Raw genomic sequence first — 288,358 nt, 5'->3', positions numbered from 1 at the left:
ACCGAAGTGCTAATTATATTACAATGAGCACTGGGTTGTGTCCGGTTAGGTCCTTGTTGCTACAGCACAGTTGTGGCTGTCAGGTTCTAACCAGTTTCTTGCTGGCTCTCATTTAGAGGAAGTAAAGCCCCTTTATGCTGAAGGCGGGCATACCACCTTTTTCTGAACCATCCTCCCTCTCCTCCACCGATCTGCCCAGTGCCCCTACTTACTTATCTAACTACCGAACAAAATGATGGTTTTTAATATCTCCAAGCAATAAGGAGGTTTCCCTTATTATTGGAATGGAGAAAGCCCAAGTGTTTGTATCTAAATAGCTTCATTTTTTTTTTTGAGAGAGAAAATTAAAAAGGGTTTGGCTGTGTGAAGATATATTTATCTGGAGGTGGAGAGGTGGAATTTGAGGGTATTTATATCACTGGGCCCTTTTTTGGTGTCCTAGAAGATGAGGTCATCTCTGCGCATGATGCAAGGGAAGTGAAAGAGCTAATCTGAGGACTCTGCCGTGTGGGGGACAGAAAGAGGCTGAGGATGAAAGGACTGATGAGGTGTAATTAAGATCCAACTGAGGGTGCAACTGATACACATGCGCCAGTGGTTAATTGTTACAACTTCGTTATATTCTCCAACTGAACTCAGCAGGTCAGGAACAGAGCAAACGGATATGCTGGGGTTAAGTGAGGGTTATGAATTATTGGCCCCAACACTCAGAGACCATGGCGGTGAGGCACTCAAAGATGCTGGCAAGGATGCGGTTGAGATTATTGACTATGGGGTCCAAGATGGGCAAGAACTTTGGAGCCAAAAGAAGTTTGGGACGGGAGGGAGGCAGAGTGGGACTGGAAAACTCACAAAAGGTATTAATCGTACGAGAAGTAGAAGAACTGGAAAAAGACACTGCAGAGTGAAATCTTACTGAGACAGCAGTTCCTGGCAGTAGCAGTGTCTGTACTGGGGGCCTGTGAACAGAGCGATGTGTAGGAATGGGGTGAAAAGTCAGAAACCACGAGGTGGGGAAGACGCCTGAATCATCCCATGAATCATCTCATCTAGGATGATGTTAAGACTCTGGCTGAAGAAAATATCCATGTACAAATGTGAACAACTTAGCTCCTGAAAAATTGTTGCCTTTTTTTATTTTCTAAATTGTTGGTTAATTAAGCTTTTAAAGGATCCTAAGAGTCTGGAAGGTCCACCAGAGAAGACCGTCAGGCCAGCACTGAGCAGACTGTGTCCGGAAGGCATCCGGAGGCAGCAGGGCCCAGGAACTGGAGCTGTGGAATCTTGGTGGGGTCCTGCTGTTGACTTACCCGTGTAACTGGCTACATAACAACCTCTCTGGGGCCCCTATCTGTGAAATGAAAGGTTTGGTTTATGTGGTTTCCCAGGAATTTTCTGGCTCGAACTCACATTCAGTTTCAGTGGAATATTTGTTTCTAACCTTTCCCATGTTGCTGTCGAGTTAGCCTAATTGCTACCTCTTCTGCACTGATTTCATTCTGCCCCGTCTCACCCTCAGATGACTCCTTCTTTCCACTCAGCGATAACAGTCTCAACGAGCTCAGGATAATTCCCCCCAACTGCCAAAACTATTTCCAAAATGCAAACTTGTGGCTGCTGATTCACGCATTGCTTGAGAAGCACTCTGTCTTTGTGACTGGTTTCCCACATGCTCCATTACATCCAGAGACCAAGCTGTCAGTGAAAACTAGGGATTATCAGGGGAAATGGCCATTGGTGATGTTCTTGTGAGACTTAAAGAAGTAAGAAAGATAAAGATTTCAAATCACCAACATCATAATTACTAAAGAGTAGAACATTAGTTAGATGTGCATGGCCTCTGCCCTTGGGTACCTTAAAATTGAAAACACTCCAGCTTAATGCCAAACATATAAACCCACACTAAACACCATGAAAACATCATCTTGTTGAGTGAATAAATAAATAAATGGTTTAGGAGTCAACGGATACAACCCAAGGGCTCTCATTGAGGCTTTGGGTCTCACTGCAATGTATGTTTGGAGTTCATATGTGTAGGGCCACCACCATGGAATAAATGAGAAGATAAGCAGAAAGAGCGCGGGATGCAATAAGAGACATTCTCAGCACAGTGCCTGAAAGAGCTCCCCCTTTCACAGAGCTGGATGCTATGAAGACACAGAAGGAGCTGATGGGAGAGGGAACTGGGTCAGTAAAGTTCCACAGTATCAAAGACAAGATAGTCTTGAGGAGAAGAGACTGGTCTACAGAGGAAAATGCCTCAGGTGAGTCAAAGAAGATGAGGACTGAAATAAGTTATTGGATTTGTCCATTAGGGGGCCATGAGAGTTTCCATGGAATTTTGGGGCAGGATGCAGACAGTATGAGTTTACATAGCAAATGACTGGAGTATAGTTGGTACTTCTAAGACCAGACTATTCTTTCAGAGAGATAGGGAACAAAATTTGGTACTTAAGGGGGTAATAGAGATAATAGAGACATTTGGGGGAAGAATAAAGACTTGGCCTGTAGTTAAAATAAAAAGGAAGATGGTCAACAAGCACATGAAAAGATGCTCAGCATCACTAACTGTTAGTGAAATACAAATCAAAACTACAATGATATATCACCTCACACCAGTCAGAATGGCCATCATTAAAAAGTCCACAAGTGATAAATGCTAGAGAGCCTGTGGAGAAAAGGGAAACCTCCTACACTGCTGGTAGGAATGTAGTTTGGTGCAGTCATTACGGAAAACAGTATAGAGATTCCTCAAAAGACTAAAAATAGACTTACCATATGATCCAGCAGTCCCACTCATGGGCATATATCTGGAGGAGAATATAATTAGAAAAGACATATGCACCCCAATGATCACAGTAGCACTATTTACAATAGCCAAGACATGGAAACAACCTAAATGTCCATCAATAGATTAATGGATAAAGAAGACATGGTATATATATGTATGTATATATATAATGGAATACTACACAGCCATTAAAAAGAATAAAATAATGCCATTTGCAGCAACATGAATGCACCTGAAGATCGTTATTCTGAGTGAAGTAAGCCAGAAAGAAAAAGAAATATACCATATGGTATCACTTATATGTGGAATCTTTAAAAAAAAATAAGGGACACAAATGAACTTATCTACAAAACAGAAACAGACTCACAGACACAGAGACATGGTTACCAGCGGGTAGAGGGGGTGGGAAGGAATAAATTGGGGGTTTGAAATTTGCACCTTTTGGGGAGTGATGGAGAAGTTAGCTATCTTGGTTGTGGTGGTGGTTTCATAGGTATACACACCTGAAATATGTGTAGTTTACCATACAGAAATTATACCACAATAAAGGTGTTTAAAGTTTTTTTTAATTAAAAAAAAGAGAAGAATTGATAGGCAGCAAGGACACTGAAGATACACAGAAGAAGGGGAGTACAATGGATGAAGCAGGAAATGGGGGAGAGAGATGAGATTACAATCGTAGGTGAAGGAAGGAGAGGAGGGGATGGTGAAGAGATTTTTGAGGTTGAGGATGAGGCTGGAGGATGTCAGCCCAGAGGCAGATATATAACTGGCCAGTAACATTTTATGTGGAGAGTTTCTTAAAGATTCCAGGCACAGGAAGAGGGGAGAAGAAGCAGAGGGACATGATCAAAGAGGTAGATGTAGAAAATTCTAGAAGCAGAAGAATTAGAACAAGTCATTGACCTACTTCTCTATATGCCCAAAGCTGGGCTGGAAGACATTGTTTCACCTGCCAAACAAGAAATAATTTTCCAAAAGGCAAGAAATGATTGGCACAAAGGTTGATTCCCTCACCTCTGTTACCATTGCCTCCTCTACTGTGGGTAATATGTCGGAAGGACAGGGGGAAAAAATTGTTGATTTCTAGGAAAGATTTCGGCCCACATATTTTCAATTTTACTTTGACTGTTCTTGACTCTCTCCACTTCTATATAAAATTTAGTATCTGTCAATGTACACACACACGCACATGCACACGCACACACACACACATACACCAGCTTGGATTTTGATTGAGATTATATTGATATATACTGTGATATATAGCATGTATTAGATTAATATGAAGGTATAATTCCAGTACTGAGTGTTCCAATATGTAAACATAGTATATCCATAGTATTCAATAGCATTTATTGGATCTTGTTCAATTTTTCTCAGCAATGTCTTGTAGTGAAGTGTGGAGGAATATGTATAAACATGTTTCTTTAGATTTCTGACAATTAAGTGTATTATTTTATTTATTTATTAATTATTATTATTATTTATTATTTCTCTTTATTATTGAAATACAGAAGTACATTTAATTTTTGTATATTAATCTTGTATTTGGTAATCTTGTAAAATGTTTTATTTATTAATTTTATAATTTTTAAATTTGTAGGCTTCTATGCATGCCCCACTGTCATCTTCTAAAGACAATTTTCTCTCTTTCCATTTATTAAAACTCTTTATTCTCCTTGCCTTGTTGACATGGATAAGACCTCAAATACAATGTTGAATAGAAGAGGTGACATTGGACATCTTTGACTCATTCTACATTCTTTAAGATAGCTATCAATATGTAAAAATTAAACATGATTTTTGAGGGGTAAATACTCTTTATCAGAGAAAGAAAATTTTTGTAAATACTCATCCTGTTCCTGGTTTGCTAAACATTTTAAAATCATGAATTGGTATTAAATGATGGTAAATATTTTTCTGTATTAACTGAGATGACTATATAATTTTTCTCCATTTTTCTGTCAATGGGTAAATAACATTGTCATTATATGTTTGTGTATATATGATATATATCTGGATTTAATTTGCTGGATTTTAATATTTCCATTTAAAAAGTTCTTAAGAGACAGGCATATACTTTTTGTCTATTGCAATGGCCTTAGATATTTTGAAGTCACAGTTTTAATGCCCTCATTAAAGATGCAATTATTCTCTTCTCTGGAAGAGTTTGAATAAGATTAGTGTCATTTCTTTCCTAAACATTTTGGAGAACTTACCTCTAAAACTAGGTGGGATTGGAGATATCTTTGTTTGTAATTAAAAAGATTTTTAATGACAGATTCAATTTCTTTAATGGATACAAGAATATTCAGATTTTAAAATTTTCTTCTTGCATCAATTTTGGTAAATTGTGTTTTTTTAGGTATTTGTAGACATTAAACTTCAAAATGTATTGGAATAAAGTTATTCATAAAGTCCCCTTATCTTTTTAACTAATATACTTTATACTTTAGAATAGTTTTAGAGTTATAGAAAAATTGAGTAAGTATTATAGAATATTCCAATATACAGCCACACATAGTTTCCCTTATTATTAACATCTTACATTAGTATGGCACTTTGTTACAACTAATAAATTAGCATTGATTTTTATGTCTCTCTGGCTTCCTTTGGTGTTGACTGTCCTTGTTTTTGATGACCTTGACACTTTTGAGGAGTGCTGGTCAAATACAGTATAGGATGACCCTCTGATGGGATTCCATTATGCCCCAGATATTTCTTATTGTTAATCTCTCTTTCTAGAATATCTATTACTCCATCTTTCAGTTCATTAATCTTTTTTACGCCCAAACTGCTGTCAAGAGTATCTATTGAATTCCTTATTAATACCATTGCATTTTTCACTTCCGTAATTTCCACTTGATGTTTTCAAACATATTTTAGTTTCCTACTGAAATTCTCCATCTTGATACTTATTTTCTTAAATATATTGCCACAATTGAAAGTCTGTGTCTAATTCTTCAATAATTGGGTCATCAAGTCATTTTTTCTTCTTCTTTTTGGTCCCAGTTTTTAGTATGCTTGACATTTTTTGAGAAATAGACTCTATTATTTAGAGAAGTTTTAGGTTCACAACAAAATTGAACAGAAAGAAGAAAGAGTTCCCATATAGCCCCTGCCCAACCTGCTGCCCCGCCCCCTCCTCCCACAGCTGCCCTACTAGCAACATCCTTCACTCGAGTGGCACATATTTTATAATCAGTGAACCTTATTGACACATTACTACCATCCACAGTTTAGTTTATTCTTGATGTTGTACATTCTGTGGGTTCTGACAAATGTAGAATGACATATACCCATCATCATAGTACTATACAGAATAGTTTCACTGCCTTAAAAATCCTCGGTGCTCCACCTGCTCTTTCCCCCCTCCCCCCAATGCCTGGCAATCACTGATCTTTTTCCTGTCTCCATAGTTCTGCCAGCATACTTGGCAATTTTTGAATGAATGGAAGACTGTGTATGAGGAAGTAGGGAGACTGAATGGCACTTCCTTCTTCCTGAAGTGGGCGGGGAGGTCCTTTTATTCTTTGATGGGCAGCTGTGGTGGGACAGACCACCTCAATCCAACCAGTGACCAGACTGGCTTGAAGCTGAGTTCCAGTGAGGCTTGGTCAACTCTTGTTTTCCTCTGCTCCTAGAGTATAGATTTCTAGAGGTCTCACTGAGAATCTGGGGTGTTTGCTAATAGTCCTTTTCTTTGGAAGTTTCCAAAGTTCTTTGTCTCTTCAGTCCTCTGAGACTGCTGAAAATAACACTCTACATTTCAGAAACTTTTTTGCTTAGTTACACAGCATTTTTTCCCTGAGTAGATTAATATTAAGCAAATTCCTCTGGGCAGAAAGCACTAAATATTGGACTTATTTCTTTGCACTTTCCTTTCTTGGCCCCTTAAGTCCTAGATGCCTCGGCACCCCTAACTATAAATGTTGTCTTCTGAGCCCAGAAGTTTGCTTAAAGCTCTTGAGTTTTCAGCCTCTTGTCCGGGGCTGATTTCAGCAAGTGCCTCAATTCGTAATTTGTTTCAAGGAATGTCAGTGCACCTTTCTTTCTTCTGAGATCTTGGCTCATCAATCCTAGTTACCTTAGTAGTTCTTTGATGACCTTCAGGAGGTCAAGAGAATTTTTATATGTATTTTTATCCAGCTTTTCTAGTTGCCTCATCAGAAGCCTTGGATGCTGAAAGCTACTCCATCTTAGCCCAGCGAGCTTAAAATTTGATAAATGCCATGATCCATTTCTTTAAAAGTTCTGTTAGAAATTTTACACTATTTTTTTTACTCCTTGAACTGGTTTATTTACTCATTTTCACTCTACTTTCTCCACAGGTTTTCTATGTAACTTAGAATCCTTATGTAATATAATTTTAGACTTAAATGTCTTTTGATTGCTGTATAATATTTTTCTTAAACCAAATGAGCACACAATATTTTTAGAATTTAATTTTTTTGACCAACAGTTTCTAACCCTCTAAGTCTCTAATTAAATGGGTCTCATTTCTGTCTGCATTTTGAATTACCTAGGGAGCTTTAAGACTTGCTGCTGCATAGGTCCTACCCCTATACTATACATTATTTAATTGGTCTTCGGTGCTTTGTTGTTACGGAATCTTTAAATCTCTCCAAGTCTTTATAATGTGCAGCCATTACTGGCAATCCTTGCTCTAAATGTTAGAAAAAATTTCCTCTGCTTTGAGTAATTATTGGAAACTTAGTAGGTGTACAATTAATCACGATAAATTAAATATGTTATAAATTTTGATGACCGAGAGTTCATAGACACCAGTATTTCAAATTGTACCCTTGTCATTTCAAAGGTTTTCACACTTTGTGGTAATGCATCGATAGAGATTAAAGATACGTCTCTCTTTCTAGATGGGTAAGATATGCCTTTTTTAAAGCTTAATAAGGGCCTTTGTGGGAGGAGAGGTGGGAAAGAAGTACCTTCAACCAAAGACACATTCTCAGGTCGATCAATACTAGGAAAGAGCACAAATGCAACTCAAGATCTACAGCTTGAACGTCTTAAAGCTCTCCTTGCCACACACCCATGGGAAAATCTTTCCTGTCCCTCAACTCAGGTCAGGGGTGCACCCCAATGAAAACCATTGTTCTTCATCATAGCAGATAATGTTCCTTTTCCCCTTCAAATTAATTCCCCGCCTTCTCCATATGCTCTCTGCGTCTGGAGGCTGATCTAAATAGATAATACTATCAACCTTTCTTGCCCTCTGGCTGCTGGTTAGATTTATTCAGTGAGCTAGGGAGGAGAGTGAGGTCAGGCTGTTTGTTTTCCAGTTCCCTTTCAGCAGGGTTTTCCGGGGAAAGCTGATTCTCTTGACTCAAAGTCCCAGGTCTTTTTAGGTGACCATCTCCCTATGACTTTCTCCTTCTGGTTGTTAAATAGTTGCTCTCTCCTCTTGTCCCCTTGGGCCTAGAGCAGGTAATAGCCTCGGGGCAGTTCACTATCCCCTGTGATGTCCTTACACCATTTGAAAATAGTCTCTGTATTAAATTCTTCTTAAATTATTTTGATTTGCACATATGTGGTGGATACCTCTAGGGAGAGAGGAGCCCTTGGTATGACTCAGTGGCTTCCACAGAGGTTGACTGGGATCAGGGATGTCACAGAACCAGGGTTCTAGTTCCTCGTCTTCTCTAATAACAGAGCACAATAGCTATCTCTTTTTTTAATTAAATTAAATTAAATTAAATTTTTAAAATTGAAGTATAGTCAGCTTATAATGTGCCAGTTTCTGGTGCACAGCGTAATATTTCAATCATACATAAGCATACATATACTCATTCTTTTCCATTATAGGTTACTATGAGATATTGAATATAGTTCCCTGTGCTGTACAGAAGAAACTTATTGAGTATCTATTTTATATATAGTAGTTAGTATCTGCAAATCTCAAACTCCCAGTTTATCCCTTCCCACCTCCTTTACCCTCTGGTAATCATATTTGTTTTCTATGTCTGTGAGTCTGTTTCTGTTTTGTAAATAAGTTCATTTGTCTTTTTTCTAGATTCCACATATGAATGATATCACCAGGTCCATCCATGTTGCTACCAATGCATTATTTTATTTTTTATGGCTGAGTAGTATTCCATTGTATAAATATACCACAACCTCTTTATTCAATCATCTGTTGATGGACATTTAGGTTGTTACCATGTCTTGGCTGTTGTAAATACTGATGCTGTGAACATTGGGGCACATGTGCCTTTTTAAATTATGTTTTTCTCTGGACATACACTCAGGAGTGGGATTGCTGGATCATATGGTAAGTCTGTTTTTAGTTTTTTGAGGAATCTCTATACTGTTTTCCATAACGGCTGCACCAAACTGCATTCCCACCAGCAGCATGGTAGAATTCCCTTTTCTCCACAGCCTCTCCAGCATTTATCATTTGTGGACTTTTTATTTGTGGCTATTCTGATGGGTGTGAGGTGATACCTCATTGTAGTTTTGATTTTCTCTGAAAATCACAATATCTATTTCTGACCAAACCTCAGCAGACAAACCTGGTATTCTGACTCTGTCAATATACAGATCTCAGATAATGAATGCTTCAGCTGGACTCGTTCAAAACTCATACAATGAGTACATGGATTTTCTGCTCTGGATCATTTCCTGCCCACATCTTTATATGCTTGGTGAGTGAGGGATAATTTGACAACACCAAAGGAAGAATGTCAGACATACACAATACGTACAGTCTTCCATCACCCATTTACCCCTTATTTATATACAATTCTGTCTTTTGTTGTTCACAAATTGTTTCTTGAAAGTTGGTCTCCTCTTTTTAGCTAGATTGTAAGTTTCATGGGGACATAAACCACAAAAGTAAATTCATTTGCAGTTGCTGTCGCCTGAAAATTTTCTACTCAGCTTGTTACCGAGTCCAAACTCATACTGCTCACCACAAAACAGGCCAATAAACTGGGAGATGAGGTGGTGGGGCAAGAAATAATGGCCTTATTTGGAAAGCCAGCAGACCGAGATGACAGCAGACTAATGTCCTGGAGAAAGAACCATCTTCCCCAAGACAGAATTCAGGCTCTTTTTATACTAAAAAGGGGAGGGGATGTGGTAGGTTGTTACAAACTTCTTGCTGTCAGAATCCTTTTTTCTTGCAGCTGTCTGGGCAAGTCAAGTCATGATATTCCTGTAAATCTCCAACAAGACAAATGTTATTCTCTGTTCTGCAACTTTTTATCTCTACATGAATGGAGAAGTATTATACCCTTAAAGGTCAGACCCTTGAGAATGGGCTCTCCTGTCTATTTCAGGCTCAAGGCAACGTTCTTTCACAAAAGGTGCAGAACCAGCATGACTGAGCTCAGGAAACAGAGCCCAGGGTTAGAGCCAAAGGAACAGATGTAATATGGAGTCAGATTTGTTCTTTCCTGTTACAAGTTCTCTTCCTGCTCACTTACCTTTTGCACATCCAACTTGGTGTCAAGCTTATCCAGTGAGTTCTTCACTTCAATCGTTGCATTTTCTTTGTACATTCATTCATTAACGAAAGTATTTATTGAGTTCCTAATTCATGCTAGGCATTGGATTAGTTGTAAAACTGAACAGAGGATCCTGACTAGTGTTAATTAAATGAGTTTAATGATAATTGATTTTAAAAGATTGATTAGTTAAAAAGGATTGTATGCTCTTATTCAGCTTTCACAAACCCCATCTACGCTCACTGTGACTATCAGAATTCTTGATTGAAAAATGATACAAAATAACTCTGGGTAACTTAGGCAGAAAAGGAATTAATTGGGACAATACTTCATAAATTACAAACTCAACCAACAGTCTGGAGAATTAGCTGTAGAATACAGGTAGACACCTAAGGAGGCTGGGCAGGAGCAGGTGAGAATTAGGCAGAACACACGTGGGGAACAGACAGCTGTCACAGCACTGATGATGGACACCTGATGTATCATTGGACCCTTGACCCCGATGTCTCTCTAGAGACGGGAGATAAGAAGCAAGCACTTCTCCTACCTTTGGAAGCTGTTGTCAACTCTCTCTGCTCCTTATGCCACACTCACTCCAGACCATGGGACACCATGGTGATCATCTGTGGAGGCGAATTTAGGTTCCTGCCAATTGCTAGGGACTTGGGACAATGAAGGTATTCGGGGCTTCTGAGAGGTGGCACGCCACTTCCAATTAAGACCCCCACACTGGAAGACTTCCCAAACATGGGAAGGAAGGCCACACGCTTGGAAGGCCAAGAAATGCTCCTAATTGTCCACTCTGTTCATAACGAAGTTTGCAGCCAACACACAGGCAATGGAATTATGTACGGGTAAACGACTTAGGAATTGCTGAGTATTCCAGACACTCATGGAGGCAGGGTTTTCATGATAAATATTAATGGCTTCTCCAGGAATTGAGCTATTCAGGAAGAATTTGTCATTGTTAGTTCACAAAAATATTTGTCAGGACACAACAGAGCAGGGCTAATTCGTTCACTCATTTCCATAAACATTTACGGACCACATGTTAAGCGTAAGGTGCTGGGAGGTAGGGAAACGTGGCTGCCCCGCCTCCTGCCATCCCAGGGTCAGCTTCCAGCCTGGTCTTGGGGGCTTTACTATAATTTAACCCAATCTCTCTCTCTCCTCTCTCTCCTGTCTCTCTCTCTCTCTCACTTTACTTAGTGCTTCTCTTTTTCTAACTAAGAAAAGATTAGTTGATGGTACAATGCAGAAAATAATCCAATGTCAGAAATTTCACTATGAAAATTTTGAGTAAAAAGCATTAAATAAACCCAAAAGAGTATTCTGGCTAAAAAGATGAGATAAAAGCGGAGGAGATACAGCTACTAAGCAAAAAATGTGAAAGCCCTTTTATTTCCCTTGTCTCCTACGTCCAACATCCACTCTATGTCAGCTTGAAGGTAATTCCATAGAAACACAACCACCACAGCTGTCAGTCATGGAGAAGCTACTCCATTCCGTGGTGCTCTTTACTAAGCCCTTCGGGTACATTATTTCACTTGGTCTTTACATCAGTCCTATGAAGTCACCAAGGATTCTCATGCCCACTTGGTAAATTAGCGAACTGGTTCTCAAAGAGAGTAGGGAGCTTACCTGGTCACACAGCCAGTAAGTATCAGAGCTAGGAGCCAGCTTTACCTGAGTTCCAAGCTGTGCTCTCCAGCCTGGCTCTACACAGCTTTTCATTTAAAAAAGCAAACAGGAAAGTTTAAGGAACATACCCATCTGGGAAGTGTTTCTTACACTTGAAATAGACATCTTCTCTGTCGGTGGCCCTGGGGTCAGCCTTGGTAGGAGGTAGCAAATGGGACGTTTCATTTTATTTTCGAGTTGCATGTGTGTAAGCTCGTTTCTTATAAGAATGCTGATGACGTTATTTTTGGCCATTAAGTGGTGGTCAAGCAAATGGAAATTAGGTGTTTTGTTATGGTAGTAATAACCGCTATCTTAGACATCTTTATACAGAGACCTAAGCTCGATGAAGACGCAGCCAAGAGGTTTTTGTGAATGCCTGTGGCCAGCCATAGGATATACAAGGTAAACTATAACCAAGCAGACCCCTGATTCTTGGTGTAAGACTGCTTTTGCTACGAATTCACAATGTCCAGTCTTTTGTCATGTAACTATTACTGGATTTTGTTTGCAAGAATCTTTTAAAATTGAAAGAAAGGCTGAGTTGTGGACTTGACTTTATAGAACACCGCACGTGCCAGAGCCATTTCAAATCTTACCTCATTTCAAAATGCCTTCGTGGCTGGTTTTATTTTTCATTTCTTTCCCTTATTTTAGATCGTTATAACACATTTTATAGGTCAGTGTCAAACAGCAAGACTTCACCAGCGTGGGGACTGTTGCTGGAAGTCATGCCAGAACACACAACTGTAATCCGCTACGTTAATGGAAAGGCAGCATTATGGCTGGCATTTTACATATGTGAAAATTGTGAAAACCCACAAACCCAATTCCTGCAACACACAGAAAAAATAGCCCCGCTTTCTCTACTGTGAGCGGCCAGCCGACATGCTGTTAACAACTCCTCTCGTGGGTTAGGAGACCCTTGCTAGTTCTCACTTCAATAAACCATAAACTTTTGCATGCGCCCTAAATACCAGAGGGCTTGCAGTCATTTTGCTAATATCTACGTGCACTGGATAGGCATCCATGCCGTCGGAGACCAAAGCACAAGACAAAATGTTGCTCCTTTAATAACTGTACGTTTTGATGCAGTCAACAGCTGCTCCATCCCCAGGAGAGCAGCAGCACGAAACATGGGGCTTTCTAGTCCCATTTGAGTTCCCTGGGTGTTCTGTTTACAGCTACAGTTTCCACTTGTGCACAAACCTCCCGTCACTTTGCTGAGCAGGGTTAGTGGGGTAAAACGGCAAAGGAGCGGTTCTCAATTTGCTGCACTTGTTAAAATCATCTGGAAAGTTCTTTAAAATCCTGACACTTGGGCTGCATGCAGACTCATCCCTTCGGAATCTCTGGAGATGGGACACAGGTGTTGGTCCCTGTTTTGGGATCTTCCTAGTTGGCTATGCGCCCAGGTGGAGGGGCTGCTGTGAGGTATCTCTCCCCCGCCCCCTCTTTTCTCTCTCTGGGCCGCTTTGTTTTCATAAGGTCCTTTCCTTCCCTCTAAATTCCCTAAACTCCAAAATGATTTTTTTTCCCTTCATAAACTATTTCACAATAACATGAAAGCTTAATGTTCTCCCTAAAGGAAAATGACCTCCTTGCCCAAGTGCCCTGGACCCTGACTCCAGACCACCTGACCTTTGCCAGGTAAACCTTCACTTCCAGCTCGAGGCAGTCTGAGACCTTCTGTGCTCATCCACAGGCATGGCTTTCCCACTGCTGGTTCCTTCCACTGCCTCCCTGTCTCATTGACAATCTACATCCTCAACTTGTTTGCATTTATGCTCCATTTTAAAATCCACATCATACTACAATTTTCATTTGCACCTAATCTCCTTGGTTCCTAATCCTTTGCCTGGCCTCTTATTTATGATTTGTACCAGTTCTCAAACTTGATTCTTAACTCTCATCCGAAAGACTGCCTTCTGGCTTTCCTCCTTACCTGTGATGCTTACTTGTCTCTGATTCCCTTGCTCTCAGGCATTTCTGGAAACACCTCCCTGCATTCAGCCTGTCCCACAAGACCAAGATACAGAGATTACCTGGTAGCCTCTGATAAGCTCACTCTGCCCCCCAAAAACACTATGGACAAAGTCAGTGTCCCTTCAAAAACAAGGTTATTGTATTTGCTACCCACCCATACTTAAACCACTCAAGGGTCTGACTTGTATTTTGAATGGAGGCATCTGTGCACAGGGTTGCCGTGGCATTACCTGTGGTTGCCCTCACACTTTCGAGGAAATGACTGTTGCAAAACACGACCTCCATACCCTGCTTACCAAATTGATACTGAAGGACAGACTTTTGGGTGAATCAGAAAAGGCAGCTTTATTTCTTTGCCAGTCAAGGGAGGCCATAGTGGGCTAATGCCTCTAAGACTGTGACCCTACAGGGGAGAGAAAGCAGGGGGGTTTGTAGTAAAATTTCAAGAGTTCAAGGGCCAGAGCTAGCTCCCTTAGGAATTGCATACAGAATAACAAATTGTTGCAAAGTTATTCTTGTTTTTGCAGGTGCAGTGGTCCCCTTTCCTCTGCTGGTTATGAAGTTCACCTCTGGCTTTAGGACTCTCTTAATATTCTTGTACATAGAATGAAAGATGCCTAGGAAGGGGCTCCATGGAAAAGAGCTCTAGAGAAAACTTTGTGCAGTTTAAATTCAAGTTGATAAATGCTTTTAGCCTGGAACCTCCTGCTGAAGGCTGAGGCTTGTAGCTCAAACAACAGGATACAAGGAAACCACAAGGGGTCAAGAGGAGGGCACTGGGAGCAAGATCAGGGCACTGATCATGACCCCTGCATGCAGCACCACAAGTGGGTTGGGCAGACTACCTAAGCCTCCCTCCTTTCCAACCTAACCTTGGTCAGCAAGAGCATGAGAAAAACCCTTTAAACCACTATTCAATTAAGCAGTTACAAATACCATTATAGATATCAGATGGTCACCGATGACAATTAGGTCCTCCTCAGTTACACGATGTGTCAACACATACGCACTTTAGGAAACTATCTGTGTCTCCACACAAAAGGATGCGCTGTGTGTGTGTGTTGGGGGGGGGCACCAGTGCATGAATCTATCTAGATTCTAAGTTTGTTATTTTAAAATATTTTTAGAGATTTTAATTAGGAAATAACATATGCATTCTATGTTCTTTCCATTCATTGATAAATTCTTTAAGTCTTAACCAATTCTGTGAAAGCTTAGCAAAAAGATTGAGGATGCATTTTGCATTTTAAAGCCCCATCTGTTTTCCCATCTATTGAAATGGAACAAAAAAAAAAAAGGAAAACCCCACTTGTACCATTTTTTTCCCAAGAGGTCACATTATTTTTTGCCTTTTTTTCCCAAGTGGCCTTCTGAGGGCACAAACATAACACAATTTAGCCTCAAAGCTAATTGGAGTAAAACTATTTATAGTCTGAATAAAATATTTTTATAGACTTAAGTAGCATAAAAATCAACAGTAAACAGCTGTACTTTTGTGAGAAATGAGAACTGAGTCTACAGAACTCAATCACTGATTCTCTTTACTGCCTTTTAAAATCAGCACATTTTCACTATGAGAGGTGCTCAGTTCTTTCCATGGACACCCTACCCCATGTCTCAGCTCTGCTCCTTCACTGGGGAATGTGCAAGGGGGAGGATGTGAAACAGAGATAATTGCAAAAACATGGGCCTTTCTGCTTCAGCTGCCAGCTTTCCCACCCTGAATAATACACTGGAATCTCAAGTTATGTATAATTCTTTGTGAATAAAGCATAGGGTTATTTTGAAGGAAAACACACAAAGAAAAAGTGATTTGTTGGAAAGGGGGGAAAAAGCTACTTTTCTCCTGTTGTCAGGGTTATTATCAACCTTTTTGTTCTTAACCTTTTTTCCCCAGTATGAGATAAAGAGAAGTCAAAGTGAATTCATGTGTGTGTTTTTGGGGGCAGAAAGGAGATGTGTGTTAACACTTCCTTTTTGATTCTCCATCATCAACTCCAGCAGCTGTGGCTCTGCAGGGCTGCCCAAGCCCAGCTCTGTCCACACCACCACCCTCAACCTCCATGGCAGCCACTGTGGGCAGGCACTGACATGCCAATGTGCTGATGGTCACATTTTCCATCAGCAGTATTTAGCCATTTGGCACCATCCTCTGGCAATTTTGCCGACTGCCTTGGAGTTGCCTGCAGTGTGATCATGTGTTCCTCACAGACCGCCTGGGTGACTGTGATGCTAAGAGGTATTTAATTCTTCAGTGTTTAACATAAAGACTTAAGTTACCTTTGTCTGTCAAAATCTGTGCACTCTGTTTCTGAATATGGTCCTGAATTGCTTTGGGTTTCAGGATAGTGCAATTATTCTGTTCTGATTAATGAAAAGTGGATTTGAAAATGAAGTACCAGTTGTTCCCACATCTGCACTTTTCTGCAGAAAGAGTTCCCATTGTGTAATTCAGGTCCCATGCCTGGCTCTTCTGGCCCCCATTTTCACACCTGTTGAGAAGGGGCACACACAGGAATTTATCATTTAACTGGAAACACCTATGTTTACAACTTGACAGCTATAGTATTTACTATTTATATTGTATTTATATGATTATAGTATTTATGTCTGTTAAAGTGTTTTTTGCTCCATTGTTGACTCTCAAGTAAGGGCATGGTTAAACCAGTTTCTAAACAGTGACTTTCCTTTTTATAAATCTCATTAGTTTAATGTTCACTATAATAAATGCTTCCTGTTAAGTGAAGCATCTTTGGGAAGTCTCATGGAAAATAAGAAGTATGAAAGGGCAAACTCACCCTTCTTGGTGGGCAGTGGGGGTGGGAACTCAACCACCCTTCTTTGCCTTTATTGCACAACTAGTCAGTGTTCTGCAGAAGGGGCCCCAGGAAGTTTTCCTAAGCATGCCTTAGGTAGTTCGGAGGCTCAGGTAAGGTGCACCTGGTCTTTGATGCCCGAGGGAAAGGATGAGTGTATCATCACCAATTGGCTAGGGATTTATTCTGCAGGAATAATCTAAGCATAGGGAAAACCAGAATTAATTAATAGCAGGTCTGAAAGCTTCCTCTCAGATTGGTACTTAGTTGCTGAAATCAGTCACTGAGCCATCTGAGGACGCTGGAAGGGTCACATTCAAGTTCTCCACTTATCAACAAAAGGGTTTCTATTCTATTTGTAATTATCTCCCACAAATCCACCCATGAATTTCCCTTCCATCTAAGTGTCCACATCAAGGATATCAAATAAACAAGGATTAAAGAAAGTCAGAAGGAAAGGAAATTACAATGAATTATCAAGAATATTCTGTGCATTATTTTTGAGGGCAACGCATGACCTGTGTGGGGGGAAAAGGACCCACCAGAGAGAACCTATGGGGTAGTTCCATTTGGGCAATAACTCTGATTGCTCAGAACCACCCCAGTGAACTGTGTGATGAAGCTGTGAGGCAGGAGGCAGCCAGATTTCTCAAGTGTGCGGTGACTTCCATCGAGGAAATACACTGCTTGGTACTCGGGGCAGTGGAAAGCGGAGGACCTCTACTTGAAGTGCTCCCTATCTTTCCTAACTCTGCAGTGATCTTGTGAATTGGATGATTGTGTTCCTTTAAGGATGTCTGCCAAATAATTAGTCTCAATGCTGACAAAACATGGCCTCCTTACCCCACTTATTGAATTGAGACTCAAGAGTTTTGGATAAAGAAGAAAAGGCAGCTCTATTTCTTTGCCAGGCAAAGGCACTCACAGTGGGCTAATGCCTCTGACTGTGAGCCTACAGGGGAGAGAAGGCAGAGGGTTTTATAATAAAAGCTCAGGGCCAGAGCTAGTTTCCATAGAGATCACATACAGGACAACAAATTGTTGCAAAGTTATTCTTCTTTTTGCAGGTGCAGTGGTCCCCTTTCCTCTGCTGGGTATAAAGTTCCTCTCTGGCTTTAGGACTCTCATAATATTCTTATACCTAGAACAAAGGATGCCTAGGAAGGGGCTCCATGGAAAAGAGCTCTAGAGAAAACCTTGTGCAGTTTAAAGGTCAGGTTGATAAATACTTCTAGCCTTTTAAGCAGGCTGAGGCCTGGGACCTCCTACTGTAGGCTGAGATCTGCAGCTTGAACAACAGGATACAAGGAAACCACAAGAGGTCAAAAGGAGGGCACTGGGGACAAAAGCAGGGCACTGAGCATGATCCCTGCATGCAGCACCAGCATCACAAGGAGGTTGGGCGGACCACCCAAGACTCCCTCCTTTCCAGCCTAACCCTGGTCAGCAAGAGCATGAGAAAAACCCTTTAAACCACTATACAGTTAAGCAGTTACAAGCACCAGTATAGATATCAGATGGCCACTGATGATGACAATCAGGTCCTGCTGAGTTACATCAATGTTCAAATAAACCTATACTTATCTAGAGGAAGGTGATCTTGTTGCTAGCTGAAAAACAAATGCCTTTGGAGGTTTTTTTTTTTTTTGGTTCTTTTACACTTGTTTTTCTAGGCACCAACAAAGCCAGAAGAAATTCCCTAATGAAGCCAGAGTCTGTCCATTAGCATCCATTTAAATGATGTCTTTTCTTTCCAAACTCACACATTCTTTACTGGTGAGTGAATAGACGAGAATGTGACATCCTTTCTGCCACCCTTCACATTAAGACACATTCCTTCTACTCTCTTAATAGTCTTGACATAGGCTAAGCCTTCCAGAGTTCATTTATAGAAATTCTAAATTCATGCAAATGCATCATTTTTCCAGTGAATTAAAGAAGAGAAACAGAGCATAGAAATAGAGCTGCAGGGAAAAAGCTACACAAGGACCACCCTGAAATGGTGTAGAGATTCAATGTCTGTTTCCAATAATTGGTTTCTAGGAGGTGAATGAGTTATGTTTACAATTCCAAAGGAGAAGAGGATGGAGAGGACATCTGCACTGAGTAGGGTAGGTTGGCATAACTTGTGACAAGTTGTGACCCCTGTTTGTAAGTGAGGTCAGGTATGTTTGCATAAAAATAGTGATGAGCCTTTGGGTACAGTGGTGCAGTTGGGCAGACAGGATGGAGAAAGAGAGAAGGGACAAAGGAGAGAGTCAGAGTGTGTTGATGAAAACATCTAGGGTGGGAAATCCTGGCTTTGGGTCTAAGCTCTGCCAGATAGTAGTTACTTTGGACAATTCATTTCTGCTCTGTAGGCCTCAGACTAGTCATCTTTAAAATGACTTTCATTATACTGCTGATTCTCAAACTTTTGATCTAAGGACCCTGCCACACTCTAAAAAACTGAGAACTCCAAAGAGCTTTGATTTACACGGGTTCTATCTATTGATAATTACCATATTAGAAATTAAAATGTACAAATCTTTAAAACCTTTATTCATTTATTTAAAATAACAAACTCATTTCATCTTAACATAATATATGATTATAAAAATCATATTTTCCAGAACAGAAATAAATTTAGTGAGAAGAGTAACACTGTTTTGTACTTTTGCAAAATTTTTCAATGTTTTGACTTAACAGAAGACAACCAGATTCTCAGATCTGCTTCTGCAGATTGAATCTGTTGCAATTTCATATATCATGTAGCCTCTGGAAAACTCCACTGTACATGCACAAAAGAAAGAGTGAAAAAGCAAAATAATGGCTGAATATTATGCAAATAGTTTTGACCTTGTAGGTTTCTAGAAAGGGTCTTGGGAAAGTCTGTTTGCTTTCCCAAGACATAACAATACTGCTTTCTTTGTTTTATGTATGAAAGGTACACATCAAATTTTTCATGACCGTGCACCTATTCCTTCATCCATGATCTTCAGATTTTTGGCAAATAGGAGGGGTCTCCGAGGTGCCTCAACGGCCCCCCCGACCCCATTCTCCTCAGTCATCCAGAGTATGCAATGGAAACTTCATAGGCCATTTCTGGCTGCTCTCTTGGCATTTATACCACACTGCCATCTCCCCCATCCCTTTCCCATTTTGTAATCTAGTCCCTTGGAATAGACATACGATGCAAAACCTGTACCTCTGCCTGCGTTACAGGATGGGGAAGCGTTCTTCATCCTCTTGACCTGAGGGCATCTATTTGCTTTTCCCATGATGTAGAGGAGTGAATATGGGCTTTAGAATTAGGCTTGAGCTGAAATCTAGTTCTGCCATTTATGTGGCTGTGGGCACATTAATTAATATCTTTGATCCTCATTTTCCTTGTTTATAAAATAAGGACAATTTATGTGATTGGTGTATGGATTAAATGTGATAATGTATGTATTTCTTGTGAGACTTATGGTAGTCATTCAAAAATGGTAACCATTATTATTAGACAAGAGCATTAGAATTACTCATAAACTTGGGAGAAAAAATAATAAAAAAAGATTCTTTTGAGAAAGAAATGATTACTTTTCACTGTTCATTTGTTTATGTGAAGGAATTTCCATTAGTTAGTGTTCTCCATCTTTTTGTTTTGAGGATCTTGTTACATTCTTATAAGCCCTTGAGACCACTAAAAGAACTTCTGTTTATGTGGGTTCTAGCTACTAATATTTTCCATATTAGAATTGTTTTCCTTTCTTCATTTTTAAAGTCTAATTTACATTTATCCTGAAAATGATAAAAAAGTAAAATTTATACTTTTAAGTTTTATATTTAAATCTATGGTCCATTTTTGAGTTAATTTTTGTATAGAGTACAAGAAATGGATCAAAACTCTTTTAGGGAGGTGGCACATGGTAATCCAATTGTTCCAACACCATTTTTTGAAAAGAGCATCTTTTCTCCATTGAATTATCTTTTCTTCTTTGTTGAAAATATATTTTCACATATAAGTTGGCCTATTTTTGTATACTTTTTTCTGTTTCAATGATCTATATGCCTACCTTTCACTAATACTACACTGTCCTGATTACTGTAGCTTTATACAGTAAGTCGTGAAATCAAGCAATGTGAGTTCTTTATTTTTTCTTTACAAAATTAGACTACTAGTTCCTTTGAATTATCATATATATTTTAGAGTCAACTTTCCAATTTCTACAAAAAAAATTATTCTGGGATTTTAATTGGAATTGCATTGGATCTATTAAATAGTTTGTGGAGAACTGATATTTTTACATCATTTGATCTTCCAATCTGTTGACATATTTCTTGATTTATCTATGCATTCTTTGATATTTTTCATCAAAATTCTTAAACTTTCAGTGTATAGATTTTGCATGCATTTTCTTAGATTTATACCTAAGTATTTTATGTTTTTGGTGCTAAAATCAATGGCTCTTTTAAAAGATTTCATTTTCTGATCATTTATTACTAGCATATAGAACTTCATATAATTTTGTACTTAGATCTTTTGTCTTGTGATTTTGCTAAACTCATTTATTAATGCTTGGAGCTTTTTTCCTGTTTTGTTTTTTTTTTTTTATAGATTCTTTGAGATTTTCTACATAAGACAAACATGTTGTCTATGAATAGAGACAATTTTATTTCTTCCTTTACAATCTACATACTTTTAATTTATTTTTCTTGCCTTATTGTAATGGCTAGGACCTATATTTTGATATTGAATAGAACTTATGAAAGCACACATCTTTATTTTGTTCTCCTTCTTAGGGAAAAAGCATTCAGTATTTCTCCATTAACTGTGATGTTAACTCTAGGTTTTTGTAAATGACCTTTATCAAGTTGAGGAAGTTTCTTTTATTAACTTATTAAGAGTTTTTATAAAGAATGGATGTTAACTTTTGTAAAATGCTTTTTCTGCACCTATTGAAATGATCATATGGTTTTTACACTTTCACTTGAATTACATTCAATTATTTTCAAGTGTTGCACCAGCCTCACATTCCTACAATAAACCTCACTTGCTCATTGTGTGTTATCCTTTCTACATATTTGGGGGTTTAATTTACTAAAAGTTGTTAAGAATTTTTGTTTCTATTTTCATGATGGAAATTGATCTATACTTTTCCTGTAATGTTTTCTTCTAGTTTTGGTATCAGGTAAGCCTGACTTCATAAAATAAATTGAAAAATATTCTCTCCTCTTCAACTTTCATGAAGAATTTGTGTAGAATATATATTACTTATTGGTAGTAGAATTCACCAATGAAGCTATCAGGTTTTGGAATTTCCTTGAGAATAGATTTCTAAATACAAATTCAGTTTGTTTAACAGGTATAAGTCTAATCCAGTTATCTATTTCTTTTTGAGTGAGCTTTGGTAATTTGTGTCTGTTATGGGTTGAATTATTTTACCTCAAAATTTGTATTTTGAAGTCCTAAAACTCAGTACCTCAGAATGTGACTTTGTTGGAAAATAGATCTTTTCAGATGTAATTAGTTGAAATGAGGTCATACTGGAGTACAGTGGGCCCCTAATACAGTATGACTGGTATCCTTATAAACAGAATGTCACAAAAGGGAGGAAGAGGAAGACAATGTGAAGACACAGGGAGAATACTGTGTGAAGATAAAGGCAGAGATCAGGGTTTCCTGGGTGGACCTGACGTAATCACAAGAGTCTTTTAAGAGGGAGGCAGGAGGTCAGAAAAGAGAGAATGCTACACTGCTGGCTTTCAAAATGGAGGAAGGGACATGGGGCAAGGAGTGTAAGCCGACTCTAGGAGTCAGAAAATGCAAGGAAACAAAATTTCCCCTAAATCCTCCAGAGTAAACCCAGCTCTGTGGGCCCATTTTATAATTTTGACCTCCAGAACTGTAAGAGAATAGATTTGTATATATTTTTTAAGCCACTAAATGTGTGGTAACTTGTTACAGCTGCAATAAGAAACTAATACAATATTCATACCTTTTGTATTTTTCCGATGGTTGCTTTAAGGTTGATAGTATATGTATTTAGCTTATTATAGTCTGCATTCAAGTAATATTATATAAATTCATGCACATTATAAGAACCTTAAGATTTATATTTCTGTTTCCCCTATCCCAGTCTCTGTCCCAGTGTTGTCATGCCTTTTTATTTTATATTTGTTATAAATCCCACCATATATTGTAGTGATTTTATTTTAATACACACTGTTGAAATTTAGACAAATATATTTTATATTTACCCACATTTTTACTATTTCCAGGAATATTTGTTCCACCACGTACATGCATATTTCCCTGTAGTGTTATTTCTCCTCTGCCTGAGGACTTTGACATTTTCTGCAATGCAGGTATGCTGATGATGAATATTTGGGGGTTTTAAATATCTGAAAAAGTCTTTATTTTTAAAAGGTATTTTTCCTCGTATAGAATTCTAAGTTGCATTCTTTCTGATGATAAATACGCTTTCATTTTCAATATAAACCATATTATCTAGTGTTATTGCATGTTTATTTTTTTTTTTGATTGGATGCAGACATTGTGAGTTTTACCTTGTTGGCTATTGGATATTCTGACATATTTAAAAATATTTTTGAGCTTTATTCTGAGATATAGCTAAGTTGTTAGTAAATAACTTGACACATTTGAGGTGGACTGAGGTGCATTTTTAAACTTTGTTAAGTGTGAATGAAACAGCTTTTATTCTAAGGCTAATTTTGCCCCACTACAGATACCAAGCACTTCTGCCCAGTGCCTTACATATTACAGTTTTTTTTTTCATTATGACTCATGGGAACACAAACTATTCCTGGTCATGTGTGAGCCCTGTGGATTATTCCGAGTGTTCCTTTTAGGTAGTTCTTTTCCAGTGTTGTGTAGTTTTTTGTTTGTTTTTTAAGCCATGTACTCATCAGTATGCAGCTGAAGATTTGAAGGGGCTCTCTGCACATTTCCTGTGTTCTGTCTCTGGGCAGCTTTCTGTTCTCCAGTACTCTTCACTGTGAACTCTAGTAACTCTAGCCTTCCTAAACTCCCAGCTCCACTTTCTGAACACAGAGAGATCACTAAGCTCCATCTAGATTTCTTCCTGTCTGCCTTGAGGCCCGGAAATTCTCTCAAGGAAGTAATCTGAGGCAATTGTTGGACTCTCCTTGTTTATTTCCCCCCTCTTAGTATCACAGTCCTGTGATACTTGTCCAATGTCTAAAATCATTGTTTCTTTTCTTTTCTTTGTTTAATTTAAGAGGGTATTTACGTATCCCTGTTGCTTCAACTTGGAAGTGAAGTTACTTTACATCAGAAATTAAAAATAAGTTATTTTTTAAATGTTTATTTAAATACAACAATATTATACTTTTACTTACTAACATAAATAACATATTTTTATAGATTTTTTGAAACTTCTTAACACACACGTGCATTTAGAGAGTACACATTCCATTAATTCCATTCACACACACACACACACACATAATGATAACTATGTAGATTTGGTGGGTAAGTTATTTAGCTTGATTGTGGTGATCTTTTCAAGGTACATACATATATCAAAACATCAGTTATACACCTTGAATATACATAATTTTCATATGTCAAAGTTATCTCAATAAGGTTCTTCTTAAAAAACACAGGCAAGTGGGAGGAGAAGGAAATTAACTATATTTTCCTGGACAAAAAAGCCCATTTAGTACACTTCTGCTTACATATCAGGATGTAATAAGCTGGGAGAAAGATGCTCTCATCCTTACTATGAAAAAGATCCAGGCTGACTCCTAATTTACATCTTATGTAAAATTAACTCAGAGTAGACCATACACATAAATATAAAACACATAATTATAGAAATTCTAGAAGAAAACATCAGAGAATTTGTGTGACATTTGGTTTACCAGAGAATTTTAAATACAACACCAAAGCACAATCCAAAGAAGAAAAAAATGATAAATGGGGCTTACACAAAAACCTATATGTGAATGTGCATAATAGGTTTATTCATAATTGCCCAAACTTGGAAACAACAGAGATGTCTTTCAATGGATGAATGGATAAACCAATTGTACATCAATACAAAGGAAAACTCTTTATTAAAAACAACACACCATTGATTCATTAAAAAAATGGATACATTTCACTCAGTAAAAGAAGCCAGACCCAAAATATAACATTCTGGAGAAGGCAAAACTATAGGGATGGAAAACATATCAGTGACTGCTAGGCATTGCAGTAGCGGGGAGGGACTGACTATAAGAGAACAGCATGAGAGACATTTAGGAGTCATTTAGGAACTATTCTGCATAGTGTCTTGGTAGTGGACTTGTCAAAATCCATAGAACTATACACCAAAATGAATGAATTTTATTGTATGTAAACAAGTAGAAAATCAACAAGAATACTGGGAAACTCAAGATGGAATATAGATTGTGATAAGTATGTTGAACTACATTACAAAATGTATGACATAATGACAATGAAGAACGTACGGACCAAAGGAGCTGGCCTAACTTTGGAAACTGTGTTTACTGGATACTGTGATGCCAAATACAAAAATAATTTTATGCAAACACTGTATTTTAGTTGGTACATTTGTTTCTCACAGAAGTCTGGGTTAGAAGTTCTGAATTTCCTTTACATGTATATTAGAGTTGAACAAATTAATAGCCAGGTTTCTCACTGTAACAGAAAGAAATTATAAATAAGCAAAGGGGAGATTCTAGAATGAGCCATGTGCTGCTGGATTGGATTTGGAGGTATTCATATGAACTCATGTGTTTTAAAAAAAATAGATGGTAGATAGATAGGCAGACAGATAGACATGAGTTAGTATACATACATATATGTTTGCTTTAGTGTCTAAAGGCAGTGACACTCTCACAGCAATGAGCACTTCCAGCACTCAGAGATCTTGTTTTCTAGATACCTTCTCTAGTAAAAAGGAACCAGGGTTCCCTGGAGAACTGATTGATTCCAGGGTTGGAGCAGAAAAAGTACAAAATGATGCTTGAACATTTTGTAGTGTCAGAAAGTAAAGAAGTCTCAAAGGACCCATGAGCCAATATGAAAGAATTCCCAATGGCCAAAGATGGAACAATTTGAGGAGTAAAATAATTAATAATAATATTTTATGCAATCCAAAGAATAAAATAAATGTCCATGAATCCATACTGATATAAATAAATACTTGAATAAATAAATATGTGAGGGGTAAAGAAAACCATAAGATTATTTAAATTAAATTTTAGATGAAATTTGAGGGAAATAGAAAATCATCATTAGAACGTCACAATAATAATTACTTCTGGGAAGATCTACCAACAAATGCTGAAATTAGTTGACAAAAGTTCAACTAGAAACAAGGTGTCTGTATAGACAAAATATGTGTTGAATACAAAGGGAAAGTAGTAACTTTGCTGGAGAAACCTGCTTAGATGCAATCTTAACCAAACAATAAAATTGATCATTACCAGTAACAAGACATATGGCTAAGATATATTTCCAAAGGAGGGCACTTCACTATCTCTGTGGCATTCTTCCCCCAAATCCAAAATTCCAATCCAATCATGAGAAAATATCAGACAAACCTAAACTCAGGGACATTCTCCAAAATACCTGACTGTGTATTATTAAAAAATACCAGGGTCATGAGGACAAGGAAAGATGAAGAACCATCACAGATCAGAGGAGACAAAAGAAATATGACAACTAGTGATGTATCCTGGATTGGATGCTGGATCAGAATAAGGATATTAGTGTAGAAACTGATGAAATCTGAATAAATTCTGAAGTTTAATTCATAGTATTGTACTGATGTTAATTTCTTAGTTTTGATCACGGCATCATGGTTACCTGAAACGTTCACAGGAGAAGTTGGGTAAAGTGTGTACCACAACTGTTAGCACTATCCTTGTTGCTCTTCTGTAAGTTTCAAATGATTTCAAAACAAAAAAATTTTCAGAAGCTAAAGAAACAAAGTAGTGAGAAAAGCGGCCTTGTTTCACATTTTTGAAAAATCTATTTAATGAATGCCTTAATGAAAGTCAGCTGTTTTCTGAATTTCACATTCAGTCTGTTGCAATACTGTGTGTCATACAGCTTCTGGAAAACCCCACCATACACTTGTGTGAAAAATGAGAGTGAAAAAGGCAAATAACAATATCATTACAAAAGTGATTCTGACTTTGTGGATTCCTGAAAGGGTTTGTGGATCCCCGAGCCCTGGAACACACTCAAGAATCATTGCGTTAGAGTAACACTCTTAAATGCTCTTTACCACTCAACGGTGATCGGTGACTTTGGGAGACAGAATTGGGCCTCTGCTTTCTTCTTGAGGAGATGCCTGCCTGCAGAAGGTTTATGCTCTGGGGGTGAATGTTTAATTCAGAAGAATGCTGTCAACCCCATTTTTGGCTGTACCTAAACTATATTGAACAAATGGCTTTATTACCACCAAATTTGACTTTCTGATCTCTATCTACAGGAGCTCTGCCCTGTATTTCAGTTAGTTCAGAATTCAGATTGGGACCAGAAGTGTTATTTCCTTTCTGAAGTCACAACGTGAGCTTTGTGTGCCTCGGTGACTAGCTGTAGCCCACAATTGAAGGACAAAGGAGGCCAAAGTGGCAATAAACAGGAAGTGATGGGGAAAAAATGCCCGGAGTGTTCTGGCCCACCAGAGAAATCCTTGGATTCTTTCTCTGAGCTCACTCCAGCCCAAAGAATGGCCTATTCTTTGTGTGATATCTGTAATGCTAGATGCACTTAGGTTCAAAAGCATTAATAACAAAGTAAATGACTATCATATGTGTCCAGTTATAAAACTTCTCTTTCTCCCATGACAAAAGCTCAGCTGCTCATTTTCACTCTGAAGTTCCAATTCATCTTCCTCTCAAACTAACTTCTGGGGGGAGATGGCCGTTTCAATATGGCATCCTATGAATGAGAAACGAAGGCCTGGCAGCTCAGACGTGTAGCCCCTTCCAAACTCAGAAGACAGCCGCTGCCCACAGAGTTGATAATTACAACGTGTTCTAAAATCCTGCTTTGTGCTGAATTTTTGAGGTACCTCTGAAACTAAACTTGTACAATCTGTTTCTGTTTTACCATAATTCCTCTTTAATTTGTACTCCACTAATCCAGAATTTTACATAATTGAAACACCACTCCTATGATTCCTATTTAATAGAAAATTGAAAAGTATTTCCTTATTGAAAATGTTTTGGACCCATAAAATAAAAAATCTGTTCAAAGCAATTTTTTATTATTTCAAAATAAGACCTGAAAGATTAAAGAAAGTTTTCTTTTGCCTCCAGGTCTAGCAATCCCCTTCCTTATAAAAGTCTTTGGAATTTTTAGTGTGAGCCTATTAAGAACCATAACTCCTCCCCTTAATTCCATTTATAAATATTCAATACTACTTTATCTGTACTTTGTAAAAGAAAAAAAATTTGATTTCATTAAGAAATATTCTGTAAATTAAATTCTCTTTAACTAGTCTTTTGGTTTAATGATATTTTGCTACAAAAGAAAAATGTGTGTACATGGTGCTTATAATTATTTAGTTATAAGTAATTACAAATGAATAATGCTGCTGACACATACAAGTCAAAGGACACTTAGACAACATATTTATTCCCTGATTTTGGTGACACAAACATTTATGTCCTCATCTCTGAGGCACAGAGTTTCTTGTATAGTCACCCATTTTGAGATATTTAGAACACTTTAAAATTTTGTGCCCATTGCAAAAGCTAACACTAATGGTTTAACATAAACCATTAGTGTAACTTGAAAGGTTTTGTGTTAAAAAAAATTACTCAGTTTTTATGCTTCAAAAATGAAGATGTTTCTATACGCCTTTCACGCATCTCAAGTTCTTGGGGGCTAAGAATGATTTGAGAAATGATCAGTATCATGTTACAAAACCACTTGGAACCTGTGTGAATCAATTACCTTCTTCCTTTTCCTGATTTTGAAGCTGATTCTGAAAATGATGAAATGTACTTATACACCATACTTTAAGTGTCTGCTTCGGACTATTTCGTGAGGATTTTTTCAATTTTAACTCCTTCGGTACTAGAAGTCTCTTCCCATTACCAAATCCCTATGTACAACATTGTTTCATTCCCAAAGAGAACACCCCCTTTGGGGGCTCCAAAGTATTTACTCTATGAGGACAAGTGGCTTCACTAAAAGAGACAACTGGCCACGTGTCAAATGATGACATTTCAATGCACTTGTTTAATTTGGGCCAAAAACAGACGCAAAGTTAAACAACCTGAGCAAGTAAAAGGCAATTGAAGTTGACCCTTTTAAAATAGAGACAATGAGCATGAAAAATCAAGATGAATACATCACTTCAATTTCATGGGCACTGCAAATTAAAAGCAGGCCACTGCCATTCTGCTTTAATTTAATGAATAAAATGTTTTCATTGTCTCAAAAACCAGTTTACTTTCAATAACATTCATGATATATTTTTCTTGGTTTCTGTGGCTCTTCGGAAAAGCACCAGCGAGAATTGTTGGCTATGGAAAAGACAATTCACTTAGCCATTTACTGGGCTACAGAGGGTGGTAGAAAGCAAGTCTCTCCAGATCAATTGCTATTGGCCATTAAACATACATAGTGCTTCTCTTTAGGCTAAATTTATCCAGCATGTTTGTATTTCAGGATGAAATCTGAAAAGTGACTGATGGCAGGGAGACAGGATAAGATCTATTTCACACCAGATTTGCCGTTCAAGCTAGCTTGCGAACTAAATATTTCCAAGAGAAGTTTTCATCAACTTAGATTGGACCAAGGCTTGTGGCCACAGACCACAGACACTCTGCCTCCCAGCTGGCTTCCCCTATCAGTATTAGTGCAGTGGGGCTGTCAGATTTCAGCAGGATGAGGTGGCCAGAGAGTGCATCTGCTCCGCTGTGCCTCTGTTCCTACCCATTCTCCACACTGCTGCACCCTCACCCCCAGCAAAGGCTGACGGAGCAAATGTCTACAATGGACGGCATTAGTGAGGAAGCCCAGCAGAGGAAAAGAGATGTATACGAAGCTAAGCAGAGTCACCCTTTGAGGCAGGGCCAAGCCCAGTGCTTCCTGAGACTCTTCAGCACTACTTCCGGTCTTCTGGAAGCTCAACGGACATGGGTGATCTTGACACAAGCTAGATAATGGTAGAGAACAATGGATTGCAAGTGTTTTCATGAAAATACAGGGTTTCAGTCCCCTGAAGCTTTGTAGAAAGTATACAAGGCTGCTGACAAAAGAGACTATCTTGAGAGCATGTTATTTAAAAGAATCTTTGGATGCCTGTGATAAGAGAAGAAGCCCCTTGGAGAAGTTCAGCTGTTCCTTCCACAGGAAAGCAACAGGAGGCACAGTTTGGGCTCCTGGATATTCCAGAAGCTGAGGAGGGTCATAGATGTCACTGACGCTGTAAGAAGGTCACAAAGGTAAAAACAATAAGGACAGCAAAATCTTTTTCTGTTCCTCAGCCTCCCTCCCTGAGTGGGGCTCTTAGCCACCCTCCTTACTAACCTCCCTTCCCCATTATTTCCACCCTCGATTCCTCTGTCTTTTTCCTCTGCTGAAAAGTTTCGGGAACCCCTCCGGGATAGTAACTAACTTTGACCTTGAATAGTTGATTGCATGGAGTATATGTGGTCAACTTTATTGGAGTACATAAAAATGATGACGACTTCCTCAGTTATTTCAAGTCCCCCTAGCTCTGCTGCTGGTAAATCAGAGCGATCCCAAGAGTTACAAAAGGAGAGAAAAACAGGAATAAAAAACTGGGAGGTACAAAGGTAGGGTGGGGGTGGTGGCAGGGGAAATAGAAGCTGAGAAAGCACACAACTCAACAGACATAGATTTAAATCCTTTTTGTTATTAAATAATTATATGATGTCAAAGTAAGTGAAGCTCACCTGTCCTCAGTGAGCTCACCTGTCTACTGGGCAAAATTTCACTACAGCTTTTTTCTCTCAGAGTTATTGACAGAATTAACCGAGATAATACTAAAAACACTTTGGAAATAAGAACCAAACAAATGCAAGGTGGCATAAAATGCCATCTCCAAAGGAAGGCAGTAAGACTCTAGAAAACATTTTCTAAACTGCATTTTTCAACATTGGTTTTTTTTTTCCCAGTAATTTACGCCTTCAGGGAAACCAAAACTGAAAACAGCTCCATCTCATCGCTCATCTCGTTGACTGAGAGCACCATTTTCTGCTCCTTCTTAACACATAGATACCTTGCTTTCATCAGGAAGAGCTCTTGCACTCACGCCCTTAGTTCAGTTATGCTTTGTTCCAGATAGTCTATGTGATTACTGTGGGCAACTTCTAACTACATCTTCTAACTGCATCTGTAGCATTTTTAACTACGCTGAAGGGATGATTGCAGTCTGAAAACGAGAGTGGGTAATTTCAAGGACTTGTTTCGGAAAAGCAGGGGATGGAAGCAATGGAAATGTCATGAAATCCTTTGTTTCAAGTCAGTGCATTACCAAGTTGAGGGCAGGAAGAAGAGATAGGGAAAGAAGAAAGGAAAAGGACCCTACTACAGGAGAAATCACAAAAACTGGGGCAGTCAAGTAAGCCCAATAATGATAGAAATCAAAAATAAGTTGTGAGGAGATCAAGGAAAATCATGCAGGGGAGCAGAGAAAAAGCGCCATGGGAGGAAGCTGATAATTAAAAACACAAAGAATGAAAATGGACCACAACTGACTAGGAAGATGAAAGGAGAAAAATGGAAAAAGAAAATGGTTTTGGTAAAAAGATCATGATAGAAAAAGGAAAACACTTCCAACAAAAAAGCAAGTTTTTTAAAAAATGAAAAGATAACTCAAGAACAAAAAGGGGCCCAAGGAGATGTCTCAGACTGGATGACAGAAGAAGAAAACTATAACACAAAATAGGAAAAGAAAGAAACAAAACATATGGGGCAAATAAATTGAGCCAGAAACACATGAAAAAAAAAATCATAAAATATACCTATTTTATTCAAACACTGATAAAAGGATGGAGCTCTGAGAGTAATAAAATGTGATTCACTATTCCACCACGTGCTCTTCTATCTCTGTTGGCAGCTTCAGCATTGCTAATTTTTTTGAGTGACAACCTCTTGTCTTTGCCATTTCCCCCACTTTTTAAAGCTTTCCCTCCCTGGGGGACCACATATTATTCTTATAGAATCAGTTTAAAGAATGCGTCAAGAAACTATGGTTTCAAGGCTTAAGAAAGTGCTATTCCAAAATTTCCTCTAAGCTGAAAAATATTAGAAGCATTAGATCAAATGGTGGTCAATATCTAGGATGTGGTCCAACAGTTTTATATCTGTGGATGGTAATAAAGGCAAGTTATAGTGTATTTGGAGGACAAAATGAGATCAGACACTTAGAACATTGTTTGGCATCTAATACATGTACAATAAATGTTAGTTACTATTAGCAAAATAAATTTAGTTTATATCAAATCAGATGGCACTCTGAAAGTAACTGAGGTATAAAATCAAGGATGTGTGGCCAAAATGTGAAATTTGACTTATGAGTCCCATGCCAGAAGATGAAGATTACAAATGTAATCTCAGTAAAAACAAAAAAATCCAGAAAGAATCCAAGAATGTTTAATTATTACACGACACCTCTACTCTAGACAAGCTGATATTAGGTTTAATTAGTAAAGGATGGACTATCAAACTCTTAAAATGACCCATGAGGCAACATGAGTTCTCCAAAGAAGTATTTCAAAAATATGTTATAAGTAAATTACTGATGTCCTTCAAAAACTAAAAATGCATAAGCATAAACAATTAGTTGATAAAGTCTACTGAGAACTTCAAAAGGCTTTTGACAAAGTTTCACATAAGCTATTTTCAAAATCTGGTCATGTTTGTAGTGAAGAGTCTATGTTATCTTATAAAGGGTTTGGAGATAAGAAACAAAGATATAGATAAATGATCTCTTCTCTGAATAGAAACAGGTAAATAAGAGAATTCTATAAGGATTTCATGAATTAATACCTTGGAAGAGAGACAATAAAGGAAAATATTCATATTTGGGGAAGATATTAAGCTATTTGGGGTAGTTGAAATAAGAATAGACTTCAGAAAGGTCTGCTTTATCTTTGATAATAAACAGAAAAACTGTCAATGGTGAAAAGTATAAGGCATTGTATCCCTATATTAAAAGAATCCAAGCCAGAGCAATGGGATTCTAGGCGCTGGTAATGGAGGAATAGCTCTTACTGGGTCAAATATCCTTCAAATAACAACTATGAGCTCAGGAGAAAATATAACAACTACCTGAAGGCACTGGAGAGCAAACAGAATCAGGCAGAAACTGGAGAGCAGTCTACTCTTGGAAGGAAGACATGGCATGGGATAAATTTCTCATTTTCTCTCAACTTGTTTACCGGAGAGCAGATCCCAATTTATGCCAGATGGGGAGGCTAAAACTTGACCAGAAAATCCAGTTCTACAGGCTTAAATAACCAAAGGACAAGTTTCAGGGGGACCACAGGTGCTAAAAATTGAAGAGGAAATCTCAGAAAGGAGAGAGCCATGGAGGAGACAACCTATATTCTGCATATAATTGTGCTTAAATCCCTGGCTGATCCCTGAACTACACATGTGTAGGGAAGGCTTCAAGCAGCCCAACCACTGCTAGAAGAAATAAATTAGATTTCTAATGCTTCACACAACACACAAAAAAAGTTTATAGATTGAGTAAAATCAAGAAAATTGCCTGATAAAACAAAGTTAATATTCTAAAGAGGGACATAAAAGAAACCAAAACCTGTACACTATATCATTCACAATATCTGAGATATGATCCAAAATTACTAGACACGTGAAGAAATAAGAACACTTGACCAATGCTCAAATAAAAGACAATCAATGGAGACAAACCCAAAGATGACCCAGATGTTGAAATTACCAAGATTTTAAAGCATATTTTTAACTATACTCAACACTATAAAGAAATATATGCTCAAATGAGTGACTAGCTATAGAATGCCAGAGAGAAATAGAAATTGTTGAAAATAATTAAATTGAAATCCCAGAACTGAAACATTAATATCTAGAATAAAAAAATCCACAGGGTAGGCTTAAGAAAAGATTGGAGATGACAGAAGAAAATGCTAGTAAACTTAGTTTCATATAAACTAGACAATCTGAGGAATTGTATGCTATCTGTTAAGAAACCCACTTAAAGTATAAAGGCACAAATAGTTTAAAAGTTAAAAGACAGAAAAAGGCTATAAAATGCAAAGCTAATTATAGAAAACTTAAGTGGTTATGTTAATATCTAACTTTACTTCAGAGCAAGGAATATTATCAAGGATAAAGATCATAATGATTAATGAGTAATTTCATCAAGATGACAAATTCTCAATGTGTATGCACATAATAACAAAAATTTAAAATGCATGAGGCAAAAATTGATAGGGGAAATAGACAAGTCTACATTTATACAGAGATCTGCAAAATGCACGATTTTTTCAAGTGCTCATGAAACACTAAAATAGACCATATTCTGAGATTAAAAAACAAGACAAAACAACCCTCAATAACTTCTTAAAAACTAAAATCATAAAAAATATGGTTGCCCCCATGAATTTAAACTAGATATCAGTACTAGGAAGATCAGGAAGGTATCTGACAATGAAAATCAAAGAGCGCACTTCTAAATAACCCCTGGGCTATGGTTTGAATGTTTGTGTCCCTCCAAAATCCATGTGTTGAAAACCTAATGCCCCTAGGTGATGGTATGAGGAAGTGAAGCCTTGGGGAGGTGATTAGGTCATGAAGGCAGAGCCCTCATAAATGGGATTAGTGCCCTTATAAAGGAGGCCTCAGAGAGCTCCACTCCCTCTAGCCCTTTCAACCATGTGAGGACACAACAAGAAGTTGATAGTGTGTAACCTGGAAGGAAGGGGGTCTTCATTGGGACCAACTATGCTGGCAACCTGATCTTAGTCTTCCAGCCTCCAGAACTGTTAGAAATAAATTGCTAGGGGAGGGATAAATTAAGAGTTTGGGATTAACAGATACACACTACTGTATATAAAATAGATAAACAACAAGGACCTACTGTATAGCACAGGGAACTATGTTTAATATCTTAACCTATAATGGAAAAGAATCTGAAAAACAATATATATGTATAACTGAATCACTTTACTGTACACCTAAAACTAACACAATACTGTAAATCAACTCTACTTCAATTAAAAAAAGAAAAAAGAAAAAAAAAAGAAGTTGCTATTGTTTTATAAGTCACTTAGTTTGGAACATTTTGTTGTAGCCACCTACGCAGACTAAGAGTTAAAGAAAAAATTGGAAAGGAAATTACAAAGTAATGCAAATTTTATGAAAAAGAAAATGTAACACATAAAATTAATGAGATGCAGCTAAATTAAGTGCCAAGAGAGAAATATACAGCATTGAAAGCTTACATTATAAAAAAGAACCATCTTAAACTAATAACGTTAGAAAAGTTAACCCCAGAGTAAAAAAACATGAAGGCAATTATAAAGATAAGAGCAGAAAACAATGAAATAAAAAACAGAAGACATATTTTAAAAAATCAATGAGACAAAAATCTACGAAGCTCTGGCCCAGCAGATCTTAACCAAAGGTGATTCTGCCCACCCCAGAGGACATTTGTCAATGTCTGGAGACATTTTTGATTGACACAAATTGAGAGGATGTAATTGCTACAGGCATTTAGTGGGTAAAGGCTAAATTATGCTGCTAATACCCTCTATGCACAGGACAACTCCCCACCACAAAGAATTATTTGGCCCAAAATGTCAATAGTGCCAACTTTGAGAAATTCTGCTCTATCCACACAGTTCAAGGAAAAAGAGAGAGAGAGAGAGAGAGGAAAGAAAATGACTAATATCAAGAATGAGAGCGAAGATATCACTTCAAATTCCACAGACATTAAAAGGATAATAAGTAAATATTATTAACAGTTTTAAACCAAGTCAATTTGACAACTTATGTAAAATGGACAAACTCCTTGAAAGAAGCAGCAAACTACTAAGGCTCATTTAAGAGAAACAGACATGCTTTACTAGTCCTATGGGATGAAAGGAATCAAATTCATACCTTAAAACCTTGACATAGAAAAACTCCCGCATCACTAAACTGGGGAATTCCTTCAAATATATCAGGAGAAAATCAAGCCTGATCCATGTGAAATTTTGAGATATAAAGGAAGAAACGTTTTATGATATCATTGCTGTGATACTAAAACCAGATGTACACATTAAAAGAAAACTAATATCTTTCATGAATATAGACTCAAAATTCTTAAGAAAACGTAGCACTAAATCTAGCTATGTATCTAAAAAGGTAATATATCATGATCAAGTGGGGTTCATCCTAGGAATGCAATGTTGGTTTAACATCTGTAAATCCATCAGTATAACTCACCACATAAACGGACTAAACTACAAAACCACGTGATCATCTCAATAGATGCAGAAGAGCATTTGATAAAATTCAACACCTATTTATGATTAAAAAAAGTTCTCAGCAAACTAGGTATAGAAGAAACCATTCTCAATTTGATAAGTGAACACCTGTACAAAACTCACAGCCAACATTATATTAAATGATGAAAGACAATATTTTCCCAGTAAGATCAGTAACAAAGCAAGAATGTTCACTCTCATCACATAAAAAACAGCTTTGTATTGGAGGTCCTAGTCAGTGCAATAGGCCTAAATGAAAAAATAAATAAAATTCAGATAAATTTGAAAAGAAGCGAAACTTTTTATTCACTGATGACATAATTGACAATGCAGAAAATCTCAAGGAATCTTACCCTCCAACCAAAACAAAGTGAGCTTAGCAAAAGCATATGGAAAAAAAATCCATGAAATTATTCTTGCTGGCTCTCATTTAGAGGAGGTAAAGCCCCTTTATGCTGAAGGCCATCTTCCGCCGTCTTCCGGACCATCCTCCCTCTCCTCCACCTTATCTGCTGGGTGCCCCCACTTATCTAACTACTTAACACTTCCACCCCCTTTCCACCTCCACAATAACAAAAGGCAAAATAAGGTGAAGAAAATAACTGATGTTAACAGCAAAATGTATCCATCTCCATTTTAAACAGTCCAAACATTGTGAGAGACTTTTATCACATGGTGGGTCAGATCCTGTCACAGCGTGACTTTTAAATTTATTGCTAAGTTCCTGAACCCAAGTGAGCAAAGAAACCACTTCTAAGATCCTCTGATATTTTAGGACCACAATTTTGATCAATTGATGCTTCTTTTTGCTTTGTTACTTCCCTCAAACAGTCCAAGTTACTTTCCCATTCTGGAAGCTGTGCCCTGAGGCCAGACTTGTTTCTAAGCTTTTTCTCTCTATCCACCCCTCCCCTGTGGCCATCAGGGGCAGAGGGGCAACAGGAATGGGCAACGGGCAACAGAGGGGCAGAGGGGCAACAGAAGTGTTCAGGAGGGCAGTGCCCAGTGAGCTCAGTGGGCTGGGGTCAATGACAGGTCTGAGGGAGATGAACTTGACCGTGTCCATCTAGAACTGCCGCTCCCTAGGGCCTTTGAGGTCCTCTCCCTGAAGGTGAGAATGTTTTCCGGCCTTGATGATGAGTTTGTCTGCAAACAGAGGCATAGGAGCTCCAAGTTCCATGAACCACTTCCCCCTCTTCTTGGGTCCATGAGAATACTGTTAGGGACAGGGTTTGGAGCATGTCTGGGTGCTCTCACTGAGGTCCAACCACCTTCTTGGAGAACAGGGAAGGCCTAAATATCAAGGACTGTACATAGAAGTGGGCAGAATGTGAGGGAAAAATGAACAAGAGCCTTATCGTTTGGGTGCTTAGATGATGGGCCCAGGAAACAATGGACCCCCCAGACCACCAAGCCCAGGGGCTAGAAAGAGGAAAGAATGGGCAGGACCAGGAAGCAGAACTGGCAAGACTTGCTTGAGATTCTGACACCTAATTCCAACATAGGTGGAAAGGATTTTTTTCCCTTATCACCAGTTCTCTGGACACCAGTGGGGTTTCTAGATTTCAACTCAGTTCTGACACTGTCTACCCAGAGGAAGTGTCAGATCCCACAGGTTAAGAGCTTAATTCTGAAAAAAAAAAAAAATTCTGCAAGACCGCCCCACCACCACCCAGTTGAGACAGCTCACAAGTCAAGGTCATCACCTGTGCCTCTGACTGACCGGCTACTGATGGGAGGTTCCAATGACCCCCTCCTTGGGTTCAGTTAATTTGCTAGAGCAGCTCACAGAACTCAGAGAAACACTTTATTTACTAGATTACCAGTTAACCATGAAATAATATAACTCAGAAGCAGCCAGCTAGAGGAGATGCAGTGGGCAACATGTGGGGAAAGGGTGAGGAGCGCCCATGCCCTCTCCTGCACGCCACTCACCTTGTGTTCATCAACCGCAGTGTGCTCAGAATTCTGCTCTTTTGGAGGCCTCATTACACAGGCATGTTTGATTAAATCATGGGCCATTGGAAACTGATTCAACTTCCAGCTCCTCTCCTCTTCAGGGAGGTTAGTGGGTGGGTGGGGAGGTAGGACTGAAAGTTCCAACCCTCTAATCGGTTGGTTGGCTCCACTGGCAGCCAGCCCTCATCCTCAGGTGGGGTCCAAAAGTCACCTGCTTAACATAACAAAAGCCAGTTATTGCTCTCATCATTTAGGAAATTCCAGGAGTTTTAGGAGCTCTGCGCTAGAAACAGGATGAAGACCAAATATATTTCCTATTATATATCACACACTCATGCACAACTCTGCTACCTACAACAGAGTCCCAATCCCTGGGCTCAACACAGCCCCTGACCTTCCTGGGAGACCATGTGACTGACCTATGCTCACTTTCTTGGTATATAAAGTGGTAATTTTGTAACTCATTTGTTAATCTCTTCCTGGGATAATATACAAAAACTAAGATGTAGAAATACTTTGCAAGCAGATGAACTAAATAAATATATCCAGAGAATTGGCAGACTCTGTTGATCCTTCCTACCCTCTTGTTTGCTGAGCTTTGGAAGAGGACTTGTGGGCAAACATCCTATTTCGCATGTCCCGTCTGGGAACAATATATTAAACGACTTAACAACATTTTAATCGTGTAACACAAGTCAGAGTATTTTCTTTATAGGGTGACAGATTAAAAAGAAATAAAAATGACAATGCCCTGATTTAGGAGTGGCATTTTCTCCAAAGAAGTCAGAAAAAAGCTCCAATCTCAATTATGATCATCAGATCTTGTTTGCTAAGCAAACAGCGTGTGCTATATTCTCAACAAAGATGCTTCGCAGACCCAGACAGAGAGCAAGTAGACAGACAAAACCCCTCAAACCCCAAAACTGACCCTGTGGTTGAAAATGCCTGAGATGGCCTACATTCAGTCTATGGAATGTGCACCTCTCCTCCACTATGACTCGTTCTTGAATTCTTTCCTGTGCGAAGCCAAAACCCTCACTTGGAGGGGTGCAGCCTAGGGACTCGCCTGGGACCTGGGACACAAACATCTTCTCGGGGCCCCTTTTTCCTGAATCAAAAGCACAGTGATCCAAACTGCTAGGAAGTGACAGCACTTTTGAGGAAAAGCTATAAAATGGTGGTGAACAGGGTCAGGCCCAACAGCCAGCTAGAATTTAGGAGAAATCTGAGGACAAGGCCTCGATATGGTCATTGGAGCCGGGGTACAATATGAGGTGTGACCAAGGGGAAGCCAGACAAGAGCCAGTTACAGAAAATGGGTACAAATCCCAGAGCACTGGTGTTCCCAGCCCCCCAGGCTAGAATGATGCAGGGGCTGGAGACGGGAAACCACAGCACAGGGCTCTCTCCTCGATGCGCCTGGCACCCAATCAGGTCACTCAATTCTCTGAGGTGGTCTCAAGGGGCTTGTGAGTTTCCAAAGCATCCTGAAGCTCTTTTGTAGAGATTCCTGCATGTCCAGCAGCTTTTTTTTTTTTTTTTTTTTTTTTGGTTTCAATTGCTTCTACTTTATGCTGGGTATATTGTCCTGAAACAATGAAACAGAACAGATAACAGTATTTAATTGTGAAAACACTCAATGGCTGACATTAGAATGTTGCTCATCCTTATTTGTCCGTCCATGTGGTGTAATCTGAAAGAAGTAACTTACACCCATCACTTAACTATCCCCTCCTCAAACACTGCTGCTCTCGTGGGGTACTATGCTCCATTAGTCCAAGGGAGTATTTGGAAAGGAAGACACAGACAAGGGGTTTCATAAACATCACATAGCAGGTCTCTTCTCTAGGATTCCTAGCTGTTTCTAAGGACAATTTTATTTATTTAGTCTCATAGCATTCTCTGCTTTTCCTTTCAGAAAAGGAAGATATTTAATAGTAATATTTCTGAGATGGAAAAAGCTGGGAGAGCAAATACTTGCCTTTGAAAAAATCCAAACGCAACCATTTAGAAAAACTGTGTCTCTTTCTAAATTTCGTTACTTTTCTATAGCCTAATGCCAATGGTGAATACTTGAAACTCTTTAAAGTGGTGTTATAATCTGTTGATGAGGTTCAAATGGTGGCAAAATTAGTTTTTGATTGTGTTTCAAACAATAAATATTTCCGTGAGGTATTTGCAGCCCTATAAAAACTTTCATTGCATCTCTTCTTGAAGGTCTGTAATTCCTGGTTAACACTGATTACATACAAGGAAATGCTCTCCCAAGACATCCGGCCTTGGATCAGTAAAAATTTCTATTCATTATTATCTTTGTTCCTAATGGATAATGACTTGAGAATATTAACTAACAGTCTATTAAATGAATAACATGTGACTCCATAAATTGTCTTAAATTAACTCATTATCCTAATTGTCCCTTTGCAATGAACAGTGATAATAATAGTCATTATTATCAGTATGGACTTTTAAAATGATCTGAAACTAATGTGTTATTATGTCAGTTATATCTCAATAAAAATAGAGAAGATGGATAAATTCAGGTAAATTAAAATAATAACTTCTGCTCAGCAAGACACAAAAAGAAAGTAAAAAGGCAAAACACAACCTTGAAGAACATATATTCAATCCACATAACTCACAAAAATGTCATATGCAGGGTTAAAAAGGAACTCTTACAAACTAATAAAAAAAATCATCTTCCAGAAATGGGTAAAATGCATGAATGCGCATAGGATAATAAACATACTGGCCAAAAAACATGCAAAGATGCTCAGACATATTAGCAATCCAAAAAATGCAAATTAAGACAATCAATTAGATATCATTTTACTCTTACTAGATTGGCAACTTTAAGGTGTCTGAAAATACCAAGTGTTGGTGAAAGTATAAATTGATACAACCATTTTAGAAGACAATGTAGCATTATCTCATAAAGCTTCAGTCCAATGCCCTCTAACCTAGCAATTCCACTCCTGAATAGAAGCCCTCAAGAAATTCTTAACATGTGTCCCGGAAAATATGTGCAAGAATAATCATGTCATCGTTTACAACAGCAAACAGCTGGAGATAATCCAAATGGCAACACGAGTGTTGATAGCTTCACACATACCAATAAAAAGATGAACTAATGCTGCGTGAATGACACAGCTTGAAGGAATTTTAGAACATAATCTGGAATTAGTAAAGCAAGTTGCAGAAATGGAAAGCAGTCTAATGCTATTTTTATAAAGCTCAGAGATAAGCAAAGCTAAGCAAATATTTATGTATGTCTATATACATATACATGAAAATATATTTTATTAAGTCAGAGAGTGCTTAAAACAAATTTCAGGATAGTGTTTGGCTCTGAAAAGACAGGATAAGAGAGTCCCACATAGTAAATTCAACAATCTAGGTCTTAATCAGAGTAAGAAAAACTGATCTTTCATTTCCAGTGAAAATAAATTGTTGACGTCATTGCTATGGTCTGAATGTTTGTGTCCTCACCAGTTTCATCTGTTGAAAACCTAATGTGCCAGGAAAGGTGGTCTCAGGAGGGGAAAGAGTGGAGGCTCTGGACTGATGGGAAGGAAGTGCTGGAGTGCCTGGGGATGGAGACTGGCCAAGGTGGGTAGAAAGATAAGACATATTTTATGGCTTTGCTTGGCCACATAAGACTTGAAGCAGTGAAGATTAATATGTAAATTAGTATTTATATAACGCCAGCAGGAAAGTAGGCTATGGTACTGGGTACAAGTGACAATTTCTCATTCTATTACTGTCCAAAGGTCTTGTCTTGGAAGAAGGTGAGATTGGCTACAAGCTATAACCTGCCTTCTCTCCGGGGACTTTCTGTGGTCTTAACCTTGACTAAAGGGAGCCTTTCCTGTGTCCTGTTAGGTACTAGCACTCCAGAAGGCCAGTCTTCTCTGAATTCTGATGGATTGATCCATGTCTCAATTAAGGAGATATGACAACAGTTTAGAGAACGGGGGACCCTCAAGGAGTTAAGTAAATGAACTTACATGAACTTACATAATTAACTTACATGACTGGCTTGTCAAATAGCATCACATCAGCCTCACAGGGTGCAGAGGTGAGCAATCTTTCCTCCTAGACTCCTCCTTCTTTCCACCACCCTGGGCAACTTGACACTTAACTAGTATTATCCAGCTTTCCTCTCGACACTCACTTCCTGTGAGTGCAGAAAGTTCTGCTGCTTATCTTTTGTTTTCCTTTCTTTTCATCTCAAAACAATCTACTTAATTCTTAGAAAAGAGCTTCTAAGGAGGCAGGGTGTTAGGGCTGATGTGAGGTGATGTGGAGCGAGGACTGGAGAGGAAATCAATCAGCAGAGCTGCGTGTGAAAGTGGACACAAAGCACGTATCCAGATTTTTGGCTCACACTTTTGTACATCTTGCTTACAGGAATCATTTTGAAAAGCAAAAGAAATGGAGAGCTAAGACATATTATTTCATCTGTAGGGTACTACCTCAAGCCACACTGGGACTGACATCATCTGGGCCTCCAGAGAGAAAAATCTACAAAAAAAATGAATTTTTGTGGTCTTGTTTAATGTCTGAAGTCATAAAAATGAATATCACCACCTCTGATTGAAGCAGAAATTCCAAGAGTCAGCTTCTCTCTGCCTTCTCCCAAAGCCACACCTGTGTGATAAATCACTGTCAGCCCCACGGGTCCACCAATAACATTGATATCAAGAACAGTGAAGATGTGATTTCAGGCAAATGTGTCCAAAGAGACATTCCAGTGATAGACACAGGAATCGTTATTACACAGACCTAGAGGGACTGCAGGCATTTGTTTGTAGATGGAACCTTCAAGTTGTCTCTGCACGTAGACTGGCCTTCTGAACTGGGATGGGCTTTTTCCTTACCCGTCCCAGCACATCCTTTAGTGCGTGCTTATGTTTCTGGAATCACCACGGGCACACTGGGAACCCACTGCCTGCCAGACGCTGATTGTGGGCTTGTAAAGATTCATCCGCTAAGGAAACTGGGTCTTGCTTGGCCAAAGTGAATATCATACCCTTTCTTTCCACCCACCTCTCCCTGAAGGAAACCTCATGCTCAAAAGAGCCAGTAACCCCTAAGCATCCCTTTTCCTTTAAAGGAAAGGGACATGGAATTGCACAAATGTGACACTTCCCTATTTCCAGGATGGTTATATCACCCTTGTAAAACTGTTTTCAGCATACAAAGCACTGTCGTATGCATTTTCATATTTTTCAGCTTCCTTACATTATTGTGGAGGGAAGATGCAGGCGACAGCTGTGCTAGGATGGAACAGCTGTACGTATAAAGCTATGCCAAGGAGCAAGGCACCCACGCCAGCCTCTTCATTAATTGAGGCAACAGAGTTTGGGGAGAAGTATCAGATTAGCAGCATGCAGCTAAGAGAACAAATTCTTGATTATAGTTAAAATTCCCAGAAGGCTCAGGTTTTTCCTGGGAGAATGATGCCAACTAAATAATGGGATAAACTTTCTACTGCTACCCATACCACACAAATCTCCCAAATCTGTATTCCTTTGGAGACATACCTTCTCTTATTCATTTTACATAGGGCAAGTAAAAATGCAGACATGATTGGGAAATCAAGGACTCAGCTTCCAACAAACGCAATTAAGGCCACAAACAAAACTACACCTAATTACGAAGCTGGACTGTGACTTGATCATTCCCTGGGTGCTTTCTATGGGGTCACTTACCAATCAGAAAATGCCACATCACATTCATCACAGAAACAAGGGGCTCTTTTACTCCATATTTAAATGTGAATTTGAAAAACCCTGGGCGCTCTCGGGTTCTGTGGTTCACCCCAATAATGGCGTGCAGTTACATGATTGCCTTCACTCTCCTGGCATTCTTTGTAATGTGAAAAGAAAGAAGAGTCACTGGCAGAAGATGCTGATTAAAGCACACTTCCTGAAAAATTTTCCGCAGCACTTGAATGCTCAGATTCACTGCCACACTATTTTGGGGGAAAGTATTCTCCTTTAGAAGACAATTCACTTTCCCGAATTTAGAAGTGTGAACCTGGATGAAATCAAGGTTTTCCAGAAAAATCCTCTTCTGTGACACTGATATTTGTAATCAGTACTATATATTTTTAACTTAAAAATCTTCCTGACATCTCAGGTGTATGAATGTATTTTGCCAGATTTGCTTCAGAGTTTTTAAAATAATCTAATATTGTAAATCCATTTGACAGCCCATGCCCCTCTCTTTCCAGTGGTAAGCACCACTGTGAATCTGTCTTTTTTCCTAGGTATGTATTTATATTAATCTACATATATCCTACATACGTATTTATCAATAAAGAATTTATATAGCATTGTTTTGCATATTTTAAACTTTCTGTAAATAGTATCAGATGCTATAAATTACTCTGTAATATAATATCTTAAAGACTTATTGATAAAAATAGCTCCAGCTCATTCAGTTTAGCTGCTGGATAATATTATGAATATACTAGAGATATTTACCAATACTTATTTTGAAGGGAAATTATATTGTTTCCAATTTTTGCTTTTAGAAACCATACTACAGTAAGCATGCATAGTTATGTCTCCTTATATGCATGAGGGAGATTGTCTCTAGGGTATAAACCTAGAAATATAATTCACTAGGTTGTCAGAAAGATTACCTTCAACTTGACTACTGCCAAATTGCTCTCCACGATGGCTATAACAACTAACAGTTTGTAAAAACTATGAAATTCCCGCAAACATCATATGATCTGTAATCTTGCCAACATTTAGTACTGTCATATTTTTATATTTTTGCCAATCAGGTAAGTATGTAATAGTGTATCTCATTGAGCATATATATGCTTATTGGCCATACAAGCTTCCTCTGTAACTTTCTGTCCAGTTTTTTTTTTCTATTAAGCATTCACTTTCTTACTAATTTTGTAAGGTATGGATAGTAAGCCTTTTTTCATGATGTATTTTGCAAATGCCTTGTTCTGGTTATGAATTCTTTTACAACTTTGGGCATTTGGTATCTTTGTTTCACTATTCATTCTTCATTTTAAAGGAATTCTATTTGTCAGTCTTTTCTTTTGTGTTTGTATGTTTTGTATCTTGTTTAATGAAGTCTTCTTTACTCTAAGGTCACAGAGATATTCTCCTATATTTTCTTCTCCAAGTTTAAAAGTTTGAATTTTCACTTCAATTTTGTATTATGTGAAAAAGAGATCCAATTTCATTTTCTTTTTTTTTAATGAATTAGTTCAGCACCATTTATTAAATTATTCACCCTTTCCTTATTTAGCAAGCCATCTTCATGTGACATTTCCATACATATGTTTATTTCTAGGCCTCTCTAAGCTATTTCATCTCTTTATAACTGGTGGGAAAAAAGTGACTCCTCCATCCCCACCCTTTCTTTTTCTTCGATGTTATCTGTTATTCTTGGGTCTTTCCTCTTCTATATGAATTTTTAAATAGCATTGTCCAATTCTACAAAAATGTACATTGGCTTTTTGAACAGCATTGAGTTCATAGTTGAATTCATAGATAATTACTATCTTCAAATTATTGAGTATCTCCTTCCACTGTATACCTTCATTTAATTGGGTCTTTTATTTTCTGCAATAATTTTAATTCTCCAAAAGTTCTTCAATGTGTTGTTAGATTTATTCTTCAAAACTTTATGGTCCTCATTGTTACTGTGAATGAGTTTTTCTTCTCTTACATATTCCAATTGATTATTGATGGTATGTACGGATGTTAATGACATCTGAGGCTGATCTTGTATTCACAACTTTCTGAATTCTCTGTTCGTTCTCAGAATCCCTGTGGAATCTCAGTATAGGGAACGATATTGTCTGCAGATAAAGACTGTTTTGTCTCTTGCTTTCAAATGTGTACCTCTTATTTCTTTTTCCTGGTACTACTGCATTATATACAAGGACAAGTACAATTTAAATAGCAATGTAAGAGATCTTTCTATCATTCTTGATGTCAATGAGAATGCTGATTCCAAAACCAGGTCTTATAATGACTTCCAAAGGCTAAAGTCTCTGAGTAATATTGGGATATTGTAGAATAATAGTAAGTGGTGGGCAAATGGGTTGAGTTTGCCTTCATAACATTGAATATTTACCCTTCAGATTTTCAAGTTCTCCAGCTTACTAACAGCCAAAGTCCCAGGTGGTCAAAAACCTATCTTTGTCCATCCTTTTCGATGGGAGGAAGCTCAGAAGCTCAGTCATCCCTGATTTGAAGCATTTAGCCTAGTTATAGTTCTCATCTTATGTAAGACCTTTTTAGCACCTTCCCATACATCCATGTCTAGCAATGCCTGCTTCCTGGAGTAGAGCAAACCCAAACTTCGTCCATGCACACTGCATTGAGTTTATATTCTACACTTGATTTTTTTTCCTCTGGCATATACACTCTGAAATGGAATTAAACAGCTTGTAGGATAAAATATATTCATCTTTACTAGAGATTGCCATGGAGATGATTATCTTGTTTTTGAAACTATGTCATTTTTATTTTTATTTTTGCTTCACACATTTTATCTCTTGCTACTTGTTTGCAGTGGAGACTGAAGCGATACGCAAATTTTCAGACCCATTTAGGCAAAAATATTATTGGTTCTATTTTTAAAATAATTTTTATGCAAGAAAAGGTGGGAATCAGAAACATTATACTTACTATGTGTCTGTAGAACAATCCCTAAGTTATCCATCTCCTGTGACTACAGACCCCAACACAAAGCAAACCACCCGTGTAGTTGCCATAGGGCTCATTTGCTGAACAAGATCACACCTCTTAAAGAATTTTTAAAATGGAGTTAATAGAGGTTTATGATTGTTTAAAAACCAGACATTATTTAGGAATTTTCCAAGCATGAAGCAATATAGCAAAGGAGTTAAGAGAAGAGCTTCTAGTAACACCACCGAGTTGGATTCCAGGCTCTACCAATTATATTAGGTCTTTAAGTCATGGTTTCCTTATTGGTAAAAAGGGATCATATTAGTATCTACCTTAAAGGGTTATTTTGAAGAGTAAACAAAATATAGTATACGTAAAACATTTAGCGCAATATTTGGCACATAATGAACATTCAATAAAATTTAGTTATTATTTAAGTTCACAAAGGTTAATACATTTCCCTTTTATATGACCCATAATCTGACAATAATCTGAAGACTTTTATTTTCATCACTTCCAATTTGTCTGTTTTATAACATTAAGCACCTATGCTTTCATGGAACATGAAAGTAACATGTAGTAGAGAGATTTCCCAGAGTTTTTAGATAAGAAATAGGAACTATCATTTTAAATAAATTAAATCAGAAAAAGAAAAAGCAAAACTTTATAAAATAATCAAAGTTTAGTAAGTTTTGTCTCATTGTTGACAATTACTTTAATATTCTAGTAATAGGCAAATTATTTCCATTACATTAGCTGAAGAGAAGAATGAATGATTGCTTAGAAATGACAGATAAAAAGAAATAAGGTGACTAAAAATGAAAAATTAAAATCCAAGTTTAAAGACCAAAGATTCGGTTCTAACATCATAACATTTTAACCTGCTTAGAATACAAGCAAACTCTGCTTTGTGAAACAGCACTTAAAACTGGTAAATTCATGATTTAGCTAATAAGACACATTTATAAATTTAGTTCTGTAAGTGAACATGCAATGTGAGAAATAGCACCCAATTTATGGTGTTATGGTGATAGACATCTGTGCATTTCGGGAATTGGTCTTTTTCCACTAGGTGTTTACCAGTCACATGGTCCCACCTCTCCTAACACAACATTGAACATGGGACCAGAGAACCCAACCTCTTGAATATTGCCATTGGTTTAGAGATTTTTTTTGCCATGCAGAACGTTTTTTAGTCAATGTTTTAATCACCCATTTCCTTTATTGCTTCTGGATTTTGACTCAGAGAGATTTTTCCATTTCTAGTTTATAAAGGTATACACTCAGATTTTCCTCTAGTATTTACTTGTATTTATTTATATGGCTTATCCTGGTGTGTAGTATGAAAAATAAATCAATTTAATCTTTTTTTTTCCAGATGGCTCTCCAGTTATCCCAACATCACTCAATAAAAGCTTCTTTTCTTCACTAATTTAATGTGCTGCCTTTATCCTGTATTTCCATATGCACTCAGTTCTTTGAAGGTAATGTATAATTCCTCTTTGAATGTTTTGACTATTTTTCCTTTTGTTTTACAGCAATTTTACTGTAAGACACTGAGGTGCCTGGTTATGGTTTTCTTTTTATTCATCACATTTGAAGTTTCTAGCACATTTTGAATTGTGATTTAATGTCAGTTTTGGAAGATTCTCAGCCACCATCTTTTCAAATATTGCTTCTGGCCAACTCTTTCCGTTCTCCTTTTGGGATTTCAATTACACATATGTTAGACCTTTAAACCATATTTCACACATCTCTTATTCTCTTTTCAGTATTTTCAGTATTATCTAAACATTTGTCTTTTAGTCCATATATTTTCTTTTGATTTATCTTCTAATTTACTAATACTCTCTTCACCAGTGTCTAATCTGATGTTAAACATATACTGAGTTCTTTATTTTAACAACTTTTTAAAGATATAATTCATGTACTATACAGTTCACCTACTTAGAATGTCTAGCTCAATGGTTTTTAGTATATTTAAAGAGTTGTACAACTATCACCACAATCAAATTTAGAATATTGGCATAACTCTAAAAAGAAACCCCATACCCACTAGCAGTCATTCCCCATCTTCTTCCAACACTCCTAGTCCTAGACTCTGCTAATCTGCTTACTACTTCTATATATTTGCCTATCTTGGACATTTCACATAAACAGAATCACAGCAAGTGTTCTTTTGTGACTGAATTTTTTCACTTTCAATAATGCTTTCAAATTCATCTTTGTTGCTGAATAATAATACATTGTGTGGCTATACATTTGGTTTATCTATTTATCAGTTAATTGACATTTGGGTTATTTCCACTTTTAGCTATTATGAATAAAGTTGCTATGGCCTTTCATGGACAAATTTTTGTATAAAAATATCTTCATTTCTTTTAGGTATAGACTTAGGAGTAGGACTGCTGGGTAATTAAGGTAACCCTATGTATGTTTAACTTTTGAGGAATTCTTGGATTGTTTTCCATAGAGACAGACCTACTTTACATTTCCATCAGCAATATATGAGAATTCTAATTTCTCCACATCCTCACCAATACTTGCTATTATCTGTATTTTTATAGCCATCCTAGAGAGTGAAATGGCAATTAAATTCTGTAATTTAAAGTTCCTTTTCTTTTTATAGTTTAAAAATAGTTTTTTTTATAGTTTTATGATAGTTTAGTTTACAGTTTTTATATTTCACTTTTCTCCTGAAGTTCTGAATTTGGCATCTAATTTCTTGAACAGTTACTTTAAAGTCCACATGAGATAATGCCAATATATGAATCTCTGTATGTCTGTTTCTACTATAATTTTTCTTTTACTTGTGATCGTGTAAGCCTTTTCCTCAGTACACCTAGCCATTTTGGATAATGTTACGGACATTGCCAAGGTTCTGAATAATTTTATTCTCTATAGGGGACTAAATATTACTGTTGGCAAGCAGTTAGAGTAGGGAAAGAGCACAAATATGTAATTGATTTTATTCAGTTTGGCTACAGACTTTGTGAGGGCTTGCCTTTTCTGATTTACCCTTACTTCTGGGGCAGCCTTCTGGGAGTTCCAATTTATTCACTAGTGTATTTACCAGACCCTTCCTCCTTGGTAGGCCTTTAACTCTAATATTTGTCCTCATAACATTTCCAGTAGCTCCTTTTAGCTTCTCAACCTCGCAGCTGATGTGTTTCACTCAGCCTCAAGAGGGTTTTGAGACACAGTTTATCAGGTATACCTCTCTGTGTTTCTGTTCTCTCCAGGGTCAGGATTCTCAAGCCTTCACTGTCTTGGTAGTTCTCTGATGCCTCTCATACACTTATATATATATATAAAAAAAAAACCTTTCTTTTTCTCTTTCTTATTCTTACTCAGTTTTTTACTTATTCTCAGCAGGAGAGTTGGTATACAACACGTTAATTCATCATTACAGAAAGCCTTCACATGTACTTGGATTAATTTCTGGATTTTCTATTCTGTTCCATTAGTCCAGTGAGTCATTTTTGCCATAATTTTTCTAGTGTGTCTTCACTCTGCTTTGGTACATCATTCAGCAAATTAAGCCTTTTTGGTTACAATATATTGTATACTGCAATTATTTTCTGTTGCTTAGGTTTTATTAAGATGGGTTTTCCTCAGTTTATAAAGTTACCATATAGGAGTGGTGACAGATCAGAATAGCTTTCTTAGATTTATGGCTCTAGGACCCCCTCTTCTCTTGTTTTTGCAAATTATTTATAAATAAGAGATTTTTGTACCTTCTACTTCCTCTGGCCCCCTTTCCCCCTTTGTATCTAAGACTTCTTTCCCTTTACTAGTCATAGGAATTTGAATTCTACTTTTGGTAGGCTTAGTATGTGGTTCTGCTCCTCTAGAAGGCAACTTGGTTGTGTATTTCTGAAAGCTCTGGGGGCCTGGACACACCAGCATAATCTAATTTCACTTTAGTCTTTCTACATTGATCTACAAAGTGGGTACTCTATAGTCCTTTCCCAATTTTGACAGTTATTCTCAGATCTGCCTGCAAGGTTTCTCTTCTGAGGATAGACCTTTCCTTGCATAGGTGAGTACTTGTTGGTGATACACTGTTCTCTGGCTCAAAGAAAATTGCAAATTGCTCCCCTCTGTTATTGCCAATAGTTGGTCCTTTTGCTTTGCCTGTTCATATTCTGGAATTTGTAGGAGCGACTTTAGTTTTTATGAAAAGTGTGGTCCATGAGCTTATACTTTCACTGGCCCAACTGCTCTGTTTCATAAAGTCATTTGAGAAGATTTAAACATCTACACTGCTGTTGCTATCTTGCCCTGACTAGAATCTAAACCATTGCTCTACTTAGATTTTGGAATAGCAAACTACCCTGCTCTTCTGTTCTGTCCCACTAGTTTGTTTGTTTGTTTTTTCCTAAGAGTTGTTTGTTGGAGCTTCTTTCTTTTTTGACTCCTTGGTCCTTGTCCTAAAGGTCAGTCCCAAGATCGTTTCTCTATTTACACTTACTCCCCAATCATCTCATCCAGATGACTTAAAATATTATCCATAATCTGATGACTCTGCAATTTCTCTCTATTGTCCTAAATTTTCTCTTAAACCCTAGACTCGTGTCTAGCTTTCTCCTTACTCATATCCAATTCATTATCAAGAACCAGCAACACTACCTCCAATATATATCTTGACTCCATTCACCTCCACCTGCAGCCCTCCAGCTGAGCTACAATCATCACCAGCTGAGATTAGCACACTAGCCAATTGACTGGGGTACTACTACTGCATTAACCTCCTTCTCACCTCTACCTTGGTCTATTTTCTATAAAGTAGTACTCTTTAAAAATGTGAATCAGATAATATCCTGGGAATAAAGCACCAATGACCTCCCACAACACTTGGAACAAACTCTGAAGTCTTTTATTATAGCGTACAAGGCCCGACATGATCTGAACCCTAGTTACTTCCATGCTCTTATTTCCTGCTACTCTTCCTCTCACACTAGTTCTCGGCCACACTGGCTTTATAGTTTTCCAAACACTCCAAGTGCCCCTACCCCAGGCCCCTTGTACTTGCTCACATGCATCTTCAATGGTTTTCCCTCAGATCTTTGCATGGCTCATTCACTTCATTCAGTTCAAACAGCATCATATCAGAAACCTCCCCTGAAGAGTCAATCAAACAGTACTGCTCTCTTCCCCCACAACCTTGTCAACGTCTTCTCTGTTTTCCTTTGTATCTTTAAGAAATGTTCTTCCTATAACTGCACTTACTATTACTTGAATAAATATTTTTATTGTTATCTCCCTCAATAAAAAAGGCAAGTGCTGTGTATACACTGGCTTTATCTACTCTCATTTCTGTATCTCCAGAGCCCAGATCCATGCCTTGTCTGCAATAGACACTAAGTAAATATGTGTTGATTAAATCTATGAAGTATTTCCCTGTTATTATTTCTCGTAACTTGTTATACTACTTTTTATTGTCGTAAGTTCAAATGCATCACTCTACCTTTGTTTTATATTTTAAAAGGGTCTTTCTCACCTTTATTCTTTGCTTTTCTTCCAGGTCTTGTGGCTTCATTTTACTCATTGGTCCAGCTAGAATTCAGTTTATGGTGTGAGAAGAAATGATGTCATATTTACCACTTCCCCCAATCCTCCCGCATGCATTTTTTAAGTAACCTGTGTTTTTTATATGTCACTTTTAATACATACTAAATATATGCACATATAGAATTTTCTTCATAATCTCCTCATATTGTTTTTACTTTAAATGTTAATAAATTTTGATGTAAGCATTCTAGGCCTATCTACAGAACTATATTCTCTTCTCATATTGATAGAACTTTGTTCTGCTAGCCATAGGGTCGTCATGGTCTAATACAAGATATGAAATTAAATTAAATTAAGCCAATATGCTAGGTCATGTAATGCTACTATCTCAACAATATGCTTTTGAATGTCATCTATAACTTGTTTCTATTATGTCTTAAACTCACAAGAAAGGTATGCATATTGTGAGGGAGAAAGAGGAAACAAATCAGATTAAAGAAGGAATTTCTAGTCATTTGCCTTTATTTAAGAAATTCTTTATTTTGATAGCATCTTTACACTTGCTTTCTCTCTCTCCTGTGATTGGCTAACATCATAGAACTATGTTAGAATTCACACCTACAGGGGTCGCACCTCTGTCCCAGCCCTCGCACTGTGGCCTCTCTCTGCCCATTCACATATGTACTCACTCATTCTGAGAAGCATCTGTATTTCATAATACAGGTGGAGACCAGGCCTCTCCCCTGAGGGCTTACTGTGTAACAACGAAATCCATGTCTTTAGTTTTCTAACCAAAATAATGCCTTCTCATTCAAGAGATGCACTTGTGCATCTGCTATTTATTTGGTACGCTTTCCCCCTCTCTATTACTCACTTCACAGTTTTGGTTTAGCAAATATATCGGGTGAAATGAGGAAAATTATATAGACCAAAACAGTAGGAAGCGCTAAATTGTCATTAAATAGCCAACTGCAAAATAATTTACGTCACTGGAAGTCAAACAAAATTGCCAAAACTTGAGAACAAACTATCAATTTTGCCTATATCGTGGTTTAAGAGTGATATCAAATGTAAGATTTTAATACAAAATCCCAATTATCAAGCAAACACTCATTTTTAAAAAGGATGGGCTACCAGAAAAAAAGAGTAGGTCCTAAAATTCCATATTCTGTCCCAACTGTCTTCTGAACTTCCATTATGTGGTACGTACGTAAAATCACCTACTTAAAACTGTGGCTCGTGCAATGCCAAAGTTAGGACAGTGGGGGTTAAGGTGAGGCAATCATTCCCATTCTTTTATTCTATAATTCACCAAAAATACCCACCCCACAACAAATTCAAGTGCTTATGGTCAAATGTATGCTAGTTCACTGTCGCCTAGCTGTAGGTTCACAACTTGATAAACTTCAAGTTTCAGATGATGGAGGGAGAGACTTGAAAGGAACAGATAGGAAGGAGGAGAAAAAAGGTTCCTTAAAAACAAAAAAAGAAAAAAAAAGGCTCAATCCCTCAACAGGAGGAGCCTATGAAAGGTAAGTGACTCGGCAAAACCTTTATACTTAAACATTAAAAAAATTTTTAAAAACAAGTCCTTACCCTTCTCCTTCTTGTGTTTCTCTACCCATGCCCTAAACTATTCCTTTTTAGATTTAATCCTCTATTTGCTCTTCCATCCTTTGATCCTTCTCTCCTTCCCTCCTTTCCTTCCTCCATTTCATAATAAGTAAGAGCTACTTTCAGTGACTCACACTGGAATGCAGAGCTTCTGCAACTTCCCTAATCCTGGTATCCTTCTTGGACAGCATGATTATCCATAAAAACTCTCTCCAGCAATGACCGAACAGATGACTCTATACTTTGGAGCTCAACTGAAATAAACTCAATGAGATTGTCCGTAACATCATTGGAGAATCCACTAACCATGTTCACGCCCCATCCTTCATTGCTTTGAAGTGGGTTAGTGTCTTAGATCCTTTTAGTTTTGTCTTGTTTATTGTAAAAATTAAGGTACATATAAAATGGCAAAAAAAAAAACCAAACCAAAAGTAACAAAGCAGATGCTTGGGTGGAAATAATTTTTAAATTATTAATTCATTTTCATCATGGTAACTTCTGGAAAACATAGCAAGGGGGTGCTCTGAAACTGAGGGTAAAGGCTCTGAGAAACACAGGTCCTGTCTCACTGGACATCTAACGTGGGCCAAGTGTGCACACGTGGCGGCAGTCAATAGTTTACAGTGCATTTTAGTATTTTTAAAGAACAGTTAAATGATCAAATCCCTAAAGATGCAGCATTTTCCCCTTTCTTTGCCCAGGAATCTGTTTTGGAAGCCAGTTCAATGATTACTACTAGGACATGGAATTTTGATATCCATTTGGTCCTGATTTACACCAGTATTTTAAGGCTGCCAACAAGAAAGTCCAGAATTTTAGGCAGCCAAAATTCCACTAGAGACAACTGTCTTATTTTATAGCTTATGAATTTGGGGCTTAATATGATTTTCCACTAACAAGTTCTGTACCCCCTCCAGAGTGCTAAAGCCGGTGTGTAGATCAGCAGAGTAACACAGAACACATGAGGCAAGTTAGTATTAAACTTGAAGGAAAACTGTGCAAATTATATTGTTTACTTAGGGAAAGAGCTCTCTAGTTGAAAGGGCTGACATATGATTTATTGCAAACACTTAACCAGCATGTTCACATCTTCACTCTCAACCCCATTGTAACAGTCATTTGGTGGTGGTGTGGCATTTGATACAGGATTAATGAAGTCATCAATTAAAAATCCACTAGATGCTAGTAAGGAATAGTTCTAAATACTTCATGTTTTCTGTTTTTATTAACTGTCCAGAAAAAAATGCAGAATCCTGCCCAGAATGAGTAATAAAATCACAGGCAAATAACTTAAGGAAGAGTTAGACAGTCAACTTTTTAAGCATAAGTAAATGAAGAACCTGGTTAGTTAAAAACAACAACATTTTCTTGGTTCCTAGAAATAGTTCTGTTGCAAAACCAAACTTCCACGTATACTTAGGAAAGGAAATCAGTACAGCATTTCTTCATATGCTCAAAGTACTCTTTCGAAGGAAATCAAAGAGAGGATAAATATTGGAATGCTGAAATAGTAATTATTATTATTTTTCAAGAAAAACCATGAAATCTTCCTCCCTGGATGCTATGAAGAAAAGGAGACATGCATCCAACCTTTAACATTTAAGTATTCCATGCCTAAATGACTTGCCCTAGGATTCCAGGCTTGTCTAAAAACCTTTATGTTTCATACAATTTCTAATATACAATTGATAAAATCAGCATAGGAAGTCTTAGAATTATTTATCTCCCTGCTTCCTACAGTGTTTTCCAGTCAAGAGAAATCAGTTATCTTACATAATTTTACAGATGAGGCTTACTGAAGGAAAAAAAAAAACAACACACACACACACACAACGGAAATATTTCTATAGCTGAATCCCACACTAACCACTAAGAAAACTGCACCACATGCCCTCTGGATTGGACAGTAGAATCCTAAGCTCTTATCCAAAGCCTGACCATGTTGCCTACCCTGGATGATTTCTGGACCATCATCAGCAGGGTGTGTTCTACTTTCCTGGAAGTGATAAGAATCTTGGATGGATTCTCGAGCTCACCAGACAGAAGGAGATTGCATAATCCATGAGCATCACACAACAGCACTACGTTTCTGAAACAGTAGCTGTACAAAACAGAATTATTTTAACCAGGTCACCAAACTGCTCCACCTAATGACAGTTAAAACTAAATATCATATGAATAAAGGGAAGAAAGACTTCTGACCTCCATTCTTAATTTTTATAGTAGAAATATTTATATAAAAAAATCTTCATTTCAAAATATATTGCTAAATTACTCTATGAAATTCATTATTAGCTAATAACATAATTTTATCTATGCAAACCTATGTAACTGACATTGAGTGGATAAATTATTTCTCACCAAAAGTTACTGTATCTGGAGGAAAATTAAATGAAGATATATATATATATACAAATTAATCTTCAGAGTTTAATGTCTGTACCCAAACCAAGTTACAAGACAGAGCTTTGAAAAAAATCATTCTATTTCTAAAGAAGCCCAAGGAAACATGTCTTAAGTGGCAGCCAACCATCCATCTATTGCTTTTATCAATACTTGCCCTCTATTAAGACATGCATTTCTGGTTAATCAGGAATAATTTTTGTATTTGGCACATGAGCAATTTCATTCTTAATTTCTCATCAGATTTCCAAAAGACAGCATATTAAATTTGGGTTATGGCCAAACTCCACAAGTTTGGTACCTGGGGCAAAGTGGAGACCTGCATCTCTAATGTATCAGCTCTGCAGAAAACTGCTTCATTTAAAAATTTGTTTATCCTTCCAAATTTCCCCTCTCTGTTACCTTCTGTCCTACACTCATTATTCAGTCTTCACCAATTTGTCTTATAAATAGTAGTATAATCAATCAACTGTCATGTGGCCAGAATGCAGTGTACTTTACTTCCATTTGTTTTCCTGTAAACATTTTGGCAATCAGTCAAGTTCATCATGTCCTTTGGAAATGTAACCATACAGAAAATCAGGTATGGCAGAATACACACTATTTAATATATATATATATATACAGTCTTGAGTCCTGAGAGCAAAACATAAAGGTTAAAAGCCAGGGTAACTTGTCATTAAGGCTGGAATAAATTTGATAAACTTAAATGAGGGGGTTCTAAAAACCCAGGCTAAATTATACCACTCACTCGTAGATAAATGAACTCAGTCTCGAGAAACTTGCTTGGGAATGTTTCGTCCAATCATTCACGACTGAGGGAGAGCAGGAGCTTGACATCACAATTGTTTTATATTTGAACTTCATCTGCTGCTTTAAGTTCATGGCGGGTACCCCTCAGCTGTGTTCCTAATAACCCTCCATCCGACAGCAGTGGAGTCACGACGGGGGTCTGTGCGGTCAGTAGGGAAAGGGATGGAGAAAAACTGGGAGTCATGGCTTCCGGCAGAGAATTGTGATGGTAGTGAATGGGGGAGTGTGGGTATTTCTGAAGTACCTGACCCAGGGTTATGGTTGGCATTCTTGGTGGCACTGCTTTAATCCCAGGCTGGGCTACTGCTGTTATTAAAGGTGGCGGAAAAACAAAAGATTTCTCTTTTGGAATGTCAGGCATATGTAAATGCTCATCCTTTAGTTTTGCAATATCATTAAATACTGAGGCAAGAGGTTGGAACTTGGGTTCCCAGCTGAGGAGACAATCCCAGTGATAGCTGCTTCTGACATCATGAGCAGAGTTTCTCTGGGCTGAAGGAGCTGCACATCCCGCTTCCTGATCACCCGAAATAAAGGTGACCTCTTTTCTGATATCAGCCAGGATGCCTTCTTTTCCCTCTCTCTTCTTTAGCGGCGGGAGTAACACGTTATTTTGAACATAGGTTGTGCCACAGCCTTCTCCTTGGTTTCCTTCCTCAAATGGATGGTTGGCGTCTGCTATTTCAGCGGTGACCACCACATCAGTTTCTCCAGACAAACAGGAGAGCTGGTCTGAGTCCCTTGGGATTCCTGAATCTGGTACCCTGGACTCCCGATCACTCAGAGCTGAGTCAGAGTCCTTTCTGTAAGGGTGATCATTGATCCTCTGGATTTCCTTATCTTCTGCAGTTTCTCCTTCCACAGAACAGTGGCCACTGGAGTTTGAGTGCCTGTACAGATCTGCAATGTCCTTCTCCACGATTCTTATTAAACTCAACCATTCAGGCATGGAGTCCACGGGCACCACCTCATTCCCGTGCTCATCAGTGTCCTGCAAAGGCTGGAGCACGCTGGCTTCCCCGGCTGGTCTCAAATGGATATCCAAGGATGACGATGTTTTCTTTTCTTCACAATTGCTTACTGCATCTTTTGGTTTATGTCTTAAAATCAGCACCAGGAGAATGGAGATGAGTAACAGAAATGCTAAAAAGGAGACTATGAGACTGATGGAAAAGCTGCTAACGGATCCTGCTGAGTGTTTTCCTTCCAAGGAGAAAGACACATTCACAAAAACAGTACACGATGCAAACTTGGAGTCTGGTTTGGGGCCACGAGCAATTATTTTCATTTCAATGGTGTCTTCTTTGCTGACTTGACTTTTTATTAGGGGAAGGGCTCGACTCAAATAAATATTTCCAGTAGTTTTATTTATTGAAAAGAAAGGAGATGGGGTTTCGAGGGAGTAAAGAATAACTCCGTCGATACCAGCGTCTCCATCTGATGCTTCCACTCTGCCAATCAACTGCCTTACATTTTTCTTTTCGGGGAGGTTGAAAAAATATTGATCCTGAGTGAAAATGGGTTCAAACTCATCTATTCCTTCAATATCCACCCAAACCATTATGGAGGCTGTGGAGTCCCCCTTGTCTTTTGCCTGAACTATGAGGCAGTATTTTTGGTCATTTTCATAGTCAAGGTCTTGCTTAGCATGAATATCCCCTGTTAAAGGGTCAATGAGGAAGAGATCATGGCCGTGAGGCACCTCGGGAGGGACAGAGCAGGGTGATACAATAGAATAGGTCAATTCTCCATAAGGACCTGTGTCAAAATCCAAAGCGTTTACAGAACAGATGGTGGAGAAGACAGGCCGATTTTCAGGAACGACACAGTTTAAGTTGGGGAACATAAACTGAGGTGCATGGTCATTGTCATCAAGGACACTGATGAACACAACTGCAAAAGAAAAATGCTTCTTTTCTTTATTAGAAGCTTGGACGGTTAAAGCGAATTTTACTGTTTCTTCATAATCCAGCGGTTTGATCAAATAAAGAACCCCACTTTTTCCTTCCAAGCGAAAATGCCCCTTCTCATTTCCAGAGAGCAGGTAGTAGGTGATTTCTGCGTGCGAAGCCACGTCGCGGTCATTTGCTGAGACCACAGTGATGGGACTCCCTGGAGGGGTGCTTTCTTTGATGTGGGCGTGATACTCCAGGCTGCTGAACGTAGGGGGGTTATCATCCACGTCGAGTACTTCTATTGACACGGTGGCTGAGGAGCTCAGTGGAGGGCAGCCGTGGTCAGACGCCAGAATGACCAGCTTGTGACTGGCGGCTGCTTCTCTGTCCAGGCTGTGATGCAACACCAGATAACCAACTGGCTTGTAAGAACCCTGGGAATGAATGAAACTCGTCTCCACGTGGAAGCTGCTCTGTGAGTTACCACTGATGATGGAATATTCAACGTGCGTGTTTTCACGGGTCCAGTCATGGTCAATGGTTGAAAAGGTGACAAGTGTGCCTCCAACTGCGGTGTCTTCACTCAAGCTAAGGTTATAATAGTCTCTTGCAAACTCAGGGGCAAAATCGTTCCTATCTTGTATTTCTATCTCCACTAAGGTAACAGCCCTCAGGTCAGGAATTCCGCCGTCACTGGCTTCAACAAGAAATCGAATGGTTGATTTTCTATCCAGAAGTAAGACAGGATTGATGGTAAATATTGTGCCTGAAAAACAAGACATAAATTTTCAACACGGTGAAATAAAATTTTCATGTTTCTTTTAGTCAGCAAATATTCACTAATATGTAAAATTATTTGTTTAGTTGTGTTAAAGTGACAACCAAGAGTAACTCCAAGTAGAAAATTTAAATTACTACATTTATACTTTTGTAACACTTAAGATTCAGAAATAATATTCACTCTATTACATATGTGTGCTACTTGAAGATGACCTTGCCACAAATTTTTTTCAATTTTATTTTTGTATTTTATATAAAAGTAATTTTATATTACTTTTTAAAGAAAATGTACTCTTATTTAATAATGTATACCTCAATCTATCACCCACAGACACATGTATAGAGACATTCTGACATAAAGATATTTATTCTGAAAACACTGGATGACAATCATTCTAGTCAAATGAAAGTAGTCAATATGATCATGTAGGTTACAACTATTGCTTAATTCTAGAGATGTCTTTCCTAAAGCTCTTGGTTAATTCAGCCAGTGGATTTTTCCTCTATTGATGAAATATACTTAATACATTTATCATTTGAAATATAGAAATATATAATTTGTATATGTCTGTAATGGTATTTTTCTAAGGTAAAGACGTGTTTTAAGGACCATCTCTAAGAAAGAATACAAAATGCTATCATTTAAATGCCACATTTCAGTTAGAGTGAACCATGAACTAAACTGACTGGGTAATATTTAATATTTTAAAAAGATTCTAATCACGAATCTGATAGAGTCTTATTGTGAAGTTTGTTGATAATGCAGAGCAAGGAAAAGTACCACCACCTGTGTGGGGACATCGCCTGCCTCTTCCTGTCACAACACTCCGAGGGCCTCAGACTGGTGTTCTGTGACTAAATTCTCCCTTTAGGTAATCCTGAGGTTCTTTTTTTAAATTGAGAATATAACTGGCATAAAATTGTATTTGTTTCAGGTGCACAGCATAAGGGTTCAATATTTGTGTATGATGCAAAATGATCAGCACAGTAAAGCTAGTTAACACCATCACCCAGAGGCTAACTTTTAAATCAGCTCTCGCTCGTGAAATGACGCAGTGGTGGGTGGAGACGGGGACACCCAGTGCGACAAGTCCCAGGCCCTGCTCTTTTCTGGAGTGTGCTCTGCTAGGAACAGGGCTTTGCTAGTTGTTCATCTTTATCAAACTTAGCTTGAAAGTCTACTCCCTGTTAACATTTCTCTATACAATGCTTAACCTTTCTACCCTGGATGCATCTACCTGCCTGAATCCATTTCATAACCGCAAATGTCTTCATCTCTGATAAAAATCCAAAGAGCCTTGGAAGGCGTCAAGTACACCAGAACATCCTCAATGATTTTCACTTAGGAGAGATGCTCAAATCATTTTCCTTTTTCAGTTTTTTGGGTCCTTGTTGAATATACGATGCCATGACTGAACTTCTTATACTTGGCTTGGGAAAAAAAAAAGCTTCCAAACTCTGGTAACATGAAGTCCTCCATTCTAAATGAACACCTTCAACTTCATTTTGATTCTTGTTGGGAACTGGGATAATTCACTGGCCTGATGACTGGTGTTTACTCTGTTGAGGTCCCTGAACTTCTGCACATGTGCCAGAATTGAATCAACTCCTTTGGCTTTCCAGCCATTGAGATGTTGGAGGAGAGAAATGGAACAGGGATTTGCTACCACAGCATTTGATGTGAAGAGAAATAGGAAGGGGGTGTCTATGACACCAGTGGGTTGGGGGATGTCCTATTTTAGACACATTTGGAAAGGATTCCTTCCGGTTTCCAGCCTGTAACTCTAACCTATGAACACTAAAGCCACTCCAAACAACTCACCGTTTGTAGGATCAACTGAAAATGCCTTAGAAGAGGGAAGGATCCTATAGGAAATGTTCTCGTTGCTTTCCACATCTGTGGCTGCCACGGTCAGCACCGGGTACCCCACAGGCACCGATTCAGGAACAGTGACCTGGGGGAAAAGGAGAGAGATGGACATTGTGCTTAAAGGCTGTAGCTCTTTTCATGAGCGGGACACGAAACCATTTTATTCATTTTGCTTATGGAAAATACAGAGAACCTGACTGTGTTAGGTATATTCACTTACAGCGTTGACATAGTAGGAAGATTATATTAGTAGTTCCAGAAGTCAGGAAAACAACATTTAAAATTTTTCATTCAATTTTAATCTTTATTATGAAAAAAATTTCCTTCTGAATTATTTCTGCATGGTAGAGAATAACTAATATGTTCACTAATGTATTATTACACTGTACACTGGATAATTGTGTACACTGGATAATTAACAAGCCTTCACAGATGACCATTACTGAGGTTAGTTTTTTCTCCTGTCTTTACAGGTCAATCTTGCATTTGTCACATTCAAAAGTCCTGGGGCCAATTTTCAAGTCCTTAGCTGAATGCGGTTAATTGTCCTTACTTCTGTAAACATATACTATGCTCCAAAATCTACAATTTCCACTTTGCAGTTTTCTTCATGATTCTTTTCTGCAAAATGTTAATCAATATATTGAAAAACATGCCTAGGAAAGAAAAAATTTTACCAAATGAACTGCAGATAATCCAAACTCCCTGATTGTCTTATCTGTGGCTTTGCAAGTATCAGGTGAGTTCCAGTTATTATAAACAACTAGATCCCAATCCCTCAGCACTGGAAAAATGGTGACATAAATTCATATGATGACATGTGATACATATTTAAGAAACTGAATGACAGAGTCAATCCCGTATGTACTTCTATCCTCCATGTATTGAACACAAAACTCTCAGCATCCTCTGAGGCAGGGAAAGCAGTGAATACTGTCTGTCGAAATCAGCCTGTTAACAGCGGTAGGTTGACATCACTCCCTAGTCTTTTTAGTTTGGGCTACGATTTCAGCATCTCTTTAAGCTCTTTACCTGGTAAGAGTCTTGAGAAAACACTGGTGCGTTATCATTGACGTCCAGCACACGGACGATGAGTGTCCCCTCGGTGTGATGCACCAAGTCAGAAATTTGAACCTGCAGCTCATATTCAGTAGCTTCTTCAAAATCCAGCGTTTTCACTAACACCACTGCTCCAGTGTTCCGATCAATAGCAAACTTGGTTCCAGGATTACTCTCTTTGACGAAACTGAAGATGAAAGCTGGATTCGAATCTACATCATGAACTGATATCCGAGTCACAATTACACCAGGCAAAGAATCTGAAACAGTCAGGACCAATGTCAGTCTCCATTAAAATTCATCCTTTGAAATACTTTTCTTTAATAGCTCAATCCAAGCATTTTTATTTTAAGTTCAACACGGTTTGCTATTTCTTGGCATGATTTCTCATACAAGACTCGTGACGAACAAACAAAAAGGCTGAAGAATTTATAAGCCCAATAAAAGTGAAAATTTACCACTGAGTAGGGAATTGAGGAGGGAGGGTAGATTCAATTTTTATATTACACTTTTCATCATCTGTTTATAACACAATTCCAGGACCAAGACACATTCTAAGCCACTATCTAGTTTCTGTATCCAAATCATATATTCATGGGGGATGTGCGTTGGGAACGTTACCACTCAAAACGTTAAAACAAAACGTACAATTTTGAGAAGTAGGCCAGATTCAAACAAAAATATTTGGATACTGAAGTTAGAGATAGATATTTAGTTCCTTGTATTTATTTTTGTAAAATAATTTCTTCTGAGTGGCACATACTGGTCCTTTCTCTTAAAATCTGACTTTCAAAATTATCAAAGTTATCTATAGAAAGTATACATCATACTAGTAATGAAATCAGATCTCTAATGTTATCCACCAAAAACAAACTCACAAAATAGATGACACGGTAGATGTCTCACATGCCATGTGTGTTCTCGAGCCTAAACCGCCATGAAAAGGACTTTGTTTTGAAGCTGATAGGTACGGTGCAGGTGTATAGAAGATGCCAAGACCTTCAGAATAGTTCCACTGTGTGTGAGAGTCCTAATTTTCCTCTTTCAAGTCTGAGTATTCCAACCGCATCTGACCCCATTTAGCATGTTTTGATTTATTCAGTTTGTCCTTATGCTGTATTTACACTGGGCACATTGCTGCATTTTGATTCCAATGCATGTGCTTTAGAACAGTACCTTCAGTAAAATCCAATGAAAATAGATGAAACAAGCGAGAGGCAAAACTGAGCAATTTTTTTTTATTGGTAGGCTATTTTAGAATATTTAAAATATTCGTAGATATCCTTTTATGGAGAAGTTTCTGGAATACAGCCCTCTGTGAGATGGGATGTTTATAATTTGTTCAGAAATGGAACATAACAAAATGTTAGGCACACTTTAGGAATATGTTGGACATTAAGAGTGAAAGGACAGAGGCCACTGTTTGCAACTTCAACTCTAAAAAGCTGGGTTGGGTTTGACCAACAGTACAGCTGCTGACCACAGGCAGATTTGAAATCACAGACTGCTGAGTCATCATATAAGCCAGGGACCCAAACAATTAAGATTAATCAGCATATTGTGTAAAATTCTGTATTTCCAACCTCTACCATTTAGATGTAAAAATTTTCTGCAATTGTTGACGTTCAGTTGAAACTAGAGGAAAATGATAACTTTGTGCAAGGAACACCCAGTTCCTCCACTTATGACTTATCATTAGTGTCCTGCACAGACTGACAGTTATCAGCCCAAGAACACCGCTTCCTCGCAGGGGAGCTTCAGGGTGATCATCACAGTCAACAGAAGATGCGTCTTCACGGAGTGAAGCTCACTTTTGAGAAATGTCCATACACAAAAAAGAAGCTATGTGGAGTGGTGGTTTGACCTTGGGAAACTGGCCTCCCGCTGATTTGTATGCAAATCCCAACTTTTAACATTTAACTTCCTTGACATTCGCTATTTAACTTTTGACCATCCGTTTTCTATTCTGTAAAATGAAGGCGAAAACTATTTATGTTGTGGTTGTTGAGAATCGGTACTCATAACTAACATAGCACCTGGTTGAAAAAAAAATGGTAGATAATAATACACAAGTTACTCAAAACCACTATGTTGAATCACCACACTTACTTTCTGCAATTTCCACTGCTTCAGAGGGGAGAAATTCCGGAACATTGTCATTTGTATCAGTCACCTGTATCTCAATCACACTTGTACCAGAAAGCCTGGGTCTCCCTTTATCTGTGGCTTGCACAATCAAGCTGGTTTGGAAAAGAATTGAGGAATGTTATCCATCATCCAGAGAATAAGAAAACAACATGAATATCAAATATCCAGTTGAAAATTTAAAAATGAGCTGACTAGCTACTTTTATTTCTCCCTCTGGCTTTTCTAAATGGCATCACTTATAACTTATTTTATAAAATGGTAGCCTGAAATTGATCTATTTTTGGTATATTTAGGGAATCAAATCCAGTGAGCCACCAGGGGGTCATGAAGTGTTGAAAACGAATGAACTCTTTCTGGGAGACACAGGGTAAAATCCAGTCCTTCCCTACTGAGAACAACCTAAAAAGGAAAGCACCAAAACCTGCTCTTTGGATAAGTGGACTGCCTCCACCCCGCCACACATGGCCTGGATATTGCTACATATTTCCGTTTTACTGCACCAACAAAACATAGAGCCACTAAAAGATTGCTTTGTATTGTTTTTTTCAGATCCAAACTGCAAGTCAATCAAACCTGCAGAATCAGAACTGCAGAAAGGGCACTGCCAGGAAGAATACCCATACGACAGATGTGTAATTGGCTAGGACTGTAAAGCAAAGTTCAAAGTCCATGATCTGCACATAGTGATCCAATCTCTCTTGGATGATGGTACAACCAGTTACTCCAGCAACCAACTTAGAAACCTTATTAGCATCTTCAGCTTCTCCCTTTGTCACCACCTTGAAAACACCCAACTAGTTATAAGCCTTATAGATTTTATTACCTGAATATCACCTGGATCAGTGTCCCCATCCACTTCACTCCTACCTTCAGAGCCTCAGATGGGCTGATCGGACATCCTGCTTTACAGGAACTGAAAGGTTTCCTGGCATGGGACTTTATTATGTTTTTAAAAGCAGGACAGTCCCAGACAATCTAGGACACACTGGTCGCTGTAGCCCCATCCCCTCATCATTACCTGGCATGCTGTGTGTTCATTATATCTTTTCTCCACTGGAGTGCTTCTTACTCACCAATCTTCCTACTGCAAGTCTCATCCGATTTCTATTCATCCTCCACATTCAACTGTTCTATCTAAAATCCCGGTTTGAAAATCTGACTCCCTGTTTAAAACCTTTCTTTGGCATTTCGCATCTGCAAGAGGGGAGTCTAAGCCTTGAGCACACAGGCATGACCTGCTACGGCCTGGCTTCAGCCTGGAGTCCCGTCCCTACGCCCTCACATCTCTGTAAGCCCTCGCTGGCCTCTCGTCTGATTTCGTGTCCCTCTCTCTCCATCCCACAGAACCTGGTACATTCTTCCTCACCCTGTCTTCTTAATGATTTATTTGTCTGCCTCTCCCATTAGTTCTTTGAGGGCAGATGTCTAGCCTTATTTGATTTTCTTTAGATACATGTTGAGTGTTGGTTTCTCAAAATTTATCCAAGTTCATAAATGGATTAGAGGCCAGAGCCAGGATTCCAGCCCAGGTCCTGGTTGACAGGAAAGCTTGCATTCATCGATGCGATACTCTTCAACATGCCTCTCTTACTGTGTGTATATCACACCCTAATGTGTAATCATTAGCTTTGCACTCCCCTCTAAACACGATGACTTCCAGGAGGGTAGCTGACTAATAAAGCAAGTTGTCAATCGGAAGATGATCTCCATTTCACCAGTGGAATTAGTATCAGTCAGTTGGTGATATTATCTTTTGAGAAACTAGGTCATGGAAGTGGACGCACTTCTACTTTCTTTTCTGTTGTTAGCTTACCTGATAAGTGTTCTTTATCGTCCCACTTTAAATTTTAAAATGATGTGAAATAAGCATTAACCTTTTGTTGGGCTGAATTCTGCTTAATAGCAAATGATCACCGCTTACCTACCATTCACAAAGCACACAGGCTGCCTTCTGCACTGTTGGAAGCTGGGACATCAGTAAAAACAACTACTTGAATTTCATATTTCCTGAGTCTAGGAATAATTCCCCATGGACAGTTTGTTTTGTTAGCATGAACGTAAGTCAGGTACATATGGAAAAATTTTACTAAAATAATCAACTCATAATGTTCTCTGCCCCTGCGGCGTGGCCCTCCCCAGTGTCATACTGAAGTCTCAGCCAAGACATCAAAGTTATGGCTCTGTGGGCTTTTCCACTACAGCCCTAACCGCCCTTATTTTCATAGTGTTATGATTTCAGAGGTCCTATGTAATGCCTACGTCAGGTTAAAAAAGTGAGAGTCTTTGATAAAGAGAGACATACGATTCAATTTCAAAACAAAAGGACAAGTAAAAAGTTTCTCAGTGGCTTGAAGAACAAATGAAAAGTAATGAAAGTGGATCCCCTGAGATTCTACACATGACTTCTATGAGACTTCAAGTTTTCTGTGACGGCTCCTTGGCAGTCTTTGTATAACTATTGGTTGTGGCCAGTCCAACTGGCTCCGTGTTCCAGGACTGCTGTCCTGATTAGGAAATCAAAAGAGACTCTGCATGAAACTGACCAGATGAAACCAGTCTCATTCTAGTTCAGAGCTTACTTCTCCTATCTCCCAACGATGGGACGCTTCTTTTACCATGTTAAACTTTAAAGGAGACTTCGACCAGGTAGGGTCTTTTCTGACTGCCTTAATACTGAAGATGGTGGTAGAAAAATTTTCAAAACTCTCTCTCAACACTATGTTAAGTGTCTCCCAAGAGTTAAGTGTTTTCAGCCAGCATCGTAACACCTCTCAAAGGAAGAGCTCTGACTTCTGGCTATATCTACACAAGTTTTATTTCCTCTTCCTCTGGAGATTCTACTCTGATGACGGCAAAGGAATTTAATGTAAGGTATATGTTAAGGCTAAAAAGAAAATGGGAGAAAGTATTAGTGAGTGGAATGGGTGAGAAGTTTCAACAAATTTCGGGAAAATGCAAGCAGATTGAGGGATAGTTACAGATTAGTGGATCAGCAGAAACTATGGAGTAAAAGGTATTCTGCATTTGGAGGGAGATAAGAATGAGAGAATGAGTGAGAAACAGATTTGACCCCACATACCCAAGGATAAGCTCAAAACATGGCAAAGCGCAGTGTGAGATACTGGGCTAAAAATGGGGATTTCAAAATTGTAGAATAGACAAACAAGATTATACTGTATAGCACAGGGAAATATATACAAGATCTTGTGGTAGCTCACAGAGAAAAAAATATGACAATGAATATATGTATGTTCATGTATAACTGAAAAATTGTGCTCTACATTGGAATTTGACACAACATTGTAAAATGATTATAAATCAATAAAAAATGTTAAAAAAGGAAAGATTATTTTAAATTCAAAATACAGAACAATCAAGTCCCCTTGCCCATTTCTCTTCAATCCCAGGCAAAAACTATGTCCGATGTTCATACTCAGGGTGAGCAACACTGAGAGACTGTCCCAGGAGAATAAAAACCCCTCCCAAAGGGAAAAACAAACTCTCTATACACTGTCATTTGTATGTCATCCTGCAAAGTAGTCAAGTTCCTCTCTGGCTCATCTGAAAGCCAAGTGTGCTGGTCAGTGAGTTCCACAAGCCCACAGAGAGATTCTGACTTCACTGTTGCCTTACTCAGAACCAAGGATCATTAGTTACTTACAGAAAGCCTCCAGCATGGAAAAGAGAGCATAAAATAGACAAAGGGAAGAAACAGACCCAAAGAAAACAGAGATCTTGAAAGAGCAAAAGACAATGTAAAAACAATTCTAAGATAATGCATAACACAAGAACACAATGCTATGGAAAAGCTGAAAGATGAAGGAAGAGCTTTTGGAAATTAAAAAAATATATATATATTATATATATAATATATATATATATAATATATATATATATATATATATATATAGTATCCCAAAAATGTTTAACTAAAAAACAAAAATAGAGAAAGTTTAGAAGGTTATAATTAAGTAAATCTCCCAGAAAAATAGAACAACAAAAATAAACCCACACACAAGAAATGGAAAGTAGGGAATGAAATATCACTGACAAATGATGAATTCTGGCAGTCCAACATTTGATTGTCAAGAGCTTCCTCATCACCAGGCAATGGTCTCTCTCCAGTTGTGGACCTCAATATTATAAACCTCAAAATGCTTACTCAGCCTTGTTTGAAATGAAAAGAAATTCTAGGTCACAATGGCATTCACTGAGAAATCAACAGAGGAAATAATCCTACCACATGTTTGAAAAGGAACACTTGAAGGCTACCATTTTGGCCCTTGTTTATGGACAGAAGGTTACAGCATTGAGGAGGACTTGCATTCTGGTGATGGCAGAAGGGAAGATGAACAAAAGCCCTGTTGGAACACTGGCCAAATAAGGCAAATTTGTGATTTGAGTTGAAATCTATACATGTGATACTTCTTTTTATCATAAATTATAATTCCTGTCTCTGAAATTTACGGATGCTACCTAGGACAGGAATTCATAACCATGAAGTTGTTTGATTTCTGGAACCTGTGGTGTTTCTGGTACATATTTGTTATAGGACATTTTATTTCCTCACTTAATCTGTAAAATGTTTTTGTCAATGCAAGTCAATCTGTTGACTTGAGTTTTCAATTAACCTTACAGTTTCGTATTAATCAACCTACAAATACAGTAGTGTGTACTTTATCTTCTTAGAAAACAATTTGGGACAAGTCTATTCCCTGCAAACTCCTTAAAATAAGGAATATTTTTTGCAGATTCTAATCCAAACACATTCTGAAAGCTTTTTCTTTCGTGTAGTCTAGCCTCTCTCCTTGGTTTCCATGAAACCACCTTTTCCAGGTTCTGCTCCTATCTTTCTAGTCCATAAATCTATTTTGCTGGCTGCTTTTGCTCTGTCTGGCCCTCAAATGGTGATAATCCCCTAAATTCCCATTTCATATGGTCTCCCTAGGTAATTCCATGTTACACATCTTCCCTGGATGAATCCCAAAGCTAAATCTTGAATGAAGATCTCTTTCCTGAGCGCCAGATCATTATTTTTAATTCCCAAAGATGTATCTTTATTTCTGCTCTTGCACTGGCCCTTCAAACTCAAAATGCCCAAGAAAAAAAATCCAATCCCAGTCGAGTCTTCTTCTTGCTTTTCCCACGTGGAAACTTCAGAAGCATTTACTATTTCCTCCCCTTGTTCCTACAGATTTCATGTCTGAATCAATTAGTAAGTATGACCCCTCCTTGAATCCCCACAGCTTCATCCCCGTAACAGACCGCTCACAGCTGTTGTTTAGCTTAACCAGTCTGTGTGATGCTGGTTCTCTGTCCTGCAAGACATCATCACTAGACGTCTTTTAAAAATAAAGATCTGAACATGCACTCAATGCTGATAATTTTATATAGCTTACAACTAGAGTACAATTTCCAGTATATGGTATATAAGGTCCTTCAAAACTTGCCTGCGACCTACCAGCCTCTCTTTTGTTGTTTTGCTTTGTTTTTCACATCACAGGATGAGATTCCCCGCCCCAGTTTTATTGAGATATAATTGATATGCAGCACTGTATAAGCTTGAGGTATACAGACAGCATAATGACTTGACTTACACATACTGTGAAGTGATTACTATAATAATAACTTTGGTTAATATCCATCATTTTGCATAGATATGGAAAAAATTTTTTTCTCTTGTGATGAGAACCCTTAAAATCTCCTCTCTTAACAAATTTCGTATATACCATACACAGTCATCATGTGGTACATATGGAAAAATTTTACTAAATTTACTAAAAAAACATCCCCAGTACTTATTTATCTTACTGGAAGTTTGTGCTTTTTGCCCATCTGTCTCCTACTCTTCCACACCCAGCCTCTTTTTTTATTACCCCACACTCGGCAGCTTCTCAGGTGCACTGTACCACTTGTTACTTCCAAATGCACCGAATGCTTTCACATATCCATGCCCTCCCTCATGCTTTCTGCCTTGATGTCGTCATGCCTGGAACGCCTTTACTCCCTTTTCCACGGGAAACAAGCAGACTGGGGGTCCAATTCCAGCCTTGCTGCTTATGAGTCATGTATTTTGGAAAAAATAATTAACATTTCAGCCCATTCGCTACCTTTAATATATAACTGCTTTTTTATTATTTCTTGCACAGTCATAATGAGCGTTCGGTGGAGTATGAGTTTAGCATTGCTCCTGGCAATAAGTGCTCTTTGACCTTGAATATTTCTCCTACAGAAACTGAATTTTTAAACACTTAACTCTTATTTGCCTATGACCTTTTTGTTGTTCACTTTAATTTAAAGTCCCTCAAAAGACTAAAAAATCTCGGCCCTAAAGTGTTACAGGACTCACACTAATATCGATTACCAGCTTAAATAGTAATAAGTCTCCCCACATCAGTAACAAGTCAGGGAGAAGAAAGCGGTTATTCAAATCCCACTTTTGCAGCTCACACCTAGACATATGGCCTGTCACAACTGCTGGTTGGAACTTATTTGCTATAATTATTTTAAGTTTCGAAAGTTTTTTTTTTCTGTTTTGTGTTTTGTAAATAGACAGGTATACACCCTAAAGATTCATTCACATGATACAGTAGGAAGCCCTCCCTGCTAGGACCATTCACACAAGCAAGAATCTCAGTTCTACATTTACTAGCTGTGTATTCTTGGCAAACAGCTTTATCTCTCTAAGCTTTAGTCCCTCACTCTGTAAATCTTAAGTCTGTTATGACAATTCAACACATAAAGCAGGTGCTCTATAAATGGAAGCTATTGTGATTACTAATATGCTTTATTATTATACTAATTATAATTATTTTATTATAAATACAAATATAATTATCATTACCATGTGTATAATATATAACATATAATATATAATTATAACATAATATAATGATAATTATAAATATAATTATTACAAACAATAATTTTAAATTATTGCTATAAAGGGACTCATGTGCCTTTATATCCCCAGTTTCATGCTTGGTAACTAATTTTTAAAATTCAGAAGTATCAGTCAGACAGAACTTAAGGTTTATTTTATTATCTGTCATCATCTATCCACTGAGTTTTCCTATATGTGGTTAATATGAGAACTAAAAATTATCTACTTTTTATTTAATGCATTTATACTGAGTAGAACCATAACTGACAATATCTTTTCCCTCCTCATTTTATATTGTAAAACAGAGGGCCAGAATTGGGAAAATCTTCTTCAATCAGACAAAATAGCAAAATTCAAAAGGTTAAGAAAAAGTTAAGTGTTAAATGACACCATTTCCAAAATCTTCACTAAAGGTAGAGCAGGCTGGGGGAAATAATTCTATTTTTCTCACTACCTGAAAGATTGGAGAAAGAACTAGAAAGGCAGAGAAGCCACACATAGTGGAAGAGGGGGAAAACTTAGAGAGACGGAGGTTCAGATTGTTACTGTGGTGACACTGGGAATAGCCTGTGTGTGTGTTTGTGTGTGTGCGTGTGTCTGTTACTTTATCTCTATATCTGTGACCATGTGTGTAGACTTCAACTTCTCACAGTCCCTGCTTCTCCCAGGAATTGAATTCTTCACGGGGACTCAGAGAGGGGCAGTTTAAAATATTGGGACCAACTTAAATGTTGGGAACATTGAAATGATGATGCAAATAAGAAAAAGCTTAAAGACTTATTATACATGGAGAACTACACAACATTGACTAAGGAAATTAAAGAAGACTTAAAAGAAAATGGAAAGATATCCCATGCTCCTGGATTGGAAGAATCAATATTCTTAAAATGGTCACACTGCCCAACACAACCTACAGATTTAATGCAATCCCTATCAAATTACCCAGGACATATTTCACGGAACTAGAACAAATCATATTAAAGTCTTTATGGAGTCACAAAAGACCCAGAATTGCCAAAGCATTACTGAAGAAAAAGAAAGAGGCTGGAGGAATAACTGTCCCAGACTTCAGACAATACTATAGAGCTACAGTAATTGAAACAGCGTGGTGTTGGAACAAAAACAGACATATGGACCAATGGAACAGAATAGAGAGCCCAGAAATGAACCCACAGACTTTTGGTCAATTAATCTTTGATGAAGAAGGTAAGAATATACAATGGAATAAAGACAGTCTCTTCAGCAAATGGTGTTGGGAAAACTGGACAGCAGCATGTAAATCAATAAAGTTATAATACTCCCTCACATCATACCCCAAAATAAACTTAAAATGGCTTAAACATAAGACAAGACACAATAAATCTCCTAGAAGAAAACATAGGTAAAACATTATCTCACATACTTCTCAGCAATGTTCTCCTAGGGCAACTATCCAAGCAACAGAAATAAAAGCAAGAGTAAACAAACGGGTCCTAATGAAACTTACAAGCTTTTGCACAGCAAAGGAAACAATAAGCAAAACAAAATGACAACCTATAGAATGGGAGAAAATATTTGAATAAGATGAAACTGACAAGGGCTTGATTTTCAGAATATATAAACAGCTCATAGGACTTAAGAAAAAAACAAACAACCCAATCCAAAAATGAGCAGAAGACCTAAACAAGCAATTCCCCAAGGAAGACATACAAATGGCCAATAGGCACATGAAAAAATGCTCAATATCACTAATTATCAGAGAAATGCAAATCAAAACTACAATGAGATATCACCTCACACCAGTCAGAATGACCACCATTCAAAAGTCCACAAATGATAAATGCTGGAGAGGGTATGGAGGAAAGGGAATACTCCTACACCTCTGGTAGGAATGTAATTTGGTGTACCCATTATGGAAAACAGTATGGAGATTCCTTTAAAAACTAAAAATATTAACCATATGATCCAGCAATCCTATTCCTGGGCATATATCTGGAGGAAACTCTAATTCAATAAGATACATGCACCCCAATGTTCATAGCAGCACTACAGATAATAGCCAAGACATGGAAGCAATCTGAATGTCCATTGACAGATAACTGGACAAAGAATTGCAGTATATATATTCAATGGAATACTACTCAGCCATAAAAAATAAAATAATGCCACCTGCAGCAACATGGATGGACCTAGAGATTGTCATTCTAAGTGAAGTAAGCCAGAAAGAAAAAGAAAAATACCATATAATATCATTTATATGTGGATTCTAAAAAAAATGAGACAAACAATCTTATTTTCAAAACAGAAACAGACTCACAGACATAGAAAACAAAGTTATAGTTACTGGAGGGGAAAGGATGGGTGGTAGGATAAATTGGAAGTTTGGGATTTGCATATACTAACTACTATTTACAAAACAGATAAACAACAAAGTCCTATTGTATAGCACAGGGAACTATCTTCAATATCTTGTAATAACCTATAATGAAAAGAATATGAAACTATATATATATGATATATATATATAAAAACTGAATCACTATGCTGTATGTGAGAAATTAATACAACATTGCAAACCAACTATATTTCAATAAAAAAGGAAAATGTCATTCAGCCTTCACTGTTTTTAAAAACAGCAACATCAAACATTTGCAGTGTCTATAGCTCAGAAGGCATTTCACAAATATTTCTAATGGCTCCCATTTAGGACTGAATAGCATCACACTTGCAAGAACTCTTAGAACTAGAAGGGACCTTAGAGTTCTTCCAGCCCAATCACATTTTCCAAATAGCAAATGCTGTCTGCTACTCTCTCAGTGAACCAAGGGTGATCCTAATTGGGGTCAAAGGGAAAACACATCTTACAGCTAAGCCGTATGTAACAGGAAGTCATGTCCAAAGCAACTCTGTGGTCGGAAACAAAGCAGAATCGCTGGTCAAATGGATCTGAGTCTGGAACATACCGGTAGGCATGGGTGCCCTCGTAATCCAGAATCGCGTTTGCTGTTAGCACACCGCTCAGTGTGTCCATCTGGAATGCTTGCCCTTGGTTGCCGGAAAGAATGGAATACTCGACAAGGCCGTTCGCCCCGCTGTCCTGGTCTGTGGCGAAAACCTGTGAGGAAGTGACTCTTCCATTAGTTAAGGATTAAATCTGCAGGTGGGTTAAGCCTCTTTTTTAGAGAAATGCATTGAAAGAATCACATTGTCAAACACACTTTAAAAACAATGATCGATGTAATATTAGTCAATGGCTGAAGTTTACATTTATAATAAATAAATAAAGAAGATTCACCGAAAGAATTTCCAAGTAATTTTCAGTAGGGCTACCACATGTTTTGAGCTAAATGAAAGAAGACCTAGATTTGGTGCTAACAAATTTAGACCTTGATGATTTATTTAATGAGCTGTACAAGTATTAGTGTTGTGGATAAAACAAAAGTCCTGTATCATTCTCTGGGGAGATACATTATTTAGTCTGCTTTACATTTTAACCACAAAACTAATTCTATCAGTGGATTCAAGATCTCATTTCAGAACAAGTTGACAGATTAATTTTTCTCTATTTATTTTTATCTTCTATGCCCCTCAGCCGTCGCCTGGGCTCACATCCCCAGTCATCTCTCTCCTGGTCATCTACATTGATGTCCTAGTGGGATTTTGCTTTTAGCTCCCTCTCCTTTCAATTTATCCTTCACCCTGCAGCTCGAGTTCTCAGGGAAGCCAGAACCTCACACAGCCAGCTACTTGGTACAGAAAGGCAGCAATTCACAGCACCCTTCGAGATCATGAGGAAGAGAAACTTACCTGCATCTGGGCAGAATAAAGTCCATCATGTCCCCTAGGCTGTACACTTAAAAGTGTTACAGTAGTAGGCCCCCTGGGAGGCGGATCAGCCAGGGTTCTCAGGGTGCTAGCAACACAAATCCACTGTGGCTAACTTCACCAGGAGAGAAAGGTAGCAGGATAGCGTCCAGGTGACGCACAGGAACGTGAGTGACTCTGGGGCACAGCTTCTTTGAGTTGACACTATCAAGATGAATCAGCTTTAATTTGTCTCCTTCCTGGTGACCTACCACCCAGGATTCAAATTCTGGGGAGAGAAAGTCTATAGGAGGCCGAGGGAGTTGACATCACCTGTCGCAAGGCCTTGACTGACAATCTGAGACTGCATCTGGCAGTGGAGGGTCGGTTCCTACAGACATTGGTGCCTACAGGAAGCTGGGGGACTGTAACCAAAAGGAAGGCGCATGAGCCGTGTGGTAGCAAAAACCAAGAAGTCCAGAGCCTTCTACATTCCTATTTATCTGAACAGGACACAGGGAAATGGCAGCTCTAGTTTCCTGGAAACAAAATGATCTAAAGATATGAAGAACGAAGTTCACTGTATCCGTCCCTGCCTGAGCCCTCTTGAAATGTCTACCACCCGAAGCACCGGTTGGGCTCTCTCCCTGTTGGGTGTGCCTGGGCGTTAAGGGCCCTTCACCTTCATGTATTACACTTGAGGGTCTAGCTCCACCCAGGAACCCGGCACATATGACAAGGTGCAATGCAGCAGCGCCCCCGTGAGGGGTCCTCTGTGACCAAGGACGCCCCTCGGTGGCGCTGGGATCCCTACTGAACAGGCATCGCTGGGCCGGGGTGCCGAAGACTATATAAAAGAGAATGCCCTCACCTTCCTCTTAAAGTTACGGCTGAAACGAGAGTAAAGGCACAAGCCTTCTGGAACAGGCTGGAACCTGGAGCAATCAGGCTACCATCACACAGAATTAATCTGCAAAAACAACGCAGGGAATTCTGGGGCACAGAGCTACAACTCCATGGTCTTGTTTCCCCCAACAGAAGGGGGGTCTGTGCATCTGAACTGGACAGGAGTCACACAAAGGTGTTGCTCTATGTTCAGGTGAAGGCAGCACAGTCAGTAAAGAATGGGTGGAGGTCTCAGATCACCTGGCTCCCTGTCCCCAACCAGCCCACAGAGCAAGTTGGGAGGTGCTGGTTCCGGGCAGCAGGGTTACAGAGGCCAAAGGGAATGTTCCTTACGCTGCTGACTGGCAGGAAGGGGGTTTTATACTCATTTCCCGTGCAGATTCCCAAGAGCTTGTGGGTGTCCTAACGTCCAGGTTCTTTAATTCAAAGCATGAAGGGACTGGTAAACACAGGCATTCGTCCCGAAGCAGGGAGAGAGTCTACCAAGGATGGGTGGGTTTAAAGACTGAGCAAGGCCACCGTGTGAACAGATCCTCTTTTTCAGGACATGGAGTCTTTTTCCTGAGATGGGGCTGGGCTTGAAAGCAGCATATCTGTGCCTTTCACGTGAGACGTCTGCAAATCCAAACAAGAGAGGCCTCCCAAGTGTCTGTGCCTCCATGTGTGCTTGCCTGGCTGCAGCTCCACCTGGCAAACGTCTACTGGCCCTTTAAGACTAAGTGTAAATATCATTCTTCCGTGAAGACTCACACTTTCCTTCCAGGAACAGTTTATGTCTCCTCTTTGCTCTCCTGACATTAAATACACACTTCTACTGTAATATTAATAATATGCATTTAAATTATATACTTTTGTGACTTCCCCACTAAATTATACACATTTATAAGGGGAGCCAATTTTTTTTTTTACTCCTATTGACTCCCTGCGAGCAGGGTCCTTAGAGAAAGCAGGTGGGCACTAACTGAGCATGAAACGGATAGAGGAAGGAGTGAACTCAGAAACTCGAGACTTCCTTCAACCTAAGGTTCCATCCCATGTATCAAATATTGTAAGTGCCAAGAAAACATTTAAAGTTTAATTCATGTCCTGGAAAAAGGCTTTAGATATTTTGATGTGCACGGGTTGATGAGAATTCACACACGCACAACGCGCTTCTGTTACCTGTATGATGGGATCATGGTAGAACTGGCCCTCAGACACTGACACTTGGTAAACGCTTTGCTCAAAGCGTGGTGAATTATCATTCACATCTTGGATGAAGACTGCTACTTTGCTGTAGGCTCTGTGCCTCCCACTTTGAGCTACGACAATGAGCTGAACTTCACTTCTGACTTCAAAATCAAGAAACGTGGGTTCTTTCACAGTGAGTTCTCCTATTTTGATTTCCAGAGAGAAAAAAAAAAAAAAAGAAGATGATTTTATTTTAAAAATTCCCACAGATCACCTTTGATTCATATGCTCACATGCTCACCTGTCCCTCAGTGCCTCCCAGTGGCTGGAAAAAGGTGAGAAAAGGCAGATATTTACACGGGTCAAACAGGCAGGGAAGGAAAAACCATGAAATACCTGAAATCTACATGCTCTCTTAAATCATTCCTCTGTCTCCAGACTTAGTCCATCAACATGTCTGCAAAGGCCACCTTTCAAACATCTCATGAATCCATCTCCCTCTTCACCCCTGTCTCCCTCCTCCGAGTATTTGGTAAATGCTTTGCTCACAGCATGAATTATCATTCAGCTTTTCCCACTTTGTCCCTCGCATGAGTCCACTCGACCGGTCTACCCCAATCCAGTTCCCATTCCAAATTAAATAATGGAAAAAGACACCGTGACTGCCCTACACAAAACCTTTCAATGGCTTTCACAGCTCTTACGGTAAAGCGCAGCATTTTCAGCCTCCCCGGGACCCACTTGCTCTGGCCTCCCCACCTGAGAAGCCTTGTCCTTGTCTTTCCCAACGTTGCTTTCTCTGCTCCGGTTGGGACACTCATACCCATTCTGTCTGCAAACACTCTTTCCAGAGTTCTCCTGCATGCACTGCCGTCCACCTGGAATTGCCCCCACCTCTGTGCTTCTTCGGGGATCGTTCCAGACCCCTCAGCCTCAAAACCATCACCATGTCTGCCTCCAACAGACTTTCCCAAAGGGCCTGCATGGCCTTTGTTCACCTATTTCTGCCGAGTAACCCCTCTTGGTTTAGAAGATTCACAAGGTGAGGAGAATGGTTGCATCTCTCACACCATCATCTCCCCAGTGCCCAGCTCAGGGTCTGGCACATGGACGCCCCCAGTAATATCTGTTATACCTTCAGATAACAAGTAGAACCAGGTGAGGGAAACTGACCCCGGGGTTATGCCCTGCACGTTTTTCCCCCAGATTAAGAAAATTCCTCCCCTTAAGGTAGGAAGGAAGGGGGTAGAACACAGCCATTAAAGGAATGACACAGCAATTAGCACCAAGTTGGTGGAGAAGTCAACTCCCAGCAGACTTGGAGCCCCAAGATGGCAGAAGACTCGACCTCCAGTGGACTGTAAGCTTCATTATGCACATTGTAATGTACTAGCATGGTGAATGACACTCCCACATGCACCAGGACAGTGCTGAGGCTGACCATGAAAGGTCGAAGAGAGGGTGGTAGCCCAGTTCCTGGGAATCCCAGCCCCTTCCCCAGAGTAGTTGGAATAATCCTCTCACTTGTTAGCATATGAAAACTAGCAACACCATGACTCATGGCTTTTCTCTCTCTCTCTCTCTCTCTCTCTTTCTCTCTCTCTCGCCTTCTGAGACAGCCTACACTCTGTCTATGAAATTTGTATCTCTCTGAATAAATCTACCTTTACTCAACTGTGGCTCACACTGGAATTCTTTCCTGCACAAAGCCAAGGACCCCCATTTGGTAGCGCACGTACCAGGGACTCAACCAAGACCTGAGACACAGCCATCCTCTCGTGCCCCCATTTTCCTGTATCGCCTTGATGTAATTTCCTTCTCTAGTTTCTACTGTTTTATTTCCTCCCTTTTACAATTACATGTCTTACTGAATTTGTTATTATTATTCTACTGTCATGATTTATTTAGTTCTCACTGTCAGAAATTCCATCGAATAGAGTTTGCTGAGTGGGCACTGACTGGGAGTTTGAAAAACCTGAAGCCAAGCATAAATCCTAGCCCTGGCTACTTAATTTAGGTAAACTACCTGGCTCCACCACTACTAAGTTGGTCACCCGCAGTTAAGTTATTCAGGTTCCATGAGCTGAGTCTCATCTTCTGTCAAACAGGGACATTAATAATGGCTTCACAGGGCTGCCATGAGATGTGATGGGTGCACGCTGAGAAAGTTTCTTTGCAGCAGCATGATGTAGAGTCTGGTGGTCTCCCCATGTCTCTCAACTCCTTCGTCATCAAATATAGATTTAATACTTGCATAAACTCTGAATTTTGAAGGAGAACATTTAATAGCTATGGGCTATTAGACATTTGATCTTCTGCTGAAAGGCCCTGTACTGTTTCTGGAAATTTGGCCTGAAAGCCAGTGATTGCTCTATCTGAACCAGTTTCCCTAGAAACCATCGTAGGCCAAGGAAACTTCAGACTATCACGTACTTACCTCGATGCTAATAGCAATCATATCCTATTCTAAAATTCTGACTTTGGCATTGAGTGTTTTTTGGGGGGTGGTTATTGCTTCTATTCTGTTATTAAGAAAAAAATATTTATATTCTATAGGGCGAATTCATTATACTACCAAATCTAAAACGTCATACATTCACTTTCATCTGTGGTCATCAGATTTACTTATCAATTCAGAAAACCAAGTTACTTTTACAGACCACAGTCTGATATTACCAAAATTCCTGACAGAAAATTTGGAGTAGATTTAAGTATTGGGCAGCTGAAAGAATCAGTATGATGCATTTTGCTGAGCTGGTAATGAAAGAAGATGGTTTTCAGAAATCTCCGGAACAAGGGCTGAGCCTACCCCTCTCCCCTACAAAATGGCAGAGAAGCCCCAGGCCGAGGTGGGTCCAAAGCGCTCACCTGGAGCTGTGTCTCCACCAAATAGGGCCTTCAGCTTGCTATCGTGATCTGCTGCTGGTAGTAAAGGGGAAATAAAATCTAAACGCAGCACTGAATTGCCAGTGTCACTTAGTAGAAAGTGTGCCAATTATAGTGCAGATCAAAGAGGAGTTTTTTAATAAAAGGCTTGTGTTTAGGCTTTGATAATTGGAATTTTGCACTTGGACAGGGCCTGCAGTTCTAATGCTTTCCTTGTTGGCTTTTATTTTTGGCATAATAACTGGCATATGCTGTGGGAGCTGTGCAAGTAGAAAAGACAATAGCCAGCCTGTGAGATGATTCGAGGCTGGCCCACCTACCAGGTCCACATTTTGCCTTGCATGATGTATGTATGTTTTTCTCGGAGACATCGAAGATTTACTGTCACCAGTGAGATGAAAGTACCACTGGGCTCTGTCTAATGGTCTGGGCAGAAGTCCATGATTTCCTTAGAGTAAGCGCCTCAAAGATACCAACGTTTTGCTCCTTCTCATATGCTAGTGCGCCAGATAGATAATAACTTGGGAATAAAACTGTAGTAATATTCCCCTTCTGATATATGTACATGTATAGCTTTTGTCCAAGTTATAAAATACACATCAAAATGAGATTAAGATTCTTCAAATGCTAAATGCTTGATAGCATAATCAGGTTCCTTCAGTCAGTTACAAACTGTGCACATGCATATATATATACACACCCAAAGCAGAATGTGATAAATATTTATGTTATCCAAAAGCTTTTAAACTCTCTCCTCTAAAGCTACATCCTTGAAACATTGAAAGTTTGATCATTTTGTTTTACGTCAATCTACCAAATAATGGAATGAATGCTACCATCTGTTATTTACATAAATGATGTTTGGCAAACTCCAAAATTCCTGCTGGTTTAAACAGTGAGTAGTAGACGTTTTTAAGTTATAGTGGCATGAGATTTGGATGCAAACATAAACCCTTCATTTGTGACTAGGGAACAGAGGGCAAACTTGAGCACAACTGGACAGAAAACACAGTTCTCATCAGAGAGCCGTTTAATCATAATTTATTAAATCAATAACTAATGTTTTTTACATTTTTACCCTAAGTGAAAGTGATAACATTAGAGATCAACTTTACTGATTTATCATAATACCAGTTTTCTATTTTAACTGGCAAATGTTTAAAAATATATACCTCAATAAAACCTGTATTAGACACTTTCAGACACAAGTTTAATGAGGCAAAGGAGGCATGAAAGATCAATTTAATACTGTAATTAAAGGTTTTTAGAAATGTTTCTTGAGAGAAGTATGATAAACTGTATACTGGAATAATCCTTATGATAAAAGCAACTAAAATGCTTGCTAAATTGTGTGTCTGTGTGATGAAATGCATTATTGTGTTGGTGCAGTAGTAAGGACTCCTCAGAGGACAGAAAAAAATAAATGTAAACAACGATCCAGGGAGGAAGCAAGCACTGATACCTTGTTTTTGTTCTAAGGGTTTCTAACATAACCTTCTTCCTTGACATTCACCACTGACAGCTGCACGGGGGGGGGGGGGGGGAACAAGGGAAGAAGCCTGAACCCACAAAAGGGAAAGGGTCCAGTAGGAAAACCAGAATAAAGCTGCACATCTAAAGGCTTCGTATGCTCCAAATGAGTGGCCAGTATTAAATAAAAACAAAAACAAATGAAAAATGGATGCACAAAACTTTGCTTTTCTTCCCCTTGATGCTGGTTGAAAAGGAGAAACAAGTCTCTGCTGAGAATTCATTAGCTGAACCTGAATCTGTGGTAGCCGTACTAACAAATCCTCTCTTAAGGGCACAAATTCAACCCAGGCTTCAAAGATTCCTCAAAGAAAAAGTTTCAAGGACAAGAGTGGCTCATAGTTAACAAGCACAAAAATCACAGAGAAGCAAGTCACCATGAATGACAGCCAGCAAATCCATAGACAGCAGACTAAATCTTCAAAGACGTTAAGATGTAGAGATTATTGGACACAGAATGCTCAATTTATATATATATATATATATATATATATATATATATATATATATATATATATACACATGTATAAAAAAAGAAGGTTGGAAACATGAGCAAGGAACAAGAACTTACTTTTTAAAAAGACCAAGAAGAGTTGAAAATGAACCCAAAAGAACTTCTGGAAATGAAAAATATAGTTCCTTACACTGAAGAGAAGAGGCACATGGAGATAAAAAATATCCAAAAGAGGTGTGGGAGAGAGTGATATGGCCCCAATATTTGTCTAACTAAAGCTCCAAAAACAGATACAAATAAGTGGTATTTAGATCAACAGCTGACTTCTTCATGCAAAAATTGGAAACCCGAAGACAGTAGGGTAATACCTTAAATATGATAAGAGAAAATAACTGCGAATTAGGAATTCTAAGTCCAACAAAAATATCTCTCAATTAAAGAGATGAATTAAATAAAATTTAATTAAAGATGTTTTTAGACAACCAAAATCTGAGAGAGCTTACTACAACAGACTCACACCAAACGATGTACTTCAGGTAGAAATAAGACGATACCAGAGCAAAATCTGAAATGTAAGAAAGAACAATTAGCAAAGAGAGTAACAAAGAGGTCGATAAATCTATTTAAAAATATTAGTAATGCTTAACTTGAAAGAACTCAAATTGTGGTTAAGAAAAGTTTTTAAATTAAAAAAGGGATAGTAGGAGATAAAGAATTCTAAGTCTCATGTGTTATTTAGAAGCAGGACATTGATTAATGCTAGGCTTTAACTGTGTATGTTAAAATAGCTAGGCTAACCTCTAAAAAAGAGAAAAAGCTACATAACTTCCAACAAACATAGGGGAAAATGGTAATTTTCAATGACTGTGTATGTTGAATGTACAGAAAAATATCAGAATCAGGCTTTCTAGATACAAAATCAAAATATAAAAGCCAATTTCAAGTATATATCCTAATAACGTCAGAAAAAGTATTTTTAAAATTTACCTTAGCAAGAAAAAGTATAAAATACTTAGGCTAAATCTAGTAAGAAAAATGCAAGCCTGCTACAGAAAGAAAATAAAAAGTTTATTAAAAATATTAAAGAATATGCATGACTGAAGCATTAAGCTGTACACCAGAAATGGACACAACATTGTAAACCTACTGTACTTCTATTAAAAAATCAATCAATAATTTTTTTAAGAAATTAAAGAAAAAAATTGGGGTGATTTTCTGTATTATGCCTGGATTAGAAGACAATACTGTAAAGATGCACATTTCCCCCAAACTGATGCTCAGAATTAATATAATTCCAGTAAAAAATCTCAACAACGTAAAGGTCCATCAATGGATGAACGGATAAAGAAAATGTGGTTTATACCTACAGTGGTAGATTATTCAGCCTTAACAAATAGCATCCTGCCATATATGACAACGTGAATGAACCTTGAGGATATTATGATTAGTGAAATAAGCCAGCCACAGAAAGATAAATATTACTTGATTCCAGTTTGATGAAGTATCTGAAATAGTCAAACTCAGAAGCAGAGAGTAGAATGGTGGTTGCCACGGGCACAGGGAGGGTGAAACGGGAGCTGGTCTTTAGTGGAAAACGAAGATTCGGTTAGACAAGATGAGTAAATCCTAGAGATCCACTCTACAGCGTCGTGTCTGTAGTTAACAATGCAGTTTTGTGCACTTAAAAATATGCTAAGAGAGTAGATCGCATGTTAAATTTTCTTACTATATATTTTTTTTAAAAAGTCAATCAAGAAAAGTTCTAGTCGATGATTATTATCTACACTGCACAGCTACACAGTGCTTTGTGAGATTTCAAAAGGAGGACATTTTGGCCTGATGATTAAGTTACCTCAATTCTAGATTGGAGCTATATGATTTTTTTGTTTTACATTCTCTTTGTTAATTTGGGTGAGGTTTCACCTGGAAATAAATGTGCATGCCATGGTTATGTGGGTTACATGCATGAAGGTGTGAAGAGCTGCATACCACCTCCAAGTTCATGAATAAACCTCCTATCCATGGAAAAACAATCCCAACAGGAGTGTGTGTGTGTGTGTGCGAGAGAGAGAGAGAGACAGAGAGAGAGAGAGAGAGAGAGAGACAGAGAGGGACTTAACAGGTGGATATAATGCCTTCCATTAGAGCAAATGGCCAGTAACAACCAATATACTCATGAAAAAGAACATGAAAATGGGTTAAATATTGGAGGGGGTGCTGCTTCCCTGGTATGAAGACTTATAAAGCCAACATAATTAAGCCAATGTGGTGTTGGTGTGTGAACAGACAAAAAGATGAATGGAAGAGAGTTGAGAGCCCAGGAGAGTCATGGAAACATGACACATGACATGGTAGTACTGTAGGTCACAAGGGAAGGTTATTGGAAAAGCTGGCAATCCTTGTTGAAAAAAAGAAAAAAGAAAGAAAAAGGAAAGGAGAGGTAAAAAGAAAAGTTATCTCTAACTCATGTAAAATCCAAAAATCAATTCTAGATGCACTAAAGATGTAAATGTGGAACACAGGAAAACTATACAACTTTTTGAAGACAATGGGAGAATATCTTCATGATCTCAGGGCAAGGAAGAATTTCTTCAACAACTTACAAAAAAGGCAAATCATAAAAGTAAAAGGTCGATTACTTTCAACCCTAAAATCAGAACATGCCATTAAAAGAGTAAAAGACAAGTCATAAATTATATAAAAAAAGATTCGTAACAAAGAAAAGGATAAATACTAATAAAATATGTTAAAAGTTCTTGCATTTCAGAAACAAAAACACAAACAACCTAGCAGAAAAACAGGCAAAAGACATCAATATGCATTTCGCATAGAAGAAAACAGAAACAACAGTTGACAAAGTACTAAAAAAAAAATGCTCAAATACATTTACTAATAAGGGAAGTGCAAGTTGCAAGCACAATGGGATACCATTTCATGCCCACCAGACTGGCCACAGAATGTAGGACATGAATAACAGTGCTGGTGGGATGTAAAATTGGACAGACCTCTTCATAACACAATTTGGCACTATCTGCAAAGCTGAACGTAGGCATCCTCTGATGTATATGCCCAGCCTACACTCTAGGGCCCAGAGAACGGCTGCCATGTGCACCAGAAGACAAGATTGCTCATTACACCCCCAGAAAGGGAAACCTCCCTGTCCATCCACAGTAGGATCGACAAACAATGCGATACAGACTTACAACAGAATACTATCAAGAAATAAAAATGAAAGAACCCCAACTACACACATTAACAGGGATGATTCTAACTTTGAACAAAAAAAATTAATTTTTATAGTACAGAGAGTATGAATCCATTCGTATACATTCAAAAATAAGCAAAATCAAACAGTTTTATTGTGTAGGAATGCATTTACTGTAAGTCACCAGGGAACGATTATCCCTGAAATCTGGGCATTATTCAGCCTGGAGCGGTGGAGAGAAGAGATGCAATCAGAAAAGGGCACAAAGGGAGCACGGATGATGGTGGTCGTGTGCTATTTCATAACCTTGGCACAAGGTACCTGTTCTTCGCCATTCCTCTTCAATGTGGTCATAATGGCTTCTACATGATACATCAAGTAAAAATGTTGCAGAAAAGAATCAAGTCATAGAAGAGTTCATTCAGCATGATTCTATCCTGATGTTTAAATCAAAGTAAAACTAAGTAACACACTGTTTAGGGGTTCAAACATGGTGGGAAAATTCTAATGAAGGAAAAAGAGCAGTGATCAATACCAAATTCAGATGACATTTACCGATTAACTCTGCGGGGTGAAATGAAAGACATGTGAGAGGGAGGGGACACTGGGACTTCCTGAGCTTCTAGTAATGTCTCATCTTAAGGCGGGTAGCAAAGACACGAGTTTTTTTTTATTTTACTATTGTCCATTAAACAGTTTTAAATGTCATAACAGATTCATATCATCTTGTGGAGATTTCACAATAAAATTCTGAAATACATTTCAACTTAAATAAATAACTACTTGCTTGAAAATTAGAGTTTTCTATGGATGGCCTCCTTGAACTAATCCCAGGGACATTTTATCTGCATTTTAATGAGAGACTAGAAAAAAATAAGGCCAAGCCTGGGCCATGTTAGGAGTGAGGTGGCAGAAGGATTTGGGTGACCTGGGAAAATGTGCAAACTCTGATTTTCAACTTCTTCCTGAACACTCTAATCTCAGCTCCTTTCCCAGAACCCTCAGACACCTGGACTTAAGAAAGTTGAGAAACTTAAGGCTTGCTGATATTTGCAAGTGGCCCTCTTGCCCAGAAAGTTTCTACACCACCCTTTTACCAAATGATGGGTTGAACAGATGAAGACTTCTAGCAGGAGACCTCAGAGAGCTTTCTGAGTGAAGGCTGCGTGGACCAAAAAGTTCCAACACTACCCTGGACAAGAAGGCATTTGCCTAAAAATTACCCCCTCTCAATTCTTCCATATGCACATAGTACAGATTAAATAAGGCAGTTGCATGGTAATACAGAAATTATTTAAAACATTCTTCTTGAGGTTTGACAATGAAGCAGTAGAGATACGTATCTACTACATAGCTTTTAGTAAAAAAAAAAAAGTATGTTTCAAATAATCCATTGGTATTCATTTAAAGCACAATAATGGTCTTATTAAAGCTAAATTCAACACATGCTGTATTTGGAAGTAATTTCTTTACCACCACATAGAAACCTTCCCAGTTGTCCTTTTTTTGTTGCATTGTTGACATTCAGTGGCGAATGAGAAGAATCTCTGATGAAAATTTCCTAAGGCTAGACACGTGTGCTTATTTTCAGTTCAAATTTGTTCCCACTGGTGTCCCCACTACAATCTCTGAGTCTCCCAAATGGGTAGGTAAGTTATAAGTAGACACCAATTTCTCTCCAAATTCAGGCAGGGTAGGATAGAGATGGTTTAATTTGGAAGTGTGAAGAATAAAAATTTTAGGGAGTCCATGTGAAAAATAGTTCTTGATTCCTTATCGGCTACCCCAAAAAACTCTTTCTTGTTTGCCTTTTAAATTATTTACCTCTAACAATTTTTACCATTTAAAATTTTTGAGTTTTCATCGCAGAATTACGTCTTACTAGTAGCATTAAGTGGAGCAGAAAATACAGCTATTACAGGGTAGAGAAGGATTACCTGAGTTGGAGCACAGGGCAAAAATTCCATCTTCATTCCCACTAAAAACTGAATATTTAATGGTGTCCCGAATTGAGTCAGGAACAAAAGCTTTTATAGTCACAATAGAAGTACCTGTAAAAATTAGGTAAAAAAAAAAAAAAGAACTTTAGGAAAAGAAAACTCAGGGAAAAACAAGAGCAAACACTGGGTGGTTATTATTTGCCTACTGTATTTTCACTTGCCCGTTCAGTCAGTGATTACTTACTGAGAGTCTTCAATAAGCCAGATGCTACGCTAGATGCTGGAGACATAGCGACAAACAAGATAGGAAAGATCTCTGTCTCCTTGTTGGTTATAAACTGGTGGGAGAAGAGGAACGATAAACCATTAAAGACACACACAACAGAGTAGAATTCAGATGTGCTAAATTGCCTGCAAAGAATTAAACAAAGTTATTTGATAGAAAATATTTCTTCTGGGGAGGAAGAGGAGGCCCCTTTGAAGAGGCCGCAGAGGAACGACATTCCAGTTGAACTTTGAAGCCTGAGGAGCCATAGAAAGAGCTGGAAGAAAAGGCTTCAACAGCGACACAGAGGCCCTGGGCTCAGAAAGGGCTGCGTTTGACGGGGCACAGTGAGCAGGGGGAGGTGTGGAAGGTGAGCATAGCGTCTAGTGGGCAGGGATCAGATTTGACTCTAAGTGCAATGGGAAGACATGACAGCATTTTAAGAAAATGAGTAAAATAATTTGATTTACCTTTCAAAGGCATGTATCTGATTGCTGCCTGGACAACAAAGAGTGGCAAGAATGGAAAAGAGAGGCTGATTAAGATAATACTGCCATAGTCCATGCAAGAGACAGTAACCTCAGATTGGGGGAAACGGGGGAGGGGATGAAAAGACAGGGACAAATTGAAGACATATTTTAACACATTTCCCTGAGTTTTGCATGGGATGTGAGAAAAGAAGTAAAGAGAGTATAAACATAAGAAATCTTCCTTCAGTCAGTTTCCAGTAGAGCTGTAGGTAAAAGCAACCCAACTAGAGAGTAACCAAGGTCTTAACTGCATGATACAGATTCATTCGAGAATTTTTAAGATAGGAAAGGAGCAGTCAAGAGATAACTAAGATCTTGTGGGAGCTCACAGCAAAAAAGAATGTGACAATGAATATATGTATGTTTATGTATAACTGAAAAATTTTGCTCCACACTGGAACTGACACAACATTGTAAACTGACTATAACTCATTAAAAAAAATGTAAAAAAAAAAAGAAATAACTTTAAGGAAAAAACAGACACTGATTTAGGGTAGGAATTGGAAGAAAGAAGGAAGTCATTTCAGGCTATAGGGATCAGACTGATGACCATGGTAAGAGAAGAAAGGACTGAGAGAAGTAATAAGACGATTGATGTGATTAGAACCAGGATTCCACTGGAAAGGTTTTCAAGAATCCACCTGGGCCACAGGTTAGCACTTTGTCATCTTTGTTTATAATATCTTATTCCCTTTGCTGCTCACTTCTTCGCTTCCTGTCTTGGGTGCCCATTTGTCTCCCTCCTATCACTGCCTGTCCTGTTTTCTTAAGTACTTTTATTTCATCAAACTTATTAAGGTAAAATTTACCTACCATAATATACACATATTTTAAGTACACAGTTCTGTGAGTTTTGACAACTATTTACCCCTGTGTAGCCACCACCAAGATCAAGATGCAGAATATTTCTGTTACTTCAAAAAGTTCTCTTCGACCCTTTTGCAGGCAGTTTTCTCTCACTTCTGGACCCAGGCAATAACTGATCTACTTTATATAACTTTAGATGAGTTTTGCCTCTAAAATTTTAGACATATGCAAATCATCAGTATCTGGTCTCTTTTGCTCAGCATAAAAAATTCTAATTCTGTGTATCAAGAATGTATTCTATTTGTCTTTTTTTTAATAAATAAGTTCATTTGTCTTTTCTTCAAGAAAAAATAAATGGGACCTAATTAAACTTACAAGTTTCTGCAAAGCAAATAAAACCATAAGTAAAACAAAATGACAACCTACAGAATGGGAGACAATTTTTGCAAATGAAACCCACAAAGGCTTGATCGCCAGAATATATAAGCAGCTCATACGACTTAATAAGAAAAAACAAATAATCCAATTCAAAAATGGACAGAAGACCTAAACAAGCAATTCTCCAAGGAAGAAATACAAATGATCAATAGGCACATGAAAAAATGCTCAGTATCACTAATTATCAGAGAAATGCAAATCAAAACTACAGTGAGACACAACACTGTAAAATGATTATGAATCAATAAAAAAATGTAAAAAAAAAAAAAAAAAACTACAGTTAGGTATCACCTCACACCAGTCAGAAGAGCCATTATTCAAAAGTCCACAAATGGCAAATGCTGGAGAGGCTGTGGAGAAAAGGGAACCCTCCTACATTGCTGGTGGGAATGCAGTTTGGTGCAGCCACTGTGGAAAACAGTATGGAGATTCCTCAAAAGACTAGGAATAGACTTACCATATGACCCAGGAATCCCGCTCCTGGGCATTATATCCAGAAGGAGCCCTACTTCAAAAAGACACCTGCACCCCAATGTTCATAGCAGCACTATTTACAATAGCCAAGACATGGAGACAGCCTAAATGTCCATCAACAGATGACTGGATAAAGGAAATGTGGTATATTTATACAATGGAATACTATTCAGCCATAAAAATCGACAACATAACGCCATTTGCAGCAACCTGGATGTTACTGGAGAATGTCATTCTAAGTGAAGTAAGCCAGAAAGAGAAAGAAAAATACCATATGAGATTGCTCATATGCAGAATCTAAAAATAAAATAAAATAAAAATAAATACAAAAAATAACAGAATCATTAGACATAGAATACAAACTTGTGGTTGCCAGGGGGACGGGGGTGGGGGGTGGGAAGGGACAGACTGGGATTTCAAAATGTAGAATAGATAAACAAAATTGTACTGTGTAGCACAGGGAAATATATACAGGATCTTGTGGTGGCTCACAACAAAAGAGAATGTGACAATGAATGTATGTATGTTCATGTATAACCGAAAAATTGTCCTCTACACTGGAATTTGACACAATATTGTAAAATGACTATGACTCAATTAAAAAATGTTAAAAAATAAATAAATAGAAAAATTTAAAAGTAAAAAAAAAGAAAGTGAGGGAATGGAAAAAAGTATTCCATGCAAATTAAAATGAAAACAAAGCCAGGGTAGCAGTGCTTATATCAGACAAAACAGATGTTGTCTGTAACAAAGACTGTAATAAGAGACAAAGATGGACACTACAGATTGATAAAGGAATCATTCCAAGAAGATATAACAATTGTAAACATATATACACCCAACATAGGAGTACCTAAATACATAAAGCAAATATTAACAGACACAACAGGAGAAAATGACAGAAATATAATAGTAGTAGGAGACTTTAACACCCCACTTACCTCAATGGAGAGATCACCCAGACAGAAAATCAACAAGGAGACATCAGCCTTAAGAGACACATCAGACCAGGTGGACTTAATAAATTTGCATGGAACATTCCATCCCAAAGCAGCAGAATACACATGATTTTCAACGGCCCAGCAGATGAATGGATAGAGAAGATGTGATGTATCTATATGTGTATATATATGTATGTATGTATATATACATATAAAATTAAATACTACTTGGTCATAAAAAAAATGAAATCTTGCCAGTTGTGACAACAGGGGTTGACCTAGAAGGTATTATGCTGAGTGAAATAAGTCAGAGAAAGACAAATACTATATGATTTCACTTACATGTGGAATCTGAAAAACAAAACAAGTAATAAACATAACTAAACAGAAACAGAGTCATAGATACAAAGGACAAACAGGTGATTGCCAGAGGGGAGGAAAGAGATAGTGAGGGAGATTACAAGGTACAAATTTCAGGTACAGAAGAAATGAGTCACAAGTTGGAAATGTACAGTGTGGGGAATGCAGTCAACAATTATGTAACATCTTTGTATGATGACAGATGACAATTAGACTTATAATGGCAATCACTTTGAAAAGTATAGATGAATCTAAGCACTGTGTTGTGTACCAGGGACTAATACACTGTTGTAGGTCAATTATACTTCAAAAACAATGAACAATTTGTGGTTCCCAGAGGCAGGTTGATGGTGGGTGGGGAAATGGATGAAGACAGTCAACACGTACAAACTTCCAGTTACAAGATGAATAAATACTAAGGATGTAATGTACAACCTGATAAATATAATTAACACTGCTGTACTTTATGAAAGTTGTTGCGAGAGTAAATCCTGAGAGTTCTCATCACGAGGAGAATTTTTTTTTCTATTTCTTCAATTTTATATCTAGATGAGATGATGGATGTTCACTAAATTATTATAGTGATCATTTCATAATGTCTGTAAACCAAATCCTTATGGTGCACACCTTAAACTTACATAGTGCTGTATGTCAATTACATCTCAATAAAACTGGAAGAAAAAATCTATTCCTTTATGCATAGTAGGTACTTTAATAAGTATGGAAAGACAGGATGTAACAGGAGACAGAGAGGGGAAGTAGGGAAAAGAGGTGGTCACTGAAGTGAAGTGTCACAGCCTGAGGGATTAGAAAAATGCTTCTCTGCCTTAGGACCCTTCTAAAACAAGAGAAATTTTTAAAAAATCACTCAATTCAAGAACACTACATCTGATAATGGGATTTGCAGCAGTTGAAAAAAAAATAGCACCTATTCAAGGTCTCTGCTGGGTTTCCTCATTCAATCCTACTGTCCTTAGAAACAAGCTTGAAACCTATCCTGATATAGTGAAAACACCCCTAAATGACGTCAAATTGATACATATTTTTTCCTAGACACTTAAAAGATTTTCACTAAAAGCAAGAGAAGAAAGAAAAAGCCCTGGAACAGACAGTATTTTCCCCAGGACCTTTCCAACACTAAACACCCAAAGCAAAATCAATGATCACTATAAATATTAAAGGAAACAAGTATGTGGTATTGCCCACAAAACTGAAAATTCAGTGAAAGGGGCATAAAACAGAATTCATAATGGAGAAAGAACAGGAAAACCCAAGCTGCATATATTGCTCTCTTTGAAAACATTATGTTTAACAAAACCATGACAATGTTTAAAAATCATTAATTGGAGTTTCTAAGTGATTATTCTTTTCAAGCCAGTTGCAAAGTCATTCAGTAACAAAGTAAAGGATTTTAATCAATCACGTTGAATCAAGTTACAACATATGTTGAGAACTCTCACGTTTATTATAATCTGATGCTTATTTTGTTACATTTCAGGAGACGTTGTTAATATAAAAATGTCATATTTTTGGTACATTTTTCGTAGAAATATGTTTTTACAGTGGTGCAGTATGTTTTACTTTCAGCGCTAAATCACAGTTTTGTGTTTCCTGATAGAACTTATTTTTTAAACACAGGAAATTTTATTTCAACTGCCTTGTCACATATTCTTAAGAACGGCAGTAAGAAGAGAAACAGTTATGCAGGCAAGACGTACAATCTTGTAGGTGGCCTTTTGTTCACGGGTTAGGATGCTCATTATACGCCCAATTGCAAAAGAAAACATGGAGATTGCATGCATGCAAAAGAACAAAAATGAAGACAGAATTGCAAATGAGAATCATATATGGCCTTTCTCATGAAAGGCACCAACCTTATTTTTACTGTAAACAAAATATTCATACATCAAATGAAATTGCAGCACACAAAGGATTTCATTTGATGAAAATACTTCAAATTAGATGCTAAGGTCATCAAAGAGCTGCAAATATTTATATATGTTCTTCCTTTGACAAAGTTTAAATTTGAGATTGCCTGAGAAAGAAGAAAATAACTGGAGAGTCTTGAATTCATCTAGGTCTTGGCTTATTGTGCACATTTTAAGTAAAATTCTGTCTCTGGGCATCTAGATAAAACTTACAGTTACTGCTCATTTCACATCAAGGTAGAAATGGTAAGACATGAAAATCATCACTGTACCATGAGGTAAGTGAAACACATAGAAGAATTTATTTATTACATTTTCAGGTTTTGAGGAATTTCATTTTAAGTCTAACATTGCATCAGAAAAGTATGATGCATTTAATGTTCTTGTTCTTTTCTTCTTTGCAAAAATACTATTAAAAAACTAACATCACCTACAGCAACAGTGAACTATCTATTTAAATGCAGAATTATGTAACAATTAACACAATGGACTACAAAAATCAGTATTAGTGGATATATTTAGGTAAAATAATGATGAGAACATTTTGTTCAGAGTTGTACATGAGTAAATAATTCTAGAGCTTTAATTCTGTTATTTCTAAACAATGCAAGCGTTTTTTTTTAATTGATGACTGACTTGAGAGAAGCAGATTTTTAAAAATATTTAGATTATTTTAAATTATTACCTCTTAAATGTCCAGACACTGAAACCCTTGAACATATTTCAATCATTCAAGGAAAAAAGCTGGGGGTGATGTCAGCAAGATGGCTGAACAGAAAGCTCTAAATCTAGTCCTCCATAGACATATAGTCTTAACAACAATAGTAGATGGTCCAAAAAGCCTTTATAAAAACTCCAGGCTAAATTGGAGTGGGATACTTTATTCAAAGTGCTGAAAGAAAAAAAAAACTGCCACCAAGAATACTATATCTAGCAAAACTGCCCTTCAAATATGAAAGAGAAACAAAGACCTTCCCAGATAAACAAGCTGAGAGAATTCATCACCACTAGACCTGCCTCAAGAAATGCTGAAGAGAGTTCTTCAAGTTGAGATAAAAGAACTCGACAGCAACAGGAAAGCATATGAAAGCACAAAACTCTTTGGTAAAGGTAAATTTTATAGACAAATACCATATCCTGTAACATTGTAATAGTGGTGTGTAAATCACTTTTGATTGCTTTTAATTTGAGTATAAAATTTAAAAGAAAAAAGAATTAAAATAACAATAATTATAAAAACTATGTTAATGAATCAAAATATAAAGAGACATAACATTTGAAATCAATAACATAAAGTGGGAGGGAGAAGTAAAGGAGCAGAGTTTTTTATGTAATTAAATTTTAAGTTGTTATCAGTTTAAAGTAGATTGCTACACAACTATAAGATGTTTTCTGTAATCCCCACGGTGACCACAAAGAAAATATCTACAGAAGAAACACAAAAGAAAATAAGAAGGTCCTCAAAACTTTTCACTACAAAAAATGAGTGAAATACAAGGAAAGGAAGCAAGAGAAGAAAAGAGGGACAAATAACTATAAAACATACAGAAACCAATCTTAAAATGTCAATATTAAGTCCTCCCCAATCAGTAATTACTTAAAACATAAGTGGGTTAAACTTCCCAATCAAAAAACATAGAGTGGCTGAAGGGATTAAAGAAACACAAGCTCCAACGACATGCTGTCTAGAAGAGACTCATTTTAGATGCATGGACACCAACAGACTGAAAGTGAAAGGATGAAAAAGATCTTCCATGCAAATGGCACCCCAAAGACAACAGAGGCGTCTATACTTATATCAAACAAAATACAGTTTAAGTCAAAAACTGATATGAGATAAAGGAGGACATTCTATCAAAAGGTCTATTCACCAGGAAGATATAGCAATTATAAATATATATGCACCTAATGGTAGAGCACCCAAACATGTGAAGCAAACACTCACAGAATTGAAGGAAGAAACAGATAGTAACACAAAAATAGTAGGCTATTTCAATTCCCCACTCAGTAATGGACAGATCAACCAGACAGAAGATCAATAAGGAAGCACGGGACTCCAACGACATCATAGACTAATTGGACCTAGCAGACATATACAGAAGACTTGACCCAACAACACCAGACAGAATACACATCCTCAAGTGTATTACACATTCTCGAGTATAGCCTCAAGTGCATATGGAACACTCTCCAGAACAGATCACATGTTAGGCCACAGGATGTTAACAAATTTAAGAAGATTAAAATCATACTAAATATCTTCTGACTACAATGGAATAAAATTAGAAATAAATAGCAAGGGGAAACTGGAAAATCACACTGGAAATTAAATAACACACTCTTGAACAACTAACAGGTCAAAGGAGAAATCTAAAGGGAAATTAGATATCTTGAGACACATGAAACAAAAACACAACATATAAAAACATGAGATGTAACAAACATAGTACTCAGAGAGAATTTTACAGCAGTAACTGCCTACATTAAAAAAGAAGAAAGTTCACAAATCAACAACATAACTTTACACCTTAAGGAAGTAGAAAAAGAGAAATAAACTAAAAACAAAGCAGAAAGAAAAAAAATAAAGATTAGAGCAGACATAAATTAAATAGTAGGAAAACAATTAAAAATCAATAAAACTAAGGGTTTTTTAAACCAATAAATTTGACAATTTCTTAGCTAGACAAAGAAAAAAGTGAGAATATGCAAATGACAAAAATCAGAAGTGAAAAAGGAGACATTATAATTGATGCCACAGAAATAAAACGTATCATAAGAGACTACTATGAACAATTACACACAAACAAATTAGATAACTTAGAAGAAATGGGTAAATTTCTAGAAACATACACCCTACCAAAATCAAATCATGAAGGAAAAAAATTATGAACAAATCTATAACCAGTAAAGAGATTGAATCAGTAATAAAAAATCTCCCAATAAAGAGGAACAGATGGCTTCCCTGGTGAATTCTACCAAACATGTAAACAAGAATTAAACAATTCTTCTCAAACTCTTCCAAAAAAATAAGTAAATAAAGAGGATAGAACACTTCCCAACTTATTTCATGAGGCCAGCATTACTCTGATATCAAAACCAGACAAAATCACTGCAGGAAAACTACAGACCAATCAATATCCCTGATGAATAGAAATGCAAAGATCCTCAACAAAGTATTAGCAAACTGAATCAACAGCACGTTAAAAGTATCATGTGCTGTAACCAATTGACATTCATCCCTGGGATGTAATGATGGTTCAACATATGAAAATCAGTCAATGCAATACACTACATTAACAGAACAAAGGATGAAAGCCACATTATCATCTCAGTATATGCAGAACATTTGGAAAAATTCAACAATCTCTCGTGATAAACACACTCAATAAACTAGAAGTATAAGGAAGTTACCACAGTATAATAAAGGCCAGATACAAAAAGTTTATAGTTAATATCTTGCTCAATGGTGAAAAACCAAAAGCTCTACTAAGATCAGGAACAAGGCAAGGATGCCAATTCTTACCACTTCTAAGCAGTGTAGTAGTGGAAGTCCTACTCAGGGAAATCAAGCTTAGAAATTAAATGCATCAAAATCATAAAAGAAGAAATAAAATGGTATCTGTTCTCATGAAATGATGACTTGATCTTACATGTAGAAAACCCTACAGATTCCACAAAAAAAATCATTTGCTTTTCTATGCACTAACAATGCACAATCTAAAAAAATTAGGAAAGCAGTCCCAATTACAATAGTGTCAAAAATAATGAGGAATAAATTTACCTAAGCAGATGAAAGTTTTATACACTAAAAACTACAAAATATTGCTGAAAGAAATTAAAGAAGATACAAGTAAATGGAGAGACATCCTGTGTTCATGGAGTGGAAGACTTACTATTGTCAAAATGTCCATACTACCGAAAGCAATCTACAGAATCAATGCAATTCCTATCAAAATCCCAATGGCAAATTTTGAAGAAATAGAAAAAAAAATCTTAAAATTCCTATGGAACCTCAAAGTACTCCAAATAGCCAAAACAATCTGGAGAAAGAAAAGCAAAGCTGGAGGCCTCACATTCCTGACTTCAAAGCATATTACAAAGCTACAGTGATCGAAACAGTATGGTACTGACAGATAGCGAGAGATATATAGGCCAATGGAACAGAACACAGATTCCACGAATAATCTGTTATGTATCTTTTCAAAAGATCTTTGACACGGGTGCCAAGGCTACACAATAGTGAAATGATAGTCTATTTAACAAATGGTGTTAAGACCCCACTGGATATCCACATTCAAATGAATGTATTTGGAGCCTTATATTTAAAAATTAACTAAAAATGGATTTAACTCTTCTAGAAGAAAACATAGGGGAAGAACTTCATGGCACTGGATTTAGCAATAATTTCTTGAATATGACAGCACAATTACAGGCAACAAAAGCAAAAATGAATAGGACTACATCGAAATAGAAAGCTTCAACGCAGCAAAGGAAACAACAGAGTGAAAGGAAACTTATGCAATGGGAGAGAATTTTTGCAAACTCTCTATCTGATAAGAGGTTAATCTCCAAAATATATAAGGTACTCTAACAACTCTACAGAAAATCAAACAAACAAACAAATAAACAAAAGAAGAAACCCAACTGAAAAATGAACAAGGGACTTGAATAGATATTTCTCCAAAGTAGATATACAAATGGCCAACAGGTACATGAAAAGATGCTCAACACCACTAACCATCAGGGAAATGCACATCAAAACCACAATGAGATATCCCCTCACGCCAGTTAGGGTGCCTGCTATTGAAAAGAAACAAATGAAAACAAAAAATAACAAATGTCAGCAAAGGTAAGGAGAAATTGGAACTCCTGTACATGGTTGGCGGGAATGTAAAATGGTAGAGCTGCTATGGAACATAGTATGGAGAAGCCTCTAAAAATTAAAATTAGAATTACCATATGATCCAGCAATCCTACTTCTGGGTATATAGCCAAAGAACTGAACACAGGATTTCAAAGACATATTTGCACACTCATGTTCATTGCAATATTATTTACAATAGCCAACAGGTAGAACCAACCGAAATGTCCTCCAGTGGATAAATGGATAAAGAAATGTGATATAGTACTCAGCCTTAAAAAAAGGAAGGAAATCCTGTCATACGGTAGAACAATGATGAATCTTGAGGAAATTATGTGAATAAGTCAGTCGCAAAAAGACAATCACTGCAAATTTTGGATCCCGTGTACGAAGGATCCAAAATAGTCAAACCCTTAAAAGCAGAAGTAGAATGGTGCTTGCTCGAGGTGGAGGGAGGCAAAAGAGTTGTTCAATGAGTACAGAGTTTCAGCTTTGGAAGATGAAAAGGTTTGAGAAATCTGCTGCACAGTGATGTAGATGCTGTTAACACTACTGTACTGTGCACTTTAAAATGGTTAAGATGGTAAATTTTATGTTTCTTACCGTCATTTAAAAAAAAGAAGAAGAAAAATTGATTTTTTTCCTTCCCACCTTCTCATCAAAAACAACTGAACAGATGTTACCAGGGCTTTCCAAAAAGTTCACCCTTGGGATGAGACAAAGCGTGGAAAATGCTCAAAATGAATAATTTTCCAAAATTTGTGAACAGATGAAAACCATGTTCTAAAATGTAAACGGCATGCAATCTTGAACACATTTGCTTTTGTGAACACCTAAGGAAATGACAGAAGAAGCTATAAAAAGTGCTTATTGACTTCTTACGTACTTTAATAAAAGAGGGATGTGGAAGAAAACCAATACAGAATTAATACATGCGATGAGAAGGAAACCAAACTGATTACGTCTGAAATATATTTTTAATGGGATTACGGATTTTAGTTGGCAAAATTTTTACAAGGAGTGATTATCTGTAAATGGCAGTATTTCATGATTTAAAAATGCAGTCAGAACAACCCAGAGAAAGGCAGTGCTAAAATGATTCCTGGATGTTCCTACTACCTCTCCAATTCTGTGATTTACAGAAGACTCAAACAGGAAGATTCAAAACATGAGTTGAGAATTTTCATAGTTGCTTCAATCTTGGATCAGACTCCATTCAGCTCTTGCCTGTGGATCTGCCACTGTGGATCTCCCCTCATTTTCCAGCCATTCCCTGTCCAGGCTGCATCCCCAGGCTGATAACCCTGAACTGTCAAGAGCCATCCTTATTCCCCATTCAGCACCTGGAGCCCCAGAGCCAACCAGAATCCAGAGCCTGAACATATCCAGAAAGGTTGTGCAGTTTTCCTAGATGAGTGATCCTTAACTTTGGTTATGAAATACTCAGGATTTCCAAAAATTTCAAGAAACAAAAAAAGTCTCCAAAAAAAATTAAAGATATGTTTCTCTCAGATTACAAGAAATGCCTTTTATGATGTTTTTAGCTGCCATGTCATGAGTACTACCATGTACAATTTTAATGAGTCCATTTGATTGTCACAGCAGCTCTTTAGGGAGACAGTATTGCTATCCTCAAAATAATCTGAAAACAGGCAGTAAATGCTAATTAAAAACGAAAAGAAATGAAAGGAAATCCTGATATTTCTAAGTACTTTATTCTGTTTTTTACTTACACATAAATGAAAGTTCTTTGTGAACTTTAAAGTGCTAAGAATCACCAATGCCTAAATCCCTTGCAGCTTTCAAAAACAAAACAAAATACCCCTCTCATCTTAAGGGCTCTTCAAGCCATTGCCATATTCCCTTCTGCCCTTTCATGATCAAGTCTCACGAAAAATGGGCTGAATTCCCCAACTCCACTTCACTCTGCACTCCACTAAACTCTGGCTTCTAAAGATAAGAAGTTCCAGTGACTTTGTGCTTTCCAAAGTCACTGCTGATGGGAATGTAAAATGGTACAGCCACTTTGGAAGATAGTTTGGCATTTTCTAATAAAACTGAACATACTCTTACCATAAGTTACAGTTGTACATAGTGCAACTTACATGGGCAAAGGAAAAATAGTTTCCATATTTTTTAATGATTGATCTAAAATTCTTCAGGAGCCCCACCCTAATGGACAATAGAGACAAATGGTTATCTTAAACATGCTATTTAATGTCATCTCAGTCTCTTCCCTTGAAGCAGTACTGTTAGGTAATTTAGCATCTTTGGGATGCTCAGTCTTTGAGACGCCCTCCCTCTTGCACTGCTGCTCTGCTGTGAGATGACACTGGCCAGGAGGCCTGCAGTGATGAGGTGGGATCTTTGTGTGCTGTCCACTGGCTCTCAGTATTTGTCTCCAGGCAGTGAATCTGGTCTTTTATGTCCACATGTTCAAGTTCAGAACACTACCCTGCTGCCCTGACCCACTGCAGCTGGTTTTGATACTGCGGTTTTCTGATACTTGGCACATTATGTTACCCTGAATTTCAACTGTCTGCCCAACAGGTTTGGGGATGGGCTCATCTCATCTCACATGCAGCCATGGTCCTCATGGCAGACCTGCTGGGCTGGCCTCTGCATTAATCCGTGTCCCCAAGTGGGAAGGCTGGGACTATGGGAGATCTTCCAGGCTTTTCAAGAGCCAGACGGGAAGGGAACACTCCGTGTGCCTTCTCTTCACCTAAACACACTGCCCATTTTACCCTGCTTCCATTTGCCTGTGTTAGGAGAAAGCTATCCTGTGAGTTCCAAAGTGTCCTTCACTTTTAGCTTCTCCCTTAGTCTGATCCATTGGCCCTCTCTCTTAGATGATAGCATCAGGGAAGGGAGGGGCAGGATGCTCCTGGCGGACCACTTGTTTCCTGCATCTTTCCTCCCTTGCCTCTCCTGCGCTCCCCAGCAACTAGAAGGGGATGCTCTTTGCTTTCTTTCCATGTGGGAGATCTCCTTAGGAACCATCTTTCTTTAGAGTAAGGGCCGCCTGTTTTGCTTGTCAAAGGCAGAAAATTCTCTTTGCATTTCTGCTGTAATTATCCTAATACTATCCAAAACAAGTGGATGCCTCTCACAGAACAGGTGGAAGGTCTTACCCACAGACAGGCAATATACAAAAGAGTAGAAATACAGTTCAAAAATATTAACCCCATAGAGAAGAACAAAGTTGGATGACTGATGCTTCTCGACTTCAAGATTATAAAGCTACAGTAACCTAGATAGCATGGTACTGGTGAAAGAATAGACAAATAGATCAATAGAACAGAAAAGAGACCCCCAAAATAGACCCATGTAAATATAGTCAACTGATCTTTGACAAAGGAGCAAAGGTAGTACAATGAGTAGTCTTTTCAACAAGTGGTGGTAGAACAAGTGGAGAAAGAAAGAAAGAGAGAGGGAGAAAGAAAGAAAGAAAGAAAGAGAGAGAGAGAAAGAAAGAAAGAAAGAAAGAAAGAAAGAAAGAAAGAAAGAAAGAAAGAAAGAAAGAAAGAAAGAAAGGAAGGAAGGAAGGAAGGAAGGAAGGAAGAAAGGAAGGAAGGAAGGAAGGAAGGAAGGAAGAATCTATACACAGATTTTATACCCTTTAAAAACTTAACTCAACATGGGTCACAGATGTAAATTAAAAATGTTAAAACACAAAACTCCTAGACAATGGAAGAAACCTGGATGCACTTGGATTTGGTGACAATTTTTTTAGATACAACATCAAAGGCAGGATACCTGAAAGACAGAATTAAGAAGTTGGCCTTTGTTAAAATTAAAATGTCTGCTAAGCAAAAGCACGACCAAGAGAATTAAAGGACAAGACCTAGAGTGGGAGAAAATATTGGCAAAAGACATATCTGGTAAAGACCAGCTATCCAGAATATACAAAGAACTCTTAAAACTCAACAACAAGAAAACAAACAACCTGATTAAAAGTGGGTGAAAACCTTAAAAGACACTCACTAGAGAAGATACACAGATGGCAAGTAAGCATTATGAAAAGATGCTCCACATCATACATTACCAGGGAAACGTGAATTAAAATGACATACCACTACACATCTATTAGAATGGCCAAAATCTGGAACACTGACAACACTATATGGTGGCGAGGATGTGGAGCAACAGGAGCTCTCATTCACTGCTGGTGGGAACGTAAAATGGTACAGCCACTTTGGAAGCATTTTCTCATAAGACTAAACATACTCTTACCATAAGATCCAGAAATCACACTTCTTGGAATTTACCCAAAGGAGGTGGAAATTTATGTCTACACAAAAACCTGTATATTGGTTTTCACAGCAGTTTTATCCACAATTGCCAAAACTTGGAAGCAACCAAGATGGCCTTCAGTAGGTGAATGGATAAGTGAATTGCAATATCTAGACAATGGAATATTAGTCAGTGGTGAAAAGAAATGATCTATCAAGCAATGAAAAGACATGCATATTACTAAGTGAAGAAGCCAATCTGAAACAGCTACATACTGGATGACTACAACATTCTGGAAAAGGCAAAACTATGGAGACAATAACAAGATCAGTGGTTGCCTGAGTTTGGGGTGCGGGGTGTGGGGGAAAGGATGAACAAGCAGAGCATGTTTTTGTTCAGGCACTGAAACTACTCTGTATGATACCATAATGGTGGATACATGCCATCACACATCTGTCCAAACCCACAGAATGTAAACCACCAAGGGTGAACCCTAATGTAAACTACGAACTTTGGGTGATTATGATGTATCAATGCACATGCACTGATTTTAACAAATGTACCACTCTGTGAAGGATGCTGATAATGGGGGAAGCAACACATGTTTGGGGGCAAAGGGCTCATGGGAAATCCTGTACCTTTCTCTCAATTTTGCTGTGTACCTAAAAATTCTTTAAAAAGTAGTTGTTAAAATATATTAACCCTATTACATCTTTAAACAAGATATAATGGTTCAGAACAGAGTTATGCAAAAATCACCTTGAAGAAACAGAATCACTCCCAGGGCAGGAGGCTTGACTGAGGTATTAAGATACCAAAGAAGGAATGTGTAATTAAATGGATGTTAGTGAGCAACAGAAATCCAGGCAGTCACTAAGGCACCACAAAATTCTACTTGGCAGTGCTGTGTGAGTCTTTTCTGAGGAAAGGGTAACATAGGCCAATGACGTTCAACACTTGAATCACACACATCCTGCTTGAACCATTTGGGATGAACAAGCAACTTTCTGAGTATAATTTGGCTCCTGTGTCCTTTTCCTAGAGAGTTTGGTCATCCTGATATGACTCCTGTAATCCACATGGCAATCACAGTTCTTCTGTAAATGAAAGAGCTGCATTCTGGTTTGTATATCAGTCTTCTTCCTAACAGTTAATAAGCCCCAACCTCAGGAGAGGGACTCCCTAGTTTGTTAAGATGAGGTCTTGAGCCTACATCGCGGAGGCTCAGCTGCGGGACTGGGGTTAATTCACAAACGTGAAAACTTCTTTGTGAGATGTTTGCCTTCTTTTGAGAGAACTAGACCTTGCCTAAGGCCTTTCTCCTTCTCTTTCCTCCAGAGGTATGTCAGAGTCAGAGCTAAGGTGACGGAATTCGATACAGTTTGCAAACGGCTAGTTAGTTGGCACTCATTCTGATGAATTTCATTCCAAACAGGAGATTGGCCTTAAATAATGAAATATGAATGACTGATAATATTGACGTCCCTCTTCATTATCGTAGAGTTATAAATTTTTGCCCTGTTCAAAGTTGTGGATGACCTAGAGACACCAGTTCCAAACTTATGGGAATTCTGTTACTTTGGAAAGTATAGTTCTTACCTGGTTTGGAGACAAAGTGGAACAGAATAGAGTGGTAGGGTTTTAGAAGCTGCAAGTATCACATCACTGTTAAATAACTGTTAAGTAACAACTGGTTGCTCTGGTGAGAATTTATACCTAACTAACTTTACAGAATTCAGTTAAGGATTTGGAACAGAAAGAGGAAAGCAGTAACAATAAAAACAGTGACTGGTATTCTCCAGACACAGCAGACAAACTTATGGTCACCCAGGGGAAAGGGGGTGGGAAGGGATAAGTCATGAGTTTGAGATGTGCAGATACTAACTACTAAATATAAAATAGATAAGCAACAAGTTTCTACTGTAGAGCACAGGGTACTATATTCAGTATCTTACAGTAACCTATAATGAAAAGGAATATGAAAAGGAATATACGTATGCATACATGACTGAAACTTTATTCTGTACACCAGAAATTGACACAACATAGTAAACTGACTATACTACAATTAAAAAAAAAACAATGACTAGTATGGTCATATGACCTGACTTAATCTTTGTGGTTTCCTTGTGAATTAGTTGTTACCATCTCCACTTTGCAGAAGGAGAAAGAGAGCTTGCCCATCTTGGGCAAGAGAGCAGTCGAGAGCCACTCAGCTACACTAACTCCCATTGCAATTTCCATACTCCACACACACGTGCCCAACTTTACCAAGAGCAGAAGCCCGAATTCTGGACCAACTGCCAAAGGGCCAGAAGGGTTTTTCTTCAAAATATCAAGGTCTAATTTGTTTATTAGACAACAGTGAAATAGCAGGGAAGGGGAGCAGGGCACAACTACTAAAGGAGTGACACAGCAATTGAGGGCAAGACAAATTGGTTAGATCCAAGATGGCAGAAGATTCGACTTCCAGTAGACTTGAGCCTCATGGCACAGCCACAGGTGCCATGAAAGTTCTTAGGCTGATCACAAAAGGTCAAAAAGTGGGTGGGGGCCCAATTCCTGGAAATCCCTGCCCTTTCCCCAAAGTCGTTGGAATAATCCTCCTACTCCCTAGCATATAAAATTATCGAGCCCATAAAACCTAACAACTCTGCCCTCTGTGGTTGTTCTCTCTCTTGCCTTCTGAGACGGCCCGCACTCTGTCCATGGAGTGTGTCTCTCTAAATAAACTTGCTTTCACTTTACCATGCCTTACTCTTGAACTCTTTCCTGTGCAAGGCAAGAACCTATTCTCTGACAATAGTAGATACATTTTACTAGTTAGAATGCCCTCATGCAGCACCATGTGTTAATTTTATCTCAAGTCTTTTAACATCTAAGTGTTTATTTTCAATCAGCGTATCAATCCAATTCACAATTTCAATTCTTCCCCTCATGGTAATTCGAAAAATGCATAAAGCTGTGGAAAGTCCACATTAGGGGCTCTGGTTCTTGACTCACGGTCATCAGCATCACCAAAGCTCTAGAAGCGAAAGAGAAGAAATAAAAGCTGGCTTCTAGAAGGTTCATTTAAAATGTTTAATGGATTGAAATGTCATGGACAACCACGTGGTTTATCTTCAGTTCAAAAAGACTCAGGATGGTTATATTTCCTCTCATGTAGTAGAAAAGGAACAGTGAGTGATACGAGTAAATTGCAAGGAACCCTTTGGACTTTCTTGTCACCTTGCTGTACGGCCAGCCTCTCTTACAGGCCACTGGAGCCCTCTGAGATGACTCTTTGTGTGAATAGTGAACATTTCATGACTTAAAGAGACTTTACCTACCAAAGGGTTGCTTCTCAAATGCTATAAACTATAAAAAAAACTATATATATATATATAAAACTATATATTGAACTATACATTGTTTTAAACAATTGAAATGTTAAGTTTAATGTTGTTAATAGAGGAACACAAAACTCAAGCTTGTGGGCTTTCCAAGAAAGAAACTTGAAATAAATATAAATACATTGGAGTTATTTGTTTTAACTTTTTATTTTCTAAAAAAAATATAGGGGGAAGGTATAGCTCAGTGGCAGAGTGCATGCCTAGCATGCATGAGGTCCTGGGTTCACTTCTTAGAACCTTCCATTAAATAAATACAGAAACCTAACTACCTCCTCCGAAAAAAAAAAAAAAAACAGAAACAAAAATAAAACACACAAAAAACCCCCATCGAAACGTTAAAAGTGGTTTAGGGTGATTACAGTTTATGATAACACAAAAAATAATTCACTCAGGATGTCAAGTGGTGCCTACTGATGGGATGTTGAATAAATCACATAAAATGTAAGCTTTCAAAAGGCATATATATTTTTCATTTGAAAATAAAGATTAAAATTACAGGCATATTTTGAAGGGAAATCATACAGGAAGTCATAAAATGCTATTAAATAATTTATATCAAGGCCATTCTGACACTGATCAGTGGATTTACAATCTTTTAAAACCACTGGAACTCAAATACAAAAAAAAAAAAAAAGTCACTTTCTGGTGTCCGTGATATGATCTGGCAGTATGTACTGAATTCACGCTCCCAGGAAAGCTCTGGCCAGCTTGAAATGTCAGTCAATATTTGATGTACCTCATCATTGGTTTTTACTGGAGCCTAGGAAATCCTGCCGACCCTGGTGTAGGTTAGTTGCATCTAATCAGATTTGACAGCCTTCTTAACTGCCATCCTGTCCTTCTCTTGTTCTTCTTGTTATAAGTTGCAGCCTTTAGTCTACCTCTCTGCTGAGGCGTCATGACCTTCACACATGTCGTAGCTACTCCTCAAAGCAAGGACCCAGTTCATTGCTTCAGATGTCTTAAAACGGATACCTATCCAGACATTTATGGGTACCATGTGCTTGTATTACTGCCAGAGTATTTCTAACCGTCTTTATGTGTAAGATTTAATAAGTAGAATTGTAAAGTGTGAAGTTCTATTAAAAAGGCAACAGTCAAATTTAATTAAATAATTCTAAATACAAGAGGACGAAGAAGGACAACTCTGATCAGAGGTCACAGAAAACACAAGGATGTGACAGCAGAAAAACGCCTTCCCACCCACGTATTCATTAGCTTTTCTGACTGAATCTGAAAGTAGCAAGAAAGTAGTACGGTCTTCACTGTCTTCTGCTCTAATTTTTTATCTCAGCCCGGGTTACTCTTAACCATATTGATTAATCCCAACTGTTAAGGTTGGGAGTACATGAAAGGTTGAGTGATAAGAAAAAGACTAACATAAGGGTAGTTTCCTCTTGCGACGGCTGCTTCCTGCCAACAGAGTGCATCTCCGACATAGAAATGAATGGCACACTGCAAAAATGGAAGCAGGTGCAAACCACCCCCAACCATGGCCGTTTTTATTACTTTTATTATTAAATCATTTCTGAATTCAACCACAGATATTATAATACTTACTAATCGTATCTTAATTTCATATTGAAATGTTTTCTTTGGGGCACCTTAGATATTGACTTCTATTTTGGCTTAATCCTGCAAACAAATTGATCTGGGAGAACTGAGAAAAGAGATCTTAATTAGGAAATGACCAGGTGCATTCCTTAAGTTTTAGAAATTTCATTGGCTAGTGTGAAAATGTGTGATAACAATGATGACTTCTATACCAGTTCTTTTGAGGAATAACTTACTAATTTACTAATTTATATATGTGTGTGTGTGTATTTAGCTCACTAATACATCCCAGTAGAAAAGCACCCGGCACTTTATACTCAATAAAACCTCTGTTGAAAGAGCACATAAAATATCTGAAGAGCCACAGCGTAGAGCAGAACTAGGATTTATGGACACACATAAAGGAGGAAGACACGAGTTTAATGTAGCAAACTGACTTTCCAAAGAAGGGGTTTTCCACCTTGGTCACGCGACCCAATCACCTGCAGGGCCAGTTAAAATGACAGGTCCCGGACCCCAGACCTACTGAAGCAGGACCTTCAGGGATCATCCTAGAATGATTATTTCATGCCCAAGTTCAAGAACCGCCGGATCCTAAACTCTCAGCCACTGCAATATTCAAGGACTGACTGAAAGGCCGCATGTCAGGAAGAAATGTTTGTACGTTCACTGCAGACAAAAGCTGGGCTCAAAAATGCCATCAGTTTCAAGACTGATTAATATATGTTCTGTTGCATCATTTAGGAAATGTTAACTTTCCTTTCCCTCAGGCTCTGCCCTGGAGTTGGCATGTATACCTCTCAAGAGGAAAAGAAATAGAGCTCTGAGGAGCATCTCATATTATTTAACACTGAACTCTTATGTGGAAGTCTCATTACACCCAAACATATAGGTGGAAATTTCTACTTATTTTGGAAGTCACTATTATTTCATTTAACAAAGGTAATTGAAATTTACTCTTAATTATGTTTAAAATCAACAAGAAGCCTGCTGAATAAGTAGCCTGGGAGATAACCATTATTCAAAAATCAAAGTCAGGTTAATAATCTGCAATGTGAGAAGAACTCTAATTTAATATTCAATGTTAAGTGGAATAGTCTTTTTTCATAGCGAAGGCAGCATACGATGTGTAACAAAAATATTTTCTCTGTGAAATGAACAAATGAGTTTCAGAAAAATGCAGGCTGCCTTTTAAATAATGTTTGTTGGAGACACACATAAAGTGAAACTGAATCTCAAATGACAAAACAAGAACAAAAAAATGACAGAGAGCCAGCAAACAGCACACCTCAGACCCTTCTTTCACAAACTCCTTTTCTCTCACGTCCATTTGCTTTGCCCTCTGGCCAGCTCAAAGATTTATTTCTCGACTTTCTAATAAGATATAATTACCCAGATTGGATTTTTTTTCCCAACTCACAATTATCTCCAAATGGGCTTTTTGCTTTGGGGTAGAAAGATCATTTAAATTAATTTTTTTTTTATGTTTCCCATTATGGCATAAATTTGAGTAGGGAAACAACTGAAAAATAATTTAGCATTATGAGGGAAAAGAGTTACCGTTCCCAGGAGCCTGTTCTGAGTAATGTAATATCTGCCAAATTCTTTGCAGATCAGATATTACTGTACTGTTTGAAAGCAATGCTGACTGTATCAAAACGAAGTCATAATAATAATTAATTTGCAGGTGCCATGTATTACATGCTGACCGTGTGGCAGACACTGCTTTAAGTGCTTTGTATGAACTCGCTTAGTCCGTCCGCAGAAGACCCTAATGCGGGAGGTACAATTATTATCCCTAATTAGAGATTAGAGAACTGAGGGGCAGATACACTGCCCAAGGACATGCAGTCGCTGTTTAAGATGTTAAACACAACATCTTTCCAGGAAAGTATTTTAGCTAATGTACCATTGTTAAGGATTCATAAACATTTCAATCAAAAGGCTTTTGTTTTTTTTGAGATTTTAAACTTAAGTTAACTGAAACTTCAAGAGCCCTGAATGATTTAACTTTCAGTATTTTCACTACTTTTTGCTGTCTTTAGAGGGGACTGTGTGTGGGTTACTGGATTTGAGTGTATTTTTCTAATAACACACTTTAGTCTAATCATATACACTCTGAATGAAAACGGGCATACCAAGAAGTGGCTGGACTCAAAACTTCATTCACCGAATCTGCAACAGCACCTGTTGTACCGTCCTTAGTTTAAAGCATTTTGCCAAAACAGGGACCATATAGGGAACACGTGGCACTCACCTGCTTCACAATTTTCAGTCACAGTCCCCTTATATAGACGTTGGCTGAAGGAAATCTTTATATCTTCTCCCTCCATGTGAACGACCAAGAGACCAGTGGTTGTCCTGGCTGGGACCCCTTGGTCCGTAACTTTTAATTGCAGCCAGAAAGGAAAATATTCTGAAGATGGGTTTTGCTGAAGCTGAATTTCTCCTGTATATTCACGAATAGAAAATATGGACTGAGGCTCTGCAAAGCGAAAAGTGACAGTTCCGTTGGGCCCCAAGTCTGGGTCACTGGCTCTCAGGATGGCAGTCGTCCGATTTGTAGGTGACTGGTGGGAAAGAAAAATATCAAAGGGGTTCTGTTCCCAAACTGGATCATTGTCATTAACATCAGTGACATGTACTTGGATGATCACTGTGGTGCTTCTCGAGCCCTGGATGCCACAGTCTCTGGCCACAGCCCTGAACGTGTGTTCGGATCGGGCTTCTCGGTCGAGGGTGTGGCCAGTTCTCAATATGCCAGTCACGGGATCAATGGAGAACGCCCCAGGGGCCGCATCCACCAGAGAATACTCAGTTTGCCCATTCAGGCCTTCATCCTCGTCCACAGCAGAGAGCACGAAGACCACAGTTCCCACCTGAGCATCCTCTCTCACGGAGGACCAGTAATGGAGCTTGGGGAAGGCAGGGCTGTGGTCGTTGTCATCCAGAACTCTGACCTGCAGCTGCATGACGGCGCTCCTGGGTGGATCCCCCAAATCAGAGCACAGGATGACTAGGGTGAAATCGCTGACTTGCTCCCGGTCCAAAGCGCGAGTGGTTGAGAGCTCTCCCGACGTTTCATTGACAGCAAAATACTCATCGGTGTTTCCCTCTATTAAAGAAAACAAATTCCAAGTCCATCTGAATTGAAAAAGTAGCAGCCCTTTGCTATGACAATATATATAATATATACACACATTCAATAAACATTTCCTGATTATTACATCTTAGGACTTTTGTAAACACTTTTGTCAGTCTATGATAAAAAGTCCCTGCCCTCATGAAGCTTCTATTACGGGGGATGAACAACATAATATAATTCAATATCTATCTTAGTTCAGTGCATAATTCACATGCTTGCTGTGACTGATTTGCAACAGTACGATTTTGTGGGTGTATGTGTCCAACTTCAACTTTTTAAATTTATATATTTTTCCCCTTGAGAGGATTAAAATGCATGTTCTATTTGAAATAAAACAATAGTAGACAGGGATAAGAAGCAGGATGTCCATTTTGAGGTACCAATCAAAAGTTAACAGATAGATTTACAATGGCACATTTGTAATTTTCCCAAATGTTACTCACTCCAGATGGAGTGCTGGTTATACTATTACAGTAAGTGCCTCTTCTACATTTCCTGGCCTTTTGTGCAGGAATCATAACACTTCTGTTAGAGAGAGTGGAACACCTATCTGTTTCTTCCATGACTTAAGCAAGGGTGATGTTTTATTCTTCTCTGTCTCCTTCGGAAGGTTTCCTTTTACTATTGTCCACGGTACCAAGTAGAAGAAAAGTTGAAACTGAACACAGGGATAAAAAACTTCCAAAGATGTTTTAAAACCTCAGCCTGAAAATTAGTTGGGAAAATGTGGTTCGGTGACCTACTAGCCATATTCTTGGATGAGGGGCATGTTCTTGGACAAGGAGCACTGTCCCCAGTATGGTGGGAGTCTACTGGAGGCTGCCAGAGGCTCATGGAAGAAGTGGACCAGCATTCTGAGAAAACAGCCATAGGTAGTGCTGGGGCCGGGGAGAAGGGACCTGCACAGGGATGTACTCACAAGACACAGCGAATTTGTACCTAACATATGGATGATGAGACAAACTACATTTCTGTGGTAATTGTGGTTGATGAAGTCATTTCTTCAGCAAACATTTAAAGAACACCTATCGTGTACCAAGTATGTGCTGGTCGCTGGGAATACGAGGAGAAGACATGATTCTCGCTTCCAAGAGTTTACAGTCCAGGAAGAGAGGCAGGTCAGTACCTGGACTTCAAAGCGTGGTGTGAAACTCACACGTGCAGGGTGCTGGGAAGCACGTTGGAAGAGCAGAGCGGTCCTGCGTTAGGATGGCCAGGAAATGCCTATTGGAAAGAGTGACATGAAAACTGACTCCTAAAGGGGAGAAAGCCAGGCTACAAGTCTCAGGAGGAGGGAAGAGGAAGAGGAAGAGGGCAGAGGGAACAGCCTGGGTGAAGTCTCAGGAATATGAAAAATCAGTGGTAGCAAATGTCTTCGTGTGACTAGAACACAGGATTCCCTGGGTATCTGAGTGTAGAGAGCAGCAGGGCACCGAATCATGAACAGCCCTGTGTACAGTGCTGAAGTCTCTATTTTATCTTAAAATCTCTGGGGAGCCCCCGCAGGATTGTAGACAGGAAAATGTCATGAATCACATTTCTGTTTCAGGAAGAGTACTGGGCAGCAATGTCAAAGCTTGACTAGTGTAAGAAAGATTAGGAGGCTATTAGAAGTAATCTACATGAGCGATGAGGAGGTTCTGAAATAAAGACTGGGTCCTTGAGGCTGTCAGAAAAAAAAATGTGAAATAGTCTGAAATGGAAGGAAAAAAATGTGAGTGTTGTGGAGTAAAAATAAAAAATGTGAGTGGGTGACTGGTCTGGCTTTGTCATCAGCGTTGTCTCCCAGGTATTTTATCTTCATTGTCTTTCAGCTATTTTATCACCCCGCAAATTGTTGAAAATTAATAAATAATGAAAATGGTTCTTATCCACAGAAATTCAAATTAATCATGTCTAGTGGAATGACAATGATCATTTCTTGTGGGGAGACCTCTTCTGCATTTCAGAATTCCTTATTTTCTGTGTGTGTGTGTGTGTGGGTTGGATGTCTCCTTGAACCACTTTTAACATCACTTTGGTTTGTCCATTAGTTAATGAGGTGAATAAAAATCTTTGGAAGTTGTTAATTTTATGTTTGTATGACAGTAATTCTTTTACTTTAAAAAATGTTCTTTGATGGGGAGTTCTGGAGTGAGGGTGGCACACAGCCAAGTCCACAGCCCACTACAAGGACATAAAGTGTGAACAAAAATGCAATTTCTTGCCAAAGGCACTGATCCCAATTCTGCTCTCTTGCTGTAAAAAGAAAGAGAGAGTGGGAAATAAAAATTTATTAGGAGGTGGGAAGACCCTGGATTCACCTTCCCCCATGAACACATCAGAACTACAAACTACATGTAGAGACACTTTCTCTGGGAATGTCCTGAAGATGAACAGAATGGCTGTTCTGCAACCAAGCTTACGAAGAAAGAACCATGAGGAGTCTAGTAAGAGGGGAGAAGAAATCTAGTCAAGACCCACACCTCTGGTGGGAGAGCCAGAAGAGGAGAAGGATTTCACAGGCTCAGGGATCCGCCCTCAGGGGTGAGGGGTCTGAGCCCCACCTTGGGCACCCCAGCCCTGGGGTCCAAGACTGGGAATACCAGCCCCTTCAGGTGGTTTGAAAACCCACGGAGCTTAGTGGAGGGCTGTCGGAAACTGAGATTCTGCTCTTGTAGAGCACGAGCACAAACTTGTTTGTTCCCAGCCCTAGCACAGAGGCAGCGGACTGAAAACCACCTGGCATTCTGGTCAGTCTGCCCTGACTGCTCCCGTGCACCTCACCCCTGCTTGAAACAGGCTCTCACCTCAGCTCCTCATGCTCCAGCCTCACTCCTTTACAAGGCAGTGACCACCACTGCATTTGGGAGAAGCCAGTTCTTGCACCAGGTTCCTGTTCCAGACCCTTAGGTCCCAGCATCACCCCTGGCCAAGGTAGAAGCTCCTTTAGCACTGAAGAGAAGCTAAGCTTGCTCAGGATTGTAGCGCCAGCCCCTCAGGCCCTGGCCCCACCCCCTGACAGGGCAGTGACTGCTAGCGCACCCCAGGAGAAGACATGGCCCATGACCACTTTAGATCCAGCTCTCCCACCAAAGCCACTGGGCAGACTGCATAAGAATATGCCAACATAAGACATGTCTTCAAGACTGAAGTAGGTATGTTTTGCTTAATTTCATAGAGACAAACAGAGAAAGTCAAACAAAATAAGAAGACAGAAAAACATGTTCCAAAGGAGGGGAGGGAAAGTAATAAAACAGAGATAAGTAGTTACCTGATAAAGGGTTCAAAGCAATAGCCATAAAAAATTCCACCAAACTTGGGAAAAGAATAGAGGAACACAGTGTGAACTTCAACAAATGATGATAAAATATAAAAAAGAACAAATTAAAGCTGAAGAATACAGTGACTAAAAGGAAAAATATGCTAGAAGGAATTAACAGCAGGTCAGGTGATTACAGAGGAACACATAAGTGAACTATAGTCCGAATAGTGAAAAGCGCCCAATCAGAACAGCAAAAAGAAAAAGAGAAGTTTAAGTAAGGAGAACTGAAGGGAACTCTAGATCATCAAGCAAACTAACATTTGAATCACAGAAGAGAGAGACAAAAAGGCAGATGACATATATGATGAAATTATGGCTGAAAACACCACTAACCTGAAAAGGGAAATACATATCCAGGTCCACAAAGGACAGAGAGTTCTAAACAAGATGAACCCAAAGAGACCCACACCAAGATACATCAAAATTAAAATAGAAAAACTTAGAGAGAATTTTAAAGGCAGAAACGGGGAAACAAAGAGTCACATACAAGGGAACTCTTACAACTATTAGCTGATTTTTCAGAAGCAAGCTTGCAAGCCAGAGAGAGTGGCATGACATATTTAAAGTGCTGAAAGGAAAGAACCTACAACCAAGGACACTCTACCCGGCAAGGTTATCATCCAGAATTGAAGGCGGGTTAAAGAGTTTCCTGGACAAGTGAAAACTAACAGAGGTCATCACTACCACTAAACTGGCCTTATGAGAAATGTTAAAGTGTCTTCTTTTAGTGAAAAAGAAAAGGCTGTAACAAGAAATAGAAAAAGACATGAAGAAAAAAACCTTAATGGTAAAGGCTACTTAAATAAGGTAGTACAAAGGTTAAAAGACAAAAATTGTAAAATCAACTATAACCACAATAAACAGTTAAGAGGTACAAATAAAGATGTAAAATATGACAACAAAACATAAAAGATAGTGGAAAGGAAGTAAAAAATGTAGCACTTTTAGAATGTGTTTGAACTTAAATGACTATCAATTTAAGATAAGTATATATATAATTGATCTATATGAACCCCATGGTAACCGCAAATCAAAAATCTACAACAGTTACACAAAAACAAACAGAAAGGAACCCAAACATAATACTAAAAAAAGTCATTAAAATGCAAGGGAATAGACTAAAAGAAGAAAAGAACAGAGAGGAACTACAAAACCAACCATAAAACAAGTAACAAAAAAAGCAATAAGAACATACTTATCAATAATTATATAAGTGGATTAAATGCTCCAATCATAGGAAATGGGGTGGCTGAATGAATAATAAAGCAAAACTCATCTATATGCTTCCTACAAGAGACTCACTTCAGGTCTTAAGACACACACATCTGAAAGTGAAAAAATGGAAAAAGACATTCCATGCAACTAGAAACAAAAAAAAAGCTGGGATAACAATTAGAGTATCAGAAAGAAAACAGACTTTACAACAAAGTTTACAACAAAAATGAAGAAGGGCATTTTATAATGATAAAGAGGTCAATCCAAGAAGAAGATATAACATTAATAAACCTATATGCACCTAAATTTATAAAGCAAATATTAACAGACACAAAGGAAGAAATTGACAGTAATACAGTAATACAATAATAGTAGGAAAACTTAATACCCTATCCAGACAGAAAATCAATAAGGAAACAATGGCCTTAAATGACATATCAGGTCACATGGACTTAACAGATACACACAAGATATTCCATTAAAAACAGCAGAAAACACATTCTTTTCAAGTGAACGTGGAACATTCTCCAGTATAGATTACATGCTAGGCCACAAAAAATTTTCCAATAAATTTAAGAAGACTGAAATCATAACAAGCATCTTTTCTGATCACAGTGGTATGAAACTAGAAATCAATTACAGGAAGAAAACTAGAAAAACCACAAACACGTGGAGGATGAGATAAATGATGTTATTCATATGCATATTAGAAGTGCTAATACATATATTCATTGACATGAATCATTTATACTGTATATTAGTCTAAAATGAGATAAAATAGCATATATAAATTATTCAACAGTGTAAAATTGGTTTGTTCCATTCACTGAGGTTCATGGAAAAGTATTTTTTCAAAGATCAAATCAGTTATCTCTGCAAGATATAAGATTTTTTGTTTATTATTTTTGTTTTTCTTAAATTGTGTATATATGCTACAAGTATGTATCATTTTATCATCAGGGTAAAAGGCAATAAAACAATTCTCATTTTGGAGCAAAATGGGTGGTACACAGAAAGCGTGGCTTGGTTATAGAATTTTTAGCAGAGAGTGACAGCTTCCAAAAGCTAGTCTCAAAGCTCTTTTTACAAGACCCTAAAACAGCTTCTTTTCATCAGAAGCAGTCTCTCAAGCATTACTCTAGCTTCAATTCATATTTTATATGTACTCTGACATATGCTGAAAATTGGCTTCCTCACTCTTTTTTTTTTTTAGTGAATAAGATGTGGCCTTCTCAAGACTGCCATGCTAATGTTAACGTTCCTCTGCCAGTAATTTTATGTCTCTGATCTAGAGAGCGATGTCACAAAATTATCTTCTAGGGTAGAAGTTCCTTAAGACCTTGATCTCCGGAGTAAGACTAGATCTGAAGTGCTTCATTGGTCTTCATACCTGGGAACTCTTTGTCTAATTCCAAACTCTAGACCTGAAAGAAAGGCTTTTCTTTTTTTTTAAACATTTTTTTGTTGAGTTATAGTCATTTTACAATGTTGTGTCAAATTCCAATGTAGAGCACAATTTTTCAGTTATACGTGAACATACATACATTCATTGTCACAGTCTCTTTCGCTGTGAGCCATCACAAGATCCTGTATATATCTCCCTGTGCTACACAGTACAATCTTGTTTATCTATTCTACATTTTGAAATCCTGGTCCCTTCCCACCTGCCATCCTTCTGGCAACCACAAGTTTGTATTCTATGTCTATGAGTCTGTTTCTGTTTTGGGGTTTTTTTTTTTTCTGTTTTTCTATTTGTGTGTGTGTGTGTGTGTTTTGGTTTTTTTTTTTTTTTAGATTCCACATATGAGCAACCTCATATGGTATTTTTCTTTCTCTTTCTGCCTTACTTCACTTAGAATGACATTCTCCAGGAGCACCCATGTTGCTGCAAATGGTGTTACGTTGTCAGTTTTTATGGCTGAACAGTATTCCATTTTATAAATACATGACATCTTCTTTATCCAGTCATCTGCTGATGGACATTTAGGCTGTTTCCATGTCTTGGCTATTGTAAATAGTGCTGCTATGAACATTGGGGTGCAGGTGTCATCCTGAAGTAGATTTCCTTCTGGGTATAAGCCCAGGAGTGGGATTCCTGGGTCATATGGTAAGTCTATTCCTAGTCTTTTGAGGAATCTCCATACTGTTTTCCACAGTGGCTGCTCCAAACCGCATTCCCACCAGCAGTATAGCCTCTCCAGCGTTTGTCACTTATGGACTTTTGAATGATGGCCATTCTGACTGGTGTGAGGTGATACCTGATTGAAGTTTTGATTTGCATTTCTCTGATAATTAGTGACATTGAGAATTTTTTCATGTGCCTATTGATCATTTGTATTTCTTCCTTGGAGAATTGCTTGTTTAGATCTTCTGCCCATTTTTGGATTGGGTTGTTTGTTTTTTTCTTATTAAGTCATATGAGTTGCTTATATAGTGTGGAGATCAAGCCTTTGTCAGTTTCATTTGCAAAAATTTTCTCCCATTTCGTAGGTTGTCTTTTTGTTTTACTTATGATTTTCTTTTTCTTTGCTGTGCAGAAGCTTGTAAGTTCCATTAGGTCCCATTTGTTTACTCTTGCTTTTATTTCTATTGCTTGGGTAGACTGCCCTAGAAGAGCATTTTTGAGGTGTATGTCAGACAATGTTTTGCCTATATTTTCTTCTAGGAGGTTTATTGTATCTTGTCTTATGTTTAAGTCTGTGATCCATTTTCAGTCTATTTTTGTGTATGGTGTAAGGGAGTGTTCTAGCTTCATTGCTTTACATGCTGCTGTCCAGTTTTCCCAGCATTATTTGCTGAAGAGACTATCTTTATTCCATTGTATATTCTTGCCTCCCTTGTCGAAGATGAGTTGACCAGAAGTTTGTGGGTTCATTTCTGGGCTCTCTGTTCTTTTCCATTGGTCCATATGTCTGTTTTTGTACCAATACCATGCTGTCTTGATGGCTGTAGCTCTGTAGTATTGTCTGAAGTCTGGGAGAATTATTCCTCCAGCCTCTTTCTTTTTCTTCAGTAATACTTTGGAAGTTCTAGGTCTTTGATGGTTCCATATAAATTTTATTATGATTTGTTCTAGTTCTGTGAAACATGTCCTGGGTAATTTGATACGGATTGCATTAAATCTGTAGATTGCCTTGGGCAGTATGACCATTTTAACAATATTGATTCTTCCAATCCAGGAGCATGGGATATCTTTCCATTTTTTTAAGTCTTCTTTAATTTCCTTTATCAATGGTTTATAGTTTTCCATGTATAAGTATTTCACCTCCTTGGTTCGATTTATTCCTAGGTATTTTATTACTCTGGGTGTTATTTTAAAGGGTATTGTTTCTTACTTTCTTTTTTCTGTTGATTCATCATTAATGTAAAGAAATGCAACTGATTTTTGAACGTTAATCTTGTAACCTGCTATCTTGCTAAATCTTCATTCAGCTCTAGTAGTTTTTGTGTGGATTTTTTAGGGTTTTCTATTATATATAGTATCATGTCATCTGCATATAGTGACACTTTTACCTCTCCTTTTCCAGTTTGGATCCCTTTTATTTCTCTCTCTTGCCTGATTGCTGTGGCTAGGACTTCCAAGACTATGTTGAATAGGAGTGGTGATAGTGGGCATCCTTTTCTTGTCCCAGATTTTAGTGAGAAGCTTTTGAGTTTTTCACCATTGAGTACTATGCTGGCTGTAGGTTTGTCATATATAGCTTTTATTATGTTGAGATATGTTCCCTCTATACCCACTTTGATGAGAGTTTTTATCATAAATGAGTGTTGAATTTTATCAAAAGCTTTTTCTGCATCTATTGAGATGATCATGTGGTTTTTGTCCTTTCTCTTGTCAATGTAATGTATTACATTGATTGATACGCATATGTTGAACCACCCTTGTGTCCCTGGGATGAACCCCACTTGATCATGATGTATAATCTTTTTTATGTGCTGTTGGATTCTATTTGCTAGTATTTTGGTAAGGATTTTTGCATCTATGTTCATCAGTGATATTAGTCTGTAATTCTCTTTTTTGGTGGTGTCTTTGCCTGGTTTTGGTATCAGGGTGATGGTGGCTTCATAGAATGAATTTGGGAGTATTCATTTTTTTTCAATCTTCTGGAAGAGTTTGAGAAAGACTGGTATGAGTTCTTCTTTGTATGTTTGGTAGAATTCCCTGGTGAAGCTGTCTGGTCCTGGATTTTTATCTGTAGGGAGGTTTTTTATTGCTAACTCGATTTCATTTCTAGTGATAGGTTTGCTCAAGTGGTCAGTTTCTTCTTGATTCAGTCTTGGTGGACTGTATGTTTCCAGAAACTTGTCCATCTCCTCTAGGTTACCCATTTTGGTTCCATATAGTTTTTCATAATATTCTCATATGATATTCTGTATTTCTATGTTATTTGTTGTAATTTCTCCATTTTCCTTTCTTATTTTGCTTATTTGTGCTCTTTTTTCTTCTTTGTGAGTTTGGCCAGAGGTTTGTTAATTTTATTTACTCTTTCAAAAAAGAAAGTCTTGATTGCTCAATATAGAAAAAATAAGTGATCATATGAGATAAATGAAAATAGAAAAAAACGATCTGTTCCTTCTGTACATCCACTAACATAAGTGGGTTACTAACAACAAGAGATGTCAAGGGCAGGTTTTTGAGACGTTTGGAGCTCAGAGGTTCAGAGAAGGAGAAGGAGAGGAGACCCAGGGCACCAATCAGTTTTTCCTACAGGGTATGTATTGTGTAGATGCTGTGTAGACACCAAATGCAGAATACTCGCCAAGAAGCGTGTGCCAAGCAAGTTGGTATCCTGGGCAGGTGGCGGGGGTGGGTGTTAAATAAAGAAAGTACTTACCAATTACGTGATATCTAACAGCTCCGTTATTGCCAGCATCCATATCAGAGGCCAAAACAGTGTAGACAAGTTCTGGCTCACGGTTTTCCAGAACCTCAATGTCATGGGTGGGAACAATAATCTCCGGTGCATGATCATTTTCATCTTCCACGGTGCAGAGAATTGTTGTGGAGCCGGACAGCGTAGGGACTCCCCCGTCTCGTACAAGTACTGACATAGAATAAAAGACCGCACAGACAGTGGCTGTTAATTCATACCTCCAATATATTGCCCTAACCAGACAGCATCAACCAAATTAACTGGGTAGCACTGGATCAATAATATTGTATTTAAAGATGCCCTACTGAAAGGTAAAATTTCACCTCTAACCTCCTGTCTGCCTATTTTTGTGTGTTTGTTTAGCACACTCAAGGGACCCCATACCTCGAAGGGTGAGGACTTCCTGAACTTCTCTGTCCAGTGTGGTGGCTGTCACTACCTCTCCTGTGTCAGGATTTATCTCGAACAATCCAGATGAAGCACCTGGCATGATTTCAAACTGAAGCTTGGAATTGACTCCTAAAGGAAAATACAGAGCAACACTAAGCAATTATCCCGATGGAATCCATCTGTCCGTCTTCCCTTTCCCTATGAACTTGTTAGGCCACAGATGAAAAAGGCAAGACACTTAACCTTCAAATTAAAGTCAAAAACAAAAACAAAAAACACAGCTCTTTGGGCTGTTCTTGCTAAATAAAAGCCTCATGGGCTGAAATACTTGATTTTCAAAAGTCTTATGAGACTTCTCCATGATGAATGCTTAAGATTTTCTCCCTTTCATAAAAAATTTCTTAGGAGTGTGCAACCCTAATATTCCTAATTACTCCTTCTAACACCTCTGATTGTGATTTAATGTCATAATTGTAAGTTTGCAGGGCCAGTGATAATTTCTGTAGATGGACCGCCCTGTTTAAAAGCTTGTGCTCAGTTGTGTTACTCTATTTATTCTCCAGCACTGGAGGCCAGCACATAGAGTTCCTTATGTGTGTGCTTTGTGTTCACTTTGTTTTCTACTCAGCATTTGGTCTCCTATCTGGAGTGAGAAATGCGGTATCGCATTATTACGCATTTTGGAAATAATTCTTATTTCTGTGGTTGCATTTCTTCCCTAAGAAAAGTGTCACGTCATTTCCATCACTGGTTATGAAGATCACTCGTACCATTCACTTGAACAAGTTTGTCCTATGACATTGACGCTCACTTGCACTTCATGCAAGTTCCTTTCAATCATTTCGGTGCTCTTTTCTTAACGAACAAGAATCTAGCTATAGATATAGTGCTCACTGTAAATGGCTTTACACTTTAATAAAAGGTGAAATACTGTCCTCTGGACTTCACAGACAACTTCAATTACAAATTTCCATCTTGCTAGTCTTAAAAAGTAAATTTTCCCAAGGGAGCGGGGGGGGGGGTGGGAAGGAACAGACTGGGATTTCAAAATTTGTAGATACTGACAGGCATATGCAGAATAGATAAACCAGATTATACTGTATAGCACAGGGAGATATATACAAGATCTTGTGGTAGTCACAGTGAAAAAAGGGACAATGAATATATGTATGTTCATGTATAACTGAAAAATTGTGCTCTACACTGGAATTTGACACAACATTGTTAAATGACTATAACTCAATAAAAAACGTTTTTAAAAAAGTAAGTTTTCTTCTGCCATGGTCTACTAGGTATAATACTGAATTGAGCGCTGGAAAAAGTGGAATACAATGCTAGTTTTATATGAGGATAAATATATATGTCTTCTTACTATGTCACTTGAAAGAGAAGGGATATTTGGGACAATCTTCAGGCATTTCAATGATTTAGAGAAAAAAGTCTAATAAGATATCAATATATTTGAGATGGCATGACCGTAAGTCACCAGATGCTGTATTTGTTCCAGAAGATTATAAGGAGGAAGAAGCAATGTCTTAACTGAATTCTAAAAGAGCCATAGCATATTACTTTGAATTTATCTCACATTATTTAAGCGGAGAAGGGTGCAAAGTCTGGAGTGTGAAGATGTATTTGTGCAAACTCCAGTTATAAATAAAGATCTCATTTATCCTTAATAATATATGAGGAGGACTGAAGGGGAGTGGATTGTTACCTCAGGGATGAAAGTCTATGTAGAATAATAGAAATAATAAAATCTGAAAGTTTTAAAAAAGTCAGGAAGTATTGGATACAGAGGTAAAGCACATTAGAGAATAACTGTACTGATGTAGTAGGAAATTTTACATTTGAGTTTACATTTAAGCACGTGAAGACATTTTCTAGGTTTGACAAGTGATAGGAATTAAACATATATAATATATAATACAATATGCAATATATATAATGTATAACATATAATGACATCATATAATAAATGAGTGGATTTATTTCAAAAATAAAAGGTCCCAAAATGAAAAGATGCCGTTCTCCATGAAAGTTCTGTGAAAGCAGAGGCCACACTGGTTTGATGCACCACTGGGCTGTCCCTTTGGCAAGCAGCACTATGCCCGGCCCCTAATTATGCTCACCACCTATTTGAGGACCAACAGAAGTAGAAGTAAGATGGTACTGTTCCCATTTTCACAATGTGGGATGAGACAGACAGGAACAACAGATTCTAACAGTCTGGAATTTTCAGAAATTGTCTTGGTTGAAAAAAGAGATGATGTGATCATTATGAGATCAAAGTAATCACTATAATTATTAAATAATCTTCTCTAGATATAAGAATCAAGAATTTTTTTCCTCCTCTTCTATAGCCAAGCTTCTTAGAAAAATGCTGTCCATTCTCTGCGGCTAGGTTGAAGCCAGTGCCATTCGAGTTATTCTTTCTACAGTCACCAATGAGCTTCTTGTTATAAAATCTACCGGCTGTGTTTAGTTCTCACCTGACTTGTCTTCTATCTGACTTCAGATATTGCTGACTGGTGTTAAAAAAAAACACAGAAAGGAAGGAACAAAGAGAGAGAGGAAGGAGGGAGGAAGGAGTTCATTCTATCTCCCTTCCGACTCACTGCCATCAGTTTCCACCCACATTGCATCTGACCAGCAGAAAATAGCAAAGTCACTTAGATGTCTTCCTTAGATATATGTTAGACCAGTGGTTGGCAAAGTATAGCCTACTGGCCAAATCCAGCCTGCCCCGGGGTTTTGTAAAGCTCCATTGAAACACAGCCACACTCATTTCTTTGCATATTATCCATTGCTGCTGCCTCATTCCAATATCAGAGCTGAGTGACAGAGACCGTATGGCTTGCAAAGTCCCCAAATTCACTACCTTGTCTTCCACAGAGAAAATTTTGCATAACCTGGTCCCCGAGTAAAGGTTGGAAAATGACAGGAGTTGAGGACAGAGAGGAAAGCTACAGTCATTTATTAAAGTGCCTGGTTGTTAAGCTGAAAGAGGAGAGAACTCTAGCCTCAAACCCATGAGGAATTAATAAAGAATTCTGACCAGGGAATGTGGTTTTCAGATTTACTTTTTATGAAGATCGTTTTTCGTTCCTCAACTGTACAATGCCCGTCCAACTCAAACATTTCTAAATAAAAATAGGATTGTGTCTGGATGACTGAATGAAGAAATAAACAAACAAATGAGTTCTGAAGAGGGAAGGCAACTTGAAGTAGCCAGTTTCACAGAAGCTCCAGTTTCTCAGACCATATAGTCAAAAACATTTACTGAGCTCCAATGTCATAGCTTGCGTTATCATAGGGACCAGAGATAAAAGCAAATAAAATATGTTCTGAACCCACGAGTTCACAGCTTAAAAGGCAGGCAGACAATTAAACAATCCTATAATCAAAATGCATGGATTAAATGAAATAGGACTGTATTTCAAAGTTTTAATAGTGACTGTCTTTGGGTGAGTGTGCCTTTTTGTTTGTTTGCTTACTATTTAATTAATTATAAGACATTTTCCCCCCGAAATTTTAACATATCTGAAGTTAGATGCATCTTACAATTAATGGCATCTTAGATTCCATGAAATAGATGGAATACTGTCATGGCGGTGCTTCTCCACTGCTCCAAGAGTAGGCAGGTGGGTGCGGTTGTACATTCAGCGTGAGACAGTTGCCAGAAAAGCAGATGTGGAGTTTATTCAAGATAAATCCAGATACAGAATACATTTTTATCGGATAGAGAATAAGATTTCACTATAGAGTTGGACGTTTTTGTACAGCAATGTACTGCTGAGTTATTTTGTATTCGCCACGATTGGTCCAATGCATCACCGGGACTGAGTCATCCTCCCTGGTGGGGCAGCCTTCTCCCTTCCCCCTGCCCCCCGGGACTAGGGGAGAGGTACGCTGGGGGGCAGATCTTTTTTCACTAACAATGGAGCTCTTGTTGGTGGCACCAAAGGCTGTAGCAGTTTTAATATCTTAGTTAAAACGTAGTAGTTGTTTTTCCCTTTTAATACCAGAAAAAAACTCCTGTTAGAACCAGTGTGACTCATACACCATAAACATCCAGTGCTCTAATTCCTATGGGTTTTGAATGCCAAACGACACTGTAGGCGTACATTTTGAAAACTGCATTGTAGAATGCTAGAAAACATATGTTAACCTGGTATTAAGTAATGCTATGGCTTTTTTAAAAAATACATACTATAAAGTAAACCATTCATAAATTCCAATATGATGCCAGTTATGTTAAAATCCTGACTATGTCATTTTAATTCCCATACATAATCCTTTTTCATTGTCTTAACCCAACTAGCAAAAAAAAAAAAAATATTTAGGACAAATATGTTCAAAAGCACACCCAAATTCACATACATTTACATATCCACTTGTTTAACAGATCTGGTCTCTTTAAAGACACTGAGATTTCCAGTAAGCCAAAATTGTCTCCAAAACTTGTGAAGGGTCATGAGACTCAGAAGACGCTAATGTGTATCTCAAACACCCACAAATGCAAAGCCAGAAACCCAGCAATTTTGTATTTAAATTCTCCGGCAAACCATGATCTTTAGAATAATAAACTTGCAGTTCTAAGTAAGAGGCTGCAGACTATTCACTCCAAAAGAAAGTAACACTAACACTTGGCAACTTGACAGTAAAAACTGGAAAGCATATTTACGGTAATCATCTTTAGTTGATAAACAAAACGTTTTGAGAGAAATTCTTTTCTCCTTCAAATGTTAAAGAAAATTAGCCCTTTTAGCAGAGTGTATTCTAAAAAAATAAAGTTAATAAAATAAAGTAAGGTCAAAGGGAGAAGCATTTTACAGACTTTTAATTATTGCTAAATCACACAACATCACTGATGGATTCAGTATGTCTGTGGACTTTGGGAAGCGGTTTCTGTGTTGCCCAGAGCCCTGTGTTACTCAGTATACGCCAGAGAACGCTCTCAGAGAACGTTGGAAATATTGGAAACACAAAGCTTATGTATATTTTCTGTTGTTTCTATCACCTAAAAACCATACCGCCAGAAATGTGCTAAATAAATTAAGCCCCAGTTGGGACAAGCCAACTGTTAGCACACTCCAGCCCTGTTGCTAAGCATAGTAAGCAAACTCTTGGATCACACTGCCCCACTCTGGTCAAAAGAGAGAAAACTGGGTTAGCCCTTGAAAGTTTTCGTAGCATCACATACAAATTCATGTAAAATGCATTTCATTAAAAGATGATGTTTTCCACCTACTGTATATCACAGGGAACTATATTCAACTTCCCATAACAAGATATAATGGAAAAGAATCTGAAAAGAAAAAATACATACGTATGCATGTGTATAACTGAATCACTTTGCAGTACACCTGAAACTAACACTATAAATCAAGTACACTTCAATAAAATTTTTTTAAGAAAGATGATGTTTTCCAAAGGGCAAAGCATCTAGATGGCATATAATTTAGTTTAAAAGCTCAAGAGAAATGTATCTTTTACTTTTCTAATGAACAACCTAGGAAGAAAATGCTAGTGTTAATACTATTATTTCCATAGAAACATCTGTTACAGTTGTTGCAAGAAACGAACAAAATACTATACTGATTATGTATTGCCACTTGCTATATACAAATGTGAATTTTAAAAGACTAGCTTATTAAACTATTTATGTTAATTCAGATGGGAATATTCAGCATATATTTGCTGTTAATGGCAAACACGTCACTGTAATTTTTATAATTATTTTGTTTAAAATTTTAAAAAGAATATTATTAAAGTTACTGAAACTTAAATGCCAAAAAGTCATAGTGATATTGGAAAGCAATTCTAAGACATTTACAAATTTCTAGCCACAATAACTCAAAGTCATTTGTCTGGACATAGTGATTGATGTTATTAATGATAGTAATAATGTAAGTTAACATATTTTGACCATTTATTGGACCAGATGCTGGTCTCAGCTCTTCGTAGGCAATAACTCATTCATACGTACAACTACAAATCAGGCTGTATTACAATCCTCATTTTACCAAGAAGCAAAGAGAGGATCAGAGAGAACATACATTTCACCTTGAATACAGTTTGTTCAAGGTGAAACAGCTTAAGTGGTGATTCTAGGATTCAAACCCAGGCAGTCTGACACCAGCACCCTGTCTCCTCCTTTATGCTACATATAGAGGAAATAAAGAACCATTTACCTTCTTTTACTCAATGATCTGTTACAGTCAGAAAAACAAAATATGGTATTTTGTACTTCTGTTTATTATCAAGATCAAATAAATAAATTGTATATTAATTATGTATCACTCCACTAGAAATAATCATAAAAAGCAACATAAGCAAATGCTGTAAAAAGTACACATTATCTTTACATGCCTGTATGTTTTCATGTGTATGCTAGTTAAAGAAATATTAGAAGTTTGAGATAATTAGTAACTGTTTTCATTGTTCTGGTCAATTATGCCAATTTTTGTTTTTAGCATTCAATAGTTCCCATATTTTTGAGTTACCTGAATCTCTGTCCACAGCTTCAACCCTTGTGACAAACTCTCCTGCATTTTGATTTTCTTTAACTGAAGCTTCATACAGGGGCTGCTTAAATACTGGTGCCTCGTCATTTACATCCAGGACCGTAACTGTCAAAGTCTGGGATGAAGAAAGTGTCGGGACTCCATCATCTACTGCCAGAAGGGTCAGAATGTGCTGGGTATTTAGCTCATAATCCAAGGGACAAGTTGTAGTTAGCAAACCTATTTTGAAAGAGAAGAAAAAGAATACATAATAAATATTCTTTGGAGAAGAATGCTTACTCTATTTAATGTCTAAGTCGCTAAAAATTCAGAAGCTTTTTCTGTTAAAGAATATTATTCAACCCACTTTAAATTGATATATTATCTAGAATAAAGGAGAACATTTTTAATCAGATGAGTCATCCTAATTTAAATTATAAGGATGAATAAGAATTCAGAAATAATTTATTATGTATCAGTGTCTACTGAGATGATTACAACAGGATTATGTATCTACCCATTTACTTTAATTTTTTTAAATATCTAGGTTCCAACAGTATTCATCTTCATGTCAAATGACACTTCATGTGTAAAAGTAACAAAGTTACAAAAAGGTAAGTATGGCTACATTCTTTAAGAGATTCAGTTTTTGTTTAAGAGTTATAGTCTCTTTATACCACCCTCAACTAACTGTCTTTTTTATTAACAAAAAAGTAAATATTTTATAACTCACATAATAAATTTCACGAATAAAATGCCTCTACCCTACTGCCTTTTAAGGGTATAACTCATCCAAGCAATGTGTTTTAAAAAAGACTTGCACCCATATAGCTGATATAGAATTACAATTGTCAGGTTTTTTTTTTAGGATTGCTATTTGCTTCTCTAACACATGCTCTTCCTATAAAAACTTGTCTTCAAATAATTAAAGAGGTTTACAGAGTTTATAAAATGATTTTTCATTAACTGTTTACCATTTTACATTTCATAGCAAAAAGACATTGAAAATCTCACTTGGTCTTCCTTATTAAAAAAATGAGCCTTGTAAGAGAAAAAGTAGCCCATTTCATATGAATGCATCCAGCAATTAGCATTTTGTATCTTTGAAAAGTACCTTAACTGAAACAGCCACGGCAATTACTCAAGATTCATGATACCTGTATTACCAGGACACAGCTCTCATTTTATCCATTCTCTTTCACAATCTGAAATAGACCTTCCTTAGCCATTTTGGAAAACATTTTAAGTATTGTTGAAACAAGTCCTCGGAGACCCCCGCTCTAACAGAAATCTGCAGTGGGGTCTGGACTATCTCTCTGTCAGCCAGGCTTTTAGATGGTGCTCACTTATGCCTCAGAATGGAGCCATATGTATAGGATTTAATAAATATTTTGATGAAATTTTCCAACAGTATACAGCCAGACTGTAATCATGACTTCCAAATCCTACACATTCAGTCCCATTCCAAATACTGCTCTTACTAACAGTTGGGCCAAATGGTATACATCTGAGACTTTTTTTCTAAGGCTCATGCAGACATGACTATTTTTTAGAGAATGTGATGGTAATCCATCTCTTCGATATCTTCTGCAAATCAGGCTGAAGGAGTTTCACTTCCAATGTCACAAGAATGACACTGTACCTATAAATATCCATCAAGCTACATCACGACCTTTGGTAGATGTTATCCAGCAAAATGGTGACAGTAAGTCAAAGGAAGTGACAGTGAACGTCACTTCTGCAGAGTACCTGACAGTGAATACATGCTTCTACCAAAAAGAAAATCTCTCAATTGTAAGAAGTCAGGGCCTTAATGTCCAAATCAATCCAACCATTTAAAAACACATTATTTCCAACTATTTACAAGTGTATTTTTTTTAAATTGAAGTATAGTCAGTGTACAATGTTGTATCAATTTCTGGTGTACAGCATCATAGTTCAGTCATATATATACATACATATATTCATTTTCATATTCTTTTTCATTGTAGGTAACCACAAGATATTGAATATAGTTCCCTGTGCTCTACAGTGTAAAGATAAGTTTCCATATTAAAGTTGTTGAATAATGTGGTTGGCTAGTCATGTTCTACCTTGATTCACTTTTGGTACCACCTCCTACCCTGTGAAAGAAGTTTGCTACTGTATCTTCATCCCGGGACAGGTGAGCTAGCTACAAAGCAGGTCAATATTAACAAACAGGTCAATTACTGTTGCTTCTCTGAATACAATCTCCGTGCCCATCATCTGCATAAGTTAAACAGTAAATCAAGTCAAATCTCCTTAAAGCAGATGCATCTTGAGAGCTACCATTTTACATCAGAGGAAAATGAGAATAATAAATGAGCAAGTGACCCCAGGCTTTAGATGACAGTGATGTATACGGTACCTGATGCCTCATCTAGCACAAAGGCCATGTTTTCATTTCCTGAGAGGATGCTGAACGTCACTCTTCCGTTCCTTCCTTCGTCTGGATCTTGAGCAGTTATGCGGTGCACCAAGGAGCCCACGGGGGCATCCTCTCTGACAAGGGCGATGGGGAAAGATATAAAAGTGGGGCTGTGGTCATTTACATCCAGAATCACCACCTTTGCCGTCAGTGATCTCAGTCGCCGGTCTGTCACGTTCACAGCCTGATCGGATGCAGTCACTGTCAGGACGACAGCTGGAACGCTCTCTCTGTCAAGGGGGGATGCAGTGACCAACGTGCCAAAAGAGGGGTGGATGAGAAACGGATTCGCTCCAGGGTGGTGGGCTTCGATGAAGTACTGTATTCTACTGTTCAGAAAACTCCCATCGCCATCTTTGGCATTGAAGACGTGCACCAGGGTCCCGACGGGGGCATTCTCTTCCACGCTTATCACAATGAACTCCTCCTGGAAAGACGGCGAATGGTCGTTTTGATCTTCCACATCGACACTAAGGAAGACTGTGCTGTTCACAGGAGGGTTTTTGCTACAGTCTTTAGTTATCACCCTGAAAAGATAATGAGATGTCATTTCATAATCAAGTTCCTTAGAGAGGAATAAGTCTCCTGTCGAGCTGTTGATGTCAAAGTGGCCATCCTTGTCATTGGCAGCAATGCTGAAGTGTAACTTTCCATTATGATGGTGTTGAAGGTGATCAGGTGACTTTACCAAGCTCATTACTTTCGTAGGCTTCAAGTTTTCTGGTAGAACTAAATGCCTAATATTCTGAGAAATGAGAGCTCCCCCTTTGGGTAGTGGTACCACCTGAAATAAGAAGAAAAAGGAGCTATCAGTTTGGGGTATTGTTTAGTAGTTTAATCAATATTCTTTCACAAGCTAATTCTTTCCACTTGTGTGACAGACATATGTTAACTGGTGAGAAAATGTCTTTTTTATACCATGTGAGTCCAACACATCCCTGAAGATTGAAAATTGCATGCTATCTAGGAGATAAGAAAGCACAATGCTTCCCACTTCCCCATTTGCTATCATTTTCATGATGATAGTTTGGTGAGGCCAGGCTGTAGTTTGGCTGAACTGTAGCCTTGTGATTCTTCAGTGAGAATGTGGGATGGCTAGTCCTCCTAACCAGTCTAAGTCCTAGAGACCCGTGTGTCCTTAATGATGACATCTTTTTACATTTAAGTGTCATGTGTCTTTGCTTATCTGAAACCAAAGATTTGAGGTATTATGAGAAAAATGTCCCCTAAGGCACATATCCTTAATCAATAAGGAATATAATTTAGAAACAGAACTCTTGGGGACATATATTCTTGATTAGCACACCTACCTATATTGATATTACTGACTATCATGTGGTTGAACATAAAAAAATCTTCCTATAAATCAGTCATCTTGCTTTTGATGTAATTTTTTCCTGCTATGAAGACTTTCCACAGCTTGTTTACTCACTATGATTAAACTAAAGCCTTAAAATACGAATTTCAACCGACTTTTCTAATTTTAAAAATAATTACAAAATCTATGCAATTTATCATTGGCCATTCGTTTACATTCGAGTTTCTCCTGCAAATTTACCAGGTCCTTGCAATTAGGAAAAAGTAACAGAAAAGACACTTTTGGTTCTTCATAAACAAAGCAATATGAATGCCCACAGAGTGATGAAGGTGAAGATCTTGTTAGGAAGAGAAAAAATCATGTAAATCTAATCATTTCTCCAGTGATAATAAAATCACTTAGTATCATGCACACATGCATCTGCAATGCTCTCTAAAGAGAGTTCTCATATATTTAATGCATCTTCACTTTATACACTTGTATATAAAGCTTAAAAGAACCTCTTCAAAGTATCTTTTCACACTGTGCATGATGTCGGTATTACCTGAATATTAATAACTGCCTGTCCTTGAAGAGAAGGTACTCCCTGGTCACTGGCAACAACCGTCATCCTGTAGGAAGGTCTGTACTCATGTGAAAGTATCGTAGCTGTTCTGATTTCACCACTGTTGGCATCAATCTTGAAGTGATCAGAACTATCTTCTATACACATACACACACACACAAAATTAAGAGACTGGAGTTAACTGACAATGCAGAATACAGAGATTTAATTAATCCAAATATATCTGGGACCATTTGGAAGATTCATTTGCCTGAAGCTCTACGAGAGAATGAACATAAAACTGATATTAACAATACAGACGAGAAACACAACAGATTAAACAATTATTATGGAAATTTTCAAACATGAAAAAGTAGACAGGATGCTAATAATAAACTCTCATGTACCCATCATCTGGCTTCAACTCATGACATTTTATTCCCCATCACATATTTCCCATCACCGTCTTTTTTTTTCTAAAATTTTTACTGAAGTGTAACTGATTCACAGCGTTAGTTTCCGGTGTACAGCAGAGCAATTCAGTTATGCATATACGTCCATATCTATTTTTTTCTTTTCAGATTCACCATCTTCTTTTGAAGCAAATCTCAGAAAGTATACCATTCCTTCCGTATATTTTTCAACATGCATCTTGAAAAGATAAGGAACATTTTCATATAATCACGGTACCATATTAGACTTTCAAAAATTAGCAATGATTCCTATCATCCGACATCTAGTTATTTTTAAAATTTTCAACTGTCTCGTAAATATTTTTTTCATTAGCTCAAATTAGGTTCAACATAAACACCATATTCGCATATCTCTTCCATCTTTGTGTTCCTGCCAGCTATCTCTTTATTTTGTTCTTGCAATTCATTGGCTGAAGGAACTGGATCGTGTATCCCAAAGTTTCCCAGAGTCTAGATTTGGTTGCTGTTTGTCTCCAATGTGTAGCTTAATATGTTCTTTTGGCTTCTGTGTTTTCCTTAAACAGGGAAGTAGATCTAGAGAATTAATCAGATTCAGGTTCAATTTGGAGGGAAGACAACGTCACAAGTGCTTTTGTGTTTTTCCTCCAGAAGCACGTCTGATTGTCTCATTGTGTGATGTCAGTCCTTGCTGGCGTCTAAGTCCGATCAAGACTCATTAAGCGTTGCAAAGTATAATATTCTGAGATGATGACCCCTTCTTCATTCATTAGCTGGAATATACTAGTAAAGTGAAATCTCCTCTTTTGTACTTATTGATAACCCATTGGAACAGTTCATTATAGGAAAAGTCAGGATAAACACTTACAGTAAACTCATTAACAGTCTTCAAAATAATGGACTGGTTTACTGACATCCTTCAGTACTCCAACTATGATAAGTAAAGGTTTGTTCCATTTCTGTTTTAAGAATCATTAAGCATGAATTTAAACATAAGGGTTTCAACCTACTGCCATTATATCCTCACTGATACTCAAACTGTTCCATCTTGGAACATTAGGACCCTCTTAAAGGCGCTTCCCGAGTCTTTCTGCTATGACCTCAGTCATCTTTAGCTGTGTTCTTGTATCTGCTGTGACAAAATGCTACAGACTCATCTGGGGGAGTTCCTGTCCAAGTCCTAGGGTCAGCCACTTCTCCAAGGACTCCTAGTTCCTTCCAGTGGAACATGGTCTTGGGAGGTCGTATTCTCAATGTGAGAGCTGCTCATTGCTCTGGGTCAGTCTCTGTTTCCAGGCCTTTTTCAGCAGACAGAGAATACACACCTGCGCACACTGAAATATGTCACAAGTTCATATGGATCTTTCTAATTCAAACTGATTGTCATCCGGTGTTGTTGCAAATCTGTTAACAATAACAGATTTGCATTCTTTGATAAAATCTGAACACTTCAACAATCCAAAAAACCCAGACAATGTCTGGGCTAGTGGCTCTCTTTGATTCTTTATTCAACCACTGATGAGCGATTCATAAACAAATAAAACAAATAAAAAAGAACTCCTGCCCTTAAGAAAGTCAGAGTATACAGCAGAAATCATGTAACATCTTCTCGTTGTGATGTCAATGCTTTGATCCATTTACTTCATCACCATAAGAGGATGAAAACTTTCATGAATGTTGACATATATATATCGTTATTTCCATTATATTGACTTTTATCTTGTTATCTTATCTTATATTTTGTCGTTGCCTCTATTTTGCAATTGGATGAAGTTAAAGCAAAGGTCTGAATAACATACCACCATATTTTTATATTGCTATGCCCCAAGTATCATTTTAGAAGCTAATTTTTATTTTAAAATTCAGTATTTCAAACATTTAGAAATATATGATGAACACCTTTGTAAACATTTCCAGTTGGTTAAATCACAATATTTCTTCAAAATGTTTAAAGAAATGACAGAGTTTATGTACAGCAGAGGACCTGTGTGAACCTCCAAATATCATTCCCTTCCTTTTCGCCTGTTCTAAAGTGTGGGTGTATTTTTCTAGTCCACATATTCATGAATAATACATAGCATGGTTGTATTTCTTTCTAACGATACTATAGCAAGATTGTAGTTTAATCTATTAGTGTGTGTGTGTGTGTATCTGCGGCAGGTTCCTTATCCCTGAACAATCCACTATGTCATCTTCCCAAGCGTGAATGTGATTTGCCTTTTCATTTCTTTCTGCTTTTAGGTCTTTCATTAATACTTTGTGATTTTCTATATAAAGGTCTTGAATATCTTTTATTGAAATTTCCTCCTTATGGTTCTAATCAAGATGATTCTGATTTTGGGGAGAGGGAAAACATAAAATTTGAGGGTCCTTCTTTATGGAAAATAGGGCAATATTACAAATACAATTTGCCCATTGCACCCCTCCTCCCACCCAGAGGAACCCACGTGACGGGAGAGCCTTGAAGCTTAAACTTCATTAGCTTTACAGTAAATCGCCTCCCGCCATGTGGTTTTTCTGTGTTACAGTGAATGAGATCTGTGAAATCCTGCTTAGCTTTTCAGTGCTAGTGATTTTTGTATGTCTACACTGTTCCTAGAAATTGTTTACGTTGTTGATTCCAATGGTTTGTCTGTAGCATATTTGGGGTTTTCCACGAAGACAGTTAGATTATCTGTAGGTTAAGGGCAGTGTTGCCGCTTACTTTCCTAAGTTTGTGTCAAACATGACAAAGCATCGAATGTCTTTTAAAAATGGTATAAAAACACAATGTCAACTAAAGCTAATCACTGGAAACCACTTGGGGCCTGGGCATTCTAAAAGATAAACACAAGCCTGTCTCAGCAAAGTTCCCACGTACACATACATGTGTGTACATCTGTGACATCTTCTAGGTATGATTTACTCTGACCTTAAGAATATTTAATCTTCATAAAGATTCACCGATGTTTGGGATTCATAACCATATGTCTCTGGACTTCATACCAATTTTTATTGATTATTCACTTCCTATCAATAAAAGTTGATTTGCATTTTAGATTATTGAGAATTATTCATTTAAGTTGGATGGTTGTTTGGCTGGTTTCTATTTAGGACACAGGATTTTATATTAAGCTTATAAATTCTTTTTTTTTTTAAGGTGATTCTAGAAAATAACAAATGTATTTTGTCTGCAATTTGGTGGTATTTTCAATGTTAACTATTTTCCCAGAAGGAGACATGGTTGGTAGACAAGAGAGGAGATACTAAAGTTCTTAATCCTTTATGGATGATAACTTTTACCTGAAGATATTGAATACATAACTTCTGCATTGCTTCCTTCATCAAGATCCTTTGCAAACACAGTTGTAACCAACATATTTACTGGTTGACCTTCCAGAACCTGTCATTAAAATAAATGGCTTACAGATTAGTCAGTGAAATTTTAAAAGAAATATCAACGAATCTTTAAGTGAAAGAACATATTACTCCTAAGCATTTTTTAAACTGTTTTTAAATCCACATGTAATTCAAATGTCTACGATATAAATGTTATACAGGTGTAAATCCATGAAAAGAATCCATATTGCAAACTTAAGTGTTTTACTCAATTTGAACAAATGATCTGCAGCATTTGAACTATTTTTGAGGGAGAAAAAGACATTGAATTGACTAAAAAATCTTATATGTTTGATTTATTTTAAGAATTCTAGCACCTTCTCATTTATTACCTTTTCAGGACATTTTTTGAAAGGTCCAAAATATGCTAAAGATAAACATGAAATATACCTTATTAATTAACAGAAACTTTCTTTGAATACTGAAATGCACATGTGGAGTTGAAATCCAAATTTAGAGCCTAATTAAGCCATTGTATATCATACATAAAATGGTATAATAAAAATCATAAGGATAATACCATAATGCTCTGCTTTAGTAAAATTTTCTTTAAATATGACTTTGGAAGGTGAGTTTAAAGTTATTAACCTCCTCAGTACCTTTTTTGAGTTGTTCAATATGAATATATGAGCGCAATTTGAATGTCTAATTTTGGGGACAATAGATTCCAAACATTTTATTCATATAACCCATTCATTTAAAAAATATGAGTACCTCCAAGATACATTTATTAATTACATACATAAAGTAATATGCTAGTTTATTATGTACTTTATGACATATACAAAAACATAAAAATGAAAAAGATTACATATGCATAATTAGAAGTGTCTGCACATGCCAGCAAAGATCAAATTTTATGATCTCTCGGTGCACGTCCCTCCACTTTAGAGCTACAGATTGTCCTCCTATCTTTAACTAACCATCTTAAAGATGTGTTTCAATTGCACACAGGGAGCTCTAGACAAAGAGATGTGTGGAAATTACTGGAAAAAACAATCGATGTCTGATAATAAAGTTACCATTATGTTTGTATACAATTTTTGGACAGAACTCTGTTATGATAAAACAACTCGAATGTGTGATCCCAGCTAGCATTTACAACCATTTTCTTTTTTTTTTTTTAATTGTGGCTTTTCTTGACATGGGACAACATTTTCTAGATTTTCTAGAAATGTATTCATGTCCACACCAAGACTGAGTGGATAAATTCATGCTTCTTACCACAAGATGGTGCTCAAAACAAGTGACTAAGAATATTACAAACATTGCTGGGTTACTTCGCCCCACATACCTTAATGTGTAATTCCTTCCCAGGGAGGCACTGTGGGAAATACGGCCTGTTATCATTGATGTCAGTGACTGAGACGTAAACCACCGTGGTGGCGTTTCGCGGTGGGGAGCCGTGGTCCGTCACTAGGACAGTCATCTGATGGTGCACCTGCTGCTCGTGATCCAGCGCCACCCAACTGATGAGTTCACCTGAGGAGCACAGAGCAGGACGAGAGAGGCTGACACGTGTGCTAGCGTGGTGGCACTCTGAGCCACACCCAAACCAATCCCCAGAAAGCAGAATCAGACCCAGAGCTCTGAGGAAAAGCACAGCTTCCTAGACCACATACCTTAGTCATCTAGCTCTACTGTTGAAAAAGTATTCTGAAGTTTCTCCTGCCACCTTCCATTTGGCCGTCTTTGTATTTCAAATGATCTACCGTCAACCATTCAACTAAAGAATGAATTCCTTTATGATTGGATTACCGCCTTCTGTTGATTCTTACTGCGCAGCTGGCTCTATTCCTTTGATAACTATGTAAGTTTAAAAAGCTACAGCTCTAATCTGTTCTTAGAAACAACGATCAGTACATATATTTAACTAAAAAAAAATTGCAGTATATTGTTTATATGCATTTACATGCAATATAATGTGTATGTGCAATCAAACTGTAATAATTCTGCCTAATGGAACTGAAAAAGGAAAATCAATCAATCAAGAATGCATTCATGACAACAAATGATAAAAATACACTGTGGGAATTTAGTAATAATTTAGAAGATTTCAAATGACAGCACATCTCTCTTCAGACTACTGTACAGCATAATGGAGAGACTGGGGAGACCTCAGCTCAGACATCACTACTTCTAGGCCTGGGTCCCAGTCTCTCCACCTCTGACACAGAAGGGCCTTTCTGAGCCTGCTTCCTAGGGCTATTGGAAACTAATACAGTCATCAACTTAAAATTATTTTTCCAGGGGAAGGTCTAGCTCAGTGGTAGAGTGCATGCCTAGCATGCACAAGGTCCTGGGCTTAATCCCCAGTTCCTCCATTAAAAATAAATAAATAAATAAACCTCATGACCTTCCTCTCCTCTTCCCGAAAAACAAAACAAACAAAAAGGAGTATTTTGTAAGCTGTGAATTATTATGAACGAGGAAGTTGTTATCATTACTTTAAAATAATGGCAAAATATCTTCATGAAAATCAAATGCTTTCCTTAGGTAACAGTGTGTCCTTTTTTGTATAGACTTATTTATTGTTATCTCACAGAGTACATGTGTATGGATGATAGTGGCTTCCCAAAGAACTCCTCGTGCTTTACAAGGCATATTTTCCATACTCTTGCTCAGAGCTGTCTACTGGGCAACTTCCGTCATGTTTCATCCACAGAGACTCAGGCATAAAATCATAACTGCCTCTGCCTGTGGCCAAGGGCCTCTCTGGTGCCCCTCTCCTGCTGCAGAGCTCCACGAAGCATTAATTTCCTCACCATTTATGAAAATATCTATTTGCGAGAAAGTAAACAGAAAGCAACTACTACCTCACATCGCCATTTCTAAGATTCTTTGTCTTCTTCATCCAAATGAAAGGACAATGTATAAAACAAAAGAGTAACTGACATCAGGAACGGAAATGAAAATTCCTGTTTGGATAAGTTGCTGAATTGGTGACATTTTAGTGCAGTGTTTACTCTAGCAACTATATTTATAAGGTGTTTACTGAAGGGGGGAGGGTATAGCTCAGTGATAGAGAGCATGCTTAGCATGTACAAGATCCTGGGTTCAATTCCCAGTACTTCCGCTAAAAAAATAATTAAAAATTTTTTTTAAAAATTAAAAAAGAAGAATGTGTGTTTAGCATGCATGAGGTCCTGGGTTCAATACCCAGTACCTCCATTAAAAAATGAAGATATAAACCTAATTATCTACCCCTCCAAAAAAAAAGTGTTTACTATAAATGTGATTCTAACAAAAATTATGATGCCAATCACTGCATTTTTAAAGTTCCAAAACGTAATTCTCTTCAGAAAACCCTACGTCCTGAAGGGCAAACAGATTTTTATTTGATGAACCAACTCCGATGTTGTTAAAGACCGGAAGGCTCAGCCTGGGGCTGGGCATGGGGGTGCCAGGCAGGGCTCTGTGGGAGCAGGGGTTCTGGTCACTGTAAGGACCGCTCAGAGCCCCGGATGTGGAGGACAGACACGGGCGGAGGATGCCCTCAACCCCTGTGCCGCCACCCTGCCCCCAGTCTTGGTGAATAGGAACAGTTTAGGAGTATGCAGCCTTTCAAGCCCCTTCATACACTTCCAGTCCTCAACCCCCAGAGCAGGATGCCGAGCAGGGCAGGAATTCTCTCCTTTATTCAAGGCAAGGAAGCCGGGCCCTGAGGGGAGCTACTTGCTGAAAGCCATACAATTCTAGGGATGGACACCGGGTCTTCTGAGTCTGGGCACTGGACTACTTGTGGGACAGAGAAGATCGTGGGGGAACCAACTGTGTATTTTATCTCAAAAAACAAATTCCTGTGTCAAATAGAAGACCTAGAAAACTCCTTAGCATGGGGGCAGTAAAGAGCGAGCCGGGCCATCCTGCGTAGCCAAGCAGTTTGTGCCCTGCAGGGTGTCCGAGCTCAGGAACCAGTGGACGCTGAGCTCCAGTTTGCAAGAATCTAGGCCTGTCTTGTGCCCTGGTGTGAGGCTCCATCTGCTGGAGAAAGGGGCGCCTTTCCTAATTCACAAAACAGGCACTCTGAAGCTAAGTAGAACTGAATTCAAACTCTGTTCCAAGGTAGAGCAAGGGGCACCACTTACAAAGTCTACGACATGAATGGTGCCTCCTGGGATTGTACAAAGTGGTGGCCATTTCTCGCTTCTTTGTAGCTCCCTGACCTTGGGCATGTTACTTCACCTTTCCAGGTCTCGGCTTCTCCAGCCATATGGTTGCAGTGTAAACATAATTCACTTGTGGACAGTTACAGGAACTCAATAAACTCCTTGTAAATTTATACAATATCAATTTTAAAATACAAGAACATTTGTATTTTTAATTTCATAATTAAGACTTGAAAAAAACCTCAGTGTAAATATTAACCCTTTCCCCATGGTTTCCTCATCAAAATGAGAATGGGAAAATACACAAAAAGAGTGATTTTGTAATCTTAACTAAGGGATTATTTCCTAGTTTTACATCCATGACATCTATATTTTAAAAAATATTATTTGAAAAATTTTAAAGACATCTACAAATGAAAAAGAATGGTTGGGGGGAAATTAGACTTTACTTGAGGATTTCTTCAGTTCAGTTCTGACTGTACCCCTAATTCAAAACAAGAACCATATATACGGACAGTATGTGGGTTTGAGGCAAGAGAAGTATGAATCATTATGGGGAAATTTCTATTCAATTTTGACTTCACTTTAAAATCACAATACTATCATCAAATAAGGTATTAAAACTGCCACTTTAACTATGTTAATGTTTGCACTAATGTTATAACCAAAAGATGTGAGTTTTGTCAATTCCAATTTGAAAGAAATAAGCGCAAGCTACAAAATGCTACCTGTATTAGGATTCATCTTGAAGAATTTTCCATCAGACAAAAGGAAATATGACAGTTGTCCATTCTTGCCCGCGTCTCTGTCACTTGCTGTAATTTTGCCTATTACCCCTTGGGGAACAGGGCTCTCCTCGACTTTCAAAAACAAGACATCATGCAAGAAGGTAGGGGAATTGTCATTCTCATCCAGGACATGAACAATTACCGAAGTGCTCACATTTTGCGACAATCTGTCCTCCGGGATCCAGGCAAACACTCTAAAATTGTACGTTTGTGTGGATTCATGGTCGAGGGGCCGCCGCAGGTAGACCCAGCCGGTGTCGGGGCGGACGCCGAACGCGGCCGAGTGCGCGCTGGGCTGGAGCGCGTACCGCGGCCGGGAGCGTGCGCGCCGCGGGCCAAGCGGCCGGGCCTGGGTCCGCAGCACTGGGGTCATCAGTGAGAGCGCCTCACTGACTTCCACCTGATAGACCAAATGCTCAAAGGTCAGCGACGGGCTTGGTTCTTGCTTTTCGATGACGACCGTCAGCGCCAGCAGAGACGCCCGAGGAGGGAGGCCGAGATCCTGGGCCACGAGGGTCAGCGTGCACTTCCGGGGCACCCCGGCCCCCAGGCTCTGGCTGAGGTACACCACACCAAGCCCCGAGTCGACGGAAAAGATGCTCGGGGTCTGGCTGGCAACGGCGTAGCGCACCAACCCCCTGGGCCCGCTGTCTTTGTCCTCCGCGCGGGCGCGGTACAAGGCTGTGCCGGGCGGGGTGGTCCAGGATATGGTCACCTCGTCGGAGGCTTTGGGAAACGCCGGATGGTTGTCATTGACATCGACCACGGTGATGTTGACCTCGGTGCTGCTGCAGGCTGGGGAGTTGCCGAGCTGCGCCTGGACCGTGAGCACAACCACGGGCTGCGTTTCGTGATCCAGAGGCTTCCGGGTTCGAATGGTGCCCAGCCACGGGTGAATGGAGAACTTCCCATCCAGATCACCAGAGGAGATCCTGTAAAAAATTGGCTCTGAGGAATCTGAAAAAAAGGAAAACAAAGAAAGGAAAAAGAACAAGAGACAGCAGTCACTCTATGCCAAAAGAATGTACCTCAGTGGAAACACTGCGAACTAAAAGCGTTCATGGATATTACATCCACAGAGAAGACCATACGATGTCACATCTTCCCACTCTCCAGCGTCTGTTTCAGATGTGCTAGTGGACAAAGGTAATGTCCAGTGGACAAGGAGTAAGCCACGGTTTTCACCATTTTCCTTCCTTTTTCTTGCATTAAAAGGGAAAGATGTTTCAAAAAATGTGGATGCCTGTTTTATATTCTATTTTATATATCTGAAGTAGCAAAGTCAAGTTTATGCTGATGTTTCTCTATGATGCCTACCAATAAATGACAGATACCCTCCCCAAAAGTTAAGGCAAGGAGGAAGGACGGGTTAGGGTTAGGGAGCAGGACAAGATCTTTGGGCAATTAATTCACTTCTAGGAATTTATCTTGTAGAGAAACCTCTGTAAGTCATGTAAGGATATTTGCCTGAGTATTATTTGGACCAGCAAAAATGACTGCAAATCATTCAAATTCATAGTAAAAGAAAATGTTTAAATAAAATATATTTTATATCCAAGTTGAAATACTAGGAAAATTTTTTTTAATGAGACAGAATGATGTTCAGTTACTTGGAAAACTGTCCACGATATACAAAGTAGGCGGGCGGGGGGTGTGTGGCAGGGAAATGGTAGTTATAGAACAACAAAGACAGTAGGATATATTTTCATAAAATATTTTTGGAAGTGTGTATGTGTGTTTTGGAGAGTGGGTTAAAAGTGCCTATTATTTTTGTGATTAGGAAAAAAAATGCAGGCTAGAAATCACGTTGAAAAAGAACAAAGTGCAAGCCACAGATTGAACTGTCTCAGTTCCTGCACGGAGAAAAGAAAAGATTTATTCAAGACTGTACAGCCTGAGGGAATACAGGAAATGTTCCAATAATGGACTTCAACGCAGCCTGAGAAGTCAGTACTTACTCAAGGACTCCTTTGCTTTCACTGTCCCCACAGGACTGTCTTCGGGCGCATCTTCATAAACTGAGAAAGTATACTTAGGCCTTTCAAACTGAGCAGGTGCCAGTGTCGTCTGAAGAATGTGTATAGTGACTTCGGCATTAGTGACAGAAGTGAGGCCACCACCATCTCGAGCACAGACCAGCAGCAAAAGTGTACTGGATTCCAAATGATTAACAGTTGATGTTAAGTAAATAATCCCTGGGTAGGGGAAAGAGGAGATTAAAATCAGATCACATGCAATAAATACTGATCAGCAACAGTAACACCTGCTCTGTTGATGCTGCCATGATGGTTAATTCACGTGTCCACCTGAATGGGCCTTGACGTGCCCAAATATTGAGTCAAACATTATGCTGCATGTTTTTGGATGAGAGTAACATTTTAATGGGAAGACTGAGTCCAACAGACTGGCCTCCCTGTTGTTGGTGGGCCTCATGCAGTCGGTTGAAGGCCTGACCAGAACGAAAGGACTGGCCCTCCCTCAAGTAGGGGAGAATCCTCCTGCCTGACTGCCTTTGATTTGGGACATTGGTTTGTTTTTTTTTTTTCTTTTTCTTTTTCTTGTTTTTTTTTTTCCCCTGTCTGAACTGAAACACTGGCTCTTCCTGAGTCCTGAGATGGCTAGCCTTCAGCCTGGAATCACACCCTTGATTCTCTGGGTCTCAAGTTGACCCAACTCACCTGTAAATTTTGGAATCTGTTAACCTCCATGATCACATGACTAATTCCTTATGAGAAATCTCTCTGTGTCTATCCGCATTTGCCTTTAGGTTTAGATATCTCCTATTGATTCCATTTCTCTGGAGAACACGTCTACTGCCTACTCAAGGAACTTGAACATCTTTACAAAAGGATGGTCCAAATTCTGTCAAGTAAGCAACATTTCCTAGAGCTTCAACACTAGACGTCTTGGAAGTATATCAAGTCACCAGAAAACATCAACTGTGCTGCCTTGGTCAGGCCTTACTCCCGCAGCAGCAGCCCTGGCTGGCGGAACGGGGGGTACACCTCATAATCCGAGGTAGTCCGGGCCGGCACAGGGCCGTGGGGTGATCACAATCCACCCAGGCACAAACCCTAAGTCTACAGATGAAACTAACATTTTATTTTCTGGTGTATTTGACATCTGCCCTGAACAGGGCTGTGTGGGGCAGCTCTCTTGTTCAAGGAACTCCATTCTCTTCGTTGGTGTGTTGGACAATTGGCCATAAGTATTAGTGAAATGAAGGATTTCTGCAGCTTTTGGCAAAAACAATGATCAGTTTTCTAGGCATAAAAAGGTAACATCCATTCAATTTATTTATTTTAAGTCAAATCTGCCCTCTTATAACTCCAACTCCTTGTTCTTGTCTCCCTCGGACATTTAGTGAAATCTGTCTTATTTCTCTTTGGCGTAACATGTCATCAATAACCAAAGCCAAGTATCTCACTGGACCTGCCCCAGGCACAACATCCCCATTTTCTTCTTATCTGACATGATTTTATGTCATTTCACTTGCAGTTCCTTTCTCCTGAGCACGCTCCAAGTTGATCAGGGAACACATGGTTCCAGAGACAATCCGACTGTAACAAGGAAGAGTTTGAACACTCTTTCTTGGAATACTTACAAAATCCGAACGTAACCAAACATTATCACACCAGCTTTTAGCGGCCATGTGAAAATTGGTGTCCACACTGGTTTGGTGTTCCATCAAGGCTCTCAATACTCAGCACACTAATTTCTAAGTCAGATCCTTCCCTTCAATAACAGATTAGCTTCCAGTCAAGTCTATGCTTGATTAAAAACCACAACTCAGATAATACAAAAGTGTCTGTCTGCAGAAGAAAATGAAAAGTCTCTCTACCCCCAATTATTCCCCACTCCCTGTGTGTATAATCTTCCAGAGCTAACTCAGCTTCAATTATTGAGAAATATTCAATTATTGAGAAATATTATTGAGAAATCACTCCTGGTGATTATGACAATGAAGAGATTATCAACTAGACCGCAAGCTGGTCTTCCTGCTTCAGACTGACTCCTTCTAAACCATTTTTCAGACTTGCATTAGAATTGTCTCCCTAAAATCCAAATCTAGACGTATCAGTGCTTCGCGCAGCTTTCAGGTGACATCCTCATGCCTCATCACAACAACCAAGCCACTCAACAGCTAGCGCTCTTTCCCACCTCCGTGGCCCCATCTCACCACTCTCTGTACAGGGCCTTCTGCTCTCGACACAGTGGACTATTTCTAACTTCCAGGATAGACCTTGCTTTTTCCATTTGGATCGCCGTATATCCCTCCTGGAACAACTTCTTCACCCTCTTTGACTGAATGATTTCTACCCCTATTTGAAAGCACAGCTCAAGTTTCATGTGGTACAGGGGGCCTTCTCTTAGCTTCCACTTTGCTTTCGCTACCACTCTCCTGTGATCCCACAGTGGCCTGTTACAAATTTACCACATTGTACTATAACAGTTTTTATCTTTTTAGCATTCATTCACTTACTCATTCATTTACTCGATGGCTTATAAATAAAATCAAAAGGCAGCGTTTTGAAAATACATAAACAACTCAGTATTCATAATAAATACGGAGTTCTATAAGGAAGGTGAAAGAATACAAATAAACCAAAAGTCAGGTTCGCAGTGGGTAAGGGCAGGTAACCCAGATTATAAAGAATAAGCTGGGAACAAATATGATGGTACTCAAACTCATTAAAAATAACGGAAATGCAAAATTAAAAACAGCTTCCTCTTGTTTTCACCTCCAATGTTTGCTAAAATGTTTAAGTGATAATATGCAGGGTTAATAAAGGGTGTACACTGTCCAAAAGGCATGTCGGCAATGTTTATCCAATAGGAAATTATTCATATTCAAGAACCTAGAAATATACCCTGTATATTTCATAATATATGTACATAAGTGCTCTGTATATACATATATATAATATACATAAAATATATGTACATAGGTGCTCTGTAAACATACATAATATATATACATAAGGGCTCTGAAATAAATGGACAGGCTGTCCTTTGCAACACTGCAAACGACTTTAGTGTCCTTCAAGAACAGTAGGAAAGGTTCACTATGTAGCTCCCAAAATGAATAAACGAAAGATACATGTTCTCATCTAAAATTTTATATGTTATGTTTTATATGAAAAATGAGTTGTAAAGAAGAATCTATAGTATAATCCAGTATGTTAAAAAAATTGGTAATCCTTAAACGTTTAAAAAATGGCATATCTCTACTGTGAAAAATTCACGAAGTGCTGCTAAGGGGCAGTGTTAGATTACGGAACAATATGTAACGTAAAATCATAACCACTAGTGCGTACACCTTGTGTGCACACACACACAGAAATAGGCACACTGGAAAATATGGAAGGGTCTGAGCAACTATGGAGAGAGCTCATCTCGGTGGGGTGAGATTAGGGACAGACCACTTTCTACTCGTACGTTACTGTAGTTTTAATGAGCATATGCGCTATGGACTGAATTGTATCCACCCAAAATTCGATACGTTGAAAGCCTAACCCCTAGCATTGCTGTATTTGGATTAAGAAAGTAACTAGGGTTAAATGAGGTCATAAGGGTAGACCCCTGATCCTAAAGGATTAGTGTCCTTGTAAGCAGAGACAACAGAGAGTTCACTCTCTCCCCGTCATGTGAGAACACGAGTCTTCACCAGGAACTAAATCAGCCAGGACCTCGATCTCAGACTCCCAGCTTCCAGAAATGTGAGAAATAAATGTCCATTGTTTACAACACCAAGTCTGCGGTATTTTGTTACAGCAGCTCGAGCTAAATAAAGCACAATGTGAACTTTGTAATTAGAAATTATATATATATGTATATGTAATGTTAAAGATATTCAGAAAAAGAAGATACGCTTATTACCAAAAAATTATACCACCTCTGTTTAAAACTTGTATACTTGCATACTATAGTGAAGATCTAGACTGGACATTAAAATATGTATTTTAAAATAATTGCACAAAAGTCTTCTCCAAAAACAGAATTCTTTTTTATTACATAAAAGTCTTCAAGGATGCACAACAATGGAAATGTCAGAAGAAGCAAATGAAGATATTTAGGAGAAGCTGGATTCAGTTAAATGAATCCCTGAGGTTGAGGTAAACGTGCTCTGTAGAAATTATCTACATGTGATTCCCAGATGCAAACAAAAATAATGTTACCAACGCTCAAATTACTAGCAAAATGGGCCCCAACAACATATGGGCGTATTGTGAAGTCTAATAAAATTAATATCTGTACTATATTCACTCAATTTAAAAGCATTATCTCTGGTAAAAATCATCTAGGGTTTAATGAGCCCCATCCCCAAATTTCCAAACTGGTATTTTAAATGGAGATAATTTCATAATGAAGTTTGGGGTCTCAATGATTTGACAATGGGGAGCATTGTCAAATGCAACACACAAGTTATACATTATTTTCATTATTTTATCCTTGACGCCACACAGAATGTTATTTCCTGTAGCAAAATTAGCCTTCTCATTTTTTAAACCAAATTTCACTGAAGAATGTCCACCTCATTTGTCATACTGCTGGTTGTCAACAAATTTGAAGGGAAGGAAAAGGGAAGAGAAAGAGAGACACGTGGCAGATACAGAGGGTTACACAAATATGACTTTGTCAAGAAATTTCACATGGAAGAAACATATACCAACGGATCAATAACTAAACGCCAACAAAGTTGATTGGTAAGAACTGGCAGTTTCAGCCGAGCATGCGGCAACACACTTAAAAGCTACGTGTAAACAGTGAAGCACCGCACAATGTAAGCTATTGTAACCAGCGCTTGGCGTGGAACTTTGCATCTAGTAGCCATTCACAGAAATGAATTCATGTGGGGCAGGGTCAGGAGTCTAACTTCCCAAAGGGGAGTGCCTTGTTTAGGAAAAAAATTTCAAGTCTTTTAAAACAAATAACATTATATAAGTGCCTGACCATACAAGGTAATTCCTTCCAATTTCATTTTTTCACTAGGTTGTAAAAGAAAATGCCCATTATCTCACCCCTCTGGGTCTCATTTTACCAAAGTCTTAGAAGGATGGCCACTGCTCTAGGGTTCTGCAGTAAGATATTTTACTTACATGTACACACACACATATACACACACACATTTATATATGTACATACATGTACACACACAAATATCTATATATACCTACATATACATGTTTGTGTGTATATATATTTTTAATATGTGTGTATTATATATATGTGTGTGTATATATATATAATATAAATGTTGATCTATCCAAAATTCCTCTGTAACTATGGGAGAGTCAATGATGCATGAAGAAGAAACCTATTCATTAATGCTAAGATCCAATTACTTTCTCCATATCATCATGAATGTCATTGATTTGTGTGAATGCCCAGGGACTGTCATGGTTTTACCTTCCTCATTTATAAATCAGGAGGACGATAACCCCTCAGCAATCTTAGACAGGATGAGTTACTGTCTGAAAATGTTCAATTCTTGAATAACTCGTTCAGAAGCCCCAAATTTTAGGATTTCTAAAGTTTGTCAAAAAAAAAGTTTATGAAACGAAAGTATTGTACTTAACTAATAATAACAAACCAAAGGAAGGCAACACCAGTGGGAAACACACTTGTCTTTGGATGTGCATGGCTTTGTTGCACTGAGACGAAACGGTCAATGATGGAAAGACCCGAGCAGGGCCGCTCAGTCATGTATTCGGAGATGCGTGTGCTTACATATTCATATCCTTTTTTGTTTATCTAAACGTATGACAAGTACTTGTTTCAGTCAGGAGCCAATCAGGAAAACAGAAACCACTCTAGGAATTTCAGAGGCTATTTAGTCAAAGAAATTGACTACACTTGCATGTGAAGCTAAAGGAGTAAGAAGGGGCAGAGGAGTAGTAACTACAGGAAGCAGGGAGCTTCTCCAAGGCTGCAGAAACACAAAGGGAGAGGCAGTGGTACTACCTCTGCCGCAAGGAAGAGGAAGATGAGCTGCAATGGGTCTCAGAGTTCTGGGGTAGCACTGAACGGATGGTACCCAATGCTCCAAAGCATCTCTTTGCAGCTAATATTCAAATGTCTGAGAGAGAGTGACTCACAGGTGGTGTTCAAACCTTCAGTGGCAAGGCCAGCAGGGGCTCAGATCACCTGGGGGAAGGCACGGTGAGGGTGGTGCTTACTGCCCAAGGGGCCACTGCAAGGCTGGTGCAGCTGGTGGTGGCCCCTCTGAGGGGAGTGTGTTTGCATCAACAGGAAAATGAGAAACTGACAATTAGATACAGAAGTGAAATCTTTGAATAAAGACACACAAAGATAAAATCTTAGAGCAACAAGAGAAGACTGAGAACCTCTAAAGGAATAAGATTTAGACTGACAGCGGACTTCTCAATGGCAACAACAGAGGTCAGAAGTTAATGAAGTAATATTGTGAAAGTTCTGGAAGAAAACCACTGCCTATCTAGAATTTTCTACCCAGAAAAGCTATTTTAAAGGATGAACATTGTATCAGTCAGAGTTTTCCAGAGAAACAAAAGCCAATAATGGAAATAGAGAGATAGAGATAGAGGTGAGAGAGAGAGGGAGAAAGCAAAAGAGAGAGAAGATAGACGGGGGGGGGGGGAGAGAAGAGAAATTCATTTTCAGGAACTGGCTCATGTGGGATCTCAAGTCTGGAGTTTATAGGGCTGGCAGCCCAGAAATGCCTGCAGGAGTCAATATCACAGTCTTGGTCTGAAAGCAGTCTCTTTCTTGGGGGACACAGCCTTTTCTCCTATGGCCTTCAACTGATCAGATGTGGCCCATCCACATTATGGAAAAGTATCTGCTTTACCAAAATACTACTGAGTTAAATGTTAATCACATCTAAAAAACACCTTCACAGCAATGTTTAGACTGGTATTTGATTGAAAAATAGGTACCACAGACTAGTCACAAGCATAAAATAAGACCAAGACAGACAGATAATTTACCTCTTAAAAACCGTCACTGAAAGAATTACTAAAGGGAACAACTGTTTTCTGAGACTAGGTACACTGGCCAACCCTCCTCCTGAAAGCAAGGGTTGTGAAAAATATAAAAATGCATCCTCTTAAATGCAATAAAAATTTGACAACAAAGCACTTCAAAAATTAAGTAATATCAGGAACAGTGGGAATATGCAGCACCCTGAATTCAGCTTTGACCTTCAGATTATTTACCAGACCCTCGTGTCCTTGAACTTTTCTTTTAATGACTTTGTGGAACTTAGGAGCAGAAGACAAGACCAGAGCCTTTGGAGATGGGAGCAAGTTGGAGACGGAGCATCTCAGGGCAGTTCCTCTGATAAAATTAGATCCACAAAGGTTTCAGTGTAAGAGAAAATTAGAAACAAACCCCTGCTTCCACAAGGAACATCTGACTTGAAACCTGGTGCTACACAGAGGGGTAAAAACTCCCTTTGAGCATTCCTAAATATAAGCCAGCCTTCATACCAGCTTGTAGCCTAATCCACAATGTAGGATGATGTGAAAATTTTTGAGCTAAGAATTTAGTTTAAAACAATACAGACCATTACTTCCCTAGAGCACTTGGTCAAGAGAAGCAAAAACACTTTCCAGAAGAACTCACCCAGTGTTCAAAGAACTCATTCAGATAAAGATCCAAGCCTGCAGTAGGAAAATCACACAACATACGAGGAAATATGTTAACATGAGACAGGTTTGGACTCAGAAAGACTTCAGAAAATATGAATGGACAAAATGCTCTAGTTAAAAGACAGAAATTGTACAACCATATATTGTTTATAAGAAACATAACTGAAGCAAAAAGATATGGATAGGATGCAACTGAAAGATGGGCGACTGGATGTCACCTCCATCCTCACGCCCCTTGACTCCTAAGGTCTATCTGATACACGATATCCTCGTGCTCTTGGACTGACTCTCTCCTTTGGTTATGTTATAGTATCTTTTTGCCTTTCCTAACAATTCGTTGGGCTCTGACCACGGTCCTTCCTACTGCTCAGACTTCTAGGTCCTTCCTACTGCTCAGACTTCTAAGCACTTCTCTCTTTAAGTACAAGGCCTTTGTTCTACTCTCTGAAGGATCTCAGCGGGTGTCCCCAGCCGCCTGCATCAAGATCACCTTGGCTACTCATAGAAACAAATATCTTTCAGGCTCTAACCTAGATACTCTGATTTCTAGAAAGAGTATAGAAGTGGGGAAGGATGGAGGAACTGTGTTTCTAACGCTCTCTACCAGTAATTCTTATGTGCTCTATTGAAAACCACTGCTATATATTATTTTCATCAAAATATTCGTATGTTTTGTGACTTCAGCTGTTACTTTACCCATGTATCTCCCCATGTCCTCTCACTTGAATTAAGTTCTGTGCCTTTATCTAGGTTGGCACTTCCTCTGGGGGACTTGTCAACTTGACATCAGCTGGATCATTGATCATGTAGTTAAAATTAAGGAATTACGTATGACTCATCCTCTCTCTTTTATAAATCAAGTTAATCACCATTCCTATTTTATTCTCCTTTTAAAATATTCTCAGATTAGCTCTTTCCTGTCTATTTTTATTACTATCTCCTTAGTACAAATTTTATTACTTTACCCCTAGTTTATAATGATAATTTATATATTATTATATATTTTCTGTTAATTAATATATACTTTCTCTGTTCAAATTTTCTAGTCTTTTAATTCACCTACCACACTACTCCCATTTTCCTTAAATACCACCATGACACGCTGCTGCTCAAAAACCTTATTATTCCTTGTTTCTTGTAACAGACAAGTTTAAACTTTCTCAAGCTTTTAAATTCCTTCATAAGCCCCCGTACTCAGTATAGCTGTGCATCATTCTGTAGTACATCTCTCCACTTTACATACGCTCATCTCTTACTGTCATAAATATGTGTAACAAGTGTTTGGGCAAAGCACAATTCATGGGATGCAGTCTTGAACCGCCTTTTTTTCTCCTATTTTATGTTGTCCAGCCAATGGTTCTTTTTCTGCCCTTCTGTGAAAATTCAGGAAGCTCCTACAACTTCCACAATCATTAGCAACCAATTGAAATTCCTTCTGTTGCTTAAAGTCACAAAACAGTCTCAATTTAATCCTTAGAATGTACATGTCCACATAAATACCAAAACCCGAAACTTGAGTGAAAGTTCAGGTGGGGCACGGGCTGCAAGGAAGAAGTCGCTGGCTTTTTCTCTGTTTCCTCATCTTGCCCTCCTCCTCCTCCTCTTGGGTTTCTGGACCATCTAGGACTGAAGCAATGGGAAAGGAGGGGAGGAAAGGAGGAACATTTTCGTTTGACAGGCACTCATGGTCTGTGATCTTAGGCCTGGGCACTTGTTTAAAAATCACCTTCTCTCATCCAAGTGCTAACCAAACCAAATTTCTTCTGTATAGCACAGGGAACCATAGTCAATATTTTGTAATACCCTTTAATGAAAAAAAATATGAAAATGAATACATGTATATATATGCATGACTGGGACATCACGCTGTACATCAGAAACTGACACATTGTAACTGACTATACTTCAATTAAAAAAAAAAACCAAAAACGCTTTCTCTCCTGAGTGCTTTCATGGCTTTTTGCAGGAGAAAGCTTCCCTCTTCTCATCTGAGGCTGCCTTAACAGAAATGAATACATCCCTCTTCTGACCGTTCACTCACTCTTTCCCTGAAAAGCTGGCGATGCTCAGACCATACCCTCTGGCCCTTCTCCAGGTAGGACCTAACAGAGCTCCTCACCAGCTCTCTCAGTCACAGACGACCCACATCCAGGAGAAAACCGCAAGTACTCTGCCCCACAAACTCCTGGAGAGCAGTTTGTCTTCACTCCAGAAACCTCTCCTTCATTCCACTGTCAACATTCCTGCTCTAGATTTTTCAGGGGAGAGACAGACTGGAGTCTGTTAGCCCCGAACTCCAGGGAACACACTCAGTTCTCTGGCTAGTAAAATACAGGTACCCAACCTGGGGGAACTCACAAATCAACAGCAGCTCTCTCCAACTTATTAACCCTTTTATCTCCAATTTATCAATCTTTTGTACTTTTGACAAGGTCGGTAAAGTTCAGAAGAATAATGAAACTGGTTCTCAGGTACCTTCTTTGTACATCCTGCATAAAGGCTAGGATCCCTATGGAATGTGGAATTTACTCCAAAACTTAGTATCCCGGCCCAAATTTCCATTTTAATTTCTTGTTACAAATGCTCTCCCTCTCCACGTCTTCATTTATGTTGTTCGCTTCTCCTAAATCACTATCCGTCCTTCTCCCTCTTGCTCATCCAAATCTGAGCTATCGTGCGAGGTTCAGACCAAGTTCCACGATCCATGGTCCCTTCCCAGACTATTCTGGATTTTTCCAGAGCTCTTTCCCGAAGGCGTGCACAACCTGTAGTCATCGCTGTGGTCACTGCATGGATTTGCCCTTTGCATTTCCACTTCATGGAAAACAAATGCAAAGTCACCTTAATGAGACATGAGACTGTGACTCTGTGGCTGACAAACTTGATTGTATCTGAAACGTATCTTTTAAAATGTGCTAATTTCTTGCAATAGATAAGTTTAAACTTCTTTGTTGCACTTTTAAATAACCCAAATGATGGCTGATGAGTTCAGGAAAAGTAGGAAAAAAGAGAGGAAAATTCTAGACACACACATCCAGGTCCAGACCATAGAAGAGAGGAGAGGACAGCCTCCCAGTGAGACGCAGAGTAATGCAGAGCGCTGTGAGCCAGCAGGCCTTCATAGTTTTGACCGGCCAGAACATCCTTATGATGGAGAAGGGTCATCGGGTTATGTTAACCTGGTACCACTAAACATTAAAACGGTCCCATTCCCATCTTCACAACTCAGTGCTCCCTCGTAAACTCTCCCAGACTGACCTGGCTTTCTCCACAGCGTCCCTGGACACGAAGCCTCAAGAATTCAGTTCCCATGATGGTTGTGGTTTTTCACTATAACCTGATCGTTGGCCTTCAGTTTGACACATCGCTAGAAAGAGCTGGCTTAATCCACGTCTGAAGATAAAATAATTTAAATATGGAATACCATCTTCTGAGGAGTCTCAGGAGCCAGACAGCTGGGCTTTGTCTGGACAAATAACTCCATCACTGTGGGGTCATGCTCTCAATATTTGACCTTGGGAATGTAATTACAAAGTCTCTGGCCTTGCTTGCTCTATACGGTTGTTTTTCTGTATTTCCACGTATGTTCCCACAGATTTTTGTACTCTGGGCTGGACTGAGTGTCTATTTCTGTCCCAGTATTAAACTTTAAAACTCACTGTACTTTCATGAGATGGACTTTCAGTTTGTTTATTATTGAGATGTAACTGACATTTACTATTGTATTAGTTTTAGATGTACAACATGATGATTTGACATATCCATTTCTTGTGAAATGATTACTGTGATAAATTTAGTTAACATCGTCACCACACATATTTATTACAATATTTACACATTTTTTCCTGTGATAAGAACCTTTATAATTTACTCTCTCAGCAACTTTCAAATACACTATATGATATTGTTAACTATAGTCACCATGCTGTGCGTTGCAGCCCCAGGGCTTACTTATAACTTGCAACAGGAAGTTTGCACCTTTTGACCCCCTTCACTCATTTAACCCACCCCATCCCAACCTCACCTCTGGCAACCACCAATCTGTCCTCTGTGTCTGTGTATGTACGCAGCGCAGGTCACACGCGGCCTGGAGACCATCACAAGGGTTTGGTCTTCAGCCAAAGAGCCGTGGAAAGACAGTCAAAGATTTTAGGCAGGGAAGTGAAACAAAACACAAATGTCTTTCTCCATCTGAACCAGGTCCATGTATATGCATTTTACTAAGCCTCTCCTGAGCCAGAGACTATATTTTTGGCTTTCAAGGCCAGCTCTGTGTAGCAAAATAACTTCTACTAGACACCAGGAAGAAGCTGGTAAGTTTCTCTGAATAAGCACTCACCACCTAGAAGAGGGGTGTTCAGGGTTAGGTGTCTCCTGTATACTCTATGTTTCAAAACCTTTTAAAAACATTCGACATAAAGAGGAGCTAGAAAACTCATTTACTTGAACCCAACATTCTTAAATAGACCCAGCTGTCTATTAAAAGCCGAGGGGCCAGAAAATGTTGCTCTATAATACATATATTACATATAAATCTGCACACTTACTTATGTAATAAATAATAAAACACTAAATAAAATCAACAGTTCTCTTTGCCCGTATATTTACCAGCTTAAAATTTCTGATACTGGATTTTAATACTTTGGAGTGTTTATTTGGCTCTCATTTTTTTTCATGACACTTGCAAATTATCATAAACCACCAGTTCAGGGGATCAACTATAACTTTAAAAAAATAAATGCTGAGTCATTTACAAAGCTCTCATTATTTTATGTCTTAATTATGAGGGCTTAGATTTACACATACCAATTATAACATGCAATACTGTCTGTCCAGGTGCTTTATGTTGTCGCTTATTTAAATAGAGGGAACTGCTCGGTTGAAATATTTTTAATTGATAGACTAATAAGGGAATGTAAAGACCAAGGTCTTTTCTTAATTAAAATCTAATATACACATAAAACCTTGTTCCTCTACTAATTAAGCAATGATTAGTTTTAGAACCAAACTTCCTGGAAAAGATGGGATGTTCTTCACCAAGTAGTACTTTGTGGTTAGAAAATAATCTGTAGGTCTTTACTAAAATTGTGAGCCATGGGGTAAGTTAAAAACAAAAGCAAGCACAAAATCATGACCTTCATCAAACATGGGGTCCATACAGGTAGTTTTCTCAAAAACAGAGAAAGACCAAAACCTACAGGAACTCAATGTCAGTCTCATTGGTTACTGATACTTACAGCGTCTCTCCTATATTCTGTTTGTGAGACTATAGAAATTTATACACCAAACAGAAGACATTAGGCACACAAATCTGGTAACTAAGTTATACTGAGTGTACTGGAAAGGAATAGGATGGATATTTTGAATTTGTCTATCTCATACTGACAACTAAAACAGTTCTTTAAAAAAAAGTACCTACTTTGGAAGATTTCACTGAATTCTGTTTATTCAATTGAAGAGAGTAAATCAATCAACAGATAATTATTATCTCAAATAGGCTTATATAAGAAGTCACAATGAGAGCACATTTTTCCATCTTATTTAGCTGAATTAGTGGAACTTATGTTTATTATAGTTTTGTCTTTAGTTTTTGTTTGTTTTTTTAAAGCCATAATCACAGAAAGAGCTTCAAAGTGGAACTTTGAGAAGTCAAAGTGTCAGGTTTACTACTATGCGTTGAGCAAACCAGAAAGACTCTTAGGGTCTTCATCTCTTGATTTGTGGGTGGGCATAAAAACACCTGCCTTGTGTATCTCATACATTGATGTAAGGCTCAAACAGGCAATAAAGAGAAAAAAAAGTCAAAAAGTAGTCTGAGACGGAGCAGGACAGGGACAGATCACAAGTCTAGGATGGGGTTCAAGTCCAACTATGCCATTTACCAACTATGTACCTTTAGGGAAGTCACGAAATCCCTTCCTGCCTCAGTTTCTTCCTCCACCAAATAAGGAAGCTGCATTGTAGGGTCCCTTCCATCTCCAAGAGTCTGTGATCTTATACTGGAAAAACTAATGAGGAAACTCTCTTAACATGATTCTGTTTCCTATGCAAGTGACATACACTGATTAGGTGCATGTGATTAATATGAGTTTCTATCTTGTAAATGGAAGAAAGTCATCTCTCTCTCTTTTTTTTTTTTTGGCATGAGCAGGCTCACATCCCTTAAGAAATAAGATGTGATATTAATTTGTTAACTACATATCAGAATGTTCTGAATGTAGGAAGGTGGTGATCATGAAAACTTATGAGAATCATTACATGATACGAAATCTGAGTATAAAACTACCATTAGAAGAGCATCTGCCCTTGAAATAAAGAAAAACAGACTTTGTGCTTCATGACTTATAATCCATGTTAAATCCACACACCCTGTACAAACAAGAGACTACAGCCAAACACAGGGCCTCACACAAAAAGAGATAAACCATGACAATTTAACCACAGGTAGCCCTGATGAAAGAGGTAACTGGGCAACCATAAATGACCAACACAAATGCTTGAAACCTGTCACCTTCAAATAATCTGAAATAGAAGTAATGTTCATTGCAGTGCAAAATTACTAAATAAATAGGACAGCACAAAAGCTAAAGAATTATTCTTTTTATGCTTCTAAAGAGAATCTCCAACAATGTAGGGAAAAAAATCCACCTACAGTTCATAAAATGGAATTAAAAATACATGAAAAATATAGCACAGGGAACTACATTCAATATCTTGTCATAACCTTTAATGGAAAAGAATATGAAAACAAATATATGTATGTATATGCATGACTGGGACATTGTCCTGTACATAAGATATGGACACATTGTAACTGACTATACTTCAATTAAAAAAATAGGTGAAAAAAATACATGAAAAAGATCTATTCATAAGCACGCTTCTTGGTGTTTCCTCCTTTTAAAACTCAAAACAGTGTGGTCTGCCTCGTGCCCACATCAAAGGAAGCCACTAACCGAGAATAAGAGAAATGAAGTCTCCATTCAACCTCTCTCTCCTGATGCCTGAACACATTTCACAAAATGTTCTTTGAACCAATGACATGCTTAGAAAACCAGAAATAGAACAGAAAGATAAACCCACAAGAGAAAAGCAATGAGGACACCACCACACCCCCTCCAGCTCTTTCCAAAACATTTTTCCTCCCAGATGAATACAGTGAGTCAAAGGGCTCTATTTTTAATGCACGCATCCTGCTTGTGGCACAAACAGATCAAGGGGAAAATCTCGTCTTCAGGAAAACCTGAGCCTGTAACACAAAGTACATACGCTCATCAAACAGCACGTCTGAGGTCAGAAGCATCAAAATGAAAGGACGAATGAACCAGTGAGCGAGCAAATGAGTGTCTCTGAAGGAGAATTTTAGAGCAGTTCAGGATGAAATGATAATGTAGAAATCGGCTATCAATTCTCAATATTCTCCTCATATTATATAACTACGTGCAATTACATGCACACACGCATGTGTATTTAGTTACTATACCTTCAAAAGAGCCGGCACAGCTACATTGAAGAGGGAGTTTGGGAGGGTTTTGAAGAAAAGCAGGGGTAAGCCATAGCATTCCCTACCACTTGTGATGGAGAAAGAGGATTTTAATGAAGTTTTGCTCTGTTATTCATGACACTCCCTTGCAATTTCCTAGGAGAATGTTATAAGGATTTAAATCACTTTTCAATGATTTCTAAATGCCATTTATTCATTTCTTCCACAAATCTGTATTGACAGAGGCAATTTCTTGGGACTGTGTTTATACTGGCAGGCTCTGTAGAGACAGCCTTTATGGTAGAAGCAAGAAAGCCCAGCCTTATATAGGTCCACCAGAAACACAGATCCAGAAGACAAAAACCATATTCCGGTACAGCTCCTTGTTCTGTTCTCTGAGACCATCGACAGTTAAATTGGCTTTTATGTCATGACCTGGAGGACCACCTATTATACAAAATAGAAAATGCGTCAGGAGTTGCAGTGAACCAGCGGATGAACTTAACCTCAACTGTTCACCCTGGAGGTTACCTGTTCACGAGGCAGCTTTTTCCTACGGCTGGTTATGCTGCTGCTTAATTCCCTTCTAAAGGTTAAAGTAAAGCTTGACCAGGGCTCTTGAATTTCTTCTGAGTTGTGATTAGGTGTGAACCAAATTCTAAGCCCTGTCAAGACTGAGAATGTCTTCACCCTAAATGTACCAGCATCGAAATGGCCAACAATAATAACCCAAGGCTACTTTCATTACAAAGTTGGTCTTTGCTTTAAAAAAAAAAAACCATGCATGATCCTTCCATAGATAACGACCCACTTAAAGTGCTCTGCATGACTAACAATGGCATTTGCGTAAAGCCCGGTGCCAGGAGTGGAAGCCTGTGGCTGACTCAAGCCAGCGCAACAACAGAAATATCTCCTAAAACACAGAACACGTGGCCGCTCGTTCTCCACGATTGTCCTGGAGAGATGAGCGGAGGAGAGTGTTGGTGTCTCTTAAAAACAATCTGCTAAATGCTTTTAGATCCTGATTACAGGCTGACCTATATATTTTTGGCAATGCTAGTGTCCCAGGGGGACTGACGACCTGACAAGTAGTTAAGGTCCTCCAGATTAGATGAGCTTCGAAAAAGCCAAGATAAGCAGACTAATTTCCAAAAAAAAGTATTTTCTTCTGACCTTTGAAATGTTAACAGGGCCACGTCAGTGGATTATTTTGAGCAAGGTAAGTTTTGCCTTAAAAAATGCCTTTGTAAACAATAGATCCCCCAGCCAGTCTCACACACACACACCAGGTACAGAACACTTTCCAGGCAAGAAGCAATGACTCTCTACCTAATGCAGCTGGATGAGAGGGCCAACGAACTTGGTAGATGAGATTTCCTGTGTAAATTACTGTTGGTTGCGAATGAGTATAGTCATTGCAAAGGATGTTGTAAAGATCCAATAAGACAATACACAGAAAATGCCTAGTGTAGCACATGACATTATCATCATCAACAACAGAAACACACCATGCTCTAACCCGTGCTCGAGATCAAGTGTTTTAAGAAGAAATAGAATCTTGAAGAGATATCTGCACTCCCATGTTCACTGGAGCACTATCCACAAAAGCCATGTTTCAGAATCAACCTAACTAGCTGTTAACAGACGAGTGGATAAAAGAAAATACGGCATAGACAGGCGATGGAATATTATTTAGCCCTAAAAAAGGAAGGAATTCTGTGATATGGGATGATATGGATGGACCTGGAGGACAGTCTGTGAAGTGAAAATAGCCAGCAGCCATAGAAGGACAACTACTACATATGTCACTTATATGAGGAATCTAAAATAGTCGAGTTCATAAAATTAAAGAGTGGAAAGGTGGTTGCCAGAGGCTAGTGAGGAGGGAGAAATAGGAAGTTGCTAATCAATGATATAAAGTTTCAGCTAAGCAAGATGAATAACATTGGACCACGATAATATATTGTATACTTAAAAATTTGTTAAAGGGCAGATCTCCTATTAAGTGTTCTTACTACCATAGACTAAAATAACTTTTCAAACAAAGAAGTGTAAAAGAAAAAAACTTTTTTTGCAGCTTCATTTTTGAATATCCAGAATATCTGCAATACCTCAATAGTATTATAATGTAATATTATATACTTGAAATCGTATATTTTCTTGTAACCAAAAATTTCCAACCTTTTTTGTGAGCAACAAGCCAGTAGGAGGTAACTTCCTAAATATTATTTCTAAAAGTCTCAGTTTGCCCACTGGATTTCTTTGGCAGATACACAGTTCCCACATTAGAGATCTCAAAGGAGCTTCAGGTATCATTTTAAGAACAAGGAAACTAAGACCTAAAGAGATTAAAAGAATACCAGACCTAGTACAAGAAAGTGATCTACTTTGGATGCTGGTACAATGCTTTGCATTAATAGGATCTACCTGTACTTTGAAATGATGCAAATCACCTTTAGATGATCATACAAACGGGAAGGCGTCTGCAAAATAAACACTATTGGCCAACATTTCTCATATTTACTGTCTTTAATCTTCACAAAACTTTGCAATATACAGATTATCAGCCCTATTTTTAAGGGAAGAGACTGAAGTCAATGAAGGTCATAAGACCAGGAGGAGGCAAAGCTGGGACTCAGACCCAGTCTTAACCTAACTACAAACCCGGCTCTTTTCGCTGCCTTCTGAAAGGTGTTCTGCAACACCCCTGCTAAGACACAATCATTTCAGCTCATTTTCAGTCTGTTACGCAGAAGCTGTTGATTCCAAGATCACATACCTGTGGTGGAGTCAATGGCAAAAAAGGATGACAGGTCTCCGAGGACAAGTTCATAAGCCACTGTCCCGTATACCCCGGAATCCCTGTCCGTGGCGAGAATGCTGATGATCTCAGAGCCCGGCTGGGTCTGGCTGCTAATGCTCGTCACGTAGGTTGATGGGTTAAATACGGGCTCATTATCATTCACATCCTCCAGTTCCACACGAACAAACGCTTGGGCGCTGAGTCCACCCTGTTGGATGAAGGAGAAGTGATTACAAATGGGTCTCTCCTGAACACTGGGATGCAGGATAATTGAGAAGTACCCTAGAATAGACTTCTGAAACAACTATACATATTTTATATATTTATTTTCAACCTTGAGCTATGAGTTCATGTGTAATAGCGTGGTATCTATAGTCCAATGCTAATTCTTAAATAGGAATGAGATTAACACTTAAAGCTCCTAGGAGGCCACCATTTCACAGTAGAGACCAAAGATATTCAAGGAAAGTTTTTCCTGACGTCCAAAGAGAAAAAAAAAAATTCACTTTTACCCCCGAGTAATCTTTACCTGCTCAGGAGAAGGGGTAAGGGAGTCTTGGATGGGGTGTAATTTTAGAAAAGACGAGGAAAGCATCACTTAGCAGTCTTTTGAGTAAAGACTGACCCATATGAGGGAGCCAGACTTCAGTTATTTGGAGGAAAAGCCTAACAGATAGAGGGAAGAGCATGTGCAAAGGCCCTGAGACAGGAGTGCAATGCATCCCAGGCCGGTTCAGGGAACAGCAAGGAAACCAGTGGGGCAAAGGAAGGGGCAGGTCACGGAGGGCTCTGTGGGCCTCTGAGAGGACCATGGCTCTCACTTGCTTGAGGGTATTGAGCAGAGGAGTAGCTTGATTTAACTTCGGTTTTAACTGTCTCTCTGGCTGCATTGCTCAGAACGCTGAAGGGCAGCAAGCTTGGAAGGAGGGAGACCAGCCAGGAGGCCCAAAGAATCATCAGACTGGCAGCGGACCAAAGCAGTGAGGGTCCTCGTCCTACAAACTGGAGGCCAGACTTGTTTGGGGATTTTGAATTTTTTCAAGTTTTAGCGAAGAAATACAGTGCATAAAGTAGTGAGAAGTGGAACCCATACTGGTTTTGTGTGTGTGTTTCCTCCATCTAAAAACAAAGGGCAGGAGAGAGAGAACAATAGAAGAAAATAATCCTCTGCACTTTTTCCTTTTCTAAAGGAAAACAGATGTTCCTACTTGAAAGCCCCATTTTCCATTTCTATCTGGTACACTTGGATGCTTTCATCTTGGACCAGAATCCTTGGTAAGTCACAACAGCCTGGGTTTTCTTACTCACTTAACCTCTTTCTTCCCTCCCTCCCTCCCTCCCTCTTTCTTTTTCCTACAGTGGCAGAGAGGCCCTGAGCAAAGAGAAAAAACAAAGGCAGTGAAGAAGAAGGTTTGGCACAGGACAGAGGCAAGAGAGAGCGTATTGTTTGGGATGAAAATGACCACGAATCCGGAAAAGGCTCTCACGCTCTGAAGTCCCGCATACCCCAGACACTGGGGACTGAAAAAGAATCAGGAAAGAATAAAAACAGTGTGATTTTTCAATGTTTTAAGTTGGATAGTGTGCCAGGGCTATGCCAGTTATAAATTAAACCAGGAGAAATAAAAACAACAGAAGTAGGGAAGGGTATAGCTCAGTGGTAGGGCACATGCTTAGCATGCACGAGGTCCTGGGTTCAATCCACCGTACCTCCATTAAAATAAATAAGTAAATAAACCTAATTATCTTCCCCCCCAAAATATAATAAAGTAAAAAATAATAATAAATAAATTAGAAAAAAAAACCAACAGAAGTTCCATCTAGCCTGTATGTGTCAAAAGGGCAGATTGGCGCTATGTCTTCAGCAAACCTGAGTAACCCACGGGTCCCAGGTGAAGTGGAGTGAGGGGACTGCAAGCTGGCTCCTAGCAGACAGAATATACTGCAAACCATCCGACAAGGCCCCGTTGTTTCTCCAAACCATCTTCCTTTTCAGTTTTGCTTTCCTTTTATTTATCTTTCCTTTCCTTGTCCTTTTAAATTTCTCCTCAAGTTCAAGAAGTCACTTAGGTTTGAGGAGGAGCTGAGAAGGTAAGTAAGAGAAGCAATGAGAAAGTGGGCAACATGTGAAGAAAGGAGGTCACTCCACCTCAAGATCTTCAAGAACAAAGGTGTTAAAGGAGGGGGGTGGGTACAGCTCAGTGGTAGAGCCTGTGCTTAACCTGCACAAGGTCCTGGGTTCAATTCCCAGTCCCTTCATTAAAAATAAATAAATAAAAACCTAATTATCTTACCCCAAGAACAAAAACAAAACAAAAAGAACAAAGATGTTAATTCCCAGGCTGTCTATGAAGGTCCCCGATCAGGCAATGCCACCGAAGCTAGGCAAAACGTTAGACAGACAAAGTGAAAAGCTTACTGTCACCAAATAGTGACTCTTTTTGCTAGAACAGTATTATTGATAGATCTCTGTCTTCTTCTTTTTTAATGAATTCAATTTTTATCTGTTCCATTGATCAGTAGAGGGTACTTTCCCTTTATAATAACCATTGGTGAATGAATGTTAAGTGTGCTTCACATATTTTTCTTCTTCAATTGCTATTATCTCCCTTTCTAAAGGCTTGTTATGATTTCTCCCATTTTTACAAGAAGAAAACCAAAGCGCAGAGAAGCTAAGCGACTCATCGCAGGTAAGTGAGACTATAAATAAAAGATCTGCAACAGGAACAGAGAGTCATCTGTCCCCCGAGCTGGTGACGTCTCTTAAATTAGCCTTTATTAAGTATGGCTATGATATAAATTCTACTCTTCACGAAACGCTTGTTTAAAGACTATGCTAGGGGCAGTGCCAACCACGGACTCAGCCTTAGAGGGAGAAAGGAAGACAGAGCCCTTGTTTACAAAGGACTTAACATTTATGAAACAGACGCTTTACAACTGGGTTTGTGGCGCAGTGGGACAATCTGGAGCCAAAAGATCTGGGTCTAATATCTGGCCCTGCCTGCCTCTGGACCACAGGCTTGAGAAAGTCAGACAGTCCCTGAGTCTTCTGTAAAGCAGGGCGCCTGCTCATCTTGCAGGCCTGTTGTTGGAAGCAGTGATAGAATATGTATGATTTATTTACAATTCACATTATAAATATTATATATTATTTTATATATAACGTATATTATTATATTATATATTATTTTTATATTAACATATTATGTTATATATTATTTTTATATAATGTATGTTATTATATTACATATTATATTATAATATGATGTACATTTATTATGAATCATCACCACCAGTGATTAGATTTTATAGGCTCCTTATCCTAAATGCTTAGGGCCAGATAGAGTCATCCTGGAATTCTGAAGTTTTAAGTTCTATAAAGGAAATATAGTCCCTGTGTAATACAGTACATATGTAAGTATATATAAATATAGTACATCTAGTATTGTCTGGAGTGGCAGCCCATAACCAAGCACTTAACATTCTGTGGCAAAATGAAGGAATAGGCACATTTAGAGGGATTCAAAACACAGGAACAGCCTCATGTCGGTAAGTCAGGTTTCGCACTGAGTGTTTAAAACTTTCCATCCTGAGAGCTTTCAGAACTACAGATAAAAGAGGACGGATCTTTAGCACTCAGATGCAGATTCAGCGCACTGGACGGAGGGCTAAGGGCACTCTTTGTTCTTAGTGATTCCAGATCAGAAGTCAGGGGAGAAAATGAGAAATTTTGGTTTGGGGAATCATAGCCAAATATCTGAGGAACCAAGAAGAATTCAGGGTCTAGTCTGGCTTACAGGGACGGAACAAAACCTCAAAGACAAGGAACAGGACTAGAATCTGACTCTTTAAGGTGTAGCCAATCAACGAATTGCCTTACTTTGCTTCTGAATCTTCTCTATAAAACGCTTTCCCCTCGCTCCTGTCCGTGGAACACTCCTAACCACTTCTGGTTCGGTGTTGCCTCACTCCAATCAATTTTTGCTTAAATAAGCCCTTAAAAATTAAAAAAAAAATTGAAAAACAAATATTTCAGGTGGAAATAACACCCTGGAAAACATAATGACATTAAAAAAGTCTTTGCCGTGTCGTAGGAGGGGTAAGCACACTGGTACGACTTGGAGGGAACAGGCGGGTAGAGGGAGAGGGTGGGGAAAATCTAAAGAAAGCCTTGATGCTCAGATTCATGGAACTTGATTTAAATGCAAAAGAAGATAGGCTTTATTCTGCACACCTGCAGACTCTCACAGTAACAAACGTGGCATGTACACCCTGAATACATATGTATTTGCTAATACACTTAAATATTCATGTGCTAGTGTAAAAACACCACAAAAGGCTTAAAAGGATGAAATTCAAAGTTGTAATGTTTTCCTCCTAAACCCCCACGTGGGACACTATTGTTGTCATCAAGGAACGGATATGACCAAATCTAGGTTTTAGAATAAGATACCTGAGCTCAAAATTCAAAAGTGCAGTTTAAAAATAAATAAAGAGTTTCCTTAGGCAAAAAGTAGAGGAAATGCTGAGTTAACCAAGTCAAATGGGTTCTTTGCCTCAGGGCTTCTCACAGCCTTCCCAATGCACATTTCTATGGGGTAGGGGGTTGGTGGGGTGGGGTGGGGGTAGGTGGATGAGTTCTGAGGTGTTTTCCACTCTTTTTTTTATTGGAAGTATAGTCGATTAACAAATGTGTTAGCTTCTGGTACACAGCATAGTGATTCAGTTTAACATAAACATACTATTTTTCATTACAGGATATTGAATATAGTTCCCTGTGTTATACAGTAGGACCTTGTTGTTTATCTATTTTATGTATAGCAGTTTGTGTCTGCTAATCCCAAACTTCTAATTTATCCCTCCCCCACTCAAGATGCTCATATTTAAAAACAGTAGACAATCATTTTGAGATAAGGTTCAGACAATTTAGCTAGGAAGTGTGGGTGACTGGGCAATGGCTTATTCCCAAAACTGGGGTAGGGGGTGGTGATCAATGAAATGTAAAATAAAAATAAGCACTTGAATTCTTTTTGGAAAATGAGATACTGCAATTGATTAAAATTAAAATGCGCTTGCCCTAAGTTTCAGTTTTATTGAATGAATAAGTTCTGGGGATCTAATGTACAGCAATGGTGATCATGGTTAATAATATGAAATTTGCTGAGAGTAGATCTTGAAGTGTTCTCACCACTCACTATGTAATTAGCTTGATTGGGATCATCATTTCACAAAGTGCCCATATAATCAAAACATCACACTGTACACCTTAAATGTATATAATTTAAATTTACTAATTACACCTCAATAAAGCTGGGAGAGGAAAGGCAAAGACTGAGTGTGCCCTTTTACTCAGCAAGTTTGCTTCTAGAGATCTATTTGTATTACACACACACACGCTCTGCAGCACAACTTCAATAGCCAACATTTATCATGACTATATATGATGGTGGAAGGCTAAGTCAATTTACTTTCTATATTGCTAGTCTGAAACGCTCTCCTCTAAGCCTGTAGCGTTGAGATAGGGTTGAAACTGCTTTATCTCAGGCACGTTTTCAGCTGCAGAATTCAGGATGTCACAGAAATACGGATAGAATGTTAATAAACATACACACCAAAAAAAAAAGAAACACTCATTTGGTGAAAATAAATAGTAAAAGGAAACAGGAATTACATGTAAGTGTGGGATAATTAAATTATTGTGAAAAATCACTTGACTTCCAGTGTAATCCAATTAACTATTCTTTTTGGAATTACGTAATTTTACAGCATTCTCATGATTTCCAGGTATGAGGTAAGTTAACAGCCACTGTAGCAGCAAAAATAGACTATTTTAGAAATAATACAGATAGAAGTGATTGAGTTAAAAAAAATATTGACATCACAAGGATAAATAGAGAAGAAGCCCAGAATATCTAGGTGTTTTATAAGAAAAATTCTTCTATTGACAGACAACTATCTCTTAGCAACAACCAGCAAATGGGCTCTCAGCAATTTTCCTTCAAAGAGCTTTCAGGATATACATCACAAACAGAAAGGATCAGAGGAAAAACCACAGATTGTCAAGGTAATTGTATGGAATTAAAGGCCTTTTTTCAAAGTGTAGCTCATTGTTTTGCATAAATTCATTATGGCCTAGAATCCAACATCTTGAACCTAAAATATCTTATCTGAATTCATTTATTTTGCAAATCCAAGCTAGATTACTGTTAGGGGACAGCCTCCTAAATTGTTATCAGTACTGATATCTTCATCTGTACCAACCTTTTTGATTAAGAACATGTGTTGCTAGTAGATATCACATAGAGTAATTATGACAGATGCAGACTTCACCCTGTAGAGATGCCCAGTTCATCACAGAAGAAATTTAGGAAGATTATGCAGGCAGCACAATAAACACTGCACACTGGAACACGAACACACACACACACACACACACACACACACACACACACACACGCTGCTTGCTCTCATACATTCTGAGGCAAACAACAGGAACACTGGGAGTCAGTTTCAGGTCCAAATAAGGTGAAGATTAGGAAGCTGTTAAAGAGTCTATGATTTGGGGGCAGGGGGAGACTCTTCAAATTTTGTCTTTAACACCTGTTAAATGTTCATAGTAGCACTATTTACAATAACCAAGACATGGAAACAACCCAAATGTCCATTGATAGATGACTGGATAAAGAAGATGTGGTGTGTGTATATATATATATATATATATATACACAGAAAGGAATACTACTCAGCCACAAAAAGAATAAAAAATGCCATTTGCACAACATGGATAGACCTGGAGAGCATCATTCTAAGTGAAGTAAACCAGAAAGAGAAAGAAAAATGCCATATGATATCACTTACATGTAGAATCCTAAAAAAAAAGGACACAAATGAACTTATCTACAAAACAGAAACAGACTCACAAACATAGAGAACAAATTTATGGTTACCAGGGGGTAAAGAGGGTGGGAAGGGATAAATTGGGAATTCGAAATTTTCACTTCTTGGGAAGTGACGGAAATGCTAGCTATCCTGATTGTGGTGGTGGTTTCATTGGCGTATATACATCTATCAAAATTCATCAAATAGCACATCTGAAGTATGTGTAGTTTACTTTATGGGAATCATACCACAATAAAGGTGCTTAAAAAATTGTCTTTAAAAATACATCTCCAGGTCTGCCCTCAAGAAGATCTACTTCCAGGGAGGCTGAGCACACAGCTTCTTCCTTGGGTCCCCGACACCTCAGACCCACATGATGGGGAAGAAGGAGAAGATGGCCACCAAGCTGGAGAAGAAGGTGTCTAAGCACTGGGGAAGGAGGAGCCCTTGAGGCTCTGATGCCTTGAGGCATCAGACACAAGATGCTCAAAAGACTCAGATGGTAAAAGATACCTCATTTAGGTCAAAGCAGGTATCTGATGGTAGCCTGGAAAACACAGCTAATTCTTTTTGGTGGTTTCCACGAAAGGACAAGGGATTAAACTAGTACAATGACACGTATGCCTTTAACCTGGGCATGTTCACACGATGCAAGCTGTCGCCCTGTGGGATGGGGCCACACCCAGACTGGGCTGCCAAATGTCCGCCACTCCCCGGGGGACTGTAATTATCTATGGAGGCTACTGGAAAAGTCCAACAAAGGTGGACAAACACACCCTGAACTCAGATAAATCCCAGCTAAAGTCCGAAGAAGGAAGAAAATGCAAATCTGAGTGTGCACTCAGATTACCCCTTGAGGAAGACAGCTCACTCCAAGAGCCGCATTTCAGAGGCTGTGGCCCTGAGCCATCAGACACTGCTCCTCGGGGGTCTGTGATAAGGAAGAGGAAAGGACCCTGATGGGTGGCTGCTTTGATGACTTATACCCCTATGACACCACGAAGGACCACTGGTTTGCAGGACAGCTGAAGGGATTTGCATCCGAGAAGAGAAAATGTAGATTAGGCAAAACGTGGAGCCCAAAGGTGATAACAAGCAGGAACGTGGCGAAGCCGGTACCCAGGAGCCCCTGGAAGGGGTCAAAATGGTGCATGCAGAGGATGCGACCACAATCACCACGGAGCAAGGGCCCCCTACCCCAGGTAGCAGGAAGGAGGAAGACAGTTCGGACGGAGCCAGGAGCCCCTGATAGAACCGAGTCCTCGCTCCAGCATTGTCCTGGCCGTGAAGCGTGGGTTGTTGTATGTGTCTGGGACTTGTCTGAAGTTGGTGACCACCTGTTCCCCGTCAGTTACTTCTACTGCCTTGATCTCTGCAAGATGGGAGAATGGAGGACTTTGGTGGAGATGGATCCAAAAACTCCAGGGCATCTGGAGGAGGTAAACTTGGAAAAGGATGGAGAAGAGGTGAAGAATGCAAAAAGAAGAGATGAAGAAGATGATGACACCAGAGAAGAAAGTGGGGAGGAGCTTGAAGTGGAAGAGCACACTGGTGGCCCCGATGGAGAGCATGTGGACTGCGTGCCCAGGACTGTGTGGTACTGACACTGAGTGGCACATGCTTGGGACCACAGGGGCCTGACACAAAGGAGAAGAAAGTAGCCCATGCCATGCCAAAAACTTTCTTTGATGACTGAAAAGGCTACACTGGATCAGAAGTTAAACTGCGTAGTGAATTCCCTCCATACCACCGAGTGTTATTTCCAATAAATTGGAGTGAAAAACGGTGGTTGCAAAGATTTCCTTTTGTGCAGGCTCATGCCTACAAGGGTTCTGGTCAACCCTTCGCCTTCCTCTCTTGGGGACATTCTGCACCAGGGCAGTGCATTGAGTGTTTTCTTCTCTGGATTCTGATGCTTTGATATCTGGGGTCTTGCTGATCCTAGGGGGTTGCCCCAGGATCAGGTGAGTGTGCTCCTCAAATGCAAACCAACCAACCCGGAGCCCGCACTCCCAACCACCTCCTTTAGTGGCTTTCACACTCTGGGCCACTGTTCACCCACCCTAATCACTCACGGCCAGCTATCTAGTCATTAGAGACAGCTTCTCTGCCCCAGGCCACTGAAACTATTCCAACTAGCCAACCTCAAGCCTGCTAATTCTGCCTCTCCCATTCATTCCCTTGGAAAGCACAATAAAGCCCCTTGCCCAGAGTTTTCTATTTCTCCCTCTGCCTCCTGACTGACCTCAGTGTGCACACCACATACACCCGCTCCCATAATGTGGTGTGCCCCTCCTCTTGGGATCTGTGAGTGTAACATCCTGTTTGTTCCTTACCCATACCTAAATAACAATAAAACCTACATTAAACTAGGCAGGGGGCAGACTAGCTCCCAGCTGTAACACAGCTGGGCTCAGGATATCACACCAACAGGAGCGTGAGTCCTTGAATGTAAAGTACCCACAGGAAGGATGTTTCTCTTGTAACAAAACTGAAATATGTTTATTATGTTGGACGGTTTTCCATCTACAAAACAAGGAGTTTTTACAGAAGAATATTCTGATTCGCATACATCATTGTCTTAGTCTATTTGAAATGCTGTAAGAAATAAACAACAGAAATTGATCTCTCATGGTTCTGAAGGCTAGAAGTCCAAGATCGGGGCGCCAGAATGGCTGGGTTCTGGTGAAGGCCTGGAGACTGACACGTTTTTAAAAAAATGTTTTTGGGCAGGAGGTAATCAGGTTGTTTGTTTGTTTTAATGGAAGTACTGGGGATTGAACTCAGAATCTTGTGCATGCTAAGCACACACTCTACCACTGAGCTATACGCTCCCCTCTAAGACTGCCAACTTTTGCTATATCCTCAGACAGCAGAAGAGGCTAGGGAGCCCTCTGGGACCTCTTTCATAGGGCACTAATTCCATTCATGAGGGCTCCACCCTCATGACCTAACCACCTTCTAAAGGCCCCACCTCCTAAAACCATCACCTTGGGCTTTAGGGTTTCAACATACGAATTTGCGGGGGACACAAGCATTCAGCCCAGAGCAATCATGAAACTGCTGAATGTCTCCTTTGATTTCTAAACTAGTAAAAACTGCTACACAGTCTATAAACATTTTCTTAGTTATCCTGAAAATAAAATACCTTTTGGCTTGGGGAAAAAAAAAAAAAACAACGCATCTCCTTTGGTCAATCTGGGAAAGCTCTGTGGAGAGACGGTGTGGTTCAAGATGCATCTGAATGTTGCAGTAGAGACTTGGTGAACTGAGGGTGAAAGCTGGCATTCTTCTAGAGTAAGTGTGTAGAGTAAGTTCAATATAGAAACAGAAAGAAACAAACAAGGAGGTTTAAATTAAATATCTGAGTTGATTTTTTTTTTTATTCAACGGCCAATGCTCCTAATTAATGCACTACTTTTTGGCAGTAAAAAATTTCTGGCGTCAAGTGATCCTATTTATATTAAGATACTTTCTACATACACTTTTGCAAAATCATCTGAAGAAACCAGCTAATTAGAGACAGATGTTTGACAACTACAGCATTAGATTTAAACTGATTATGCAAATCTAGGATGGTCTTACACAATTGTCTCCAAATCTGTTAAGAATCTATTTCTGAAGCCTTTATGAGTAAATGTTTGAGTGCATATATTGGGCTTAAAATAATCACATAGACTTGAATTAACCTAAACTCCTCTGTTTACTCTTGCTTTTGTTTCCTACTTCTTTACTTACATAGAAGCAAAAATTCCCGAAACCACACAGACAGAGGTTGGTAAAATCTAACCAAATAGATCATTGTAATTTTATTGAATATAAATGACTTTATTTTCAAACTGGTTTCTACATGTTTACTTGTAATAAATATATTTAGACTCATTTCTCCCACCAATTCATGTCTTAAGTAGGTGGCTTCTTCCACTAATTTCAAAAGAGAAAGATTAGACCAGAAAGGTGTTAGCAGTATCTATGTACACATGTGAGTAGCAAGCATATAAAAAAGAAACAAGGAAAGTCTCGAAAGCAGACTATGTGAAAAAATAAACGTGTTGCATAGTGTGTACAGAAAGCTCTCTCTGCCGTAATGCAATGGAAGTTCAACAAGCTTTTTCTAAAACGTACTTGGAAATGTACATAGTCAGGAACAACCAAGGCAACCTTGAAAATGAAGGGCAAAGCTAAACAAATACATGATAGTATAACCTATTATAAAGCTCATATAATTAAGAGAGTATGGAGCTAGTGCAAAGGTAGACAAATAGGTAAAAAATAGGGTGTAAAAAATAGACACATATACAGTCACATGATTCATGACAAATGTGACGCTACAGGGTAGTGCAGAAAGAGGCATCATTTCAGTAAGTGGTCCTGGGTCAACTGAATATCCATATTGGGAGAAAAAAACCTTCCTTCCACTAGATTGAAAAAATAAGTGCAAAGAGTAAAACAATAAAATTTTTGGAAGAAAACACAATAGAATACCTTCATCTCCCTTAAAAGGACAGAAAAAGTATTAGCTGTAAAGGGTAACAAATAGATAAACTGAGTTTTATTAGAATTAAGAGTTTCTGTTCCGAAATACACACATAGACATAGGATACAGACTTGTGGTTGCCAAGGGGATGGGGGATGGGAAGAGATAGACTGGGATTTCAAAATTGTAGAATAGATAAACAAGATTATACTGTATAGCACAGGGAAATATATACAAGATCTTATGGTAGCTCACAGAGAAAGGAATGTGACAATGAATATATATATATGTTCATGTATAACTAAAAAATTGTGCTTTACACTGGAATTTGACACAACATTGTAAAATGATTATAAATCAATAAAAAATGTTAAAAAAAAGTTTCTGTTCCTCTAAAGACTCATTAAGGGAGTGAAAAGGCAAGCCACAGAATGCAAGAAGATATCTGCATGAATCCGTCCAACAGAGGGCTTGCATGCCAAAAATGTAAAGAATTCATAGAAATCAATAAGGAAAAAAAGCCAACAGTACAACAGAAAGTGGGTAAAGAATTAAATAGACACCTCACAAAATAAGTTATACAAATAGCCAACAAATAAATGAAAAAGTGCTCAATTCAGTAGTTATCACAGAAATGCAAAGTAAAATCCCAACGTGATATACCACCACGCAGGTACAGAACTCCTATACTTAAAAGGACATTAAATTCCAAATGTTGGGGAGGATGTAGAAGAAATGAAACTGGTGGGAGTATAAATTAGTACAACTATTCTGAAAAGTTGTTTGATTTTCTTATAACCTAGCAATTCCATTCCTAAACATAGACCCCATATAAATGCTTACTTTTGTTCCAAAAATTACATGTATAAGACAGTGAATAGAAATACTATTTGTCATAGCCTAAAACGGATTCTGTCAATTACAAAACAGATTAAAAATTATTGCAAATTCACATAAGGTAAGACTATAAGTAATGAGAATCAATGAACTCTTGTTACACACTCCAGCGTGAATGGTACTCACAAATAATGTTCCACAAAAGAAACAATAAAAGCACATACAGTATGAATGCATTCACTGAAAGTTTAAAAACAGGCAGATAATGTTTAGTATTAGAAGTCAATAGTGACTATCCTTAAAGGGTGGGCGGGATAGTTACAGTAAAGGGCCAAGGGAGGGGCTCCCAGGGTACTGGTAATGTTTCTTCATCTGCTTCTATGCATGCGTTTTCATTTTGCAAAAATCCATTGAGCTGTACACTTCTGATTTGTGCAATCTTCTGCACATACTTTATATGTTAATGTGAAAGTTTACCAAAAAAGACATAAGAGCTGAGTTGAAAGTCCCTCACTGATCCAAGATGGGTCAATTAATAGGAACATCAGAAACTGTAAGATAAGCAACATACAAAATGCATCGAATATATTAGCATCCAAGAATTTATCATCAAACTAGGAAAAAAGACATCAGTAACCTTTGGAGATGGTAAACTGCACCCACTCATATTATTCTAAAAACTGACAAAATTAAGTGAAATAAACAAGCATTATCCTGCCTTTCTTGTATGAATTAAATTTCAGTGTAATCAAATAGTTGATGAGAGAGCATTTTTCTTAATTGAAGGATTTCAGATAATAAATGCAAAAAGAATAATAGAATTCAAAAATCACTCTGTTGCGACCCTTAATGAAATAACGTATGTGTCTGCTGATGCAGTAGGAAGCACACAGCACCCCCTAAATAAAGCCAGAACTAATCAGGTCTCTGGCTCGAAATGTCAGTTTATAGGAACTACAATAAAAGAACACAGTAAATGAATCCTGAGGATGTAATTAGCCACATTTAGAACACGGAAAATTTACAGACAATTGATCTGATTTTTTTTTTCCAAAAATAAATACCACAGGAGAAAAAGGTAAGGAGGAAGGATAGGGGCTGACTATTCCAGATTGAAATTTAAGGGCTACAGCAATCACGTCCACTTGTGAACGTATTTGGATCTTGATTCAAACACGCCAACTGTTAAAAGACATTTTTAGGTAATCCAGTAAATTTTAAACGGAATGGATTTTAGCTATTATTAAAGAATTATTATTAATGTATTGTAGATGTGTTTTTTCAAAGTTATTATCTGCTAGAGATACTACTGAATTATTTATGGATGAAATGATACAGTGTCTGATATTTGACTCCAAAGACTCCAGCAAAGGACAGAAGTAGTGATTTATGAAACAAGATTGGCCAATTGTTGATTGATAATCCTTGGTACTCTGTAATGTATACACAGTGGTTCACTTTGCAGTATCTTTAAAATTTCATACATAAAGACTTACCCCATCTTTAGCTTTCACTAAGAGGTCATAGGTGGCTGGGTCTCTTTCCCTGTCGATATCCTGAGAAACACAGATTTGCCCATCCAGTGGGTTGATCTGGAATGCTTGAGGCGCTTCATAGCTTTGGAATCCGGCATAAAGAGAATACTCCACAAAGCCATAGAGTCCTGCGTCTGCATCGGAGGCTTTTACCTACAAGACAGGAGGTGGATGAGCAAGGAAAGAGAAATGCTAGCACCGCCTTTCCACAGGTCGTGAATCACTGGCATGATGTGCACAACCGAGTGGTCCCCATGGCAACTCACAAAGTGTAGTGGTGTTCCCTCTCTCTTCTCTTGCCTTCTGTGACAACTCACCCTCACTCTCCTCCTCCCTTTGGGAGTTCTCCTTCTCAGTCTCCTCTGCCCATTCCTATATTTCACACAATCTCTGAAAGTTTGTGTTCCCGAGGGCTCAGCCCTTAGTCCATTTGCCTTCTTCCTCCACTCGCTATACCTAAGCGATCTCGTCCAATCTCAAGGGTTTCAAACATCCATATGCTAACAACCTGACAGCATATCTGTGGATCCCCCCTCATCCCTAAGCCCTTCACGTGATGGGCTCAACACCCTGCCCTCACCCTTTCAGTGCAAAACAAGGAAAGGCAAAGAAATCAGGTGCAGTTGCTAGCAATCCAATTCAACTGACAGAATCTACCCTGCAGCATGAGATCTGAACTTCCCAAGCCAGATTTCCTTCTGTGAGTAATGCCCCCATCAGAGTCCCAAACCGTCATGCAGACTGAACACTGCACAGAGGCACCCTGCCCAGGTGCTGCGTGGGAGGGAAAGCCAGCCTGTGCTCTGCTTTCCCAAACAGGCACACTGACATGGATCTCTAACTGTCCAGAGGAAAGGGTATCTTTCTCTTCGACCACAGATACCATTTATGTTGGCAGTGATCCCATGCCTGGAAGGAAAGACGAAGCAACTGGAATTATGGAAGCGCTTCGCTTATTCATACTAACTGTGGGAGCATACAGTGAGAAAGACAACAGGCTAGCGACAGAACTCAAAAGTATCCTTGAGCTCACAGGCTTGGTGTAACTCCTTTGATTTGCAACCCAATTCATAGGAACAGGATACATCTAAATAGCACTTACAATGAAAGAAGCACTTTAAGGGAGGATCAACCAAGAAGAAGAAGGAGAGAAGAAGGAGGAAGAAAAGAAGGAGGAGGAGGAAGAGGAGAGAAAGAGCAGAAGGAGAAGGAGGGGGAGGAGAAGAAAGAAAACAAAGAACTCCATGCCACACAGCAGGTACCATTCGAACTGCTACCGTACATTACATACTTGTAACCTACAACGAACTCCATTTCACAGATGATAAAAGTCAGGCCCAGGGAGCTAAAGCAACATGCCAAAGACCACATAGCTAAAGAGTCAAAACTAGGATTCAAGTCCAGGCACTTGAGAAGCAGGCGGCACGCTCCTAACGAGCGTGCCATCCTGCCTCTCGGGTGTCACCCCTTGTCATTTCATCATTGCATCCTTTACTTACTGAAAAAGCACTCCCCCAATCCGCTGACCTTCCTTCAGTGAAGAAGTCGCTAGATCACGTGTAACATCATTCCAAATGACTTTTCACTTCACACATGTGGCTTTCTCACCAGAACATCATTAACATGAAGAAAGGCAACCAACAGTGATGCCTGTGCTCTTGAGTCTTAGCTGAACTTTCTGTTTTCCATGGCCAAATTCCAGCTGGGTCCTCATAAGTGGAAAACTAGACAAAATGATGACCATTGAAAATAAAAGGCAATTAAGTGGATCGATTCAGAAAGTCCAACAACCAAACCAGTAGACATTCCGTTAAAAAAAAAAAAAGAGTGGAGAACAGAGACAATGGAAGAAGGAGCAGCTGGTCTTTGGTTCACAGAACAGATAACTGGTGGGGCTCCCAAAGCCACCACAACAAGAGAGGAGACAGCGGAGGAGGCAGTCTGGTTTTTGACTTCCTCAGCCCAGAAGTTAGGTTCAGCTCACATTTCACTGGACAGAACTAGTTATCTGGCCCCAACCTAATTTATAGGGAGACCAGGAAACACAGAGGACCACAAAGGTATTTGCTGAATACAGTCTCTGTCACAAGTGCCACTTCATCTCAATAGGAAGGCAAGCCCATATGATTCTGTAAGTCTCCAAGTAGCCTCTACTATGTAGTGAAATTTAAGTAAGTGGAAAGTCATACCCAGTGAAGGTTCCCCAATGTTCTCCTACTACAGATTTAGTTTTAGCAGTCCTACATAGGTCTGTAAGGCTCTTTGGAGGGAAGCAAAATAGAGGACAATCAATCATCTACTTTTTTTTGCAGTATGGTCAGTTACAATGTGTCAGTCTCTGGTGTAGAGCACAATGTCCCAGTCGTAAGTGTACATACATATATGCATTTTCATATTCTTTTTCATTAAAGGTTATTACAAGATATTGAACATAGTTCTCTGTGCTATACAGAAGAAATTTTTTTTAATCTATTATTATATATAGTAGTTAATATGTGCAAATTTTGAACTCCCAAATTTATCCCTTTCCACCCCATTTCTCCCCAGTAATCACAAGATTGTTTACTATGTCTGCAAGTTTGTTTATGTTTTGTAGATGAGTCCATTAGGTGTCTTCTTTTTTTCTTTTTTAGATTCCACATATAAGCAATATCATATGGTGTTTTTCTTTCTCTTTCTGGCTTACTTCACATAGAATGACTATCTCCAGGTCCATCCATGTTGCTGCAAGTGGCATTATTTCATTATTTTTTATGGCTGAGTAGTATTCCATTGCGTAAATATCCCACAACTTCTTTATCCAGTCATCTGTCAATGGACATTTAGGTTACTATTCTTACTATCTATACTCATTTAACTCCAGACTGAAAAAAAGATCTACTATTCATCAATACAATATACCTTCAGAAGCTAAACCTTAATTATTATGCTTCCCGAAGGAAACCCCATCCCAGTAACATGTTCAACCACCACAAGCTCTCAAGAAGCCTGCCCTTCATCCCACTCTAACTTGAGTATATACCTGGAGTGTGACTTTGGGGGCTACCTGTGTAGTCTAGCCCAGTGTTCTGCATCAGGGGCAAGTTTGCCCCCATGAGAACATTCAGCATTGTCTGGAGACAGTCCAGTTGCCACAGCTGGGGAGAAGGTGCTGCTGGCATCTGGCGGGTTGAAGCCAGAGATACTGCTAAGTCATACACGGAATAGACTCCACAACAAAGAATTTTCTGGCCCAAGATATCAAGAATACCAAGGCTGAGAACCCCTGCATACGATGAGAGTCTTAACAATTGGCAATGTTATTTCCCTCTTTAATTTTTTTCAGGTGATGACACAGTCTTTTAAATTTATCTTTGCTCGCATCTATCTCATACCCTCTGGCAAAATTATTCATCCTGTGCAACCAGTTAACATGCTTGTGCGTTATTCTTCCCATCAGATGGGCGGAACCAGGAAATCCACAAACTACCCCACTACAAAGAACTAAATTCCAAGTACATTTGGTCTATTCCATTCTGGCAGCTGTTAATGATTTAGTAGCTTCAAGTTCCCAAAGACACCAAATATATCTTCTAAAACCATATGGTATTCTCAATAACTTTGGCTTGATTGGAAGATAAATACAATGAACTTCAAATTTTGAAATTCATTCTCAGTGTATAATAGCACATATTAAGAAGCAATTTGGCTTATATAAAATTTTCTTATTTCCACTTTCAAGAACGTTTTCTCATCTGAACCTTTGGCAAAGCAAAATATAAGGAGGCAAAAGTAGAAGGGTGCTGATCCCAGTTTATGTTAGCAGTTCAGGTCCTGAGTTTCAGAGTCATAAAATAAGGATATATTCCTCCCTGTGTTACTCAACTCCCTAAAAATACTGACCTGATATTCCAGAACAGCATATCCTACCTATTAATAACTGGTTTTGAATGTCTATAATTAATTTAGCATTTTTAAGAGGTCTATATTTTCCAATATCTATTGACTTACACACAAAATTTAAGTAATTTAAAATAAGAGAAAATGGAACTGGCTTTGCCTAATTTTCAAGAGGAAATCCTGGTGAGTAAATACGTTCAGTAGGCCCTTTCTTCAGAGATGGCTGTCAAATCAAAGTGAGAAGCATCTGTTCAGAGTCTATTATCACTATCTTTGGTGTTAAATTGGGGATCTAGGGATCTCAGGAGGCTCTTATCCCTAAATCTACTTGGAGAGCCACAGTCCAGCACCCTCCATGCCATCCTTGTGTTCCTCATCTCAACCTCAATTTACCTGTTTTGGACTGGGATGAATTTGATGATTTTTACTTTCAACTTATTCTAACTGAGAACTGTTCTCTCTTAGTGTGAGCTTTCACAAATTTAATGGAGGCATTATAAAGATGCAAAATATTAATATAATATTAATAGTTCCCTGATTCCATTATTAGGGTCCTGAAACTTAAAGAATTTTCACCACTTCCTTCCTTTTAACTTCTGGGTAAGGATTTTTCCATATGAATGTGTCATGGAGACAAGGAAAACTGCCTCTTGAAAATATGTTCTCATACCCTACAAATAGGTTGGATCTATTTGCTTTCCTCTCACCAGCATAGCCTCCCTCTTTCTGGGAAGGTCTCTTCTTCAACAACTGGGCAACTGCCCAGCCAACTGGCACCCAAAAACCCAAAAGTCAACCGAAAGTCAAGAGGTGATATATTGTTAGCAACACCGTCCCTTCCTACTGCTGGGCAATCACATCGCTCAACTTAGTAGCTGCTATATAAAAGCCTTAGAGCCCAATCAAAAAAAAAGAAAAAAAGAAAAAGAGCAATGAAACCAAAGCATCCTAGAAAAAAAAAAAAGGCTGTATTTCAAATGAAGTTTAAAATTAAATAACACATTTTAATTTTTTTCTTGTTATAATTTTCAAAGTTTCTGCCATAAACATAAACTAATGTGAAGAAACAAGGTTGTTGACACAACACACTCACACATAGAACTTCAAAAAGAAAGAAGGAGAAAAAGAAATCACCAGATAACTTTTTACATTTGATGTCCTTGGCCAACCAAAGATCCTACAGCTGAAACAGGATAATAGTCCGATGGAAGTTGGATTCAGAACTGGGGACTACAATGGTATCAAGCAGGCCACTCTTTGAACACAATTTTGGCAAGGTGGCCAACGACCAGGTCTTACCAAGTCTAATAAGCAAGGCTGGGTCCTTATTTTCTACACCCCTTAGCTGCCTGTCACACACTTAATCATCTTCTTATTGGAACATCTCCTCATCAGACACCGCACTCCGATCCTCCTCCTGTTGGAACACCTCACTGACTGCTTTCAGTTCCCTTTACTGGCTCTGTTCTCTTCCTGCCCTCTGAACTCTGCAGTGCCCTGGAGCTCAGTCTGGGGACCACTTCACTTTCAATCCACACTTATTGTCTGAATGGGGTTGAACGGTGGTCCCCCAAAAGGCTTGTCTGCCTCCTAATCCCTGGAAATTGTATTTTATTTTATCAAAGAGTGACTATTACCTCGTATTGCCAAAAATGTGATTAAGTTAACAATTTTGCCAGGAGTTTATCCTGGATGGTCTAGATGAGTCCTTAATCCAATGTCCTTGTAAGAAAGAGGCACAGAGATGTGGCAGACAGAGGAGGAGGAAGCTACGTGAACATGGAAGCAGAGAGTGGAGTGATGGGGCCCCAAGTCCAGGAACACTTCACAGGCATCAGAAGCTGGAAAAAAACAAAGGGTTTACCCGCTAGAGGCCCCAGAGGAGACAAGGCCTGCTGCATTTGGAAGTCTAACATCTAGAACCATAAGCAACAATAATTTCTATTGCTTTAAGCCATGAAGTTCATGGTTATTGGTTACCAAAGTCCTAGGACACTAATCCACAGCCCTGAGTGATCTGGCCCAAGCCCAAGGCATTAAATCCATGTATATTCCCCCAATGTTGTATCTTGGTCTTGCCCTCCAGATTCAGGCATCATCCTGCCACCAATTACACCTCCTCTCAAGCGTCTAATAGGCACTTCAAATATAATATGATCAAATAAAACTCTTCAGTCCCACTGCTCCAAAATCTGCTCTTCCCCAAGTGTTTTTAGTGACTGGCACTACGATTCACTTACTGTATCAGCAGCCAGAGATATTACTGAAACAACAGCAAATTGTGTCACCCACCCTGAGAGCACGTATCTCTACATGACATCATATATTTTTATTTATTTGTGTATGCAGTATTTGTCTTCCCTGCTGCAATTACGCTGATCTTGCTCCCTGCTGCATCTCCAGCACCCACAGCAGTAATGCCTGGCTCATACTGAAGATGCTATAAAAATGTGTGGCATGAATGAATGTATCTAATGCTATGTATAAAATGCAAGCATGTTTTAGAAATAGCTCTCAGAACTAGTCTCTCTAGTTTGACTCTTAGGGAAAACACAGAAGAACAAGACAGCCTTACAAAAACCACGGACACCCTCCGGAGGTTCACGCACTGCCCAGCCATGGTCAACCCATCATGTTTTTTTTGACACAGCCATAGCCAGCGAGCTCTTGGCCCATGTCTCTTTTGAGCTGTTTCCAAACAAATTTCCAAAGACAAGCAGAAAACTGTCGTGCTCTGAGCACTGGGGAGAAGGGATTTGTTACAAGGGTTCCTGCTTTCAGAGAATTATTCCAGTGTTTACGGGTCAGGGTGGTGACTTCACATGCCAATATGGCAAAGGCAGCAAGTTCATCTAAGGGAGAAATTTGATGATGATAATTTTATCCTGAAGCATATGGGTCCGGGCATCTTGTCCATGGCATATGCTGGACCCAATATGAATGGTTCCAAGTTTTTCATCTGCGCTGCCCAGATAGAATGGTGGAATGGCAAGCATGTGGTGCTTGGCAAGGTGAAAGAGGGAATGAATATTGTGCAAACCATGAAAAGGTATGGGGTAGGAATGGCAAGACCAAAGAGAAAAAAAATCACCCTTGCCCACGGTGGATAACTCTTATCAATTTGACTTGCATTTTATCTTAACCACCAGACCATTCCTTCCGTAGCTCAGGAGAGCACCCGCTATTCCCTGCCTGCGGGCAATACCCCATGATCTCTGTGTTCTCCCTGCACTTCTTCGGGTTCCATATTTTCCTTGTCCCCCTCTAGGTCTTTCTGGATGGCAGAGTTAAGTTTATGGTTGTGAACTAAAACTTAAACAGTGACAACAACAGAAGAACAAGACATTTCACAACACCCAGAAAACACTCATTGAGGAATATTTTTTTAATTTCCAAAACACAATCTGTTCACCAAACTATATTATCATAGCATAAAATCCAAAATGCTAAAACTGGCAAAAGAAAATGAAAACTATCTTAAGGCATGTGGAACCATTCAGAAGTTGGAAACAAAACTGTATTTTATTTTCACTTTTTAAAATGTATTTTCAGAGAAGTTGACCGAGCTGTTAGAATAAACGGAATATATACTATCATATTGCAATTTTTAAAAAGGTTACTGTTCTGATAACATGTTTTTATTGCCTTAATTAAGGAATGGGATTAAGAAACCACTAATCCTGCTACTTCTTGCCCACTCTTCCCCCTACCCCACAAAAAAAAAAAAAAAGCCAAAAGAAATTTTGTGAGAAGAGACCAGTGGGGAAGGGTGAGGTTGTAACTTGTTCTATGAGTTATTACAAAGTAAACAATTGAAAAACAGTGTGATCCGAAAACAAAAAAAGTTGGCAGGCAGGTCCATAGAAGACAAAAGTAGGACCTGAAACAGTTCCTGATAAACCTACTTTTTCTCTCTAATACCAAGAAAACATCACAAACCATGGAGGAATGTGGGTTTATCCACATAAGTTGCTAGAAAAATTGGCAAAGTACATGGGGAAAAAATCAAGTTTGATATTAACCTCACACCAAAATAAATTATACACAGATATGTTAAATGTAAATAATGAAATCATTTAAGGCACAATGAATATATAGGAAAATTCTTGGCTGATTCTTGCACTGGAAAGAAATTTCAAAGCAAAAAGGAATTACAAAACTAAAACAGATGGACAAAAATCACAAAGGGAAAAGTCGATGCAATGACCACATAACCATTTAAAACTTCACTGTGTCAAAAACACCACACATAAAAATACCTAAACGCAAATTTGGTATAACGTCTGTATGAAATGAAAAAAAAAAAAGTGATTATGGAAATAAATCTTTAAAAATAAACATAATATTGATTTCTCATTACCAAAAAATTAGGCAAAGGATATGAACAATAATTCACAGAAGAATAAATATATTTAAAATATTCAGCAGCGGGGAGGGTATAGCTCAGTGGTAGAGTACATGCTTAGCATGCACAAGGTCCTGGGTTCAATCCCCAGTACCTCCACTAAAAAAAATAATAATAATAATAAAATATTCAGCTTCACTAGTGACGAAATAGGTGTAAAACAAAATAATATTTTTCACATACTGGCAATCATTAAAATTGGCAACCATTAAAATAAAATAGCAAATTGGCAGTCATTCAAATAATACATTAAGTGTGGCAGAGATAAAATAAATATGCATTTATTTTTAAAGCCTATCTGGAGAATAACTGTTTTTACCACACGCATATGGTAAACATTCTCCCAAACCTGAAAATATCCCTTGACTCAGTTAGTATATTTCTAGGAATATATGTAGACAAGTATTTGTATAAAAGACATATAATATAGCATTATTTATTCTAAAACCTAAAAGTCCATAATAAAAGAATTATTAAATAAATTATACTTCATCCATAAGATAGAATTCAACATAGCCATGGAAACTGTGTATACAAAGACACATGTTTAGTGAAAAACGGCCAATAAAAAATTACATATAAAATATCTCACTTATGCAAAAAAAAATCCAACATATAGAACAAAAATGAAAAGGAAATAAAGCAAAGGAGGGAACACTTCCAAACCCATTTTGCAAGGCCAGCATTATCTTGATACAAAAATCCTCAAGAAACTATTAGCAAAGCAAATTTAATAACGCATTCTTGAAGATCCACTAAATGCAGATGTATGGGAGTTGCAGGAAGGCCTGGGGCATTACTGATTTCTGAAGCAGGAGTCTTAAATATCTTGGGCTTTGCAGGTCATAAGGCCTCTTTGACAGCTATTCAACTCTCCCATTTTAGCAGGAATGAGCCAGTGATAATATGTCGATGCGTGGCTTTGTTCCAATAAAAATTTGATTTACTAGCGCCAAACCTGAACTTCATGTCAGATTCACTTACCACAAAATATGATTTCTCTTTCTCTTTTTTTTCCCAATCATATAAATATTCAAAAACCATTCTTAACTCACAAGGGCTACAAAAACAGGCAACAGGCTGGATCTGGTCCCTGTGCCTGGACCGGGGTTCGTCAACCCCTGACCTAAAGCATCAGGAGAAACATTTTGTTAGAAAACAGTCAGCACTTCAGGCCCAAGAGAGTGACGTGAGGTGACTTCAGTCTAATGTGTATCAGGGGCTCATTTGAGATCCTGCATTTGAGCTGGTTTTATAGGCAAGTTCACCCTCCTTTCACTGCCGCCTCTGTGCTGTATTCCTAGAGAAAAGCTAAATTACAAAAAGGAAGGAGCAACAATACCTATGGAGGAGGAAGAAGAAGAACCTAAACCACTTTCTTTTATTTCGAGCCCCAGCCAAATGCTTTCACCAAGTTCAAGTTTTGTTTTGTATCATGCCTTTATGTTTTACAAAAGTTTCTTTTAATAACGCTTGTCATTGGAAAAACTAAAACTAAAAACATTGTCTGCTTTTGTGAAGATCCTTTTAACCTTAAGCACACACACATACACACTCAAATCAAACAAAAACTAAAAACCCCAAACCCTGCAATGTACCTCTGCTGAAAGGAATCAAAGGAAGCTCAAGTTAGAGGAACAGAATCACCCAGCCCGCGGGCCACAGAAGTGGGCCTCCCAGAGCCCTTTCCTACCAATGATGCTGCTTTAATGAGGTTGAATCTTCCAACACAGGTTAAGATACTCATCTTTAAAAGGATAATTAACTGATATTTATGGCATAAAAATTAGGTTGTCAGTAGCAGAGCCACTGATTTATGTTAAAAATCATACTCGCTTTTGCTTTATTTACTAATTCCAGTGGTCTGATTTAGGCTTTTGATAGTCTGAAGAATCTTGTGGCAAAAGAACAGAAATACGGGTAGCGATTTTAAGTAACTGGTTGCTCAATAGTAACATTCAAAAATCAACGCACTCATAGGAAGTAGCCCAAATCGTATCTAAACCATCTTTCACTTTCAGATGCACCTGAAAAACACTCAGGACTTGGACTTTCACAAGCTCTAACTGCATTAAGTTTCTTGAGTTTCAAGGTCTCATTTCAATGGTTTGTTAGTGGCGTTAACAGTGTTAGTAACAAGAGTAAACTTCTCTCAGGACGTCTTATCATCTACAATTTGCTACTGTCCTCTGTCGTGTTTTCACAAACAGTATCACAGTAAAACTTTCACTGTTAAAGGCAGCCATCATTCCCTGCTCTGGTGATCTCACCCAGTCTCATGATTTTAAATACCTCCTATATTAGGACACTTCCAAATACTTTTCACTACTCTTCATCACCAGACTATAACAAAATGAAAGAAAAATGTGTTTCAAGAACAAATCAATCTTCAATCGAATGTTTTCATGGTATCCAGGTATCTGGATACAAAAAGAATTATATGATCAGAAACATTCTGTGTATTCACAAATGAACTTGCATTACAAATACTATATGATTAGTAGAGATATTCACAGTGTCTAATATCATAAATCCCTAAATAACAAACAAATTCATGACAGGATCTTAGCTAAATATTTCCTCCAAGGGTTTATTTCCCTGAAGCTCAGGCATAAATTCTTTGGCCAGTTATGAGCCTTATATGAAATTTGGCAGAAGAAACAGGGATTACAAAAGCTGATATCTTATTTTTCTTATTTCCTCCTCCCTCTAGGATTTCACAATGGGATTTATGTTCATATCTGCCTCATATGCACATTCATCAGTGCTTTCAAGCTGCTGCATAAATGTCTCCTCTTCTCTCTCTCTCTGGATTCCCTTCTCTGGTGATCTCATCCAGTCTCGATTTTAAATACCTCCTATATTAGGACAACCTCAAAGGAAGAGTTGACTTCCTTGTGCTCCAGACTCACATATGGAAGAACCTCCATGACTTGACCACTGGGCAGGGTTCATGGGCATCTCACATTCAACCAAATGTCCAAAACAGAACTTTTCACTTCTTTCCACCCACTGCCTCCAGCCACTTCCCTCCAAGTCTTTTCCAATCAAATGGTATCTCCATCCAGCCTGTGGCTCAAGTCAAAAATCTAGGAGTTACCTTCCTAGTCTATCTCCCAACTGAGAGGAAAAACACCCAGCAAAATGGCTGTAGACCAACTCTGCCCCTTAATTCAGAAATGGAAGTTACAGAATGAGGCTGAGAGACCACGAGAAAGACGTGCAGGCCACGAAACACACATGGAGACAGTTGACTTCAAAAATAATTAAGTCATCTAATAAGCTCTGATCTAAGCTTTTTTATATTATTTTTGCCTTTCACATAGGGAAAGAAAAAATGCTGATCATGTCCAGTGAATGTTGAGAATATTCTTATTTTTCCAGTAAAAAATTGCAAACAATACAAAAGGTCCATCACAATGGAGTTGGTTAATGTTAGAGCTATACAGTGGAACTGTACACTTGTGTTAAAAAGAATAAAACAGATCCATGTATACACACATAGAAAAATAACCAGGATGTACTGTTAAGAATAGAAGTTGTAAAAATGCATGGGTACAGTAAGAGCCCACTTTTGAGTTTAAAAAGAGTAACATATGTGGTGAAAAAGAGTAACATATGTGGTGCAATGGTCCTATTGCTTCTGAGTCTAGGGCCTCACAGGCTAAGAGAAGAGAAAGGCTTTTATGATGGTTCTGGAGAGACGAGGGCTCTTTTAGCGCACTGAGCTGGGTCGGCGAGGGAGGGAGGGAGGGACTCCTACCCACCATGAGAGATGTCCTTCTGAGACAGGAGGGAAGGGGCAGGGCACAACCACTGAAAGAATGACACAGCAACTGGGGATAAGACAAACTGGTTAGAACCAAGATGGGGGAAGATTTTGACCCTGAGCCTCATGGCACCCCCACAGGCGCCATGACAGTCCTTAGGCTGCATAAAAGGTCAACAAGTGCGTGGGGCCCAATTCCTGGAAATCCCCACCCCTTTCCCAAAATATTTGGAATAACCCCTCCTACTCATTAGCATATGAAATGACCGAGTCCATAAAAACCAACAACTTCTCTTGTGGTCCTGCTCCCTCTCCCCTTTTGAGACAGCACACATTCTGTCTACGGAGTGTGTATCTCTCTAAATAAACTTGCTTTCACTTTACCATGACTCACTCTTGAATTCTTTCCTGTGCAAGGCAAGAACCTATTCTCTGGGAACACTATTCTCTGGGATAACCCACAGCTGTCCAGGTCGGTGAAGGCTTCTTCCTTGTCTCCACTTCAGGACTAAATCATCTCTCCTCCACTCCGAAGCAAAAAGAGAAGGATCAGAGAATTATTCAGACTGAAGTTTCAAGAAGAGACAAGGTACTGAGGAAGAAGAGAAAGAGTTATAAAGGCTGACAGACTACAGCAAAGGAATGCTTCTCTGAGAGAGCGGCCACATGCAAATGGGAAAAAAAGCCCAGGCCGGGGGGAAAGGCACACGGTCAGGGAGACTGGAAGCATCACACCTGACTTTTCCACGCCCTTCACACAATCTGGGCTGCGCTGCATGCAAGAATCTAAAATACATTCTGGAACCCTTCAAAAGCAGTCACAACTATTAAGACACAGACAGAATAAGAAGGCTCAAATATGTAAAAGATAACACCATTAAATAAACCGTACCATGAATAAAACTGGGCCTTCCTGAGACAGGAGGGAAGTGGGCAGGGCACGACCATTGAACAAATGACACAGCAATTGAGGAGAGGACATAAACTAGTTAGAACCAACTCAGCCCAAGATGGCAGAAGATTCGCTTCCAGCAGACCCTGAGCCTCACTGTAGGCTCATAGTAGTACATTAGCTGCTAAATGCCACACCCACAGCCCCCATGTCAGTTCCCATGCTGACCAATTCCTCCCTACCACTTCCCCCAACCAGTTGGAATAATCCTCCCACTTGGTGCCGATGAAATCACGCAGCCCATAAATATTAACCAAGCGCTGCACCCCAAGGCTGCCTCTCCTGTCTTCTGAGATAGCCTGCACTCTCGTCTGTGTAGTGTGCATCTATCTCCTACGGCCACTGTCACTTCTGGAGACGACTCCATGCTCCAGGGCTGTTCTCCCCTCTGAGACAACCAAATTCTGTCTATGGAATGTGTATTTCTCTAAATAAATTAGCTTTCACTTAAAAAAAAAATCTAAAATACAGAGGAGACCGTAGTGTTTGGGGGCTCCATTTGTGTGTTCCCCAGCAGAGGAAGAAAATCAGATACGACTTTCCCTGCCATCACCTGCATTCCTTCGACGTGAGCAGCAGGAGGCAAAGGTGATGGGCCACGCTGTTCCACCTGGCCCACGGCAAAGTGAGGCTTGTTTCCTTTTGATTGGTTTCCTAGTTCAAGACAGAAAGCTGTTGTGCTGGGTTACATCAATGTTACTATTTCCAGAGGAAATCTTAAAAAACTTAAGAATCTACCCCAGTCTCCTAACAGGTGTTCTCTCTTGGGATGCTATCACGGCCAATGTTCACTTTTTAAAGGATGTGTTTTTGTAAGCAGTGTTTTCTGTTGAGCCTGCTTTACTCCGTATGCATATATGTGTGTATAAATATATGAAGCTTCTATGTTGTGTGATTTTTGAGGGCCACCCTCTTCCCACTTCACCCACGAAGAACACCCTGAAAGCCTGAACAGTCTGGAAAGGGGAGCTAGTTGCTAGATTTCTTTTTTTTTCAAAGGATCCTTGTTTAAGCATCTCATTCTCTTTTGGGGAATGAATACCATTATTTAGAATCACGTGACTTTTATCTTTTAGTTGTACCTCTCCTGTATATGTTTTGTAAAACAAAAGGGTACCCTAAATTTATGCACAGAAGTCTTCCCAGCAGAAGAGTGCTCCCTCAGATATAAACACAGACAGGTGCACCCTAAACTCAAGGGGGACCCCTAGGTTTGAAAAGTCCTAATGAAAAGACAGACAGTGGGAAGTCAAAGTGAGGGAGTCCACACTGTAAACTTACAGCCGTGAGTTCCAGTACGACTTACTGAAACAGCTTTAGCTGCTGTTTTCACGCCTACAAAAGTGTCACCATCACTGTTGGCAAATGCTAAGGTTTGGAAACATAGTATCCTTAGCAGCTTTGCTTTCCTGGAGGAAGAAAGAAAGCAGTTCACGTAGATTTGAAGGAAGCGTGGGCTGCACTGCTTGGCTCCCTGCTCTCGACACAAACACTTTGTACAGAACTGCACGTTGACCTTAAGCGCACTGAGAGGCGACTTCCCATCACACCTCAGTGTCCCCTCTGTAAAGACCTTCAGGAAGAATCTTCCCACGGTCTTTTAGCTCCAGGGAAGTCAATGCATCTTCTGGGCAGAAGGGATGTTTCTCACTCGGGGACACTGAATCTTGTCACTCCGGGAAATGGTACCAGCTTTAACGCCAACTGCGTGATCTTGCAGACCCTATTTCCAGGAACTAAACTCTTCCTGGCTTCATCTTACCACGCTGCTTCCCTTTCCTTTTGCCTTGACTTTCTTAATTTTCTTTTCATCTTTGTATATTTCGTGTAGTTTTGTTAGCTGCTTCACATTATATTTTTATTTAGCTGGAGTACAAAATACCATCCTACACCCTTGTGGTGCACATGCCCATATATTTTCCTAAACTATTTCAGCTGAAGGTTCTCAGCCCACAGAACATCACCTGAGGGACCCAGGCTGAAGTCCTCAAAGAGCACACCCTCAAATGGTCCTCCCATCTGTCCTCATAGTCCCCTGTGTTGCTCCATCTCTGACCACCCTTGTGGTCTCTTCTCTTCTCCCCCACAGAAAAAAAAAGCTTTTCAAAGAGAGGGACCATTTCCATGCTGCTCTCTATTATTTCCTACTGCTCAGCATGGTGTTCGGTCCAGCCCAGCACTCAATAATAAAGCCCCCTGCTCCAAGAGAAACTCTTTCTTCTCATTGACTACATTCTTTTGTACACTCAGAAGTTTATCAAACTTAAATGATGAGTTAAAGCATTTCCAAAGCACCAGCAAATTTTCTTTCCAATGCAGAGTAGCTTTGGGACTTTTACTGAAAGCCACTCAGGGGAGGGTTTTCTTGGAAAGTACTCAAGCATCCTTAGTGGTAAAAAGCAGGCAAGTTAAGGAGGAAAGTGAAAGAACGAATCAGAGGACAAAGAGGAATTAAGGTAATAACAGTTGCTAAGAAGGGAGAGAAAAGAGCGTAAGCAGGAAAAACTACAGTTTATTAACTAAATGTTTATCTGTGAACAGTATGCTAACATTGCCAATATGTTTTCATTTGACTTAGAAAAAAATGAGGACATATTCAAGGAAAGAATTCTTACTACCATTTTATAGGTTAGAAAATTGGGTGAGGTGAACATTTGTCATTTTGTAGTTCTAAAGCGTCCTGAGTTTGGGGGAAGAAATTGAGCAGAATTAGTTGAGACCTCGCTGGGATTTTCTTTTCAGATTTGGTCAGCCTTGAATTTCTTTCTCATATATAATTTCTGTGTCTGTCCTGTTTGATACTTTATCCTTGGTAGATAGAAGAGTAGCTGGCACATGGTAGGCACTCAATAAATACGGGGGAGAAGGAAGGAAGGAAAGAAAGGAGGGACGGGGGAAGAAGCCAATTGCCTGCTGTCTGCCACGTGGTAGGAGGCGTTCCGCTGCAAGAGAAGCCTCGAGTTGCCCAGTGATTCCCACGCCTGTTTGGTAATTCTGTCTGGTCACTGGTCTCAAAGAACATCCTCTAATCAGCTTTCGAGGTCATAGTGATGAGATGGTAATTCCAGTTTGTTGACTCCTGAGAGCTCTCAATTGGCTCTGAACTCAAGAAAGGAACAGAGTTTACTGAGTCCCCAACGCCAACGCTTTGCATTCACAGTTTCCATGGTGTGTCCCTGACCCACCGTTACAACCTATTTTCTCTTATTTCACGTTTAATGCCTGTGTTCCTGTCAAAACACAATCCACTTGCACACACTCCTTGCTCCAGGATTTGTCCTGTGGTGTTCTCTCTGCAGGGAATTCCTTCCCCCTCTACTTCAATATGATCCAATCCTCCTAATTCATTCATTTCTTTGAATACAAAGGCCCGATGCAATTGCTACCTCTTCCAAGAATTGCTATCCACCCTGTCCCCAGCCAGCACGACCACTCCCCGCACTGCCCCTGCAGGTGCACACACAGTCACAGTCACACACTAGGGGTGACAGCTGATGCCAGGCTGAGCTGTCACTCTGAGTTCGAATCCAAGAAGATCATGGACTGTCCGGCCCATGTCCCATCCCTGGCTGATGCCCGAGTGAATGTACATGTGTGAATGTGTGTGTGTATCTCTTCCTGCTTTTCTGTCTTCCAAGAATTCCACTGAACAGCTACTTCTTCCCTGATGCATTGAGCTGAAGTGCTCTTCCTATCCACCAGATGCCCATGACCATCTATCTGTGTCATTCTTATAACACGGACTACTCCCTATTTGATTTATCTGTATGTCTTAAACCTTCCTGCCAACACTTCTTTAAACAGGATCTCAAGGAACTGGTAGGAATTGGAAAGCCTAGGAAAAGAGGAAGGCATCCTTGGTGAAATGAACAGTCTGAGCAGTAAAATAAGAGCCCTGACTATCTAACCCATGCACACGCTGGGGAGAAGAGGCTCAGAGGCAGGTCGTAGGTGCAAAGAGTCCCCAAGGCCATTGCACTGTAAAGTAAAACACAAAGTCAAGAGTGTCCTTTATTCTAACGACATTGGACAGTCCACAAAATTCAGGACAGGGAAGGGACATAAAGGGTTACGTGACTGAACATTTATTAAGGAAAAGAATCTTACCTATTTCTCAAATCCTATTTCACCACACCGATAATTTGGGCTAGGACGTAATAACTGATTATCTTCTCTCTATCTGTTCTCAACCTCTTTCATAAACTAAGCCAAAAGTTTGAAATCAGGGCTACCCAGGTCTAGGATACCTAGTCGACACTCAAGAGGAAAGCTCATTTGCCTCCCTGAAAATGGCCCAATTTAGGATGTGGGCTGTTTAAATAAACACTGCATCCCATAAAATTTAATACTTTCACTTACACTTCTTAGGCTTCTTACCAAATACGACTTGCTTTTTCGCAAGACTGTGACACCCTTTAATCCCGTGATGCTGCGTAATCTGGTTTTCTAGAATAACCGTTGCTTCTTGGCGGCCATACTTCCCTGCTCCTTAAGCCTGACCGTGCCGTACAATCTGAGTTTTACCCCTCCCGCAGTTAATGTTCTCAAGGACAGACAAAGCATTTACTTTTTACAAGAGATTTCCTTTTAAAAATAGCGTTTCCTGAGACCCGGGTTTCACCTTTGCCAATGAATTCTGTAGTCCTGGTCTCACAGCAACGGCATCTCGAAATGAAGAGATGAGGGGTGGGCAGGGAAGCAATTTTCCCTTCTCTCTCATTCACAAGAAAATGAGTAATGAAAACCTGGCACATCATCTCAGAATATTTGCTCATCTCTCAGCTGGACAGAGTAGAACTACACTGAAGGAACGTAGCTAGGAAGCAGAGAGACTGAGGATATCAAAGAAAGTGTGACTAGCAGACCAAGGACCCAGCCTGGAAAAGAGGGTGAGGAGGTGAGGATGGGCATAGACGTAGAGATGCTTTGGTTTTTGTTTTTGCTTTGGGGAGGGACAGAAGTCCCACCTGATACATGTTTATCTTCTATCCTTTTAAAAAATTTAACTTACTTTAAAAAATTAAAATTGTATATATTTCAGGTGTGCAACATGATGTTTTGATATACCTACACCTAGTGAAATGATTAATACAGTTAAGTAACTTACATACACATCTCCTTATGAGACAGGTGGGAAGGTGCAAGGGCACAACCACTGAAGGAAGGACACAGCAACAGAGGACAGGACAAACGAACAACCCAAGATGGCAGAAGATTTGACTTCCGGTAGACCTTGAGCCTCACGGCACCTTCCACCATCTTGGTGCCTGTTTGTCTTGGTCTCAATTGCTGTGTCCTTCCTTCAGTGGTTGTGCCCTGCCCCCTTCCCTCCTGTCTCACTTATTGGTTACCTTCATGCATACCAGATGGGACTTCTGTCCCTCCCCAAAGTAAAAACAAAAATCAAAGCATCTCTATGTCTACACCCAGTATGACTATTTCCAGTGCGTGGGTGTGTGTGGCGAGAGCACCTGATATCTACTCTCTTAGAAAATTTTCAGGATGCAATACAGTATTATGAACCATAGTCATTGTGCTGTGCATTAGAGCTACAGAATGTATGCATCATACGTAACTGAAACTTTGTGTCCTTTGACCACGTCCCCATCCTCTTCAATAACCCACTGTTTTATTCTATGTTTCAACACTCTTTGATTCCACATACAAATGAAATCAGGCAGTATTTTTCTTTTGATGTTTGGCTTATTCCGCTTAGCATAACATCCTCCAAGTTTGTCCATGTTTTCATGAATGGCAGGATCTCCTTTTGTTTTGAGGCTGAATAATCCAACATCTATGTCCTCACAAAACCTTATCAATGGATAAGCCTCAATGAATCAAAGTGATCAATGGATATTTGTTGATTTGATTTTACTTTCATTCAAGTAAGGAATTCTACATGATAGATTTTCTCCACGCCCTCTAACATTAGGGACGCTAAACAGGATTTTGAATCATGGATCCACCACTTACTAATTGTGTAAAATGGGAATAACAGTCACTTTCCAGGGTGAAGATTCAATGAAATAATGTACAGAAAGTGCCCAATGCCTGGCATGTAATAAGCACTCAGAAAAACTTAGTTATGACTGTTCCCAGTTCTCATTTTCCTGCCCACCTTCCTGTTTCTTCCCATCACGATGCCAGCCCTTCTGTTGTCACCCTGAGGCTCAGTAGTTCTCAATGACTATACCCCAATACAGCATTATAAGGCTCAGCAATGAGGCAGGTCCCAAGGAATGTGCTTATGATACAGTAGAACTTCCAAAGTTCTTGAAAAAATTTTGAAAAATAAATGTTATTAGATGTCTATCCTTCTAAGGCTTCTCCCCAGAATAATGTTGCTCCTGGTCATTCTCGTTCCAGGAAGCTCCCGACTGCCAGCCCCGATCACTAAAGTCACCTACAGGCACATCTTGGAACCTTGGAGATGTTGCAGGTTCGATTCCAGATCATGGTAATAAAGCAAATATCATTATAAAGTGAGTCACACAGATTTTTTGGTTTCCCAGTGCATATAAAAGTTATGTTTACAATACACTGTAGTCTGGTACAATAGCATGATGTCTAAAAAATGTACATCCTTTAATTTAAGAATATTTTCTTGCTAAAAAAATGCTAACCATTGTCTGAGCCTTCAGTGAGTCGTAATCGTTCTGCAGTAGTTACAACCAAGACCGCTGGTCGGGGATCACCATAACAAAATGTAGTATTAATGAAAAGGTTTTAAATATCGTGAGAATCACCAAAATGCGACCAGAGACAAAATAAGCAAATACTGTGAAAAATGGCATTGATTGACTTGCTTAACATAGGGTTTCCACAGACTTTCAGTTCCTAAAAAATGCAATTATCTGAGAAGAGCAATGAAGCAAGGCATGCTGGTAAACTGACTACATGAAGACGTTTAATTCGCCATTCCTACTCAAAACCAACGCCTACGTCTAGATTTGCATCTCAAAAACGCAACTCATTCAGGTGTCTTACTTAACAGCGGTCTTTCATTACAGGTCTAAGCTGGCAAAGGCTTTAAAAGGACAGTTTTGGGGGGGGGAGGGTACAGCTCAGTGGTAGAGCACATGCTTAGCATGCATGAGGTCCTGGGTTCAATCCTCTGCACCTCTATTAAATAAATAAATAAACAAACAAACAAACCTAATTAACCCCCCCAAAAAACAAAAATTTAAAAAAGAAAAATGAAAAAAATAAAGGACAGTTTTTCCTCTAACCTGATCAAATTCTTAGGACCTCACTCCCTGCTCTCACCTCCTTCTCGCTAATTGACGGGGAATAAAAACCAGACTTCTTTTTCCCTTTTTCCGCATAAGCCCCTCAGTGTTCTGGTTTTTTCCATGCCTTCAAAACAGCATCTTAAGAGGAGATCTGGAGTTTCATGAAAGCTTTCATGATATCTGTCTTCTGGGAGAACTGGAAACAGAAACTGAGCAGTAAATGCTGGATTGTCATGCCTGAAAGCAGCTTCCATTTTCCACTCTGGATTGATTTTAAAATATGGTATCATTCCCAGAGCGGTCAAGAAGAATTCGGCTTCTACCTACCCACCGTTTCCTTTGCTCCTAATCCTCCCCTCAAAGCAGATGGCATGCAAGATTTTAACATTACAATCTGCCAAGCAATATGAAAAACTAGTCAGCACAAATCTGTTAATAGTTAGAAATATTCTATGGAAATACATTTTTAAGCACTGCACATTTCGGGGAAAAGCACATTATTTGAGGCGTGTCTCACTGCTGTACAATGTACAATGATGGTATTGGGGCACGGGGTTGAGGACTACTAAGTCACACAGTGTGACCCATAGAAGGGCTGGAGTTGTGATGGATACAGACAGGAAGGTGGGCAGAAAAAGGACAACTGGGAATCATAGTAACTAAGTTTTGTTGAGTGCTTACTCATAAATAAACATTTTGTTACCATTTAGGGTGGCTATCTTGACATTCCAAGGAAATTAAAAAAAAAAAAAAAAACACCACCCTAGATGGGGAAAAGAGTTGAGAAGGAAGATGTAAATTCAAAGCCAGCAGAGGGAGTTGGTGGCAAAGGGATTCAGACACCAAAGCTGAATCCATAACTCGTCTAGGACTTCAGTGGTTGAGCAGTAAACAAAGTAAATTCCAGCTGTGCCCAGAATGTTCTGCTGAGGTTTTCAGAGCTCCAAGCTGTTTCACAACACTCAGGGAGACCTAGGGGTACCCCTGGAAACAAAGCGATAGAGAGGGAATTCCCAGCTGCTGTGAACAAGTTGCAAGAGAACATTAGTCCACAGGACGTTTCACCCTGTGCCGGAACCCCTTCCTTGGCCCTACACAACGTATTTATCCATTCACCAGAAACATGTGTGTTGTTTCCAGTTTGGGGCTATGGCGAAAGAAGTTGCTATGGATATTTTTGTATGTGTCTTTTTGTAGACAGATGTTTCCACTCTCTTTGGGTAAAAACCTAGACATGGAATTGCAGGGTCATGGGTAAGTGTATCTTTAACTTCAGAAGAAACTACAGAACATTTCCCCCTTAGTATTTTACCAGCAACACATGAGAGTTTCAGCTGCCCCACATCCTTGTCAGCACTGATGCCAATAGTCTTTTTAACTTTACCCATTCTAGTGGATGTAAATTAGTATATCATTATGATTTTAATTTTCTTCTCCCTGATGATTAATGATGCTGAACACCTTTCCATAAATTTATCAAATATTCTTAGATGTCTTTTTTGTGTAAAGTGTCGGTTCAAGTATATTGCTTATTTTTTATTGACTTTGATATCTCAGTGTTGATTATAGTAATTTGGCAAATATATTCTCCCAGTACGTAGCTTATCTTTTCATTTTCTTAATGGTGTCGCTTGATGAACAGAACTTTTTAATTTTTATGAAGTTCACTTTACCAGTTTTTTTTTTTTCTTTATGGTTGGGCTTTTTGTGTCCTCTCTGAGAAATCTTCTTCTACCTCTAAAATGCAAAGGTATTCTCCTGTGTTTTCTTCTGGAAGTTTTAAAGTTTAGATTTTACATTTTGGTCTATGAGCAATTTCAAAATAATTTTGTGAAATAATGGTGTGAGATTGTGGTCAAGGTTTTCTCCATACAGATATCCAATCATTCCACAATGACTTATTGAAAAGACTCTCCTCATTAAGGAAAAACAAAAATAAAAACAAAAAAAAAAAAAAAAAGAGAGAAAGAGAAGGAGAAGAAAGAAAAAAGAAAAAGAAAACACTTTCTTTTCACCATAGAATTGCCCTGGTATCTTTGTAAAAAATAATTGTGATCTTCTCTTTCTGGACTCCAATTTTGTTCCACTGATTAATTTCTCTGTGTTTATGCCAACACTCTACTACTCTCTTGATTACTATGGCTTTATCCAAAGTGTTGAATCAGGGCAAATCTTTCAACTATTTTTTGTTTGTTTGTTTTTCCAAAAATGTTTGGCTATTCTAGATTCTTTGTATTACCATACAGATTTTAGAATCAACTTGCAACTTTTATCAAATAAGCCTATTGGAATGTTGTTTGGAATGATGGTAAAGCTATAGATCAATTAGGAAGAAGTGGTATCTTAACAGTATTAAGCTGACTAATCTATGAACATTGTGTATCTATTTATTTACAGCTTCTTAATTTTTTCTCCACAAAGTTTTGTAGTTTTCACTGTACAGGTCCTACAATCTTTTATTAAATTTATTCCTAAGTATTTTCTTTTTGGCATGATTTAAAAGTTAAATTAAAAATTTTTCACTTACTGTTTTTTATTGCAAATATATACAAAAAAATTGTTTTTTGTATATTAACCTTGTATTCTGGGATCTTGCTAAATTCACTTGTTAGCGAATTTTTATATATGTTTTTAGGGTCTTCTACATAAACAATCATGTCATTTGTAGATAAGACTTTCACTTTATCTTGTCCAATCTTTTGCCTTTTATTTCTTTTTCTTACCTTACTGCTCTGGTAAGGACTTCATAGCACAATACTGAACAAAAGTGGCAAGACTAAACATTCTTGCCTTTTTCCTGATTTTAAGAGGAAAGCATTGTCTCTCACCATTAGGTATGAAGTTAGCGATAACTTTCTTGTAGATGTCCTTTACTAGGTCCTACTTCCAGATTGTTCCAGGTTTTGTTTTTTTTTTAATATTGAATAAGTGTTGAATTTTGTTAAATATGTTTTCTATGTTTCTTGAGATGGTCATATACATTTTTCTTTTTTTTCTGTTAAGGTAGCTAATTTACACAGATTTTCAAATGTTGAACAACTTTGTACGTGATAAACCCCACTTGGTTTTATTATCCTTTTCATGTATCATTGGATTTGATTTTCTAATACTTTGTTGAAGATTTTTGTATCTATGTTCATGAAAGATACTGGTTGTAATCTTGTTTACTTACAATGTTTTGATCAGGTTTTGATGTCAGGATTATCCTGGGCTCATCACTTGTGTTGGAAAACATTTCCTCATTCTCTGTTTTATGAATTTATCTGATATTGATATTTATTCTTTCTCAAACATCTGATAGAATTCACCCATAATACCATCTGAGCCTGAAGATTTTTTATTTTGAGGGAGACGGGTGAGTAGTTATTATATTCTATTTCTTAACTAAATATAGAGCTACTGAGATTTTTCATTTCTTTTTGTGTTAGTTTTGTAAAGTGGTTATTTGTCCATTTCACAGAGGTTGTGAAATTTATTGACATGAAATTTAACATAGTATTTTTTAACACATGTAGAATATGTAATAATATCCTTATTTTCATTCTTACTATTGATATTTCATTTTTTTCTTTTTTTCTTGATTATTCTTGCTAGGAGCTAATCATTTTAATAATCTTTTCAATTCTTTCAAATGGTAATTTTCTTGGATACTTTATGAAATTCTGCTTTTCTCATTATAATTCCCTTCCTCTGTGTGCAACTTTGCTCCATCCTACACCTTTATTCTTCTGTAGGTGTGTAAAACAATGCATTTGTCTCTAGTAACTGCTTTAACTGCATCCTACAAATTTTAATGTATTTTCATTCAGTTCGAAGTATTTTCTGCTCTCCTTTTCAATTTCTTCACTGACATATGGATTATTTAATAGTGTCTTTACTTAATTTCAAACGTTTGGAGTTTTTCCCTGGAAATCCTATTGCTATTGACTTTAACTTAATTTCATTTGTGGTCAGAGAACATGATCTCTATGATTTAAATCTTTTAAATGTCTTGAGATTTATTTACAGCCCAGCACTTCATCTATGATGTTGAACATTCCACATGTACATGAAAATAATGTGTGTTCTGCAATTGCTAGACATCAGATTCTATAAAGGCCAGTTCTGTCCAGTGGAGGGGAGGGTTGTTTAAATCTATGTATATAGAGAGAGAGATTTTTCTTTTGTCTACTTGATCCATCAATTACTGAGAAGAGCTGTTAAAATCTCTAACTTGTATATTTTATTTCTCCCTTTAGTTCTGTAAAATTTTTGCCTCAAGTAATAATTCTATTATTATTGCGTGTTCAGGATTTTATGTCTCCATAACGAATTGCCCTTTTATCATTGTGAAATGTCCTCCTTGATCTGTGATCGTTTTTCTTTACTTCATCTGAAAAGATGAAGCCACACCGGCTTTCTTTTGCTTATTGTCTATATAGTTTACCTTTCAGCCTGTTGTTCCCTGCTTTGTATGTGTCTCCCCTGCCACTTCTGGCCACTTTCATGACATCCTCATTTTTCATTTTTGGCACTTAGATGATGATATACCTAAGGGTGTATCTGTTTTTATTTACCTTGCTCGGGACTTGCTGAATTTTTAGATATGCACAATGATGTCTGCCTCCAAAACTGGGGACTTTTTAGCCCTATTTCTTGAAATATATATATTTTTGTATTGCCCCATTCACTCTCTTTTCCCTCAGGGACTCCAATTATGTGTATAATAAATGGCATTGTCCCAGAGGTCACTAGGCTCCATTCATTTTTTTAAATCTATTTTCTTTCCATTCTTCAGAATGAATTCTTAATTTCAGGTATTGTTTCAGAGATTTTCATTTCTAGAGTTTCCATGTAGATCATGTTCATAGACTCTGTTTTGGGGTTGACATTCCCACATGTCCCATCATTAAGACCAACCTTTCCCTTAAGTCCTTAAACACATTTATAACAGCTATTCTGGTCCGTGTCTGCTCAATTTAACCTCTGGGTCTTCTTGGGGTCCATTCTTCTCGTCACATTTTCCAGCTCTTCATGTTTGATGAGTTTTTTTTTTAATTGTACACTGGGTGTTGTGTGTGACACATTGTAAAGGGCCTGAATTGTGCCGTCTTCCTTTAAAGAGCTGGCATTTTGTTCTGAGGCGATGGCCCTTTCTTGAGGGGGTTGTTCTTATTCCTCGGATGTGGACTTCCTGCAATCTCAGAGGAATGCCCAAGTGTTCAGTGCAGTCCCCCCACCTCTGAGATGGCGCATCTTCCAGCCCAGGATGAACTCGGGTCTCTCACTGTTGGCTGGCCTCTCCCCAGCACTTGCTCCCGGCTGCTCCTCACAGAATCTTGGCCTGCAAGTGCACAGCCCAGGCCTGGGCCACAGACCTCTGTTAAACACCCATACAGATTTTGGGTCCCGTCTGAGCTACTTCCTTGTCTCCAGTCCTCTACCCACAATGTTTAGCAGCTCCAAACCCCAGTTACTGCCTCCCTGTTCAGCAAGACTACTGTTCTCTCAGGCTCCTTCTCATGTCCCCACAGTTAGAAACGAGTCAGGGCAAACAAAGGGCTCATCTCCTGTGCATCTCCGCTCTGACACCTGCAAACAGCTGTCTCACATATTCTGTCTGGTCTGATAGCTGTTTCTGGAGGGAGGATTACTCCGTTGTGGCTGGAAGTGCAAATGATAGCCCAGAGTGTTTTTCTTGTGAGAACCGACCCAGCACAAGAATGTGAAGGACTAAATTCCTTCATCTCATTACATCTTATGCCAAGAAGACTTTTTGGAATCCTGACAAATCTATATGACATCGTCTCCTCTCAGAGGGATTCTGTTTTCTACTTACTCGTGGCAAGTGAATCTCTTCTGAGTTTCAGCCCTGATCCCAACGCCATTCCTTCTTTTGTTATTGTGTTGGACAGCCTCAGCAGTTTCCCAGCTGCCCGTGATCGCACACACCACAGTTGCTCTTGACACATTCTGGAGCTGGGGTGTGAGTGGCCGACTTGGAAAGGAAGCAGTCTACATCAGGTTCCCATCTTCTTCTCCTCTGGGTTCTGCATCTCTCGCCAGAGAAGGAAGATACGACAGTTCCACCAAATCCATTCCCACATGAAGGCAGCTGCGTACCAAATCTGCCAGAAGAGTGGAGGTGCCCTCCCGCCTGAGACCTGGGCAGTTCTGAGACTGCACAACACATACTGGGATTCAGTCAGCCAGACAATCAGTGGTCACAGAAATCCCCTTCATGACAATAAAGAAGACAGGATACACACACAAGTGTCCAAATTCTGGTCCCAAGGGGGTGTTTGCTTGGAATCCAAGGTCCTTTACCTCCTCTCCCACTACAAGACCTTTTTCACTTATTCCAGAACTGACTTCCGTAGACTGAGTCACATCTACCTTAATTTCTGGTTCAAAAAGTATCTCACGTCTGGTCTTCGTTAGTTTTTTTTTTGAAGTAGAGTTGAATTACAATGCTGTGTTAGTTTCTTGTGTACAGCATAGTGATTCAGTTACATATATGTATATATTCCTTTTCATATTCTTTTTCCAGATAGGCTATTACAAGGTTCTGAATATAGTTCCCTGTGCTACACAGTAGGACCTTGTTGTTTGGTCTTGTTAATTTGACGCAAGAAGGCTACTGTGCTTTCCTCTTGTTTTTTAATGTCGACCCCAATCTGCCTCACCAAGAGCAAAAACTCAGAGGCTTCACAGGTGTGCGCTGAAGCGGAGGTTATGTGCAAAGTGAACTAGAACAGACTCTCGTGTAGACTTCGTCCAAGCAGACATTCCAAACTGAATAGACACAGACAACTTTTCTCGCTTTCTTGCTGACTAGCAGTAAAAGTCTTAAAAAAAAAAAAAGTGGGTGGAGAATTGGATGAAGGCAGTAAAAAAGCACAAACTTCCCGTTTTAATAAGACACATAAGCACTAGGGATGTAATGTACAACATAATAAATATAATTAACACTGCTGTAAGTTATATGTGAAAGTTGTAACAAGAATAAATCCTAAGAGTCCTCATTACAAGAAGAAAATTTTTTCTGTCTTTAATTCTGTACCTGTAGGAGATGATGGGTGTTCACTAAACTTGTGATAACCACTTCGTGATGTATGTAAGTCAAACTGGTGTGCTGTACCCCTTGAACTTATATGGTGCTGGATGTCAATTACATCTCAGTAAAACTCTAAGGACAAAGAAGTCCTGGGAATGCTCTGCCTATCCACATGCTCGTTTTAGAGCAGTCACACAGTCCAGCCCAGCAAAGAGGTCCTGGTAGCCTTCATCAGAGGCAAAGAGCACAGACAGTGACTGTCCCTGGCGATGTCAGTGAGATCCTCGACACAAACGGAGTCTCTTTTCCCCTTGGTCTTCTGTACATGCTTCCTTTCTCTGGGGTCTGGAAGAAAGCCAGCTGTACCAGTGCTTGCAAAGCCTGCTTACTGCAAGCTCTACAGCAGTGGTCTCAGAGGAAGCACTTTCTGTTGGTGGGACAGGGCAGAAGCCCGTCTCCAAGCATTCCCGTTACTACATCTGCATTTTCTCCTTCTTCCAGACCCCCTCCCTTCCCCACCTCCTTCCAAAAGCTAGAGTTTTTGAAACTGGACCCCGCCCGCTGCTCCTCCCCAGATACAGCCCATCTCCCACCCTCAGCCCACCCATGTCACAGGCAGGACCTCCGGGATCTACGCAACAGCCTCTTTCACGCCGTGTGGAGTTGATATGGATTTAACCATGGAAAGCAAGGTTAAAGATGAGAACATTGACACTAATAGCACCTGAAGATTAACTTCTCAAATACCTAGATTGCAAGACTTTGGTGGTAAAAATACAAATATAAAATGCTTCTTTCACATGTGAAATACAGTCTTTAAAGTCACATTAATAATATCACCTCATTTGCTACCCAAGATTACTCCAATTTAAGTATGATTATGGTGCCTGAGCTATGTTTAATGAACAAATTTAATAAGACTAATACTGAAATTCTGAAATTCTCTCCAAGAAGGTTAATAGTTCTTGAGGAAAAACTTTCATAGGTCACAGGAGACCCATCTAAAATTCATATATGCTGAGCAGGGAAAATTAAATTATATTATAAATTATAATTTATAATAATAAATAAATTATATTATATTATATTACATATTAATATAATAATATAAGATAGACCTATAATATAGCAATGTAAAAATAAATACTAAAATACAAATAATAATAAAAGGAAAATTATATTGGCCTTTCCTAATATAGGCCATGACTATTTTGGTGCATAACTTTGTTTCTTTAAACAAGCGTAAGATTAAAAGAAAAAAAAAGGCATAAGGGAAATTCAGTCCCTAAGAAGTATTTTTAAAAAGCACAACATAGCTCATTATGGAGCTGCTTTTCCACACGGATTCTGTCTTGTCAACACTGGAAGTGAAAAGAAACCACAGCAAGCCTCTAAAGAAACATCTCTGTGAACACAGAGAGCAAAGTCAGATCCCTCACCTCCTCTGGGGAGGGACCAACGCTTTGCTCCCACAGACCTCAGTGCCTCCTGGAGCGAAGCTTGCCGTGCGTCCCTCCCCAACCTGGCTGCCTCTCTCAGGTCCTCGCCATCACTGCGTGAAGTCTCCACCCACCTGGTTTACTGCTGAATTGAGATCTGGAATCCCAGGAAGGGGGCAGAGGGGGCCATGCTCCCACGGAGTGGAAAGAAATCATTTTGGACTCAAACTCAATCTGTAAGGGTCTGTTGATGAAAATCTCTTCTTCTTACATCACTTATGCAAAATTAAAATCTCAGGCACACTTGACATGCAGTAGGTTATCAATCAATTTCACATTTTAACAATTGATGAAAATCTCTTCTTCTTACATCACTTATGCAAAATTAAAATCTCAGGCACACTTGACATGCAGTAGGTTATCAATCAATTTCACATTTTAACAAAAGAATGATTCTTTTAGAACAGTCAGACACACCGTCGTAGGGCCAAAATGTGAAGATCATTTTGGTAATTCCTTGTCTGAAAGCTTTAATGTATTCTTCGCAAGACAAACCAAGTCTTCTTGAATAAGACAGTGTCTGGTATATAAAGTGCTCAATAAGTGTTCGCTGTTATTATGATGATCCTGTTGAATTACTGAGAGACCATCTGGAATGATAAAGTTGAAACTGAACTCCCTGAGCAAGAGCATGGTCTTGTTCAATGCAGTGCCTTCTTGTAGCTGTGCAAACAGTAGGTGCTCATTAAGTGCTTGCTGAAAGCAACAGAGGTGAAGAGGAAGGGGAAAGAGGAAGCCGAGGGAAAGGAAGAGAGAGAGGGAGAAAGGAAGCTAGCAAGGACCCACAAATATGATTTCTGCACTGAGAGGAAGTTAAGAAGGGAGTAGGTTTATTTTAAGTACAAGTCTATGAGTCTAAAAGGATGGCAGAATCATCCAACCACTTTAGCCAAATTATTCCCCAAATAGGTCCCATCTGTGCACTTTGGCCCATGACATTTTATAGTCCTGGAATGTTTCCTTCTCTTTCTCCACAATTAACACTCTATCCATTCCTTAAGCTCAACCGCAATTACATTGAATCCATGAAATGTTTCATCTTCCAAAATAGAAGCAATCCCTTCTTGTTCTCCAATGCAAGAGTGATGGTGTATACCACTTTTATCACCTATTACCAGTTTTATGTTGCTAGTTATCTTTTCATACGCTTATTTTTGATCACTTCAAATAAACTGTAAGTGCCTTTCTGGCAGAATCAATACAACATTTGAGATCGTCAACCACTGCACGTTCCATGTAATGATCCGCTTTGCTTTGGTGCTGGAAGTCTGCCCTGCCCCTCGAGGTCCACACTGTCCACCTCTCTCCCCCGTGCTCTGTGCCCTGGCTCCCTTGCCATGTGATTTGCAGTGGGTTAGGCCAGTGGGGAACCCATGAGGTGGGCAACTTGCTTCCACAGGTACCTCCCTGCAGAGACCCAAGGGCTGGCTGAGACCCCCACTGAAGGTCAGAGCATCCGTCTCCACCTGGTCCTCTCCACCCTTCAGGGAATTGGGTCCTCCGCTTCAGGGTTTGCCTCTGTCCCCAGCCTCAAAGTCCTCCATTAATTTCTGCCCAAATCTTTGTAAACAGAACTTTTATTACACTTTTCTCAAATCGTTACAACTTAAGTACATATTCTGTTTCTTCCTGGGAGCCTGATAAATACATTTGCTTTATTTTCCTCTTTGCACTTAATAGCTGAAGTAATCATATTCATTTATGTGTTTATTTACTGAGTTTTATACTTCCTCCCCCCCAAAAAAATAAAGCCTCATTGTCTTGTTCACCATTATTACCCTCAGCTTCTAGAACAGTGCCAGATAGAGAGCAGGCAGTCAATGAATACTTGTTGAATAAATCAGCAAAATCTCTATCTATATATATTCCAATTCAGAGGAATACTGCTGTGTTTAAGAGATGATTTCAAAACACTAAGTCAGTTATTCAATCATTTTTTCAAGGTTTAGAACAAAGTGCTAACTCAGCCTGAATATAGCATTTCTTGAAACTCAATCAAATCACAAAATGCTTAACTCTGTACATCATTTTCCTGAAGTTTAGCTTCTAACATTAGTAAAAGAAAAGCAGAAAAATCATAGAGAGTATAACACAGAACGAGAACAAGAAGACGACTTCTCTGACATCTCAAGACGTAGGCGCTGTCTGGATGCTCTACGCCGTCACGTGCTCTCAGATCCCACGGTAGCTCCATCCACTTCCAGAGCAACTAGTTTATCACCACACAGGGGAACTAGGGAAAAATCAAACTTGAAAAATGTTTATAAATCTGGCCAGTGTTTCCAGGTGTAACACTATTATGTCTCTGTTATTGCTGTTTTTGCTTTTGTTTTTGTTTTTGTTTTAATCTCAAAGCTGGAGGCCAAGAAGAAGGAAGTAGATGTCCGCTCAGTTCCTCGCTGCACCTTCTTACACAATCTTGGCAACAGTTCACACTTGCAGTCAGCTTTATTCATTTTATTTCCCAGATGTTTTTACACTCCAAAGCCAAAACCAACACGCATCGCTCCTTCTCTGTTCACCTCAGCTCCCCGTCTGGTCCCTTCTGCCCTCCGGGTACAGCTCCCAGATGCTGGTTCATTACCGTATTTACAGGGGCACTCACAGCGGCGGCCTCTGTGTGAAGTCAGGCGAATGGGGTTCCCATGGCTAAAGCCACCTGAAGATCACCATCGCCTCCTCAGAACAGTCAGTCCCGAGTGTGTGGCTCATCAGTGAGACAAGGAACTCAGAGTCATTCTTCCCCATTTACACCGTGGACTCCCATGTGTAACTGTGTGCAGATTTTTGACAGGTTAATGTGCAAGATTAGTAACCCTCCCCAGACTTTCTTGGCCAAACTAGAGAACTATTTATTTTCAAGCCAAAGCACTTGGTTCTCATCAACGGTTGCTGGACTTAGCTCCGTCACAGCACCTGTGGCCCCTGTGAGCTGCTTTAAGGCTGGAACCTTGTGATATTTTTGGACCTCGGACAAGAAAACCCTCAAACATTGGTAGACTGCTCACATTAACTGGTTCTAGAAATCAGATTGTGCCCTGTAATATTTGGAATGCACTTATACTTAAGGTATAAACTGTCGTTTATCTGAATTTCAAACTTAACTAGCTATCCTGTATTTTAATTTGCTAAATCTAAAAACTTTACCATGCCCTGAAAAAAAAAAAAGTCCAGGACTCTGGCAACCGGGACCAGAAAGAAAGCCTCTTAATAGCAAAAATGACCTTAATACTCAGCCAGACTTTCAGTGCTCTTCCACTACCAAACCAGAATCACAATCTGTTCCCCAACTTTGAGAAAATAAGTTAATAGAAAGAACATTCTCAGTTTTAATCTCTTCCTTTGCACTATTCTCCCTAATCGTATCAGCCATACTTGTCTGCCCGCAGACCCTGGTGGATGGCAGAAAGAGTGAACAACTGGTCAGAGGAAAAGCACCTGACCGTTCCTGACTTGGGAGTTTGCCTTTTGCACGGTCAGATTCCTCTTACACGGCCAAATTTTCTGGTAGTAACATTCTTCCTAGTTAATAGGATAGTTTTAAATGGGTTTCATTGTGTTCTTCCAGGGGCAGTTATTGGAGTAAGTGTGAAAAACATCAAAATAATCAAAACTATCTGTTTTATTTTACATATGTAGTAAGTGAGGCTCAGGCAAGGCTGAGAACATGCCCAAAATTAGGCAGATGGCCCTGGTGTAGGGATGACTAAATCCGCATGCCGCAGCGCCCAGACCAGCTCCTGACTAAGGACGAGACATGGCTTTTCCATCGGCTGAAGCCCCTGCCGGTTCTCCCCACGCTGGAGAGTGCTTTTCATTCATTCGCTGAGCCTCCATTTTCTAGCCCTGAAGCTAAAACAAGAAAGAAGCTATCAAAGGCGTTTTAAAAGTATTTTATGAAAAGTGTCTATTTTAGAAAAGTCGGTGCAACACAGTAAGAGCCTATGTGCTTGCTATAAAAAGTGGAGACTAAATACCAGGTGTTCTTCCCTTTTAGATCCGTGCCCTCTTTCTATGGGAAATAGTTTGTCATATACAGCCTTTTTATCCTTTATGAAATCAATATAGTCTCCTAGCTATAATATAAAGGGAGAAAAAGGCAAGTGGGTTAAAATGAAACACCATCTATTTTGATACATAATGATGGCTTTCCTAGGACATATAATGAGGGAAACACTTGCAAATATTTTTAATGAGCAAGTATGAAATTATGAGAAATAAGACACCATTCAATATGCTTTTGTACAGACGTTATACTTTTGTAGAGATTTTATAATAAGGGCCACATAAAGGCACACACACAGAGCATCAGCACAAATGCTGCACATGAATGCTTCATATTTGACATTTTAAAATAAGGGTTAATTTAGTGTATATTCATGTGCACACATGCAGAGTCAGCATGCACAGGGCAGCTACAATGCAGACGGATACAAGCCTCCTGAATTGGTGATGTGATTTTTAACAGGCAATGCTATTGCTATCAGTGATGTATTTCACAAAACAGTAATTTTGGTAACCGAGATGATGAAGTATTATCTTCCCTCAGTTTACCTGGTAGTTGTATTCCTGGGGAAATCAGAGCATTTGAAATCAGTGCAAAAATTGTCTTGTGTTTACATAGGAAAGAGTAAGTTTCTAGATTTGGATAATCATGAGTAGCTTTTCATCTTCTTGAATGTTGAACTCTTCAATTAAAAGGTAGGAGGAACTCAAACAAATTCTACACTGTGTGGGAAACTGAGAAACAGCCATTATACTAAAAAAGGGTAGGATGCATTAGGAAGTGTGCACAGGGCGTCACAGGAGCACAGAGGAACACCCAGCTCAGTCCGAACGTGCAGAGGGAAGGCTTCAAGGAGAGGAGGTGGGGTGATGCTTCAACTAGACTAGAACAAAAACAAACAAAGCCAGCGAGGAGAGTGGAAGTGGACAAGTATTTTGTTATGAGTGAATGTGGGTGTAGGGGAAGGTGGGAGGGGGGCTGGATAGCTACAGGAAAGGAGGACGTGATGAAAGATTGAAATGTATCCCAAAGTCTTTCAGCTGGGAGTCATATCCAGTTACATTCAGAACACTCTTTTTGGCAGCAATAGAGAATGATAACTTGGAAAGGGTAAATCAGATGCATTAGGAGGTTGTTAGAGTAACACCGGTAAGAAATAGTGAAGGCTTAAAATAATGGCCAGGGTACTGAGTGAAGAGGATCACAGAGGTGGATTCAATGGGATGAGGAGAGTAGATGGAGAGGGAGGTGAGGGACGAAAAGGAGTCCCTTGTGGAATGGGAAGTGGTAGCTTTGGAGGGAGGATAATTCTTTTGGCACTAGTGGATGGGGGGTACTTACTAAACCTAATCCCCATCAGTGCCCACCAGTAACTTGCTAATTACTACCAAGTATAATAGGCATGCCACCATTATCGGACAATCACCCCACATCATACCCTACGGACAGTGGTTTAATAACACATTTCAGCAAACTTTTATTGACATCATTGATATGACAGGCATTACGTAGACACTAGAAAAGCAAAGTGAAGAAGGCTGAAAACCTGGTCTTCAGCCACCCAGGAGGCATCACAGGAAGTAAGCCTTGGGCAGAAACTCACTGTCTGTGCTATAACCCTAGCTCCAGCATAACGCCTGGCACAAAGCGAAAGCCCTGTTAATATTTACAGAATATGAAATATCTGATTAAAAGCATCCAAATACTTCATTAAAGCATCGCTGCTTTCCCTTCTAAAAATTTCCCAGTTTTACTAGACTGGAGGGGAAAATGGGTTCAAGGCAGCATTTAAAGAACTTAAGCATGTTTAAACACAGATGCTGCCTTGAATCCATTTTCCCCTCCAGCCACAGTCCTTTCTCTCTCCATCCTGTTGCAGCTAAACCATTCAAGAGTTTCCACATTCTCTCTTTCTATTTCCTCACTTCTTACTCCCTCCTTAATCTGCTCCAATCTGATTTATCACCCCATCACTCCACTGAAAACGCTCTTGCTAAAGTCACAAATAGCCTCCATGTTGCTAAATCCAATAAACATTTCCATCCTCATCTGATTTAACCTCACTCAGCAAAGCTCACGACTCTTTACTTCATGATACATTCTCTTCTCCTGATTTCACCAAACCACCCTCTCTTGGTTTCCCTCCTACTTCGCTAAATAGCCCTCTCGGTCTCCTAAGCTGAGTCATCCTCTTCCATCCAACTTTTCAGTGCTGCAGTTCTCCAGATGTTTGGTTTTCAATCTCTTCTCACGCTTCTCTGCTTAAACCATTTCGTCTCTGCCCATGACCTCAAACTACCACCCATCTGCCGACAACCCTTCAATTCCACCATCTGCCCAGAACACACTTTTGAGCCCTCATCCTTTAAATACAACTCTTCAGCATCTCCATGTGAGTGACCACAGGTCCCTCAAACTCAGTATGTCCAACTCTGAACTGGATGGAGATGTACAAGTCAGAAACCTAAGGGTCATCCTTGCTTCACCCATTTCTTTGCCCAGCCCCACTGCATCAGTAAGTGTTGACTCTACACTCAAAGCATCCCCTGAAACATCCACTATTCTCCTTCTCTACTGTGACCACATCTGTCCAAACCCTGGACTATGCAATAATCTACAAAGGTCTTCTGTGTCCAAACTTGGTCCCTATCTAATCCATTCTCCAACCAAAATCAAGAGTGATCTAAAGAAAAACCAAAAAAAAAAAAAATACACCTGTTCACTGTTCATAAGTTCTTCAGTAATTTTCTATTGTTTTTTTTTGGAGGGGGGGTATAGCTCTTTGGGGGGTAGAATGCATGCTTAGCAAATATGAGGTCATGGGTTCAATTCCTAGTATCTCCACTTAAAATAATAAATAAATAACCCTAATTAACCCCTTCACAAAAAATAATTAATTAAAAAAATAAAATGAATAAATTCAACTTAAATTTTTTTCTATTGTTTTAGTGTAAATACCGTTACATCCTACAGGCCCCTGAAGACCTGGGCCCCATCACCTCACCAGCCTCACTAGTGACACTCCCCTCCCCTCGGCCTCTGTGATGCATCACACTAGCCTTTCAGGTCTTCCTCTGTCGCCTGTGCCTTCTTGCCAAAGGCCCCAGGCAATGCTGCTCCCTCTGCCTGGAATGTTCTGAATCCCCCTGCCCTGGCACAGGAGATTCCCACCCATCCTTCAAAGCTCAGCTGAAGGGACACCCATCAGAGAAGCCTTTTGGGTCCAGCCTGAATCTCCTACTCTACACACCCACAGCATCCAACACTCCTTCTCCACAGTCCTCTCCAAAATCACCGGTAACAGGTCTATGGATATAATTCACATACCATAAAATTCACACACTGGAAGTGTAGAATTCAATGGTTTTTAGTATATTCATAGAAATGTACCATCATCAACACAGTCAATGTTAGAACATTTTCATCATCTCTGAAAGAAATACACAGCCTTTATCTATCACTTCCCTTTCCAAACCCACCCTTTATCTGCTGCTGCCCTACCCCCACCCCAAATATCCCTACCCTAGCCCTAAGCTAACACTAAACCACTTTTTGTCTCTACAGATTTTCCCTATTCTGGACTTTTCATATGAATGGAATCATAAAAAGTGTGACTGGTTTCTTTCACGAAGCATAATGTTTTCCAGGTTCATCCATGTTGTAGCATGTGTCAGAGCTTCACTCCTTTTGATGTCCTCAAAATCATTTTTCCTTTTCAAAAATTAGTTGTCTCTCCTGCTAAAACGTAGTTTCCCTGAGACCAGGAACTAGGTCTCATATTTGTCCTGTCTCAAGTGTTTCAAAAAGGATCTGTTGAACTACCAGCAAATCCAAAACGTGTGCTTGGCTCAGAGCCCCTGCAATATGTCCCGATGATTTTGAGGGTTTTAGAATCCAGCTGAGCTTCTTTCCATCACTGAGATAATAAAACTCATCCTATAATCTATATCTGTCCGTTTTAGCAATCATTTGCAAATAATTAAAATCTATCAGTGCATCCTTAACCTTCTTATACACCTTTGAAACTTTTCTTAAACTTTCAGACGTATGCAGATCTCCTGAGGATCTTGGTTCAACGCAGATTCTGGTTCAGGAAATTGTAGACGGGGCCTGAGCTTCCACGTCCCAACAAGCTCCCTGGTGGCGCCCACGCCGCCGCTCACTCCTGGGAACGCACTTTCAGCAGCAGGGCCCAAAAGCGTGACATATTTGTCATCTTCCTCAAGCTTGATGGGGTTGCTGTATGTTCAAACTCAGTGTTGACAATTATTGTCCTGAAGAAGCACACAGTAGGTGCTTTACGAATGCCTGTCAAATTATTACTTAGTAAATGTATAAATGGCATCCAGGTATAAAAATGCTCCTTGACAAGCAAAAGCCGGTGAGACTGCACGAGCAAGTAAAAGCAAGGAGCTTCGAGAACCAAAGCATTCAGGAAGAAGAAAGAACTAAATTGGATCCTGAATAACTAAAACTCAGGGCTTAAGAAGTAAGTTACTGAGCTGGATCTGAACCAGAATGAAACTGGACCCAGAAAAGAACTTGTGAACATACCAAGCAAATGTGTACAGTATCCGAAAAAGAAAATAAAAAGCCTCACTTGTCTTTACACAGTGATTACAAGGAGCTAAAGAAAATGAGGATAGACGGGCTGTGGAAAAAATGCAAAGTTATAGGGACTAGGGGAAAAAAAAAACATGTAAGAACAAGAAAATGATGATGAAAGGGAGCTACAAATCTAAACGACTAAAATGAAATTTTTTTTTGAGAAAATGAATCATGCAGACATTAAATTGAATGACTAAATCAAACGAGAAATCTCTTGGATTTCAGGATAAACAGCCCAAATGCCTGCTGTGAAGAAACACATGAACATTGGCACTGGGGGTTTTAAAAGCTGCGACTTGTCAGTAAATCTGTGAGGGCGATGTGCCTCAGCCTTTGCCTCCAATCAGATGTCTCACAGAAGCCGAGAAGGTAATCTCCCTGAAAGCCCATCCTATTTAAGATTCAGGACTGTGTTGTCTGCAAATACTGCCCCCTCCTCTGCGGGTACCAAATGGAGGCGGGAGGATGCCCCGCAGTGGGACCTCTTCTGCCCCAGTGATCTCACCATCTCCCACAGGTAGAGAGTCCAAAGATAACCACGGAACTCAATCATTCACTTTCGGCAGCTCTGTTTCTTTTTTAATTAACAACGTTTCTAAGCAAGAGGGAAGACCTCACTGCAGGAAGCAGGTTCCTGATAAGCACACCTTGACAGCAGCAGATAAACAGCATCTCCGGGCCAAGGGAATCGGGGCCATAACAAGTGACAGCAATTATTCACTGCGCTGGGCAACGGGGACCCAATGGGGTCGACCCCTGCAGGGAAGAGGCTGCCCACCAAAGTCATCCCAAAGTCGCAGCTGAATGAAAGGACTACCTACTTTTCGAGAGCTCTAGCGCCGTCAGAGGAAGGAGGAGCTTTGTGGTACATCCGCATCATGCAAAGACTTGGAAATAGCAGTCCCGGTACCTCCAGTCCCTCAGGTGGCCTTCGGAGGACTCTCCTCTGTTCAAAATCCCTAAGCCAAAGAAAAGCTACATTTCTTCCGGAGGGAGCAATTTAATCAACCGACATCACGTGTGTTTCCAAATATTGCTGGGAAAGAAAAAACCCTCTAGTAGGAATACAAAACCCCTTCTCTGTTTAGAGGCCAAATACCAATTATCAGGTCCTCTTAATCATTAAAATTGGAGCTCTGAGGCTGACGCGGTAATTTGGGGAACTTCGCATTCTAACACTTAGCGGCAGCTGAATTTCTCTTCCACCAGATCACTCCATCATATAACAGAAAACGCATTTCTGCTTCATCAGGCTCCACTTAACTAAAGGAAAACACAGAGCTGGGAGGTAACTCCCAAAGCCACAGTGCTTAAATGAACCATAACCAATTTTTAAACAGGGCTTTTTAAAAGTAATGCTGTCATCAGCTTCTCAGTCCACACACCACAGGCCCCTCACCCCAGCCAAGTGTGTCTAATTGCTTCTCCCCTGAGCTCGCACTCTGGGAGCTGTTCTGGCCCCAGGCAAAAATAAGAAGGTGTTCAATATCACCCCCCACCTCTACTACTGCCACGTTCTGTCCCGGATACCCCACCGGCGCTCCCAGGTTGGAACACCCTGGGGCCCAGGCAGGGGCAGGGGGATCCTTGGCCCTTTCTTGGATCCCTGACCCTGCCTTGCTTTCCAGTTTCCTTCCTTGATTGACCTCTTGGTCTCTGTCTTTCCTCTGGATTCAGGTGTCACCTGCCTAGATCAAAATGACATGCCAGACCCTTCCTGAGGCCTGAGCCCTGAGCCCTGTCCACCGACCCTGCCCCAACACAAGCCTGCACCTGTCTAACCTGATGCCACCCAAGTCCTCGTACAACAGTGAGAGAAAATTGTTTCATCTTACCTACAGCTACACTTCACCTTTAGTTACTTCTTAGTGACAGACGGCAAAAGCAGTTGTGAATGGCTAACAGAGAACAGGTGTCCTTACTTGGGGACAGTGATAATAACGTAGATCTTTGAAGTTCACTGCTTTGTGCATTTTGTGTGCATTTTGTGCATTTTCTGTCCGTCTGTGCTAATACTTGACAGTGTAAGGGGAGATGCAGGAAGTCACCTGCGACAGCTCACATGACCTGTATGTGAAGCACACAAGGCAAAGTGTTGATGCATAAAAGAGGTAAAATGCCACAGGAAGTCACAGGTTACTCCAAGCTACAGTGATTCAACACTGTTCCACTGAGAAGGTGGCACCTGGGTTGTCTCAAGAGATGGAGAAATTTCAGTCACATAGAAATAAAGGGACAGGGGATTCCACACAGAGAACTGCAAAGGCAGATGCAAAGAGGTGGAGCCATCTGCAAAGAACAAGGACCCCGGAGGTGGAAAGACTGGGCTTGAAGCTCAGCTCTGTCAATTACTACAGAGTGACCTCGGGAAAGGCCCCCCGCCCCAGCATCAACTTGCTTTCTCTTCATTGTTAAAATGCAAAGAATAAAAACCTTGCCACGTAGGATTCTTGTGATAAAATATATAGCGGAAGCCAATCAACTGTCCTACACATTCTATGCAGGGAGCAGATGGAATACTCATGCACAGCTTGGCGGAGGGAAGTGCATATGAAGGTGGGGAGTGAGGAGCTAGGTTGGGACTGTGGCCTGGGGTCATATCACGTGCTGCTCTGAGCTCAAACTCAGGAGGACATGAAGAGTATGGAGTAGGAGAGTATGGCCGAGGCTGGACTTCAGAGGAACTTAATTTGGTCCCGAGAAGGAGAGGCAGATTGGAAGACTGGAGATAGGAAATCCAGTCAGGTATCAAATAAGTCATGCAAAAAAACAACAAGGGTGAAAATAAAAATGAGAGGGCCAATTCCAAGCATTAAATATTGCAGATCTGTCAAACTTCGGTCAATCTGTGGACGTTGGAGTCAAAGGGAATGGAAAAGAGAAAACCAGGTAAAAAGACAAGGCTACTGATATATTTAAAGAACCCCAAACAGGGGGTAAGTTTGAAAAGAAAAAAAAAATGAATGTAATTAAAGTATGAGGTTCTCCAGGACATTTGATTGTGACTCTAAACATTCAGGAAAATCTTATTGAAATCTTCGAACAATGGTAGAGCACAACCTGACGATGGTATACAAACTGGATCACTTATTTTGCGTGCAACAGCAAGGGGTAACTGTTTAATGTCCTGAATCTGGCTTAGGCAGACCGCTGTCCTGTTCCCTGGCATGGAACCAGGCATAGCGGTAGTGCCTAGTGGACCAGTCTCGGTGAGCAGACAGGCACTGCGGGACGAACACGCCCCAGCATACAGGAGGGCTGTCACCACCGTTCCTCATTGTTTGGCTGTGCAACATCTGACCCCCGCTTCCTCCTATGGGGAAGCTTTCAGTTTGCGCATTTTGACGGGGAGCCAGGTCCTACTTCTCACTGCACAAGCCAAAGGAGGTCACGTACTCCCTCCCCTCACCCTTGGCAGATGGAGTGCGCACAGGTGTCCGAGACTTGGCCAGATGGAAGTTTTCACAAGCAAACAAACTTTTGAGCAAGTGCAGCGGGAACAAGGGAACAGAGCAGAACTCGGCCTTCGCGGTGGCACCCGGCAGCAGCAGATCCAGCACATCACTCCTGCAACGTGACCCCACTCCTCTGGGTGTCTGCCCACACACCTAGCCTAGCTTCCTAGACTTGGGATCAATTTTTCAAACTGTCCAATATCCTTCCAAGAATTTGTTTCCTCCTTAAGTCAGCCAAGGTCGGTTTCTGTTGCCATAGCACTTCAGAACTTCAAAACTTCTCTTAATCAATTTCTTCTGTCTATAATAAAAACCATTAAACAGTAGGGAGTAGCGAAGACTTTAGACTAGGATTCCCTTAGGCTTGTCCCCGAGCCCTGCTCCTTATTAGCTGTGAGAGCTCCAGTAAATCACTTCACACCCTGCGCCTTCATTTCTACTTCCGCAAAAATAGGGATCCTAAGAGTTACACACCTCGTGGTGCGTGTCTTGGGAATGCATCTGATAATATAAAGTACCTACCAGAGGGCTTGGCACATACTAAGTATAAACATCAGTCATGATTATGATAATGCGATAACAATAAGAATGTAGGTGCCCTCAGATAAGCCACGGTCACTGTCTTGAGCACTTTGGAATCGAATTGAAGAGGCAAGATGCATACATATTCACTACTCCATAAGCAGGAAAGGATGGCTTAGCGCACACATATAGGGCACAGTGGGAGTCTAGCCCGTGCATCCAATCAACTTATGGAAGGTTCTTTTTCACACTAGCCACATTTATGCCACTGAAATACTGGGCCACACCCTAAGGTCATGAAAACCTTTCAACGTTCACCTGAGAACTCATGACAGGCTGAGATTCAAAGAGCAAAGAAGCAAGGGACATTTGTTTCAAGTATGGACAGGGTCACAAATTCGAAAGCACTCTCCAGCAGTCTGTCTCTGTGTCCCTCTGAGGTTTCTGATCAGACTTGGAGATTCCAGGCAGAATATAAGTAAGATGTGACCTCGGAAATTCCTTCCTGAGGACTAATCCCACAGGATAAGGAGTTAACTATAGTCTGACAGTCTCTTCTGCGGAGTAGAGGGTGTTGTATAAATTCTTGGGCCTGTTCTCCCAGCTACAGCCTGAATTACGGATCTTTTTACATCCAAGCAGGAGTAGTGTGTTGTGGCATCTATTGTAGTTCCCTTGTATCATCTAAAACAACACTTCTTAGGGATCCAATTGCAGCACCATCTCGCACAGCTGCTTTTGGGGATTCGATTTCATTTTTTCTCTATAAATTTCCAATTGTTCCAGCAGCATTTAATGAAAAAGACCATCTTACCCTATGGTTCTGCAGTGCCACTTCTGAAATAGATCAAGTGTCCCTTTGCGTGAGTCTGGTTCTAGGCTCCCTTCTCTTCCAGATTGATCTGTCCATTCCCACACCAGCGAGGCACTATCTTAATTATTACGCTTTAATGATAAGTCTTCTTTCCTGGTAGCTCAAGTCCCCTGTTGCTCTTTTTCAAAAGTGCCTCAGTTAGAAATAAAAATACCATATGATATCGCTTATATGTGGAATCTAAATAAACGGGGACACAAATGAACTTATCTACAAAACAGAAATAGATTCACAGACATAGAGAACAAACTTATGGTTACCAGGAGGTAAAGGGGGTGGGGAGGGATAAATTGGGAGTTCAAAATATGGACCTCTTGGGGAGTGATGGAAAATGTGAGCTATCTTGATTGTGGTGCGGTTCACTGATGTACACATCTATCAAAATTCATCAAATTGTACATCTGAAATATGTGTAGTTTACTGCACACGAATCATACCACAATAAAGGTTTTTTTTTTTTTTAAAGTGCCTCAGTTAATCTTGGTCCTCTTCATACACTTCAGAGTCAGCTGCTCAAACTCCACCCAAAAAAACCCTCTGGGATTTTTACTGGGATTGCATAGAATCTACAGGGAGCATTAACATCTTTACAATATGGAAAAAGAAAAAGAGTGAACAGACCACAGCTAGAGTGTGGGGAGAGATTTAACACAAAATTACATTTTGAGTTTTGGCTATGATGGGGGATTGGGTGTTCTATTTACTAAAATAAGACTATGCGCGTAACTTAAAGAGAACACAAGACCTGGTGATCTGAGAGTAATGACAAAAGACTGACTGCTCATGTTGCTACCCAGATGTGGGAACAATACCCTTTTCTGGATACATTTTAAGGTGAAGATAAGAGACAAAATTAAAGTTGATTATATCATAAGTCATGCTTGTTCAACTGGTATCGTTTAATACCAGTTAGAACTTTTCTCAGAAAATGTCTTGGACATCTAGTATTTTGTGAAAAGGTTAGTTACCTTCTCTTACAATTTCTCACTGCTTATTACTGGTATCTAGGAATGCTTCTGAGCGTTTATGTTAACCTCGTACAGTGTAGAGAAGTCATCTACTAACTAGATGACATATCTTCTTGAACTTTCAATGCAGTCAGTACCATTGATTATCTAAGTCTCTTCCAGGATTTGTCATGGCGTTTCAAGGCCCCTGACCCATGAGGACACTGAGATATCACAGTCCAGCCTCAAAGGCCACAGGAAGCTTGGTTCCATTTTTGGTCAGCTGACTCTCTCTGAGTCCCCAGGCTGCTCCAGCCATCAGTCCTCTTTATCTGCGGAAGCTGGACTCCTAGCCACCACATCCTGCTTCCAGATCATTGCAGAACCAACGCCCAACAAGCCTAGGTCTTTGACTTCAATTACCGTTCTTTATTCGTTCCACAGAGAAGAGGGTGTTCTTTTTGAGTCTGAACATGTATTTTTGGTTACTTATTTTATTATTTCATAAAGAAGGGAAGGTGGCCACTGAAAGAACAGGTATGTGCTTACTCTTCTTTTTTAATTACTTATTGTAGTGCAGTCAGTTTACAATGTTGTGTCAATTTCTGGTGTACAGCATCATGTTTCAGTCATACATATACATACATATATTCATTTCCATATTCTTTTTCATTATAGGTTACTACAAGAGATATTAAATATAGTTCCCTGTGCTATACAATATAAACTTGTTTATCTATTTTATATATAGTAGTTAGTAGTTAGTATCTAAATCTCAAACTCCCAATTTATCCCTTCCCATCCCCTTTTCCCTCTGGTAACCATAAGTTTGTTTTCTATGTCTGTGATTCTGTTTCTGTTTTGCAAATGAACTCATTTTGGGGTTTTGGGTTTTTTTTAGATTCCATGTATGAGTGATATCATATGGTATTTTCCTTCCCCTTCTGGCTTACTTCACTCAGAAGTGAAAAGAAAAACAGTAAAATGAATAAATTAATTAATTAATTAATTAGCTTGATAATAAAAAAGAAGAATAGGTATGTAGAATAAAACTTCAGGATAATCAGGGGAATTACTGAATGAGTGTGAGAGAGAGAGTGGAAGCTTCAGTCAGTCCAACCGCTGTGCCCCTAAGCCTGTCTCAACCCTTGTCCACCTTGTTTTGTGCCCTTCAAGGCTCACCTTGTATGTCTGTTAGTTTTTAATGGTAGGTGCTGGGGATTGAGCCCAGGACCTCATGCATGCTAAGCAGGCACTCTACCACTGAGCTATATCCTCCCCGAGGCTCACCTTGCATGGATGATGTCCTGACGTCTCTGGGCTCTCAGTGAGCTTAGCCAATAGGAGACAGAGTAGGAGGTTAGAGGGAGAGAGTGACAGGCCTCCACACAGCTCTCTGGCCCCACCTCTCTCTCTCTGTCTCTCTGTCTCTCTCTCTTCCTCCCTCTCTCCCTCAGTTCCAGTAACCCAGTAACGGATTCCTTACTGTGCTTTGAATGCGACTCCCCAAAAGATATGTTCAGATCCCAACCTCTGGTACCTGTGAATAAAACCTTATTTGGACATAGGGTCTTTGCAGATGTAACCAAGTTAAGATGAGGTCATGTTCAATTAGGTGGACCGTAAATCCAATGACTGGTGTCTCTGTTAAGAGTAAAGACAGTCTCTTTAATAAATGGTGTTGAGAAAACTGGACAGCTACATATAAAAGAATGATACTAGATCATTTTCTAACACTATATGCAAAAATGAACTCAAAATGCATTAGACTTAAATGTAAAATCTGAAACCATAAAACTAGAAGGAAACGCTCTTTGACATTTGTCTTAGCAATAGTTTTTTTTAATCTGTCTCCTCAGACAAGGGAAACAAAAGCAAAACTAAACAAAAGGAACTATATCAAATGAAAAAGCTTTTGCCCAGTGAAGGACGCCATCAACAAAACAAAAAGGAAACCTACTGAATGGAAGAGGATATTTGCAAGTGGTATGTTCAATCAGGGGTTAATACCCAAAATACACAAAGAACGCATACAACTCAATAGCAAAAAAAGTCTGATTTAAAAATGAGCAGAGGACCTGAACAGATACTTTCCTGAAGAAGAGATACAGACGGCCAACAGACACATGAAAAGATGCTCAGCATCACTAATCGTCAGGGACATGCAAATAAAAACGTCGAGAGATCACCTCACACCTGTCAGAAGGACTATTATCAAAAAGACAATAAATAACAAGTATCGGTGAGTATGTAAAAAAAGGGGGAGGGATCCTCATGCACCGTTAGTGGGAGTGTAAACTGGTGCAACCACTATGGAAAATAGTATGGTGTTTCCTCAGAAAACTGCAAATAGAACTTTATGATCCAGCAATTCCACTTCTGGGTATTTATCTGAAGAAAACTAGAACACTAATTGAAAAGTTCTACACACCTCAATGTTCACTGCAACATTATTTACAATAGCCAAGACACGGAAGCAACCTAAGTGCCCCAAAACAGATGAATGGAAACAAAACAAACAAAGCATAAATATAAAACAGAAACAGACTCATAGACATAGAATACAAACTGGTGGTTGCCAAGGGGGCGGGGGGTGGGAAGGGATAGACTGGGATTTCAAAATGTAGAATAGATAAACTAGACTATACAGTGTAGCACAGGGAAATATATACAAGATCTTATGGTAGCTCATAGAGAAAAAAATGTGACAATGAATATATATATGTTCATGCATAATTGAAAAATTGCATACACTGGAATTTGACACAACATTGTAAAATTACTATAAATCAATAAAAAATGTTAAAAAAAATAAAGAGATAGCAACTCCCCCCCAAAAAAAGATGAATGGATAAATATGTGGGGTGTGTGTATACACACACACATACACACACACACAATGGAATATAACTCAGCCATAAAAAGAATGAAATTCTGCCATTTGTAACCACATGGATGGGCCTAGAGATTATCATACTAAGTAAAGTCAGAAAGAGAAAGACAAATACTGTGTGTTTTCACTTACATGTGGAATCTGAAAAAGAAAACAAATGAGTGTATATAACAACAAAAAAACCAGACACAGATGTAGACAACAAACTAGTGATTACCAGTGGAGAGAGGGAAAGGGGAGGGACAAGGTTGAGAAATGGGATTAAGAGACACAAACTACTACGTAATATTTTTAAATGGAGTATAATCTATAAAAATGTTGAACCACCATGTTGTATACCTGAAACTAATATAATAATATAAATCAACTCTACTTCAATACAAAATAAGAAAATAAAAAAAACCCATATCCTTTGTTTCTTAAGGGTTATAAGAGATTCAAATTTTATTTCAAAAATGACCCTCCTCAGTCCCTCTGCACACCAACATCCCCCCAGGCAGGCGCCCATATCACCCTCCTCAAGGAGACTACAGTAACAAGACATTTGCCCGTAAAATCACCTTGTCAGGTAAACCCAATCACATGGTCATCCTTGGCCAGCCATGCCTAATATAGTGCCAAACACTGAATTAGTACAAGGTGCAGGGGGAAGTGCGGGTATCAGTCAAGGCGGGCTTTGGACCACTGTGGGTGATGATGAAGAGTCTGGCAGGCTAACTGTGAGTCTCTGGTAGATAACTGCCAGTCTATCTCCAAGAGACTGGCGTGGATAGCCAACCACCTTCTGGCTTTCCATTCCATTACATGGATCCTGTTGTCTGATCATGAGCCAAGTACTCACTATTTCCATTATTTAAATTTTAGAATACTCTTTACTATCTGGCTGCCCAGGCACATGCTCATTATTCTTCTTCAAGATTTCCTTCGCTATTCTTGCCTATGTTTTTTTTTTATTCTTGCAGAAGAATTTTAGGATCATTTTGTCAAGTTTAATTTCCCAGGGGTTTTGACTATATTTGCACTAAAATCTGTAAGTTTATATTGAAACATTCAAGTCCAGGACATGGTACACCTCTCCATTTACTTGGGTTTTCTTTTATATACCTCAATATAATTTAATAGCCTCTTTCCACAAGTCCTGCACAGTTCTTGGTGGATTTATTCCTAAGTCATCTATACATCTGTTGTCACTGTAAAGGCAATAATTTTCTAGAACTTTTTTACTTAATTGTGCGGTAATACATGAATAAAAAGGTCAAATGTTACAGAAGAGCGAAAACAAAATCTCTCATCACTCGTCCTGCCAACCCTGACTCCTCCCATCAGCAGAAATGTCTATGAAGAGCTGGGCTTGGATCCATCAAGACAATTTTCCATGCTCTCTGGATTTTGTTGAGTTTTTGGCTTTTTGATGTTTTACATAAACAAGATTATACTACATATTTTCCCTATGACTTTTCCTACAGCGATATCTTAGAAGAGTTTCCACGTCAGTAGGTATAGCTATATCCATCCAAAGCTGCGTATGACATCAGTATATGAATTTGACAATGTGTACAATACATTCCCCAATCACAGAACTTAAAGTCACTTCTGGTTTTTCACAATGAAAACGCTGCTTTGCCAAACACTTGTACATGCATCTCTGTGCATATATGCTGGGATTTTCATAGTAGAAATTTCTGAAGATGGCATTTCTGGATCAACAGTAATAAGAATTTTTAAATACTGAAAGCTACTATCAAAGTGCCCTGATAAAAAGGATTTACCACTTTGTATCAACGTTATGAAAGGGTCCATTTTCTGACACCCTTTATACTTATATTTTCACTCTTAGTTTTTGGCAGTTTTCCAAAGTATTGTTAAGTAATTGCTTCTGAAATTCTTATTTCCCTGAGGACCTGAGACATATTTTTATATTCGCATTAGCCACGTCAATATTTTCTTCTATAATCTGTCTTGGCACTTCTTTGATAAGCCATGAATTTTCTCCTTAATCCCATGAATCTGCTGTAGGAGCTCTATTTCTGTTATGAACATGCATTTCTTGTCTGTTATGTATGCATCCTATGCTACAATTTTCCTTACAATTTTGTGGTGCCCTTGTTAAATAGACATTTTGAATTTTTATATGGTTAAGTGTGAGATTTACAAAATACGTACTTTATGAACATAATAATAATGAAATCCAGAGGTAGGTCTAGCAACTATTGTAATTTCCAAGAAGTTATGACCATAAACAATATTTCAAGATATCGGTGATGATAATGTGCTATGAAAATTACTACATCTATTGGTAACAAAGTCCATACACCACTAATTCTACTGTGCTTTGCCACATCATTGTTGAGGGAAACAGTGAATTTCAGATGGAGTTAACTGACAAATAAAGACGGAATTGTTTCCCCTCCAAGTTGAATTGTTTCCTAACCACCTTCCGGCAAAGCTAACTAGTCCTTCCTTTGTGATCCCACAGCTGTCTACACTCGCACTTCAGGGAGTTCCATGCCAAGTGCTTTCCTTCCCCTGTCTCCTTTCCCCCACAAGACAGTCCTGGAGGAAACCAGCCAGCACCACTTACTAACAGACTGATGTACTGAAACCCCGGTGAGAGATCGATGGTTAGCAAGCAAATGAAATTGCACCTGAGAAATAGGCAATTGTAATTTATTTTCAAAATCCATCTACATTATCATGCCAGTGGTCCTCATTTTATTTTGGTGCTGAGCTTCCATTTCCAAAGACGAAATTAGAGTTTCTAAACCTTTTCAAAAAATTATTGTCCCTTTAAAGGAGTTTTTTTTTTTTTTTTTTGCATTTTCTTCTAAGCCTTCTCTACACGAAATGTACAGATACACTGTAACTCAGTACAGTGACCCTCTGGGGGACCAAAACAACTGTCATTGCTTTTATTCCCCCCAAACCAATTTTTGCCTTTTTGGGCAAAACCAATTATCACCTCTGTTAAAGATGTAAGGACTAGATGAAATGCTATGAATGATTAAACATATTTGTATTCTGAGACACAGAAATCACAAATCATTCTATTACCTGTCCAGAAACAGTTACGTCTTGCGTTCCTTATTCCTACAGGCCAAGAAGTTATAAAACCAAAGACGACAGTATAAAGAAGATATAAAGACAGGTATTTTTTAAAAATTACAGTTGAACCCTGTACATGCCACATAATTCAGACTTTCTTTGCTTCACCAAAGAATGTCTTAGACATGTTTATTACTCCATATGTCATTAGGGAAAAAGCATGGGTAGCCTGGAGTTATAATGGACAAAATGCACACATATATATTACCAGCTGAGAATTACTATGAAGTCTCTTTGAACTTTTTGCAGGATTTCAGAAAAATGACACACACTTCTGCCGGCAAGGGCAAAAATAAAGAGGCATTGCAGCTCTGACAGTCCTTTAATATTAGGGTGTTTTTAAAAGAAAAGGTGCTAAGTCATCGTTGGAACCATGTACTAAAATAGAGTGGAAATCCTCAGTGATTTAAAAGCTGAATGGAAATCAGTTTGATCGTATTTTAAAACTTTAGCCAAGATTTCTTCATTATGATAACATGGAACATTCAAAAGATTTCTTCATCAACTGTAGTAGCCTTCTGATGTTCTGAGAACCCAAAAGATGAGACTCTGAATCAGCTGTTTTGGAAACAACGAGACTATAATAACTCATGAATTGACTAAATACCATGAATGCTTTTCTGTATTTTTCCCAGGTTACTTAATGTATGTAAAGTTCATTTTTAAAACCACACAAAGTCCAAAACATATGCCATAAAATGAAAGTAAGCTGAAAAGTGGTGAAGCTCTCTGTACTTGCTGTGATGGTCACTGGCAAATAGCATGATGCATATAAAAATTTTCAGAGAAGTTCTTTCTTATTTTTATTTTTTAAACTCCTTTGTAGCAGAACATACTTTCTCCAGATTTGAAAAAAAAAAAAACTGTAAATGCATTTATCAGTTAGCACACCTTGATTTGTTTTCAAATTTTAAAATTTGTACTGAAAGAATCATTCTTTATTAGGCTGTCACATTTCATCTTCTATTTGAAAATTTCACTGTTTATTTACAAAGAGTTTTTTATTTTATAAGAAAACAGTTCTTTATTTATTAACAGACATAAATACCCAAGTATGGACAATTAAGTTCTCATGGTTTGAAGGGCTGGGGAGAAGACAGGACATAAATAATGGCCACAGCGGGTTGTATCTGGGTGAAATTCTCATGAGTTATGTTAATGGGAGGCACTGAGCCTCACTTCTCATTCTTTATACCTGGTAATCGATAACGACTGGGCTGGTGAATGAGCAAATTTTATTGACTTTGCTAGTGCAGACAGGTGAAGTCTTTACATCTCCATCAAGCACAGCACATTCATTCAATATTCCAGATTCTTTTTTTTAACTGAAGTGTAGTCAGTTACAATGTGTCTCTTTCTGGTGTACAGCATAATGGTTCAGTCATACATGAACATACATATATTCGTTTTTGTATTCTTTTTCATTAAAGGTATTGAACATAGTTCCCTATGCTACACAGAAGGAATTTGTTTTTTATCCATTTTTATATATAGCAATTATCCCTTCTCACCCCCTCCCCCATAACCATAAGATCATTCACTATGCCTGTGAGTGTTTTGTAGATGAGTTCATTAGTGTCTTCTTTTTTCTTTTTTTTAGATTCCACATATGAGTCACATTATATGGCATTTTTCTTTCTCTTTCTGGCTTACTTCACTTAGAATGATGATCTCCAGGTCCATCCCTGTTGCTGTAAATGGCATTATTTTATTCTTTTTTATGGCTGAGTAGTATTTCATTGCATAAACATACCACAGTTTCTTTATCCAGTTACCTGAATACTCCAGACATTTTTGTATTCTCTTCATGTGAGTGATCTCTCAGCCTTGTTATCACCAGTAACAGAATTGGGGAGAGGGGGAGGCAAGTTTACAGAAGTCTACGTGCTTTGGCTCAGACCACTATTTATCCCTCCTACCTCAGGGTGCCTGGTGGCACAGCCTAAATGGTGGGTCCCAAGGAGGAGGCTAGAATTATCAGATCATCTGTCTCCTCTAAACGACCTGTAGGATGGAGGTCATCATCATCACGCCTCCATCCTGCTGACCTCAGTCCCCAGAGGAAGGCAGAGACTCAACCCCTAGGCTCCCTTACCCCTACATGGCTCTGAACATCCCCCAACTGACTTAGATCTGCATGCCCCGCATCCTCCCACACCCTACTACTGGACCTTAGATAGTCCATGTCTGTCGTCAGGAATTTCCCTTATTCCTTCATCCTCTTCTCTGAATGTTCCCTTGACCTTCTTGGGGGAAAACTGTATGCCCTCCTCACCAGGACATACATGGCATACCTCGACTTCTTCTTTAGTGACAGCTGTGTTACTCCCACACTCCCAGTGGGCTGGGGCTGGGAGTAAGGCATGTACCCTCCTTGCTGCGCCCAGGCTATTTTCTCTTCCTCCCCCTTAAAACCTGCAGTCCCTTTGGGGCACACGTCTCTACATCCACAGCTGATGATTATTATCCACTATATCCGTGAACACCACTACCCCCTTCTTCCTAGAACTTTTCTGCTCTGGTTCTGTCTTTCTCTCAGTCACCAGTCTGACTGAGTTTAAGAATTCTGCACCAATGACTCATCCAAAACCCTGAAGCCAGGGTCCATGCCCACCTCATGTGCAAAGATCCTGTCTTCCAGGCATCCTCAGCCACGCACATCTCTGCTCATCCCAACACTGTGACTGCCAATAATCCCACCACCTACAAACATCCCCGCTTCAACTGTCCTTTTCTCTGACCACCACCTCCCCCATCTCCAGCCTACACACTCCAGTATCCCTACTCCAACCACTTTCAACAACCACCACCTCCTCCTTGTGCCCTCACTTCCCTCCTTACAGCCTTTGGATTCCACAGTCAACTGTTGGACCAACACCTTGTTGCCCAATCCCTTAATTCCATTGTTCCAAAATGGGTTAAATCCAACACCACCTGATACAGATGTCTCTATAGAACAATATGGCTAAATACAATCACAATTACACTGCCTCATCTCCTTTAAAATATGTTATCACCACCTCAGTGGCCATCAGAGCTGCCTGGCATCCAACATCTCTCTGCTGCAGGGACATTCCCATCCACGAAGACCCATTAGAGATCTTCCCTTTTTAAATGGCCTCCTCCCCTCCACCACTGGCATCCTGCTAATGACCTTCATTCTCATTTCCCTTGTTGCTCTGTGAAAATAAAATGTAATCAGAAGAGAATCTCTCTACTCTCCCACCCCAAACTCCCAACCCCTCTGCATGCATGCCCACACATGTATGTCTTTCCTGCTGCTTCTCCACCAGAGCTCTGGGGCCCAACCTCTCTCGCCTTCTCCAGGACTCTGCTCCTGCAGTTATCCCGTACGGTCAGCATCACCGATTGTCCCTTTTCTCTGGCTCATTCCTTCAGCATACAGACACGCTGTCTGATCAACCAATCAATCAATCAAAGTCTTCAATGACACCACATTCCCCTGCAGCTACCCCACATTTCTCCTGTTCTGCTACACAGCAAAAGCCCCTGGAAGCGTCGTGTGTAGTTAACCCCTTCTCTTCATATTCTGATCTACTAAAACTGCTTGTCAAGATCACCAATGAGATGCTCACTGCTTATGGCCAATTCTTAGCCATCATCTTTGTCCACCTCCCAGCTGACAAGATTTATCACGTCTCCCTTCTTGAAACATTCCATTCTCTTTGCTTCCAGGATACCACTCTCCTGGTCTTCCTCCTCCCTTTCTGGCTGTTCACTCTCCTTGTATACTTCTCCTTCCCTGGAGTGACTGTTCCAGAGCTCTCCTCTATGAAATAAATACACTGATGCTGTGTCTAGACTTAATAGTTTTAAACATTATCTGTTTTTTTTTTTATGACCCTCAAATTCACATCCCCAGCTCTGATCTTTTTCCTGAATCTCAGAATCGTGTGCCAAGTGCCTTGTGGTCATTGCCCTTCGATATCTTGTAGGTATCTCAAACTTGACATGCTCCCAGATCAACTCCTGACTTCTTCCCCTAAACCTGCTTCTCTCCGGTCTCATAATTTAGCACCTGCACCTCCGTGCACCCCACCTCTCAGATCGAAATCCTTGGAGAGTGCTTTTCTGGCACTGCACATGTCTGACCTATCAGCAAATCTCCATACGATCGGTGTATATTCTGAATCTGAATTCTCTCTACTTCAGCCTCCCCTGAGAGCAGTCTGGGCGGAGCCCCCGCCACCTCCCACCTGTATCTCACACAGTGCCGGGGGAATCCTTTTAAAACATAAATCAGATCATATCACTTTGCTGGTCTCAAAAGCCTCCGCTCAGTCTCATTCACACTCAGAATAAAATGCAAACTCCTTCCCAAGCCTATGAAGCCTTACCTTGGCTGGCCCCTGACCGTCTCTCCAAACCCCTCCACGCTTACCATTCAGTTCAATCCTCGTTCAGCTCCAGCCACCTCACCTCCTGGTCCTTCCACAGACACAGCCAGCAGGCTCCAGCCTCAGGACGTTTGCACGTGCTGTCTCTTCTGCCTAGATGACTGGTCCCACCGAGATGGGCGTGGCCGCTGGCTCCTCACCTCACTCAGGCCTCTGATCAGTGTCACCTTCCCCGACCACCCCATCTCATAGGGCACACCCGTCACCCTGTCTTCTCACCCTGCCTGAGCTCTATTCACAGCTTTTGTCACTAGCTGGCACTCACTCTTTGGTGTTTTATTATCTTTCTCGTCCACCAGAATGGCTCCCTGAAGGAGGGGACTTGGGCCCACTGTTCTCTCCAGGCTTAGAATAGAGTTGGGAACCTAGCAGTGCTTCAGTAAAGACGTATTTGCTGAATGAATGCGTGAATCTCTCTTGTCTTCATGCTGGGGGAAAACCTACCCCTGTAAACAAGAACTCCATTCCTCCAGGGTATTTGGGATAAGAGGCAACTTAACAAGTAAGAAAGGAAAACAGGCTAGGGTTTCCTGGGGGTTTTTTGATATATATAATTCATTCTTCATGTTCCTCCCTGGATGCCCGGGCTAGCCTCAAATAGCTGTTTGTTCTAAGTGCAACTCCTCCTACAACGAAAGCACAGGTCACCTGCCCTTCTGTTTGAATTTGTCCATGTTCCATAAGCAGAACAAGAAAACTGACTGTAGAATCCTAAGTTTAAGAAAAATAAAAATAAAAAACTAAAAGGCATCCATCTATCCCTGAACAAAGACTGCAAAATCCTCAGGGTAAAATCAGCAAAGAGATTCATTACTAAATTAATAAAGAATGCAAATATTCCTTAGATAATTTTTCTTACAATCTCATCTCCATTTCCCAATCAGAAAGAACACTGCACCTTCTTTTCCAATAATCAGTCTAACTCTCCCATGTCAGACACATGGTATCAGCTCTTAAATCTTCAGATTTCTCAGGAAATAGAAATGATCTAACAGTCTAATCCATAATCAATGACGTTAAACATTCAAAAATTAAAGAGATTATCTTAAAGCTGTCATCACAGCTCTGAAATTGAAATATTTTATCAGAGTCAGTACATCCCCGGGAGACAAATGCAGAGCAACACACTTGTTAAACACACAACAGTTATCACGAAACCTCTGTCACGAGAATTTCTTGCTTTACGCAGGGTGAAGAAGGCAAGTCCCAGAATCTGCTTCTGGAACTTTCCCTGACAGATAGATGGCAGTCTTGCAGGAATGAACTCTAAACAGATAACAAGCGTAGTTCTCACTTACACAATGTGCTATTTAATCCTCAGAACAACTTTGGAGGTAGGTCCTGTGTTTACTCCTTTTTTGCAGATGAAGGAGCTGAGCCCCAGAGAGGCTGAGTCTCCTGCTTGAGGTCATACAGAGAGCGGGGCACAGAGCTGGAACCTGTGCCCAGGCGGTCTGGTTCCAGGCACCAGGTTCCCCACTCTGCCATCCTGCAGTGACATAAAGGGGACCCTCGCTGCTGCCTCCCAAAGACATTTCGAAATGACCAGATTTCAAAAGCAAAGGGAATTACTAGCTAGTGAAAAAAAAGCCAAATAAACTGGTTACATTTCCTCTTCGACAGTTTCCCATATAATCTGTTATCAACTATTTCAAATTGGAGGGTTAAGTTTTTCTTTCATCCACAATTTTTTGGCTGTGGTGGTGGATATGCAAACTGACACATGTGATACACGCGACAAAATCATGTTGAACTAAACACACACGGTGAGTACAAGATTAGGGACATCTAAATAAATGGATCACCTCCCTGTCGATGCCCTGCTTGCGATACTGTATTACAGTTTGGCAACGTTACCACTGGGGGAGGCTGAGTCAACGCCGCACAGATCGGTGTTCTCCCCAGGGCGGCTTGTAAGACTGCCATCACATGTGCATCTACAATAATCTCAATAAAAGCTTCTGCTACGAATTATGAACACTATGTATCTTTGGGGGACTTTGCCGTTTTGAAAATTGATTTTTGATCTGATCTGGACTTTCCCTGCTGAATCGCAAACTACTTTTTGTTCTTAACAAGATAGAGTTTCAGGACATTCCTGCTAACTTATCTCACTGAGTCAGTCTTGCCCTCACCTCCAAGTGACTCCTTGCTTAAATATTTCGGTGGTTTCTTACAACAAGGTCACAGATCTTTACCCAGGTGCCCAGATCTCCGGGCTCCTGCCCCGAAGACCTCTATTCTGCCCCATCCCCTCCCGCTGAGCCAGTCTCTCTAAATCTTCTGCCTAGTGAATTTCTGCTCACCCTTCAGATTCCAGCTCCAAAAACAATACTTTCTGGAGCAAGACTTGCCTGTATTCACTGTCCTCCAATATAGACTCATTACATAATATGGCCATAGAACACATAATGCTCCCTGAAACTTAAATTTAACTTCCACCTGTGTGATTGGCTACGTAATATGGGCCTCCTCCCTGGACCGGCAACTCCACGAGGGAAGAATCAAGTTTATACGCACTTATCACTGCACGCGGGCGCGAGATGCTCCCAGGGATCCACCGGTTTTGATCAAGTAACGGGAAAAATAAAAAGTAAATTTAAAAAATGGTACCTCTGCCTTTTCTTTTTTTCATTCTCAAAGGTTTATTTTTCCCCCCTCTCCTGAAAGCTCTTTTTACTGTTCTGTATTCACATGTACATTTTTTGGTAATATGCTTATAGTTTAGACTCTCCAATTCTCTTTTTTTTTAACTATTGTACAATGTTTGGTTTTCGGTTTTTGTTTTTTGCTTCTGCTTTTCTATCTCCTCCTGTCCCTGCACACCCTGGTTGGGGAAGGGGATGGAATTTTGCAAATACATTCATGACATAATTTGTCATTTGTCATCTCAAAACTGGAAATTTTTTATTAATATTGTTATTTAAATGTCATGATTCATATTTTTAATTGAATTATCTTTTCTAAATTAATCTTGATTTTTTCCCCGTTATCTCCATTCCACAGCTAATAAATAAGTTTAAAAAAAAGTGCGAATAAAATTATGTTTAAAATTATCTTTATTGCTTCCTAAGCCTTTAATCCACAAGTAAAAAGATGAAAATGTGTATCAATGAGGCTTTTTATATTGTTAAAATAATAAGTGGAATTTTCAGACTTCAACTTGCTATTAAACAAATGGCAATACTGAACATTCTTCTTACAACAACTTGATTGCCTCTGATTTTGTGATCATCACTGTTTATTTTTATTCGCCTCTGCACAGTATTTGTAACTGTTAGGTGGTTAGATAAGTGGGGGCACCAGGCAGACAGGGTGGAGGAGACGGAGGCTGGTCCAGGAGATGGCACTATGCCCAGCGCCAGCATAAAGGGGCTTTGCCTCTAAATGAGAGCCAGCAAGAAGCCGGTTAGGACGCGACAGCCTCAACTGTGAGGAAGCAGCACGGACCTAACCGGACACGACCCAACGCTCATTGGAATATAATTAGCATGTGGCTTAGCACCCCCCCACCTGCCCCCCAACACACACAAGAGGTTTTTCTATGTGCATCCTGGGTACGACCACGCGCAAGGGGGATGGGCATGCCTAAGCATTCAAGGAACCAGAGCTATCAAATCAATCAAAGAACACCCCTAAAGCCAGGATGTAAGACAAAAGGAACAAACAAGTGGAGCCATTTGTTCCTCTCTTGGGTTGGCCCACCTTCAGTTCTCGAAGGTGTACTATACTGACTTTTGCTCTACTAATAAAATCCTTGGTTTACATCACATTTTCAGTCTTCCATTTAGATGCCTTTTCTTGGTTAAGACAAAGAATCGAGGTTATTTTCTTGCCTCCCATGGTAACATAGACAGAATCAAAATGGAACTTACACAAGTAACTGGCATGAGGAAGTGCCCCAAATGCCCATGGCCCCCACCCCCACTCCTGTTTGTCACCTCCCCTGTCCCAGCCCCTGCGACCTGGGCGGTTCCATTCAATCTCTGACTCAGGAAGAGAAAACTCAGGCCTGTCTTACAGACGCCTCTGCGTGCTCTGCAGGCACCACCCAGGAGTGGAAGGGTTGTGGCACCATGGCCCTTTTGGGGGACAGCCAAGTGGTGAAGGGAAATCCTCCCAGCGGGCAGAATTTCAAGTAGTGCCTCTAGTCGGTCATTTTGCTTGTGAGGAGAAGTGGCCAGAGATACGGTTTCTGTACGGCTTCAAGGACTGTCGCCAATGGTTTGGCTGGATGGTCAGGAACTTGGAATGAACATGACAAGAAAACTAGTAAGGAGGTCCATGGAAGCATGTGGCTAGACCTCCCCAAATGTGCCTGAAAACAGAGACATTTGTGCCCACGTGGATGCTCACCGAGGGGTTATCTCAGCAGAGAAGGACTTTAATAATCAATGGATGGGACTGACCTGTATGTGGACACCAATCAGCCTCTGTCCCCAGCCATTCCTATCACTGCCCAAAGGGCTCAAGAACAACATGGCCATAGTACCAGTGCAGTGATTCAGTACTTGTGACATGCATAGCACGAACACAAAATCGACCACGCCAACTGTCATCATGGCTTTTGTGCTCATGTTAATACATATCCCTTACTATATAGCTGGACACTATGGTTTAGCGCAATCGCTACCAGGAAGAGAAATAATACAGACATCTTTTGTTTACATATTTAATAGAAAGCAGAACCCAATTTATATTTCATTAACCCATAGAAAAGTAACATTTATTTAATTACCTTTATCCATAGATACAACATCAAAATAGTGCTATATACTTTAATAAAATTATCTTAGATATATATCTTATTTTTTTTAACACCAGAACCCAATTTCTAACAAATATTAACTTGGCAAGAAACGAAACGAGCTCTACAAAAGCTGAAAGAATCAGAAGTTGGGTTTCATTTCACACATCTCAGAAGGGAAAAATCTAAGTGCATCCAAATAACCCTGAATCGATTCTGAAACGAAACAGGATCGACACACGCGTGCCAGGAAAAACTGTTACAAGAAAAAGAAACAGTATTTGTTACTTATTACAAATATGAGTATGATGGATCCAGGCAGCTGGAGGTCCTTTTATTTGCTGATCATAAAAGCATCATCCCCAGGATAGCAGTTTTAAAATCATCTGAAAGGACATGGGGAAGCACTCCCACTTCAAGTAGTATGGAAGACTCAGGATTCTGAAAGTCCCTTAGGCAACAGTTCAAACAGAAAGGGTGTGGGGGGCGGGGAGGGGGGAGCTGACCACAACAAGCATAATGATTGCTTATGTCACAGTGAGCTCTGAGCTGAAGCCCAGGGCAATGAAAGCAAAGAGACAGGAGCCGGCTCCTCAGATGCAGCCAGACCTGCAGCCCTTGCACACAAAAACGGGGGGAGGGGCAAATCTGAGAAGTCTGCATCAAGCCAGAACCCCTGAAGGAACTGCCTTTTGTATTTAATAGGGCCTCCCAGGACTGAGGCTTTGGGGCACTGCCTGGTAATGCAACACGCACGGGGCCACAGGGCATCCTACATGAGGAAAGGTGGGGGTTGTGGAATAAAAAATGACCCCGAGAGGGTTATATTTTGGAAATCACAAAGACCTTTTGTCCACCTTTTCTAGCAAAAGAAGGGTTAGAGGCTGCTTCAAAGTTTTCAGAAACAATTTCCTGCAGCACTAACTCAGGATCCTGCGACGGGAGCTGGAGACACCCCTCTGGCCAGCAGACCCCTCGGGTCAGGCATTCAACCCCAGTCAAAGACAGACCTGCACACTTCAAACCACCCTCCCACTGTGAGCTGTCAGGATTACCTTAAACAGCAACAAACCAGACCAGGATGGGGACCAACAAATCCTTGTTTACAACAAACAGAATTGTATGGCTCTTTTCATATTTAATTCCTTATTCCAGCTGGAACTGATTTCAGCATGTGGTTTAATTTGAGACTCCAACTTGATTTTATTCCAAGTACTTTAAACCATCTATTTTTCATCCAGGGATGGCAGATCCAAGTCTCGAAGGAAAAGAGAGAAAGATCTGACCACATACACAAAAAAAAAAGAAAAGAAAAGAAAGAAACTTTAAACTTCTATATATTAAATGAGTATTGCAAATAAAATGAAAAGGCAAAGGATATACCGAAAAGAAAAAAAAGAACAGGAGGAGGGTATAGCTCAGTGGTAGAGCTAGTGCTTAGCACACACAAGGTCCTGGGTTCAATCCCTACTATCTCCATTAAAAGAGTAAATAAATAAACCTAATTACCCTCTCCCTCAAAAAATAGTAACAATTTTTTTAAATTAAAAAAATTAAAAGTAGCCCTTTATTGTTTAAAAAAGCTATAAAAATCATGTTTTCATGGAAAATTTAATGATTGGAACATCCATTCCCTGTAAGGTTAACTGAAAAATAGAATAAAAAATTGTGTATAATCTTCATTAACTACACAGTCAATCAATCTCCCTCCAACCCTGTGTGTTTCCAAATACTCCTGCTCCGGCTAAGCACTTTCAGTGATCCTCTGGGCACTGACTGAACACCTCCTCGGTCCACTGGGCACCCTCCAAGTACCATCGTGTCTCCGTGGGCCCTGCAACTGCTCCACCGACACTATCCTACGGTGACACAAGAGAGGTTGCCCCCGGCTGTTTAGGGACATTCGATCAGATCTCAAAGTCACACTCTTCAGCCAAAGTGTTTTTGAAGCAGGTCTCTGTGGGCCCAAACATGAGTTCCGTGTCTCCGAGACTGACAGACACCTATCAAGGGAATCCCACCCTCCTAAGGCAGGCTGGGACTTTCTGAATAGGACAAGCTCATCTCGGTCAGGTCTGTCTTCTCTTAGCATGAGCTCGCCCACCAGCCCAGGCACCAGTGGACTTGTCAGGCCACTGCCACCCACTCACAGCTGAGATGCATCTGGGTTGGGGCTGAAGGTTTCTCACAGGACACAGCCCAGCCCAGTAATTCAGTGGATATTTGCAGACAACAACTAACGATGCCAGTTACACGTACGCACTTTTTAAAATCACAAAGGAGACACCACAAAACTTAACTGTATCCATTTCAGGTGGTGAGACTCAGAGGGCTTTTTATTTCCTTTTTCCAAGCTTTTTTGTATTTCTCATTCTGTGAAACGAGCATGTGTTATATTTAGAATTAGAGAAAGCAATGAAAGAAAACTGGAACTTCTTTCTAGAGCCCAGATACAAACCATAATAAATATTAAAATGTCATAATGGTTATAAATCTTCAAATAAAATACAATTGGCTCTGAGGAAATACAATTTCATGTTGGCTATTCTGAATTCCGCCTGACTCCAGGGGACTTGTAACGATCTGCAAATACTAGTAGCAATATTTACATGAATAAATGTTTAGAATGCGAATTTTAAAGTTTGATGATTAGTGAAATTGTTGAGAACACTGCATAATTGTGGCAGCCTGAGGGAGGCTGCCCGGAGACACGGAGTTATCTAAGAGCCCCGGCCTGGCTGCCGCCACCCAGGCCACCCAGGCTGCGCCTCGGACCCTAGCCAGGCCACGCCCCTCTCAGGCCGCTCACAGCCGGTGACTGGGGACTCTTCTCCTGGGCAGCCTTTGCTTTGGGGTACCCCCATTTTCCAGCCACGACTCTTTCAGAGCTGTATTCAGTCTGCGCCTCTTCCCATCCAATCCTCCGTCCTTCCCTCTCTCCTTTCCCAGCTACCAGTCCTCCATCATCTCCGGAGTCTCCTCCCACCAGCTCCTGCTCCCTCGCCCGCCCCGTATCGTTTATAGGTCTGTCTCCCAGTGAATCTTTTGCCTGATCAACTCCATTATAGAGCCTGCTTCTCAGAGCACCTGAACTGGTCTCATTACCAAAAATACTATTTTGTGCTAGTTTTTATCTGGCTTTATGAAAAGGGAATACCACTATTGTAGATCCGGAGCAGATTAAATTTCATGAATGCTAAACAAATGCTTATTTATAAAAATATTCATGTAACAAACATTAATACAGTTCTTGGCTTTCATACACTAAACAGATTAAATTATTAGACAGGGGAAGGATATAGCTCAGTGGTAGAGCACATGCTTAGCATGCATGAGGTCATGGGTTGGAGCCGCAGTACTTCTGTTAAATAAAAAAAGAAGAAGAAGAAATAAGTACACCTAATTACTTCCCCCTCAAAAAAAAAACCCACAAACAAGTAAATAAAATCTCCATTACAATTTTTTAAAAAATAAATGATTTGGATGAATATAAATGATGAGCATGATATATTAAGTAGAAACAATAGCTGTTTTCATACAGTATAATAATTCTATATATTCTCATGGTTCAAAAAGCATTGATAATGGGGGACAGATATAGCTCAGTGGCAAAGAGCATGCTTAGCATGCATGAGGTCCCAGGTTCAATCCCCAGTACCTTCATTAAAAAAAAAAACTTTTCAATAAAGGAATATGTGTAGGTGTATGTATGGCTGAAACATTATGCTGTATACCAGAAATTGACACAATGTTGTAAACTGACTATACATCAATTAAAAAAAGAAAAAGGAAAAGAAAAAAATTAAAATAAAAAAGCACTGACATACCTACACAAAAATATTTTCGAGGCTCCTGATGCACTCACCATAACAAGCTCAGGTCTTCCAAAGGAAAAGATTTTGATCAGAGAAATATGTCTCTAATCTACCCATTAAACACAAATCAAGGCTTTAAAATAATTAAGTTCTGCATATGAACTGGGTAGCTACTACATTTGTAATTTGAGTTATGTTAATTACCATCAGACAAACATTTATGTATCTTGATTCTATGGGCACCCTGGACACAACAACCAGACAAAACTGAAAAGCGGGTAAAACTTCCCGTGACAGTCCCCTACTCAGTCTTAGTTTTTCAAAGTTCTTCCCAAACACCTCTCTCCATCTCGCTGCTGCGTCAAAGTTGGAACCAGGCTCTTCCCCAGTCCTTCCCATCAATGTCCCTTTCAGGCCACCTTCCCCTCCAGAAAGAGCTTCAAGCTTTAGGCTTTTCCCCTAACAGTCCCCAAACCCAGGTATTTCGTTCTGTTCTGAATGTTTTTCTTTTTGGTAAATGTAAGGATAATGTGCGTCCTCTAAGGTGTTACTGAGGTGACACCAGTTCATAATACAGTTGTTTCTCAGGAAGAAAATCATCTGAGCTCCAGTTTAAAATTATTCTGCCAAGTTAACCCTGTGACCTGGAGCTAAAGGGATTAAAGACAAAGCCTCATTGATTTGATAAATGAAATATAGTTGACTTCAGCTTTTATGCCGAACCATGACTTTCCAGCTATTCCTTGTCGAAATGTGTTCTGCAGGCTTTGCCTCCAAAGATGTTAATGAGAGGCAGCTGGTAAAGAATTGTGTGAAGACAGAAATTTCGAGTAAAAGAGATACACAGATAAACATTCTGTTTGCCTACAAGCATGTTAGAAGCCCAGTGTAGAAAACACTCTTCGTAAGTCTTCAAAGCCCCAGCCACTGTTAAACTTACCAGGTCTTACTTTCTTTTGCTGATGCTCATTTAATCACATCTGATTTCCTCCTTAGAACTTCTTATTAATTTACCAACCATTTAAGCTCAGTAATCTACTAGGGAGAGGTCCAGGCCAGCTCATGAGAACAGCTGGATCTGAGCCATTTTATATAAACAAAGAAACATCTGACTTCCTAAATTGTCACGGGAAATATCGGAGGAAGGAAGAGAAGGGACTGGAAAAAATTAAATACTTTCAGCAATGGCTTGGATCTTGTCTTCTAACATACAAGATATTTTGGGATATAGGTTCCCACCATCTCTGTAAGTGATCCTTGTTTTTAGATGCTTTTCACACACATTATTTCATTTGATTGGCAAAACAGTCCCAGGCTGTAGGTTTGTACTGGCTCCACTTTGCAGATAAGGAAACATCTACTGATGGAATTTTAGTGACTTAGGTGAGACCCACATTTACTCTGTGACAGAATGGGGACTAGACCCCAAAGAAGACATCTACTACACAGCTTTGACTCATACCTTGCTGTCTTTCCTCCCTCTTATCACCATATGTCACAGAAGTACCAATGGCTGTTCAAGACGGTACTTCTTACATATGCACCCCAATGTTCACAGCAACACTATTTACAATAGCCAAGACATGGAAACAACCTAAATGTCCATCAATAGTTGACTGGATAAAGAAGTTGTGGGATATTTACACAACGGAATACTACTCAGCCATTAAAAAGAATGAAATAATGCCATTTGCAGCAACATGGATGGACCTGGAGAACATCATTCTACGTGAAGTAAACCAGAAAGAGAAAGACAAATACCATATGACATCACTTATATGTGGAATCTAAAAAAAAGAAAAATAAACTTATTTACAAAACAGAAACAGATTCACAGACATAGAAAACAAACCTGTGGTTACCAGGGAGGAGAGGGTGGGAAGGGATAAATTGGGAGTTCAAGATTTGTAGATACTACTATATATAAAATAGATAAGTAACAAGTTTATACTGTAGAGCACAGGGAACTATATTCAATATCTTGTGGTTACCTATAATGAAAAAGAATATGAAAATGAATATACATATGTATATGTATGACTGAAACATTATGCTGTACACCAGAAATTGACACAACATTGTAAACTGACTATACCTCAATAAATAGATTTTTTAATTTAAAATTAAAAAATTAAAAAGAACACACACACACGTCAAAGTGTTTCTTAGCCACAAAAGATTAGCACATTATAGGATTTAAAAGGTTACAAGCAACATAAATGAGAAAATATATGGACATGTGTCTCTCTCAAACCTAAGAAAGTCCATTTTCTCTCTCTGAACTATAAGGTGTAATATTTTCTCCTGGAAGAGAATGCTATCAAACTAAAAACTAATGAAAATTATAATACCAGACAGACCACTATAATAAGTGTCACTACTTAAAATCATATTTGAACATCTGGACAGTTGACCTCTTGAGACACCCACTTCTGGAAATCTTCAATACAGTTTAGTCTTTCCTTTAAATACAGTTTAGTCTTTCCTTTAAATCTGAACCTTCATTTCTGACTTAAAACGTAATTGGTCTTTGTTCTCCAGATTTCTGCCCTTCTATATGCTCTTTTTTAAAAAAAAAAAATAGCTTTTGTTTAGTCCTCTGTTGTGAAATGATCAAGTCCCTCCTCACTGCTATGGTCCCAACACCAGGAAACTCTCTTTTAACTTGCTCTTTCTCAAGGGCTGGGGGAATTAGAAGCCAGACTACCCAACTAAGTTCATTAAGGGAGCAAATGTTTATGAAGCCCCTGCTAGTTACCACCAACAGTCCGGTGGGTGCTGATGACACAAGTTTCATGAATGTGGTCCCCCTCCTCCAGGAACCCACCGTCTAGAGGAGGAGATGGGTGCAGAGAGGGAGGGATTCAGTAAGGGACTGCAGACTCCAGTGCAGATCAGATGAGCTGCCTGGACAGGACAGGAGATGGAGAAACCAGCTCAGCCTGAGAAACTGGGAACCAACAAGTCCCAGGAGTGAGACTTAAGCTGGATTTTGAAGAATATATACAATTTTCTTAAGTGAAAAAGAGAAAGTAAGGGCATTACAGGCACAAAAGAAAACAAGCATGATAAAAGGCATAAAGTAATGAAAATACCTGATGAGTTGAGAAAGAGTAAAGAGATTAAAAATAATGACTCAAATAAAGCTTCCGTAAAATGAAACTTGAGAGAAACAGCATGAGGGTTATGGAAAACGGATCTGCTGACATAGATTTTGAGTTCTCTTACTTTCTAGTTAGATGTGTTTGAAACCATCCTCTAACTAAGAAGGCAAATTCTCATTGTTACATGGGCCTATTTTAAATTGCAATTTTTTTTCTACTAATGAATCTCAGCTTACTTGTAAGTGCCCATGTGTAGCTTCATTTATAACACCGACAGATTTATATTTCATAGCAGCTCCCCAAAGGGAGTTCCAGGAGGACAAGGGCTTGCGTTTTCTTCACTGCTGACGCTCCAGCGTCTGAAATGCTGACTCAGCAAATGCACAAGTCGCATTTATATAGAGCTTCACAGTGTGCAAATCACTTTCATGTCTGTTACCTTCTTGTATCTTACTAACACAGTGCAGATGACAGCAAGCACCACTTTAAATAAGAAGCACTCCCCCGTACCTGCTTCCTCTCCCTCCCATCGCCATGGCCAGACTGCTATAGTGACAAAACTTATGAAGGTTAAATAAACATCCCTGCCTTCAGAACTACCTCCGCCTAATCCCAAAAGCAGTCACATCGATTTTTGTCCACAAGAAAGGACTTTTACAAATGAAACAACCAGCATCACTGGTTTTAATGATTTGGGTCTTCTAGAGTGTCTGTGCCACCTCTTATACCTGGTATAGCAGAGTGAGCCAAGGTGGAGACTGACACCAGATTACAGTAATTATTCTAGGGTCCACTGAATCACCTGGAGATCTTTCAAAACTCAAGACTGCTCTACCCCTACCGCCTATGGAAGGTTTCTGTTTCAATAGGTCTGGGATGGGACTCAAGAAATTTACATTTCTAACAGGTTCAGTGATGCTAATCCTGCAGGTCCTGGGACCACACCTTGAAAACTACTGACCTGGAAAATCAGTCTATTGACACCAGATGCAGAACCATAATAACACCAGCCTAATTCTATCACTGCAATTACATCAGGATGCCCTACGCTTTTATGTTTAACTTTTGTTGGTAAGTGTTTTTACCCCACATAAATCCTCAGTCAGATGCAGAAATAAATGTTTGTTCCGATTACTTATTTTATGAAAACTAGATGAATTACTTTATGAAAAACTAGTTTTATTTATCTTCTTGCAAATTAAAATGAGTTAAAAGAAAAAATACACAACAGAAAGGGGTAGGTCGCGCTCAAGAATTAGGATAGCACTAATTATTTAAAAATTATACATTTCAATTTAGAACAAATTTCTTTTGCTTAAACAGAAACAGTAATTTGCTAAAAATTAAAATAAAATTTGCTAACTGTTTAAGCAGAAAATCAGACCCATATTTCCAAAGGAATGGAATTTTCATTATAGAATCAAGTTACTGGGTTTATAAATTTAGTGTGTAGAAGCTCTGTGCTTCCGAAAGACAAACTGGAAAACAGCTGCTGGGGTACGTCTCCTCCTCGGAGCCTTAATTTCACCCAGAAGAGCCAGTTTTTATTATTTATAATACAAGCGTGTCACAGTGTTTCCCATTATGAAATTCACTGTTTTGTTTTGAAGTTCAAAAGGTGATGGTTGCCTGATCAGGTCAAGGCGTGAAGTTCTAAAAGTTGGTGAGCTCAGTTCTGAGATAAAATGCCAACTCTTGCACATTCCATACTAATAACATCTAGAAATCTGTATTTAGATAGTTGTTAAACAATCCTCCATGCTACAGTAAAATATCTACATATATGAATGGGCGGGGGGGTGGTGTATGCTGAAAAGTCTAAAGAAAATAAAACAAAGTCTTTGTTCCAAAAGGTTGGTTAATTACAATGATGATTCTAAAGTGGGTTGGACTGGATATGTTATCAGTCCAAATACTGTCTTCTAAGGTCACAGTTTCTTAGACTGTCACACAAATACTCCATAGATGTGCAAAACAAATCCAACCCCTACCAAACAATTTAAAAAACCATTATTATAGTACTTTCAGTTACTAAGTATTTTCACAAAAGCGGTCAAATGGAACAACTCAACAACAGAAAAAGCTATAGCGACAAATTATTTCCAAAATTGAAAAAATACATATATTTATATATATGAGAGATTTCTAAGAAGAAAACACCTCTGCAGACACCTAATGGAGACCAGCGCTGTGAAGAATTATGAAGAATTCCTTTTTACCGTGTGGAAAGAAGCTAAATCCGTGTAGCAGCTCCCATCAACATTATACTATTTCACAATTAGCTTTGTCAGGGGTTATCCTGAAGCATTTTCTCGTCACAAAATGGAATCCCCTCAGCAGATACTGTTTGGGAAACCCAAACCCTGGAAGGCATGGTTAGAACTGAAGTAGATGCCCAAGTGATAGGACTCCTGACTTCAAAGATCCCACCCTTTTAAAGAGGAATTCCATGTTTCATAGAAAGAAAGAAAAGAAAAAAGAAAAGAAAAGAAAAGAAAAGAAAAGAAAAGAAAAGAAAAGAAAAGGGAAGGGAAGGGAAGGGAAGGGAAGGGAAGGGAGAAGAGAAGAGAAGAGAAGAGAAGAGAAGAGAAGAGAAGAGAAGGAAAGGAAAGGAAAGGAAGAAAGGAAGAAAAGAAAGAGAAAGAGAAAGAAAGAAAGAAAGAAAGAAAGAAAGAAAGAAAGAAAGAAAGAAAGAAAGAAAGAAAGAAAGAAAGGAAGGAAGGAAGGAAGGAAGGAAGGAAGGAAGGAAGGAAGAGAGAGAGAGAGAGAGAAAGAAAGGAAGGAAGGGAGAAAGAAAGAAGGAAAGGAAAAAAGGAAAGGAAGGAAGGAAAGAAAGAAAGAAGGAAAGGAAGAAAGAAAGAGAAAGAAAGGAAGGAAGGAAGAGAGAAAGGAAGGAAGGAAGGAAAGAAAGAAAAGAAACTTTTAAGGACCATTAAAAAAAAAAAAATCCCCAAATCAGGAGTTCATTTTCTCCTGTCACAAAAGGGGAACAAAGGCACAGGGTGCTGAGCTCTGTCCCCACAAATGCCATGTGTGCACAACACAGGTGTGTCTGCACCCCATCCCTACCTGCCCCGCCCCTGCTCTGCTGCGTGACTCCCAGAAAGACCCTGCAAACTACACGTCACAGACTCCCTTGCCAACTGGCTTCTCATTAGAGCTGCACAAAGGGACAAGGAGGAGAGCCGAGGGCCAAAGGAGGAGTGAAATCCCAAGGTTTTTCTCGGCCCCCAGTGGTGTCTCTAGCAGTGGTCTTAGCAATTCACACACACACACACACACACACACACACACCCCTATTGTTTCCAACTTACAAAACACAAACCAGAGATAAAAATAGAATCCCTGGGCCCTCCGTGAACCCTATTAACTCAACTGGTACTAACCTGGTACCTCGTAAGGTCTTCCAGACCACCGGTTTTACAGCTGTTTCACTGTTAGTAGACTGGGACTTGTCTTTTCATATTAAGCAATATTATTATGAATAACGGGGCAATACCAATGTTGCACATGGACCACTGGTACACTTCTACTGTCACAGATAAGTAAAAGTTCTTGTCTGTAAATCTGAGTTTCAATTTCCCAATCTTATCTGGCATTAATTATACCAATTTAATTTGCATGGTTTAATTAGAGATGCTTGAAGGGGAAAAAAATGTAGTACCGTGTAAACACTTAGTGTTACTTTGATAACCTCCAACCCTGCTTCTTGGACATACCTCTTGTCGAATGATTTGTTCAATGTTAATATAAAATTTTCCCATGAGAAGTGGAACTCTTTCTTCCTATGGGAGACTTGTTACCTGAGGGAGCTGGAAACCTCTGTAATAACCCCAACACAGGCACCCTGACACTACCATTTATGATCTATTTGACCTTAGGCACATTATTTTGCTGTTGGAAGCCTCAGTTTCCACATCTACAAAATGGCTTAATAATAGGACCTACCTCATGGGGTTGTTGTGAAGATTAAATCAGACATTCCATATAAAATGCATGGCACTATCTAGCACATAGTAAGAACTCAATCGATGTTAAGTATTGATTCACTGCCAGCTACAACTTTATGCCAGTAACATAAAAGGGATACATTGGGGAAAAGTTGCCGACTGATACATTATTTAATAAAAATAATAATAACAATAACAATAATAATAATAACAGTAATAAACTATCAGCCTAAAATATCCATATAACATGTACAAACCCTATTTTTAACCTCAGCTTTCAACTAAAAGTTATAATTGAGTCACTGTATACTACTGTTTCCTAATCGAGCTTCCAGACCAAGAAAAACTAAAATTGGCTAAAAAGGAAAAAGGAAAATTCATTCAGTGAGCAGAGGGGCAAGCTATGAAGCATGAGATTCTCACAAACGTCAGATTCTTAGAGAACTATTTTCATCAGCCTTATGAAGCCCTGAACGGGGATCAGGTGCGGGGCTTTCCAGCCCAGCCTTAGACCCATACTAGGGAACAGCATCCTAAAGTCTGCTGCGGACTGAATGTTTGAAGCCCTAATCCCCAGTGGGACGGTATTTGGAGGTGAAGCATTTGGGAGGTAATTAGGGTAGATCAGTCTTGAGAGTGAAGCCCTTAAAAACTGGGTTATTAATGTCCTTATAAAAGAAGAAAGACATCAGAACCCCCGTCTCCATCACATGAGGACACAGCGAGAAGACAGCCCAGGAAGAGGGCTCTCACCAGAGCCCGAGGGTGCTGACACCCTGATGTTGGACCTCTGACCTCCAGAACGATGAGAAATACATCAAGCCACCCAGTCTACGGTCCTTGTCACAGCAGCCCAAACTGAGACAAAATTCAAACAGAATTTTAGGTCTTATCCTCTAAGAATATAGAGTTTTTCATTAAAAAACACATTTATTCTTTTCTTCTGAACATCATTTTCTTTTCTCTTTCAGTACCAGTTTACTGTATATCCAATATATAGCTGCCCAGGGCCCAGTTAAATAAAACTGATGGATACTGTTGAAAGAAAAAATATTATTTCTAGAACCATGAAAACAAACAATTCTACTTGATACCTCAAGATACATTAGTATTTGGTATATTTCCCAAGGAAATTCATATTTACTCATTTTTTTGTTTTGGTTTGGGTTTTTTTGTTTTCTTTTTTTTTCTTGAAGTATAGTCAGTTTACAATGTCGTGTCAATTTCTGGTGTACAGCATGGTGATTCAGTTATTATATATATTATATACATATTTATATATATATCCTTTTTTCATACTCTTTTCCACTACATACGACTACAAGATATTGAATATAGTTCCCTGTGCTGTACAGTAGGACCTTGTTGTTTATCTGTATGTTTGTTTTCATATATATTTTCCCACTTTTAAAAGATAGCTTTTATTTCTCTATCATACTACGTATATTTTTTTAAAAAGAGGAAAAAAGAGAGAGAGATAAATGTACAAAATGGAAAAGACGGTGACATGGTATATGGTACCTCATAACTCAGAATAGACGACAATAGGTAATTAAATAACAAATATTTTTATAAATGAAGTACACTATCAAAATTCTGGTTTAAATCTATATATGGTAAGAAGAGCTAAAAGTATTGCCTCTTTTTCCCTTGTGCTCTTAAGATTGTTACCATCCAGTCGTCTCTGATTGGCCCTTAAGTAACTGTATTTATCATTTAGAGAAATATACCAAGAACCTGGAAATTTCTAGTGGCTTGTCCAAGGGATAGGTGAGGAGGGGGAGTTTTCCAGAGGAAGAGTTTCCCATACTTGTTTAATTTCCAGTTTCTCAGAAAGTTCTCCCCGAGGTCAGGAACTGATATTCAATGCTCCGCACTTGGTGTTAAACTAATCAAAAGCACAAGAGGTAGGTCAGGCTTTTAAAATCCAGAGGAAGGAAAGGGGACAGAAGCCACCTGGCAGAAACACTCCCATGCCACCCCCTGGCTCCCACCAAAAAACAAGAGGCCTCCATTCTCTTCCCTTAAGCACAACCAACACACTTTATAATGCAGAAGGTTTGTGCCCTTAACATAAAGTATTTCTTGCTGCTTTTTTTTCTCAAGTTACAAGTGATATATTTAACTGCTGTCCTTAGATTTTTGGCTTCCTAGATACTATGATTCCTTCAAACATCTTTCTCTTCTTCAAAATATGGAAAACTGGACATCTAATGCAGTGGTCTCGCCTTGACACTTTATAAAGGAGCGAAGACTGCAAATAATCACACCTTATGCTGGCATATTGCTACAGAGCTTACAAAAGCTCTTGTAAATATCATTTTTCTCCTTATCACAAACCTACGAGGTAGGTGAGAAAGATATTATCATTAACCACGTTCTCAGACAGAAATTGAAACGTCTGGAAAACAGTTGTAATATTGATTCTGTGAGCATGGTGGCTGGAGGGACAGAGCAGAGGGAATGCTGGTTAAATTTCTTGTACAAGGTTTTACAACTATTAAGTGACAGAATTTAAATTCCTTCCAAAATTTCTGACTCTGGAGTCTGTATATACTAATTGACAACTGTTCCAAGACTGAAATGTGACTTAGGGAGATTTAACAACTCTAATATGTATAACCAAGAAGCATTAAACATTTGGATGAAGGAAAACAATAACCTAACTTACTCCGTGTGCATACTACTCGTAAATTAAAATAATTAAATGTATAAACTGAATATCTCAGGAGCCTTGGGTATACAGCTACTTTTTTTCAGGAAGAGTGTATCTTGGCTTTTTTCCAAGAGAACATACATAGATTTACTTTTAAAAATTACACAGGCTGGGAGGAGAGGGTATATCTCAGTGGTAGAGCGTGTGCTTAGCATGCACAAGGTCCTGGGTTCAATCTCCAGTTCCTCCATTAAAAAATAGTAACGGTAAATAAATAAATAAACCTATTTCTTCCCCAATAAATAAGGGAAAATTTTTTTTTAATTACATAGGCTTTTCCCTCCCAAAAAGATCTTAAGAGTCCCAACTATTAATTCTCCTATCAACGCATTTTTCAGAGACATATGTACTCCATGTGATTTGGAGTTGGTACTTAATCCACACAAGCTTGTTTACTTCTTTATTAGAAAGTGTATGTAACAAACAATAAAACAAGATTAACTTTGCAGAAAATAACAAATATTCAAAGAGATAAAATATGATAGTAGAAAATATGCAGCTTCATTCCCTGTCACCCAAGTGACATCAGACACAGACCACTGTCTGCCAGCGTAAAACTCCGAAAATGAATTAATGTCAGAGTTAACACCTTGCCGCCCATCTGTGTGGGCTGGAAAACTAGCAAGGCTGCCGTGAAAAATTCGCAAGCAGGCCAAATCAGACTGGCCACCAGAAAAGCGCCCTCCGGAGTATTAGATGGAAAGTAAGTACATGCAATTCCTACAGAATTCAGTGAACCATCGCACTGAAACCTACAGCTAAGTACGCTTTGTGACTTAAGTACGTGCGACAAGAAACTTTATTGCTGTTCAGCCTCTCAGATAGAGAAAGGAGGGTCTGACTTTCACCTCCAATAACGGTAGGTGAAGCAAGTCGGGCTCTTAGAGAACAACTAGAAAAGTGGGACAAAATGTTAAAAGAAATAGCCAACTGAAGGCATCAAAGAACTCACAGCATACTGAAGATTCACCCAGAGGATGGCAGGGAAGGGAGTCCAGGTTACTCCACCCCAGATGTGGACGAGTTTCTTCCCAGGAAACTCCACCAATCCCAGAGGGAGAGGAGGGCAGCTGGGCAGCTGAATGGGACCCACAAGCTGCCTAGTGCTTTGGCCACTGAGACTGGGATTCAGAGCCTGTACAGGGCTGAGGGGAGCACTCCTAAGGCCCCCACCTTAGGCTGTCCCTTAGAGAGGGACACCCTGTCACCTCCGGGTGAATCACAGGAAGGCCCTCAAAGGGGCTGCATCTCAGCTTTGAACCATCTCATTGCCTGAGACTGAGGACAGGAGGTTCTGGCCACCAGCATCCGCAGGTGTCCTAGAGTGCCTGGCACCGCCAGGCAACCAGCAGACGCAGATAGAAATCCTAACTATTAAAAGACATCATCTTTATTAGTTATCGACCTGATGTGTAAAAAATGATTCCAAACGTAGCGGCTTAAAACAATAACTGTTTCTCATCTGACAGTTTCTGGGGGTCCAGGATCCAGGAGTGGCTCAGCTCAGTGGTTCTGGCTCAGGATTCCAGCAGGCTTCGCTCCCAGGGTCAGATGGTGCTGCGGTCACCTACGCTCTGCCTGCCTCTAGCGGGGCCACTTCCAAGTTCAGCCACCTGGCTGTTGGCAGGAGACTTCAGTTCCTTACCTTGTGGGCCTCTTTACAGGGCTGCCCACAGCAGGGGCTTCTCCCAGAGCCAGGGAGCCAAGAGCAAGAGAGGGAGACCAAAATGAAAGCCACAGGCTCTTAGAACTGACACCTGAAAGTGACATAGTGTTACCTTCTCCATTTTCCACTAGTTAGAATGGAGTTAAGAAGTCCAGCTCATGCTCAGCAAAGACTAAGCAAGGATGCGATCACTGGGGACCATCCTAAAGCTGTCTCATCATCCTGGACATCAAATGATTTTTACAAACAGTTCTGCAAATACAATATCCACATATAATCAAAGAGAACTTGGAGACAAAAGGCAAAAACAAAAATGCAATAGAACCACAAGGTTCCAGATAGCAGAGTTCAGTCACCGGACAGAGGCTTTAAAAGTTGTGTGCTTGTTTTGTTTATGGAGGCCAAAAAAAAAAAAAGATGATGAATTTCAACAGATAAATCTAAACCAAAAAAATAAAGTCCAGGCATGATGGCATAACTGGGACTGGACTTAACATTTTGTCACAAACAACTAGAAAACTGAGCAAAATACAGGAAACAACTCTTTTCAGGCTTCGAATCACAATACTGTGATTCTTAAGTGGAGACAAAGAACGAGGTGATGGTTACAATCGCTCAGCCAAGAGGCTCTGAGAGGAAACCAGACACAAGAGTCGGGAAATGGAGGTGAAAGGCATTCTTCTTCATAACAAGGATTACGGGAGTGGGGGTGGGGGAAGGGGTGGGAAAGGATAAAATTGGGAGTTCACAAATTGCTAATATTAACTATATAAAATAGATTTAAAAAAACAAGTTTCTTCTGTATAGCACAGGGAACTATATTTAATATCTTGTAGTAACCTATAATGAAAAAGAATATGAAAACAAATACATGTATGTACATGTATGACTGAAACATTGTGCTATACACCAGAAATTGACACACTGTAACTGACTGTACTTCAATAAATTAAAAGAAAGCAGGAGTCATAACGTCATAACGTCAGCACATTCATATCAGTTCCCCAAACCCAGTCATTAAGGGTGAGTTAGAGGGTTAGATGATGCCTGCCCAGGCAGTAGGTAGGTGGCTTTCCAGGAGAGGAGTACTGAGTCTGAAAAATCCATTGTTTCGGAGCCAGTCTGAAACAATGGGTAAGCAAGACTGCTTTTTGTCCTGAATGGAGACACTACCTCATCCCTTAAGGTCACCTGCTGCAAACACAAGCCTGATAAATAATCCAGGTAAAGAGCAGGCAAGACCTTGCATTCGCGGCGTACCAAGCAGGTCCCCCAGCTGGACCTATGGGAAGGCCAACCTGGTCTAAAACTATGTGTGTTTCATCAAAGTGGAGCATGCAGCCAGGTGAGAGTCAAACCTCTAAATCCTGAACTATTCTTTGCCAACTTAAGAAACCAGACTGTTCATATTCAAAATATTTTTTAACCAAGAAAAATTATGCTAGAGCTAGAGTTTGAGCCATTGATCCAAGATTTTACTTTTTTAGCTCAAAGACTATAGGTAGTGTATCTTACACTTTTATACAAAAGGCAATTTAAAATGTAACTTGATTTTACTATAATTCCTTTACTACTACAGCTCCCTTTACTGGCATATGAGTAATACTTTGCCAGCGAGGTTCTTGACTTTGTTGAGAGCTTAAGCATCTCTCTTTCCCATAGTCACAGGTGTTAAATGTTGTACACAAAAACCCTGTCGGTGTCTGACACAGAAAGAAAAGTTTTCTAAGTGTTTCTTTCATGTAACATCTATGAAGATTACATGAGATCGATGGTTTAAAAAAATCTGAAGAAAATTCACAGCAAGAGGAAGTTCCAGTGACACCCAGAAATCATTCTAACTACTCTGGTGTATGTTTCCTTAAAGGAGAAGGTTGAAACTTGTTTATGAATGTAAAATCTATTAATATGCTTATGAGGTCTATTAGTAAAGAATAAAAAGTAACACGAGGTTCATTTACAGTATGTGTGTGGGTTGTTGAGTTGCCTGATCCTGTGGGTAGAGTTCATACTTATAAACGCATATATTTAACTTGAATGTTGCACAAGTAAGGAAGTATTGCCAGGCATGAAATGATAATAGGTGATGGTTTCTGTCAATAAAATAAGGCATATCTCAATATTTTCATTCTATAAAAACTATTTCACATGGTTTTAATTCTAAATATGTATATTCTATAGCTACCGTAGTTATTTAAACACGGCAACTCACCTTTTAAAATTGCTGAAATAATGAAAAATATTCAAGAGAAGGATTAGCCAACTTTTCAAATACTTGTAAGGATTTTTCAGAAATGTCAAAAAGTTAAAAAGCATTAGTAACTTACCATAAGCAAAGAGGTACATTTATTTCCAAGCATAGTATGTAGAATATTTATATGTGTTTGAAAAAAGTGTTTAATGAAAATAGATATTCGTAGGTTGAATTAAAATTCATGATGAAAATGACACTTAAACGTAATTTTGAAAAAAGAATCATTTATAAAGCAAATAATCTTTCTGTAAAAGAAGTGAGTTTTTATCAATTAAACTTGTCCGAAGTAAGACATAGCTTTATATGCCTTGCAAATGGTTACAGAGTGATATTCAATATCATATTCCCTGAGGTCCGATGAAATCATTCTGTCATACGTTCATGCCAAGATTATTGAATAAGCATGAAAAAATTTTGAAGATACATGCACGTTTAGTCACCGTGATGTGTAACATCTGGCAGGTACACATTTAAATTAGCCTGACGAGGTAAAGTGTGTTTTAATGCCTGAAAATCATTACTCTGAGAGCAAAGCCTTATCTGCCGGCTCTCCTATTTGGTGTCCGGTCTTCCCTGATTAGTTGTTTCATATACAAGGATTAGTGACCCTGAGCAGGACTTCCAACCTGACATTCTTGCTCAATGACAAGAGATTTTTTTACTGCACAGTCATGTTTCATGAGCAGTAATATCACATTTTAAATGTTTTAGAATGCTGTTTCTTCAGCTCATCTAGACACAAATCATAAAGCAATCAAGACTAGAATGTGCGGCAAGTTTACTGGCTGCAGAAGGCTTAATCACATAGCATTACACATAGAAAGGTTTAAGCATTTTATTTTAAAAGTTTGCCAGAATTTTCCTAGACCATTGATGTCATCTGAAGCTTCCTAAAGCAGAGTATTCTCTCTTAGAATTGTTTTTTTGCCTAGCCACTTTTCTTGATTAACCTTTCGATTTATTTGCTGGACAATTTCTTTATGAAGGTTTTCATTATCTGTCATATCGTATAGGATTTCATTTGCTCTACGGTCATGTACTGATGGATCATCATCTTCATTTATATTTTAACATAATCCAGTTGAGAAAAAGATGATCAGTCCATTCCATTATAATATTTCTTTATTGCTATTGATACAATGGATTCACTGAAAAAAAATCCTATATTCATTAACTGTTTCAGTAAATTATTCACTGATTCTTTCTCTGCATAGCAGGTATTACTTAACTCTACTAGGCTTATGAGTAATACTACTATACTTTAAACTATTCATTAAGATAGAAAATATTTATTGCCTATTACCTGCCAGGCATTGCTCTCCTAGGACTACTAAATTATGGACCCTGGTGTTGTGAAGCCATTCAGTATAGTGGGCAAATGGGTAAAAATATAAAAGAATAATCATAACACAGGGTGTTAAAAGAAATCATTAAAGCAAATAAAATGTATCTATTCAATGCCTCTTTCAACCAATAATTGAAATTGGCCTACAAGTGGCCTACAAAAATATATACAACATACAGGGATAGAAATACATAAATTAGGGAGCTGAGACTAAGAAAAAAATGTTGGTAAACTATAGGTAAACAGTAAAGCCAACCATTAAAAGGACCATAACTTACCACATATTGGTAGTGGAGGTGCAAAAAGGCACAACTTCTACGGAGGAAAATCTGCCAATGCTTAGCAAAATACAAACACTTACCAAAATGACATATTATGAAGAGTACACTTCAATCCAGCTGTCCCACTTGGGAAAATTTATCTTACAGTGATATCTCACAAACGCAGAGCGACATATGAAAAAGTTTAGCCATCGCAGTGCTATTTGTAATACCCAAAGATAAGAAACCAAGAGCCCATCAATGAGAACTGGTTAAATAGCATACAGCACTTCCAGTCAAAGAAAAGCCTGCCTCCTCTAGAACAGAGCGACAAAGCTTTCTGTGTGCTGAAAGGGAAAACTCTCCAGACTCAACTGTGGGTAAAGAAAGCGATATTGCAGAAGAACACACACACACACACACACACACACACACACAGTCCTAGAGGAAGGAAAATAAGAATTTCATTTATATTTGCTCGTATCTGCACAAAGAAACAACAGAAAGACTCACAAGAAATCAATGCAGGAGGCTGTGTACAGCCATTGGAGATGAATGATGAAGTGGACAGACGCTGGAATGGGAGCAAAGTTATTCAGTATATAGAAATTTCTATATCATTTTTACTTTGGGACATTATAAATACATTATCTATTTAAATAAAATTTAAAAAAAATTTATACCATATTAGATATTTGCTAGACGAAAGCTGCAAATTCGCTCTGGAAATTAAATCAAACAGAGAAACCGTTTGGTACATGAATCAGAGATAAGGTTAAAAATGGTTTTAACTATTCCCCCAATACTGAGACCCGAAAGGAGTTTCTTTACTGTGTATTCAGTAACTGGGCATTTTGTGATCTAGCAAATGACAGTCTCACCAACACCTTTTAAATACATATTCGGGAGGCTTCAAATCATGTCCTTGCTTAAAACTCTCCAATACTCTTCCATTTAATCAAAATAAATCCAAACTTCTTACCACGGTCTGTGACACCTCCACGTGACCTGGCCCCTACCTATGTCTCCTCTCACTCTTCCTCTAAATCATGGAGCTCCAACCACACAGATCTTAATTCTGTCCCTTGACCATAAACAGCTCCCACCTGACTCAGAGCCTTCATACTTACCTTTCTGCCTCTGGTGCTGTTCCCCTCGGTAGAAGCAGCACAGCTGCCTCCTTCTCACCACTCAGGTCTCATTTCCTGAGAATCCTCTCCTTTCTACTCTCTGCCAAAGGAGCACCACGTTGCTCCAGTCACTCTGGAGCCCATCACCACGTATTATATTCTTCACAGCACTTAGGATAGTCTGCTATTTTATTTTTCATCATTTTCATCTTCTTCCACAAGAAAACAACCCCTGAAGCTGTTCACTGCTGCATCTTGTATCTTTAGTGCCTAGAATAGGGCTTGGGACACAGTGGGTGGCTAGTCACTGTTAGTCAAATGAATGAACATGAAGATGAATGAATGAGTGATTGATGGAGAAAGAGTGAATGAAGAAAGAAAGGCAAGAACAGAAGCAGGATGGGAGAAGAGAGAGAAAGGAAGGAATTTCTCAATATTCAACAATAGCTAAACTTCTCTGGCTAATATTAAGTCAGATGTGTTACCCTACTCTGACTTTAGCTCACATAAGATTTTTAGACACCAACATCTTATACACAATTTTTAACCAACGTTAGTTAAGGCCCAGAGTTTTGATATGACTGTATACATAGTCACTAATCTCATAAGCTATTTATCTCAAGAAAATTCATTTTGGAGAAGTCCTAACAGTTTCACTACCACTTGGATTTAGCTTAGATTTATAAGTTATAAATTACATAAATTAAAATTTATGTTTAAAAAGCATTCTTCCCTCATCCCAAAAATAACAAAGCAGGACTAAAGACTCTAAAAAGGAGACTTTATCACTGCACTTTTCCATTGCAATACTTGGTCAAAGTTAACCAAAGGTTGTTCTAGTATAAATGGCATTTCATAGAGACTTTGGATTTGGGCAACCACATATAGAAATCAAGAGAAGTAACCCGGAAAAGAATCTACTGGCTCCCTGGGTTTCTGCAGATGAGCAATAGGAGAAATCTAACATCAAAACTTACTTTCTGTGAAAACATGACTCACCAGGGTGATCATTTTGAAATGTATATAAACAGCGAATCACTGTGTTATGTACCAGAAATTAACATAGGGTTGTAGGTCAATTACACTTCAAAAATAAATAAACTCATGGAAAAACAGATCAGATTTGTGTGGTAAGCAGAGGTGAGGGTGGGAGCAGTAGGGAAGGGGAAACTGGATGAAGGTGGTCAAAAGGTACAAACCTCCAGTTACAAGGTAAGTAAGTACTAGAGGCGTAATGTACAATACGATTAATTAACACTGCTGTATGTTATGTATGAAAGCTGTTCAGAGAATAAATCCTAAGAGTGCTCACCACAAGGGAAAACCTTTTTATCTATTTCTTTAACATTGTATGAGTTGAATGAGACGATGTTTCATTCAATCGTTTCATGATGTAAGAAAGTCAAATCATTATGCTGTACAGCTTGAACTTACACACTGCTGGATGTCAATTATATCTCAATAAAACTGGAAGGAAAAAATTTTACTTTCTTCCAGCCACTGCACTGTGGTTGAAGAGAAGAAGCCTACAAATGGTTTCTATTTATTGGCCCAGAATTAAACAATATTTATATACGTACATATGTATGTGCTGGCTGGATTTTATAACCATTGTCTTGTGGCTTCAGGACACGCTGACTTACTTAAGGTCACACATTAAAAGTGTCTCTACTCCACACACAGTGTCTCTTGACAGTCCAGTTTTGTAAAACAATGACTCCACAATCTAGACAATGTGTTAAATTACTCATATAAAGATTACTTCCTATTTTTTGCATGTGTTAAGGCACATGTGTTTTTATTTATCCCAGCATAGATCTGAAATAAATTATGTTCAGAAAATGTGTTCCTCAGAATACAGAGCCCAGAAATAAACGCACACACCTACAGTCAATTAATCTTCGACAAAGGAGGCAAGAATACACAATGGAGAAAAGACAGTCTCTTCAGCAAGCTGGAAAAGCTGGACAGCCAGACACATGTAAATCAATGAAATTAGAACCCTCCCTCACACCATACACAAAAATAAACTCAAAATGGCTTAAAAACATAAACATAAGCCAGGATATCTTAAATTTCTTAGCAGAGAACACAGGCAAAACATTCTCTGACATAAATAGTAACAATGTTTTCTTAGGTCAGTCCACCAAGGCAGTAGAAATAAAAGCAAAAATAAACAAACAGGACCTAATTATACTTACAAGTTTTTGCACAGCAAAGGAAACCATAAACAAAATGAAAAGACAACCTGCAGACAGGGAGAAAATATGTAAGCGATGGGACTCACAAGGGCTTAATTTCCAGAACACACAAACAGCTCACACAACTCAATAACAAAAAAATAATAATAATAATAATAATAATCCAATCCAAAAATGGGCAGAAGATCTAAACAGACATGTCTCCAGTGAAGACATACAGATGGCCAACAGGCACACAAAAAGATACTCAATATAGCTAATTATCAGAGAAATGCAAATCAAAAACTGCGATGAAGTATCACCTGACACTGGTCAGAGTGGCCATCATTAAAAAGTCCACAGATGATCAATGCTGGAGAGGGTGTGGAGAAAGGGAGCTCTCCTACACTGTAGTTAGGAATATAGTTTGGTGCAGCCATTATGGAAAACAGTATGGAGATGCCTTTAAAAAACTTACCATATGATCTAGCAATCCTACTCCTGGGCATCTATCCAGAGAAAAACTCTAATTTGAAACAACACATGCACCCCAATGTTCACAGCAGCACTACTTACAATAACCAAGACATGGGAACAACCTAAATGTCCATGGAAAGATGAATGAATAAAGAAAATGTGGTATTATATATACAATGGGATACCATTCAGCCATAAAAAAGAATGAAATAATGCCATTTGCAGCACATGGATGGACCTACAGGTTATCATCCTAAGTGAAGTAAGTCAGGCAGAGAAAGACAAATATCATACGATATCTCTTACACATAGAATCTAAAAGAATGACACAAGTGAACTTTTTACAAAACAGAAACAGATTCATAGACATAGAAAACAAACTTACAGTTATCAAAGGAGAAAGGGGAGAGGGATAAATTAGGAGTTTAGGACTTGCAGATACACACTACTATATATAAAATAGGTAAAAAGAAAAAAAAATAAGGACCTACTGTATAGTACAGGGAACTAAATTTAATGTTGTGTAATAATCTGTAATGAAAAGAATATGGGAAAATGATATATATATATATGTATGCATAACTGAATCACTATGCCGTAACCAGAAACTAACACAACATTGTAAATCAACTCTGCTTCAATTAAAAAAAAAAAGTGCCTGAAAATGATCTTTTCATTTCCCAGCAGGAGGATAACCGGTGTGAAAGTCGCCTCACTTTTGATCAGACTATGCCTGCCTTTATTTTCAAGGTCAGCTGTAAAAAAAAGTTACGTTTCTGAGTTAGAGATGATTTATCTTAGTACCTTACTGGCTGTCTGTCCTCAATCACAGACGATACTTACTTCTCAGTTAATAAATCCTGGGTCAGGTTAAGATCCACTGACCCTTCTGAGACACATCTGCAGATTCCTAAGAGAACGACTCTCTCAGGGAGCAAACGTCTCTGCCAAACCTCTCTGTCACCAGAACTGAAGCCTTCTTATGGTCACGTGGATAGCACTGGTTCTGTCTTTTCCATTTGCTAAACTTTAGAGAATGCTTCAGAGTCTGAACTTTTCTCTGGAAGAGTAATTCTTGTTAATGCAAATCTATGCCAAATCTTCACAAAAGGTATAGGGGAAAAAAATACAAGCAGAAGCAGAGACTAAAAACGCTCACAGCCCAGATTTTGAAGGTGATGCGCATTTCAGTAGGTGATCTGAACAAAGCTGGAGCTTGTAGACTGAAAAATGTAATCTTGGTCTTATTTTAGTAGTGATACCATTGAGGGCTCCATTACAAATATCAGATGTCTTATGTCCCATGAGTCTCTGGCAAAAACAACTTGCTATATTTAAAGTACGGCTTTGAGCAAAGAAGGTGGTTAGGACTGCACAGAACCGCTAATTAACATGACAGCGAAGCTTCAGGACATGAAACCACAAAGCAGCTCTCTGGTCGGTTGTCAACAGTGTCTCACACATGTAAATAATCCACGGTTTTCAAATGTCCTTTTCTCTTTTGTGCTTTATGCCCTTGACAATGATTGTCCCGCTCTGGACCGAGATCTCTTCCAAGTCTAACACTGGTGATTACAGGACAGTATGATAGCAATCTTGGCACCATTAACTTTTTTCCTAAATCTCACCGTAATAAAAGCATCCTGGACACGAGCTCTGCCATGTTCTTAAAGACAAATGAGACTGTTGTCAGCATGTTAATCTGCCGTGACCTTAACCAAACGGGTAACACTGAAGTTAAACTGGTGTTAACTGATGACCATACACACATACACTCAATCCTCCAGCTGCTGGTCAGCACCCAGGAATTGTGTTTTGCCAAAGGGAGCTGCCTCTCCCATGGCTACAGCCATGACCCTGCCTCACCAGCAGCCCCAAGACTCAACTCCGGAGGGAGCTGAAGGGCTTCTCTCCAGCCCAGCGCTCTGCAAAGGGGAGGCTGCATCAATCCCTTCTTCTCAGTCCTGCCTCCCTCACTCCCGTCCAGGGGGCATTCTCAGCAGCAAGTCCCCCGCAGTGCTCCTCCGTGCAAGTTTCCATCGCAGCATCTGCTACCCAGGAGCTGGACCCTCTGTCACGCACCGGCTGAGGAATCTGGCTGAGATACATAGCCCCTCTGTTCCCAAGCTTTCCCATCCACAAGATGGAGATAATAGCAGTGCCTCCCATGCAGGGTGTTGTGAGAATGAAACAAGTTAATGCATCCAAATCTCTTAGAACAGTGCCTGGTATACAGTAAGTATTCAATCAATGTTTATTACACGCTATTATTATGAGCATGTTTTCTTCTGTAGGAAGAACATTCATCAAGGAATGAATTCGTTTTCCTATTAATATTGTATTTTTTTCCCTAAGTTATAAATCAGTAGAACAATGAGGTTAAATGCAATAAGTTAGAGTTTACATTATTTCTAATGTTCCAATTATATAAAAATGAATGTGCTAATACTTTTTAATGTGCATGAAACTTCACAGTCATTTTTATTCCGATTTTTAAAACAGCATAAAGTAGTGTACCAAATACACATGACATATCAACCAGATGTTAAAATGTTAATATGTTGCCATGCTTCTTTAAGATTTGTTAAAATAAATAAAAGATTAAAGACAGGCTTTTATCCTCATTATATTCCCAGTTGACTCCATTATCTAATTGTTCTAATTCTCTCACTAGACGGCAATGGTTATTTTTGCTGCCCATGGTTTTAAAGAGTTATTATAGTTCCGTATCTGTAAGCAGCTTTTAAATGTACGTTTTTTCTATTGAAGTGTAGTCAGTTTACAATGTTGTGTTAATTTCTGGTGTAAAGCGCAGTGATTCAGTTATACATTTATATGTACATATATATTCCCTTTCATATTCTCTTTCACTATAGGTTATTATAAGATATTGAATATAGTTCCCTGTGCTGTACAGAAGAAACTTCTGTTTATCTATTTTATATATAGTAGTTAGCATCTGCAAATCCCAGACTCCCAATTTATCCCTCCACCTCCCCTTCTTCCTTGTAACCGTAAGTTTGTTTTCTATGTCTGTAAGTCTGTTTCTGTTTTGTAAAAAGTTCATTTGTGTCATTTTTTTCAGATTCCACATATAAGTGATAAAATATGATGTTTGTCTTTCTCTTTCTGGCTTACTTCATTTATGATGACAATCTCTGGGTCCATCCATGTTGCTGCAAATGGCATTATTTCATTCTTTTTTATAGCTGAGTAGTATTCCATTGTATAACTATACCACAACTTCTTTATCCAGTCATCTGTTGATGGACATTTAGGTTGCTTCCATGTCTTGGCTATTGTAAATAATACTGCTGTGAACATTGGGGTGCATATGTTGTTTCAAGTTAGTTTTCTCTGGATATATGCCCAGGAGTAGGATGGCTGGATCATATGGTAAATCTAATTTTTGGTTTTTTTGTGACATCTCCATACTGTTCTGCACAGTGGCCTCACCAAACTATATTTCCACCAACAGTGTAGGAGGGCTCCCTTTTCTCCACACTCTCTCCAGCATTTATCATTCGTGCACTTTTGAATGATGGCCATTCTGACTGGTGTGAGGTGATACCTCATTGTAGTTTTGATCTGCATTTCTCTGATAATTAATATACTAATACTTTTTAAAATCACTATCACATCATCACAATTTCCAGATTAGTTATTTTTCAGCAAAAGTATGAAATTGTTTTTATATCCCTGATAAATATCAAAGGAATGAATGTACCTAACACTTTCCATAAACTCATATATTCTAAGTTTAACACATCAAACCCAACAAAATCAAAAAAGAGAAAAACTGCAATTTAAACTGAAGCCTTGACATTTCAGAGTAGCTCTGGACCTCATATACCAAATGCCTGACACTACAGAGTTCTGACCATCAAAGCTATAAATTAACCCTTGGAGAGCAATATAAAGGTAAGGATCGATTCATATAATCGATCAGCTGAAATCTTAAAGAAAAAACTAGCCACACTTTTCTGCATTTTATGCAGCCATATCTTCATTTTTTTCAGGATTAGGATGTATCATTTATGGCCATGCCCAATCTCATTATTTGTTAGGACAAGATGGGTAACTCAGCATTAATAAGGAAAATTAATCCTACAAACAGAGGACTCGAATTCTATTTCCCTTTTTGTAGTGAATACTTCCTTCAGTCCTCTGTGAAGAAATCTCACCCAGTTCAGCAAGAACCAGTCTGAAGAATAATGTCTGGCTGAGTTTCTGTCTCCACTTATAAGAAATAGTCACGACTTTTTAAGTGATTACTATGTGCTAGTGCTTAAAATACATTACCTTTGATGCTCAAACTAACGCTTCAAAGTATCTATTATTATCCCATTTTCTAGATGACGAAAATGAGGTTCAAAGAATACAGTTTACAACGTGCAGAGCCAGACAGACTCCAGTCTATCTATGATCTTTCTACTTGCTGTCTCCCACTGAGCACATAACTATTAATAAGTCAGCTCATATTCTGCTTAAAAGGATTGGAAAAGTGCTTTACAATATTGGCATTCCTCCAAAAAAAAAGCGGAAATATACTCAATATAATTGTTCTCCTTTTTAAGTTTTGAACTGTTTTGTTTGAATTATTATTCAAGGCAGAGAACAGACAGAATAAACTAAAAAGTGAAAATACTGCTATATTCTCAGATCAGCTACTCAATTTCTTTGGATAACAATGAGAGATATAAATGCCTTTCAAAGACAAGTTAAAGGACTCAACGGCCGATGGGCAACTTGAGACGTTTCAGCAACCAAAAGACTTTAGAAATACCTCTGCTAATATGCAAAATTCATAGCTTTAAATTCTGATAAAGTCTAAAAAGAGGCACTGACAGAGAGCATGTTTTTTACATGAAATGAGAACTGCCTGGCACTAAATTGCAGCATAAAAAGGATATTAACTGCCTTCCCATATTATAATGTTGATAGTAGATGTTCCAATGGCAGCCCCGCTTTTCAGAAAGCAGGAAGAATGCTGTAGGAGACGCCCAAGTCCTGAGACAGTCAACACTCATTTAAGTGAGTACCACGCAGGTCATTCCATCTTACCATTGGACAAATCTCACTGTTTTTATATACTATGCATTCTAGTAAGCATTTGGCAGCAAGCAAGACAGATCAAGCCTCCGCCGTCATCTCTGGAACCTATGACGAGCAGGGAAGCAGATGCTACACAGGTTAGCTGCGTGAGGCATGCTACAAACGAGGTGGATTGCATAATACGTACCATCTATGCATGTTTGTAAGATAGGACTTAATTAACAGTGGTGAAGTGGGAAGATTAGATGGTCAAGGAAGTCTTTCTAAGGATGTAATATTTTCCAAAAACAAGCAAAAGGAGCTGGAGGAAGGAGAACCCATGGCAGAAGTGACAAGAACAGCACATTCCAAGCAAAGGGAAGACGCAGCGTCTTACTTAGTCAGCCCTGGCTGCCGCAGGAAAGTCCACAGACTGGCAGGCTTGAAAAACAGAAATTTACTCTCACGGTTCTGGAGGCTGGAAGTCCAAGATGAGGGTGCAGCATGGCTGGATTCTGGGGAGAGGCTTCTTCCTGGCTTGCAGAGGGCCAGCCTCTTACTGTTTCCTCACATGGTGGAGAAAGCAAGTTCTGATCTCTTGTTTTTATAAAGATACTAATCTCATCACAGGGGCCCACCCTCACAACCTCATCTAAACCAAGACCTCCCAAAGGCCACACTTCCAAGTACCATTGGGGGTGGGGGTATAGCTCAGCTGGAGAGTATGCTGAGTATTCACAAGGTACTTGGTTCGATTCCCCGTACCTCCATTTGAACAATGAAAAAAAAAAAGAGAGAGAGAAAGAGAAACCAAATACCATCACCTGGGGTGTCAGAGCTTCTGCATATGGATCTTGGGGACACAAACATTCAGCACATAATACAGAGCAAACGCCTGAGGTGAGAAAGAACATGGCGCCTTAGTGAAGTATGAAGGGCTTGGGGAGATTCCTCAGAATAAGGATAGAAAGGCGAGCGGAATGGACTAGGCAAGGATTTTGAACCCGATCTTACAACAACTGCCAAGGTCACTGAAGCCTTAGGCATGAGTCATATAATCAGATCTGAGTTACAAATGCTTTTGAAAGAAACTATTCACCAAAGGAAATGTTAGGTTCTATCTGATTCGTGATGAGAGAATGAGGCACTTAGTAAAAGATAATTATGAGATATTTGGGCTCTAAAGCCTTGACTTACAAAAAAAGAAGCAGCAGCAAAATTAATTTCTGCTTAGACAAAGGTTTCTTTGGCATATTAAAACACAGCGTTAATACTTGTTAATAACAGTACCAGCTGGTTCTGCACATTTGGACAAGGGCTTGATAAGGACTGATTTTCCTCAAATGGGTCACCGTAAATTCCTTTTCCTGCATGTCTCAGCCTAAATGCACACATGGCGGGAAACATCATTGGCAAATTCACGGAGGTGATTACTATTTTCCCTTTTTTGTGAAGGATTATCATTTGTTCAATTAAAATTCTAGAATTATAAATACATAAAATTATTTATTGAGCATGGGGGAAACTAAAACACACAAAAACTGCTAATTTTCATTACTAGTTAACATGAATTGATCCGTGAAACACTGAATCAGTAAACTTTTATAGCTGTACACATTAGCTTCCATTCAATCGTAATCTAGTATATTATAAATGGAGTGAAATTCTACAGGCTTTATATTCAAAAGACTCAGTAATACTAAGTCTTAATCATCTAAATCTCATTGAAATTCATAGAAATTTGAATTTAAGGAAAAAGCAGAAGTTTTGAGTATACTCTCAAAAACTTATCGTCTTGCGTGTAACAACTATAAATTCTGAATAAAACAACAACAATAAAGAATCTGAAGTCTCTTGGAACAAAATAAAAGCAGCAAGATTTTCACAAGGGGTCAAAAAATTGGAAGAATGGACTGATGTAGAGTGAGTTTTCCATTTTTTAAGTTTAACTTACTCTACTTATTTTTAGATTGTTACCGAAGGACAGGTGTCAGACAAGGCGTCACTCAGGGAGGCTAAAGCACCAATGAAGACACGCAGTCCCCCTAGAATGAAGACCCTTAAGACGGAGGTCAGGGCAACCACAGTCATTAGAAAGTGGGACGGAAATCTCAGGTAGCAGAAAGCCTTCCAGGCAAGTGCCGAATTCTGCATGAGCCCTATCCTTTCTCTGACTTACCCGTGACCTACACATGTGAGGGGAATATTGCAAAAACCCAGTTAAGAAAACTGAACTGAGATTTGCACTGGTGCTCAAAAATCAGAGGCTTCAGTTTGAGTACAACCAAGTTAATTGCCTGCTAAAACAAAAATATCAACACTATTCAGAAGAACATAACAAAATCCAGAGTCTCACAGCATAATATATGCAATGTCCAGAATACAGCGCAAAATTATTCAACATATGAATAACTAGGGAAATGTGACCTATTTTCAAGAGAAAAACAACAACAACAACAAAGAGACAAACCCCAGGATGACTCAGATGTTAAAATTCACAAAGACTTTATAGCTATAAGAGACAAAGGAAGACACTCGTGTAATGAATGAAAAGACAGACGACTTCAGCAAAGAAACAGAAGCTATAAAATAAAACAAAATGGAAATTCTACAAGTGAAAAATACAACATATGAAATTTTTTAAAAAACTGTTGGATGTGCTTAACAGCAGACTAGAGAGGAGAAATAAAATGGTGAATTTGAAAATAAAGCAAAAGAAACTATCTGATCTGAAAAACAAGAAGAAAATTATTAAAAAGAAAAATGAACAGAGCCTCAGGACCTCAGATCAAAAAGTCTAACATATGTGCATTTGAAATCTCAGAAACAGAGAAAATAAGGAATGAGGTGGAAAAAAAAATATTTAAAAATAAAGAAAAAGTAGCTCCTAGAAAAATTCCTCTTTACACATGGGATAAGCTTAACTTTCTCGTTTAAAAAAAAAAGAAAAAGTTATCTTTACAAATGACAGACAAAAGTGGTAACTGTACTTCATATGTTAATATGCATTTAGAGAAATAAAAGCAAAGTAGCCTTAAGATGTTATGAATTTAGGTAAGAGCACAACTGTATTTCTCAGTGTATATGACAAAATGGAATATTACCATATTCCCTCAAAATCATCTTTCTTCCAAAATATACTCAGATTCAAAACCCAAGATCAACTTGTTAAATTCATTTTGTGCTATTAGAAGCATGCTGTAATACACACAGAATCTGTATTTTTAATGCAAGTAATCAAATCACCTAGAGTTCGTTAATTAATTTGCAAATGTCAAACATTGGTTAATAAATTGCCCTTCCTGTCACCTCTCTTCTTTATGCTGGACACTGAGAGATGATGGAAGTGGAACAGACATAAGCATGACAATTAGATGCTACACAAGAAAAATACCGCATAAAAGTTCTTGTAAGATGAGTCCAGGAAATAAAGTATCCGCCAGCACTGAAATACTGTGTTCTTGTTTATGCATAATGTAACAGAGCAGTCTTTGTATTATTTTTAACAGTTCAGCACTTAAAATAATCTATACTTCAAAGGAAAGTAAACAGTGCATAAGCTTCTATGGTTTTTTACCTCATGACTGGGTTCTTTTATAATAGACATTCTTAAGAACTAGACAGTTCAATCTCTATGTAAACAATAACTTCCTCTGTGTTTCCAAACGCAGAAATCAAGAGAAGTGTACAACATGAGAAGTTTCCGACAAGACAATGGTTGGAAATCAAATAGTATTCATGTCTATTTATGTAAGGCTAGAAATAATATTCAGTCTCTTGAGAACATATCCACAGCATTGGCTATTTCTACACAGTTAATTTAAATGAGGAACAAAAGGACTTTTAGAATAATCTGAATGAAAGGGCTTTTAAAGATAGAGGACAGTCTCTTGTATCTGAACAGAAATTTTGAATTAACTGCCAGTAATCAAACTCCAATGAGATGAGAAATTGCCTCAAGTTCTGTTTCGTTCTTTCCTCTGTGCTATCCTTGTGAACACAAGCTACGCCACAAGTCTTCCTTGATTTTTGCCACATGCATTCCTTAGAAGCATCCAGTGGATGGTAATTTCTTGTCTGAAGATTTAGTATGAATTAAATCAACAGTATCATCAAAAAAAATCAACAATTAAAAATTACTACCATCCTTTAGGATAGAAAATATAGGTTCTAATTTCTATAAAGTGAGCATAAACAAATAACTTATTGATTTACATAAAGGATATCAATATATCAAGTGTACACACAACATATGGAAATTCAACTGAAAAAAAATGTTTTCCTTAATATTCTAATTATAATACTACACTGCGCCATTTTATATGAGAAGCTTGAGCACCCAAGGATTTTTGTATTTGCAGATGGTCCTGGAACCAATACTCCATGGATACCAAGGGATGACTGAATTTAAACTTAAGGTTTCCTATTTTGATATGCAAAAGAACTTCTAAGGAATGATCTGTTTTGTTCAGCTTTCTTACAGGAAAAATAAATAAATTTTAATTGATGTCTTTTTTTTTCTGTCACTATACCTGCTTTCTGTCATTATTTTGAATAAATGAAATTATTCAAAACCACCCAATGACTTTATTTTACGATTAAAGTAGTGTGTATCAAGAAGTGTTTGTTAAAGGGTACTGTGAATGATATTGTTCCTCTTGACTCTAGTTAAAGGAAAATTGAAAGCATCGCTTTCTTCCCTTTGCCCAATTCCTACTACTCAATAAGAATAAGTTTCAGGATAATTAATAAGAAAAGGAAGACACAAGTCAGCCACCTCCTACGGCATCAATGTTTTCCTCTTTCACTAGGATAAGTTACAACTCAAAGGACAAGCACAGAAGACAAAGCCTGGTGGTGCCTTTTCCTTAGGAAATACCCTTGACAAGTTGGAAGGCCAGATACATGCCCAAGAGCATGGGCGCCATGGGACTGGCAAATATGACCAGAGATGAACTGTGGAAGCATGTCAGGGAACAGGCTACTCTAATCTTTACTTTAAACCAAGAAGGGCAAGGAATCCTCAAAGCCCAGAAGGCCCCTGGGACCGTGTGTGATAAGAAGCAGACTAAATCTGGGACTGAAGTTCTCCACAGCACTTAAGACAGTGAGCTTTCCTAGGGGGTCACTGGAGGTGCAAGATCATCTTTCTATCCATGTAACATGACTAGTCATTGAGGTTTTTAAAACAAGAGACTGACATTTCTTTCTTTCACTCTCACTTAGCTCCTCAGTTTAATCAAAACTCAAGTGAGGCGACGCACTGTGATAAACTTTCCTGGGAGTTGACCACGCGTCAGGCACTGCTCTATGCCCTGGGTATACAGCATCTCATTTAATCTTCACACTAGCCCTGTGAGGTTGGTCCTATTATCATTCCTTTTTTATGGTCGAGAAAGCTGAGGCTTACAAAGGTTTTGGAACATGAGCCAGGCCCGGTTACTAAGTGACAGAGCTGAAATGTAAACCCTGTTCTGTCTTGCTCCACAGCACAAGCTTTTATCCATTAGATCATTCTTCCTCTGTTCAAGTCAAGGACACTTGGACAGAATGAGCACCAGTCAACCTCGTCCCTCGTCTCAAAGAGCTTCCACGCACTTCATCAGAGGGCAATCCAAGATCTGCCTTTTTATGGGAAAATGGTAAACCCTGACACAAAGTTAACAGCGTGGGCTTTTTAAAAGGAAATTCAAGGCAGAATTGCTAAGAGAGAAAGACGCCAGTGCCTTAATGCATACACAGAGCAGGGGAAATATGGCCAAAGCCAGAGATTAAAAAAATAAAAGTAGCAAGATTAAACAATAACCAAAATTAAGACATTTTTGTCTGTTCAACACAATATCCCATCTTAACTTGAGTCAACGCTTTTTTCTCATATGAAAGATACTAGTTAATAGCTTCCATTAACTACAGGATATACTATTAAGAAATGGCAATAATAAATTCTACCTGTCCTTTCTTAGCCTGAAGCAGCTACATTTTCTTCACAACTTCCTGACAGTAACAGATGCTAACGAAGGCCACTTTTGCTCAAGAGGTCCTTAATCCATCATCAAGGGATACCAGACAATGACCAACAGCAAAGATTTCCAGGACCCTTCTTCAAGTGGGAAAGGGCTCTTAACATACGGCCAGGCCTGGGCAGACATGGGCCAACAGGCAGCAGATTCAATCATTCCAGGGCACTGAAGAAGGAAGTTGAGCAAACAGGGGCAAGACACCTCCAGACTTCATTTGGAAATACTGCAAACGGTGGGAGGGGCATATTACCTGCTAAAGAGAAGAGAAAAGTACAGAGGTAGGGGTAAAAGATCGAAGAGAAAGAGGATAATTGAGACGCCACGTCAGAAAAGATGGGAGGGGTGAAATGTACACTGTGGATGAATAAGCTCAGTTTGGACAGAGGAGACTCACTTAGTCCTTGAGGACTGCATGGCACACATGATACAGAAAAGTCCAGTGGTGGGAGCAAGTTTTCCCTTTCTGACTGAGGCATGATTACCTGCAAAGAGTAAAGGGATCAAAACATGATGCTTAAAGAGAGTTAAGTTGAGACAGGAAGGAAAGGGACAGGGCACAACCATTCAAAGAATGACATAGTAATTAACACCAAGATAGTGGAAGATTCAACTCCCAGTGGACACTGAGGCCCAAGACGGCAGATTTGATCTCCACTAGACCTTGAGCTTCACTGTACACTCATTGTTATATATTAACATGGAAAATGACATTCCACAGGCGCCTTGACAGTTCTGAGGCTGACCATAAAAAGTCAAAAAGTGGGTGGTGGCCTAATTTCTGGGACTCGCCACCCCCTCCACCAGAGTAGCTGGAATAACCCCCCCATTTGTCAGCATGACACTGTGGAGCCCATAAAAACTGACAGCCCCACGCCTCGTGGCCGCTCTCCCTTCTGAGTGAGGTGGACCACACTGTCCACGGAGTGTGTATTAACTTTAAACTGAGCACCCAACTCCCATACCTCGTGGCCTTTCTCTTGCCTTCTGAGACAGTCTGCACTCACTCTGGAGTAGGTATCTCTGAATAAATCTACCTCTACTCAACTGTGGCTCACTCTTGAATTCTTTCCAGTGCAAAGCCAAGGACCCACACTTGGCATGGCATGTCCCAAAAACTCAACCGAGACCTGGGACATGGACATCCTCTAGCCCTGTGAAGGAAAAGCCCAGCTGGGCTAACAAGCTAAGTCACAAATCTAAGTGTAACAAGTGTCGGATTACTGATCTGAGTTCTGCTGGGCTAACTTGTAAATCTGAGTTAATTATTGCTGGTTTACTGATTCCCTGTTCATGTTTTTTTGCTAGCCAGCTGGATTTTCAAAGAGACATATCTGACCTTGAAATGTTGGTTTGCTGCCTCCCTGCCTCTACTTTTGTGATAATGATGTTGCTAAAGCTGTTCCATGCCTATTGGCCAAATACCCCAAGCTTGTAATTAACCCTATAAAACCTCATGCACACGTCTTGGAGGTGCTCAGAGCTTCGGAGCAGAAGCCCCTCTGAGCCCGCCGGCGTAATAAATCTGAGTACTCCAACTCTCCGAGTGGTGCTTGTTTCTTGGCTGGCCTGTCATTTCCGTAACAGCCCCACATTATCTTCCTGTGTCAAAGTCATGGGAGAGATGCTAAGGTGAATACAACAAAATTGCCTAGCAGTATTGAGGGTCCAGCTGACGCCATCCACTTAGAACAAATCCTCCCTTGGAATTCCTTCAGCAGCACTCCGCAGTCCAAGCGCTGGAAGACGGAGGAGCATAGGAGCGAGACTGATCCACCGTCAGTAATACATGCCCGGGTATGGAAGATCAAGGGCAAATTTGGTGCTTCCAGGAGTCCCAGCTGCACAGAGAAGGAACTAAAGCAAGAAGGGGGCTGATATCTAAGAAGGGAAAAGGAAGAAAAGGAGCCCCCCACGAATATAGTTTCAAAAAGTAAATGTAAATCAATCAGACTGAGAAGGCTAATAGGCTCGGAGGCTGTGACAGAGACTGGGCTGTAAGATGGGATTTAGAAGGTGGAGCCATTCCCGATAAATACCAGGTTTTAGAGTACAGCTGTGGGACAGGGTTCCTGGAAAGAAGCAGAATAAAAAATACAAAATCAGGCCGGTGGGGAAAATGTAAGTAAAGCCAGTATGCCTGAATGGTAAGAGTTTTGGTAAAGGTAAAACTGGCTAAATGGCTGTCAGCATCCTCCATGCACATGGCGGAGCGACCAGGAGGTCGGTAAAAAAGAAGTGGGAGGACAGAATAGCAGAGCCAGGTAACGTGTGCCGTAATGCCTGGGACTGCGGAGAGGGATGGTGACTATTTCAGAAGCAGTGTGCCAGGGCTCAGAAAATGGGGCGAGATGCCAACCATCTTTGGAGATTCTCCAGTCCATGGGATTCCAGAAAATAAGAAAACAGCACTCTGACCACAGAGCCCTCCCCTCCAACACCACACGAGTGGCGTGACCCCTGTCCCAGCCAGCATCCAAGCCATTGACTCTTCTCTCATTATCTCCACTTTAACTTCCACTGCTTTAATTATCACCTCCACATGAATGAGTTCCAAGTTTACATCTTTAATCCTCGGCTCTCTCCTGCACTGGAGCTCTGGATATCTAAAAAGCTGCAGCAGGGGAGGGTCTAGCTCAGTGGTAGAGTACGTGCCTAGCATGCACAAGGTCCTGGGTTCAGCTCCCAGTACCTCCATTAAAAATAGATAAGTGCTCTACGCAGGAAATTGATACAACATTGTAAATTGACTATAACTCAATAAAACAAAATAAATAAACACAAACAAACCTAATTACTTCCCCCTGCCCCCCACCAAAAATAATAAATAGACAAATAAATAAAAAGTTGCAAGATCTCTTTTCCTGGACTCCTGGCCATTCATTCATACTCAACATATCAAACCCTCAACTAAGTGAGCATCTTTCTCCCCCAAAATTTCACTTCTAGCTTTTCCTATTCCCCCTACTAACCCAGGCTGAAAATACGGCGTCATCTTTTACTTATTCCACCCCTTCCCCCTTCATGACTTATTCAAAGGTATAGCAATTCTCCCTTTATAGACCTCCCAGGCCAACCTTCCTACTACTATGCTCTAGTACCATTCCCCCAGTGCAGGCAAAAGCAGCAAGACTGAACAACAAACAAGTGTAAGACATTTTCGTCTGTTCAATACAAACTCCTGCCACTTGTGACAACATGGATGGACCTGGAGGGTATTGTGCTAAGCGAACTAAGTGAGACAGAGAAAGACAAATACCATGTGATTTCACTGATGTGTGTAATCTAAAAAAACAAAGCAAACAAACAAATACAGTCGACAATATTGTAATCAGTTTGCATGGTGATGGATGGTAACTGCATCCATCATTTCATAATATATAAAAATATCAAATCACTACGCTGATCTCCTGAAACTCATTTTATGTTATATGTTACTTATAACTCAATACCAAAAAAGACACTGAGTGACTCTGGACCAGAATCACGCCCTGCACAACGGAGAGCGGTCAGGTGCTGGCACTGAGTCTAAGTACGATGCTTAGCGCCCTGGGGGGAACCCCTTTAGGACTCATACCGCTTACATCACGGGGCCTAGTCTCTCTAAGTCCTTCATGGTGTTTTGTTTTGTTCTGTTCTGTTTTGTTTTGTTTTTTGGCGGAGAAAGGATTGCTACTGAACCTTCCTTAAGACAGGCGGGATTCTATCAGCCCATAAGGAGATGTTACAAGCTTCCAATGTAAGCAAAACAGATTTCTGCCTTCATTGCCAGAAACACACATCTCACTGAAAAGCAAATACATAATTTAAATATTTTTGCTTCTTCTTTTAGTGCAAGAGAATTTTATTTGAAACGCCACTTTGAATTCATCCTCAGCCTTTACTGTATCAGGCAAAATCGTCTTCTTCACCATTTCTAGAAGTCATATTTACTAACATTTCATAATACGTAACATGCACTGGGCACTTACTGTAAGTCAAGCGTTGTTTTAAGCATATATGTAGCAATTCATTACACACACTAAAACTTTATCAAGCTGACACCATTGTTATCCATATTTTCCAGATGAGTAAACTGAGACACGGGGCCCAAGATTACATAGTTAGTGAGAAATAGTAGAGCTGAGATTCAAACCCAGGCACACTGACCCCATGGTCTGGCTGTACCTTTCATCACTGCATGCAGCCTAATTTTAGTCTTCACAGCTATCAACTCTCCACCGTGTGATGCCAGCCATCTTCAGTTCTAGAACCAAGAGCTAAGCAAAGTGCTGTTAAGTTATATACTGACTGTAATACACCCTACAGACGCGAGGCTATACCCCTCCTATTACATAGCCCAGCATATTATCTGATCATCTTTCCCAAGCAGGAAAAGGGGAAAGGAGGTAAAGCTAGCTGCTTGGTGTCAGGTAGCAGCTCAGTGGGGGCAAGGAGAAGAAGGGTACCGAAATGAAGTCCGAGCGAGAACTCTACAGGGCATCTCGAGTACCCAAAACAGGTCATCAAAGCAAAGTTAGAGGCATACACAGCACGTGCTGGAAACTACAATATAAAGGCAGCGAAAGTCAGATAATCCGGGAGGATGACCATTGGTTTGTAATCTAGACACATCCTGGAGACTGGTGCAAAGGACTGTTGTGGAAATCTCACATGCTTTCGGTGTGTGTGGCCAGGCAGATCAGGTCCACTCAAAAGAGTCAGAAGAAGACAATCGTATACAGCTAATACAATTCTATGACCATCAAAGCTGGCACACACAGTGTAAGGACATAAGCATGTATGTAAGGTAAGCAATGAGAGTATGTCTGCAGTCAGGTGAGGGACAAACAATGCAATTCAGACCATAAAATTCCAAAGGATCAATGATAAAATAAATGGAGGAAATAAACTTTATGGTAAATGTAATATAAATGCAAATAAAATGTAAAAGCCTTGGCTAGTTGTAACCCATCTTAGTAAATTTTTTTTCATTATGTAGCTCTTCAATACAATTTAACAAAAGTATTGATCTTCCAGTATATGAGACTGAGGACACTAGGAATTACAGGGGACTCAAATACTATTAAATTGCAACTGCACAAGGTGATCACATCCATCGTCTTACTAATCCAAGTAAACCACCACAGCACCATAAAAAAAAATTAAGAAAAGAGCTGCACATAATTATCAGAGAAATGCAAATCAGAACTACAATGAGGTATCACCTCACACCTGTCAGAATGGCCATCATTCAAAAGTCCACAAACGATAAATGCTAGAGAGGCTGTGGAGAAAAGGGAACCCTCCTACACTGCTGGTGGGAATGCAGTTTGGTGCAGCCACTGTGGAAAACAGTATGGAGATTCCTCAAAAGACTAGGAATAGACTTACCATATGACCCAGTCATCCCACTCCTGGGCATTTATCCGGAGGGAATTCTAATTCAAAAAGACACCTACATCCCAACGTTCACAGCAGCACTATTTACAATAGCCAAGACATGGAAACAACCTAAATGTCCATCAACAGATGACTGGATAAAGAAGTTGTGATATATTTATACAATGGAATAGTACTCAGCCATAAAAAAGAATAAAATAATGCTATTTTCAGTAACATGGATAGACCTAGAGATGGTCATTCTAAGTGAAGTAAGTCAGAAAGAGAAAGAAAAATACCATATAATATCATTCATATGTGGAATCTAGAAAAAGAAAAATGAAGACACTAATAAACTTATTTGCAAAACAGTAATGGATTCACGTAGCAAACAACCCTATGGTTACTGCTGGGGAAGAGGGGGGTGGGAAGGGGTAAATTAGGAGTTCTAGATTTGCAAATATTAACTACTGTACATAAAATAGATAAACAACAAGTTTCTTCTGTATAGCACAGGGAATTATATTCAATATCTTGTAGTAACCTATAATGAAACAGAATCTGAAAATGAATAAACGCATGTATATGTACAACTGATACATTATGCTGGACACCAGAAACTGACACACTGTAAACTGACTATACATCAATAAGAAAAGAAAAAGAAATTAAAAAAAAAAAAAAGAAAAGAGCTGGACAGAACAAGGAAACATTTAGTGGGAGGAGGTGGCATCCACGATATACCTAAATCTCTCCAGTGTCAAGGACAGGCAACAGAAGACAAGGAATGATGTGAACAGATCTGGGATGATGACCACGGGTATAAATGAAGGGAGGGATGTAAGAAATACTAAAGGCCTTGGCAACTAGTGTGGTTAAATTTGGGGAGGAATCAAAGGTGATACTAAGATGTTAGGAAACACCTTCCTTAATAAAGTCTCTTACAGCCAAGGTTGCCATTAGGAGAGTCTCTTGAAAGAAGAGACCTCACACTATTCCTGAGAACTCAGCATCCTTTGCCTTCATCACCACTCAGACTTCAGGAGATGGGTTGCCAGCCCTGCACACTTTGACTAAAGCTAATTAATCTTCCCTTACATCAGACCACCCCCGGGGGTGTTTTAGGGTCTCCATTTTTACCTCCACAAAGCTAATATATTTAAAAGACTTTGCTAGAAGCTAGGGGATTAATAAAAAGGAAACAAGCCCAAAAGATACAGTGACTCAGAAACAAGATATCGGTTAGTCCTTTTCGGCCCATGGAGCACAGCAGGAATCAGGCCTTCCCATCCCTCATGTCTTTCCCAGATGGTAGATACTACTTTTAATGGCCGGCACCTCTCCTAGGTGGGTGGCCCATTCTGCTCCCCGCTGCCTCCCCAGCACCAAGACCACTTCCTGGAATGTACTAGGTACCCAGTAAATATTGTTCATTGAATGCTGTTTATCCAATGAATGCTGTTGTTTGATTAAGTAAATGAATGAGTGAATGAACACAGTGCTGATCCCAGGGGGGGGTATGAGAGAACAATCTGGTTATGGCATGTGTGTGATTCAGGTGTGAACATTGGAGTTATACTGTTTGAAGATCTGGTTACAAGATAAACGCTGGAAGTGTAGCTCCTGTCATTGGATTTACTGCAGGGTGGCGAGTGAAGTTTTGCCAAGAGGTTGACGTTATGCTTTTTGACAGTGATCTGAAGAAAAAGAGACTCTTTCAGGCCAGACGGACACTAGAACTTGGAGTCACTCTGAGAACTGCAGAGGAGAAATTCCTTCCTGCCTTGACCATGAAAAATATTGAGAGATACTGAAAGGAGTTCCTGAGGGGTATGTTGTTAAGAAGGGGGTCTCCACATGGGGGGCCGTGGGAGGGGAAAAAATTAAGAAATCCAGATGAGTGCCCGCCACGTTGTGAAAACCCTTTGGTGCTACAGGCAACAGAAAGAAGGTACGGTTATAAGAATGGATGTGATGTGGGGGGGAGGGTCTAGCTCAGTGGTAGAGCACATGCTTAGCATTCACAAGGTCCTGGATTCAATCTCCAGTCCTCCTCTAAAAATAAATACATAAATAAATCTAATTATCTCCCCATTCAAAAAGTAAATTAAATAAATTTTTTAAATTTTTTAAAGAAATCAACAAGCATTGATTTAAAAAAAAAAAAAAAGAATTGATCTAATGGGATGAAGCAAAGCCCTGGGAGAAAGGAGAGGCTGCGAGAGCCAAAGGCCAGCTGGGGAGGTTTGTTTTTACAAAGTGATGTAAAGAAAGATGGAGAGAGTAAAGAGACAGAAAGCAGATGGAAGACACTCCGGGGAAGCTTACCTAGCAGTTAGGGGATAGTCATCCAGAAAGTTCACCGAGCACAGAAATTCACACAGCCGCTGTGGCGAGGCGACAGGAGAGCCCAGGGTGTAAGAGGAGGTTCTGCAATCTTGAGAGGCTAGATTGCAGCAATTTCCAGAGAATCTAATCAGCACCATTTAATACCACCTACAGCAGTACTTGGCAACCTGAAAGGTTTTCTGCCGTTGGAGACTGGAGTCCTACATTGAGCCAAGTTCAGCTTACCCTAATGGATCCACCGCATACCAAGTCTTAATGATGGGATAAACTCACACCCCGTGGCAGAATCATTGCACAATTTTAGAAAGAACTCTAACAAGAGAGGTTCTAATCAAAGGAATCACAATTAACCCACCCTGCTTATTTTCTTTCAAATGAAGCCAAGTTGCACTGTTTCATACCAAGATCTTTAAGGTCTTCCAGATGGAAGAAATCTTGGAAATCATCTAGTCCAAACTCTCACCGATTACAACTTCAGTTTGAGACATCTGTGGCAGAAACTCTCAGGGCTCGCTGGCAGCCATGTGCTTCTCTCCGTTCTCAGCGGCCTTCGCATACAGCTGAGGCCACGTGGCTAAGCTCTGACCTATGGGACAGTGCTGGACCTGATCTAAGTCACTCCCAGGCCTGGCCCTACCTCGGATGGAGAAGGACCAGCCAACCTGCATCGTATCAGACCCTGCTTGAGGCATAAATAAACTTCCATTATGCTATTCACCGGCATTTGCAGATCTGTCTGTTTCAGCAGCAAGCATTAATTGATTCCCAAGCCTTCTTTTAATAACCTAGCAACTCAGTGAGCTGCCAATCATGCCAGAGAGAGAGAGATGGAGATTACTATTGTCCACAGTTTCAAAGAATGAATAAAGAAAGGAGGAGTCAGGTAACTCGTTTTTACCACAGAGTAGCATCTCACTTACCTAAAGGTTATTACTTGAGACATGACTTATAAAGGCTAAAGCTTCACCCACCCTGAGAGCCAGGAAATAAGCCACAGAGGGCTTAAAACAACCCAGCCTGAGAGCTAAATGGAGCTTTAGGGCTTCGCTCACTAGTTAGCCACAAAGGCTCTACTTGCTCAAGTTATCCTGGAGTAAATATGGTTTGTTATCTCACAGCAGATAAGAAATAGGAAATTGGAAGCCATAAGGAGTGGTGCCAGAAGGGTGCACGTCACAACATTCTGAGAGTGAAGGAGAGATCGTAACTTGAAAAGGCAACACATCCATAAGCAGAGTAGAGAGCCCCAATTTATAAAGGATGACAGCACCCCACTACTGCTGAGTCCTGAAGGCATCGCTGGAGGAGCTCAGCCCACATATGATAAAAATAATTTGTCCTTCTCTAGCTCTTGGAAGCTTGCAAAGAAGGTAAGACAAAATGTAAGAAGTCTCTGAAAATGGTTACTCGAAACAGTTCAGTGTTTAAAGGCAAACACTTGCTTATTTGAAAAACTGATTTGTGAGGGCCACCTTCCTTCCCCAGGATGCCACACACTGATGCTCAAAACCAGGAGACTTTGCCATTTGCATACTGCTTAACAATAAAACTGAGTGAGAATGTCTGATTCTTCCCAAACCCATCTGGGTGCTCATATCCAGACTGAAGGAAATTGGGATTCCAAAAGCAAAATCAAGATCCAAATACCATGTGAAGTAGAAAGGACCTTATAGATCATTCAGTAAACGCCCCTGGCAGAAAGATTAGGTGACCAGAGGGCACCCATTCACGTCCCTGCAGAGGACACACTGAAGTCCATGTCCCCTGCCTTCCGAGCCAAGGTATAACTATCCACATCACAATCCTCCTTCCCTGTCCGTACTCATACCTTCTCCATCCCTTCCGTCCTTCCCCTCGATCCACAGGCCGGATGCACTCACCTGCAGAAAGCAGTGTCCGACTGGGGCGTGCTCAGGAAGGGTGGTGTTGTACACCTGCCTCAGGAAGACGGGCTCGTTGTCATTCACGTCGTCCACGACGATGCTCACCAGGCAGGTGGCGGAGAGCGGGGGCTCTCCGAGGTCTTGGGCCACCACTTTCAGCTCTACCGCCTCCTGGATCTCTCGGTCGAGGCTCCGGGTGGTGCTGATCACACCGCTTTCGGGATCGATGGTGAAGGACGGTCCACACTCTGCGGTGGGCCTCAGAGCCTCTGGGCTGCAGCGAGCCTGGAGAGGGACCAGCGTGTAGCGCAGTCGGGCATGGTCCGTGCCAGGCTCATCCGCATCCGAGGCGCTGACCCACAAGACCGCCGTGCCGGGGACCGCGGCCTCGGACACTGAGGCCCGGTAATGCTCCTGGCTGAAGAGAGGCGGCTGGTCATTGAGGTCAGCAACACGGAGCAGCAGCGTCTGCTCGGTGCTCAGCGGAGGGGATCCCGCATCCGTGGCCACCAGTCGCAGATCATACAGGTCGCGGCTCTCCCGGTCTAGGGGCCCCTCCACGCAAAGGAAGAATACTCCTGAGGGGCCTCCAGACCGAAGCGCAAAGGCTCCCTCCCCGCCCTCCAAGACCAGCGAGATGCTCCCGCTGTCTAAGCCCACGCCAAGTTCCCCTGCGGCCTCCTCTTCCTTCTCTGGGTCGCCATCCGCGTCGGACACCGAGACCCTAGCCACATAGTCGCCAGCTCGAGCGCCCTCGGAGACGCGCGCGGCGCCTCCCTCGGTGAGGAAAAGCAGATGAATGGCGGGCCGGTTGTCATTCACGTCCAGCACGGCGATGGACACGCGCACGGTGGCGACTTCCGGCTCGGCACCTCCGTCGCGGGCCTCGACCACCAGCTGGTGCCAGGCCTGCGCCTCGCGGTCCAGCGGCCTCTGCAGCCGCACCACGCCGCTCAGCTCGTCCACCGCGAAGTAGGCCGCGTCGCCCAGCGGCCCGCCGCTGCCACCCGCCCCGCCGGGAGCCTGCCGGGAGCGGACGCGGTAGCGCACGTGGCCGTTGGGCCCCAGGTCACGGTCGGTGGCGCGCACGCGGCAGATCTCGGCGCCTGGCCGAGCGTCCTCGCGCACGGCGGCGCGGTACTCGCTCTGCTCAAAGACCGGCGGGTTGTCGTTCTCATCCAGCACCCGCAGCTCCACCCGCAGGTGGCCGGTGCGCCGCGGGCGACCGCCGTCCCACGCCTCTATCTGCAGTTCGTGTGCTGCCGCCGCCTCTCGGTCCAAGCGCCGCAGCAGCACCAGGTCTAGGGGCTCCAGGGGCGACGAGAACGGCGGCGACGCTGGTGACCCCGGGGCCCCGTAGCGCAGCTGGAAGAATGGTCCTGCGGGGTCCTCGGAAAGCTCGGACGGCTGCACGAGGGTGTAGCCCTGTGTGCTGAACAGCCCGGCGTCGGGGTCTTCGGCGCCTGGCAGGCGGAAGGCGGTACCTGGCGGGCTGAGCTCGGAAACGTCGAGCTGCAGGGAGTCGCGGGGAAAGCGAGGCGAGTGGTCGTTCACGTCGTTGACGCGGATCTCCACCTGCACCACGGCGCCCAGCAGCGTGGCGGCCACGAAGCTATAGTGGTCCCGCCGCTCGCGGTCCAGGCGCCGAGCCGTGCGGATGATGCCTGTGTCCGGATGCACGTGGAAGTCGTCCAGCAGTGGGGAGTCATCCGAATCCTCCGACAGAAAGAAGCCGCCCCCCTCCTGCTGCTGCTGCGCGGCCGGCAGCCCGGCGCGGATGTCGCCGACTAGAGTGTTCGGAGGAAGCCCCTCGTCCACGGAAAGGCTGAGGTTGAACACCTGGGCGGATGAGCCCGAGGCCGCCCACAGCCACGCGTGCACGTAGAGCCCGAGCAGGAAGCGCTGCGCCCCGGCGCTGCCGCTGCCTGGCCGCCGGCAGGGAGCCCCTCTCCTCCCGGGAAGCAGGAGGCGCTTCCCGGCGAGAGCCCCCGGCTGCTGACACCCTTCGCCCATCCTCCGCCCTGAAGGGCTCATTTCTCCTCCAGCTCCCGGGGAAGGCTCCCGGGTAACTGCCAGCTTGTGACGGGATGGCAGGAAAATCCGGGAGCCTCTTCGGTGTCTCAGCCAAAGAAGAAAAGACTTTGTTTGGCAAACAAGCGAACAGACCCAGGAGTTCCCGAGGTTACATCTGCAACTGGTGAAAACGCCCTCCGCCTGCAGCTCGTGCAGACGGGGAGCGAAGCTCTAGCTGCCTCTGCCGCGGCAGCCACCTCTTCAGCCCCTGGATTTCTTTAAAGGAGTCTCATCTATTTTTCTCTTTCCTTTTATTCCTTTTACATCTGTTCCTTATTCTGCTCGGCCGGTTGTTTCCCCCTGGTAAAGTCAGGTGCATTATTTCTTTTGCCAAAAGGATGAAATTATTTAAAGGCGTACACACGAGGAGAGGATGGGGGTCGGGCCGAGGAAGGGGTGGAGTAAGGGCGGGAGGCCAGGAGTGAGGGCGCGGGGCCGGAGCGGAGGAGGGAGGGAGGAAGAGAGAGAGGGAGTGGTCCGCTGCTCCGGGGGGTGGCCGCTCCCCGCCGCGTCTCCGGGCGCGGAGGGCCGCACGGCTCCCTCTCCGACCCAGCCCTCGCGGACTCCCCTCCGCTCTCCTCGCTGCGCTGTGACGCGCCGCACACCCGGGCAAACTCCAACCTGCGAGTCACCGCTCTGCAGCAGGGCGCATTCGTGGCTGGGTCAGGGATGGAGGACGGGGGAGCCAAGGAAGAAGGACCCGGAGATTTGGACCTTGGGGCGGCTGGGGGTCGCGCAGGCGGGGCTTCTGGCGCGGCTAAGCGTGCAAAGTGGCGAGGGGCGGGGGAAGGTGAGGAGAGCAGCCTCTCCACGCCCTCCCGGGCCGCATCCCCTTAATCGGCCCTTCAGCAGGCCTGACGCTTGGCTCCTGCTAAGCCAGAGGGTGGGGGTTATAATCACCTTGGAGAGCCAAACTTGTGTTCTCCATTTGGCGAGAGAGACTCGTCCCCAGCGGAAGGACAGATGGAGTCAAAGGCCGATGCGCAGCTGGGGCCAGGATGACTGCAAAGCGGGGCTGCAAAGCGGCGAGAGGCGGAACTTAGAAAAACCTTCGAGAAAACCGGGGGAATCTGTGACACACATGGTGGAAACCAGGCTTTATTATGCCGCTCAACGACTCGGGACATGTGAGTCTTGTCACTCCCCTCTGCCACCAGGAATGACAATAGATTCGGCTTGCGAACACTTTTTTTTTAATGCATTCAGCGCCATCACACCACTTCCAGGATGTTTTACAATGCTGATTTATGGGCATAAAGAAGGGGTGGCCGAGGCCCATCACCCCCCAGCTCTCAGCCGTCACCTCTGAGCAGGGAAGTTGGCAGGCAGGGCAACTACTGATACCACTTGCAAAATAGCTTGTGTCTGAGCCCAAGAAAAATGCCAATAAATTAATTGTCATGGACGCAGGTTTCCTTTCAATTATCCGTAATGATAGGTAGCAATTGATAGATGGCCTATAATAAAAAATGCCGGAGGAAGGGCTCTCTGCCCTCTTAAGGATGGCTGGCCATATTTAGCAGATGGTTTCTGCAATTTTACATTTAGGCCAGAGGGAAGAATTAATTTCCTAGATACTGTTGCTCCCCTTTCAAGAGAACCAAAAGCCCTGCACAGCATTCCTTGCAGCAACACCAAGATAGCTTTTTAATACATACAATCGCTAATCCACAGCCACATGATCATCTCTATGTCTGTTAAAATAATAATAAAACAATTTATTTTATAGCAGGCCCATGACATGTAAATGGAGACATTATTAGAATAAATTCAGCTTCCTTTCACCAGGGAAGTCTCCTTAACATTAAGGAGATCTGTTAACAAGTTTTTAGTCCCCTTCCCTCAGCCTCTGCAATCTCGCCCTAACTAGTCCCCCTGCCTCCATTCTAGCATCCAGATTGATATTTTTAAAACTAAGTCAAATCATGTGACACGCACCATCCACCCATCTCGGCTTAGAATCCCTCGGTGTATTTCCATTATACCTGGATTATATAATTCAGACTCTACCTGATGCGGTCTTACCCACCTTCCTGACCTCATCTCGCCTAGCACCACTGGGGATCCAGCTGCCCTGATCTTAGTACAAGTTAGGGACTGAATGTTTGTGTCTCCCTCAAAATTCTTGTGTTGAAATCCTATACCTCTGTGTGTTGGCTTTAGGAAGCCAGGCCTTTGGGAGGTGGTTGGATGAGGTAGATCATGGGATTGTCGCCTTTCTCTGAGCAAGGCAAGAGCTTGGAGCTCTCACCACGTGAAGGCAGAAGAAGCCAGAGTCCTCAACCAGAAGGAGGACCTGCACCAGAACCTGACCATGCTGGCACCCTGACCTCGGACTTCCAGCCTTCGGAAGTGGGAGGGAGAAGTTTCTTTGCTGATAATGCCGCCGTCCTATGGGCCTTTGTTATAGCAGCCTGGTCAGGCTCAGGCAGTGCATCTGTTGTTAGAAGCTGCCTGTGCCTGGGAGTCACTGCTTCTGCTTGTCAGAGTTTGGTTCTTTCTCATTCAGGCCTCAGCTCAAGTACCAATTGCTTAGAGACCTTCCTTGGCCGCCCGACCTACCTCAAGTAGCTTCTCCACCGTAAACCCTATGTCCTCACGTTAGATTTGATCCACGGCATCTGAAAGTAGCTTGTTTTATTCATTTGTTTACTAGACTGTTGTGATCTCAACCCTCTTACTCACTTTAAGTGTTGCTTTATGCCAGAAGGTAGACTGGTAACTACTACGTAGTGAGTTTCTATTCACTAAATTTCTATTGGATGATTGGATGGAGGGTGGATTGAACTGGAGAGTAGATGGAGAGCTAATCTGTTGAAGGAGGGATTGGAAGCCATGACTCAGAATTAACTGGCCTGAGATCTTTCATGGTGATGGACTGTGTCTTCCTAATTTATTCATTTTGATCATTCCGGGGAGCTTCTTGAACTTCTTTTCAAACTTCTTCAACTTACTTTGCAAACAGTATTGTTATCAGATATTTACTTGAGTCTCAAAATAAAGGAAAAGCAGCTAGTTTTTCTGCATCGTTCACTGACACATTCATTGTAAACAGTGGTTTGGTTGAGAAACAAACAGAAAATGAGGAATGTCAAACATCTATTTTCCAGTTCATTTCAGCATGTGCAATTCGAGGTCTCCTGCCCATTTGACAATAACCTTCGTTGAATGCTCTGAGCAGCATTCTAGCATTAAGAATTCAATTTCATTGAGTAAAAGAAATAAGAGCATTTCTCAAATATGCCAAAAATAATTTTAGATAGCATGGAAGCCAACAGTCTGCAACAAATAGGGCCAGATCTGACCCTCTTCAGAGAGACATTACAGTCAACTGGCAAGAATTTGGGTTTTAAAGCTGGTTGCCACCTTGGTTTTGCTCTGTAATTTTGGGCAAGTTATTTCAACCTTGTTAAGCCTCAGTTTCACCTTCTCTAAGTTGAGAATTATAATATCTAGCTTACAGGGATCTTATGAGCCTTAAATGAGACAACATGCATGTGGACTAGCACGTAGAAAGCATTCCACAAATATTACTTCTTTTGCCCTCCGTTGTTTGTGTGAGGAGATATTTTAGGGATGCAGTGTTTTGGGATTCTCAGTAATATCAAACTCTGGCTTCTTAGCCTCCTTGAGGGTGTGGAGAGGGAAGTCAAATTCTTACTATTATGAACACAAACTATCATGGTCAGGAAGGCCCAGAGCAGATCTTCCCCTAGCGTTACTTGGTTTAATAGTCCAGGAAGTCTGTGGTCAAAAACATTTTCTCCCAGACTGCAGATGTTCCTTCACTTGTAATAGTTAATTTCAATGGTCAAATAGTAATTAAGACCTAAAGCATCTCATATTAACCTTTTAGGAAAGGAATTATAATTATTATCCCCACCTTAAAGATATAAGAGCCCAAGGTTCAGGGCATTGCAAGTGATTCAATGAAAGTCACAAAGATCTCAGTGGTGGAACTGGAATCTGAACCTAGATGGTGGTGCTTCAGCGTCCCTGGTCTTCTGAGCTCTCCCTGATCACATATCATCTCTGTGGTTTTCTGCTTAAAACAGACTGTCTTGCTTCTGAATTCTCATTGAAATCACTATAAGAAGATAGTAAGAGTTTTGGAAAGACCTGGGAGAATGACAGAAAGAAGAACTTTGGACGACACATTTGGGTGATGGTAGGATGGCCCAGGAGAACAGCCACATGGGTTGACTACTTGAGAATGCAACAGAAAGAAACCAACCATTTAGAAATGGTACTTAAAGCAAGTGAGGAGGAATTCTGTGGAATATGGAGGCTTCTTCCCAAGGGGAAGACCCTCTGAGGTTAGGAAGGACGCTGCATGCAAGGAGTACCATCTGGCTCATACGTCATCTTTCTAAAAGGATGCACTGAAGAGTGTATGGAGCTTGTGGTGGTTAAATGTTACATATCAACTTGGCTAGGCTATGGTACCCAGTTATTTACTCAAACGCTAGTTGAAATGTTACTGCAAAGATATTACGCAGATGTGATCAATATCTATTAGGAGTTGCCTTTAAGTAAAGTGATTACTCTTGAAAATATGGTGGGCCTCACCCAGTCAGTTGAAAGTCTAATGAGCAAAATCTGGGGTTTTCCAGAGAGGAACGAATTCTGCCTCAAGACTGTAATGTAGAAATCCTGCCTACACTTCCATCCTGCTGGCCTGCCCTACCAATTTTGAACTTGCCAGCTCCCACGATCCTTTAAGCCAATTACCATATGTCTCTTGGATCTGTTTCTCTGGAGAACTCTGATACAGAGCTTTATAAGAGGAAATGATTTCATGTCTAATATCATAGTCTGTATTTCATATCTACATACATTTTGTGTTCTTAAAGGTTTAAAATCATCCTCTTAGATATAATGGGGATCTTGTTCAGATAGATAACTACATGGTAGCTAATCAAGTCCTCCTCCCCACCTTAAGACGTAAGCCATCCCACAGCCACAGATAATGGGCTGTTCCCTCTTTTTCAATGTTAAGATCTGATTCTATACACACTCATTCTATTTTCTCAACCTATCAGAATATGATTTCATTTTATAGAGTATTAGTCTCTGTTTCCGATATCAATATATAGTTATTTCTTCTGGTTCTTTGGGAAGATGGGGAAAAACTGGTCAATAATTTCTTTACAGCAACACTTCATCATGTGGTTGGAGAGAAGTATAGTGTGGCTCATCATTAAGCAGATTTGGACGTACTGTATCAAATCGTATTTTGCAAATCCAGTAGAAGCCGGTATGTAAGATTTACATACTAAAGTTCTCCCTATATTTGAAGATTATATTCTAAGTAGGTCTGAGACAGAACCCCTGGCTAAAGTAATGCCTGCACAATTTCCCCCCAAACCCCTTCCCTCTCCTAAATTGTTTAGTCTCCTTCGCAGAAATTGGTAAAGTAGACCAACTTCTCCCCACTCCCTTCACCAGACTCCAGATGGCCTACAAAGGCCGATCAAACCTGCTTAAAGACACTGCCTTTAATATTTGGCTTTTCTGACTCTTGTCTTTGGCACACATGCACACACACACCATCTTGCTTCCCCTGAAAGCCTTTCTTTAGATGAAATGATCCCAGCTTCTTATTTCCTCAACCCTTTAATCATTTTGTTTCTGTTCTCTGAACTCTTTCCAGTTTCCCTATATATCGTATAAGACACAGAAACCAAAACCACACCATTGTCTAACAGGGTCTATACGCATTGCCAAATCCAGAGAGGCTGACTTAACTTTTTCAACCAGAAATCAAAGCCAAGTCCAACAGGTTCTTAGCAAGTGGATGTCGGAACAGGTGTGACACTCCCATTCCAATAAAGCAACACCTTCTAAGTACATAATTATTCAGCATGGGAAGGTAACTGACTGGCTTCCACTTAAAGGGATTTTCTAGAATATTCGTGTACTCGTGTAAGACAGCATGAAGGATGCAGCTAGTGAAGAAAAAGATAAATAGTGTTGAATCCTGTCCATATTTTTCTAGGTGTCGTTGCTATTCGTGTGAAGAAAAGGAAGCTGATCTGTTTCCTGGGACAAAGCAAAGTTCACTGAAATACATATACATAATGTACGTTATAATCATTCCAAGCAAGAGAAAGTGGAGGAAATACCCAGAGCCCTGCCAATCCCACAAATATTCAGTGAGAAAAACACCTGGATTCTCCCCAAGCCACAGCTGTTCAGTTGGAAAATGCCTGGATCCCATTGAATCAAGGCAGTCGGGGAAAAGAGCCACATCCGGCCCAGTGTGTCTCCTCTGTGCGGCAGGCACACATGAATCCTATTTGATCAAGACACAGTTATTTTGGAAATAAATAGATCCTGCTGGATTCGAGTGCAGTTCACTGGGCACAGATATGACCTATGAGAACCTCCCTCAATACACAGACATTTGGTAAGAAAACTTGCACCACAGATTTTTGGCCGTGTCAATATCTTGATTATTTCTCTCTTGGAACATATGTGAACCTGGCCCCATTGCTGCTTGATTAGCTTTGCCTGGATCACAAAGGATCTGAGGCTTTTGCCCTGACTCTAGATTTAGCAGTGCGCACGTACCAAGAGAAATGCAAAATTGAATGACAACCTTATTTTTAGGATGCTCAACAACACGGTAGCATTATCACCAACAGGAATGTTCCCCGCCTTTCTGAACACATGTGAATTAAGGGGAAAAAACGCTTTTGTCTCTATCTATCATCACAATTTACATTTCCCACAGATTTCCATCTTTTTATGACATCAGCCTCTTCGGTGTCTAAGGCAACATTTTCATTATGTTTTCCAAAATGTTTTCAGCAGTTCAGTATAGAGATACTACTCTTGGTCCTGAAACTAAACTGAAAATTAGGCAGATATGTACACAAATTAAATAACCCTTGAATTTACCTACTTCAAGGCAGGCAGAGCTTTCTTATAGCTACTATAATGTATCAGGAGTGATTCAGTGCTTAATACTTTCAAAGATGTTTTTAGATTGCTGTCCAAGCAAATCCTGAGGGGAGAGCATGTGCTTTGAGAAGTCACAGACTTGGATTTTGAGGGCTCTAGCACCCTAAGGTCCTTGGAGGGTCTGTTCTTCTCAACGATTTCCGCCAGAAAACAAGATTGCCGTCCCTGGAGAGGTAGAAACTGCTTTGTGAATTCAGGTGCTCCTCAAGCTTTCCTCCGTTGACTGCCAATTCCTTACTTCCCATAACTCTTTGTATCCAGTGCAAAAATAAAAAAAGACAGCAAAACAGAGGAATGAAACTCCAGAAGCTCTTGGCCATGGCAAGATGCTTTCAATTAATAAACCAGAGTCCCGCAGGAAAGTGGACCTGAATCCCACCAACTCCGGGCTCCGTTCTGACCACTGCACACCGAGTGTTTTAGTCATCAGCTAAACTCCAGGGTACCTACTGTAGGAACTTCACCGCATTGGCAAAAGCTTCTGTTGAAACACTGCTTCCTGTGTCTGCAAATGTGTATATATTTTTCCCTCTGCCTTCATGGGCTTTCATCCCTGACTCTTTATTCATAAAGCCAGCTTCCAAGTCTTTGCTGTGTTCTGTATCTTCAAGATCTCTTTTGAAGGCGCCTCAGTCTCTCTTCTCATGTATTTTTTATCTCCAGTCTGCCTGCTTCACCTGTAGATTTTAGTCGCTGTTCTTTCCTTCTTTTATAGAATCCTTCATCTCCAATCCAGACATAATGTGGAAACTTAAATAGAATAGCCATTAAAAATGCAGGATAGGGGAGATACATTAAAGACCCAAGAGATGGAGACCTTCACTGGGCACAGATGAATGTTAAATGCTCAGAAGTCACCAGGAGCAATCAGAGAGGCAACTGTTCACTTCTGAGTGAGTGCAGCCCACGAGGAAGAAGGCAGAGCTGTACGAGGCTGCAGAGTGGCCCCAGCGGCCAGTCCTTGAACCTTGCAGGTGCCCAGAGTGAAGGAGTCCAGGAACCGCGCCCTTCCTCTGTGAGCACACCACCAGCAGCAAAGCCGCGGATGGATCACGGATCCAGGTATGGTGAAGGATCATTTGGGACCTCACTTTCTCTTGCTCATAGACCCACACCCTCAGAGTTCCCTGTGGTAGGTAAAAAAATGCCCCCTGCAAAAACATGCACACACTAATCCCCAGAAACTACATGACGAAAGGGACTTTGCAGATGTGATTCGATGACAGATCTTGAGATGGAGGGATCATCTGGATGAGCCTTTAGAAGTGAAAAAAATAGACAAGAGGATCAGAGAATGAAAAGGAGGTGAGACAACAGAAGCAGGCAGCCGTGTGTAGGGACCATGAGGCAGAGAACACAGACAGCCTCTTGAAGCTGGGAAAGGCAAGGACAAAACTCCTCTGAGCACCTGGAACACAGCCCTGCCAACACCGCGGTTTTAGCCCGGTGAGACTGTGTCTGAGTTCTAACCTCCAAAACTGTAAGATAATACATTCGTGTCTTTTGAGGGACAAAGTTGGTGGTAGTTTATTACAGCAGCAATAAGAAACTAATATATCCCTGGGGCGTGCCAAGCCCAGTTTGTCTCTTTCCTCCCTTCTCCATAGTGAAGACCTGTGTTTCCAGTGCCTCTGTTATCTCTCAGACAAATACATTCTTGTTGCAAAGAAGGTGGAAGTTCTCACAGCCCTGGTTTTGTTTCCAGCCAACTGTATCTCAAGGGATTAGTTCTAACCGGAGATCTGGGCAGATTCATGTCAGAGAATGTGTTTCTTACTATGTCAAGATGAGTTTGTTTTTTTTTTCCTTTGATTTAAAGGCATTGTTTGCAGTTTTATCCTTGCATAAAATGTTTTAGAAAAAATATCTGCCACAAAAAAGCAATCCTGTTTAAAGGTTAAAAGAACATTGCAAATAAAATACCCTCATGATGGTTGAAACCTTAACTAGATAAGCATTTGGGGTCCAATTGAGAGGTAGCCACAGTCGATCTGAGGTAGAGAACAGAGTTTGGGGGAAAGGGGTTAAGAACACAAAGGCTACTTTTAAAGCAAAGTGCTTGGCCCAGCGGCCGGAAAATGGGGTTCTGGTTATATTGTGGAGAAAAATAAATCCTGAGTGTGGAAACAATCTAAGTGTTATATAATGGGCCGCAAAATTGACTCAGTGCGGGGGTTACTGACCCAAGAGGTAGGAAGCCTGAGAACGTGCACACGCAAGGAATCTCTTTCCTTTCATCTCCTCTTGCTCAAATACAAATACTCTGGTGGAGTTCAAACTTTGCTGACCCCCTCTAAGAAATACATTGTACATAATAAGCTGCTACACATCCACAGGTAATGTAACTGGAACAATAGTTTCATGACACCTACCTCCCATTACAATATGAGATATGCTCTGATATTTAATAATTTTTCCTGTTATTTTTCATTGTGTGTTTTTTTTTTTTTTAAATACTGGCCAGCACCCACTAAGTGGTCATGACCTGCAGTTTAAAAACACACCTTCAGTAGTACTATTTATCACCAAAGTAAGCATTCTCTGCGCAGTTAGTACAGACAGCTTTTTCATTATAACCTAGTAACTGCAAATGAAATGACAGTCAGAAATTGACTACCCTTAAGGTCTTTTCCAACTGCACGATTTCCTAGTTTTTCCGCCAGAGGAAGATTATTTTTTCCAAATAGGACAGACTGACAAGTTGGAACTTTCCTTCCAGCAAGTTTGTTTGATAAATAAATGGTTTATCTAAGATAATTTTGGCATTCCTTGTTCATCAGTGATTAATTCCTAATCAAAATCAGGAATCAATGAAAGTATTGCCACATTTTTTTTGCCACATTGGCATTGGTATTTGTGAATTTTGAATTTGGTTGTGGTATTTTGATTTCAGAAATTAGAGATAAAGTATTTCGAGCCACTTTCCACCAGCATTTTGATGTATGATCTTAGCCAATATCACCTTGAAAATCCCCTCCCGCCCTCATCGCTAAATCTGCTCACAGCAGGTAAGGCGTGCATCCTGACCCCTAGGGCACTGCTCTCCATCACTTTGTATTCAACAATTATGCTTCACAACACCCTTCTCAGGTCTTGCCTTTAAAATAAGAGTGACACTCTCTGGGCTGAAGGAGAGTGAATAAACTGCGCTAACCCTACCGAGATGCAAAACAATAGTAATCACTCAGCAGTTCGCTGTGAGGTGACAGATTCCAATTTCCCATTTTCCAGAGACCTCTCCTCATTATCAAGCAAAACTGGACCGGTTAACTTGCCCAAGATCTATAGCTCCCTGGGATGTCTCATCGGTCTGTGTCCCTGATGGGGACTCAAGCAGGTGGTGCGGAGAGCAGCGGGCAAGCTGACACAGGGAGACGTGTTGCCCGGATAAGCTCATCCACCAGGCCAGCTAATTTCCCTTCTATTCTGAGGAGAGCAATTACTTTAAATTGCCATGTATCAAAATGACTTTGCTCTGGCCCCCAAGTACAGCAAATCAATCAACTATAATGTAAATGACTACCTCCAGCTACTTTGATTTTAAAAAGTGGAAGATTAAAAAAAAGAGAGAAGCAGATTCGTGCTGCTTCCTTTAGAATTGAGGCAGAATCACAGTTCAAGGTCTTATAATTGCAGGCTGGTCCGTAGAAAGCACATTACTTTGGGAGCTTTTGACCATAGAGCAAAACTACTTTGTAACTTTGTTTTTAAATCCCATCAGGTTCTGTTGAAAAGTTGGGTTTTTTTTTTCCTTTTGTAAGAAAGGACCTGGTCTCTTTTACGAAAATCCGTAGGACAGAAAGAAAGATGCTGAAAAGTGGATGTGAGACACGAGACAGACGGCAGCTAGGAAGGTACCAAGAA

General features: G+C 39.5%; 1 protein-coding gene and 1 pseudogene across 1 annotated transcript; one reads left to right on the top strand and one right to left on the bottom strand.

The window, feature by feature from the left end:
• Positions 1-55,142: 55,142 nt before the first annotated feature.
• DCHS2 (dachsous cadherin-related 2) lies at positions 55,143-277,468 on the bottom strand. Its single transcript, XM_031670062.2, has 20 exons — positions 275,453-277,468; positions 173,532-173,723; positions 159,819-160,050; positions 141,883-142,119; positions 139,865-140,881; positions 136,322-136,509; positions 134,932-135,031; positions 131,219-131,376; positions 129,297-130,140; positions 126,908-127,147; positions 120,396-120,530; positions 119,973-120,182; positions 109,731-110,588; positions 87,685-87,798; positions 77,664-77,875; positions 74,756-74,907; positions 64,892-65,022; positions 62,756-63,042; positions 61,676-61,808; positions 55,143-59,839 (listed from the first exon to the last, which is right to left on the bottom strand). The coding sequence occupies exons 1-20, from the start codon at positions 277,466-277,468 to the stop codon at positions 57,216-57,218; spliced, it is 10,080 nt and encodes a 3,359-aa protein (XP_031525922.2). The 3' UTR covers positions 55,143-57,215.
• On the top strand, positions 178,654-180,591 carry LOC140688518 (peptidyl-prolyl cis-trans isomerase A pseudogene; annotated as a pseudogene).
• Positions 277,469-288,358: the final 10,890 nt, after the last annotated feature.

Source organism: Vicugna pacos, chromosome 2, assembly GCF_048564905.1.
Source record: "Vicugna pacos chromosome 2, VicPac4, whole genome shotgun sequence".
Taxonomy (NCBI): domain Eukaryota; kingdom Metazoa; phylum Chordata; class Mammalia; order Artiodactyla; family Camelidae; genus Vicugna; species Vicugna pacos.
Note: the sequence above shows the minus strand (reverse complement) of the source record. Positions and strands in the feature narration are given on the sequence as shown.

Coding starts and splice junctions, on each gene's coding strand:
- DCHS2 (XM_031670062.2), bottom strand. CDS start 277,468: ATGGGCGAAGGGTGTCAGCAGCCGGGGGCTCTCGCCGGGAAGCGCCTC. Junction 142,120..159,818: donor TGCCATTGACTCCACCACAG/GTATGTGATCTT, acceptor TCCCCTACCCAG/GGATTATTTACTTAACATCA. Junction 63,043..64,891: donor AGCAGTGGAAATTGCAGAAA/GTAAGTGTGGTG, acceptor TGACTGTTTCAG/ATTCTTTGCCTGGTGTAATT.